Here is a 275,098-nt window from a genome sequence, read left to right as displayed (position 1 = left end):
AAGCCAACAGCACTCGTGAGAGTCTGGCAGACCTGGAGAGCCTAGCAGTCGGGGAACTGCCCACAGCCAAGTAGAGCTGCTGCCTAGGACGTGGGGGGAGTATGAAAGACTGAGATGGGAGCAGTGGGCAGCAGTCAGAGCAGGAAGGCTCAGGACTTGCCCCCAAGACATGGGGGAGGCACTGAGGGATTTTAGGCAGTGGAGTGATGTGGAAAACTGGCTCTGAAGGCTAGTTACATGCCAGCACATACCTGGGCCCCGGCGTCATCCTCTTGTCTTCGGCAGCATCTTGTGTGTCCTCTGGAGAAAAGGACTCAGCTTCATCCTGGGGCTGGGAAAGGTCTACAGGTGCCCTCTGGGTAAGAATTGCCACCTTGTACACCTGGGCTCAGAATCAGCCGCAGCTCACCCAAGTCCCTCCCGTTCTGTATCCTCAAGGTTAGTGGGATGGATGATTTGTGCAGTTGGTCAATGGGGGAAAGTGCACAAAGTCTGAGAGGGAGTGGGAGGCTGCCCAAAGCCTACAGGAGTGCAAGTTAGGATTAGGTTCTGCAGGGGGACTCCACAAGGTTGGGCTTAGGGGATGTGATGAGCCTGCAGCCATGGAGAAGGATCGGGCCCCTGGTAGAGACTCAGAGTGGGCAGACAGGTGGGAGGAAGGTTCATGGCACCACATCACGGTTAGAGACCTCGGGGGTGTGCAGAGTGTCCCGGGAATAGTACCTCTGGGGGTCTGGAGCTGATTTTTTTTTTTTCTTTTGTCTGCTCCGTTTGGCATGAGGGATCTTAGTTCCCTGACCAGGGATCGAAATCATGGCGCCTGCATTGGGAGCACGGAGTCTTAACCGCTGGACCGCCAGGGAAGTCCCTGGAGCTGGAGCTGACGTTGGGCTTTAAAGGATGATAATATTTTCTCAGGCAGGGGAGGGAGACAAGCATTACAGACTAAGGGACCAGGCTAAGTTATAGAGGCAGAACATTTATGTCAGAAGCTTCTCGTTTTCCCCAAATACCATTCTATTGCTAAGAATTAAAACTGATGGGGCTTCCCTGGTGGCACAGTGGTTGAGAGTCCATCTGCCGATGCAGGGGACACGGGTTCGTGCCCCGGTCCGGGAAGATCCCACATGCCGCGGAGCGGCTGGGCCTGTGAGCCATGGCCGCTGAGCCTGCGCGTCCGGAGCCTGTGCTCTGCAACGGGAGAGGCCACAACAGTGAGAGGCCCGCGTACGGCAAAAAAAAAAAAGAAAACTGATGACTCTTAGGCGGGCACATGGTGGGCTGGAATAAAGTGTTTCCCTGCCTCCCTTGCAGCTGACAAGATCTGGCCCATGTGATGTAAGCAGAGGTGCTAGGTGTCCATTTCTTAGGAACCTCTTTAAAATATAGTTGGCATCCATCCTGTACCATTTCCTTCCCCTTTCACCTTCCTCCTGGCTGGGATACAAACATGGAATTTGCACAGCCATCTTTGACCATGTTGAGAATGGGACAGCAACAAGATCAAAGGAGCCTGGGTCCCTGAGACCCAGAAACGGTGACTGCCCACCTGAGGACTTGAGAAATAAGCTTCTGTGTTATTTAAGCCCCTAGTGTTTGGCCTTTCTCTGAACCTAATCATAAACGATACATATTCTATGATTTAATTTATATTGAAATCCTATCAATCCATCTGAAGCTGAAAATTTCACAAAATCACAGTCTGAATTGTGGCAGTGTGTGATTCCCAGCTAAGGAATTTGGACTTCACCCTACTGGCGGTAGGGAACAAAAGATTTCTGAGCCAGAAGATCAGAACTGTGGTTCAGAAAAATCCCTCTGGCAGCAATCTGGGGGGACAATTTGGAGAAGGGAGGCGCTAAAGAAAGAGAGAACCAGAAATTCCCAGATAAGTAAAGTCTCCCTAAATTTTGAAGACCACATAGGGATTATCAACATTTAATGAGGCCAGCAGAGGAAAGGAGCCTGAGGCAAAACAATGTCAAAAGGGAATCTGACTTAAGATGGATCATCGCTTCCCTACTTAACAAGTACAGGAGATTGTTTTCAATTTTCAGGCTGAATAATCTCTCTGTGGAGTTGGGACAGCTCTTCGGGCCCACTAAGTAAACAATATACTTTTTAAGTGGCTGAAGGAGGAACCCTGGCTCCAGGAGACCAAAGGAGGACAAACAGGCATGACCTCCTAAACCAAAGCTTGGGTGTACCTGAAGCCCTGAGGCTTCATGACTGGCTCTCCCTGGTGTCTTCTGGAATCATCCACCCTTCAACTGCCTACAGCCACTGTCATAATATTGATGACTGTCTGGTGTCTTGGGACACCAATTAACCCTGCTTTCCTCAGGGAAAAAACCGATGCCCAGAAGAAAGAGGTTCTTACATTAACCTGTGTGTGCCAGGCACCTCTGCCCTGGTACCTGGAAGCTGTCAGCAGCTCCCGCCAGCCCCATGCTTATTGGCAGGTACCATGCCCTGGGTAGGACGCTGGGCCCAGCTTGGGCAGCTGGAGGAAATGGTTGAAGAAGAGAAACTCAGTCCTGGCACAGCATCTGCCTGCATCTGAAGGCAGGAAGATCCTGGGATGACAGAGGGCCCACCCGCAGGTGAGTTAGCACCCTATGAGAGGGAAGAAAGCTTGCCCTATGTCCCTGACCCTTTACAGTGTACGGGCACTTCCACACCTACCTGCATTTGATTTTTACAACTTCCCTGTGTCATTGAGGTTTTAATATCACCACTTTTCAGAAGAGGAAGATGCTGAGAGAGGAAGTGAGCTGCTCAAGGTCACATACCAGGAAGCAAGCTGGCACCAGAAGCCAGGTCCCCTGACCCTGTCTGGTCAGCATGCCAGTCAACCCCAGTTCCTCTGGCCCCACAGCTGGCCTTTGAGCTCCCTCTTTTCTCAGGACTCCTTGATTTTGTTCAGTAATAATTGACATGTCACTCAGAATTTCCCTGAGTCTGTGTCTCACAGGGAAGCATGAAAAAAAGAAGCAGGAGGCCACTGAAGTAATCCAGGTGAGAACTCATTCACTTATTAATTTGGTAAATAGTTTGAACACCCCATATGTGAAAAGCCTGTCAGAAGTGCCAGGGATACAGCAGAAGCCAAAAATCGTGGCCCATGATACCAGGAAGCTTACATTCTAGTGGAGGAGAAAGACAGTGAACAAGTGAATAAATGAAGTAATTACAGAGTGTAGCAAGTGCTGTGAAAGAAAAAATAAAGTGATATCATAGTGATGGGGGTACTTGAGAGAAGGTGGGCAAGGAAGGTCTGAGTCCTGAATAAGAAGTCAGCCATGTTCCAGGCAGGGGGAGCAGCATGTTAAAGCCCTGTTGTGTGAACAATATGACAAGGCCTGAACTGGCTTAGTTAAGTGGGAGTGAAGTGAATGGATTCGTGAATCTTTAAGAGGAAGAATCAACAAGACAGAGTGAATGAGGTGTGTGAAGGTGGAACTTTGGCACCTTCCTGGAGGGAGGTGCCACTCCCTGAGTTAGCAAGCTCCGGAAGAGGAGCAGGTTTTGGAGGAGCAGGGTATTTCGATGGGTAGGGTTCTTTCCCATCTGTACAATGGGTTGAGCAGGTTATTTAACAGCCAAGTTTAGCACTGGTTCTTCATAATACAGGGACTATGATCCTCACACTTTACAAAATACCAAATGGATCAGGACTGCAGCATAAAAATCAGTTCTTAAAGCAACAGAATAAACCATGGGAGGTTTTGTTTGTTTGGCTACGCCCGGTTTTATTTGCAGCACGAGGGATCATTTTTTAGTTGCAGCACGCGGGATCTTCCTTGCATCGTGGATTTATTTATCTATCTATCTGCACCACATCTTAGCTGCGGCATGCGGAATCTTTAGTTGTGGCATGCAAACTCTTAGTTGCGGCATGCATGTGGGATCTAGTTCCCTGACCAGGGATCGAACCTGGGCCCCCTGCATTGGGAGCGCAGAGTCTTAGCCACTGGACCACCGGGAAGTGTCCAGGGGAGGGTTTTTAAAAACAAAAAATTTTTTTAACCTCAGAGTGAGGAAGGCCTTTCAAACTACAACACATAATCCAGAATCAAAGAAAAATAAAGGATAAATTTGATCCCATAAACATACAATGTTTTTGCATGACACACTGGGAAAAAATATTTGCAACTCATTTGACAAAGAGCTAATTTTCCTAATACATAGATAGCTCCTATGAATAAGAAAAATGGGCAAAAAATATAAACAGACAAAGGAAAATATGTGTCTTAAACATACGAGGCTCACTCCACTCAACATAACTGCAAGTTAAATTATCCCAAGATACCATTTTTCAGCTATCAGATTGACAACGATCATAAAGTTTCATAACGTGTTGATGAGGAGATGGAAAAACAGGTGCTTGTGGAAAATTGAGCAATATCTATCAGAACTATGTTTGCCCACACCCTTTGACCCAGCTATTCTACTTCTAGGAATAGATCCTACATATATGTATATATACAAAGTTACTCAGTGAAGCTGTTAAAACAAAAGGTTTCAATCTATCTCAACGTCCTTTCCTAGGGCAATGATTAAAGAAATTACTGTGTATAAAATGGCATATCATGAGCCATAAAATAGTCCTGAGGAAGCTCCTTTTGTACTCTAATGGAATGATTTTCAAATTATACTTAGTGCAGAACTGTATGTATAGTACACCACCACCATTTGCTTTACATGTGTAAAACCTCTGAAAGGACATTTAAGAAACATTATATTGTGCCTCTAGGCCACCAGAGGACAGAGATGGGAAGACGTTTCACTGTATATCATTTAAACCAGTTAATAAATTATCCGTTCAACATATAATTTTCAAAGTAAAAACAGCAAAGAAACAAAACTCCTTTGTGGTTCCAGGTAAACTGGGTTAGTGAGAAGGGAACCAATATTTATTGAGCTCCTACCATGTTCCAGATACTGTTTCAAACCCTTCCACATATACTTTTAGTTACCCTGTAGTCCATTGAGATGGGATAAATTATTTTAATTTTACAAGTTAGAAAAGAGATTTAAAAGAAAATAGGTTAAGTTGGTCCAGTTAATTTAGCCAGTGCCAAGCCTATTCTAGCTCCAAAGTTCCAGCCTTCTCCACTTTCCACACCGCTTCCACTGAAGCAAGTCATCCTATTTTTAAAGTAATATTGGCGTTACTTTATTGGGCACTTAAGATGTGCTGAGGACAGTACGCCTATAATTCTCAAAACAACGCTGGAAGGCTGGAATTACTATCCCCCTTTTACAGAGAAGATAAACGAGGCTCAAAAGGGAGGCGCATAACGACACCAAGGTCAGATACTTAGACGGTTAGAAGCCAGGTTCAATTCCAAATCTACTCTAAAGCCGAAACCACTCCCGGATCAAAGGACAAAAGCAGAAATATTCGAAGAGCTATGGGAGAGCTGCGGACACTTCCGGGGGGAAGGAGGAAAGCCAACGGGCTACGGAAGGCGACGCAGGCGCTGCGCGCCAAGCTCGCGAGAGAACGTGCCCGGAGACTGAAGGCCCCCGCACCGCCCGCGCCGCCTGTCGATCACCTGGCCCCGCCCCGCGCCGGCGCGCCCCCCGGCAAGCCCCGGCCGGGCGGGAAGCGAACGCGCGCTCCCTTCCGTTACCCTCCTCTTGCGGGAAGGGCGGGGGAGGCTGGAGGCGCGTGCTCGCGAGCTGCGTGCTCGCGTACGTCGCCGGGTTCGGCTGCGTCCGTCCCGCCGCCCGCCCGTTGCCGCCGCCGCCGTCGCCGCGCTTTCGCTTCGCCGGCCGCCGCCTAGGGGGGCTGGGGCCAGGCCAAGCCGCCGCCGCCGAAGCTGTTGCCGGGATGCCACGGGTGTACATCGGCCGCCTGAGCTACCAGGCCCGGGAGCGCGATGTGGAGCGCTTCTTTAAGGGCTACGGGAAGATCCTGGAGGTGGATCTGAAGAACGGGTGAGGAGGACGGAAGAGGGGCCTGCCGGGTGGGGACGGGGCCCCGGCGGTGGCGGGGTGGCCGCGGGGACGGGAGTAGGACGCCTACCCCGCGCGGAGCTGCCGGCCTGCTCCGGCTCCGCCATAGTCGCGGCGCCTCGGGGGCGCGGGTAGGCCCCAGTTCCCACTGCGCCTGCGCGGGTGGGGGTGTTGGAGGGATAATGGGAGCGATGGTGAGGCTCTGAGTGGGACGGGAAGAAGGAAAACCTGAGTGGGATTGGGGCGCTGGGAGGGAGGGCACAGCTCCAGGGCTCCGGGGAGGCCTGGCTTTTTCCTTCCCAGGCGCTGGAGCCGGAGCCTGGTTCATCTTCAGTAGAGACCGACCTTTCCCGCTCTGAGGGCTGCTGGAAACAAACAGATTTCCTTCTCCCTTTTCACCTCTTCCCCAGTCTAATGGATCAGATGGTCACAACGCATCTCTCCCGGGGACTGGAGCTCTGAAGGGACGCCCTTTTTAGACTTGCCATGTGCTACACTTTCTTGGGCGGGAGACTCTAGTTTGAGTAGTCTAGGGACGGTTTCGAAAGTATCGGCTTGCGGTGCTGAAAGCCTTCACCGTTCCCTCTACAAGGGTAAATTAAAGTCTTAGCCTGCTATCTTCAAGACTGCGTACAGAGTTTCCATGCTGGGGTTTCCGTTCTCCAACTTGCCAAAAAATTGTTTTGTCGTTGTAGAATTTGTTAGAGAATAGTGGCCCCCGTGACTAGTCAACTAGTTGATGTAGACGGAGACCTACAGTTTAGGAAATTGCTAACTTACTACCCACCCGGGTATGGTCTGTTACTTGTATTCCTAATCTACTTTGGTAGAGTAGGGCCCGCAGGGGCTACAAGTTTCAGGGGAAGCATGAGGAGTCAGCCCTGGAGAAGATATTCTACGGGGAAAACTGTGAGAACCGGGAAATGTTAGGTAGGACTTCAAAGACATGGATATAAAAAATAAAAGGAGTGGGGGAAGCATTTTAGGGTACTAAACCTTGGCTGTTAGAAGAACTCTTGGCTTTCTTTTTTTTTTTTAAGATCTACTTTGCAACAGGTCTGATACAGCTAGAGTTTACTCCCCAATGTAATACTAGCAACTAACACTTGAGAAGTTATAAAAGATACCTAAGTTGAGCATTTGAGAAAAATTGGAAGCTACAATGTACTCAAACTCTTGGCTGAGTTTAAAATTTTAACAAGTCATTTCAAATTGATTGTTAGGAAGATCACCTTCTTACTAAGGAAAATGTCCTCCATCAAGTGTTTATTATGAATGCTGATTTCTTTTAGAGTAGAAGGTTTAGGAAGTTACTCATTTTGTTCAATAGAGCTTTCAGTTCTTAAACATACTAGATAAAGTGGGCAGGGGGTTGTTCTTGTGATACATATCATATGTCTGAACAGTCAAGTTCAAACTCCCAGTTTTCTTCAGAGCCCAATTAAGTTGACAGTAAATTTTGTGGGGAAAGCATGGGTTTTGAAAGCAAACAGGCCTGGGTCAAATCGTAGCTTCACCACTTACTACCTATGGGCAAGTTACTTCTCTGATTCTGAGTTTCCTCATCCACCAGGAAAAGGAAGATTAGAGATAATAGTTGTAAAGCATTTGGCTCATAGCTGTAAATGGTAGCTATAATCAAAGGGATTTGACCTTGATCATAAGGAGACATCTTAGCTTAAGTGTTTAGTAACACGAAGCGTATTTGGTGAGGTCTGTTCTCTAAGGTTACTCAAGTGATAGTGAGCAGAAAATGATGTTGATGTTAATAGGAAAGCTAATTAATGGAACAAATATGTTGATAACCGACAAGATGCCTCTACTGTGCTAAATGAAGGGAGGAGGCAGAAAACCAGTTCTGCCCTTGAGTGAATTAAGTGCTTGTGGTTATAACATACACTTTGAGTTAAGCAGTGCTTGCTCTCAATTTAAACTCACGAAGTGAAACTTGGAATGGTTTGTCTGAAATAGGCTTTGAAGTGTGGATTGACTGGGGCTTGAAGTGTCTGGGAATAGTGTATGTCATAACTGGTGATGGTAGAATAAGGAAGAATTTTGAGATATAATAAACAGTCTAGCTTGGATTGAGTCTCATGAATGATCTAGAAGTTTAACAACATAAATCAGAAACAACTGTAAGATTTTACACTAGACATTCAAAATCGTGGATAGTAGTTCAAATGCTCTGGAGGGAATAATTGAGCAGCCTGAGAAATGGTGATCTAAGAGGAAGAATCGATCGATCCTTCCAGGACCCTAAATACGTGGGTCTCTTGGGGAACTATTCATTTTTACAGTTGTGCTGCTAAACCATGGTATGCATGAAATCTGTGATTGAAAGTCAAGGGAATGAAGAATGGGGAGTCATTTTAGGGATTTGAAGGCAGGTGTGACAGTCACCAAACAGGTGCACCTCCTGGTAGCATTCAGGAATCATTGCAGAGGAAAATGACTTCTGAACAAAGGACCAATGGTATATAGATGTATTTCAAGCAATTGACTGGATTAGATGGCATTAGCACAGAGGAGTTTGAAAGGAGGGCATAATTTAGCAACATGTGTAAGCTTATAGTCCTGGAAACATAGGAAGGATAGTAGAGCCCCTTGAGAAGCCTTTTTAACATATCTGGATTGTGATTATTAGTAACTGAAACTCAAAAGATTTTGGATGGTTAGGGCTTTGAAGAATTGCTGAAGAGTTCAAATTTGTAGAAGTGAGATTTATCAGTAGACAGTAGCTATATTGAGCTGAAGCGTTGTAGGTAAGTTCTGAATTAATTAAGTAGGCATAAAGCAGTGGTATAATAGAAAGTTGACCAAATGAGGCAGCAGATGAGCTCTCCAAAGGAGATTTAGTATCCAGGAGAACATTTTATGGACCCTCTTGGGATTAGGAGAAGGGAGATGTATGCAGTAGTGTATTGCCTGCTTTTATTGTACCAGGTAACTCTAATCTAGATTGCTTTAGTTTTAGAGAACTGGAAGGATGGTTTAGTTTGGGACCACGAACATGACATAAATCTCCCACCACAACATAGGCCACTCCAGATCCCCTCTGGTCTCCTCCATTTGTATGTGCCACACTAACGCCAGCAAGAGCCACGGTGGGCCAGGGGTCAAGGAAGCAACGTTATTAGCAGCTGTTTACAGCCTTCCAACTCTGTGGTAACTTTTGCTGTCTTTGATTATTTGTGAATTCTGTGAGCTTTCTTTTTTATTAGTAAATCACTTTTTTCATGTAAAATGTAGATTTTTTTTTAAGTACAGTAATTTTGCCACAAAATATTGTGGTTTTGGTCTCAGATCTTTATATTTTAATTTTGCCATATTTTAGTCAATGAATGAAACATATCACATCCTAAGATTATTTTTGCCTAGTAGCTGGACAGGTAAACCCCCAAACCATTGAGGGTTTGGGGGGGTTTTGGTTTTTTGTTTTAGTTGGTTAAATGTGTGAATTAAAGCTCTCCAAGGAAACTTGGCTATAAATTTCAGAACCTTTGTTTCATATTACAGACAGTGAAATTGTGAACAGCCGGAATTTTCAGGGATGTCCTGGTCTGTGTAGTTGGATTTTCATGATATCTAAGTATTACCAAGAAGTTTTTTGTTTTCACCCTCTGTTTTAAATTCCTTCAAGTAGAAGCTACCCCTTAGTTAATATTTTAAATATGTTATGGCTTTCAGTGAGTCAAGTCGTTGTTCTTTTTGTCCCTGAGCACTGTAGGGCACTGTTAGGCCTGAGATACTGGGATGAATCTCTGCCAACCCCAGAACCTACAAAGAGATTTTCTCTTTTGACTGAATCCTTGATGAGAGCTTGTTTTTCTTGTCTTTTAAAGAGGCAATAAGGAAAATATAATTGATGTTCCAGGTTATTGGTTTCTGGTTAATTGAACTGGTAGTTTAGTATTAAAAACCCATTCTTGGGAACTCCCTGACAGTCCAGTGATTAGGACTCTGTGCTTTCACTGCTGAGGACCCGGGTTCAATCCCGGGTCAGGGAACTAAGATCCTGCAAGCTGCATGGTGTGGCCAAAAAAAAAAGGAAAAAAGCCCATACTTAATCTGTGTAACATTTCAAAATAGTATGTATTTATTTCTGATTATAAACATTTTACATATTTATTGTACATTTTTTTAAATATAGAGGACAAAAAATGAAAGATGACAGTATCGGCACTTTGAGACTTTGTCTTTTTCCGCACACAGGTGTATGCACTTCTTAAGCCTCCCCGCCTCCCTTTTTCACATTGGATTCGTACTGTACGTTCTGTTTTGTAACCAGCTTCTACCTAACAGCCTGATCCTTTTGTCGTTAAGTGTTCTCCCACAACCTAATTCTTAAGGGCTACATAGTATTCCCACATATAAATACTATTTAATGTACATAAGCAAAACCATGTTGCAAGACATTGCGGTTGTCTTTGGTTTTCCACTATTTTACACGTATATAACGCTGTGGCAAATATCCTTTATGTAAATCTTAGGGCAGATTCCCGAAAATGGACTTTGGAGTCAGAGTGTATATAGCTGTCCCTCAGTATAATCACAGGATTGGTTCCAGGACCCACTGCAGGTACCCAAGTCTACGGATGCCCAACTCCCATAGTCGTCCCTCCACACCCACGGGTTCAGCCAACCCAGGATATGGAGAGCTGAGTGTACACATTTTTAACATTTGCTACCTTTTGGTTTCCATGGTATTTGTTTATATTTTCACCTGCCGTATTTCAGAGTTCCTATTTTTCTGAATTCTCAACTACTCTTGATCATAATTTTTTAATATTATGACTTTTTAAATAGAATGTCTAAAAATATATATTAGGAAGTTGTCTTGCAGCCTTTAAGCCTTATCTGTTTAGCCTACCAAGCATAACAGGTTCAAGAACTTTTTTTAGAAAATAAGTTTTTGACTGATTAGAAAATAAATACAGGTGCATTGTAGATAATTTAGACAATACCAACAGCAGAAAGTAGAAAAGAGGTATCATTAAGAATCCTTTTAACATAGACAAGGTCTTATGTGCAATTTGATGTCCCACTTTTTCTGCTTAATTTTTCTCATATATTTTTTCTGTTACATTAAAATCTTTCTCATAAACATCATTTAGGGCTGCATAAAATCCATTGTATGGCTATATCATGATTTACCCAACCATTCCTCCTAGGCTGTCTCTCAGTTCTTGCTGTTCTGTATAACCTTGTGATGGATATCACGTGCAAAAAACTTTGCATTTTAGTCATTCCTTAGGACGGAGTCTATGAAGTAAAATTCATGTGTCACAGTAGGAGTGAACACTTTGAAAGCTCTTGATGCGTATAGCCAAATGTCCTGCCAAGCTGTGCCAGTTACACTTATACCAGCAGTGCGTGAGCACGCCCGTCATGGCAGCCTCGCCACCACTGCGCCGGCCGTACTGTTTAGAGTCTTCGCTAATTTAACAGGTGAAATGGTTTCAGGTGTTTTAACCAAGAGCTTTTTCTTAAACAAATAAGAAATCATGAGAAACAGGGCTGTGGATTAAGTAGCATTCTGTCATTGTTTTATTCATAGTATCGAATGTAACTTACAAATGTGACCAAGTTGCTTTTGTACTGAAGTCTCTTGCTGAGGTCAACATACCTCGCCCCCGAAATATATTAGGTATGTTACTTCTTTTCTTAAGCCATGGGTAATTTTTAAATTTCTGTCATTTTGAAAAGTCATTGCCAAGAAACCATACCGTGCTGCGGTTTGACCAAATGTTACCACCTTAAACTGCCCTGGCTTGAGACTTCCACTCCTTGTTCCTGGTTTCCCAGTCAGTTTGTGATAAGAATAAACATCGTCTGTAATTACTTGGCCATGTCATTTAAAATCCCTATTCCTCAGTTTAATAGCTTGCTCCTCCCTTCCTTATTGATGTATCATGAATAAAAAGGCCATGTGAAGTATTTTTCCCTTCTTAAAAGGTAGGCACAGGATGTAGACTAGATAAAATGTGGTTTGGGTTTACGGTATTTTTGGATACATCGAAGTAACCTAAACAGCAAATTGGTTTTTTGTTGTTGTTTTTTTTGTTGTTGTTTTTTTTGCGGTACACAGGCCTCTCACTGCTGTGGCCTCTCCCGTTGCGGAGCACAGGCTCCGGACGCGCAGGCTCAGCAGCCATGGCTCACGGACCCAGCCGCTCCGTGGCATGTGGGATCTTCCCGGACCGGGGCACGAACCCGTGTCCCCTGCATTGGCAGGTGGACTCTCAACCACTGCGCCACCAGAGAAGCCCGCAAATTGTATTTTGAGATCCTCGGAAGAAAGGTGCTCCAAGCATCTGAGAGAATACTATTGGGGGTGGTATTTATAAGTTTGTAAACTAACACTGAAATTTTAAAATAAGTGTTGTCTCTAGTTTGTACTGACGGGGAAACTGAGGCACGGGGGATTAAATGACAGGGCCAAGGTTACAAAATGAGTTATTGACAACTCCGGAAACTGAAGATCTTTTTTATTCACATACCAGATAGAGCATGGGTAGTGTCAGCCAAAGTTGCTGTCGTGCTGTTTCCTTCCAGACGATTCATTCCTGTCCTTTGGGGCTTGCCTCCAAGGGTGAGAAGGTAGTTCAGGTTCCACAGCCTGAAGTCCTTAGTCTCTCTGCAGAGGCTTCCAACAAGCTGCCAAGTTACTGCCAAAAGTGAGGCAGGTGCTATTTTTTTTATGACGTTGGCCCCAGACAGACTGCTACTGATTCTCCTCAGGCTACTCTTTGCAGAGCTGAAGGGTGGTATCAGCTTTGTGATAGCTGACCAGGGTAGGATCTATGCAAGTAAATGCAGTGAACAGTCTCTGCCCTGTTGTCATAGCTAGGGCTGTCTGGTCTTGGAGTGTCCTGAAGGTGAGGGGTCGATTGTGCCCTGGATTTGCACACCTGTATTTTGAGGCAATGCCCTACATGACCTTCCCTGTGTGTTGAGATGAAAGTCTAGAGGTCCTGGAACTGCACATGATGCCTGAAGAGCCACTTAAAGGGCCCTCCGCCAGGGCCCCAACCATGTCTTGTTCCTGGGTGCCAGATGGGGGCCTCCATGAACACAGACCTCCAAGGCCTAGAGAGGGGGAAACTGGAGGAGGGAGGTTTGAATTCAGCCGTCAGGAGTGAAAGAGGTGAGCAGGAGGCTTGGGTGAGGGGTCAGGAACCACAGACCAGATGAACTGACTTTGAGAAAAGTTATTTCATGTGGATGAAATGAAACTATTGATCCATTAATGTTTAAGGAATTTGAAACATCCATTAAAATATAAAGTGAATTAAATGACTGATTTTCAAGGGAAGGGCATCCCCAAGAAATAGCATGGGGAGTGGCATCTTTAACCAAAAAGAAAAAGAAACAGGGACTGTGGGGTGGTTATGAGGGACATGGAAACAGCCAAGATGGTCCCAAGAGGCATAATTTCTAAGAGGCTTTAACACCTGTTACCCTGCCTATAGTGTGGTTTTAGAGGTAAGTACAAACTGGTTTTGTTTGTAGCTTTGGTGTGGAATCAGGTAGTGTTGTCTGCTGAGTGTACACCTTTACTTCATTAACTACAAGTAACAGTGATTCTATCTTACGTTCTAGGAGTTTTATTCTAAATTAGCAATATGACTTTCATCTCTTGAGTTTTTAAATTGTTTTTAATTTGTGATTGAGTCTTCCTGAGCTTTAGTGTGTCATCAGGGAATAGTTGATCTCTTTTCTTGTGAGACCTGTTAATTTCATTTACCCTTAGTGTGGATAAGTGTCAGAAAATTGAAATGTACACGGGTATGATTATGTTTGCTCCCCTTTAAGGAAAGCAGCCCTGTTGACTTTAAAAGGTCACAGTGAAACACTTCATTATGACAGAGGGGTTATGGTTGTGATAGTTTGATCCACAAACTATTTGCAAGTATGTTGCTTCCTGCAGGTAGTCCCATTTTATAGGGTAGAAATATGGTAGCAGCCTAGTAAAAGTGAATTTGCTTAGTTCATTTTTGAAAGGCTTTTGGATAGTTGAAACAAAATGGCAAATATGCCCATAGACCAGTTACAAAGTAAGACTAGATTTGAAATTGGGTACAGATTCCTCTCTTCCTCCTGCTTTCTGAAGGAATTTTGTATTATCACTTAGTTTTTAGAATAATGATTGTTTCTGTTCTCTTTTCCTCACTCCAGTATGTGAATATTCCTTCAGAGATGGGCTGGTATTTTCTTAATGATTTGTTATCTTTCTCTATTTTCCTAGACTGGTGTTAAAATTTTGATAACTGACATACAGGTTTGGTTCCACTATTAGCTTACAGGATGTTCACAACTTATTAATTAGTACACATCAGATGCAGAAATGGTATTTCTTGCCATTTAATATTTCTCATAAGATGCTAATATTCATGTGGGCATTTGTCTTCCACAGCATATAATTTGATGTAACTGATTTTCTGTGCTAAAGCTTGTGTTTCTTAAACTGTTTGCTCTGTGGACCACTTCTTTCCACTGGTGTGGAGATAGTAGAACATGGTGATGGAGTGTTGATTTTAGGTTAGGACCGAGGGTTGAAGAATCCCAGGTGTTGGGTAGCCTTTACTTAACTGCTGTAAGCGTTCATTTCTTCATCTATGAGATTATGAGTAAATCTCAGAGTTGTGAACATTATTATAAAGGATTTTGAAAAGGGAAAGAGTCCTGGTGGGCTAGAGTAGTCATGTTAATAGTGGTTTGGAGTTAAATCAGATCATAGATGGCTGTCATCTGCAAAGTACTTTTCTGGTTGCTGCCATAATCTTTGTATAATTGGAAGTCTGTAAACTTTATAGCATTCTTTGATTTCTCATCCATTTTTTTCCCACACCATTCATGCTTATATTTTTTGGTCCCGGTCACCATTCCTTACAAAACTAATTAAATGCATTCTTAAATACATAATACTGTCAATATCCATTCACATCTACCACCTCTAGGCCAAACCTTCCATCATCTCTATGCTGGTCTAATTTTTGCTGAGCCTTAAAACCAAAGACAGATTCCAGGGGTTAATATGGGGCCTCCAGAATGGGGATTGCACAGAATAATCTTATTTTTCCTCTATTCTTCTAGTCTGTTATGTTCTGAACCCACACATGTTTTCGGAAGGACCAGATGGCTGACACTGGCTAATGGGAACCAAAAGACGAGTGAAAGTAACCTGGTTGTCACATACTCCAAGCTTAGGGGTTCTTCACCTGCCCCAAGATCAATTTCTTTTTTCCTCTGGAGAATTGACCCAGCTGTATCAAAAAACGTTAATACAGCCTGGCTTATCTAAGGTTAGATTATCAAGTCAAGCAGCAGCATTTGTTGAATTTCAAAGGATTGTGCTCAGGACTGTGGGAGAAAAGAAACAGCTGCCTTTACAAAGGCACTGTGACCTTGTGGTTAAGAGCTTGGGTTTTGGAGTCAGATGGACCTGGGTTCTAATCCAGCTATACCGCTTAGGAGCGCCTTGACTACAAGCCAGTTGCTTAGCCTCTCCCAGTCTCATTTTTCTCATTGTAAAATGGGAGTAATAGTAGTAGTAGTAGTGCATTCTTCGCATATGATATGAGGAATGAATGAAATATTATAGATGAATTATTTACTGTGTGCCAGGCACTGTTCTAAATATTAGCCTTTGTTAATATTAAAGAGCTCATAATCAAATGAGAGGATAAGCACAAACGAAAAAGAACAAGGCTTGAAAGGTCACCAAAACATTATCATGTAAAACATAAAATTGAATAGAAGTGCTAATGCTAAAGACAGTGCTAAAATGCTTAGAGTCCGGCAAGTTTCTGAGACTTCATGAAAGAGAATTCTCAAGTCTATGGAAGATGGTTGCTGTGATTCACCTTGCGTAATCAAGGCATTCCAGGTTTAGAGAATGGCATCAACAAAGATCTTTAGGAGTCAGTATAGACCTCTGAGCAAAAGAATGATAAAGCAGCTGACTTTCCCCACTACATTTAAAGAGACAAGTTGACTAAGTAAAAATAGCCATATTCTTGAACGAAGGAAGGTGATCACACAGGAAGAGACCGCCCTGGGGGCCCAGCAGAAAGAGCACACTGTAAAACTAGGCAGTGCACTAAGTGGGCAACCAGAGAAGAACAGCCAAAGGCAATGACAGTGTTTGTAGGAGTGAATCAGGTGGTCAGGGGACCGAGAAGAGAGGAATCATGAGGTAGGTTTTCTTCTTTGAAGGTGGGGAAAGATCAAGTGCAGACTGAGCTGTGGCCAACGTTTGCAGACCAGGAGTCCACACTAGCTCTAAGCAGAGAGCCCTTGGTGTGCGGGAACTGCCAGTTTGCCGACGCGAAAAGAGCCCCAGACTGGGTACTGGTGAGCCCTGAAGCCGCACCCCAGCTCTGCCACTCAGTGAGCACGGGTAAGTCATCCACCTTCCACGGGTGGCCGTGATGGCCCTCCCTCCTGAGGCTAAAGAGAGGGAGGCCGGAATGCCCAGAGCAGCCTCCTTCCTGTCTCAGGATAAAAAGGATCTCAGGAACCCACTTTGTGTGGTAGGAGCTCCTAGTGGTGGGTTATAAACAACCCTCGGTTACTGGGATAGTCAAATTGCAACCATAATCCGTGACTCAGAGCAGTGAATGTGACATTGGTTAATTCTACTTTGAGGGCCTGACCACTGCTTCCCTGGAATTTTGCAGACCTTTGGAATTGGGGGCACTTACATGGTTGTCACTCACAAGCTTTCTCTGAGTTGGCCTCACCTGAGCACTAGAGAGTTGGTTGCAGAAGTGTCTTTCTGCAGTTTACCAAGCACTTTATGCAGAGAGCGAGAACTTCCGTTTTTTATTACTATCCTGTTAGTGTGCCCTAACTTTTTTCACCTCATAACACAAGCTGGCTGAAGCCTAGGATCAACACTGAGTGCTTTGAAAGAGAGCTGTTTGATTCCTGTTCACTGAATGCCGTTTCTTTCAGGGTAGATTTAAGGGCTCTGCCCTTAAAGTACATTGCTGTTGACCCTAGTTTCAGGGTTCAAGCCACCCCATGGGTTACCTTCAACAGATGAAAATTTTTCCTTGGCTACAGCAACATCCCTAATCCTGACCAGCCATGGAGAGGTTCGGTTCTTGCAAGGAAAATGAGTGAATGTGGGAATGGCTCACCACATTGGGAAAACAAAACTCACATCCTGCTGATGGTTGGCTGAGGACTGTCATGTCCACATACAAAGAAAAGCATGTGGCACAGTTTTAGGACAAAGGTGAGCAGAGATCCACCGTGGAAAGGGGCAAATTTTTCTTATAGAGAGAACATCCAAGGCGTGCCCCGGCGGTAAGCAGTACTGGCGGGTGACAGCAGGCACACGCATGGAGGCTTGCTTTCCCTCGCTCCTCGTCCCCACGCCCCGTCAGTCAGCTGGTGGTGCGCACCCCCTTAGTCATGCCCTGTTCAGTGAAGATGTTTGGAAGACGGAGATGGCCCTAAGCCATTTCTGGAGGGGTGAGGTAGACTCCCCAGCCTCTTTAGTAGGACATACAGCGTGGTATTTGGGACCATTGATGTAGGTTATTAGATCAGGGGAAGACTGTTCAGCAACAACACAACCTCAGGTGGTAATTTTTCTTGGGTGAAAAAGTGTGATTAACATTTTGAAAATTGAAGTCTTGGAGTACTTTAGTTTTAAAAACATGTCATTCCGGTTCTAGAATTTCAGAGTTCTGACTGATAGTCTGAGCAGTAGTACATCAGCTGTTGAATGAGGAAGACCAGCACATTGGCAGTGGTTTAAGAATGGACTAAAGTTTAGAACAGCCCACGTAATTCAACGTGGCTTTTGTTTGTGGTATCCAGAATACCTATCTATAGTTGGTAAGAATCATGGTGCCCACTTTTCTTAGAAAATGGCAGTAATTCCTCGGCCATCATTTTTTGACTAAATTTTTGTTGGGATTAAATGTGGTCTAGAGGAAAAGAGTGGGAAAAGGCAATAGCAGAGAAACATTGAAGAAAGGAGTTTTTCTTTTAATTGAAAAAATTTACATTTAATAGTTAGACCATGCTTTTTGTTCTTTCACATAGGTGTAGAGAGAAAGGTCGAAAGATACAACATCTGGGAGTCAAGCCAGAGGAGGCATATTGGTGGGGTTTTGGTTTGGTTTGGTTTTTATCAGTCCCTACCTTAGAGGGATTTATTAATTTGTCGTAGATTCATTCTCCTGAATTCCTTCATCTTCTTCATTCTCATACTAGAATTACTGAAAGATGGTTGTTTTTAATAGAGAAGAGGAGGGGTGTCTGCAGCTAGAATTGAGAGATTTATCTGCTGGGTTATGTTTGTAAGGCTTATCTACAGGTCACACCAGAGATATGTCTACGTAAATACACACATGCCGACACATAGTGTGTGCACACATGAATGCGTGTATTTTATATCCCTCCTTTGACAAATGATTCAAAAGGAGAGTACTTTTTGGGAGAGGAGATTAAAGCACAAAGGGATGTTAAGATCGATTTAGAAAGATTCTCCCATGTTACCAGGAAGAGCTTTGCTTTCTTAAAGGCACTAGAATTTAATTCAGAGACAGTTAAACTATTTAAATAAAACTAAAATTTCATCCCATTGTTAAGCCAGAGGAAGACTAATTTTCATTTTAACTGTCATACTTTTGATGTTAGGAGAAACCTCAGAGATACATAGTATAGCTCCCTCATTTCACGGATAAACTAGGATCCAGAGAAATAAAATGATTTAAATGTGCTTTTCAGAGTTGGTTTATTGCAGAACCAGGACTAGAACCCAGGCCAGTTCCTGCTGCTCCAGTCTTAGGTAGAGTTCTGGAGTCATGCCACAGGCTTTGAATGTCAGCTTTGCTGTTTTATTATGCACATTGTTTAATGCGATGTGCCTCAGTTTCCTCATCTGTAAAACAGATAACAGTACCTGGCTCTTGGGTATTGTGATTATTAAATAAGATAACATTGTTTAGTACATAGAGATTACTTAATAAATATTAAGTACCATTTTATTGTTGCTATCTAGTCTTCCTGCCTTAATTGGGGAACCCATTCACTCCACTTACTTACCAATTACTCCAGTTACTTACCGAGTGAAGTGATTCTTGCAGTAAAACTGATCTAAATAAACAGTGATGTGGTAGAAACAACCACACACTGATCTGGTCTTTACTTTGCTCTCAGAACAGGAATCCTATCAGGTATGGTTTATGGTGCAGGAGTATATTTGGTTTAGTCTTCCAGGCCCACCCAGCATGTCAGTGACAGAGAGAAGTGACAGTCAGGTTCCTGATTTAATCCTTGGACTGGACTTTGACACTAAAATGTTCCAAATAGATTTTGTGGCTTTTCACAGAGTAGTAGCCAAGATTTTTCTGTGAAATAAATTTGATCTTAAGTCAGCTGTTTTAATAAGTTACTAGGATATCCCCAAAATGTGGCTAAGTAACTTGCTTGTTGAAGAAAACGGGGTGTTCTGTGACTTCTTTATTTAATCCTCGGGAGTCAGCGTTGTCCTTATGACATCACATCAGATGAGTTAGGGGCATTGAATGGTGCCAAGCCAGTGTGAACTCTTAGAGGGGCATGGAGGCCATTTTATCATGCCCGTGTTGGATGTTTTCTCTCATCCCTCTATACTTGGCATCTGGGCAGGTGGACAAAGCAGACCTGTAACCAATCTTGACAACTAAATTAAGGAAGGTACTCTTGGGGACAGGAGGTATTTTATGATCTATTTAGGAATAAACCAAAGCAGAAAGTAGTTAGATTTGATTTTTTTATTAGCTCCTTTTTATTTATTTTGTCTCTAAAAATGATAGTATAGGCTTCCTGATGACTCACTCTATTTAGGAAAGAAAAAAGTAGCTGCAATATATTTTAATCTATTGAAGATTTTTAATGATCATAAAGCACTTTTTAACATAGGAAGGTATTGATTTGGAGAGGCTTTACTTTGCCAAATATGACAATCATGGTCAGAATCATTCTTATTACGCTGCTCGGCAATTCCAGCTTATGGAAGTGTGAAACCGTGTTTTAAAGATTTCATAACCCATAAGTTGAGCCAGGTGTCTTCTGAATTGTGTTATTGCAGAACATTTCCCATTAAACACTGGGTGTTTCTGTGTTACTTTTCTTTAATGGAGTTGAGATTCAGTGCCTCTTAAAGTTTGAATGCCACTCATAGACATTTCAGCATAAAGAACCCTCCAAAGTTTTTAGCTGTACATTGTCACCTTGAGAGACTCTTGTTTGATAGAAACTCTTTAATCTTTAGTAAAGGAGGAATTCCTCAATTCTGAGTTCTCTCACTTAACATGTTGCTGAGTACAGCATTACATGCTAAAGAAACTGGAATAATTTTGGTCAGGCTGGATAAACTTCTGGCAAGTCTTGTAACCTGTTTTTAGTTCCAGTAGGTGTAAACCCGGAGGGAAATGGTAGTCAGTATCTGCCTATATACATAGCTCTGTTAGAGTTTAAAGATGTTGCTTGTAACTTGTATGATTAAGATGGTTTTAGTTTTTAGGTATAGGCAGTGCTCACAAAGCTAGACTTTTCACAGCCACATCAGAGCAAACTAAAAGTTTCTTGATAACAGTTGGTAGGGCATTTGTTTAACCTTGCTTATAAATATCTTGCAAATTTTGCCTTTTAGTTTTATAAGTTGTACTCTTCAGCAGGCATCAATAGGATTGGGGTAGGGGGTTGTTTTCTTTTGGATATATGTTAAACCACCAAACCTGTTTGCTGGGAAATTCCTAGCACTACTGTGTAAAAGAAGTTTGCACAGTTGTTTATAGATTTTAGAGAATTCCAGCCTACTTAAAACCTCATGGAAATGAATTTGGAATATCATGAGGAAAAGAATAGCTCCAGATTTTTTTCACTGGTAGTTTCTAGAATAGTTAATGCACTTGTGACTTATTTGTTTAGGTAGAGAAATGGGAACTTTAAAAAAATTTTTTTCTTTCACTGAGGAGAGTCAAGGTACTGTGATTTTTTTTTTTTTTTAAACCTGGTTTGTTATTCCAAACATGATTTAACAGTTAAGACACAGTGCCTAAATGTAGGTCTAATTGTTCTCTAAGATACCACTTTGGGGCTAAAGCTAAAAAAAAAAAAAATGAGTTTTTATGTAACTTGAAAGAGCAAATATTCAATCTTGTAGAATTATGTATTTTAATACCTTATACCAAGTATCCCTGTGGAGGTCTTTGCAGTTGCCACCAGCTACCTGGGGAACAGAAGAAGTGGTCTCTGTATATTTAGCCAGCCTCCTATTAGAAAGACAGGAGTCAGCCTTCAAAAGTCTCCCTGCCCTCTTGCAGTGCCTGTGGGCACAAAGCTGAGTGGTTTCTGCTTAAGGGAAGAGAAAGCTGGTCCGTAGTTTGCAAAACCCACCTAACCTTTGCTAAGCATGAACCTCATTGCTTTCTCTTTAATGTTAGTGAAGCTGGGTGTCAGAAGGGTGCCAACCAGGATTTTGTTTGCTTTCTTCTAGATATGGGTTTGTGGAGTTTGATGATCTGCGAGATGCAGATGATGCTGTTTATGAACTGAATGGCAAAGACCTTTGTGGTGAGCGAGTAATTGTTGAGCATGCCCGCGGCCCGCGAAGAGATGGCAGTTACGGTTCTGGACGCAGTAAGCATTTAAAGGGCATTTGTATCAGTGACATGCCTCCGTTATTAAATGTTAATTTTTAAAGTAATTAATTAATTAATGTTACATTGAAATGTATTGATATTTAAGCCATTTGTTTTATAAATTTATGTATCTTTTTAAATGTAAAATTGCAAATAAACATCTTTAATAATGTTTAATTGTAATTAAATTAATGACATAAATTTCTTGTTTTAATACTTTATAATTATGTTTAATGATGTGTGTTTGTGTTGTTGTTTTTTTTCTCTGTAATGCAATTGTTTAACATAGATTTAACAAAGACCTCAATGTTTTAATTAAAAGAATCCTTTGAGGCTAAGATGACTGCCTGTTCCATTTGCTGACCTTGGGTTACCTTTCCATGCGTGGCTCTTTGAACCATTGTGGCCCTTGGCTGACCAAAAACAGGAAGCCATGTGACGACCGCAACCTTTCCCCATTAGACCTGGGTGGTGAGGATCCCAAGGGTTAGACACAGATGAGATTAAACTGAAATAGGTGCCTGAAAATCTTTTTTTCGTATAAAATGTTCACAAAAACTTTAATCACTGTGAGTAACACCAGTAACTGATTTAGTAATTTGGTTAGTTATTTCTAAATTGTTAAATTGTTGATAGTTTTTAATTTATGCATGTTAATTTTAAATATAAATATTAATGAATATACATACTTACAACTTTGTAAATTAAATTAAATTTTCATGTTAGCTGATTGCTCCTTTTTAAATCTAGATTAGAATTAAGGGTGGGGGTAGAGTTAAAATATATACTCTTTGGGGTGGGGGTAGATGGTATATTTAAGGGGAATATGTGCTGTATCATTTTTTCTTTTTCCTCCACTGAAGTAATCTCATCTATTTGAACCTTCCAAAGGTGGATATGGTTATAGAAGAAGTGGCCGAGATAAATATGGCCCTCCTACCCGCACAGAATACAGACTTATTGTGGAGAATTTGTCAAGTCGGTGCAGCTGGCAAGACCTAAAGGTTTGGGCCCTGTTAACCTTCTGGGTTACAGTTGGGCAGGAGTTAAAGTTGAGTTAAGGAAAGAGGTTATTTTATGCAGGCCCAGGCACACAGAGAAAACTTTCCCAAAGCATTTGGAGATTTTCCAATTAAAGTTTCCATAGGAACACAAAAGACACTGGAATCTCACTGCTACTGTATGTTATGGGGCCAGCATGCTAAGGAAAACCTATGTTATGTGAAATTTTCCTCTGTAGAGAATGTTACAGAGAGGTAACAATGTAGTTTCTCCCTAATAAAAGAAAAAACTGCAGCCAGCAGTTTGCTGCAGTATTAGTGCAAGTTTGTGTCAGCTTCCATTGTAGAGCCACATTGGTGAAAATGACTATCTGACCCATGTTCTTTTCTAAGATTTGTTTTTCACTGAATATTTGTCCTGAAAGAGTTTTAATGTCAAAAAGTACAGTCCAGTGGTGTACTGGCCATGCAGTGTACTGATCACAGCTCGTTTTTTGAAAATGGTGTTGGTTTTTAATCTCAAAAGAGAAAAAACCTTATTGAGCGTGCCTTAACCTGGATGGTCTTAGGAGGGCAAATGTAAAGGTTGCTCAGAGTTTCCTATCTCACTTCTCATTTTTAGTCCATCATTAAACAAGTCATCTCTAGCAAAATGAGTGAGTATGTTTAGGTTCAGCAAAAAGTAGTAACTTATCAAAGCACTTTTACATCTTTTTTTTCTTTTTTTTTACATCTTTATTGGAGTACAGTTGCTTTACAATGGTGTGTTAGTTTCTGCTTTATAACAAAGTAAATCTTTTTTCTTTTTTTCATGTGCTGTCAACAGTCTTTAGCGAACAAAGATAAGATCCAGAAAACGTTAATTCGCACAGTTGGTCTTAGCAGAAGAGCTGAGACTAAAACATATGCTGGTATTTTTTCTAGTACACTGTGTTGGTTGTCAGTATTACAGCAGGCCCTTACTGAGTGTCTGCCAACAGGACTGTCCTCTCTGAAGGAATGACTCCAGTATTCTGAGAGTTAGGATTGAACATTATGGGTAGAAACTAGAAAGGCTTTCAAACTTGGGGTTAAAATGGAGCCCAGCCAACGCCCTCAGTTGGTTTTATACTTCTGTGTGTTTGGCAGTTTCCCTCTCAGCAAAGGAGAGGAGTCGAGCCAATTTCCCAGGAAGTCAAGGGAGCCTTCAGAGCAGGACTTTGGAGCTCACCTGCCTGGATGGAATCCCAGCTCTGTCACTTATCAGTTATTTTACTCCAGCAACTTACTTTCCTCTTGCACTTCATATTCCTCAACTATAAAATGGGAGAAATATTCATTTCTACTCAGAGTTATTGTGAGAAATGAATGCATTTTTATATAAAAAGCCTAGAATGGTTCCAGGCACAAATGCTAGCTATTAATCACGGAAATGCAAAAATAAAACTAATGTAAGGTGGTATATTGTTAGTTTTTAAAAATGTATAAATTCATAATACCCAGTGGTGGCGTTGAGTTGAAATTTATAGAGTAGTGGCATTGAGAATTGGTCGTTTTACCCATGGTGCGGGTGGTGCTAAGAATTTAGGTCCTGAAGTCTGGCTGCTTATGTTCAGACCCCAGCTCCTTCACTTACTACCTGAACGACCTTGAGCAGTTTGCTTAAATCTCTTGTATTTCACTTCCCTGTAAAATAGGGATAACGATTGTATCTACCTCATGTGGCTGTAAATAGGACTAAGTTAATTAAATCCTACCTATCATCCAGTGAACACTCAATATGTTAGCAGCTATTATTATTAATTTGGAAGTATGGCAATATCTCAACTTGCCCAGGACAGTCCCAGGTGTGGCATAACTTAATAGCATCTTCCTTTACTCTTAGATGTATCCCAGTTTGGATGATAAATTATATGGGCTCCCTGCCTTTTTCCCAGAGCGCCCATTCCTGCAAATAATTCAGCTGAAGTAAAGAAATTTTTGCATGAAGACGGTCATTGCTAGATTATGAATAATGGCCAAGGACTATATATAAAACCCAGAAGTCCCAGCAATTGGGAAACCCTCAGAAAAAGTATTGGACACACTAATTATGAAGAATGTAATGTATGTTAAGACATGTAAACATTTTATGATGCAGTGAGTAGAGGAATAGTATCAAATGGCATATAGTCAGTGTTTGTAACTTTGCAAAGAGGGAGAGGAAAGCAATAACAAAAATGAACTGCTATTGAATATTCATGTATTCATTCCACAACTGTTTATTATTGAGTATGTATTATATATAAACAACATGGGGAAATTGGCCACAAGACCCCAGATTTCATTTTCTTTTTAAACACTAATCACATCTTCTCTTATTTATATATCACTTCAGTATTTATCTGTCATGTTAGTTGTATTCTCTCATTGGGTTATATTAAGTCCTCAAAGAGAATGAGGAAAGAGGCTTACAGTAGTGAAGGGACATGGGTGGTCATTCCACTTCAAAGCCAGAGCTGGAAAATATTGTTCTGTTGTCTTTTTGTCTTTCGTAATCCATTTTTGAATTTGTTTACCTTTTACCTTAGATATTTATCCACAGCTATACATGTTTTCAATAAGGATTTATGATGAAATGCAAAAGACCAGAGTTAAATGTAGTAACTTGAGCTTCTAAAGCTCCTGTAAACAAAGAACTTGCCACTATAAAATTTGGGAAATGATAGTTAACTAAAAAATTTTATATTCAAACAAAACTATTTAAAGAAACAGTTAAATTATTTATTTATTATCTCTACTACCCACCTAATGCCTAACACTTCAGAGAACCTCAGTAAATGGTCGGTGTGTAGTTGGAAATACTTAAGAGTCAACTTCATTCTGAGGAAAGCTAGCATTTCTTCTAAAGGAAAGGGAAAACTTTCATTATGATGATGTTAGATATTTTCACAAAATGTGTCTTAACCTATTGGGGGATTTTGTTTTTCTTCAGGATTATATGCGTCAGGCGGGAGAAGTGACCTATGCAGATGCTCACAAGGGACGCAAAAATGAAGGGGTGATTGAATTTGTGTCTTACTCTGATATGAAAAGAGCTTTGGAAAAGTTAGATGGAACTGAAGTCAATGGCAGAAAAATCAGATTAGTTGAAGACAAGCCTGGTTCTAGACGACGCCGGTCCTACTCCAGGAGCCGGAGTCACTCAAGGTACTACTGATGTGTTGGCACTTGCTGTAAATTCATTAATGAGCACATAGATAATCCATTTTCATTCTTCTGTTGAAGTCTCAGTACCGTGGTTCCGTCTGGTCCAGTTACTCAGAACTTTGAACTGAACATTTATTTGTAAAACTCTTGAACTCTTTTGTCATGAGTACAAATAGAAGTAAAGTCCTTTCTCTGACGCAGGTATCAGTGACCTTCTCTCACGTTTCTTCTTGGGTCCCCTAAATCATACCATTACTGGGGGTGAACATGACAACTCACCCCTTGTTACTCTCCCAGATACTCCAGCTACTCAGGAGTGGAGACTTTGTCTTATTTGGTGGCTGTTCTGCAGATGGGCGAGGCATTTGTGAACAAGACGCACATGCTCTGTGCCCTCATGAAACTCAATCTAGTGGAGAAGATGGGCATTGAGCAAATAATTACCATTGTGATAAGTATGTCCAAGGGAAAGTACACGGCCCAACTCGTCCAGAGAGCTGGCAGAGGCTTCCCTAAGGACATGTCGTAGAAGCTGAGACCTAAAGGATGAGTTGGACATGGTGGGCAGAGAGGGGGGATAGTGCCTTTTTAGCAGAGAGAGCAGCGTATTTTGAAGGCCCTGTCGTGGGGAAGGAGGAAGCAGAGGAGCGTGGCTTGAGATGAGGCAGAGAAGAGCGAGATCCTGCTGAGCCACAGGCCAGGTTAAGGGTTTAAGAGTAGCGGGAAGTCATTAGTCTAAGCTTTTCAGGTTTTGTTGTTTAACTCTTTATTATGGAAAACAATACATAAAGCATTAGAGAAAATATGAACCTTGAGTCCCCTTACACTTATCACCCATCCAGCTTCAGTATCTTTTATTTTGCCAGTCTTATTTCATCACCCCCTCCTGCTTCATTGTTTGAAGGCAAATCTAGACATCCTGTCATTCTGCCTATAAAGTGGATATCTCTAACCTTTTATTTTATAAATTTATTTATTTATTTTATAAATTGATTGATTGATTTTTGGCTGCATTGGGTCTTCGTTGCTGTGCCTGGGCTTTCTTTAGTTGTATCATACAGGGGTTACTCTTCATTGCGGTGCACGGGCTTCTCATTTCGGTGGCTTCTCCTGTTGTGGAGCACGGGCTCTAGGCGCTTGGCCTTCAGTAGTTGAAGCACGCGGGCTCAGTAGTTGTGGCTCGTGGGCTCTAGAGCACGGGCTCAGCAGTTGTGGTACACAGGCTTAGTTGCTCCGCGGCATGTGGGATCTTCCCAGACCAGGGCTCGAACCCGTGTTCCCTGCATTGGCAGGCGGATTCTTAACCACTGCGCCACCAGGGAAGCCCTAACCTTTTAAATAAAATTATGAGGCCATACCACAGCAACACATCTGTATTCAACTTTCCCCAATTGCCTCAAATATGTATGTATTTTTGTAGTTTGTTCATATTAGAATCCCAACTAGGTGTACACATTGCAATCAGATGACATGTGTCTTAATTCTCCTTTTAATCATGGCTGCATCCTCCTTCACCCTCTTTTTATTTTCCATCCATTTAGTTGTGGAAGAAACGGTTTTCTGTTTTGCAGATCTTTGCATAGTTGAGATTTTGCAGATTGTGCTCTTCTCGTGATGTTTAACACACCCCTTTATCCTGCCCCTCGTGTTTTCCTATAAAGTCGTAGTTAGGTCTTGCGGGCATTTAGAGTAAGGCCAGTATTTTAGCAGGTGCTTTGTACCTCCTGTTGCAGCACTTGTGTGGTGTCTGGATGCCCCACTTTGAATGGTGATAACATGCATCCCTGTGAGCCGTCCATTATCCAGTTCTGCACCAGTTTCCACCTAATAGTGGAATTATTAACATCTGCTGATAATCGTTACCTCGAGCCATTCAGCTGTGGTTGTAGCATTCTGACTGTCTAGTTTTCTGTTCTTTGTGCATTTAAAGGCTGTAGTTCTATGAAGGATGATTTCCCTCTTCCACCCTTTTGCTACCACCCTAAAATAAATTTTTATAAGAAATGGAAAATAAAAATTGATACCTTTATTTACCAATTTCCAGTATATTGAATGTGCCCAGCAACACCCAAAGGTGGTGGTGAGGTTGCTTGTTTAGTATTATTTTGAATGAGTTCTTGGATCTTTGCATATTTAATGTTTGGTCCATTGCAGTCAGTTTGTTTTTGCTCAAATTGTTCTGTCTTTGGTCATTGGGAGCCCTTCAGGTTGGCTTCTCTGTCTTTTGGTTTTGTTTGATTTTTCTGTGACTGTGCTTTACTAAATATTTCCCCAAATTTTTTATTGCAGCATTTTCAAACATAAAATGTTGAAAGAATAGTTCATAAACACTCATATGCTCTCCTTATAGCTTCAACAGTTACTAAAATTCTGCCTTTCTCTCTGTATATTTATAGACACGCCCTATACATAAATAAATGTAGCATTTGAAGGGAGATTGTGGAGAGTGACACTTCACCCCCAAATACTTCAGCATGTATCTCCAAGAATGCAGATAAGCACAATTCTGTCTTCCAACCTAAGAACATTAACAGTGATCCCGTGAAGTCATCTAGCGTCCAGGCCGTATTCAGATTTCCCCAGTTGTTCATGGCTGTCCTTAGAGCTGTGTTTTCTCCTGGCCAGGATCCATCCAGTCATGTATTGCAAGGGGTTATTGGGTCTCTTCAGTCTGAAGCAGTCCCCCGCCTCATCCCCCCACCCCACCCCATGACAATTACTTTTCTTAGCTTTTTTTTTTTTTTAAATACTGTCCCACATTCTGAATTTATGTTTCCTCTTTGTATTGTTGTACTTTATCCCCTGAGCTTCTATAAACTGGAAGTTAGGTCTAGAGAGGTGTGGTTGAGACGCAGATGAAACATTCTGAGCAAGAGTTCTTTCATAGATGATAGTGCCCAGGAATCTGTGAAAGTCTCTTTCCATCATGATGAGAGGCTCCGTCTTTGCCTTTCCTGCCCTGCACCTGGAATTGGTCGTTTTCCCCAAGGGTTGCTTTTGGAAGGAAACGACAGAGTCCACAGTCTCGGCTTATTAGAGACTCTTTAATCTTGGAGGGTACAGTGGACCCTTGAACAAGCGGGGTTGGGGCGCCAGCCCTGCTCATCCGCAGTGCCCACACCTGTGGATTCAGCCAGCCACAGATCGTGAGGTACTGTAGTGCGTATCTGTCGAAAAAACCCTGTGTGTAAGTGGCCCCAGGCAGTTCAGACCCATGTTGTTCAAGAGTCAGCTGTATTTTTAAAACAGCTCTCTGGTCTCAGTTGAATAAATAAGTGAAGGGCAAAAGTGTATGCAGGAAGACTGGCTAGGGGGCTGCTGCGGAACCAGGGAGAGTGGTGGTGGCTTGCTGGGGGGCAGCCGAGGTGGATGAACTGGAGAAGGTTGAGAGGAGATTCAGTAGTGCAGAAGAGGGTGAGGCAGAGAGGGGAGTCGAGGGTGGCTGTGGCTCCTCGTGTGAGGAACTGGTGAATAACAGTGGCAGCGGTGGGAATAAGGAAGGAACCCAGCAAACAGAACAGGTCTGGGGGGCAGTGGGTTCAGGAATGGAGGCACTATGAGTTTCAGGCAGGCCATCCAGGCGGAGTGTTTGCGGGTGACTGGATCTCTGGGCCCAGAGCACAGGAGAGAGTTCTCTTTCAGCTTTGTGCCTGGACACAGCCAGGGCCATGCATATTTTTTGATAGAAAGGATGTCTGAATTGACTCTTTTCAGCCAGCGTTTTGTCAGCAGGTATTAAAAACAAAAAAAACTTTCTCCCCTAGATCTCGCTCTCGAAGCAGACATTCTCGTAAGAGCAGAAGCCGAAGCGGCAGCAGCAAAAGCAGTCATTCTAAGAGTAGATCCCGATCCAGGTAGGTCTTCCTGGTATTCACGCAGGGCCCACGTGTACCGTTTCCCACTTTGGTGTTAATGGTGTTCCCAGTCTTCCCTCACCCCAGGATGCCCAGCTCTGGACTGGAGTCTCGGGGGTTCAGAAAGCAGTCCTTGGCCAGCACAAGCCGGGCTTTGTATTGTGGGGCACAGCTCCACACATAGCTTTAGTCTGTTCTTCTCATGAGCAGCCTGAAAGTACGAAGTCACATGCGGCTTCGCCGTCCCCGTGTCTCCCCAGATCAGGCTCCCGTTCCCGGAGCAAGAGCCGCAGCCGCAGCCAGAGCCGCAGCCGCAGCAAGAAGGACAAGAGCCGGAGCCCCAGCAAGGACCAGAGCCGGAGCCGCAGCCGCAGCGCCGACAAGCGCCGCAGCAAGAGCAAGGACCAGGCCGAGGAGAAGGTCCAGAACAGCGACAGCACCGGCAAGTCCAAGAGCCGCAGCCCCAGCAGGCAGAAAAGCAAGAGCAAAAGCAGAAGCCGCAGTCAGGAGAGGGGCGCGCAGGAGAAGCGGGGCAGCGTGAGCAGGAGCCGGAGCCAGGAGAAGAGCCTGCGCAAGAGCCGCAGCCGCAGCCGCAGCAAAGGAGGCAGCCGCAGCCGCAGCCGCAGCAAAAGCAAGGACAAGAGGAAGGGGAGGAAGAGAAGCAGGGAGGAGAGCCGCAGCCGCAGCCGCAGCCACAGCCGCAGCAAGAGCGAGAGGAGCAGGAAGCGAGGCGGCAAGCGAGACAGCAAGTCGGGCAGCAGCAAGAAGAAGAAGAAGGAAGACGCCGACCGCTCCCAGTCCAGATCGCGATCCCGCTCGGGCTCGAAGGAGCGGGAACACACCAAGTCTGAGTCTGGCCAGAGGGAAGGCCGAGGGGAGAGTGAGGATGCTGGCGCCAATCAGGAGACCCGGTCCAGGTCGAGGTCCAATTCCAAATCAAAACCAAACCTCCCGTCAGAATCACGCTCCAGATCAAAGTCCGCGTCAAAAACCCGATCCCGGTCCAAGTCTAGATCCAGGTCTGCGTCCAGATCGCGCTCCCGGTCTAGATCCAGGTCGCACTCGAGGTCCTAACTGGCTGCGACCACAGCTGGAACTACCCGAGAAGTCTTTTGTACATGTTCGGTAGCCGTAGCGCAAGTGATTGAAGTAGAACATATGCCACTGCTGTACAGTTTTAACTCCCTAATGGTGTGTCTACAATTGTTAAGTCTAAGCGCTTCCTCTCCGTAAAGCCTCCTGGCGTCAGGCCTTCCTGCTTGACTGAAAGCAGTCTTCTCTTTGAAAACCCCCTTTACTCACGGCCCACAGTAGAATATCCAAAATGCCTTGGCTTTGAGGCCTGGCCTTTCCTACAGGGAGCTCAGTACCTGGATGTCTTTAAGGCTGGAATGATGACATAGGTAGGTATGGTGAGTTCAACCATTTTGCCCTTGAATTGATGCCCTTTGATGTATGCCATTTAGTGAAAGTGCTAAGTCTTAAGTTTCCTACCACTTTGGTTTCATATTTTTGGACTTAACAAAGTTGTGAATAGCACAGTCGAGGAAAATTGATACCTGCAGTAACCCATAGGAAGTGAACTGTAGAGTTCCATATTCTGGTATTGTGATTATATTGTTTTATATTAAAAAAGAAAAGAAAAGAATTTTTTTTAATTTTATTTTTCCCCGTCTTGCAAAGTATAGTGACCCCTGTTTCCATTAAATTTGAATAAAGACTATTTTTGCTTGACAAAATTTCATGGTGCTTGAATTGATGTTGCATTTCCTGATCTATCTTGCTATCTTTTTCTTAGCATAAAAAGTTCATGGTATAATGGCTGTTTTGTTCCTTGAGCTCACCCATGGGTAGGTAGCCAGCACTTTTCCTGGAGGGTTTTTCTCACCCAACAGAAAAAAGTCGAGTTTCTTAGGGGTTTATAAATCCTTCCTATCAAGACTCCTATGGCCAAGCTGATAAGTGAATCAATTTGGCAACTCAGAGCCTCACCAGATGAGCTCTTCACGAACAGAGTTCTTTCTTCTGTGCTGATTGTTGAATGTCTTGCCATGATGAATCTGAAGTGTAGGATACCTCATCGCCTTAGAATTTGGATTAATCAAAACCAGGAAGAAAAACCATTCAGGATTACCCTTGTCCCACTCACTCTCCGCGTTACTTGTCTGACCTGTCTCTATAGGAGGTTCCAGAGATAGAGTGGTTCTGATCTGGTCTCCACCGTTGAGGGACTGTAGAGAGGCATTGATCAGAGCAGGAGGGAAGCTGGAGGGCCTGTGTGGCAGGCTGTGACAAGCTTGGGAGGAGAGAGAGCCCCTTTCCAGACTGCTGCCTGTGGACGTACTGGGGGCTGTTCCTAGATTTAAAATGCTGTCCTGTTGCCTTCTATGGACCATACCCTGTACAACATGCTGGGAAGACACAGTCAGTGTTTTTTGCCCTCCTGGAGTTTGTGATCTGGTTGCAAATGATAAACACCACTGGGGTAAAGCGGGCATTCAGAGAAGGGAGTTGGAACTTCATCTGGGTTTAGAGACATCTCGGAGGAGACAACACTTAGGCTGACCCTTTGGAGATGTTGGGGTGGGAGGCCTTCCTGTTGAAAGAAACATCTGCGGAGCAAAGCCACGGAGCTGGGAAAGCACCGGGCATGGGCGCTCAAGGAACGTGGACTTTGATAATGGGGAATGAGAAGCAAGTTTGGCCAAGTGGATCACGTTAGAGAACTTTAAATACGAGGAGGAGGAATTTGGCCCTTGAGTTACGGAGAAGATACTTGAATAGAGGATCGGGTTGTAGAGCTGTGGAAGGTGGACTGACGGTAAGTGATGTGAGAGATCGGATGCAGGGAGACCAGCAGTAAGTGCAGGTGCTCTGGGGCCTGAACAGAGGCAGTAACAGGAGGGAACAAGAAAGATCAGCAGGTGACCTGGGGAAAGGAACTGTCAGAGGTGATCAAGATGGTGACACCTTTCTGAGGAATGGGGAAGATGAGGGAGAGAGGGTTCAGTTGGGGAAACTTGGCATTTAAGGAACAGACAGAAGCCAGACCAAGAAACCTCACTTCACCTCCCTGGAGCTTTCCCTGCGTTCTTGTGTCATGGTGACAAGGTGATAACTCCAACCAGTAGAATTCCCATGGCCTCAGATCTTAGGTTGGTCTCCAGTAGGTGACAAGAATTCAACGTTCCCTAATTTTATCCCTGTAAGGATGGGAACGTTTCTTGGTTTTGTTGTTTTTTCCAAGTTTAAAATTTTTTCAGCCTTTTTTTTTTAAGCCTTTTTTTTTTTTTTTAATCTTGGCTGTGCCACATGACTTGCAGGGATCTCAGTTCCCCAACCAGGGACTGAATCTGGGCCACGTCAGTGAACGTGCCGAATCCTAACCACTAGGCCACCGGGGACTCCCTTAAGCCTAGTTTTTAAAAATTCACCTTAATTTCACACTTTATTTTCCCAAATTCTCTTCCAAGCATTGTTCCTATTCATTCATATTTTAGACAATTGTGTTTACATAATTTAATAAACTTTGTCAATATCACAAGCATTGGAACGTTCTCATTAAATGTTTAAGGCACATTAATTCTAACTGATGAACTTATTATTAGCACACGTCATCCCTAAGTATAATGGTATAGAAGTTCCATGTGTACATAGAATGCATTTGCAGTCATTTTTCTCCCAGCAATTTTAAAATTCATTTATATTTACTTAAATTCTGAGTGAAAAGAGATAAAAGCAAGAGAGACGAAAACTCATCTGTTGAGTTCCAAACATGTGCCAGGGATTAGAACTTTCAGAATCATTTTGCATCTTGTTCTCAGCACCATCCTGGGATCAGTATTGTTAGGCTCAGTCACAGACGAAGAGACTCTGGCGTGATGTCCACCCACCCCCAACAGTGTTAGGTTAACATTAGTGCCTTCTGTGGGCCAAGCAATGTTCTAAGGCACTGAGAATAGAATATGAACAAGACAGGGAAGGCCCCCCTTCTCAAGAAACATACATTGCTTTTAAGACTGGGATCGTAGGGCTTGGCCCATGATGGTCTCAGTACTGAGTGTCTTCTGTGGGCCAGTGTTCACTGGCTGGCAAGTCACTGCAAACAAACAGACCCTCCTGCCACCCCTTAGGAAAAGTTTTCTAAATGCAGCATGTTCTTGACTGCATTGTTGCCCCATGACAACAAATTGAGCCGAGGGTAGCAGTAACGTTTGAGACTAAAGTTGGGTAATGCCTGTCTCTCCCCCCCACCCACCCGTGGTCCAGTGGAAGAAAGATCTTGGGAAGCTGAAAGAGGAAGACCCTAAGTTTGATTAATTCACCTACCAGCATCTATGAGCTAGGTGTTTTAAAGTGAACTATGTAATAATGCACATAAAAGCTGAAGACAAAAGTTCAGGGAGGAGAAGCGGTTCGCCCAAAGTAGCACATTAGTGCGAAAATGCATCTCTAGATTTTTCTTTCTTTTTGTAAATTTTTATCATTTGTGATACAGTTACAAGAAGACATTTGCTTGAAGTCGCAACAGCCAGGATTTGAGCTCAGGTTCAAGTCGAGCAGGGTTTCTACAAGAATCTGCTTTCCTTAAAAATTTCTAAGTTGCTGCAGGACAATGCCACGAGCCCACTGCTGTGATTACATTTTAATTGCTTTGTCATTTCATCAGTACTCAAAGGCCTGCCAGGGAGTGCCCACTTGGCCAAGCCCAGGTCATCATCCCAGATTCTAGATGCCAAAGAGCGATGAGAAGGAGGATGGCTCATTTTAGCTTCTACAGTGGGAAGCAGTGCATTAATGCCCACAAAAATGCACTCAATAAGGAATTTCCCCCAAAACAGGAAGCAGCCAAAGAAATACAAATGCCCACTATAATTCAACAGGATGCTCAAAATTCACAAGTACCCTTCTTTCCATACTTAACCTTCCTCACCTCCCTCCCAAAAAGAGTGAAAGACAAAGTAGGAACAGAGAACAACAGAAAACAGTAACAAATGTAGATAAACTACATCAGTAATCACTTCAAATGTCAATGTTCTAAATAAAAGACTGGCTGTTGGTGGATTTAAAAACAAGACCCAACTATATGTTGTCTTTATATTTAAAATGGGTTTCTTGGGAATTCCCTGGCAGTCCAGTGGTTAGGACTTGGCACTTTCACTGCAAGGGCCCGGGTTCAATCCCTGATTGGGGAACTAAGATCCCACAAGCTGCGCAGTGTGGCCAAAAAAAAAAAGGCGGTGGGGGTGGGGGGGAGGGTTCTTGCAGATATAGTAAAAGTAAAGGTATAGAGGAAGATATCATGGTAACACTAATCAAAAGAAAGCTGGAGTAGGTACATTTCAGACAAAGCAGACCTAAGAGCAAGGAAAATTATCAAGGATAAAGAAAGGCACTACATAACGATAAAGAGGTCAGTTCTCCAAGAAGATATGACTAACGTATATGCACCTAACAACAAAGTATTGAATATATGAGGCAAAAACAGAACTGTGAGGAGAAAGAGACAAATCCCCTTTACAGTTGAAGACTTCAGTATCTCTATCAGCAACCGACAGGTCCAGCAGGCAGAAAAATCAGGAAGGACATCATTGAACTGAACAGTGCCATCAAGACTGGATCTCATTGACCGTGCTAACATCATGCTAAGTATGCTCTCAGACGACAATGGAGTTAATCTAGAAAAATCAGCAGAAAGCTGGAAAATCCCAAAGTACTTGGAGATTAAACAACACACTTCTAAATGACACATGGATCAAAGAAGTCTCAAGAGAAATATTTTTGAGCTAAATGAGACTATAACTTATCAAAATTTGTGGGATGCAGCAAAAGCAGTCCTTAGAGGGAAATTTATAGCATTAAATGCATCTATTAGAACAGAAGAGCTGAAAATCAATCATCTAAACTTCTGCTTCAGGGAACTAGAAAAAGCAAAATTAAGTCTAAAGTAAGCAGAGGAAAGAAAAATTAGAGCAGAAATCAATGAAATTAAAAGCAGGAAATCAACAGGAAACAAAAAGGTAAAGCAGGAAACAAAATCAACAAAACCAGGCTTCCCTGGTGGCGCAGTGGTTGGGGGTCTGCCTGCTGATGCAGGGGACACGGGTTCATGCCCTGGTCTGGGAGGATCCCGCGTGCCGCAGAGCGGCTGGGCCCGTGAGCCATGGCCGCTGAGCCTGCGCGTCCGGAGCCTGTGCTCTGCAGTGGGAGAGGCCACAACAGTGAGAGGCCCATGTGCCGCAACAACAACAACAAAAATCAACAAAACCAAAAGCTGAGTCTTTGAGAAAGCTGATAAAACTTCTACCTAGGCTAACCAATAAAAAAAGAAGACACAATTACGAATATCAGAAACACAGATTTGATCAGCTCCAGATGGGGGACTAGGAGGACATGGAGCTCACCTCTCCCTGCGAACACATCAAATAAATATCTACATGTGGAACAATTCTCACTGAAAACTGACCAGAGAACTCCTATACAAGCGAAGTTGCAAGAAAGATTTCCACGTAACCAGGTAGGACAGACAGAAGGCATAGGTTCAGGACCTCCAGCCCTCAGAGGGATCTGAAAGGAAGAGAAGTCCACAAGGGTGGACCCTCATCCTGGGGAGAAAGCAGGCTGAGTCACAGACTGGATAGCCCAGTCTGGAGTCCTACAGGGAGGAGACAAGCCCCCTTGGCTACTGGGAGGACTGCAAGGACAGAAGGGCTAGAGAAGCCTAGACTCTACTCATGAAGAGTGCATGGGTGCTGGCTTGCCAACAGTCAGAACAGACAGACTCTGCACTGGCAGCTGCCACCTTGCCACATTCCCCAATCCAAGCAGGGCAAACACCCCAGCCCTGCTCACTCCACACCACAGTTTGGTGCACGATCTGAGCCAGCTGGACCCTGGGAAAGGATTCAGAGACAGCTTGGGGGCCTGGGGTGTGGTCTGGGTGGGGTGACATAGGCCACAGTCAGTGCTTACTCCTGTGACAGCACCACAGGAGACACTGCAACCAGCATGCCACATTCAGTCTCCCAACCTAGTGAACCCTGCTCACTCCACACCACAGCTTGGTGCTGGATCTAGGGCAGACAGGTCCTGGGAAAGGACCGCCACAGAGGCAACCGAGCTCTCTGGCAGCAGCACGAACACCTTGATTCCTACAACCACAATGCCCTGACTGCCAGCCTAGCTAACACTCCAGCCCTGCCCACTCCACGCCACAGCCTTGCACTAGATCTGGAACAACAACGACAGGGGAAGAAAAGGGCAGCAACAGCCATGGAGCAGAGAGGAAGTCCTGCCTCTCACCCTGCACAGGCTTTAGATCCTCCAACACCAAACACACCCCCTATCAGCCAGCAAACCTGAGGAAAGACGTGGCTGGCATCCATATCAAAACCAGCCCTCGGGGCTTCCCTGGTGGCGCAGTGGTTGAGAGTTCGCCTGCCAATGCAGCGGACACGGGTTTGTGCCCCGGTCTGGGAGGATCCCACATGCCGCAGAGCGGCTGGGCCCGTGAGCCATGGCTGCTGAGCCCGCGTGTCCGGAGCCTGTGCTCCGCAACGGGAGAGGCCACAACAGTGAGAGCCCCATGTACCAAAAAAAAAAAAACAAAAAACAAAAACCCAGCCCTTGCACCAAAGATATTGGACACACACTGTCCACACAGGGATATTCCCACACAAAAACACCCCTTCAAGACCACACTAGATATCTTGTTTCTCCTAAATTCACGGAGACAGAGAAAGTTAAGTAAAAGAAAAGGCAGAAGAACTATTCCCAATTAAAAGAACAAAAGAAATATCCTGAAAGAACAAACAGTGGAATAAAGCTCACCAGTCTACTAGACCCTGAGTTCAAAAAGGTGGTAATAAAAGTGTTAACTGAATGAAGAAAGATTATTGATATCAATGCAGAGCACTGTATCAAGGAACTAGAACTACAAAGATGAACCAATCAAAACATAATTCAATTTCTGAGATAAAAAGCAATCTAGAAGTAATGAATAGCCAACTAAATGACAAAGAAAAATAAATATGTGACCTGGAAGACAGAATAATAGAAATCACCCAATCAAAACAGCAGACAGAAAGAAAAATGGCAAAAACTAAATGAAAGCAACATACAAGATCTATGGAATAATAGAAAACGTGCCAACCTATGCATAATAGGGGTTCTAGAAGAAGAGAGAGAAAAGGGGGTCATAAAGGTATTTGAAGAAATTATGGCTGAAAACTTCCCAAACCCAAAGAAGGAAACAGATATCCAGGTACAGGAAGCAGGGAGGGTCCCAAACAAGATGAACCCAAACAGTCCCACACCAAGACATATAATTAAAATGGCAAAAGTTAAAGAGAGAATTCTAAAGGCAGCAAGAGAAAAAGAGTCATTTACAAAGGAACCCTCATAAGGCTATCATCTGATTTCTCTGCAGAAATTTTGAAGGCAAGAAGGGAGGGGCATGATATATTTAAGTCCTAAAAGGGAAAAACCTGCAATCTAGGATACTCAGCAAGATTATCATTTAGAATAGAAGGAGAGAAAGAATTTCTCAGACAAGCAAAATCTAAAAGAACTCAGCAATACTAAACCTACCCTAAAAGAAATATTGAAGGGTCTTCTCTAGATGGAAAAGAAGCAAGAATCTGTAGGAAAAATCCCAATAGGGAAGGAAATATATAGTAAGGATTGAAGGTCACTTAATAAGCCAGTATGTAGATTAAAAAAAAATTATAAAACTTCAATAAACAGTAAAAATATAAGCATGAAGATGTAAAAATAGGACATCAAAGATCACAAAATGTGGAGAAGGGGAATTAAAAATGTATATCTTTTAGAATATGTTTGATCTTGAATGACTATCAGTTTAAAGCAAGTAGACATAGTTATGCATCAACATACATGAACCCCATGGTAATCACAAATCAAAAACAAATAATAGATTCACAAAAACCAAAAAGAAAGGAAGTCAAGCATACTACAAAAGAAAATCATCAACCCACAAAAGGAAAAAAAAAGGAAGAAATGAACAAAGAAGAACTACAAAAACAACTGAAAAACAAGGAAATAAAATGGCAATAAGTACATACATATCAATAATACTTCAAAGGTCAATGGACTAAATGCTCCTATCAAAAGACATAGAGTGGCTGATTGGATTTAAAAGAAAGAAAAAAAAAAACAACTCAAGAACCTGCAATATGTTGCCTGTGAGACACTCACTTCAGGGCAAAAGACACACAGGACTGAAAGTGAGGAGATGGAAAAAGACATTTTATGCAAATGGAAATGACAAGAAAGTGGAGGTAGCAACACTCATATCAGACAAAATATACTTTTTTTTCGGTGGGGGAGGTACACAGGTCTTTCACTGTTATGGCCTCTCCCATTGTGGAGCACAGGCTCCAGACGCGCAGGCTCAGCGGCCATGGTTCACGGGCCCAGCCACTCTGCGGCATGTGGGATCTTCCCGGACTGGGGCATGAACCCGTGTCCCCTGCATCGGCAGGCAGACTCTCAACCACTGCACCACCAGGGAAGCCCCAAAATATACTATTTAAAAAGGCCATAATGAAAGACAAAGAAGGGCACTATATTATGATAAAGGGATCAATACAAGAAGAGTATATTACACTCATTAACATATACACTCCAGATATAGCAGCACCTAAATATATAAAGCAAATACTAAGAGACATATAGGGAGAAATTGACAATAATATAATAATAGTAGGAGATTTTAATACCCCACTGACATCAATGGACAAGTCATCCAGACAAAAAATCAATAAGGCAACAGATATCTTAAATGACACAACAGACCAGTTGGACTTAACTGACATCTACAGGACACTACATCCAAAAAAGCAGAATACACATTCTTTTCAAGCATGCATGGAACATTCTCTAGAATAGACCACATACTAGGTCAAAAAGCAATCCTCAACAAACTTAAGAAGATAGAAATTATATCAAGCATCTTTTCCAACCACAATGGTATGTAATTAGAAATCAACTACAGACAGAAAAAACTGGGAAAAGAACAATGTGCTACTTTTAAAAACCAGTGGGTCAATGATAAAATCAAAGAAGAAATCATAAAATGCCTCAAAACAAATGAAAATGAAAACACAACTTTACAAAATCTATGGGATGCAACAAAAGCAGTTCCAAGAGGGAAGCTCATACCAATACAGGCCTTCCTCAAGAAACAAGAAAAATCTCAAATAAACAACCTAACCTACCACCTAAAAGAATCAGAAAAAGAAGAACAAGCAAAGCCCAAAGTCAGCAGAAGAAAGGGAATAATAGAAATCAGAGAGAGGACTTCCCTGGTGTCACAGTGGTTAAGAATCCACCTGCCAATGCAGGGGACACAGGTTCAATCCCTGGTCCAGGAAGATCTCACATGCCATGGACCAACTAAGCCCATGCACCACAACTACTGAGCCTGCACTCTAGAGCTCACAAGCCAAACTACTGAGCTCTCATGCCACAACTACTGAAGCCTGTGCACCTAGAGCCTGTGCTCCGCAACAAGAGAAGGAGCCGCAATGAGAAGCCCGCTCACCACAACAAACACTAGCCCCCACTCGCTGCAACTAGAGAAAGCCCGCATGCAGCAATGAAGACCCAACACAGCCAAAAATAGATAAATAAATATTTTTAAAAATTAAAAATCAGAGAGAAAATAAATAAAAGAGAGATTAAAGAATAGAAAATATCAATAAAACCAAGAGCTGGTTTTTTGAAAAACTAAACAAAAAAATAAACAAATCTCTAGCCAGATTCACCAATAAGAAAAGAGAAAGGAGAAATAACAACTGATACCACAGAAGTACAAAAAAATCATAAGTGAATACTAGGAACAGTTATATGCCAACAAATTTGACAACCTAGAAGAAATGGACAAATTTCTAGAAACATACAGTCTGCCAAGACTGAGTCAAGAAGAAACAGACAATTTGAACTGACCGATCACTAGAAGTGAAATAGAATCTCAATAAAAATACTCCCTGCAAACAAAAGTCCAGGACTGGACAGCTTCACTGGGGAGTTCTACCAAACATATAATGAAGAAAGTATACCAATCCTTCTCAACTTATGACCAAAAACTGAAGAGAAAGGAACAGCCAAATTTATTCTGCAAGGCCACTATTACCCTGATACCAATACCCAGACAAAGACACTACCAAAAAGAGAAAATTATAAGCCAATATCTTTGGTGAATATAGGTACAAAAATCCTCAATAAACTATTAGCAAACCAAATCCAACATTACAGAAAATGGATCATGCACCATGATCACATTGAATTCATTCCAGGGTCACAAGGATGATTCAACATATGCAAATCAGTGTGATACACCATATTAACAAAAAGAAAGGCAAAAACCACAGGTTCATCTAAATAGACACAGAAAAAGCACTTCACAAAATTCAACATCCATTCATGATATAAAAGTCTCATCAAAGTGGGTATAGATGGAATATATCTCAACATAATAAAGGACATTTGCGACAAACCCACATTGAGCCAACATAGTACTCTACAGTGAAAAGCTGAAACCGTTCCAGCTAAATTAAGGAACAGGAAAAGGATGCCCACTCTCACCACTTCTATTTAACATAGTATTGGAAGTCTTGTCTGATAGCCATAGCAATCAGACAAGAAAAAATAAAAGTTATCCAAAATGTAAAGGAAGAGGTAAAACTGTCACTTTTTGCAGATGACATGATACTCTAGAGAACCCTAAAATCTCCACATAAAAACTATTAAAACTAATAAATGATTTCAGCAAGGTAGCAGGATACAAGATTAATATACAGAAATATGTTGCATTTCTATACAATAATAATGAAATATCAGAAAGAAAGATTAGATTAGATTTTAATTTGTTTTAATCCCATTTAAAATTGCATCAAAAAATACCTAGGAATAAATTTAACTAAGGAGGGGGAAAGCTATATACTAAAAACTGTAAAACATTGATAAAGGAAACTGAAGATGATTCAAAGAAATGGAAAGCTATCCCATGCTCTTGGATTAGAAGAAATAGTATTGTTAAAGTGGCCACCTACTACCCAAAGCAATCTACAGATTTAAGGCAATCCCTATCAAAATACCCATGACATTTTCCACAGCACTAGAAAAAATAATCCTAAAATTTAAATGGAACCATGAAAGACCCAGAATTGCCAAAGCAATCCTGAGAAAAAAGAATAAATCTGGAGATATAACCCTTCCAGACTTTAGTCTATACTACAAAACTACAATAATCAAAACAGCATGGTATTGACACAGAAACAGACATATAAATCAATGGACCAGAATAGAAAGCCCAGAAATAAACCCACCCACCTATGGGCAATTAACCTACAACAAAGGAGGCAAGAATGTACAATGGAGAAAAGACAGTCTTTTAAACAAGTGGTGCTGGGAAAGCTGGACAGCTACATTTAAAACAATGGAATTAGAACATTCCTTCACACCATATACACAAACTCAAAATGGTTTAAAGACCTAAGTGTAAGACATAATACCATAAAACTCCTAGAAGAGAACAAAGGCAAAATATTCACTGACATAAATTGTAGCAATATTTTCTTAGATCAGTCTCCCAAGGCAAAAGAAATAAAAGCAAAAATAAACAAACGGCAAATGGGACCTAATCAAACTTACGAGCATTTTCACAGCAAAGGAAACCACTGACAAAATTAAAAGACAACCTATGGACTGGGAGAAAATATTTGCAAACAATGAGACTAACAAGGGGTTAAAATCCAAAATATACAAACAGCTCATACAACTCAACATCAAAAAAAGAAAAAACACAATCGAAAAATGGACAGAAGACCTAAAAAGACATTTTTCCAAAGAAGACATACAGATGACTAACAAGCACAGGAAAAGATGCTCAATTTGCTTGGTCAATTTGAGATGCAAATCAAAACCACAGGAGGTATCACCTCACACCTGTCAGAACGGTTATCATCAAAAAATCTACAAATAATAAATGGTGGAGAGGATTCTCACTGTTGGTGGGAATGTAAATTGGTGCAGCCATTATGTAAAACATTATGAAGGTTCCTTAAAAAATAAAAATAGAACTTCCACATGATCCAGCAATTCCACTCCTGGGTACCTATCTGGAAAACTCTAATTCTAAAAGATACATGCACCCCAATGTTCATAGCAGCACTATTTACAATAGCCAAGACATTGAAGACAAGACATTGAACCCAAGTGCACATCAACAGATGATTGGCTTAAGAAGATGTGAAAAAATATATATATGTATATATAAAATGTGAAAAATATATATATGTATATATAAGATGTGAAAAAATATATATGTGTATGTATATATATATATATAATGGAATATTACTCAGCCATAAAAAAGAATGAATGAAATATTGCCATCTGCAGCAATGAGAATAGAACTAGAGAATATTATGCTTAGTGAAATAAGTCAGAGAGAGACAAATACTGTATGATATCACTTATATGTGGAATCTAAAAACTAATACAAATGAATCTACGTACAAAATAGAAACAGACTCAGAGACATAGAAAACAAACTTAATGGCTACCAAAGGGAAGAAGGAGGTAGGAGAGGGACAAATTAGCAGTATGGGATTAACTGACATAACCTACTATACATAAAATAAACAACAAAGATGTACTATATAGCACAGAAAATTATATCCAATATCTTATAATAACCTATAATGGGATATAATTTGAAAAAAAAAGAATCACTATGCTGTACATCTGAAACTAACACAGTATTGTAAATCAACTATACTTCAATTTTTTCTTAACTATACTTCAATTTAAAAAAAAAAAGAAAGAAATGAAAGGGGCCATTACTGCTGATCCCATGAGCATTAGAAGGATAATAAAGGAATATTATAAATAAATCTGTCCCCACAAATGTGATAATCTACATGAAATGGAACAATTTCTTGAAAAACACAATCTACCAAAACTAACAGAAATAGATAATCAAACAGGCCTATATCCATTAAAGAAACTGAATCTGGGAATTCCCTTGTGGTCCAGTGGTTAGGACTCGGCACTCTCACTGCTGGTGCCCGGGTTGGATCCCTGGTCGGGGAACTAAGATCCCGCAAGCCTCGTGGTGTGGCCAAAAAATAAAATAAAAATAAAACACTTGCTTAAATAAAACAAAAAATGTAGTGATAAAAAAAATTATTAAGAAATTGAATCAATAATAACTTTTCAAAAAAGGAAGCTTCAGGACCAGATGGTTCACTGGTGAATTACACCAAATATTTAAGAAGAAATTATACCACTTCTCAAAAATAGAAGCAGAGGGAATACTTCCTAACTTATTTTATGAAATCAGCACTGCCCCAATACCAAAACCAGACAAAGATATTACAAGGAAGGAAAACTACAGACCAGTATTCATGAACACGGATACAAATATCCTCAAGAAAATATTAGCAAATAGAATCCAATGATGTATTGAGTTGACCAAAAAGTCCACTCAGGTTTTTCCATAACAACTTACGAAAAACCTGAACGAACTTTTTGGCCAACCCAATATAAAAAGAATTATAGGGCTTCCCTGGTGGCGCAGCGGTTGAGAGTCCGCCTGCCGATGCGGCGGACACGGGTTCGTGCCCTGGTCTGGGAAGATCCCACATGCCACGGAGCGGCTGGGCCCGTGAGCCATGGCCACTGAGCCTGCACGTCCGGAGACTGTGCTCCACAACGGGAGAGGCCACAACAGTGAGAGGCCCGCGTACCGCAAAAAAAAAAAAAAAAAAAAAAAGAATTATACACCACGACCAGGTGGAATTTATTCCAGGTATGCAAGACTATTTCAACATTCAAAAAATCAATTAATGTAATTCATCACATGAACAGGCTAAAGAAAAAAATGACATGAACACATCAATAGATGCAGAAAAAGCATTTAACAAAATCCAATACTCAAGATAAAAAAACTCTCAGCAAACTAGGAATAGAGAGGAACTTCCTCAACTTGATAAAGAAACCTACAAAAGGCCTACAGCTAACATCATCCTTAACGGTGAGAAACCAAATGCTTTCCCCCTAAGATCAGCAACAAGGCAAGGATATCCCCCCTCAGCATTCCTATTCAACATCATACTAGAAGTCCCAGCTAATGCACTAAGAGAAGAATAAAAGGTACACAGATAGGGAAGGAAAAAAATTTTAATGGTCTTTATTTGCAAAAAACATGATCAACTTTGTAGAAAATCTCAAGAATGACAGAAAAACTCCTAAAACTAATAAGCAATTATAGCAAGTTTTCAGGATACAAGATCAATATACAAAGTCAATTGCTTTCCTGCGTACAGCAATGAAAAATTTGAATTTGAAATTAAAAACAATACCATTTACATTAGCACGCCCCCCAAAATGAAATACTTAGGTATGAAAGTAACAAAATGTGTACTTTCTCAGGTGAAAGAAATCAAAGAACAAAATAAATGGAGAGATATTCCATGCTCCTGGGTAGGAAGGCTCACTACTGTTAAAATGTCTGTTCTTTCCCACTTGAGCCATAGATTCAGCACAATCCCAGCAAGTTATTTTGTGGCTATTGTTACCAAACCAGGTTCGTTTTGCCGAGCACACAGCAAGCCAAAACGCTGACAGGCCGAGGTTTACCTGCAAGGCAGCCACGCGAGGAGATCGGAGGACAAACCTCCAATCCGCCTTCCCGAAGGTACTTATGAGATAAAGAATAGAAGCAGGGCACGGGGGGCGTGGGGAAAAGTGATTGGGAAAAGGTGCAGTAATTATCATTCTGCACAGGTGTAACTAGGCTATGGGCCTCAGCAAGTTTGGAGGGTGGAGTTTTCGGCCCTATGATGGCAAAAGGAGCCGCTCGCGCATGCCCAGTTAAAGGGTTGGGGAGTCCTATCCAGTCTTAACCAACTCAGCTGGAACTAGAAGCAGCTGACTCCAAGTTCCTAGACAATAACTCAGGCAAACATCTTACTGTGTAGGCTGTGTGCCACTTGGAGGACAGGCATGTCTTAAAACAACCTTGATTAGTGAAGGGAGGTGAAATGGATTAAACCCAGGAACGGCTTCAGTATCAACAAACTGATTTTAAAGTTTACATAGGGAAGCAGAAAACCCCGAGTAGCCAACGCAGTATTGTAGAAGAACAAAGTCAGAGGACTGATACTACCCACCTTCAAGACTTACCACATTCAAGACAGAGTTGTAGTGGCGACAGAATAGACAGAATAGATCAATGGAACATAATGGAGAGCCCAGAAATAGACCCACTGATCCTTGGCAAGGGAGCAAAGGCAATTGCACACAGAAAGGCTAGTCTGTTCAAAAGATGGTGCTGGAATACTGGACACCTACATGGAGAAAAATGAATCTAGACACAGATCTTACACTTCTCACAAAAACAATTAACTCAAAATGGATCTAGACCAAAATGTAAAACACAAAACTGCTACAAGATAACAGAGGAGAAAATCTAGGTGACTTTGGGTTTGGCATTGACTTTTTGGATAAAATGCTGATAGCACAATCCACAAAAGAAAAATTGATCAGCTGTACTTTATTAAAATTAAAAACTTCTCTGTGAAGGGCACTGTTAAAAGAGTGAAAGGCAAAGGATTCCCTGGTGGTGCAATGATTGAGAGTCCGCCTGCCGATGCAGGGGACACGGGTTCGTGCCCCGGTCCGGGAAGATCCCACATGCCGCAGAGCGGCTGGGCCCGTGAGCCATGGCCGCTGAGCCTGTGCGTCTGGAGCCTGTGCTCTGCAACGGGAGAGGCCACAACAGTGAGAGGCCCGCGTACCGCCAAAAAAAAAAAAAAAAAGATTGAAAGGCAAGTGACAGACTGAGAGAAAATATTTGCAAAACACATAGCTAATACAGGACTTAAACCCAAAATAAACAAGGAACTTAAGTCTCAATGATAAAAAAACCAGACAACCCAATTTAAAATAGGCAAAAATCTGAACAAGCACTTCAACGAAGAAGATATACAGATGGCAAATAAGCAGATGAAAAGTTGCTTAATACCATATGTCATCAGAGAATTGCAAATTAAGAAAACAATGAGATATCACTATACAGTTATTATTATAGAATGGCCAAAATCCAAAACCCTGACAGCACCAAATGCTGGCGAGAATGTGAAACCACAGGAATTCATTCATTGGTGGTGGGAATGCAAAATGGTGCAGCCTCTTTGGAAGATGGTTTGGCAGTTTCTTACAAAGCTAAACATACTTTTACCATCCAGCAATCATGCTCCTTGGCACTTATCCGAATGAGCTAAAAAATTATGTCCACACCGGGCTTCCCTGGTAGTGCAGTGGTTGAGAGTTTGCCTGCCAATGCAGGAGACATGGGTTCATGCCCGGGACTGGGAAGATCCCACATGCCGTGGAGTGGCTGGGCCCGTGAGCCATGGCCGCTGAGCCTGCGCATCTGGAGCCTGTGCTCCGCAACGGGAGAGGCCACAACAGTGAGAGGCCCACATACCGCAAAAAAAATAAAATAAAGAAAAAGATAAGGGAGGAGGAGGAGGAGGAGGAGGAGGTGGGGAGGGGGAGGGGAGGGGGAGGGGAGGGGAGGGGGAGGGGGAGAGGGGAGGGGAGGGGAGGGGAGGGGAGGGGAGGGGGAGAGGGGAGGGGGAAGAGGGGAAGGGGGAGGGGGGAGGGGGAAGAGGGGAAGGGGGAGGGGGGAGGGGGAGGGGGGAGGGGGAGGGGAGGGGGAGGGGAGGGGGAGGGGGAGGGGAGGGGAGGGGAGGGGAGGGGGGAGGGAGGAGGGGGAGGGGGGAGGGGGGAGGAGGGGTGGAGGGGGTGGAGGGGGGTGGAGGGGGTGGAGGGGGGTGGAGGGGGTGGAGGGGGGTGGAGGGGCAGGGGTGTGGAGGGGGTGTGGAGGGGGGTGTTGGGTCGGGTGGAGGGGTGTATGGGAACTCTGTAATTTCCACTCAACTTTTCTGTAAACCTATATAGTCTATTAATTTTTCTTTTAAGTAAAAGGGAGTCAACCTAATGTCTCCCGAGTATACAAAATCCCTCAGGTATTTCCCACTCTTCTAGGTCTTTTAGTAATCCCTTCTTGATATTCTGCAATCTATATTCTAAATTAGGGGTCAGCAAATACAGCCTGTGGGTCAAATCCGGCCTACCGCCTATCTATATGGCCCTTGGGCTAAGAATAATTTTTACATTTTTAAATGGCTGAAAAAAATCAAAAGATGTACTTCCTCGGCTGTCCAGTAGTTAAGACTCCATGCTTCCACTGCAGGGTGCATGGGTTCGATCCCTGGTCTGGGATCTAAGATCCCACATGCTGCGAAGCATGGCAAAAAAAGTCAAAAGAATATTTCATGAAAGTTACACAAATTCACATTTTAGGGCCCACTCTTGGCACCTAGATACGATCGCTCATTCGTTTATGAACTGTCTGTGGCAGCAGAGTTGAGTCACTGCAACAAAAATCGAGTAGTTCTCAAATCCTAAAATACTCGCTATGTGGCTCTTTTTTTGGGGGGGGGACGTTGAAGAGTTTTTATAGTTTTGTGTGGCTCTTTACAGAAAAAGTTTGCCGACTCCTGTACTAAATGACAAATTTAACCACAGCCAATATAAAATAATGAGGGGAAAGGAAAGAAAAGAAAATTATTTAAAATATAGAAATGGATGCACGACATATCCAAAAAGTAAACACAGGTACAGGCTGCGGTCCTATTTTATTATAACCAGTCAAAAGGTCTCGGTTGACTTTATTCTTCCCTCCTATGTATGGCATCTATTTTAATGCCATGCATAAGTAATACCTCAGTGAAGCTCATTTTTATTGTTGTTTTTGTTGTTTTTGTTTTTGTTTTTTGCGGTACGCAGGCCTCTTACTGTTGTGGCCTCTCCCATTGCGGAGCACAGGCTCCGGACGCGCAGGCTCAGTGGCCATGGCTCACGGGCCCAGCCGCATGTGGGATCTTCCCGGACCGGGGCACGAACCCGTGTCCCCTACATTGGCAGGCAGACTCTCAACCACTGCGCCACCAGGGAAGCCCGAAGCTGATTTTTAAAAGGAAGTTTCTGCAGGCCACCTGTTATCAAGCTACAAAACAATCATTATGTTCCTAGTGCATGAGGACGCCAGCAGGAGCTGGGGGACCTGCTTGGACGATGGGCGAGCATCCAGGCAATTCAGGACAGCCGGCAGCAGATTCCAACCTGCTGGTGGAGGGGGAATCTAGTTCCCTCAGGTTCGGTGAAAGGAGCATGGCACTGCCTCCCCAAGATGCTCTAAGATGGGGGACTCCCCCAAAGTAGAAGTGGGAGGCTGGGAGGAGGGCAGTCAAACAACCACAAATTTCTGCTACACATGTTCAAAATGCGGTGTCATGACCTGAGGAGGATTCAAAGATGAACCAGAGGTGAACCAGACACGGGACTTGTCTTCAAGAAGCTTCACAACCTAAGTGTCCATAAACAGATGAATGGATAAAGAAGATGTGGCATATATATACACACACACACACACAATATATATATATACATATATGTACAATGGAATACTACTCAGCCATAAAAAAGAACGAAATTTTGCCATTTGCAAGAACATGGGTGGACTTGGAGGGCATTATGCTAAGTGAAATAAGTCAGACAGAGAAAGACAAATACTGTATGATATCACTTATATGTGGAATCTAAAAAATACAATAAACTAGTGAATATAACAAAAAAGAAGCAGATTCACAGATAGAGAATAAACTAGTGGCTACCAGTGGGGACAGGGAAGGGGGAGGGGCAAAATGGGAGTAGAGGATTAAGAGGTACAAACTATTATGTATAAAATAAGCTACAAGAATGTATTGAAGAGCACAGAGAATATAGCCAATATTTTATAGTAACTATAAATGAAGTATAACCTTTAAAAATTGTGAATCACTATATTGTACACCTGTAACTTATACATCAACTACAGTTCAATAAAAAAAATTTTTTTTAAAAAGCTGCTTCACGAGTTACAGAAAGCCTCATTTTTAATGCTAAAATCCAAATTTAAATTAATCCAGCTTTGTTGCAGGAGTACCAGCTGTATGAGGCAAAAATCCCAGGACTTGAAATGTAGGACGTTTCATTTCACCACTAACATGCCAGGCAAATCAAAGCAAAGCGAAGCCACACAAGAAAAAAAAAGAAAAGAAAAAAGAAGCAAAGCACCTGCACCTCTTGGTGTGGACCTGCCGGGAGTGTGCATGTACAGGACTGCCCTTAGCAGCTTTTAACTGTAAGGGCCAAAAACTATAAACAGCCCAAAAGTCTTTTCAATAGGAAAATCAACAAGCCATGGCGCGTTTCTGTAACAGAGAACCGCGTGAATGAAAATGAACAAACTACAAACGCAGATGAATTTCAAAAACTAGAAAAGCCAGACACACGAGCACAACTTTAACTCCATGTATACAAACCTCTACAACAGGCCCAACTACACTGTAGCTCTTTTAAAAAAAACTAAACTATAGCATTAGGGGTCAGAAGAGTGTGTACTTTGGGGCGGAGGGAAGAGGGGGTGATTGTAAAGGGCCTTCTGGGGGCATCCCTGGTGGGGATCAGATGGGAGTTTGCTTTAGGAAAGTTTACAGAGCTGGACCTTCAGGTTTTATGCACATCCCTAGAGATGTGTTATATTCACAATGAAAGAGTTTTACCAAAAGGCAAGTGGAGACAATCGGGTCCTATGGGAATCAAAATTCCTAAGACAGAATACTGATCCTTAATTCACACTTTCCAGGAAACCAGAACCTGGGGATATTCCTAAGAAATGCAAATTAGAACAACCAGCAGGTACTGCATCCCACCTGGTATCTATTATGAAACCCAGGGCGGCTGGGCTGTGATTCTGAGTGGGCGCAGCCAGGATGTGGGGAATCACCGGGAACTGGGAGTGAACCTGGGATCCCCACTCCAGGGCATTCATCCTGAGGTGACAACTCAAAGAAAAGAGCTCCAAGTGCAAAGGTGTTTATACTGGTGTCATTTATAACAGGAAGACCGGTGGGAAGCATTCAAGCCCAACCACAGGGGACTCACCACACCCAGGGTCCTAAGTCCCCTCTGGGGCCATTCTGCAGCCCCCCAATTGATGAGCAATTCCCTCCCCCAGTCCTGAGTTTACTTCTATGAAAAATCTTACACAGGCTTGGATATCAAATATCATTCAGTGAATCACCTTTATTGGTAAGGCTCGAATTACTTGAAAAGAAATGAACAATTCATGACCACACACATCGGTGGCTGCAATGTGATGCTACCTTTGTCATTTAGCCGCCATTAAAGTTGACTGTGGGGTCTTTCAATGACCTTTTAGTCATCTTAATGTTTTTCCTCAAGCATCTCTTGGCAAGAAATCTGAAAAGTCTCTCAGAGGATCATCAGTGGTTCTTCCAAACCAGAAACTTGTGCCAGAGCCAACAATGTCACTGTCGCCTGGCGAGGGCTCCAGGCAGGGGCATCTTAGCCTGATGGCTGGAGGTGCTGGTGCCCCAGTGAAGAAACTCTGCCGGGACCTGTGACTATCTGAGGACATTTTCTTCTCCTCCTCTTCGCTATCTCTTCTTTACTAGAATATGATTTGGGACATAAGGCTCCTGGGAGATATCAGTAGGAGACCAAATGAATGATTTAATGCTGCCTCTGTGCCAGCCACAGGCCAGGCTCAGTGAAGGGGGTTACACATGTCAGGTCACCAGCCCTGTAAGGTCAGTATGTTGTCTGAATTTTACAGATAAGAACATGAGAGATTCTAGGAAGGGTGTGACTCTCACTACCTTCTTGCTGTGTGACCTTGGACAAGTGATTTAACCTCTCTGGGCCATAGTGTCCTCATCTGTAAAATGGAGGTAATAATTCATACCCCTATCTCCCAGCTCAGTGTGGAGGACTCTGAAGTCAGACAGATGTGGCCTGGCATTGTGCCATATGTTGTGACTGGGGGGCGGGGGGGGTCATTTCACCCCAGAACCTGGAAACAGGAAATAGTGCAGTACCTGCTACACCTGTAAGGGATGAGGTCAGTGGCCTCACACCGGCCTGGTTTAGTGCTCAGTGACTGAGTGGTTCCCTCCACCTCAAGTGCCTTTCCTTCCCCTTCGAAGCTCACCTTACACCAGCTCCTCCATTGGGGCTGCCTCCTCCGGTCCCCACCTCCCTGCTTGGAGCCTTGAGGCTGGGGAGGGAGGTGCGGGCACTGGGGAAGGGCACTGCAGCCAGCTACGTCCTCCTCTCCTCATCTGTAAAATGCGCGGTGAAGCTGCGCTGATGCGGATGCCCCTGGGGCGAGCTGCTCTCTGCACCCCCTGTGCAAGTGAGGTGAAGAGAGGCGGACAGGGCACTTGTAAGGGAGGGAGCGCCCTGGGCCTTCTGTCTCCTCTGCAGTGGGGAAATAGTCACCATAAACGTCAAAGGATGTGCGACCTCTCTGATGAAAAAGCCAACTTCTGCAGGCCTGGGCTGCATGCCCGAGCTAGGGACCCGGCTAGGCAAGCGAGGGGCTGGGCAGGAGCACAGCCAAGCCCCGGGCAAGTAGTCCAGGGCCAGAGTTTGGGCTGAGACCAGGCAGTCCTGGGGTCCTGCCCAGCTCTGTCGGTACCATTTCGTGTCTCCGAGCCGATTGTAGGGCGGGGACGGGCTAGTGATGCCCTCACTGGGCCGTTAGGACATCGCAGAGGCTCCCACGCCGGGTGAGTCTGACTCCACCCTCCGCCCCACGCCCTCACCCGGCTTCGTCCCCAACGGTCCAGCCACGCCCTTTCGTGTCCTCCCCCTCCCCTGACCTCCCCGGGCGGAATCCTTTATGTCGTAGGCAGCCTGCGGTTTGCAGGGAGCTCATCCGTGAGGACCGAAGCCCGGCGACCCCAGGTTCCCGATGAGGGCCCGAGGTGGACACCTGCGCGCCCAGGATCACCGCGTGGGGAGTCAGCGGAGAGGCGGGATTGGGCCCCCACTTCTCTGCTCCACGTGTGGCAGCGCCGGGACCCGCAGGGGTAGCCGGTGGCCTGGGTGCAGTGCCGGGACCTCGCCGCCAGGAGGCGCCCACACAGGCCCGCCGCATCCAGGCTTCCCGGAGCAGCCGGTCCAGCGGCTCCCCGGCTCCACTGCGGCGTCTCCTACATGTTTCTCATCTCCCCCCTGCCTGGGGCCTAGGTACCAAGCCTTCCGCACGGCTCGGAGGCAGAGGATCGCCCCCTAGAACTGGAGTCCTGCCTCACTGAGATGGTGGAGGGTGAACTGGGGTGCCTAGACTCATCATTAGGCTGTGTAACCTTGGACATGTCACTCACCCTCTCTGAGCCTGTTACTTTATTTTGACAATTTACAAAGCATTGCATTCAAGATCTCTGGATTCTGGCACTTGACCCCATGTTGCAGACAGAACTGGCACCAGTCCAGGGTTGCAGTGCAGGGGTGGGAGAAACTGGACCATATGATCTGAGAGCCTGAAGAGCCGCTGTCTGCAGGACTGGGGTGACTGATACGTAGATGGACAGAGAGTCCCCACTGGTCCCTGGCTCTTCTTGGCACAAAGGGTGGGAGGATGGCTGGCTGGGCGTGCTGCCATCCCCAAGGCTCCCCTGACCAAGGGGCCTGCCCTGCAGGAGTCTCGCCTTGAATCCCAGGCTCCAGAGGGGCCAGCCTCTGCTCCCTACCCCCACTACCGGTGGTGTGGAGCCACTGCCTCATCTGTAGTGTGATCTGTCACCAAATGGAGGTGCCACGTCCCTGCTGCTCCTGTGGCAAGAACTCCTAGCTGTCTCCCAATATCCACTTCCCAGCCTCCCTTAGAGCTGAGTGTGGCCATTTGCCCTGGGTCTGGGCTCTGCTCTAAATCACTTCCTTCTCTATCTTCCTTCACTCCTGTCTCTGAAAGAGGTGAGGAGGGCCCCAGGGGACTACGCAGGGATAAAGCAAGGGAACTGGGAGGGGTCAGGGTGGGAGGCGGCCAAAGCAGCTGGCTTCGGAGACTGAGCCATAGGACCTGGGAGGTAGGGGACTGCTGTTTAGAGATCCTTTTTCCCATGGCTGCCACGGGCCTCATCTCCCTCTGTAGGTGGTAAGTTTCCCAACCCTACTCTTGGGTCAGCCTCGAGCTCCACATCATGCCACTGCTCTTCCGTGCTCTCGGAGAAACAATTCAAGGTCCCATACTGACAGTTTGTAAAGTCCTTCCCAGGTAAATACAGGTCAAGCCACTCCTCTGCTTTAAAACCTCCCATGGCTCGCAGTGCCAGGGGCTTGAGCCCTACATCCTGAGTCTTGTGTTTGAGATGCTCTGCAGTCTGGCCCTGACCCCCTTTCATCCCATCCCCCGCTCCCCCTCTAGCGCCTGACCCCCTGTCCACTCCTCCAGGTTGGCTGCATGCTGCCTGGAATATCTTCCCGCTCTGCAGCCTGGAAAACTACCCTGACCCTGAGACCCAGCGGGAATACTCCCTTGTCCAATACTCCCTGCTGCCTGCCCCCCACCCCACATGGAATCAGCTGCTGCTTCCTCAGCTTTTGGTGGATGGTCTGTTTACCCCAACCCCTGAAGCATCTGGATGAGGCCAGGGCTGAGTCCTCTCTGGTCCCCAACAGCCAGCCCAGAGGAGGTGCTAAAGAGATACAATCGCTAGCCTCAGCTTCACATTTTATAGGTGCAAGAACCAGCTAAAGGCCAGAAAAACCCTAGCATGGGGCTCCATCCTCATTATAGCCCTTTGGAGCTGTTGCTACCATTGTCCCCATTTTGTAGAGGAGGAAACAAGAGCCATAAAGAGGTGAACTGACTTGGCTGCAGTCACAGGGCCAGTGGGAGGTTGTGTAGCATTGTGGTTAAAACCCGGTTCCATCCCCGGCTCTGCCATTGACCAGCTGTGTGACCAGTGGCAAGCCTGGACCTCACTGAACCTGTCTCTGTACGTGTGACATGGGGTGATAGTGGCGCCTCACTCTCGTGGCTGCCTTGCACACTTATGAAGGTAACGGGTATAAAGGGCCTGGTAGCCAGGGGGAGCTCGGCGTGATGGTGACATTCCTGCTGTTATCCCTCTGCCTAGGGGCTCAGGTGGGAGGCTGGCTTTGCTCTGTCCCCAGGAGGGTCTCAGCTCTCTGCCCTCCAAGTGTCACCCAGACTCTTCTCTGGGCTGCAGAGGGCAGTGGAGACGGGGAGCTCATTCTCCCTTAGTGGCCCAGAGACACACAGTGAGAAGCCCAGTTGCCCAGCTGAGAGCTTCCATGGGTTAGAGGAGATGGACTTGGGGTTTGTATCCCAGAATCCTCTGAGGGCCTGAGCCCCAGTGGGACCTGTGACTGTGGGGCTCGAAGCCCAGCTCTGCCATTTACCAGCTGGGTCACCCTGGTCGAGGTACCGCCCCTCTCGGGCCATTGGTTTCCATCCGTGTAAAATGGGGCATCAGCACCGGGCTTCTGGATTCTACCTGCCCATCGGTTCTCACTGAACTGGCACACCAACCCTTCCTGAGAAGGACATGTTACAGTGGCAGGGGCTGTGCAGGAGTGCTGTGATGTGGCCAAGGGCACCCAGCAAAGGACTGAGCAGCATAGTCAAACCTGGGGCCCAGAGCCAGGCTCTCGCCTCTGAGCCCGGGTTCTGAATTCTTACCGAGGTCCTGCTGCAGGGGAGCCACGCTGGCACAGGGCTATGATGGTTTTAGAAACCCCTGGGGCTTGGGCAGGAAATCCAGGGCAGCCCAGCCCCAGCCAGCTTGGCTGTTCCTAAAGTGAAGATGAGAGAAGACGGATTCCCAGGTCCTGCTGATCTATGGCCCCAGGGTGGGGCTGCGACATGCAGAAGGTGACAGCTGCTCCCTCCCTGTAGTGGCTTCTGGAAAGGACATGGAGCCTCAGTTAGGCAGGGACCTCAGGGACCTCACTGTGTCTGGTTCCCTGCCTTCACAGAGAAGCTTCCGGGCAGCATGCTGACCACCCTGGTCCCTAGGGGACAGCTCGTCCAGGCCCCTCCTGGTTCAGAAGTGAAGGGGTCCAGGTCACACAGAGGCCAGAGCACATTCAGGAAGGGATCAGTGTCCCAATATTGAGACACTGGCTGTCTACACACCTGCACATCCACAGGGCCAAACCACCAGAGGACGTCCCTCCGTGGAGGATCAGGGGGCACTAATCAGTCTGGCTGTGTGTCGGTGTTCAGGTCTCTTTACCTCTCTGAGCCTCATCTGTAAACTGGGCATAACATTGACCTCCCAGAGCCCTCAAGAGAATTAAAAGGGGTTATGACTAGGAAGGGGGACCCTTCTCTCCCCGATCACCCCAAATGACCAGGGAAGGTTTCTACAGCCCCCAAGCACTGCCCTGTGGGCCTGATACCCATGGTCAGAGGAGGGAGTGGCTGTTCAGTGGACATCCACTTTGTGCCGGATGCTGACCATGGGTACTCTAAGCTTGAAAACAACACTGGGAGTATCACTCCCTGCTCTTCCACAGATGGGAAAAGTCCTCTTTACCTCCTGCTGCCAGAGCCGGGGCTCCAGGGGTGGGAATTAGGAGGGGCTCCAGGGGTGGGGGAGTCGAGGGCCGGTTGTGGGCCAGTTGTGGGCAGGCACTGAGCTGGGCAAAGGGCTCCAGGGGTGAGCAAGACACGCCGAGTCCTGCCCTTCAGAGTTCATGGCCATAGGGAACACAGGCAGGAAACAGACTCAGATCCCAAACACCGAGTTCAGTTCACCTGTGCGCAGTGCTGCTGCGGGGGGGCTCATGTGCAGGAAGGCTCGTGTGTGTGTGGGGTGTGATGGAAAGCTAGAGGAGGGGCTGGTCTGGGGGCCTAGAGAAAGCCCAGGGCAGGTCTGAAGGGTGAGTAGGAGCCAAGGGGATGAGCAGGGGAGTAGGTGCTCGTTACAGGAGGCAAGGCAGGTGCCAAGGGCAGAGGCCAGAACACAGAGGGTTGGGGGATGGAAAGAAGCTCAGCTACCCAGGAGGCAGGAGTGTGAGAGGGCCAGGGCCAGGGCCAGTTAGTGGAGGTAAGAAGGGATTTAAACTCCACTTGGACAACACTGGGGAGCCACTCAGGGATTGAAGCAGGGAGTGAGTGATGGGTTCAGATTCCGTGTAGAAGGATGCTTGGTGCCTCCCTGTGGAACTGCGAGGAGGGCCTGCAGAGGGACAGGGGCCCTGGGGCGGGAGAAAGCGGCTAATGCGAGATCCCAAGAGCAGGGTCCACCGGACTCGATGGATTAGACAGAACGAGGAGAGAAAGGAGCCTAAGGTGACCCCCGGTGTAGTTGGCCTTAGGGTGGGGGTGGGGCCGTTCACAAAGTGGGGGGAACGGAAGGCGCAGCAATGGGGCTGAACACGGGGCCCAGGGATATGGCTGGCTGCTGGAAGCGCGCCGCGCCTCGTGGCCCAGGATGGAAGAAACCCCAGCACTGGGGAGGGCAGAGCGCTGAGGACGGGGAAAGCCGGGAGGGGCAGGCGGGAGCAGCAAGTGGTAAATGCCAGGGCAGGTGGAGTAGGGGGACAAGGACCGGGAGACCGTCGGGCTTTGGCCTCTAGCGTTGGTGTTTCCCAGGAAGAGCAGTGAGCGGGGAGGGGCAGCGGTGTCGGGTGGGGTGCTGGGGAAATGCTGAGAGGGCGGAGGTGGGGTCAGTGTGTGAGGAGTAGACCAAGTGCAGAGCGAGGAAGTAAGGGGTCTCCAGAAAAGGAAACAGCGGAGGCAAGAAGTGGGAGGAGGCAGAAAGGAAGCCGCTGCCTCAGTGGAGCCCAGGCAACAGCCCGGACGCGAGCTCAGGCCGCAGGAGCCCTGCGTGCCGCGCGGGCGGCAGGAAGGCGACCGCGGCCTCGCTCTCGGACCCACAGGGATGAGGCCCCGGGCGCCGAGGCTCGACCCCACCCACTGTGGCCTCCTCGGGGACCCTGGCATCCTCGCGGTCGGCCCACCGGAGGCCCCGCCCCCAGCGTTGGCCTCGGTCACTCCGGAGGATGTCCGGTCGCCGGGAGCTGGCAGAGGGGCTCCCGGGGTCGCTGATGCCACCCCTGGTCTCCTCCGCCGAGCCACAGGGCCGGAGCCTGGGTTCGAGGCCCAACTGTGCAGTGTGGCTCCGGGACCTGACTCTGCCACGCGCAGTGGGGCTGGGTGGCCCAGGCCGGCGACTTCCTCGAGTTCCCCCTCCCCGCCCCGGGCGCACAGCAGGGTCTCATTACCGCCCATCCCCCTCCGCTAGCGCCCCGCGTGCCGGGGGGTCTCCGCGGCCGGGGGGAGGGGCGGGTTATAATGAATCCCAGGCCGGAAATTCCTCCCGAGGGGCCCGGCTGGGCTGCGGGAGTGGGGGGGGGCCGGCGCTGAGGCTGGCAATCTGCCCGCACCACCCCTCCTCCTCCTCCTCCGTCCCCCGCATCATGGAAACTGGGCCGCCGGCCGACCCCCCTGGCTCCGCTCCACATTCCTGCCTCTGGGGGCGGGCGGGGCACGAAAGCTGCGCTACCCCCTTCGGGCCGGTCCGCAGGGGGAGCCGCGGACCTCCGAACCCTCCTTATGATTTGGGACGAGCACCGCCTCCCCATTCCAGCTTGGGCAGATCTTCGGGGAGGTTAGGGAGACCGGCAGGACCCGCGACACTCCATTCGATTCAATCAACTCTGAGAACCTGGTTCATCTCTAGTTACCCTCCCCCCGCACGTGATTACTCTTCATTAAGCGCTCGTGGGCTTACCCCGGGCTGCGCCCGTATTGTGCGCCCAGCCCTCAACGCCGGATTTTCACCTCTCAGCATCTGGCGAGGCAGACACCATTATGCCCATTTTACAGGTGAAGGCAGTGAGGTTCAGACAGAGGAAGGTTCAGATAGTAGGGTCGGGTGGAGCAGGAACTCCGGCCACCTCCTCCCGGAAGCTCCCCGGACGGCGCTGGGCATCTGTAGGCTCTCAGATGCCCCCAGATTCCTCTCCGGGGCGACTGGAAGGAGGGACTCTGCGAGACGGGGGAGGGCGTGCGGGCTTCGAATCCTGTCTGCTCGCTCAGGCTGTGGGGCTGGGTCTCAGTTTCCGCACGTGGGAAGAGGGCGCCCTCCCAGGCCTTCTGAACGACGTTAGCGGGGGACTCGAGCCCCCGGATCCTCCGAGTCACCGGGCGCGCACACAGCGCTTACCTGCGAGCCTCAGACTTGAGTCGCTGCCTCCTTCCAGCCGTGGGGCCTGGCCGGGCCCCGGCCAGACTGTCCCTGGGGCTCCAGGAGGGCGGGGCCAGGGCAGCGCTAGGCGGGGCCGGGCCAGGGGGCGGGGCCGGGGGCCGGGATTCCTAGGAGACCGCGGCAGTGCCGCTAGCCGCGGCGCGTGGACTCGGACCCGGACCCAGCCGGGTGCGGAGGCGGCAGGTGAGCAAAATTAGGAGCCTGGGGTTCGTCCCCCACTTTCCCCAACTTTTTGTTTAGCCTCTCCCTGCAGATGGGCGCTGAGTGGGGGGTCGGGAGCCCGGTTCCCCCTTTCCCCGGAGTGTGGACGCGCGGGGAGGCGGGACCCCGGAGTGTCCGGGATCCAGCCCCGAGCAACTTCCCGAGACATGGGACCTTCGGACTGTGTCTCCAAGTTTCTGCCTCTCAGGGGTCCCCAGCGTCGACCCACGCCCTCCAGAGTCTCAGGGTCTCTGAGCATGTCCCCATCTCTCTGCAAGCCTCCGCTTCCCTTCCCGCCAGGACCCGCGGTGGCTCAGGGGTGACCTTTCCGGAGCTGGGGCCGGAGCGCCAGCTCTGGCCTGGGGCGGGGTGGTCATATCTCCAGTTTGGGGCTGGGGAAAGGGCTCCACACTCAGAGACCGGGGTGGGGAACGGGGCTCGCCTCCTCCCAGGACGCTCCCGGGTCTGAGCAGAGAAGTGACCAGCGTTGGGTCCTAGTAGAGCCCCCGTCCTGTGTGGCCTATGACCCTGGCAGGCCCCTCCGCCTCTCCGGGCCGCAGTTTCCCTCTGTGAACACCAGGCTTTGGACGCGGAAGACGCCGGGGCTCTATGCTAGGCCCTGGGCCTTCAGCGCTCCTGTCGGAGGCAGGGATGGGGTGTCCTGCTTTGAGCTTCGGGGGTGCGAATGGGGAGTGAGTAGGGTAACAAGGCCTCCTTCCTGGGGCCTCGACTATGGGTTCCAACGTTGCAGCTGTGGAGAAACCAGACTGGGGCAGTGAGGATGCACCACTGGACAGCGAGGTGCTAACCCTCCTCTCCTAAGGCCGGAGCGCCCCGGCCGGGGCACGGTTTCCTCCCACATCCTCCCTTCCGTGGGGGCCACACCACACGCAGCCCCGCGACTCCTGCCCGGCCCGGATTCACTCCTCAGGTCGCAGGCCAGGCCGCACCAGCAGCCGGGAGGGGCTTAAGCAGGGCGGCCCAGACCCTGCGGCAGCCAGAGGTGCAAGGGCGGTGCTGCTCCGGCCGGGACGCGGGCCACTGAGGCCTCGGGCGGTGGAGGCCGGAAAGGAGGCCAGGCGGCTGGAAAGGGGGATGTTTCATCCCGAGGAGCCCGAATTGGAAACGCTGCAACCTGGGGGAACAGCGTTGCCCGGGCTGACAGGAGAGACAGGAGGGGAGCTCACTTGGCAAGGCCCGGCGCCCGGCACCCGCAGCCCCCTGCTTCCTGCCCTGGCGTTAGCCCGGCCGCTGGAGGAGGGGGCGGCCTCTTCTTCGCGGAGTTTAAAGAAATCCTGGGCCAAATCTGCCACTTGTTTTGGTCAGAGCAGTCTTCTCGGAGTCTAGCTCAAGTCTCTCTTGCTGCATGCAGCTTCAGTGCTGACTGAGGAGGTCTGGAAGGAGGAGGCGGGCAGGAAGAGGCTGGAGGCCGCGACACCCACTCCTTCCTTCCCTGCGGTACTTGAAGCGCAGCAGAGGGGAGGTGGGGCCCGCGAGCGACCCCAGCGGACCCGGGCGGCTGAGTGCCCCCTCCCTCCTTTACTACGGTGCAGCCACCTGCGGGGGTGAGCTCGAGCTCGGGCGGCACTTACCCTGGAGACTCCGCTGCCGGGGGCCCCACACCTCCCGAGGCCCGGGACCCGCAAGCTGGCCAAGAGGGCGCAGGCGGCCGGAGCCCCGCAGCCAAGGATGCGCCAAGGAGCAGCCCGCGACCCCCTCCCTGGTCTCCGCCCGCGGGCCCGGCCAACTCTGGCTTCTGCCGCGCGTCCCTGGCTCGGAGCTCCGCTGCGGAAAACCCGAGCGGGGGCGGCTCCCCGCCTCGCAGCCCGGGAAAATCCGGGGGTGGCCGCCAGGGATCTCCAAGCGTCCTGGGCCAGGCAGCCCCATCTTCCCTCCCGGATGTGGGCCCCCGACCTGGCGCTCCGACCGTAGGCCCGTCGGTTCAGTCCCTGCCTCCCACCTTCTCTCCGCAGAGCGCCAAGACGACTGAGAGATGACGGCTGGGAGCCCCGGAGACTGCGGGGAGGTGCGGAGGAGCCCCGAGGGCCGCGTCTCCCGCCTGGGCCGCCGCCTGGGCCGCCGCCGGCGCCCGCGCTCCCCGCCCGAGCCCCTGCGGGTGCGGGCGCGGCTGCGGCTGCGATCGCCGTCGGGGGCGTTCGCGGCGCTGGGGGCGCTCGTGGTCCTGGTGGGCATGGGCATCGCAGTGGCCGGCTACTGGCCGCACCGCGCCGGGGTCCCGGGACCCCGGGCTGCAAACGCCAGCGCGCCCCCGCTGAGCGAGCTGCGGCGCGAGGGTCGGGGCGCCGGCCGGGCCCACGGCCCGCACGAGCGGCTGCGACTCCTTGGGCCCGTGGTCATGGGCGTAGGCCTGTTCGTGTTCATCTGCGCCAACACGCTGCTCTACGAGAACCGAGACTTGGAGACTCGACGGCTTCGTCAGGGGGTGCTGCGGGCTCAGGCGCTCCGACCCCCGGACGGCCCGGGCTGGGACTGCACTCTCCTCCCCAGCCCCGGCCCCAGGACTCCCCGAGCCATAGGCTGCGTGGAGCCAGAAAGCTGGGACCTGTCCCCGTGTCGGGGTACCTCACCAGTCCCATCAGTGCGGAGTCTGCGTTCAGAGCCTGCTAATCCTCGCTTGGGGTTACCTGCCCTGCTCAACAGTTACCCGCTGAAGGGCCCAGGGCTGCACCCACCCTGGGGTCCACGGACCCAGACTGGCCATGTGATTATCACCGTGCAGCCCTCTGGTTCCTGCATTGAACATTCCAAGTCTCTGGATCTGGGCCTTGGGGAGCTCCTGCTTAGGGGCCCAGCAGCTCGGGACTGTGCTCACCGAAGCTGGCCACGGCTGGACCGCCTTAGTCTGGGGGGTTACGCCAAGTTGGGAGGAGGAGGGGACTTGGGGGCCCGGGTCTGAGGAGCAGGGGACAGCCTGCTATGAGGGTGCAGCATGGACCATGGTACCGGACTAGGATGGGAGTCCCAATGTCTAGTAGATGCTTCAGTCACATCCCAGACTGGGGACGGATGCTCTGGCCCCAGCAGCTGCTAAGGCATCCTGACTTGCATGTCAGCAGAGAAATGCCAACTGCACAAGGGTTCAAAAAGCCGGAGAGAATGTGTTTTAACGTGGAATCTGGAGACCAGCATGACTCAGCCTTAGGAATTCCTTCAGCCTCCAAAAGTGGCCTTAGCCCTGGACAGGTCTCAGGACCTGAGGGGGCTGGAGGTCCAGGCCAGGGTGATTGGGAGATGTATCTGGTGTCTTGGCAAACCCAAAGTGGTGGGCAAGGACCCTAAGACTTGGAAGGTAGGTTGTGATGTTACAGGCTGGGACAGGCTCCCTCCAAGGTGGCACTAGTGATAGGGTTTGCGCCTCTGGGAAGACGGGCAATGGGGTGGAGCTGAGATGTTCCACCGCCATCTGGGATGGAGACTGAGCCTTTAATTCCTACCACGTCAAGCCCTCCCCCCCTCAGCCATGCAGGGTATATCCCACGAGGGCTACACTACTGCCAATGCCTTCATACTGAGGGTCTGGCCCCTCCCTTAAAGAGGTCTGAGAAGCCCCCTTTCTCTCCTTTGTCGTGGCCTGTGCCACAAAATTTCCCTCCAGTTGGCAAAAAGCATATGCCAGTTCCCAGAAATCCTTTTATATGTTGAAACTGCATTTTGGTCAATGTGGACACCTTTAGAAAATGGCTTGGATTTGGGTCTTCCTGTCGCACGTTTAATTTTTCCCGAGTTGCCAGTAAGAGAAGAGAACTTTAAAAGTTGATCAATCTTCACAGAGTCCTTTTTTTTTTTTTTTAAGTTTATTGAAAAATGCAATACAAGAAGAAGCAAGACCAAACAGTATCTAAACACTACCACCACTTCTCTAACTACAAAAGGCCAAAACGGCAGACCTAATTATTGCCTATTTAATCTAAGGATTTTGCCAATTTGATTCGGCTGGCATAGTTCCTATTTTGTCAAGAAATGTAAACAACTACTTGATATGATTCATAATTTTTCTTTTTTAATTTACAAAGCTCCTTCATTTTTGTCACCAAAATAAAACATTTGAGAGAGATCTGTAAAACCAACCAGCCTGGGGCTAAGATCCTGGACAGGTATTTCCCACGAGCCTTCCTTGGTGTTGGTCAGGCCATAGCCCTGGCTCCATTTCCCGAGGTGGACTGTTGCTCCCTCACCCTCAGCTGCCCCGCAACACACGGTGGGGGGCTGGGGGCGGGCAGAGGCCCTGACAGGTCCCTGCAGCCAGGCTCTGTGGGCCCTCAGCGGATAAATTCAGGTCCTGCTTTGTGGGTGGGTTGGGTAGGTGGGTGGCAGAGACCTCACGTGGCTTGGAAGAAATCTTTGTTGCTGAAGTGAGATAAAAATAAAATTGCAGTGAGAGTTGTTCCTGTGCTGTGTCTGAGTCACTTTAGGAAAACTGCCAAGTTGTTGACACTGGAAATGAACTCTTCTCCCCTCTTCACCATTTCCACTTGGACAGTCTGTTTTTCTTCACACACACGCACACACACAGTGGCAGAAAGAAAAAAAAAGATCCAAACAATTGCCAAACCCCAAGTTCTGTAACCAGAGAGGGAGGAAAAGGAAAGAGGCTTGGAAGGACACCCCTCGTGTTGGCTTGTCCGAATCATGGCTTCTCAGCGCCAGAAGGGCACTGGAGATCTTCTGGTCCGACTTATAGACAAGGAAGCAGGGTGAAGTGAGTTGGTGACAGATTGAGGGGAAGTTCAGGCCCCTGATTTGTGGTCCTAGGCAGTGAAAGTGGCCACACTGACCTGGATGGCACAGAATACTCAGTGTGCCAGGTTCCTGACGTGCATGCTGTGCCCTCTTCCTTTCCCCATCTTCATTCCACAGGTTGCAGCTCTGCAAGCTCCGGCAGCTCTTCCAGCAGGACAGCTGGCCATTGGCAAGTGAGCTCACATCGCATGCCTATATGATGTGAGCTGGATTTCCAACCTCACCACCGCTCTGGGCAACAAAGCTCGGGCTTGGGCACGGCCTGGAAAAGCCCCATCGCTCCAGACCGTATGCCCCAGGCTGTCTGTCCCTGAGACAGGGCACTCTCCTTCCCCCCGAAGCCTGTCACATATCCCACCTGAGCTCTTCCTGTCCCTGCCCAGAGAGAGCTACCTGTTGGTTAGTAACAGTCTCAAGTAAGTACTAAGAGAAAAACGCACACTCGTGAAAACAGTTCAAACCAACTGAGTTTGTCTAAACAAAGGTCAGCCAGCAGAGACTCCGGAGACGTGCTGCGGGCTGGGAGCAGAGGCTGTAGACTTCTCTCCTGCTCGCCGCCCTGGAGCCCCCAGCCACTGCTGACTGGGACCCACTGTCCACCTCAGGAAGCTCACTTTCTGTCCTAGAATCAGGATTCTAAGAACTTGTAGGTAGATCTGTTTGTGGGAAGCAAGCTGGAAGATCAGAGAGGCCCTACTGAATAAAAATGTCCCCTAATCTTTACCAGGAATAGTGGGATTGGGGACATCAGTCCTCATTTTCAAAATCAAAAACAAAAAATTAAACCCAAACCCACCACAAACATCAAGCCACAAAACCTGACAGACCTCAGATGGCAAGTGGGGATGAGTGGAGCTGGTGTTTGTACCCCTTGTCAAGTGGGGTTTTGTGGGGAGCGTGGCCCCTAAAAGCCAATTCCCACGCTCCAGAAGGGTCTCTGCAGGCAGGGGCCGGTCTGGACCACGATCGCCTCCTCTCTCAGTCACATCCTCTCTCACCCCAGGATTAAAGAGAGAGGCTCAGGGATGTTCTCCTGGAAATACTTCTTAGCAGGATCCAACTGAGGTAAACTCCACCACTCCCCTGTGTGAAGTACACATTCCCAGAACTAGAAAACCTTTAAAAAAATCTCGTCAACTTTCTTTGTCCAAATCACCACTAAAAATGTGCGGTCAGTGCTTTTGGCCCAAAGTGCCTATTTTTCTGTGAGTTTTGGTCTCTCCTGAGATGGGAGGTGGGGGGAGCACTTAGCAGAGCCACTGCTTCTGATGAGGTAAAAGGGGAGGGAGAGCAGGAAGGTGAAGGCCACGGATATGTTCAAACATTCACAGTATCAGATATATCTGAAGCAACTTCTTATGTCTTTGATCTAAAGAAGCTCCAAAAAGAAAGAACAGGAGAGAGGAAGGAAAACAATACTACATTCTTCCAGAGGCCTCTGCCTCCCCACACCACCCTCAGCAAAGGGACAGGGACATCTTCCTGGGGTCTCTGGATCAGGGCAGCCGCCCTGCCTGACATTCTGATAAAGTTACATCACTGGCTCTGAGAAAGGGCTGGTTTATGAAGTTTCTGCTGCCATCTAAAGGGTATAAACTAGGGGAGGAGCAGGGAAGCCCCATTAAGCTGGCTTTGTCCCCCAGCACAGCTGACAGAGTCATTGGAGGATTTCCCGAAGAATGCTGGGGACCCTGCCCGTGTAAATGGGGAGAGGCTGGGCTGAAGGGGTTACAAACCACCCCATAAAAAAACAAAAGGCTCTTTAAAAACAGTCCAAAGAGTGAAAAGTTGAACAATTTCTGGTATCACAATATAGAAAAATGTATTCAAAAGGATCAGTGATATCTAGAAGACTTTCTTGGTATAAACTCCAAATAGAAAATGAAATTGCTTTTCTGGTGGTTTAGAATCAATCATTTTAAAAGTCTGAAGTCTGACTATTGCAGGTTAGCTTCTTTATCATTCTGCTCGTTTTCTCTGGGACGGGAGATGGGCAGGGAGTCGGGGGAGGGGGGAGGGTAGGACAGTTCCTAGAGGAAAGAAAGAAGCAAAGTTTTAAAATCCCGCAAAGGAGACTGCTACCCAGTCCCGGTGCCAAGTTCTTGTGGCCACAAGTGACAGTCAGGGCCTGAGCGGTTTTACAGGGCCCCGTCCTACCTGGTGATTGATGGCTTCTTCACGTTATTTGTAAACTACTTGTAGGCATGACTTTGTCTGGAACCCTGGCTCCCAAAAAGCAGCTATCTTGCTTCCAACTCTCTAGTCTGGCCCCAGAGCTTCAGCCCTTTCTTTCCTATCCCCCAAACCCTCATTTCCAGACAGCTAGCGCTGCTTTTCTTGGTTTTGTTCTTCTCCTCTGGCCCTCCCAGGTCTAGGCTCAGAGAGACTTGTGACAGCAGAGAGTAGAGCAGCAGGGAGAAGTGGGGGGAGGTGAGGTGGAGAAGCTGGAGGATGCGTGCAGATTCAAAAGGTGGGTGGGATTTACATCCACGCTTGGTGTATCTCTTGCACCCCGTCACTGCTGGCACTGCTGAGGGCAGGAGGAGACCTAGCTGCTTTAGTTGGAGCCAGACACTTAATGACCTCCCACATCCTCCTCCTCAGCCTTCCTCTGCCTTCGGTTTATCAAGTCCCAGCGTGGACTCCTCTGGGGGGACGGCTCCACTCCACACGCACGGCCCGTACCTGAGCTCACTCCTCAGAGATCTCGGTTTCCTGATGGACGACCACCTTGGTCACTGACATGTCTGGGTGCTGCTCCTTTGCCTCCTTGATGGCCTGTACGAGGACCTGAGAAAGACAGAAACAACGTCCATCAGGCAGAAAGCAGCCTGGCTGGTGAAAAAGGCAGGGGTCATAGGACACCATTTCTCTGGCAAGTTCAATCTTTCTGTCTACAGAACCAGAGCAGCATGTAGGCTAAGCCAAGCTGACGATGGCCGTACCCACCCTATCCTGCTTAGGGAGGCTCCTGGACTGAAAACACAGACACAGGGAGAGCTTAGAGCTGTCTCCAAGGAATCAGGGAGGGCCTTGAGGGCTGACAGCCTGGTGGCTCTGGGAAGATTCACTCAAGAAAGGGAGTCTGAAGAACAAAGTGAAATCTGTGTTCAGCGTAGGGTAACCGGGAAGCTCAGGACAGGAGAGGAAACTAGCGAAGCAGCTACAAGAAGGAAGAGATGTCTCTGGCTAAAGTAGAGACAAGAAAGGAAGAAAGAGTGGGAGGGCCATGACATGCCACATACTGGCCTAAGTACATTACTTATTATGATTTACTTGATCTTTACAACAACTCAATGAATTAAGGCAGTATCCTTAATTTCATATTTTAGACGTGGAAACCGAGGTTCAGTGGTTAAAGTGCTTACCGTTTCACAGCTAGTAAGTAACACAATGGGGATTTTCACTTGAGTCTATCAGACTTTCCTCTTTGCCACACTGTTTTTTAGTTTCAGAGGGAGGTGGAGGGGATGACGACCCTATTTTAGTATCTGGAGGAGTTTTGATCATTTTAGAAAAGCTGAAGGGAGCAGAGGGAAAGTCAAAGAAGAACAATGACACGACTACTCCCCTTGGGCTGCAAGTCGCTGAGCCTCAAGCTCAGAGCACCCCAAGGTGGAAGAGCCCAACACAGGCTTTGGGGGATGGTGGCATGGGATTCTCAGTGACAGGCCTCCATCAAAAAGGACTCTAGCTAGATTTGACCAGCTGACTGTTAACCCTGGCTGTTAAGACTACTTCTAGGAGGGATGGGAAGAAGGGAGATCCCTCTTTTGGTCTCGACTCCATGAAAGCCGTTCTTGGCACCGCTACCTCTACAGGCCCCTGCTCATCCTCTCAGCTTGTTTGCTCAACCAGTCTGCTCACGCTTCAAGGCCCAGCCCAAGCCCCCTCTCTGGTTACTCTGGCCTACACCCCTCTCTCTCTGACAGCCTGCACCTTCTTAAAGTGCCCACTCCCCATCCAGAGTGCACCACATCTTATCCCTTCCACATGTCCCTCGTGTCTCAGAGACTGAGGGACACTGGAGCACCTCTCTGAGCTATCAAGTATGCTTGTCCTTTTGTCCCAATAACCCTGAAAGAAACCTATGATAATCTTTATTTTACAGAGGGCAAAACCACAGCTCAGAGAAGTAAAATAACTTGCTCAAGGACACACAACCAGTAAGTTGCAGAGTCAGGATTCAACCCAGGTCTGTCTCACTCCAAAGCCAAAACACCTTCCTATGCCATCTAGCACAGATGAAGCACGTGGCAGGGGCTCAGATCACATCAGGCCGCGTAGGTGAGTGCAGGCTGGTAACACAGCAGCATCCCTTGCGCTGGGGCAAACAGACTGCAAGGCCTCCCACTTGGGCTTTTTGCAGCCTTGTTGCTGGGACCCTCAGCCCGGTGTTCTCAGCTGTAAGTCTCAACCCTGCTACCAAGGGAACTGTCAGCACTGCCGCTCAGTCTATTTCTTCTTTTTAAGGCACTCAGCATATCAGCATAAAGGCCACAGAACTATTGCTCCAGCACTCCTGTCAATGATTCCAGAAGCATTTACATGCAGTCTCTTCCACCCCCGCTTCTCTGTAGCTTTACTGTTCTAACCTCACCCAGCAGAGAATTGGGAACATTAATCCTGACCTTATTATTTGCTAATTGCTCGAAGCACACAATTAGCACCTAATTAACATAAAAGCATAGAATTTTAGCACTCAGAGGGCCCAGAAATTAGCTAGATCAACCTACTCTCTTTTAGGAGAGAACAAAAAAATATATATATATGGGAGGTAAAGTGATTTGCCCAGGGTCATACAACAAGTTAGTGATAGATCTAGGACAGAAATTAAGTTCCAGGTCTCCTGAGTTCCAGCCCCATGACACTGTGTCCCTTCTAGCTCGCCCCTCTGAGGGTAGAGACTACATGTTGGTTTGATATCATCTACTGTCTCCAGCACAGGTTTGGGTACATGATATCCACTGAACAGCAACAGCTCTATTTACTTGGAGCCCACCACATGCCCCACAATGTACATCTGTATCTCACTTGATTCTCACAACCTTGAAGGAAGATGCTATCTTATAGATGAGGAAACAGAGGCCTAGGGAGTTAGGGCTAGAATATGGTAAGAACTAGGATTTGAGTGTAAAGCCCATGTTCTTTGCATTACACTTCCCTGCTTCTCCAATCTATGGCCCCCATCCCACAGGCCTCAGTGATCCGACTCCCTTTGTCCTTCTTCTCGATTAAGAGCTAGCTAAGGAGCCCCCTTGGAGATAAAGCTGTTATCTTTTTTTTTTTTTTTTGGCGGTACGCAGGCCTTTCACTGTTGTGGCCTCTCCCGTTGTGGAGCACAGGCTCCGGACTCTCAGGCTCAGCGGCCATGGCTCACGGGCCCAGCCGCTCCGCGGCATGTGGGATCTTCCCGGACCGGGGCATGAACCCGTGTCCCCTGCATCGGCAGGCGGACACTCAACAACTGTGCCACCAGGGAAGCCCCGTAAGCTGTTATCTTTTGCAAGCCAGTTTCGGTGTCCATCAGTGATCCTTCCCCAGAACCTCTCCCATGCCCAGGATCTCAGCATTCCCACCTGATCATGGTCAATATCGGCATCTCCTGTGATCACAATTCGCTTTTCAATCCGGGTCTCTGAAATCCCACCTTTTACAGTCTGAAACAAAAGGGAGGTGACCATATGAGAAAGAAAGAAAGAAAAACCCAAACAGCGAAACAAAACAACAGCAAGAAATTAGTCTGAAAACTATACTCCAAATTTTAATCTGCTGCTGGGTACTGAATAGGGGAGCTTTCTCACACACTTGTTCAAAATCTTGGCTGGACCTGCTAAAATGAGCACACGCCTATTCCCTAGTATTGCTAAAACCTTTAATAAACTAAACAGAAAGTCATAATTCTCTATTATTTATTTTTACCTTTTTCTTCCTCCCAAACACCAAAGAATTTCTGTGAGTAAACAAAACAGGTGTTCCTGTTTGCTCTTTTCCTATATATTTTGATTGTTTTCAAGAGGCAAACAAATCAGAAGACTATGAACAAAAAATGTCATGAAGCTTGAAATTAGGCTCTTTATTTTAAGACATTTTCATATTACTGATGTCAAAAGGCCCTCAAATAATCCCCCCAGGGTAGGCAGGTTTCCCTACTTCACAGATGAGGAAACCATGGTCTAGACATATTAAGTAACTGGCTTCCAGCTATCTGTGTGTGGATGATGGAGCTTGGTCAGCAATCTAGATTTCTTATTTACAAGAAAATGCTTTTTCATCTAGTGCTACCGCCAACATGGATTGTCTCTGATTTTCTGGGAGTAGTCCCAATTTTAGATACTTTGTCCCTCTTGCCCCCATAAACAATATTCTAATAATTTCAATATTTTAGCATCCAAACTACAGTTCCCATGGCCTTGATCCTGGACATGACATAAAAATTCTTCGTGAGACCCTGAGTTCTGCTATTTGGCTTGGAAAATATGGTTGCTTAATAATACCAACAACACCTGCCCTTAAACGGACTTTTTTCTTAATAGATCTTTATTGGAGTATAATTGCTTCACAATACTGTGTTAGTTTCTGTTGTACAACAAAGTGAATTAGCCATATGCATACATATATGCCCATATCCCTCCCCCACTCCCTATCCCACCCCTCTAGGTCATCGCAAAGCACCGAGCTGATCTCCCTGTGCTATGCTGCTGCTTTCCACTAGCTAACTAGTTTACATTCGGTAGTGTATATACGTTGATGTTACTCTCACTTCACCCCAGCTTCCCCTCCCCCACCACATCCTCAAGTCCATTCTCTATGTCTATGTCTTTATTCCTGCCCTGCCACTAGGTTCATCAGTACCATTTTTTTTTTTTTAGATTCCATATATATGTGTTAGCATACAGTATTTGTCTTTCGCTTTCTGACTTACTTCACTCTGTATGACAGACTCTAGGTCCATCCACCTCACTACAAATAACTCAGTTTCATTTCTTTTTATGGCTAACATTCCATTGTATATATGTGCCATATCTTCTTTATCCATTCATCTGTCGACGGACATTTAGGTTGGTTCCATGCTCTGGCTATTGTAAATAGTGCTTCAGTGAACACTGTGGCACATGTCTCTTTTTGGTTTTTTTGTTTATTTATTTATTTATGGCTGCATTGGGTCTTCGTTGCTGCGCGCAGGCTTTCTCTAGTTGCAGCCAGTGGGGCTACTCTTTGTTGAGGTGCGTGGGCTTCTCATTGCGGTGGCTTCTTTTGCTGTGGAGCACGGGCTCTAGGCACATGGGCTTCAGTAGTTGTGGCACATGGGTTCAGTAATTGTGGCTCAGGGACTCTAGAGCGCAGGCTTGGGCTTAGTTGCTCCGTGACATGTGGGATCTTCCCAGACCAGGGCTCGAACCCATGTCCTCTGCATTGGCAGGCAGATTCTTAACCACTGCGCCACCAAGGAAGTCCCCGTGTCTCTTTTTGAATTATGGTTTTCTCAGGGTATATGCCCAGTAGTGGGATTGCTGGATCATAGGGTAGTTCTTTTTTTTAGTTTATTAAGGAACCTCCATACTGTTCTCCATAGTGGTTGTATCAATTTACATTCTGACCAACAGTGGAGGAGGGTTCCCTTTTCACCACACCCGTTCCAGCATTTATTGTTTCTAGATTTTTTGATAATGGCCATTCTGACCAGTGTGAGGTAATACCTCATTGTAGTTTTGATTTGCATTTCTCTAATAGTAAGTGATGTTGAGCATCTTTTCATGTGCCTCTTGGCCATCTGTATGTCTTCTCTGGTGAAATGTCTATTTAGGTCTTCCACCTATTTTTTTAATTGAATTGTTTGTTTTTTTTTGTATTGAGCTCCATGAGCTGGTTGTATATTTTGGAGATTAATCCTTTGTCCATTGTTTCATTTGCAAATATTTTCTCCTATTTTGAGGGTTGTCTTTTTGTCTTGTTTATGGTTTCCTTTGCTGTGCAAAAGCTTTTAAGTTTACTTAGGTCCCATTTGTTTATTTTTGTTTTTATTTCCATTTCTCTAGGAGGTGGGTCAAAAAAGATCTTGCTGTGGTTTATGTCAAAGAGTGTTTTTCCTGTTCTCCTCTGAGTTTTATAGTGTCTGGTCTTACATTTAGGTCTTTAATCCATTTGGAGTTTGTTTGTTTGTTGAGTTTATTTTTGTGTATTGTATTAGGGAGTGTTCTAATTTCACTCTTTTACATGTAGCTATCCAGTTTTCCCAGCACCACTTATTGAAGAGACTGTCTTTTCTCTGTTGTATGTTCTTACCTCCTTTGTCAAAGATCAGGTGACCATATGTGCGTGGGTTTATCTCTGGGCTTTCTATCCTGTACCATTGATCTATATTTCTGTTTTTGTGCCAGTACCATACTGTCTTGATTACTATAGCTTTGTAATTTAGTTTGAAGTTGGGGAGCCTGATTCCTCCAGCTCTGTTTTTCTTTCTCAAGATTGCTTTGGCTATTTGGGGTCTTTGTGTCTCCATACGAACTGTAAAGTTTTTTGTTCTAATTTTGTGAAGAATGCCATTGGTAGTTTGACGGGGATTGCATTGAATCTGTAGATTGCTTTGGGTACTACAGTCATTTTCACAATATTGATTCTTCCAATCCAAGAACATGGTGTATTTCTCCATCTGTTTATGTCATCTTTGATTTCTTTTATCAGTGTTTTATAGTTTTCTGAGTACAAGTCTTTCGCCTCCTTAGGTAGGTTTATTCCTAGGCATTTTATTCATTTTGTTGCGATGGTAAATGGGATTGTTCCTTATTTTCCCTTTCTGATTTTTCCTTGTTAGTGTATAGGAATGCCAGACATTTCTGATTTTTATTTTACATCTTTATTGGAGTATAATTGCTTTACAATGATGTGTTAGTTTCTGCTTTATAACCAAGTGAATCAGTTATACATATACATATGTTCCCATATCTCTTCCCTCTTGCGTCTCCCTCCCTCCCACCCTCCCTATCTCCTGATTTTTTTTTTTTATGTTCCTGATCTTAGTAGAAATGCTTTCAGTTTTTCACCATTGAGTATGATGTTTGCTGTGGGTTTGTCATATATGGCCTTTATTATGTTGAGGTAGTTTCCCTCTATGCCCATTTTCTGGAGAGTTTTTAATCATAAATGGATGTTGAATTTTGTCAAAAGCTTTTTCTGCATCTATTGAGATGATCATATGGTTTTTATTCCTTAATTTGCTAATATGGTGTACCACATTGATTGATTTGCGTATACTGAAGAATTCCTGCATCCCTGGGATAAATCCCACTTGATGATGGTGTCTGATCCTTTCAATATGTTGTTGGATTCTGTTTGCTAGTATTTTGTTCAGGATTTTTGCATCTATGTTCATCACTGATATTGGTCTGTAATTTTTTTTGTGATATCTTTTTCTGGTTTTGGTTTCAGGGTGGTGGTAGCCTCGTAGAATGAATTTGGGAGTGTTCCTTCCTCTGCAATATTTTTGGAGAGTTTGAGAAGGATCGGTGTTAGCTCTTCTCTAAATGTTTGATAGAATTCGGCTGTGAAGCCATCTGGTCCTGGACTTTCGTTTGTTGGAGGATTTTTAATTACAATTTCAATTTCATTACTTGTGATAGGTCTGTTTATATTTTCTAATTCTTCCTGGTTCAGTCTTGGAAAATTGTACCTTTCTAAGAATTTGTCCATTTCTTTGTGGTTGTCAATTTTATTGGCATATAGTTGTTTGTAGTAGTCTCTTATAATCCTTTGTATTTCTGTGGTGTCAGCTGTGATTTCTCCTTTTTTCATTTATTTTATTGATTTGCATCCTCTCCCTTTTTTTCTTGGTGAGTCTGGCTAAGGGTTTATCTATTTTGTTTATCTTCTCAAAGAAACAGCTTTCAGTTTTATTGATCCTTGCTACTGTTTTCTTCATTTCTATTTCATTTACTTCTGCTCTGATCTTTATGATTTCTTTCCTTCTACTGACTTTGGGTTTTCTTTGTTCTTCTTTCTCTCATTGATTTAGGTGTAGGGTTAGGTTGTTTATTTGAGATTTTTCTATTTCTTGAGGTGAGACTGAATTGCTATAAACTTCCCTCTTAGAACTGCTTTTGCTGCATCTCATAGGTTTTGGGTCACTGTGTTTTCATTGTCATTTGTTTCTATGTATTTTTTTATTTCTTCTTTGATTTCTTCAGTGATGTCTTGGTTATTTAGTGACACATTTTTTAGCCTCCAAGTATTTGTGGTTTTTACAGTTTTTTTTCCTGTAGTTTATTTCCAATTTCATAGCATTGTGGTCAGAAAAGATACTTGATATGATTTCAATTTTCTTAAATTTTCCAAGGCTTGATTTGTGACCCAATGTGATCTATCCTGGAGAATGTTCTATGTGCACTTGAGAAGAAAGTGTACTCTTCCACTTCTGGGTGGAATGTTCTATAAATATCAATTAAATCTACCTGGTCTATTTTATCATTTAAAGCTTGTGTTTCCTTAGTTATTTTCTGTTTGGATGATATGTCCATTGGTGTAAGTGGGGTGTTAAAGTCCCATACTATTATTGTGTTACTGTCTATTTCCACTTTCCTGGTTGTTAGCACTTGCCTTATGTATTGAGGTGCTCCTATGTTGGGTGCATAAACATTTATAATTGTTATATCATCTTCTTGGATTGATCCCTTGATCATTATGCAGTGTCCTTCCTTATCTCTTGCAACAGTCTTTATTTTAAAGTCTATTTTATCTGATACGAGTATTGATACTCCGGCTTTCTTTTGATTTCCATTTGCATGGAATATCTTTTTCCATCCCCTCATTTTCAGTCTGTACGTGTCCCTAGGTCTGAAGTGGGTCTCTTGTAGACAGCATATATATGGGTCTTGTTTCTGTATCTATTCAGCCAGTCTGTGTCTTTTGGATGGGGCATTTAATCCATTTACATTTAAGGTTATTATGTATGTTCCTATTACCATTTTCTCTTTTTTTAAATTTATTTATTTTATATATTTATTTTTGGCTGCGTTGGGTCTTCATTGCTGCGCACAGGCTTTCTCTAATTGTGTCAACAGGCTTCTCATTGTGGTGGCTTCTCTTGTTGCACAGCAATGGGCCCTAGGTGTGCAGCCTTCAGTAGTTGTGGTGTGTGGGCTCAGTAGCTGTGGCTCGAAGGCCCTAGAACGCAGGCTCAGTAGTTGTGGCGCACGGGCTTAGTTGCTCTGCACCATGTGGGATCTTCCCGGACCAGGGCTTGAACCCGCGTTCCCTGCATTGGCAGGTGGATTCTTAACCACTGCACCACCAGGGAAGCCCCCTATTACCATTTTCTTAATTGTTTGGGGTTTGTTTTTGTGGGTCTTTTTCTTCTCTTGTGTTTCCCACCTAGAGAAGTTTCTTTAGCATTTGTTGTAAAGCTGGTTTGGTGGTGCTGAATTCTCTTAGCTTTTGCTTGTCTGAAAAGCTTTTGATTTCTCCCTCGAATCTGAATGAGATACTTGCTGGGTAGAGTAATCTTGGTTGTAGGTTTTTCTCTTTCATCACTTTAAGTATATCCTGCCACTCCCTTCTGGCCTGCAGAGTTTCTGCTGAAAAATCAGCTGATAACCTAATGGGGATTCCTTTGTGGGTTATTTTTGGTTTTTCCCTTGCTGCTTTTAATATTTTTTCTTTGAATTTAATTTTTGTTAGTTTGATTAATGTGATTAATGTGTCTTGGTGTGTTTCTCCTAGGGTTTATCCTGTATGGGACTCTCTGTGCTTCCTGGATTTGGGTGACAATTTCCTTTCCTATGTTAGGGAAGTTTTCCACTATAATCTCTTGAAATATTTTCTCAGACCCTTTCTATTTCTCTTCTTCTTCTGGGACTCCTATAATTCGAATGTTGGTGCATTTGGTGTTATCCCAGAGGTCTCTGAGATTGTCTTCAATTCTTTTCATTCTTTTTTCTTTATTCTGCTCCTCGGCAGTTATTTCCACCATTCTGTCTTCCAGCTCACTTATTGATTCTTCTGCCTCAGTTATTCTGTTACTGATACCCTCTAGTGTATTTTTCATTGCAGTTATTGTGTTGTTCATCTCTGTTTGTTTTTTCTTTAGTTCTTCCAGATCTTTGCTTAACATTTCTTGTATTTTCTCAATCCGTGCCTCCATTCTATTTCCGACATTCTGGATCATCTTTACTATCATTACTCTGATTTCTTTTTCAGGTAGATTGCCTCTTTTCTCTTCATTTATTTGGTCTTGTAGGTTTTTACCTTGCTCCTTCATCTGTGACATATTTTTTTGCTGTCTCTTTTTTTAGTGGTGTGCGGGCCTCTCACTGTTGTGGCCTCTCCTGTTGCGGAGCACAAGCTCCAGACGCGCAGGCTCAGCAGCCACGGCCCATGGGCCCAGCCACTCCACAGCATGCGGGATCCTCCTGGACTGGGGCATGAACCCACGTTCCCTGCATTGGCAGGTGGACTCTCAACCACTGCGCCACCAGGGAAGCCCTGCTGTCTTATTTTTTATTTTCTTTTTTTTATGAGTGGGATTGTGTTCCTGTCTTACTGGTTGTTTGGACTGAGGCTTCCAACACTGGAGTTTGTAGGCTGTTGGGTAGAGCTGGGTCTTGGTGCTGAGATGAGGACCTCAGGGAGACCTCATTCTGATGAATGTTCCCTGGGGTCTGAGGCTCTCTGTTAGTCCAGTAGTTTGGACTCAGAGCTCCCACCGCAGGCACTTCAGCCCAACCCCTGGCTCATGAACCAAGATCCCACAAGCCCATGCCAGGCGGCAAAAAAAAAAAAAAAGGAGAACAATAACAAAGTAAAAAATAAAATTAGACGAGGTAACTAACAGATATGTTAGAAAAAATATAAAAATAAAAATATAGATGAAACAACAACTGGAAGGTAAAACAGAACCATAATAGTAAAAAAGAGGAGAAAAAAAGTGGAAAAAGGCCTTGGCTGTGGAGGGCGGGCCTAAGCAGGGGCGAGGTTTGGGTGGTGGGCGGGGCCTATGCTTAGGACCCACAGGGCTGGAAAAGGCCCTAGGAAGGAAGGAGGCATGGTGGGGCCTAGGCTCAACAGAACAGAAGGGGCCCAGTGCCTCCTGCCTCCTGCCTCTGGTCTCAGAGGGCAGTGAACCCCCTTGGCTTCCTGGGCTCGAGTGGGCGGGGCAAACACCCTTTGCTCCTTTCCTGATCCTCCGGTCCTGGAGGGTCCCTCCCACCTGCCTCTCCTGTTCTCTCCTGGCCTCCCTCCTACGACCCCAGGACCAACCCAGCCCAGAGGGGACCTCTGAGGGCGTAGGAGCTGCCCAAGAGCCAGGCAGACTTCCCCGGCCCATTGGGCAGGGGAAACGCTGGGCATGCTCCCCCCTGACCTGAGACCCCGAGGGTCCCTCCAGGCATCAGAACCCCTCCCCCTTCTCAGCCACCCCTCAGGGGCGCTGGTCCTGTCCAGCCTCCACTTCTCCTCCCCCCTCAGTCTCACCACATCCTACCGGTTCGCTTGGGGGTTCTTCCCATCTCCTTGGGCATCAGGGTCCCACACCAGCATTCGGCAGGCACCCTAGTTGTGGGGAGACGCGAACTCTGCGTCTGACTTTTTAAACTGAATTTTTAGGCTGACCTCCACAGCCAGACAGGGGACTCACTGACCAGGGAGACAGACGAATGTGTAAAGAGAACAACCACATGTGACTTTAATGAGACCATGAAGTAGACAGGGATGCTCAGGGTCTCCCTGGGTTTATTGCTGGGGAAAGCAACAGGGCCTTTTCACCAGGGACACTGGGAAAAATTTGGCTCAGTAGGGAAGAAGCTGAAAACCCTTGCTTATGGACCAGGGTTCTTGCAGAGAGGCAGCAAGCTTGGCATGCCACTGGATTTCAGAAGGAATTTCTAGCTGTCTGTTACCTTGGTAATTTGAGTTGTGGTGGTGCTGCTGGTGGTCTCAGATGTGATGGTCTGAGCTGTCAGCAAGACTCCTGGGTCCAAGTCCCCGTTGCTGTCGTCAGTCTGCAGAAGGAGACACAACTCGTCACCATGCCTCTTAGGAAACCTCATGGGCAAATGTTGTAGATGCAGCTTTGCTCTGCAGCTGCACGTTCTAAAGCAAAAATCCAATTCCCTTACAGTAATCTCTTAATTAATAAAATTAATCCCCTGGGAACAAAGCTCCTTCTAAAATAGTTGGACAAGTCCAGTTTCCCCAGCACTGGGTCAGTGACAGGAGTGGATGAGAAAAAGGAGGCAGGAGTGTAACCACAGGTTCAACAAGAGTGACAATAGCTATGCACATGTATACAGCATTTTATAGCTCATAAATGGCTTTCAAAACTTTCTTTTTTGATGCTTACACAAGCCCTATGAATATAAATAGAAAAGGCAGAAGCTTATTAGCACTCCCAGGTAAGACTCAGGCTCAGAGAAAGCGAGTGATTTGCCCAAGGACTCAAAACTACTGGTATTGTACACTGACTCAGAGGGGCATTTAGAGAATTGCGATTATTTTCATAAAGAATTCTGCAGCAAGCAATGTGCTAGGTTACCATCCTTCTCCACCTCTTTATATAAGTCATTTGCATTATAAGCAGAGGCCTCCAACTTTTTTATGAGCAGGGCCACATTTCATTGAGGCAAAACTTTGAGATACTGTGGGGAGGGCAGAAGGAGGAGAAGAGAATTAGAAAAGAGAAGAGTCCCTGGCTGGATTCACTTCCAGGTAGGAATATGGACAAAACAAAGAGAGGGAACATGATTGTGTCACCTAAGTCTTTCATACACGTCACCCTCATACCAGGCATATTATTGGCTAGTTTACTAACACTTTCTTCAGCCCAGACATATTTATCTACCTTAGATTCAGACTCAGCTAACATTTATTGCACTTGTACTATATGCCAAGCACATAATGCAACTATTACCTCAATCACACCTCTCAGTATCTGAAGTAGGTACTCACTGTATATTATTATACTCACTGTATAGTTCAGAAAAGTGAGGTCCAGAGAGGTTAAATAATTTTCCAAAGGGATTTCCCTGGTGGCCCAGTGGTAAAGAATCCACCTTCTAATTCAGGGGATGCGGGTTCGATCCCTGGTCAGGGAACTAAGATCCCACATGCCACAGGGCAACTAAGCCTGTGCGCCACAACTACTGAGCTCATGCACCTCAACTAGAGAGCCCACGTGCAACAAACTACAGAGCCCATGTGCCCTGGAGCCTGCACACCACAACTAGAGAGAAGCCCATGTGCTGCAACAAAAGATCCAGTGTGCCACAACTAAGACCCAATGCAGCCAAAAACATAAAAGTAAATAAATTAATTAAATAAAAAGAAACCTTAAAAAAATAATAATTTGCCAAGGTTCTATGCTAATAAGTGCTTGAACTAGGACTGAGGGCAAAGACTTCCTGTCTGAAGATTGGGGTTCAGGTCCCAGCTCAGACAGTGGCTGGCTGTGGAACCTTGGGCAAGTCATTCTGACTTTTCTGAGCTTTAGTTTTCTCATTTTTATAACAGGCTACCCTGTAAGATGTGCTCTGCCTCCACTGTAGCACTGCTGTGAAGATCAAAAGAGATTTTAGAAATAAAAGCACATTATAAGTTGTTATTAAGAATTTGTGTGCCAATATATACACAATGGACTATTACTCAACCATTAAAAAGAATGAAATAATGCCATTTGTAGCAACATGGATGGACGTAGAGATTATCAAGTGAAGCAAGTCAGACAGAGAAAGACAAATACCATATGATATCACTTATATGTGGAATCTAAAAAAATGATACAAATGAACTTATTTATAAAACAGAAATAGGCTCACAGACATAGAAAACAAACTTATGGTTACCAAAGGGGAAAGGGTTGGGGGGAGGGATAAATTAGGAGTTTGGGATTAAAATATACACACTATTATATATAAAATAACCAACAAGGACTTACTGTATAGCATAGGGAACTATACTCAATACCTTGTAATAACCTATAATGGAAAAGAATCTAAAGAACAGATATATACATGTATGTATAACTGAATCACTTTGCTGTACACCGAAACACAACATTGTAAATCAACTATATGTCAATAACAATTTTTTTAATCCAAAAAAAAAAGAATTTGCGTGCCAAGAGGGCTAAATCTTTTTGAAAAGCTCCTCCTCTACTAACCCTAAGAATCTATTTTTTTCTACCTCCCTCCCACCCCCTTCCTCCTCCTTTTCTGTCTCTGAAGAAGGTGGAAGAGGGAGGAGACATTGTTATGATTTCCAACTTAACACTCTTTCCACATGGGGTCTCTTTTCTTACCAGTGTTTTCTCAAAATGGTACTGTAGCTTTCAGTTGCTTATAAAGTTAACCATCCCTTTATCCTATGACACAGCAGTTCCACTCTTAGGTGTTTACCCAAGATAAGTGAAAACATATGTCCACAGAAAGACTCTCACATGAATGTTTAAAGCAGCTTTATCCATATTTGCCCCCAACTGGAATCAACTCAACTGTCCATCAACAAATGAAAGGATAAACAAATTGTGGTATATTCATACAATGGAATACTACTCAACAATAAAAAACAGTGAACTATGGATTCATATAACATGGATGAATCTGAAAAACATGTTCAGACACAAAAGGGTATGACTGTATACTTCCATTTATATGAAGTCCAAGAACAGGTAAAACTAAGCTATGATAACAGAAATCAGAGCAGTGGCTGCCTAGAGGGATAGGGATGGACTGGCAAAGGCTATGAAGAAAGTTTCAGGAGTGATGAAAATGTTCTGAACCCAAATGTGTCTTGGTTACACAGGTAGATACATTCGTCAAAACCAATAAAAAATTGAACTCTTGGGCTTCCCTGGTGGCGCAGTGGTTGAGAGTCCGCCTGCCGATGCAGGGGACACGGGTTCGTGCCCCGGTCCGGGAGGATCCCACATGCCGCGGAGCAGCTGGGCCTGTGAGCCATGGTCGCTGAGCCTGCGCGTCCGGAGCCTGTGCTCCACAACGGGAGAGGCCACAACAGTGAGAGGCCCGCGTACCACAAAAAAACAAACAAACAAAAAACTGAACTCTTAACGTCTGTGCATATCACTGTATGTAAATGTTACCTCAGGTACACATACATGCACATATATGCAAACAGTAAAACCCTATTCTGGCTCCCCACCTCCTCTCGCCATGTCCCAAAATGTAGGAATTATGGATGGATTAAAAAAAGGTTCTCAGTCCGCCTGCCGATGCAGGGGACACGGGTTCGTGCCCTGGTCCGGGAAGATCCCACATGCCGCGGAGTGGCTGGGCCTGTGAGCCATGGCCGCTGAGCCTGCGCGTCCGGAGCCTGTGCTCCGCTACGGGAGAGGCCACAACAGTGAGAGGCCCGCGTACCGCAAAAAAAAAAAAAAAAAAAAAAAAGGTTCTCAGGTTTACTTGTCTGGAAAGATAATAAAAACACAAGCAGAAATAATTATAGTAAATAAACAATAACAATAGCAAATAATTATCTGGTGCTTATTATGTGCCAGGCACTTTTTCTACAAATTATTTACAGCATACTGCACTGAGCTTTTTCATTTACCAGTTTATCACGTAGATATTCCCAGCAGAAGCTTTTAAAAATAACTGTAAAGCATTACCTTAATGGGATGTACTATAATTTATTTAACCTGCTCCCTATTGAAGGACATTTAGATTGTTTCCATGGTAGTGACAACTTAATTTGAAATGCACATTGTGAAACTCACATTTTATGTACATTAACTCATTTATTCCTCTCAACAACCCTATGAGGTACAACTATTATTAGCCTCATTTTACAAATGAGGAAACTGAGGCACACAGTGATTCAGTAACTTGACTGCACACTAGTAAGTGATGGAGCAGGTTCAAACCCAGAAAATCTAATTCCAAAGTCAATACTTTTCCTCACTATACTCCACTGTCTAGTCAATAAGAAGTAATTTGTATCTTGGCTGACTGTCTTAGATGTATAACAATATAATATCTACCATTTTGGAATAGCCACTATGTGCCAGGCAAATATTATCTTTATCTCAGTGACCTTAAAAAGGTATTTTTCAGAAGAGAAGGCTAAGGCTCAGAGGTTAAGTGACTTGCTGAAGGTCATGAAACTAGCAAGTGTTGGAATGAAGATCCAGGTCTCTCTAACTCCAAAGCCCACATGCTTTATCTTGTACTTCATAATGCCTCTGTATTTCTCTTACATGCTAGGATATTTTAAAATGACTGCTTCCTTTCCCTTTTTTGTAGGGGCTATACTCAAACCAAACATGGGCTTCTGTGGTCAGGATGGCCCTAACAACTTTTTTAATAATTTACTTTGAACGATTAAAAACATTTTTTTTTGATATGCACATGCTACAAAATTTTAAATCTTTAAAATGGAGATCAATGAATTGTTGGTCTCCCTCCCACTCCTAACCACAGCCTGCATCCCAGGCCTCTTCATCCCAGGCCACCACTGGTGGTTTTTTGTTTTTGTTTTTCTAAGTACCCATTCAGAGTTAGTATATTCACATATAAGCCTATTCATACATAGCTGTACATACAACCCTTTTCCCTCCCATAAACAGTAGCATATTATTTATACCATATTGCACTGCATTTTTTCATTTACCGATTTATCACGTAGATTATTCCCATCAGAAGCTTTTTTTAATGGCTGCACAGAATTGCCTTAATTGGAGGTACCATAATTTACAAACATGTTCCCTACTGATAGACAGTTAGGTTGTTTCCATGGTAGTGACAACTTAAAGGGTTCCCTCCCATCTGCAAGTACTTCTTTTCTAAACATCCTTGGCTCATTGTGTGCACAATCTTAAAGGAATGTCCCCAGACTTCCTTTGTAGTCCGCTTCACAGCCAAGTCCTGTTCATCCATCACTGTCTCTCCTGACGCAGCTCTTTCTTCTTGTTTCCTCAGGCTACACCTCAGTTCTTCACAAGTAACCCCCCAGACTTCCCGTAGCCGTATTCCTGTCTCTAGGCAGCCTCTCCTTTAATAGGTGCAGCATACAGCTTTAGGAACCATCTTCCAAAACCATTGCTTTAATTAGGCCACTTTATCACCACTGCCAGAAAACTTGAAGCAATTTCTCATTATTTACCAAACTCAAATTCTACACTCTGGACCACAAGAGAGAGACACGGGAAGTATACTAATGTTAACTGAATGTCTATGAATGCACCAAGCGCTTTACTGACATCATTTCACTCCATCCTCCCTCAAATCTTGCAGTGGTATGTCGTATTATCCCCATTTTACACACAGGAAACAGAGGCTTACAGAGATGAGCGATTTGTTTAAAGTTATCCAGCTAGTACATGGTCGAGCTAGGATACAAATTCTACTTGTCTAATTGCAAAGCAAGTGCTTTTAATTGGCAAGTTACATGGCTTCCTAAAGGTGGATATCATCATCCAGTTTATGGTGATGTGAGGATTAACTGAAAGGATTCATGTGAAAACACCCAGCCAGAGCTCCATGTAGCTGTCTCCTTCCCATTATGCAGGCTTCAGCTAAAATGTCACTTTCTCAGAGGGGATTTTCATGACTATTCTAGCCCCAAAATAGCAACTTTTCATGTTATTCCACATTGTCTAACTCTTGATCCTATTTAATTTCTTTATAGCACTTATCACTGTCTGAAATTCATACATTTATGTGTTTTATTGCCTGTCTCTCCTGACTAGAATGTCAGTTCCAGAGCATAGGGCCTGTGTCCACCCTGTACACTGCTTTGGCCTAACATATAAATGCTCAACAAATACTGGTTGCAGTAATGAATTAACAGCTCAGTTTATAGAAGGAACATTTTCTCTCAATTTTGGCATCTGTGAATAAGAAAGACAAGAAAAACAACTCAGAGGGCAGGCAGCAGAAGCAAGAAGAACAACAATCCTGCAGCCTGTGGGACAAAAGCCACATTCACAGAAAGACAGACAAGATGAAAAGGCAGAGGGCTATGTTCCAGATGAAGGAACAAGATAAAACCCCAGAAGAACAACTAAATGAAATGGAGATAGGCAATCTTGCAGAAAAAGAATTCAGAATAATGATAGTGAAGATGATCCAGGACCTTGGAAAAAGAATGGAGGCAAAGATCGAGAAGATGCAAGAAATGTTTAACAAAGATCTAGAAGAACTAACGAACAAACAAACAGAGATGAACAATACAATAATTGAAATGAACACTACACTAGAAGGAATCAATAGCAGAATAACTAAGGCAGAAGAATGGATAAGTGACCTGGAAGACAGAATGGTGGAATTCACTGCTGCGGAACAGAATAAAGAAAAAAGAATGAAAAGAAATGAAGACAGCCTAAGAGACCTCTGGGACAACATTAAATGCAACAATATTCGCATTATAGGGGTCCCAGAAGGAGAAGAGAGAGAGAAAGGACCCGAGAAAATGTTTCAAGAGATTATAGTTGAAAACTTCCCTAACATGGGAAAGGAAATAGCTACCCAAGTCCAGGAAGTGCAGAGAGTCCCACACAGGATAAACCCAAGGAGAAACACGCCGAGACACACAGTAATCAAATTGGCAAAAATTAAAGACAAAGAAAAATTATTGAAAGCAGCAAGGGAAAAACGATAAATAACATACAAGTGAACTCCCATAACGTTAACAGCTGATTTCTCAGCAGAAACTCTACAAGCCAGAAGGGAGTGGCATGATATACTTAAAGTGATGAAAGGGAAGAACCTACAACCAAGATTACTTAGCAAGGATCTCATTCAGATTCTATGGAGAAATCAAAACCTTTACACACAAGCAAAAGCTAAGAGAATTCAGCACCACCAAACCAGCTCTACAACAAATGCTAAAGGAACTTCTCTAAGTGGGAAACAAAAGAGAAGAAAAGGATCTACAGAAAAAGCCTCCAAACAATTAAGAAAATGGTAATAGTAACATACATATCGATAATTACCTTAAACATGAATGGATTAAATGCTCTAACCAAAAGACATAGGCTTGCTGAATGGATACAAAAACAAGACCCATATATATACTGTCTACAAGAGACACACTTCAGACCTAGGGACACATACAGACTGTAAGGGGATGGAAAAAGATATTCCATGCAAACGGAAATCAAAAGAAAGCTGGAGTAGCAATACTCATATCAGATAAAATAGACTTTAAAATAAAGAATGTTACAAGAGACAAGGAAGGACACTACATAATGATCAAGGGATCAATCCAAGAAGAAGATATAACAATTATAAATATATATGCACCCAACATAGGAGCACCTCAATACATAAGGCAACCACACACAGCTATAAAAGAGGAAATTGACAGTAACACAATAATACTGGGGGACTTACCTCACTTACACCAATGGACGGATCATCCAAAATGAAAATTAATAAGGAAACACAAGCTTTATATGAAACAATAGACAAGATAGATTTACTTGATATTTATAGGACATTCCATCCAAAAACAGCAGATTACACTTTCTTCTCAAGTGCACACAGAACATTCTCCAGGACAGATCATATCCTGGGTCACAAATCAAGCCTCAGTAAATTGAAGAAAACTGAAATCATATCAAGCATCTTTTCCAACCACAATGCTATGAGATTAGAAATCAATTACAGGGAAAAAAACATAAAATCACAAACACATGGAGGCTAAAAAATACGTTACTACATAACCAAAAGATCACTGAAGAAATCCAAGAGGAAATCCAAAAATATCTAGAGACAAATGACAATGAAAACACGACGATCCAAAACCTACGGCATGCAGCAAATGCAGTTCTAAGAGGGAAGTTTATAGCTATACAAGCCTACCTCAAGAAACAAGAAAAATCTCAAATAAACAATCTAATGTTACACCTAAAGGAACTAGAGAAAGAAGAACAAACAAAACCCAAAGTTAGCAGAAGGAAAGAAATCATAAAGAACAGAGCAGAAATAAATGAAATAGAAACAACAGCAAAGATCAATAAAACTAAAAGCTGCTTCTTTGAGAAGATAAACAAAATTGATAAACCATTAGCCATATTCATCAAGAAAAAGAGGGAGAAGACTCAAAACAATAAAATTAGAAATGAAAAAGGAGAAGTTACAACAGACACCGCAGAAATACAAAGCATCCTAAGAGACTACTACAAGCAACTCTATGCCAATAGAATGGACAACCTGGAAGAAATGGACAAATTCTTAGAAAGGTATAACTTTCCAAGACTGAACCAGGAAGAAACAGAAAATACGAACAGACCAATCACAAGTAATGAAATTGAAACTGTGATTAAAAATCTTCCAACAAACAAAAGTCCAGGACCAGATGGCTTCACAGGTGAATTCTATCAAACATTTAGAGAAGAGCTAACACCCATCCTTCTCAAACTCTTCCAAAACATTGCAGAGGAAGGAAAACTCACAAAAACTCATTCTATGAGGCCACCATCACCCTGATACCAAAACCAGACAAAGATACTACAAAAAAAGAAAATTACAGACCAATATCACTCATGAATATAGATGCAAAAATCCTCAACAAAATACTAGCAAACAGAATCCAACAACACATTAAAAGGATCATACACGATGATCAAGTGGGATTTATCCCAGGGATGCAAGGATTCTTCAATATACACAAATCAATCAATGTAATACACCATAGTAACAAACTGAAAAATAAAAACCATAAGATCATATCAATAGATGCAGTAAAACCTTTTGACAAAATTCAACACCCATTTAAACTCTCCAGAAAGTGGACATAGGGGGAACCTACTTCAACATAATAAAGGCCATATATGACAAACCCACAGCAAACAGCATTCTCAATGGTGAAAAACTGAAAGCATTTCCTTTAAGATCAGGAACAAGACAAGGATGTCCACTCTCACCACTATTATTCAACATAGTTTTGGAGGTCCTAGCCACGGCAATCAGAGAAGAAAAAGAAATAAAAGGAATACAAATTGGAAAAGAAGAAGTAAAACTGTCATTGTTTGCAGATAAAGAATCCTAAAGATGCCACCAGAAAACTACTAGAGCTAATCAATGAATTTGGTAACGCTGCAGGATACAAAATTAATGCACAGAAATCTAATTAATGCACAGAAATTTCTTGCACTCCTATACAGTAATGATGAAAAATCTGAAAGAGAAATTAAGGAAACACTCCCATTTACCACTGCAACAAAATGAATAAAATACCTAGGAATAAACCTACCTAGGGAGACAAAAGACCTGTATGCAGAAAACTATAAGACACTGATGAAAGAAATTAAAGATGATATCAACAGATGGAGAGATATACCATGTTCTTGGATTGGAAGAATTAATATTATAAAAATGACTATACTACCCAAAGCAACCTACAGAGTCAATGCAATCCCTATCAAATTACCAATGGCAGTTTTTACAGAACTAGAACAAAAAATCTTAAAATTTGTATGGAGACACAAAAGACCCTGAATAATAGCCCAAGCAGTCTTGAGGGAAAAAAATGGAGCTAGAGGAATCAGACTCCCTGACTTCAGACTATACTACAAAGCTACAGTAATCAAGACAGTATGGTACTGGCACAAAAACAGAAATATAGATCAATGGAACAGGATAGAAAGCCCAGAGATAAACCCACGCATCTATGGACAACTAATCTATGACAAAGGAGGCAAGGATATACAGTGGAGAAAAGACAGGCTTTTCAATAAGTGGTGCTGGGAAAACTGGACAGCTACGTGTAAAAGAATGAAATTAGAATGCTCCCTAACACCATACACAAAAGTAAACTCAAAATGGATTCGAGACCTAAATGTAAGACCGGGCACTATAAAACTCTTAGAGGAAAACATAGGAAGAACACTCTTTGACATAAATCACAGCAAGATCTTTTTTGATTCACCTCCTAAAGTAATGGAAATAAAAACAAAAATAAACAAATGGGAACTAATGAAACTTAAAAACTTTTGCACAGCAAAGGAAACCATAAACAAGATGAAAAGACAACCCTCAGAATGGGAGAAAATATTTGCAAATGAATCATTGGACAAAGGATTAATCTCCAAAATATATAAACAGCTCATACAGCTCAAAATTAAAAAAAAAAACAACCCATCCAAAAATGGGCAGAAGACCTCAACAGACATTTCTCCAAAGACATACAGATATCCAACAAGCACATGAAAAGCTGCTCAACATCACTAATTATTAGAGAAATGCAAATCAAAACTACAATGAGGTATCACCTCACACCAGTTAGAATGGGCATCATCAGAAAATCTACAAACAACAAATGCTGGAGAGGGTGTGGAGAGAAGGGAACCCTCTTGCACTGTTGGTGGGAATGTAAATTAATACAGCCACTATGGAGAACGGTATGGAGGTTCCTTAAAGAACTAAAAATAGAATTACCATATGACCCAGCAATCCCACTACTGGGCATATACCCAGAGAAGACCATAATTCAAAAAGGCACATGCACCCCAATGTTCATTGCAGCACTATTTACAATAGGCAGGTCATGGAAGCAACTTAAATGCCCACTGACAGACGAATGGATAAAGAAGATGTGGTACATATATATAATGGAATATTACTCAGCAATAAAAAGGAATGAAATTGGGTCATTTGTTGAGACGTGGATGCATCTAGAGACTGTCATACAGAGTGAAATAAGTCAGAAAGAGAAAAACAAATATCGTATATTAATGCATATATGTGGAACCTAGAAAATGGTACAGATGAACTGGTTTGCAGAGCAGAAACTGAGACACAGAAGTAGAGAAAAAAACGTATGGACACCAAGGAGGGAAAGCGGCACAGGGTGGGAGTGGTGGTGTGATGAACTGGGAGATTGGGATTGACATGTATAGACCGATGTGTATAAAATGGATGACTAACAAGAAAAAAAAAAAATATATATATATATATATTAAAAAAAAAAGAAAACTCAACACAAGCAACCCGAGCTCATTCAAATTACTAACAATGAAGGAGAAATATTACTAAAAGTAGGAAGTAAACAAAAATTTTAAGTACTAAATTCTTACATGATTTTAAATTTAATTGTAATAAATTGATTATAATTATTATAGCTGTTTCTTATTTACACTTTCAGGCGTGGTGCTCAAGTTGATTCCATACAGTACTGTATTTTATATAAGCTTTACAACAGAATCATTAAGTAGATACTAACATCATGTGGGTGGAGGTGGGGTGGGGGGGGCATCAGGGCTCACAGACATTCAACCACTTGTTTAAGTTAGCAAATGAAGAAGCTGGGACCTGGGGCTTCCCTGGTGGCACAGTGGTTAAGAATCCACCTGCCAATGCAGGGGACATGGGTTCGAGCCCTGCTCCGGGAAGATCCCACATGCCGCCCTGGTCCGGGAATATCCCACATGTCGCGGAGCAACTAAGCCTGTGCGGCCACAACTACTGAGCCTGCACTCTAGAGCCCGCGAGCCACAACTACTGAGCCCACGTGCTACAACTACTGAAGCCCACACACCTAGAGCCCGTGCTCCGCAATGAGAGAGGCCACCGCAATGAGAGGCCCGCGCACCACGGCAAGGAGGGGCCCCTGTTCACCACAACTATAGAGGGCCCGCGCACAGCAATGAAGACCCAACACAGCCAAAAATAAATTAATTAATTAAATACATTTTTAAAAAAGCTGGGACCTGAACTCAGGTTTGTTTGACCCAAAGCCCATGTTATCAACCATTACACTAGTCTGCCTTCCCTAACTGAATTGGGTGGATATAAGCAATCAGATCCAAGATAATGTTGCTTTTGAAAAAGTATTTTGGGACATCTTGAGATCAGTAATCTCTTCTGAAAAGAACTGCCCCAGAAAAGCCTAGCATTATTTGCAGGAAGTGATTAGCAACCCTGTGAAGAAAGGTTATTTATCATGTTTACTGTAGTCTTTGGTTCTGAAACATCAAAGTGTGTCCTACCTGGGCAGCCTCATAAGTGATGGTCTTGGTCTCAGTGTGGACTATAGGGACGTCTTTGGTTGGAATTTCACTTTTCACAGCATTGGCAGTGTCTGAGATGGTGACGGTCTGAGTCTTCACCAGGGGAGGCTGTGAAGCAGTAAAGAAACAGAGTTACCGGAGTCTTCCGAAGGCTGTGGAGAACTAACCTTCTGACATTGAGCTGATCAAAGTGATTGCTCTAATCAAGCAAAGGGCTAGCTCAATCTCTGCCCAAGACTTGGACACTATTCCAAAGTAGCCCTGACAAGGTGTCAAATCATGAAAGATATTAAAGAACAGCATTACGATAATCACTTTCATATGCTTAATGGAAAGCTATGATATCAGACAGTTACGGTTGGTGACACAAAACACTTCAGACTGACCTTCAGAATTTGAATATAAAGCTACTTGCCAAATAGCACTCACTTTTGTTTGTCCTTGTGACTGTACCATCAAAATTAAGAAAATCAGCCACATTTCCTCCTCTATGTACAAATGGTACAGGAAATAGCAGTGGCTCGGAACACATTACCCTGGAATTCATTAACTTCTTTCAAATCAATGTCAGACATTCAGTTTGGAGTTATTGAAAAGAAACAGTATTTGGAAAACTGGAGAGAAAATAATCAGTTCTACCACCACCTGGTGATTAATCTCAGAATTTCAGAAGAATGAACATGAGAGAAATACCAAAGGTTTCTTGTCCATCAGCTCACCTTCCCCAAGACTATAAATTACCCTAAAACTACCATTTGATTGTGGTAAAGTTAATTACGGCCATCCACCTTAGCATAGGAGATTAGTACCTACAATCATGGAAGCTCCCGTGAGCGGGGTCAGTGGGAGTGGTGGGCTGCGCTATGTGGCTGCAATATACAGAAAATTATTTGGGGCCTGACTCCTTATTTAAAAAGTCAGTTACCCCTTGTAATTAAGAGTATTTGAATTTTTTGGGCTGGGTCTCAGAACACTGAGGGCTCCTCATCACAGAAGTCTCAGAAATTCACCTCTTTACACAGCCCATACTTGAGCAAGGAAAAGAGGAACATACTTACACCAGCTTCATAAAGATAAACAGCTGGAGTTTACCCCCAAGAGTTTTGTTAAGTCAACAGGGGAGAGAGCATTTCTAGCCTTGGTGTTAGTGACTCTGAATAAATTTCTTTGTAGTAATCAAGGACTTCAATTATATTCTGTGATTTTGAAAAAAAGCCAAGAGGCTACTACCCTCACCACTGCCACCACCACCACCTCCTCCACAGAATAGATTCTGGCCCTCTCCCAAAGTGAGTCATTAGATCTGCACGACTGAATCAGTTACTACCTGGAAACTTCGAATGAGGGTGGGGAACTGGTTACCCACACGAGAGTCAAGAAATGATCCATTTTGCTCTCCAACAGGCTCTCCTGGTATAACATGTTCTTCACTACTCTCCGCTTTTTTTTCAGCAAGTTGCAGCTGAGAGGAAGCTGGTGATATTGAGGACTTTAAGGCACTGGCCTGTTCCTCCACTCCTACACATTCCCCACTTGGACCTCTCGACATTTCCTTAATATCAAGATAGCCAGTTGCCCCCTGCTCCTTCTCTTCCGTCTCCTTGCTGCTTATAGAGAGGGAGCCAAAGTCAAAGTTTTGTGGAGACTCCAACGGGGTAGTCATTTGGCTCTTACTAGGAATTATTGAATGCTTGGGGCCCTCCCATTCAGAGTCAGGGTTGGTAGATGGCCCCTTGGTCATGGCTGCCACCTCCTCTGTGCGAATGCCATTTATATTCTACAAATGAATGAACACATACAAAAGCAAGATTAGGAATTCGTGGGGAATACAGTGAACTCTGAGAATCAACAATGATTTCTAAGAGGCCTCAAAAATATTAATACTGGGCTTCCCTGGCGGTACAGTGGTTGAGAGTCCGCCTGCCGATGCAGGGGACGCGGTTTAATGCCCCGGTCCGGGAAGATCCCGCATGCCGCCGAGCGGCTGGGCCCGTGAGCCATGGCCGCTGAGCCTGCGCGTCCGGAGCCTGTGCTCTGCAACGGGAGAGGCCACAACAGTGACAGGCCCGCGTACGGCAAAAAAAAAAAAAAAAAAAAAAAAAATTAATACTAATATAAACCAAGAATCTTAACTCCTGAGGTGGTCAAAAGGAAGAATTACTGTTCACTAAACATGTCAGCAGCTTAAGTGATTCCAACCTCATTTTGGTCATATTTCTACAACATGGTTAATCTGAGAAACGATTTCGATGTGCCTCACAAGCACTTCATATTACAAGCACTTCGTATTACTATGGTGTTCTCTGTATAACACATATTCCTAAATACCTAACTCATTACTATGCACAGGACACAATGCAATTTATGAGTCAATAAAACATATTCTTGAGGAGTCTGATCAGATTGAAAAATATTCCACATATCTCCAAGCCATATGTATCATCATGCTGGTCCATAATGGAGAAGCTAAAATCTAGACTTTGGTTGGCAGAGATATGGAAATTGAGTACCTCCAGCACAGACTTAATCCAATCATCGTCAAAGAATTAACTATAATATCAAAAATAGTGAAACATTTCTTTGTAAACAGAATAAATGCAACTGAGCAGCTGAGAAGTATTTCTCCACAGATGAATGACATCTCTCCAACCCCTAAGAGAAATAAATCCTGGAAACACAGAGTTCCCTCCTGGGCTAAATGCCTCACATCACAGGGAAAATAGATCTAAAATAAGAACTTTCAAGAGAATGTGGAGAGAAGATAACATCACAGTAGACCTACTCCTAAAGTTTAAAGAAAGGTGCTGTAGGTGGAAGAAAAGTAGGAATTCACACTATTAGGAAAAGAATAGGAACCATTTGAGAAATGAACAATCTAATAGAAGCCAAATGTCAGGAAAATCTGCATGTGCTCACCAGAGGGCTGTACATAAGCCACTTAGGTCTGAAATTTTGGTAAGATCAATTTACCATATTACATGCTTGCCATAAAGGAACTTAGCAGAAAAGGACTCTTTTCAAAAGGTGTTCCTGGAGTAGATGACGTACGCTTGGAGCAGCCTACACGTTTTAGTGCTCACATCACACTACACATATTATACTTCTTAAAAAATCGCTGCTGCTCCTTAAGTTGTAAAACAGCCTACATTTTGATGAATATAAACCAGTGGCCAAGAAAGGTAAGAAAAGATGCACTGCGCTCAAGAACTCCAGGCCAGCCTTACTTCTAGAAACAGTCAACTCAAGAGCATCTCAAAGTGGTACAAGTTGAACTCACATTAGGCAGGTCTTTCACTGACTGATCATGAGTATTACTTAGCACATGAAAAGGTGGAATTGAGAGATGACAAGAGAAACTGTCTCTGTCTGCAGAGGTATCAGAGATACATAAACTACTCTTGCTAAGGGTATATGAATTTCCTCGTGTTTAAAATGAGAGTAATACTTGGTTTGGCTCACAGGGCTCTGAAGATCAGATACAATAATATATATGAAAGCATGTAAATTCTGTAATTGTCAATTACCATTAGATTCACTTAATTCAATCAACATTACCTGAGCACCTATAATAGGCTAGGGCCTGGAGGACACTAGAATGAGTTTGTTGTTATGTTATTAACACACTGTACTACTTTCTAGGGCACTTATCTCACCATTTCTTTTGAGTCAGACAAGCTGCTATGGAGCTGCCCAAAAATAGACCAGCTGGTAATAAACAAACAGGCTTTCTCAAATTGCTATATGCTAGCGCTAGCGCTGTGAATAGCATATCCCCACCCACTCACATGGAGAGGCACTTCATGGCTTCTCCAAATAATTCTGTCACAAATGAGAAGGCTGATTAATAACCAGGGGAATACCTAAGATAATCAAGTAAGAGCCAATTTTATACCAGTCTGCTCAAGTGATAAGTAGTGGTCTGTCATCAAGAAGCCATTTGTGAATTAAACGTTGCTTAGGCCAGCACCACCTGGCCCAAAGTTGCCTACTGCTGAGTAAAATTAGATAGATCAATCATGTTTTTCAAAGCAGGAACAGACGAGACCAAGGGTAAAAGCTGTAGCCACAGTAATATCAATTCAGCAAATATTTACTGATCACCTAATATGTATTCGTCACTGGAAATGAAAGGAAAACTGATAACAGTTGGGTTGGATTACCACTTAGAACACTCCCACATATGGTCAAATCAGCCGCTCCAGTTGGCTCTGTTGTCCAGATCTCTTGGACAACACAGCCAACTACTTACTGGACACTCTCCCAGGCATATGGAACACAATATGCCCCAAACTAAACTCATCTATTCCACTTTAATATCTCCCTTATCTGTCTACTCTTCTCTATTCCCACACTTACTATCTTCATTCAGGCTCTAATAGTGCCTCACCCCACTTACTACTAATGCCCTAAACAATTTTTCTTCTTTTCTTTCTTCCTTCCTTCTTTCTCACCTCAAACCTTCCCTGAACACATCCTATATTCTGTCATGAAAATATTTATTTCTAAAATGAAACATTGAAAATTCCATTTTTCAGGTTAAAATCCTTCAGTGGTTCTTCATTGCCTTCTGGATAAAGTTCAGGTCCTTTATTAAGACATAGAAAATACTTTAAAATATGACTCCTACCTCTCTCTCCAGCTTCACCTTGCTATAACTTCACATACATCCTTCTCTCCATTAATTCAAGACAATTTGCAGTTCCTAGAACAGAGCATGCTTTCTTTTGTCCCCGTGCCTTTGTCAATATCGTATTGTTCCTTCTGCCTGCAAGTCCATACTCAGCTCAGGTCAGTTCTTCTAGAAGTTTCCCCCAACTGCCTAAAGTATATTTAGATACCATGCCTCTTTTGTTCCCATTGTACCCTGTCATTATTGGTTTACTCATCTGTCTTTTCCATTAGACTGATAAGAACTTGCTATGTTCCTTAGCTCTGTTAATCTCTCTTGCACAGTTTTTGGCACGTAATAGATGTTCAGTAAAAACTTGTTGAAATTATACCAAATAAATCCAGGAACCCTAAGAACTGCTTTGACTTGTGCTATTCAAAAATTAAAAAGGCTTGGGACTTCCCTGGTGGTGCAGTGGTTAAGAATCCGCCTGCCAATATAGGGGACAGGGGGGTTTGAGCCCTGGTACGGGAAGATCCCACATGCTGCAGAGCAACTAAGCCCGTGCGCCACAACAACTGAGCCTGCGCTCTAGAGTCTGTGAGCCACAACTACTGAGCCCGTGTGCCACAACTACTGAAGCCTGCGCGCCTAGAGCCCACGCTCCGCAACAAGAGAAGACATCGCAATGAGAAGCTCACACACTGCAATGAAGAGTTAGCTCCCGCTCGCTGCAACTAGAGAAAGCCCACAGGCGTCAACGAAGACCCAAGGCAGACAAAAATAAAAAATTAATTAAGTAATTTAATTAATTTAAAAAAAACCCAGAGATGCTCTTTCAAAAAAAAAAAAAAATTGAAAAGGCTTGTTTACAAAGAACATAAGAAGTGGCCCACTTGACCAGACCAGCATTCTGGTCCATCATTCTATCTCCTACATCAGTAAAATAAGAGGAAAACTAACATTATTGCATGTTCACTGTGTGACAGTCACTCTAACATGTTTTCTCATTTAATTTTTCACAACCTCACTATGAGGTAGTCACTATCTCTATTTTATAGATGAAGAAACAGAGAGGGTAAGCAAGTCAGACCTAGGAAGTGATGGAACTAGGGTTTAAACTAAGGTCAGTGTTTGATTCAAAAGCCCATTTCTTCCCATGGCAAAAGAAAGTATCTCAAGTAGGCCCAAAGGACATGTCCTATTATGTTCAAAAGAATATACACTAAACCTGACTATTCTTTTGGGAAGCACAAAGTTGTCCAAAGTCCTTAGCAGAGTCTGGTTTTAGTGGCCGACACCATACTTTGAAATATAAGGAGAAGGCTGTAAAGCCAGAAGAAAAGATTGGGTCAAAAAGAAGATCTAAAATCCCCATGACATAAGACACCCACAATTTGGCATCTAACGTGAGTGAGGAATTTTAACTGACAGTGCTGTGTCTTTGGCTATGACCATCAGCATGGACCACTGGATTATATAAGATTCTGCACAGCTGCATATACCAAACTGGCCTGGAAAATTTAAAGGGATCTTCTCAAGGATATGAATAAATATATGACTGCGTCTGCACCACCCACAGTAACAGATAAAATTGAGATCTGATGTGTTGCTTGTCTGGCCTGATGCAGGATCTATAAGAAGGATGCTACAATACAAAGACCAGTTGCCTGTATAAAGTACCACAAGGCTGTCTAGTTGGTTTCAAGAATATGAGAAGGGGGACTTCCCTGGCGGCGTAGTGGTTAAGAATCTGCCTGCCAATTCAGCGGACACGGGTTCGATCCCTGGTCTGGGAAGATCCCACATGCCGTGGAGCAACTAAGCCCGTGCATCACAACTACCGAGCCTGTGCTCTAGAGCCCGTGAACTACAACTACTGAGCCCGTGCGCCACATTCTCATTGTAATGAGAAGCCCGTGCACCGCAACAAAAGAGTAGCCCCCGCTCGCCACAACTAGAGAAAGCCTGTGCTCAGCAACGAAGACCCAAGGCAGCCAAAGATTAATTAATTAGTTAATTATTTAATAAAAGAATATGAGAAGGAAGAATGTTAGACCAATATTTAAGTGAGCAGGAACATTATTTGATTGAAAATTCTCAATTTTACTTAAAACGTCAATGGTTCCTGCTAAGTATGATAATTCAGAAATCAAGAGATTTTTTTTTTCCCCCTAAAGGCTTTCCCTTGAAAATGACTTATTCAAATGGATTATGTCACAGGATCATCAAATCCTGAGTATGTATGTGACTTTGTGAGTTATAACTAACCTCTCCCTTGACTTAGGGATTACAGATATTAAGAGCAGGATATGGGTGTTTTATAGGTATTTTGCTGCTACTCCATTAAATGCAATCCAGAGTCTTTCGTTTTAGGTTATTTTTGAAGGAAGGGATTTATATATTTGAAGAGACTATTGAGAGAAGTACAGTTATGCTGACAAGACTCTCTTATCCTATAAGCAACACAAGGAAAATAAATCCTGAAAATCTTTCTAAAATTTTGCTACATAAGCAAGAGCCATATAAGTTTTTTTCTGGAGGGCCTATGTGGTAATTTTCCCCACACACATTTTGTCCTTGTTCCTTGCTTAATGAAGTCCAACTTTACCTTTAGATGGCAATAGGAAAACAATTCCTTTCTCTGTTAAAAAAAAAAAAGAAAAGGAACCTGCTATTGTCTCATTTTAGCTTCCTATACATTAAAATCCTGGGTAGGCAGTTAAGGACCAAATGAAGAACAGCAGCTCTTTCCCTGCCAACCTTGTCATATGATTTCAGGGTCATACTTTCATTTCAGGACCATGATTAGATTGTTGGAATAAGGGAAGAAGGCAAAAATGCTAACTTCAAAGACTAAATCCCCCTCTTAATAATATATGCTATGTTTTATTTCTTACCAATTTAAAAATTATATTTTCCAATGTGTGTAATTATATACACGAAAAAGATGTCAAGGTATACTAAAATATCAGTAGGGGTAGGACTGCAAATAATTTGATTTCTTTCTTCGTGTTTTTCTGTATTTCCCAACCTTTTTAAAAGGAATATGCATTACCTTTGTAATAAAAATGCTATTAAATAATTTTTCTTATGCAGGCTTTTACACGGGTTTCCTAATGAAGTGGTCTGTAAAACCCAGAGAGTCCGGTAAACAATTTATGAAGGAAGTGCTGATAAATCCTTAATATACTCCAAGCCTCTGAAAACAGTTAAAAATAAACCTTAATGGTTTCCTAAATGAAAAAGTAGTTAATGGAAAGAATGATAAGAAATGTCAGTAACTGGTAAGTAGTATAAAAATTCTCTTTTATATGGAGAATATAATATAAAACTGTAGTAATTTAGTGAGTGGATTTTGAAAGTCAAAGTCAAGGATGATGGACAATCTATCTGAGTGGAGAAGAAATAGCTCAAATTTAAGGTGTAGCTTCATTACATTTTGTTTAATGCTGTCTGATTTAGAAATGGCAGGGATATTCTCAGGAATATGACTAAAAATATGGTTGTATCTGTGAGTTGTCACAGAGTTTCTGTGAATTTCTTATTAGACATCTGCTTCTGAAACAGTAAAGACACTTAAGGAAAATTATCACTCTCTTGCCAAAGTCATGATAGCAACTGGGAATATAAAATATTAAAGTGTCCAAGACCTGATTTGAACATTAACTCTAGATTAGTGATATAGACTACAGATAAACACTATCATACTTCACATCAGAATGCTTTATATTCCTTGTGTGTGTGTGGTTTTTTGTTTGTTTGTTTTGGCTGAGTGCCCTACACCTCAGGCTGAGACCTTCTTTTACTGAAATTAAGTATCAGACAGCAGAATGAAATGACCAAATTCCATAAAGAGTTGTTTAATTGCCACCTCAGAAGAGAATCCTCTTTTAGGTGCTTTTGAGATAAATAAAAGAAGGCAGTGATCCATTTTCCAGGGTACTTAGATTTAGCTGAATGAAGGTATTAACAATGATATGTACAGATAGCAGTTACATATATCTGCATAATAAACAGGGCTGTGTGGTGGTTGGGCAATGGTGGAACCCTGGGGAGAAAGCAAACTTTTACAGTGTCTTGTTATTTTTTGTGCCTTCTCAGGTATTATAACTTTACACTAAACACTGGAATAAGCCAGTCAACAATGTTACTGAGTCCACCATTAGCAGAATTAGACAGCTGACAGGACAATTTTAAAAGAAGGAAGAAAATACAGTGATATCAGTTACAAAGCTAACTTCTAATGAGAGTCTTGGAATCAATATATGTTTAATATTAGGTTTTCAGGAAAACCCTTTTTCTTCATATTCTACTCAGTATTTTCAAAGATCTATTTTTAGAATATCTGTGAAAATTTTATCATCATATATATATGCATGTTTAAACAGACATTATAGACAAATTAATAAATATGGGTTTTCTTACTTGCTGAAATTATACAAGACAAATTTTAAGAGAAGGGCAATTAACATGCTAAGGTGACATTTTATTTTATCAAAATGACTAAATTGAGAAGCAGGAAACACAAATGATGACTGCAAAAGAATTTTCTTAGTTTGGCCAGACCAAAATACAAATTCTCTCACTAAATTACAGAAATATCCTGTCTTAACCCACTTTACCAGTGCCATCTTAAATAGTCTCAAACATTCCCTTCCAAAGCAGCAAGAGTTTCACTTTTACATAAATATACTTAGAGGCTCCAGCACAGAAAACCAAAAATACTTTCTTTGATGAAGAACAAATAATTATTAGAATTATAAAATGTCATTTGGTTTGATGACAAGGTGTTTTTGGTTTGTTTGCTTTTGGACACCAATCTAATTTTCCTCAGACCTGGTACTTGAGGTTTGATTTAATTAATGGGAATTTGAACTATTGATCTATTTAAATATCCCCAATAAATACATAAAGGAAACAACTATTTTCTTCTAAAAAATTCAATTCTTTTTATTGAATGATTTTTAAACCAGGAACCAGATTATCCCCAAGGCCAAACAAAAGCCCTGAGACTCTCTGTCTCAACAGTAGGAAAGATCTCATTTCTTACTCCCATCTTCTGGTTCCTACTGACTGAAAGATCCTATTTCAGGTTCTGGGACATTCTGTGAAACAACCTGAGGGATTTAAGGCAAGTTAAGGGCAGTCCAGTATTAATAAACCAACTCATTAGTGGTTTGGGGATCTTAGAGCACCATTGTTAATACCTAGTTTTATAAGTCATTCGAGCCTCACAAATTCCAACCCTCTCCTTAATTCACTTTCTGTAACTCTCATCACATTTTCACTTGGGGACTAAGCGACTTAGGATATAGCTGTGTCATAACAGAATATCACTGGACTGAAACATGAAAGACCTGGATTTAGCTCCAGTTCTCTCACTTAAAAACTGCTTGTTCTTAAGTAGGTCCCTGAGCCACTCTGAGACTCAATTTTATCACATAAAGCAAGAACACCACTACCGGGGCTTCCCTGGTGGCGCAGTGGTTGAGAGTCTGCCTGCCGATGCAGAGGACGCGGGTTCGTGCCCCGGTCTGGGAGGATCCCACATGCCGCGGAGCGGCTGGGCCCGTGGGCCATGGCCGCTGAGCCTGCGCGTCCCGAGCCTGTGCTCCGCAACGGGAGAGGCCACAGCAGGGAGAGGCCCGCGTACCGCAAAAAAGGAAGAAAAAAAAAAAAAAAAGGAACACCACTACCTACCTGATATGGTTACTGTGAGGGTTAACCGTGCAGAGTGTTCAAACTGAGGTGCTAAGCAAATACTAGATATTATTTGTCATTATACTATATTTCTTAAAATATTACTTTTTGCAAAGAAACATGAACCAGAACCAGTCCTTATGGAAGTGTTTCTTGAGTATCCAAATTAGCCAACCCTATGGATTTAACTAAGGCTGGTCTTTCAGCTAAGCACGTTCTGAGCCAGGTTCTCACTATATTTTAGAGGACATCACCAGGTAGAACTTAGAAAAAAACTGTGATAGAAGATAAGAACTAAAATTGATACACTATGAGGATATTTAATTATTTCTGAGCCAGGATTCTCATGAATAACACTGGATAGGCCATTTTTAATAGTTTTGAGAACATTTCTGATTAGTCACAAAATTTACAATCATTTTAAAGCTTAATAGATTTATTGCTGTTTCTAAGCCCAAAGCATATCTTTTTATGCTACGACCCACAGATTCTGCTTCCAGAAATTCCTAAATTTTCTGTAAAAAGAGACTCTGAGATTTAGCATACTACCTCTATAGTCACTTTACCCAATGGAACCCTAAATCCACCACATCTATTAAACTACCATTGGTTTTCACATTCTCTTCATTCTATTTTGCCATTCAATCAAGTAAACTGAGAGTTAGGACTAACCTTGGAAATACTGCTTAACGGTATGATCAACTCTGTAATGTCACCATCATCTTTGCAATGACTCTGTGGCCTATTGAAATGCAAATACTTCAGGGAAGGTTAATACATTAAACTTTTATCAGCGTTCCTGTATGTCAGGAAAAATGGGGGTTTGGGGATTCGTTAAGCTTATATAATTAAAAAAATAAGTTTTGATAAGAAAAAAGGAGTGAGCAGAAGGTGGCAGTGGGATTAAGGGGGAGGGGTGTGCACAGACACACATACACCCACAGAGCACATTACCCTTGCTTTGCAAACCCCGTAAGAAATGCTTTGTACTGCAAATGCCCACAGAACCAGCAGGAATCGAGGTTATCTTGCTAAGCACAGAAGGAAGATACCCAGCAGAAGAGTCCAGCTCCTGGTTCTTAACTAAAGTAAACGATAAATATTACAGTCACTTAAATTATCAAGATGTATTTAAATAATACCCCCAAATGGTCTGCAACATGCAAACTAAAAAATGTAGTAGACTCCAATCCTGATAAGATCAGTTAATTGCGAGTGCTTTGTTTCCACATACTTCTCTCTAACAAAACATGGCAAGTTTATGTCTCAGCAAAGAATGGCTTTAAGTGCCTTGGGGAAAAGCTCTAAAAAGCGAAACACATGTCTTTATACATTTACTATATTATCGATATTTGCAATCTTATTCCTATTTTGAAAAATTAGTAATATCGGTGTTTCCCTTGGTTATAAAATAACGCTAGCCTGGTGATTTTTTTTTTAATTTGTTAAGTTGAAACAAATGCTTTTAAAGGGGCACTTGCAATAAGAGATAAATCAGATGTGGTAATGGCTTCTTTTGTAAAAGCCATGTGTAAACAGCACATAAAGATGACAGGTCAAGCAGCAGCAGCCCATTCTTCAGCCGAAAAAGGAAACAAACGAAGAAAGGAGAACAAAAATTACCAAAAAGAAAAACATCCCCTGGCCTCTCCACCCCCAAAACCTTCATAAATAATAGTTTTGATACACTTTCGGTGGAAAACTCACGTCAACTGGCAGTTTAGAAAAGGACATTAGAATCACAAGTGCTCAAGATGGGGATAAACTAACAACAGAGTAACCACGTGGCTAGCAAAAGACGATTTTAAAATTCTATCTTTCCTCTCTAGTGTGTCATTCTTAATCATGCAATACATTTCTCTTCAGCCTAAATTTTCTCTCTTGGCTATATCTTCCCCTACATTTTTTTTTTTTTAATAAAGTTGCTAGGCTACTGGTCCCTCCCTGGCTAGAAGTACATCCTTATAGTGCTCACTAGCTTCTCCACAAAACTTGAGTCATTTTCATTGTCCATTGCTATTCTCTGGCATATAAAAATTACATCTGGATAAAGGAGCTTACTTAGGAAGACACTGGCCTTTATTAAATTACGGTTGGTAAAATTGCCTATTGTACGAAAATCAAAATCATTCTATAATGCAGCCTTTTACAAATGCCAGCAAATGGAATTTGGCAATGACAATTATCCTTCAAACATAGTTTTCATCATTTCCTAAATAGTGCTGTTATTAGATTACCCCCAGAATAGGTGAATGTAAAAGCAAACAGCTGTAAAATCGGTGCCTGATGCAAAATTTTAACTATTAAATAATAGAAAATTTTGCCTTAACACTGCACTCACCAGCAAGGACTCCACAGATCAAATGAGTGTTCTCAAACCTGAATAGAGCTATAGAAATCAAAGTGATTGAGCATATATGAAAGGTTACGCTAAACATGTCTAGGAGACCAGACGTGACCAGTCAAGTTTATTTCATTATACTAAGAAGGGTTGAGTTGAAGAGTTGAAGAGATGGAGATGGAAAGGAAGGGGCTATAACCAGCACAAAAACTCTGATCATTTAGTATGGAACACAATTTAATACACTTGGCAAGATTTCTCAGAAGTCCCAATTCCAAAAATGATTAAAGCCATAAGCACTTAAGGAAAATATTATATCCCAATTTGATATCTAGAAAATAGCACCTTGATTCCACAGAACTATATACAACAGAAAACGATGACTAGATATTAATTAGCTGTGTCTTCTCTTCCCCAAAAATCCTATAATAATGAAATGGTTTTCCATGTTAACATTTTCAATAAATTCCTAAAAGGAATGTGGCTTTGGAGAAACACTACAAAATTTTGTATTACTCAGACATGGCAACAAGGTACATACTTTGTGCTAGTAAACAGACCACTTCAAAATGTGGAGTGTTGGTTTTAAGTAATCACCTGGATGATACAACAGAATCTAGAACTGTGAGAGTAAGATAAGAGACAAGGTTCACCAAGGTGAAGTAAGAGATTAAGCAGTGGACCTTCTGTAAATTCCACATTATAGGAGCAGCTCTCCTCATGCCCACACATCCACACCCACTCCATCCTCACTCTTCAATATGATCAGAGAGGCATTAATAACTACTAATTTGTAGAGTGCTTCCTTTTAAAACAAAACAAAACAAAAAAAGACAAATTCAGCATATTAAAAATGCTTCTAACAGATGTGACAATTACATGTGTTGTAGTGACTGGTTAAATGGGTTAGAAAAAAATTATTTTTAAAACTTCGTATAAATAAGTCAAATAGTTCCAAAGCTGGTTTAAAACATTAATATTCTCAGAAGTGAACGCATGTGAATAAGTTATCTCTGTTTTAGGACTGAGCATAAGACAATTACTGGGCCACACAAAAGAGTGAAAATATGGGAAAAACAAGAGAATTTTTCTAGAAAGACTGGCTGACAATACCTCTTGCTGATCTGCTGAAGCAGAGGTTCCTTCCCCCCCTTTTTTGGTAGTGGGTCTGTCTACGTGCAGCATTACTGACTCATTTCCTTAATGATTAGTAGCAACCAGAATCAGATTTGCAATAAGATTTATTCGTAATAATTTTACATATTAACAAAGCAAATAACATGAGAAAAATATCAAAGAAAGTGTTCCAAAAAGAGAAGTTCTTAGCAGATTTCTTTAGGCTTAAATATCTTGCTCAACTGCTAATGGATAAACAACTTATTCAACCGTGAATCATAGCTAAAGGATCCTAGACCAGGGGGAAAGGAACATAGATTGAGGAATGTGTTAGAAAGCACCTCCCAAAGCTAATTACAGACCAAGGAACCCTCCAGAACACAACCAGTCAACTAGGGAGCAAAGACACCTCTGAAAGCATAGAATTTTATTTTATTCTGACTTCTTGGTAAATACTGCCCAAATCAGCCCTGAAGTAGGGAACTCCTCTCAGAGAAATCTTTATTTTGAAAGAGGAACCCTTCTAAAGTGTTTCCCTTAGATGCCCAACCTTAAATTTATACACTATGGTGTACCAAAAATTTAGAGTGAAAATCTTCTTTACCATGTTCATTAGATATCTCTAAAACCCGGCTAAAGAGAAGGTGAATTTGGGATTTGTTTCTTTATTCCTTAGGGGGAGATAGAGGCAGACCCTTAAAAACCAAAAAGAACAAAGGGGTTAGCTGGATTTGTCGCTGAACATGTTAAGAGCACAGTTAACACAGAACAATTTGGAAGCTGACAGAGGCAGGCATGTTGTGGTGGTAAAGATATTTTAGATTATTGTTCAGGTGTACCGTGGCTGCCAGATAAATAGGAATGAGTGCCTTGTCTTTTGTTTTCCATTTCTAATCATAAACAAGACCAAAACCACTTCAACACTGAATGAAGATGTTAAGATTTTGACTACAACTTTTCGAAACAGTACAAAGGCAAAAAATCTAACTGATCAGTTCTGTCTCTCTAGACCTATGTCGGGAGTCAGCAGCCTACAGCCAGCAGCCAAATCCAGCCCTTTCTTTGCTTCTGTACGGCTATGAGCTAAGAATGGTTTTACATTTTTAAATGGTTGGGAAAGAAATAGAAAAATATTTAGTGACACATACAAATTATATGAAACTCAGATTTCAGTGTCCACAAATAAAGTTTGACTGGAACATATTCATGTTTCTTTATTTATCGTCAATGCTGCTTTCACTCTACAATGGCAACGTGGAGTACTTTTGACAGAGACTATATGGACTGCAAAGCCTAAAATATTTATTATCTGGTCCTTTACAGAAAAAGTTTGTCAACCCCTGGTCTGACATACAAAACTCTTGATACCACAAGAGTTTGATGTATTTGGTGTTTTTATATCATATAAAACACAAGACAAATGTAACAAACTGCTCTCTGAAATGTATTTTAGATAAACGCAAAATGTCAAATAACAGGTTCTCTTCATGATATCACACTCCCAAGATGTATTTACACATATAAACAAGTACCCTGGTCTCGATAATACATTCTATAGTGAAAATAGTTGATTATTACTGTGGTAAATGGATAAGAGCTTTTAACTGAATCAAATTACAAGACATTAACAAGAGAGACTGACACCTATCATAGACGTATATGTAGATTCTTTGAATAAACCAAGGACCATACTACAGGATTAATAGGAGAAACAGTGGCTTCCGGGCCATATATGGGTTTTTTGGGCTACCTGCATGTACTGATTGGGCACAGGGTGATTACTTTGGCACAAACTTGTGTCCTAATACAAGAGATTCTAAGTGAAAAGTTAGACTTTATCTGTTACCATGTTACTAATTATTTAATTCAATTTAACAAATATTAATTATTCATTATATATCTGAGATACAAAGGTGTCTCTGGCAAACAAAGATAGATAAAACAAGGCTTCACACCTCAGAACCTCACAGTTTTGAGGAGACAGGCAAAACTAAAAGACATGGATTAACATTTCAAATTTTTAATATCACTTTTTCTAGTGGGGCTCTAAGTCAAAACAGAATGTTAAACAGAAAGTAAGGTTCCATCACTGTATCATATCAAAGTGGTATAAATCAAATCATGTGAGGGCTATTATAGAGGATGTAAAGGTTAGCCAGGCTGTCAGAGAAGGCAAGCAAACTTAGAATGCAGGCTCTGGTGGTATGCTGCTTCAGGATATAATGGCAATACAATCTTGTCAACAGATTCTGCGCTACAAGAAGTTTCCAAAGCTACAAAACTATCCCACCCCCTCCCCCCCAACTCCTTTATCTGAAAAACAAACCAAAAACCCCAAGTGCCTGTGTGATCTATGAAGAAGCTAGGATTTCCAGGAATTCCAAAATGTTCTTTTAGAGAGGGCAAGTCATTGGGAAGGGACATAAAACTGAATAAACCATAGGGAAGCAACCAATGGGCAACGGAGCCAGAAAGAAAAAGAGCTGATAAAACAAGAAAAGCTAGAAAAAGAAAGGAAGAAAGCAGAAGGATAACATGCTAGGAGGAAGACTGGGACAGAACTGGATATCAGATGGTAAGTTATCTGAGGGCAAGAACTGTGACTAATTGCAATGTGAGAGTTACGTTTAACTATGGTGAAGACCTTATAATGTGGAGGATAGAAAATTCTTCAGAATGCCTCCATTTAGAACCAAGAAGTGAAAGCTACAGGGAAACAGACTTTGACTTAATACATGAATGATTAATATCTAAAAATTTGGGATGTCAAAAGACATAATGTGCTATATCTTGGGAGATGTTTAATCACAGGCTGGGAGACCACTTGGTCTCTGAATCTCTAAATGATACTGTACAGAAGAATCAAGCATTGGAGGGGAGAGGAGTTGGATTGGGGGCCTATCCAATCCTAAAATTCTGATAATGCTGCCTCTTTGAAACCCATCCCTGCAATACATTGATTGCCCTAGAGGGCAATGAATAAAGAATGGATAGAGTAACCATGTTTTTCCTTTAATTCTTATTCTCTGTGTTTTGTTGAGATAGGATTCTATACATGTGGAGACTCTTCTTTAAAGAGACAGAATTAAACTCCGTCCTTTATTGATTTGGGGGACCTGAAAAGAGAGTTGGGACTCTATGCCTTCCCACCTCCTTTAATCTTTAAGATTAGATTTATTCTGTTATTTACCCCAAACAGGATTTTGACTATGATAAAGGGGAGGGCTACCCTCTAGGATATCAATCACAAAAGATTAGAAAAGCATTCCTAACATAGATGTTTCCTCAACAATCTGTCATCTGTACATTTGGTTAGGCTATTATTAAAGTTATTTAGCTTTCAGCCTTTATTTCTGATCTGTGGGAGTAATAAACTACTCTACTTTCTCTTCTCTTTATTTTTCAAGTTCTAGTATGAAAGGAATTTCGTTTACAACATGAAATACTCCATGAATTTGTAATCGCTGATCACAGCTCCCCCTCTTCCTGTTCCAGCCTAACTTTATATGGCTTTCTTACTTTAACAACAACTTCTTAACCATTTCAGGTGTCCATTCCTAAGGTCCACACCAACATGTTTCTTTTTGCATCATGTTCTGATGCAGTAAAAAGGAGATCCAAGGGCATGAGGGATAACAGCAGCAGAAGTGAGCCAAGCTTACTGATACTATTCCCAACAGTGTAGAGGAGGCAGATGGAGTTATCCCACAGATAAGAATAAGGAGTTGTCTCCATTTCTACTACCAAAATTACAAGCAACAGGGCTCATTTGAGTGCAGTGAAAAAAAGCAAAACTTCTATGTATAATAGAAACAATATAATAGTCTTCCGCAATGTGATAGAGAATGCTGTAAAAAAGTTTGGGATTTTATAATTTCTATGAAGATGAACAGAAGAGAAGGAAACTTGGTAGAAAAGTTCTATATATCTTTACTATGCTCAATACTCTTGGCAAGAAAAAAGCAACATTGAGAAAGTGTCTCATATTATCTTTGAATTTTCTGTCTTCCTTTTGTAAATACATGATCACTAGGTAAAGCCTAAATATAAATTTTGATTGGTAATGCCTTCAAAAAATAACCAAACCTCTAATGTGTAGGATGTCTTATATGCTTTTCTATAGGAAATATTACAGTAGTGACTTTGGAATGTAGGAAGAAATGAATTGGCTTATATCCACAGAAATTTCGGAGTAAAACTTACAATAATATCTAATAGAAAGAAACGTACTAGGATCTAGGATGGCAACGAAATCTAGTCCACACATAATCACTAGTCTCATGTTAGTCAACAGAGTCAATATCTTCTCCCTTCAAAACTTTTACCAAAGATATAAACAAGTAGTAGAATTGACCCATGCAAACTGAATCTCCTTCATAATCCATGCATTAGCATAAGAATATGGCTAAAAGACAGGTCCAGAATATAGAGGCTGGATTTATCTTCAAGTATGGTCCACTCTAAAATACCATATGGGTAAGATGAATTGCTTAAGAGTACAAGGAATTTTTAACTTTAGTAGTTTTAAGTGTTTGGTCAAATATCAATACAGAGTAGATGGAAATCAACACAGCTATTTAATTGCTTACTTTTATTTTTAAAGATCCAGGAAGTTAATGTGTTTGTTTTTTTAATTTCCAGTCCCCAAAAGACCAAGAATTTAATGACAACCAGAGCTTCTGGTTACTGGAACATGTTACAGATTCATTCTCATGAGGTAGGTTTGTCTCTACGTTACTAGGTGGAAATCTGGGCACCAAGTAGTTAAGTGAACTTCTCAGAGTTACCCTAGAAATGACTAATAGCAAAACCAAGGCAAAACCCCCAGACTTTTTACTGGTCTGTATTGATACCTTTAGTCCAAATTGTTTTTCACTCATCAACCTGCTGTTAAGAAGCTGAACCAGGGTAAAACCAACACACAGTTATTTGGATCTGTCTCTGGTACCAAGAATGAAATGAGATGCGAGAGGGAAACCAAGACTATTTACAGCTTTATGTTATACATATTGGCAGCAGTGAAAAATATTTTTCCTCTGATAACTGTGATGGGCATGTCTTTTGAGCCTGCATTGGCCAGCTTATTAGTCCAATACGAAGTATCAGCCCTTCCCCTCTCAACCATTCTCACCCTATTAACAGAAGAAAGGGCCTCTCCTTTGACCATCAGTAAGGACCTCTGAGGGCTCCTGCTGCACTTCAGAAAACCGAAAAGTATTCTTGGCTTACAGTAGACTTTTAATGGACGTGAAATAACTCCAATACAAAGAGAAACAAAACTCAAGGGGACGTTTACAATAATAATTAATAAAATGCTATGTACATGGATGAAAACTGGAAATATAATCTGAAACAGTTATAAAAGTATCAACAAAATCCTAAGATTATTTCCTTTTTAGTTTCTTGAAAAAAATTCAGAAGAATCTAACCAATACCATAGTTCTGTTATTTCATAAGGAAAGCTCTCATATCTCTATTTCACAGATAAAGGGGAGTACTGAGGTTGATCACTTTCTGTGTTAAAGAATGGTTCTGCAGGGCTTCCCTGGTGGCGCAGTGGTTGGGAGTCCGCCTGCCGATGCAGGGGACGTGGGTTCAGTGCCCCGGTCCGGGAAGATCCCACATGCCGCGGAGCGGCTGGGCCCGTGGGCCATGGCTGCTGAGCCTGCGCGTCCGGAGCCTGTGCTCCGCGACGGGAGAGGCCACAACAGTGAGAGGCCTGCGTACCGCAAAAAACAAAACAAAAACAAACAAACAAAAAGAATGGTTCTGCAATATTTCAGGTTAATTTGAGGTCTCTTTTTTCTTATTATGAGTGAATCAATAAATATGCTTAATTACAAAATATTTCTTATAAACAGACATAGCCTGTGACATGAAAGATATACTCATACAAGATTTTAAATTTTAACCTGCTTCTCACTTCTTTCCCATCTTTTTGGATAGCCTATAATAACAGAGTAGCAGTTTTCAGGAAATACCAGAGAATTATTTCTACATGTCTCCAGAGAAGATAGAATAATAATAGTGGGTGTTGAAGGACAAAAAATTCTTGGCTTTAGGGTTCTCTTTTTTTGCTCTAAGACAGCGTCATCTTAAAAACAAAAAGTCTTGTTTAGAAGTTACATCAGCTGGAAGTGTTGAGAAGTAAAGTGCAATAATCTCAATTTGATAACTCTATGAACTCAGCTTTCAAAACAAATATTTGAGACAACATTAACCAAATCATCCATATTGGTACATTCAAACGCCACAGAAAGCAAGCTACATGCAAGATTTCATTAATACTGAGGGGAAAAAAAGAAACAGGTTAGGTATCTGAGTTGTGTTGTGAAGAGAGAGCACACGCATATTTACTTCAGGTAAGCCTTAAAAATCAACATGCAAACAGAAGACACATACTTGTCACGACAGAACCTTAGCTCACAAGGCCATCAATGAAAAACAATTGATTTCAACACACATGTAAGAATAAACAAGTCCAAAGTCTATCAGAAAAACAAAATATATCGATATCTATTTTAAGCTTATCATAATGGCTAAATATTCCTTCTAGCAATATAATTACTTAACTCATAAAGAAGTAACACAGTATTTTAATTCAGAGAAGGGTATGTTTATGTACAGACCTTAAAGAAATTTGTTATTCCAGGACTTTTAAAGATGGGCAGAGTAGTCTGGAAAATTCAGCCCTGGCTGGAGGCTAAAGGGCACCAGCACCGTTTTCCTTAAACCATCAACATTATACTTGTGAAAAATGCATTTAACCTTTGCAGATCTCTTCTATACACCAGGCAGGATAAAGTTGTTTGTCCCTGTACGTCTCAGAAATACACATAAGAAGGCCACAGAAGTCAAAAGCCCTTTTCCACAAAAGGCCTTTGTATATATTGGTTTGATATATCAAGAAAAGGAGTGGTTATAGATTCACAGATTAAAATGTATCATTTTAAGGCTTTTGAAAGGTTAGCAACTTGAACTTTTTTCTTAAACTACAGAGCCCATGCCCCACAAATAGCTATCGAAGATTAGGAAAATATTCCATCAAATGTTTCTACAGGATATCCTGCTTTCTGTGAAACACTGGAGAGGAGTACATAGCAACAGTGAACAATAAGAACATGCTGGATAAAAGAGTTAAAGCTTTTGGGGAAAGTACCAACCTGCCATATGCTTAAATCAGATTTGCCTAAATTTGTTAAACTTTGGTGAGGAAAACTGGCTTGAGCAATGCATTGCTACTCCTTTGTACCCCATGATATATATTCTACAAAGAGTAACATTTTATTGACAGAAAAATGATCACAGGCTCTCCCCTAGGACAGTGAACTACCAAGATCAGAGGGCATCACACAGGAGATAACACAGTAGAAGCGAACAACAAAGTTCAATGGTTTTAGTCTTGACATTTCAGGTGAGCACCCTGTTTTCCGATCACAGAAAGACCAACCACCAGACAGCCAATGCAAGAACCACGAGAAAAGACATCACAAAAGGAATACGAGGAGATGAAAAAGTACTAGAGTAGAGGTGGCACTTTTTGAGAAACTTGTGATCCTCAGGGATTGGAATAGAAACCTTGGGAAGAATTTCTTCATTTTCTTGCTGGGGCAAGGCGCTTTCAGTAGATCTCTCTTGCCTCTTAATTTTCTCTTCATCCTGCACTAACAGAGCACGTTCCTGTGTCTGCTTTCACGGTAGAAGATCAAGAAAGACAGAGAAAGATGAACAAAATGACAGATGAAAAATGCTCAAAAATGATACTTGGGGATGTGCAAAGGATTTGGGAAGATCTTTTGGACACTGTATTTTACTTTACTTTGGCAATTATACTGGCAAAGTTTCTATAACACAGTAGGGTACTCAATAGGTAATTGAATGAATGAATGAAGAGTAGAAGTCCTCAAAGTTCAAGGAATCACTGGACTTCCTTAGTTATAGTATTTATTCCTCCTTTAAGGATATTCACACAAATTTTCGGTCATTTTTCATTGCTTTGGTGCTGCCAATTTTCCTTAGATCAATTGGGCAAAGCCAATAATGAAGCATTCTTCTTGCCATCAGAAAAGTTACTTTTATTACAAATAGAATGGCAGAATATAAAATGTTATCCTCATATCTCTTCATATGGACTTAGAAAACTGCAAGAGTTCATTCAGTATGGCAATTAGCTTTTGCTCAAGGGAATAAAAATCCTAATCCTATACATTTTTAAGACTGCAAAAGAAAAACGGAAGTATAAAAGTTTATATGAGCCTCCAAGGTCTATCAGAAAAAAAACCCCAAAAACCATAAACCAAACTCCCACAAATCTCAACAATTACAAACTCCCTCCCCCCTTCAGAATCATGATTTAAAATAATAATAATGACCATCATGAAGGTTTATACAACACATTAAGCAAATGGTTTTGATACTTTTAAGGAAAATTATTTTTTTCCAATTGTCCAATTGAGAAATTTTCTCCCCTGGCAATTTCTGTACTCTGCCATCCAGTCAAGACAGATGTTTTCTATGAAAGGAAAAACTTGGCTCTAAGTTCTCTTAGTTGAGCCAGCCTTCTCTGATCTGTTTGGAAGTTCAACACTGGTTCTTTGCACACCCCTAAGTGATACGTATCAGGGAGAAAGTAGCTGGGGGACTGGTCAGCAAAAAAAGGAAAAAAAGGAAAAGAAAGGATGCAAAATTATAATGATTTTTAAAAGAAAATAAGGGGGAGAAGAAAGACAACATAAAAAGAATAGGGTACAATTAAATTCGTTTTTCTCTCCGAATACATATTTATATCTTCATGCAGCTTTTCAACCAGCCATGCGCCGAAATAAGCAAATTGAAAGCTGCAAAATGCAGCAGCGAGAATGTTATGTGTTAGGTCAAAAGGCGGTGAGTGTGAATTTACCAGTATAGCCAAAAGAAAAAAAGATCACTGAGCAGCTGCTGTTCAGTTCTGGGGGAATTATCTGCTTAGTGCCATGACAAGAGCAAATTCTGATTGAGAAGCACAAGTCATAACAGCAGCATTACCTCTGGCCCACCAACCTTTCTTTCCGAGGGAAGGACAGAGGTTTTCTTCACCTGGTCATACACAAATTATATAAAATTCAGTTGCCTTGCAATGTAACAACAATGCTGTCAAAGGTGGAAGAGGTATCCCCAGAGAACAAAAATATTGTCCTAATTATTAAAGAAAAAGTAAGATATGCCAGGAAGTAGAATTATCCTATATAAAAGGTTATCACAATATAGTTCTTACTTATTGCATTATTCATTTAGAGGGGTAGTATCATAACCCTAGAGCTAAAGTACTCCCTATTGATCTAATTTAATTTATAAAAGTCATTTCTTTAAAGTCCACAGAATGAAACAGCCATTCTCAAAACTAGCCCTAAGATCGTTTCTGAAGGGTTTCTATTAAGACACAAAATATTTTCTGGAAATGGAGACTGGTTCAAATTTACCAAACCTCATCCAAGAGGGTACTAAGTTACTTCTCCAAAGCAGCTGAGTATCTTTTATTACTTGCACAGAATCAAAAAGAAAACTTCTAGAAAATATGCAGTTATGGTTTGTAGATAGGGTTAGCCAGGCGTGGCAGCAACAAGTGCTTTATCAGGGAGCCATAGACTTATAGAAAGCAGTCACTGACTCAGTTCAGGGTATATGCTCCAGATTTGGGATACAGAACTAATGTCCACTTAGACCAGAGAGTGGAGGCTGAGAGGACAGTGAATAAGAACAACTGCATCCTATCAACCCTGGTAACTCTCTCTCCCTGCCCATCATTCAGGAATTCTCCAGCCTTCTTGGTGAAGCTGGTTCAACTCTATTTGGAGAACTGTTAGCCAATTCTAATCACATTTTGAAAAATATAAAATGTATCCTTTGTGAACCAACTTTTATTATCTTCTCCAGTTCCAGAAACTAACAGTAAGTTGGATAGTTTACCATGAACTCTGAATATAAAAACAAATTTTAAAAAAATTATTAAGACATCACTTTACCTTTCTTAACTAGAATTGCTATTGTTTTGGGAGGAAACAAGCATATAATTTTAAAATCATTACACTCACTCACTGAGTCACTGTGACTAGTTATATACATACTTAACCTGTATAGGGTAAAGGTTAAGTAAAGAATTTTTGAATATGTGCTCAAGGTAACTTTTAAGATATTCTCATTACACAGATTCAGGTGTAGGATCTCTAAAATGGGTAATGACAACAATTATAGAAAACGAACAGCCTCTAAAAGGTATCACTTCCTCTAATTGTGACTATCTTATAAAACAGTGTATTAAAAGCTTGATGTTACTCATAAAGATAAAATAAATCATCAATAGTTCTTCTAAGACTGAAATACAATCATTAATACTTGGTATTCTGCATTCTCTGGCTGAGGTCTCCTTGGTTTATTATATAATTGTGGTCAACCATTCCAGACATTTCTAAGTTGTGCAAACGTTCAAAGTTTTTTAAAAATGCCTATCCCTTTCCAAATTTTGACCTTACTAAATTTAGTAAACTCTCTGGTCCCTGAAGTCACAGTTTGAACATAAAGTTCCACTGGCTTATGGTCAATTTGTAAACATACACTAGGCAGAAGCATACAGCTGCAGAGACAGTTCTCAGGGCCCAGTCATCGACTGGTAGCTCCAAATGGCCCCCATAATTGGACTGAGTAATCTACATGACTTAAAACAAGTGTTTGATGATGAATGCTTTAAAGCTGGAATGAATTGGTAAGACACCAAAGCTAAATTTCAGCTCTAAACTTTCAGATACAGATTATCAATATACAAAAGCATTTATCTCACTCATTCTCACAACTGGTCACATGGACAAAGTACTCACTCCTTCTCCTGTAGGGATCTGCCCATTGATGTTAAGTGTTCGAAAGGGAGAGTGAGTGGATAAGCGTTTATCCCATTCACTAGGCTGTGGTTCTGGTACAGATTCCATGAAGTTCTTTTTCAGCTCACTGATGCTGGCATGATGTTTTTTGATCTCTTCTTGACTTTTGTCTAAATCCTATAGTTGAAAGGACAAGATGCAAAACAATAAATATTCAGGGAAAAAAACAACACCAAGGGGAGCCCATCATAGACTATGGGCACTGGTAGAAAATACACCACATCCAGGATAGATGTTGTTAATCCATAAATTACATTCAAATTGTAAATATACAATATGGTATATTTGCTTTTTTTTTTTTTAACACAGTGCTTTTCTTGGAAGCAGTGAAGCATCGTAACCCTATAGCTCTTAGCAGTTATATAACCCATAAAGAGCTCACTCCTTCATTTTACAACTCTTCTTCCCATTACGACACAGCACTAGATCTCCAACTCCTCATCCCAAGCAGGTAATCCCACAACTCAATTAGCCTCAGCTTGATAGGAACTGATTTAGGCTCAGCTCAGGCAGGATGGAGATAGCAATAGAGAAGGAGAAACTGTTAAACGAAGGACATGGTGAAAGTTTCAACTCCCATCATGGGTTGCCTTGCCTTGGTGAGTTGCAACTGTACAGTATCCCTCTATTTCTACCTGGAGATAGTTTTGCTTTCTTACCACTAGGTGACTGTTGCTGGGTTTTGGTAAACAGGAATAGCCCTTTCTCGATACAAAAATTTATTACTGAAATTCCTGGCTCAAGCCTCCAGAGCAAGTGGTTACTATCTCTGAATAATTACTCAGGGGTATATAATATAACGGATTTTTTTTCTTTGTCAATACTATCCACACACACTAAAAGCCTTATGTTTTGCAGCTCTGACAGCTTCACTTCATCCCTCAGTACCATTCAAACTAGGGACCATCTTCCAGTAACCATCAATGGATGGGGAGTGATTTAATAAGAACTTGCCAAATACCTTATACGTCTCCCTGACAACTTAAAATAACTAAACCGTTCCAGCAGATGTGACTACTGGACAACTAGGGGGAAACTCTCACAGGCGATATTCCAGGGAGAAATGATCAAAACTAGGCTAATAAAGCTGTAAATAATATGAGAAATAACATTCAAGTTTATGTAACAGGAGGCATAAACCAACTTTCAAGAGACTTGGCCAGAAATAATCTGGGAAATACGTGAAGACAAAAACTCAAATGTTCTTGGTCCAACATATTTCTTCAAAAAAACCCTCAAAAGATCTATGCTTGAAATCAAAACATGTGGGAGCCTGTCACTTGATGACTGCTAAAAATTCTGTGTTTATTATATATCAAGGCAGCTCTGTATCCAAGAAAAGCATAATACTAAATATATCTCCTAATATGCTGTGTGAATTTGGGGATTAGACTTTTTTTTTTGGCTCCGTGAGAAACAGCCTCATTTGGTGTTGAGGGTTGGGGGGAGGAATTCATTTAAATAAAAAATTGTTTTCAAAGTTTTTCCTGGGGCAATATAGGCTGCAATTAAGTAAATTTTTTTCAAAAGCAATGTCAAAGAGAAAACAGTATAGGAAAAAGAATCAGTGAGGCATATGACACAATTTTGATTCTGGAGATATTCATTCAGAAAATTCATTTAATAGTCTATTCTTTTTATTTTTGCAAGACTGAATGATGTTTCTGTGCTTTTAGATCAGTCAAAGAGAAAACTAACCCAAAAAGGGCAATCCTGCAGCTCCCCCATAAGAGTACCTCTTGCCTGCTGGGATGGAATGTGAGTATAGCTCAAGAATATGGGCTTCACCATGGGGAAACAACATTTTGCACTTTTGTTCTAGCTGAAAGCAAGAAAAGCATGTTTACTAGCTAAAGAAAAGCAGGAACAAGGTCAGTCAAAGACTCAGTAGTAGGCTGAACAACTGAGACCCATCAGGCATGGAAGGCTCTGTGACCTAGCTCCTGACAAAATCAAATCTGCTGGGGCCAAGAACTAAACGTATTAGGGAGGGTTAAAGGTGAGAATGGAGCAAAAAAAAAAAAAAAAATGATTGGGCTTCCCTGGTGGCGCCGTGGTTGGGAGTCCGCCTGCCGATGCAGGGGACATGGGTTCGTGCCCCAGTCCGGGAAGATCCCACATGCCGCGGAGCGGCTGGGCCCGTGAGCCATGGTTGCTGAGCCTGCGCGTCCGGAGCCTGTGCTCCGCAACGGGAGAGGCCACAACAGTGAGAGGCCCGCGTACCACAAAAAAAAAAGAAAAAAAAAATGATCAAGAGAGGCTATGATAAAACCATAACTCTCTGGGTTATTAGCCTCTTACTATAAAAGAGTGGTGATTTGTTACTTGTCCTGCCTAGCTTTTGATTGGCTTGGAACCTGAGAAAATAAATGTTCCAATAAAATCAGCAGCTTCTGAGGGAGCTTTCTCCATCCTTCTTAGCTGGCTCTGTTGGAAACCTGTGGGGGCACAGAGTTAAATTAAGATCTCAAAGGGACCTGCTCCAAATAGAATTTGTCACAGAAACTTGCAACAGGTTCTCACTGGGAGATGGAGGAGGAAACAGTAGATCTAAAAATGAACTCGACCTTATTTGTGCCAGAACAAAGCATTAGTGGGGGTGGGGTAGGAGTAGGGGGAGGAGGGAATGCTTAAAAAAAAATCTGCTAGAGTGACAGATAACTTGAGAGAACTTCCCTAAGCGGGGGAAAAAAACTTTTACAATACTAGAGAATGATGGTTAGCCAAACTACTTGGGCTGTTTTCAGATTAGACACTTTCTGATGCCTATCATCCTATAATTTTAGCAGCAATCAAACCAAACATTTAATTAAGTAGAAAATATTCTCAAAAGATAGTTAGTAGTTTTAATTTTCAAACACACACTTATTTAGAAATCCCCTCTCATGGCTGTCAATGGAATACTGGGAAAAACGTATCACACACAAGGACTTTGTGAGTCTCAGAAGCCATAACACACCTCATTGAACAAAGGACAAATATATGATTGGTACTGCAGGTTCCAGTTAAGAGGCAGAATTACAGATGGACAAGTCAAGAAATAGGCATGTTTGGAATTGCGAGATGTTACATTGCTGAGTATAAGGAGATCAACTGATATCTGTTATTCTCCCTAATCTCAGAAGTGGAACCATTCAGGTCTAGTTTCAGCTATGCGCTAAAGCAAAGAGATCTAGTTACCAAGTTTGAAATATCCTAGGGTCCAGCCTAAGAAAACTTCATGTTACATGAGGTAAACATATATAAAACACTTGGTATTGTGCCTACCACACAGTACATGATTAATGAAAACTGGCCATAATTTTTATTTTTATCAAAGTATCTTATACCTAGCAGGCGCTCAAAATATATGTATTGACAAAGAATAGATGACGTTAAGTAATTACTGGATGCTATTAGAGTTCTATCTAAAAAAGTTGCTTCAAACATCCACTTTAATAATATTTACCATTACATATGTCCATCTTTCAGGTCTCAGCTTAAGTGTTACCTCTTCATAGACAACTTCCCTGTCCATCTTATTTAGAGCAGGTCCTTTTTATTAGCACAGCATACTATTTCCCCTTCATAGCTTTTTTAATAACTTGTAATCATTTTATCAGTATTTGCTTACTTATTTATTGTTTCTCTCTTCCATTTGTCCCTACATTGGATGCTTCCTGAAGGCAAGAATGATTTATCATCTTCCTATATAGTTACATTTCCTTTATACTTGAGTTAAATCTCTGATGTCAGAATTTATACCCATTTCTTTTGGTTCTGTCTTGAGTGGAGTTGTAAGATAATTAGATCATTAGCTTCCAGGTAAGAGTTTCTGAAGTGTAAACATGGCCTGTTTCTGTACAGAATAACTCCAATTTCCTTAATTTTTCCTCATAGAGTTCCTCTAATCTTCTAGTTAGTTTTTTCCTTATCCCGTGTGGAGCCTGACACTAGATAAAGTATACTAATATAGGCTTGGTGAAAATCTGACCGATATTAAATACAATGGGAAAATGACCTTACAATTCCTACTGCACATAGTATGTTGCTATTTCCGAATGGGAAAAAAAAAAGTGTAGTTTAATAGAGTTAGATGGACCCTAACACAAATCCTAGCTTTACTGATTTACCAGCTCTATAACCACAAGGAAATTACTTAATTTCTCTTAGCCTCAATTTTCTCTTTAAAATAAAAATCCCATACCCATAGGCTTGTTTTATAATTAAACTATCTAATATCATACTAACTACTCATTAAATGCTAGCCTCCCTTCTTTCCTTCCTGTATCTTACTTTTTTTTCCCCCTGATTATTCTTCTGTCATTTTTTTGGTATCCTCGAAAAGTTAAGTCCATTTTGAATTGTGATCATTTCTCCTATTTTTCTACATTCTCCTGATTCAGAAGATGAAAAAATTGTATAAATTTGATGCTTGAAACATACAGGAGTTTATACTCTTGGGCAATTCAAGGAACTTTTAAACAGTGATGTAGTTCTTTCTAAAAGTGGGTAAAACAATGGAACCATGGGATGCTGAGGTAGTCCCAATCATATATTTTTTAGATAAGTATGAGAGATGGAAACTAAAGAGTCAGAAGTAGAGATGGTTGCATATCTTCATGTTTACCAACATGCAAAAGCATTTTAAACCTAAAATTCTCTCATGCAATGGCATGCAAAACCAAACGCAGCATAGAAAGAAGAAAGGGAATCAGCAAAGAATGCAGAAGGTTACAGGCAACCAACTGAAATAAGCTTCAAGTTCATACAAACCTCCAACATTAAATTGCTATGTCTGATATAAATGTTTTCACCATCTAGTCTCTCTCTCTTTTTCTGTGAAAATGAAAGAGGGAAAAACAGAAAAGCATAAAAAATTAAAATGTTGTTCTTGCGCGAAAAAACTGCAAATTGGCAAACCAAAAAAATATTAAAAATTAAATGTCCATAGAGCAGCATATGCCAACATGAAATGGTCACAGAACCACAAGGACACACAGAGGACACGATGACCACTAGAAAATGGATGACATTGTTCATGAATGATGGAAGAATGCGACGATGTTATTTAAATAGACAGTGCTCCTGGCTTCATTGGCTTCTTACATAACAAGCTGCTTTACGTTCCTCTGTGAGCTGTCTGAGGGTTACCTTAAAATGCATGACTTTAAGAAGCCTTGACTCTCCGTGTTCCATGGAGTAGGGAAATGCTTTAAGACATTATTTAGCGTTTTGGACATTATTTCAAACTTAGTAATACTGCAGGTACGTACGGCTCTAATATCTTCCATAAGAAAGATCTAAGGGCATTTTATACATGGTCAATCAATATTCTATTCAGTAAGAATTGATTCATCCTACTCTATGGTTGGGAAGAATGAGACACAGAACAGCCAAACCCATAATTATTAGCAATACTGGGAGTTGCTGCTATGATGGTTTCCATAATAAATATGCATAAAATACTGTCAACAATTCCAAGCATATGGTACCACTGTGAAATATTTCTTATAAAGTTTAAATATAAAGGATAGATTTGGCCTTCACTAATTATTTCATTCTGTTTAAAAAGATATTTTCCTACTGGAAAGTTTATTTTAATGAAATTTTTCAATATATAGTATAGGATTATAATTTCTTTGGTATACATATGTGTGTATGTATATGCATATATATACATAACATGTGTATATGTATACCTGCTATTAGAAAGTAATTTCGGATTAAGAGAAATCAATGAAAAGAATGGATCACTGTCTTTTTAATGCACTTTGAAAGTCAGCATGGGTGATGGTAAAGTGATTTTGTGAAAGTGAAAAATGGCTAACCTTCCTCATTCTTATCAGATCTTCATTTTTTTCTGCAAGCTTCTGTTTTGCCATTATTAAAAAAAGAAAGAAAAATGATAAAATATTGGCTCATTGAAGTTTTTTTGAACCTTCAACTTATAATTTTTTTGTAAGGAGCAGGGAGTGGGAGGGAAGAAAAAATTGGGGAGGGAGGGAAAAGGAATAAGTGGCCTATTGGCACAAACCTGTATTTGGTCACCATTTGAGGTGGGTACTGTGACCTCGATGTGGGTTTTTTCCACCTACATTTAAGAAATAAAGTGGTAAAAACATTTCAGGTTAGTAGGTTTCTATGAATAGCGTCATTTCCAAATCAGCTGCATCTTTAGGCTGCTTGTGAAATAAGCTGATATGTAATCATCATGATGCAGTCTTACGGGGGTATTACAGGCAAGGACACTGCTCTCAAGAACAATCTGTTAGTTCACCATCACATTCTCAAAGCTGAAGAGGTAATATGGACAACCAAAAGATCAAAAAAGAAAATTAAGGTAATTATTCTATTCATGAAGAGAACATATTTATACTTATTGATTAAAAAGTACTTATTAAAAATAATAATTTAGACTTTAAAAAGTCATATGTTTTTGTTTTGCTTTTTAAAAATGATGTAGAAGTATCTTAAATAACATAAAAACAAATTTACAAATGAAGATACCAATGTATGACATACATGACAGAAACAAAAAGAACATCTTTACAGTTTAGAGCACACATAAAATAAACCACATATGACACCAAGCAAGTAAATACAAAAAATTTTGTTAGTTGATCAATATATTTAAGGAGGCAAGTTTAACCCTTGAGTTTATTAGACAACAACACATCAAAATAAACTCAATTCAAATTGTTACTGATGCATGCAATTACTTCCAAGGCTGATTTATAAATAAGCACACACAGGGCTCAGCTGCAACATTCAACACACTGTAATCTCCTCTCCAGGGAGTTGGAGCCCATGTGTTCGGTGGATGGAAAAGATTCATCCTTAAGAACAGGAAGAGAATAACTAAGGCCTCCTGCCTGGCTTTGAAATACCTTTAGCAGCAGTCATTTTATATACCCAAAATGGAGTAAGCATAAATTTAAAAACCAAGAGTGATCAATGCCTAAAGCACTGGATATATCAAAATGAGAAAAATGTTTTTATTAAGCGTCAAATCAATCACCCTGTATCACTACGTTCTTTACAGAACCTCATTAATCTGTGGTTTTGATGTACTCTTTCTTTCTTTTTTTCTTTTTCTGGCCGCTGTGCAGCTTGCGGGATTCTAGGTCCCCAACCAGGGATCAAACCTGGGCCCTCAGCAGTGAAAGCACATAGTCATAACCACTGGACCTCCAGGGAATTCCCTTGACACATTCTTTTTAATCACACTTGGGAGCATTACCTCAGAATATAATGTCATTGTGCTGTTTTCTCTAGGACTGAATGTAAAGAACATAAGATGATACCAACCTTTGTGACACTGTCAAATCATAAGCACATCTGGCTACAGTCCTTTTAACTACTGGGGTAATTAACAATTTGGGTTATTTCTACTCTGAATCTCAGTAGAAATAACTGGGATTATTCTGGGATTATTGCTGTGTTGCCATTAACAAGTTATTTCACCTGAGTTTTAAGTCTTTTATTGATAAAATGGAGATAATATCTTCATAGAGTTGTGAATGCTTAGCAAATGGAAGTTTTCAATTATTCCGTAAAGCTTAAATTACTTGTTTCAATGAATGATGACTTCTTGCTTTGGGTCCTTAGCAATCCAACAGCAAGAAATTGAGAGCCTCTACTTCAATCTAAGAATGGAGACCAAGTAGCAACAGTAGTTCTATTTAAGCTCCTACAGAGAATATCAATGGAGATAAAGATGTACATGAGGAAAGGTACTATCTCCACACCTGCAAAGTAGGTCTTGTCAAATGACTCAAGATGCCAAAAAGCTATCTCTATCGGGCACCAACTTAGTGTTAGGCAATGAGATTTCCACAATTACAAGGCTACTTTATATAGTAAATACAGCTTCAGGCAAATTCCTTAATTATTTTCTAACTGCTACAAATAAAATCAACTCAGAGTCACCCTTAACTCCGTCACTACTATTACAGTAACAGAAGGTTATCAGAGGTGGCTTTCAGTCTGATCTCAATACAAGTATCTCAAAATTTATTTATATAGAATTAACTGGCAAGAAGACCCCCAACTGGCACTTAAATGGTGAGCATATAACAGGAAGTGATCTCTCCACTCTGCTGAGGTCCCAAGAGCAAAGGGAACCTATTCTTGAAGATACTTATGTCTGTCACACAGGCAAAAGAACAAATAAGTTAGCAGAAAGCCAAAAGAATCTTAGCCACCAAAAAGATTCCCTTGCCAATTCCAGTAATCTAACACTTTTCAGTTAGTATCACAAATGGAAGGACAGTCAAAAGTGCCAGGTGAGCTACCCTAACATTAAAAACTGAAGTAGTCTAACATTAAAAAGGCATTGTTGATACTGAACCTGGTGGTCAATGTCATGCACATTTGGCTAGATACAAAAATGCAAACACCTACCATTCACTCTGGATTCAAGTTGGTCTCAAAGGACCATAAAAACTATATGTCATATTGAATAGTTTTTTTTTTTTTAATACAGTCAAAACAGAGCCAGATTGGCCACTGCTCCATAGGTAAACTAGATATTGAACTGGCTCCAAAAGAACAGGATTAATCCATCTGCCAAGGGGAGAGCACTTACCAAGGTCTTATATGGTTTTAAACTCCTTAACAGACATATAAAAATGTAATTTTTCTTATAAAGACTGCTTCTATTAATTCCTGTTGTCAACAGTGAGACTCGTATTTACTTCAATAAATCTGAACTGACAGCTCAACTCCATCACTGTTTAAATGTATTTTAAAAAGCTTATCAACATATAAAAGATCAGTCCAGATACTGTTACTCCTGGGAAATCTACTAATTAAATTGGTGATGTTTCAACAAAGTTCGGTGACTGTGGGTACAATCAACTCAGAACTGTAAACAACCCAGTAGCATAACCTCCCCTACATAATGGATCTTCCCCTTTTTGTAAAGTTTCTTAAGATTTGAACAACCATATAGATGTGCTTTATATAATATCTGGATATTCTTTGGGTATGTTACACATATATCCATTTTAGGAAATCAAATTATATTTTACTCATACTAGCAGAGCTTACTCTTAAAAAGGAATGTGGAAATTCCTTCTGGATGAGTAAAAATTATTTTTAAAAACAGATGATCACAGTTCTGGTGTGTTTTACAGACTCATTTTTTAAGATTTAAGTTGGGTAAAGCTGTAGGTCACCAGAAAACTGGGATAGCTTACAACTACTTCATGACATAATTCTATGAAAATATTTTACAGGTTAATGGGAGATATCTTCTTTCCGAAAGAGTGAGGAAGAAATAACTTTGTTAGGATCCGACAAAAAACAGTGCTTTGAGAATCTTCCTGGTCAAGGAGTCAACACCTCTGAACCAAAAAGTGAATTAGCTAGACATCTGGGCTTATGACATACCTTCCACACTTCTGTGAGCTCTGGCTCAGGTTGCTCAGGTGGGACTTCTTCCTTTTTCACTTCAACCTGCACTGTTTCCTTCGGTGTTTTAGAAACCACTGCTTTTTTAACAGGTGCACCTGGGACGCTGCCTTCTGCGGCCTGACTCTGAGCAATGGCCGGTGCAGAGGTGGGCCGAGGACTTCGGTCTGCTGAATCAACGGCTGCTGCTACGTGAAAAAGGCACAAGTGAAGGACAAGTGAAGGCAAGAGTCACTGTACTACTTCACAGCCACCAGGTGAAATAACTGTGACTCCAGGACACATACGAGTGGTACAGTGTCCAGTGGGCTACCATACAGAAGGTAAAAAATAAATTATTAGTGCTCTGGCAGGTAACTGATGGCAATAATGGCAATAAGAAAGCTAAAATTACCCTAACAGAAAAGCTAAAATGTCCTGACGATAATGTTCCATAAAGGGTGGGACAGGAGGCGGGAGGTGGGTGGACGTGGACACAGAAATATATGAAAAAAAAAATGGAAAACTCATTTTATTAAAAAGTTGGCAAGATTGTTTAACCTTGTAATCTATTAGTTTCAAGAACCTGCAAGGTAGTCTATGAAGGAAAAAATGGGTTAATTAAGTCTGATTTCTTCTATGAAGGCCTTTTGAAATAAAGATCCATTTATTTATAGGTGGTTTCAGGAACCTAAAAATATATTCTAGGAAAAAGGATTAAGTCTGATTTCTTCTGCTAAGCCTCCTCAGAATGATTACAAAATAGCTTGATAAAGGAATCTTCTTATAAGACATGTACATATTTTGATGCTTCTTTAAGCTTAAGGTCAAATCTTTGAATCAGACACTTTCCTTTTTAATTGTTTGATTAAAAAATAAAATTCAATCCATTCAGCCATTCTATGTCCTTTGGTTGGGGCATTTAATCCATTTGCAGAACACTCTCTGACATAAATTGCAACAAGATCTTTTTTGATCCACCTCCTAATGAAAATAAAAACAAAAATAAACAAATGGGACGTAATGAAACTTAAAAGCTTTTGCACAGCAAAGGAAACTATAAACAAAATGAAAAGACAACCCACAGAATGCGAGAAAATATTTGCAAACAAAGTGACTGACGAGGGATTAATTTCTAAAATATATAAAAGTTCATGCAGCTCAATATCAAAAAAACCCCAAACAACTCGGGCTTCCCTGGTGGCGCAGTGGTTGAGAGTCCGCCTTCCGATGCAGGGGACGCGGGTTCATGGCCCGGTCCGGGAAGATCCCACATGCCGCGGAGCGGCTGGGCCCGTGAGCCATGGCCGCTGAGCCTGCGCGTCCGGAGCCTGTGCTCCGCAACGGGAGAGGCCACAACAGTGAGAGGCCCACATACCACAAAACAAACAAACAAACAAAAAAAAACTACAATGAGGTATTACCTCACACTGGTCAGAACGGCCATCATCAAAAAAATCTACAGGGCTTTCCTGGTGGCGCAGTGGTTGAGAGTCCGCCTGCCGATGCAGGAGACGCGGGTTCGTGCCCTGGGCCGGGAAGATCCCACATACCGCGGAGCAGCTGGGCCCGTGAGCCATGGCCGCTGAGCCCGCGCATCTGGAGCCTGTGCTCCGCAAGGGGAGAAGTCACAACAGTGAGAGGCCCGCGTACCGCAAAAAAAAAAAAAAAAACACTACAAACAATAAATGTTGGAAAGGGTGTAGAGAAAAGGGAACCCTCCTACACTGTTGGTGGCAATGTAAATTGGTACAGCCACTAACATACAGAACAGTATGGAGGTTCCTTAAAAAACTAAAAATAGAGCTACCATATGATCCAACAATCCCATTCCTGGGCATATATCTGGAGAAAACCATAATTTGAAAAGACACATGCACCCCAATGTTCACTGCAGCACTATTTACAATAGCCAGGACATGGAGGCAACCTAAGTGTCCATTGACGGATGAACAGATAAAGAAGATGTGGTACATATATACAGTGGAATATTACTCGGCCATAAAAAAGAACAAAATAATGCCATTTGCAGCAACATCAATGGACCTAGTGATTGTTGTACTGAGTGAAGTCAAACAGAGAAAGACAAATATCATAGGATATAACTTATATGTGGAATCTAAAAAAATGGTACAAATGAACTTATTTACAAAACAGAAATTGAGTCACAAATGTAGAAAACAAATTTATGGTTACCAAGGAGGAAAGGGACGGGGAGGGATAAATTGGGAGATTAGGATTGGCATATACACACTACTACATATAAAACAGATAACTAATAAGAACCTACTGGATAGCACAGGGAACTTTACTCAATACTCTATAATGACCTATATGGGAAAAGAATTAAAAAAGAGTGGATATATGATTATGTATAATTGATTCACTTTGCTACACAGCAGAAACTAACACAACATTGTAATCAACTATACTCCAAAAATATTAATTAAAAAAATGAAATAAAATTCAAAACCTTTGGCCTTTAGTCCTTAAAAAAACCAAAACAACCCTTTGAGTTCTACCCTATCCTCTTCCAGAGTCTTATCAATTTGCATTATTGTTCCTATTCTCTAATATTTTAGGGCAGCAGTTCTAAACCAGGGGTGATTTTGACACCGCAGAGAACATCTGGCAATGTCTGGAGACATTTTTGGTTGTCACAACTGAGGAGTGAAGTAGGAGGGGGTACTGGCTCTAGTGTGTATAGGACAAGGTTGCTAGGTTAAGAAACCCTGATTTAGGGCAAAGACTGTATATAGACTATACAGACTGTTTTAGAGGGAATATACAATATAAGCTTATGACAAAAGCTTTATCTTTTCACAGAGTTAAGAGTTGTTTTGGTTTGGATTACTGGGCATCTAAGTTTCAGATCACTCACTTAAAAACAATCACTCATACCCTTTTTATGATTTTTATCTTCATTCTTTCAGGAACTAAAAGAAAACATCCACATACTTCGTAGTAAGACCTCACTTACCTGGCAAAGTCTAGGTATGTAGTGTGTTTCCACATGATTTAATATTTCTGATAACAGATCATTATCCTTCATGTGCTGAGACTTTTAAATTTTAATTATCTTACATGGAAATCTTTATGATTTTTATTACACACTTTCCTGCCTTTTTTTTTTAACATCTTTATTGGAGTATAATTGCTTTACAATGGTGTATTAGTTTCTGCTTTATAACAAAGTGAGTCAGTTATACATATACATATATCCCCATATCTCTTCCCTCTTGCGTCTCCCTCCCTTCCACCCTCCCTATGCCACCCCTCTAGGTGGTCACAAAGCACCGAGCTGATCTACCTGTGCTATGCGGCTGCTTCCCACCAGCTATCTATTTTACGTTTGGTAGTGTATATATGTCCATGCCACTCTCTCACTTTGTCCCAGCTTACCCTTCCTCCTCCCTCCCCGTATCCTCAAGTCCATTCTCTAGTAGGTCTGCGTCTTTATTCCTGTCTTGCCCCTAGGTTCTTCATGACCATTTTTTTTTTTTTTTAGATTCCATATATATGTGTTAGCTTACGGTATTTGTTTTTCTCTTTCTGACTGACTTCACTCTGTATGACAGACTCTAGGTCCATCCACCTCACTACAAATAACTCAACTTCATTTCTTTTTATGGCCGAGTAATATTCTATTGTATATATGTGCCACATCTTCTTTATCTATTCATCTGTTGATGGACACTTAGGTTGCTTCCATGTCTTGGCTACTGTAAATAGAGCTGCAATGAACATTGTAGTACATGACTCTTTTTGAATTATGGTTTTCTCAGGGTATATGCCCAGTAGTGGGATTGCTGGGTCGTTTGGTAGTTCTATTTTTAGTTTTTTAAGGAACCTCCATACTGTTCTCCATAGTGGCTTATCAATTTACATTCCCACCAACAGTGCAAGGGGGTTCCCTTTTCTCCACACCCTCTCCAGCATTTATTGTTTCTAGATTTTTTGATGATGCCCATTCTGACTGGTGTGAGATGATATCTCATTGTAGTTTTGATTTGCATTTCTCTAATGATTAATGATGTTGAGCATTCTTTCCTGTGTTTGTTGGCAATCTGTATATCTTCTTTGGAGAAATGTCTATTTAGGTCTTCTGCACATTTTTGGATTGGGTTGTTTGTTTTTTTGATACTGAGCTGCATGAGCTGCTTGTAAATTTTGGAGATTAATCCTTTGTCAGTTGCTTCATTTGTAAATATTTTCTCCCATTCTGAGGGTTGTCTTTTCGTCTTGTTTATGGTTTCCTTTGCTGTGCAAAAGCTTTTAAGTTTCATTATGTCCCATTTGTTTATTTTTGTTTTTATTTCCATTTCTCTAGCAGGTGGGTCAAAAAGGATCTTGCTGTGATTTATGTCATAGAGGGTTCTGCCTATGTTTTCCTCTAAGAGTTTTATAGTGTCTGCCCTTACATTTAGGTCTTTAATCCATTTTGAGTTTATTTCTGTGTATGGTGTTAGGGAGCATTCTAATTTCATTCTTTTACATGTAGCTGTCCGGTTTTTCCAGCACCACTTATTGAAGAGGCTGTCTTTTCTCCACTGTATATTCTTGCCTCCTTTATCAAAGAAAAGGTGACCATATGTGCGTGGCTTTATCTCTGGGCTTTCTATCCTGTTCCATTGATCTATATTTCTGTTTCTGTGCCAGTACCATACTGTCTTGATTACTGTAGCTTTGTACTATAGTCTGAAGTCAGGGAGCCTGATTCCTCCAGCTCCGTTTTTCTTTCTCAAGATTGCTTTGGCTATTCTGGGTCTTTTGTCTTTCCATACAAATTGTGAAATTTTTTGTTCTAGTTCTGTGAAAAATGCCAGTGGTAGTTTGATAAGGATTGCACTGAATCTGTAGATTGCTTTGGATAGTATAGTCATTTTCACAATGTTGATTCTTTTCCTGCCTTCTTAAACTGAGTATTCTGAACTTAAATTTTCCTGATAAATTTATATGTATAAGCAGTAAAAATTAGGTCATACAAAGGAATTCCATGAATCAGAACAGATTAAAAATTGAAATTCACAACTACTTCATATACACAACACCAAGAAAAAAATGCTTGACATTCTGTAATGATGTCCAATGAAAGAAATAACTCCTCAGAGGATACACAGGAAAAGCAACAGAAACACAAGGATCTACTTTATCTTTCCTTTTTTTTTCTTTTTTAAAATATTTTATTGAAGTATAGTTTATTTACAATGTTGTGTTAATTTCTGCTGTATAGCAAAGTGATTCAGCCATATATATATTCTTTTTCATATTATTTTCCATTATGGTTTATCACAGGATATTGAATATAGTTCCCTATGCTATACAGTAGGACTTTGTTGTTTATCCATCCTATATATACTAGACTGTATCTGCTAATCCCAAACTCCCAATCCTTCTGCCCCCCATCCCCCTCGAGGATCTACCTTATCTTTCAATGAACACTCTGTAGCCTCTTGCAAGTCCCTGCTACTCATGAGTGCTCTAAGCCAGTCAGCGCAAGAATGGCAGATGGCAGACCAAATCTAACAACACAGGAGAATGTGACAAAATATTTTGCTCACAGTTGTGTTAAAGTATCATTATACATGTGTATTCACACCTCCTCTCAAAGAATTAATTCGTTTCTGCCTGGCATCATAGAAACATAGCCCATGCTTTCACCATGTGTTATTTTGCCACTTGCATTTGGTTTTAATCCAGTACTAATATTGCAGAGCCAAATAATTTAAGTCTTCAGCATTTCTAGCCCTGGAAGTCTGTACTATACGTGGGAAAGTAGGTATAGGTGTAGAAACCGGCAGTTAGAAACAGAGGCAGAAAGTTGCATCATTTGTAAAATGTGGAAGATATGAACTCTACAGGATGATTGGTATACTCAGTGGATATAAAATCACTTTATAAATCCTACATATAATAACTTTTAATGTCATACCTAAGCCTTTGTATTTTTTATGGGTTAATATTATTTCAAGAGTATGTTGGGCAAAAACTAATAATGCACACATTGAAATGCAGTTCAAGTGAAACATATCACCTAGCAGCTATGCAGAGAGGCAAATTTCTTTCCTTTTCTCCATTAGAAGGCTATAAAAACTATGGATCACCCCAGAGAATCATGGTAGTTGACTGGTTCTTGTCTTTTTAAACAGCTCTATTGAGCCATAAAACACACCCATTTAGACTATATAATTCAATGCTTTTTAGTATATTCAGTGTTGGAGGTAATGGTTACTTTTTAAGATGTTTTGGTTTTTCAGTTTTATGAATTCATTTGTTAACTATTAAAAGATTTTGATACCTAGATAGAGAACACTTAACTTTAAAAATTCAATTATTTCCCATTATTGAAGGTCTAGGCAAGGAAGAATGCTGGTTGTGATCATCTTGTGGACCAATTAACTCCAGTATTATGTTGCTCTTATCTGACAACAACAGAAACTTAGTTATTTATTAGAGCAGAGAAGTGTAAAACTCAAAACCATCACATTGTGTAAAAGGAGTCTTAAATTCTAGTTCTACCTCTGTTACTTACTAGCACAATTTCTGCTAGTATGGTATAGGTACAATGGGTATGCAGTGGATCAGTGATCCCATTATCAGAGGGCCCACATGAATCATCTACGGATCTTGAAAAACAAACAAAAAACCCAGCTGATGCTCAGTTCCACCACAGACAGATGTGGTATCTAAGAGTGAGGCCTAGGTATGTGTTTTGTTTTAAAGCTCCAAAGATGATATGGATGTATTCCCCTGGCAAGAATCACTGCAACCACTACTCACTGGACGGATGAACAGCTTGGTTGTGTGATCCTAGGAAGTTATATAACTTTTCTTGTACCCCGGTTTCCTCATGAGTAAAACAAGAATTCCTAAATGTTTCTTGTCTGCTAGGTTGTTGGTACCAAAGAGGAATATATGGAAATGGTTTGAAAAGCAAAAAGTGCAACAAAAATATAAACTGAAAAATCCCTGCCGTCATTATTAGCTTATCCTTGTGACTTCCCCCTCTTGTCGTATGAACTAGGATTGGAACCAGTTTTAGTTCTTCAGCTGGTGAAGCAGATGCTTTGAGCACCAGATAGAAAAGAGAAAGGGAATGGTCATTAAAATGAGGCCCCTTATAAAGCATTTCTTATTAAAGTTTCCCTAATACACCATCTCTAGCTTAGAGGACTATATTCATTAAAAAAAAAATAAAAGAGGGAGAACTAATAGGGGAAAGTCTCTCTTTTAAGAAGAATGGAAAAGGATCTAGGAAAAGGAGGGAAAAACAGCTTCCATAGAAATGTTTCCAGTTCTTATACTGAGAAGACAGCACACAGAGAAAAAAAAAAGACACTTAAAAACAGAACTACAAAAGATTTGTCCTACTCAGTTTATATGCAACTCAGATGATTAAAAGATAATATATGTAAAATGTTTAGAACAGTGTCTGGAACATACTAAGTGCTCAATGAATACTGACTAGTGACATCTTTCATTCTCCTTCTTCTACAAAAAAAGAAGTCATCATGGTGAAGAATAAAAAAACGCAGCACTGGGAGAACAGTTCTAGATTCTACTTCTAGCTCTGTCACTGACTAACTATGTGACCTTAGGCAAATCGCTTGAATTCTAAGGTCAGGTTGTTAAGAAATAAGAAACATCAATGGGGGTCTTCCCCGGTGGTGCAGTGGTTGAGAGTCTGCCTGCCGATGTAGGCGACACGGGTTCGTGCCTCGGTCCGGGAAGATCCCACATGCCGCGGAGCGGCTGGGCCCGTGAGTCATGGCCGCTGAGCCTGCGCGTCCGGAGCCTGTGCTCCACAACGGGAGAGGCCACAACAGTGAGAGTCCCGCGTACCACAAAAAAAAAAAAAAAAAGAAAGAAACATCAATGGGTATCCTTTTAAGAAATTAGAAAAAGAACAGTTCAATAAAAGGAAAAGGAAAATAATAAAGATACTAGCTGGCATAAATTAAATTAAAAATATATAAGAAGAGGGCTTCCCTGGTGGCGCAGTGGTTGAGAGTCCGCCTGCTGATGCAGGGGACACGGGTTTGTGCCCCGGTCCGGGAGGATCCCACGTGCCGCGGAGCGGCTGGGCCCCTGAGCCATGGCCGCTGAGCCTGCGCGTCCGGAGCCTGTGCTCTGCAATGGGAGAGGCCGCGACAGTGAGAGGTCCGCGTACCGTAAAATAAAAAAAAAAAATTATATATATATATATATATATATGAAGAAAACAAAACCAAAAGTTGGTTCTTTGGAAAGAGTAATAAAATTAATAGATCTGTAGCAAGACTCTTAAAAGGGGGGGCAGTAGGTTCACAAATTACCAATATCAGGAACATAAAAGTACTAGAGATCTTATAGATATTAAAAAGATACACAATTTTATGGCAATAAATTTGAAATTTTAGATGGAATGGACATTTCCTAGAAAAACACAATTATCAAGAACTAGAACATCTTAATAGTCCTTTCTAATAAAGGCGTTGACTCTGTAAGTAAAGAACCCTCTCACAAAGGGATCTTTAGAATCAACTGGCTTTATAGGTGAATTCTTCCAAACATTAAGGAAGAAATAATACCAATCTTACATAAAACTCTTCCAGAGAACAGAAAAAGAGGGAATCCTTCTCAAATTTATTTAATGAGGCCAGCATAAACTTGATATTAAAACCTGACAACATTACAAGAAAGGAAAATTACAGGCCTTTCTCTCTCATGAAAATCATTGCAAAAAGCCTAAAATGACATAAGAAAAGTATATTATGATCAAATTGAGTCTACTTCATGAATGCCAAGAAGGCTTAACAATGGAAAGTCAATCAATGTAATCCACCACGTAACATAAGAAAGGAGAAAAATAGGACTTCCCTGGTGGCACAGTGGTTAAGAATCCGCCTGCCAATGCAGGGGCCACAGGTTCGAGCCGTGGTCCGGGAAGATCCCACATGCCACGGAGCAACTAAGCCCATGCGCCACAACTATTGAGCCTGCACTCTAGAGCCCACAAGCCACAACGTGAGCCCACGTGTCAAAACTACTGAAGCCCGCGTGCCTAGAGCCCATGCTCTGCAACAAGAGAAGCAACCACAATGAGAAGCCCATGCACCGCAACAAAGAGTAGCTCCTGCTTGCGGCAACTAGAGAAAGCCTGCGCGAAGCAACAAAGACCCAACACGGCCAAAAATAAATAGTTAAATTTTTTTTCAGAAAAGGAGAAAATCATATTATATCCACCAATGAAGTGAAAACACTTGGTAAAAGTCACCATTCATTCATGATAAAAACTCTTAGATATTTCCTTATCTGATAAGAGGTAGCTACATAAAACCCAAAGCAAACATCACATTTAATGATGAAATACTGATGCTTTCTCCCTAAGACTGGGAGTGAGACAAGAATATATAAAGAACCCCTACACATTAATAAGACAGACAACTCAATAAAAATATGAGCAAAAGATCCGAATAGGCACTTCAGAAATAATTATATGCAAATAGCCTATAAACTATGGAAAGGTACTCAGCTTCATTAGTCATCAGGATTTGAGTGAAGATTTTTTTTTTTAAGTACTTTTCTTCCGAGCAGAGAAATTAAACAGAGGGACAAGAGTTGTAACAGGAAATTCTAATGCACTTAAAATATCACATAGGAAGTGTGGAACATAAAAATTGTGCTCACATTCAACTAAATAAGAAAAATAATCATCTTATTTTCAAAATTTATTTGTTAAGCACTTACAATGCAGCAAGTACTGTGGTAATTATCAAGACCAACACCACTTAAGATCATGCATCCTTAAAAAGTTTTCAAACTGTAGAGATAGGAAGAAGGCATCATGGAATAAATCAAGGAAAAAGGGATTGATCTGGATATCAGAAAATGTGAATTCTGTCTTAAATTTGCAGTACAAAACCAGGTTAACTTTGGACAAATTACTTTTTTAAGTTTCACACTCTACTTCTATAAAATAAGATGGCTGGAATAAATTATTTCAAAATTCTTTTTCTGAGAGGGCAGACAGCAGAAGCAAGAAGAACTACAATCCTGCAGCCTGTGGAACAAAAACCACATTCACAGAAAGATAGACAAGATGAAAAGGCAGAGGGCTATGTTCCAGATGAAGGAACAAGATAAAACCCCAGAGAAACAACTAAATGAAGTGGAGATAGGCAACATTCCAGAAAAAGAATTCAGAAGAATGATAGTGAACATGATCCAGGACCTTGGAAAAAGAATGGAGGCAAAGATCGAGAAGATGCAAGAAATGTTTAACAAAGACCTAGAAGAATTAAAGAACAAACAAACAGAGATGAACAATACAATAACTGAAAAGAACACTACACTAGAAGGAATCAATAGCAGAATAACTGAGGCAGAAGAACACATAAATGACCTGGAAGAAAGAATGGTGGAATTCACTGCTGCGGAACAGAATAAAGAAAAAAGAATGAAAAGAAATGAAGACAGCCTAAGAGACCTCTGGGACAACATTAAATGCAACAATATTCACATTATAGGGGTCCCAGAAGGAGAAGAGAGAGAAAGTACCAGAAAATATTTCAAGAGATTATAGTTGAAAACGTCCCTAACTTGGGAAAGGAAATAGCCACCCAAGTCCAGGAAGTGCAGAGAGTCCCATACAGGATAAACCCAAGGAGAAACACACCGAGACACACAGTAATCAAATTGGCAAATATTAAAGACAAAGAAAAATTATTAAAAGCAGCAGGGGAAAAATGACAAATAGCATACACAGGAACTCCCATACGATTAACAGCTGATTTCTCAACAGAAACTCTACAAGCCAGAAGGGAGTGGCATGATATACTTAAAGTGATGAAAGGGAAGAACCTACAACCAAGATTACTCTACCTGGCAAGGATCTCATTCAGATTCGATGGAGAAATCAAATGCTTTACAGACAAGCAAAAGCTAAGAGAATTCAGCACCACCAAACCAGCTCTACAACAAATGCTAAAGGAACTTCTCTAAGTGGGAAACACGAGAGAAGAAAAGGACCTACAAAAACAAACCCAAAACAATTAAGAAAATGGTCATAGGAACATACATATCGATAATTACCTTAAACATGAATGGATTAAATGCTCCAACCAAAAGACACAGGCTTGCTGAATGGATACAAACACAAGACCCATATATATGCTGTCTATAAGAGACCCACTTCAGACCTAGGGACACATTCAGACTGAAAGTGAGGGGATGGATAAAGATATTCCATGCAAATGGAAATCAAAAGAAAGCTGGAGTAGCAATACTCATATCAGATAAAATAGACTTTAAAATAAAGAATGTTACAAGAGACAAGGAAGGACACTACATAATGATCAGGGGATCAATCCAAGAAGAAGATATAACAATTATAAATATATATGCACCCAACACAGGAGCACCTCAATACAAAAGGCAACTGCTAACAGCTATAAAAGAGGAAATCGACAGTAACACAATAATAGTGGGGGACTTAAACACCTCACTTACACTAATAGACAGATCATCCAAAATGAAAATCAATAGGGAAACAGAAGCTTTAAATGATACAATAGACTAGATAGATTTAATTGATATTTATAGGACATTCCATCCAAAAACAGATTACACTTTCTTCTCAGGTGTGCACGGAACATTCTCCAGAATAGACCACATCTTGGGTCACAAATCAAGCCTCAGTAAATTGAAGAAAATTGAAATCATATCAAGCATCTTTTCTGACCACAATGCTGTGAGATTAGAAATGAATTACTGGGAAAAAAACGTAAATAACACAAACACATTGAGGCTAAACAATACTTTGCTAAATAACCAAGAGATCACTGAAGAAATCAAAGAGGAAATCAAAAAATTCCTAGAGACAAATGACAATGAAAACACGACGATCCAAAACCTATGGGATGCAGCAAAAGCAGTTCTAAGAAGGAAGTTTATAGCTATACAAGCCTACCTCAAGAAACAAGAAAAATCTCAAATAAATAATCTAACCTTACACCTGAAGGAACAAATGAAATAGAAACAAAGAAAACAATAGCAAAGATCAATAAAACTAAAAGCTGCTTCTTTCAGAAGATAAACAAAATTGATAAACCATTAGCCAGACTCATCAAGAAAAAGAGGGAGAGGACTCAAATCAATAAAATCAGAAGTGAAAAAGGAGACGTTACAACAGACACCGCAGAAATACAAAGCATCCTAAGAGACTACTACAAGCAACTCTATGCCAATAAAATGGACAACCTGGAAGAAATGGACAAATTCTTAGAAAGGCATAACCTTCCCAGACTGAACCAGGAAGAAATAGAAAATATGAACAGACCAATCACAAGTAATGAAATTGAAACTGTGATTAAAAATCTTCCAACAAACAAAAGTCCAGGACCAGATGGCTTCACAGGTGAATTCTATCAAACATTTAGAGAAGAGCTAACACCCATCCTTCTCAGACTCTTCCAAAAAATTGTGGAGGAACACTCCCAAACTCATTCTATGAGGCCACCATCACCCTAATACCAAAACCAAAGATACTACAAAAAAAGAAAATTACAGACCAATATCACTGATGAATATAAATGCAAAAATCCTCAACAAAATACTAGCAAACAGAATCCAACAACACATTAAAAGGATCACACACCATGATCAAGTGGGATTTATCTCAGGGATGCAAGGATTCTATATGCAAATCAATCAATGTGATACACCATAGTAACAAATTGAAAAATAAAAACCATATGGTCATCTCAATAGATGCAGAAAAAGCTTTGGACAAAATTCCACACCCATTTACAATAAAAAACTCTCCAGAAAGTGGGCATAAAGGGAACCTACCTCAACATAAAAAAGGCCATATACAACAAACCCACAGCAAATATCATTCTCAATGGTGAAAAACTGAAAGCATTTCCTTTAAGATCAGGAACAAGACAAGGATGTCCACTCTCACCACTATTACTCAACATAGTTTTGGAGGTCCTAGCCACGGCAATCAGAGAAGAAAGAGAAATAAAAGGAATACAAATTGGAAGAGAAGAAGTAAAACTGTCACTGTTTGCAGATGATATGATACTATACATAGAGAATCCTAAAGATGCCACCAGAAAACTACTAGAGCTAATCAATGAATTTGGTAAAGTTGCAGGATACAAAATTAATGCACAGAAATCTCTTGCATTCCTATACACTAATGTTGAAAAATCTGAAAGAGAAATTAAGGAAACACTCCCATTTACCATTGCAACGAAATGAATAAAATACCTAGGAATAAACCTACCTAGGGAGACAAAAAGACCTGTATGCAGAAAACTATAAGACACTGATGAAAGAAATTAAAGATGATACCAACAGATGGAGAGATATACCACATTCTTGGATTGGAAGAATCAATATTGTGAAAATGACTATACTACCCAAAGCACCCTACAGATTCAATGCAATCCCTATCAAATTACCAATAGCATTTTTTATGGAACTAGAACAAAAAACTTAAAATTTGTATGGAGACACAAAAGACCCCAAATAGCCCAAGCAGTCTTGAGGGGAAAAAACGAAGCTGGAGGAATCAGACTCCCTCACTTCAGACTATACTATAAAGCTACAGTAATCAAGACAATACGGTACTGGCATAAAAACAGAAACACAGATCAATGGAATAGGATAGAAAGCCCAGAGATAAACCCATGCACCTATGGTCAACCAATCTATGACAAAGGAGGCAAGGCTATACAGTGGAGAAAAGACAGTCTCTTCAATAAGTGGTGCTGGGAAAACTGGACAGCTACATGTAAAAGAATGAAATTAGAACACTCCCTAACACCATACACAAAGAGAAACTCAAAATGGATTAATTAGAGACCTAAATGTAAGACCGGGCACTATAAAATTCTTAGAGGAAAACATAGGAAGAACACTCTCTGACATAAATCACAGCAAGGTCGTTTTTGATCCACCTCCTAGAGTAATGGAAATAAAAACAAAAATAAACAAATGGGACATAATGAAACTTAAAAGCTTTTGCACAGCAAAGGAAACCATAAACAAGACGAAAAGACAGCCCTCAGAACAGGAGAAAATATTTGCAAACGAATCAACGGACAAAGGATTAATCTCAAAAATATATAAACAGCTCATGCAGCTCAATATTAAAAAAACAAACAACCCAATCCAAAAATGTGCAGAAGACCTAAATAGACATTTCTCCAAAGAAGACATACAGATGGCCAAGAAGCACATGAAAAGCTGCTCAACATCTCTAATTATTAGAGAAATACAAATCAAAACTACAATGAGGTATCACCTCACACCAGTTAGAATGGGCATCATCAGAAAATCTACAAACAACAAATGCTGGAGAGAGTGTGGAGAAAAGGGAACCCTCTTGCACTGTTGGTGGGAATGTAAATTGATACAGCCACTATGGAGGTTCCTTAAAGAACTAAAAATAGAATTACCATATGATCCAGAAATCCCACTACTGGGCATATACCCAGAGAAAACCATAATTCAAAAAGACACATGCACCCCACTGTTCATTGCAGCACTATTTACAATCGCCAGGTCATGGAAGCAACCTAAATTCCCATTGACAGACGAATGGATAAAGAAGATGTGGTAGGGGCTTCCCTGGTGGCGCAGTGGTTGAGAGTCCACCTGCCGATGCAAGGGACATGGGTTTGTGCTCCAGTCTGGGAGGATCCCACATGCCACGGAGCGGCTGGGCCTGTGAGCCATGGCCGCTGGGCCTGCGCTCCACAACGGGAGAGGCCACAACAGTGAGAGGACCGCGTACCGCATAAAAAAAAAAAAAAAAAGATGTGGTGCATATATACAATGGAATATTACTCAGCCACAAAAAGGAATGAAATTGGGTCATTTGTAGAGACATGGATGGATCTAGAGACTGTCATACAGAGTGAAGTAAGTCAGAAGGAGAAAAACAAATATCGTATATTAATGCATATACGTAGAACCTAGAAAAATGGTACAGATGAACCGGTTTGCAGGGCAGAAATAGAGACACAGATGTAGAGAACAAACGTATGGACACCAAGGGGGGAAAGGTGCGGGGGGGTGGGGGTCGTGGTGGGATGAATTCAGCAATTGGGATTGACATGTGTACACCGATGTGTATAAAATTGATGACTAATAAGGACCTACTGTATAAAAAAATTAAATTAAATTAAAAAAAAAATGTGACACAGACACTAAGTAAGCAAATGCTGTTGGGAAAATGGCGCCAATAGACTAGCTCCACGAAGGGTTGCCACAAACCTTAAAAAAAGAAAAAAACAAAAACTTTTTCTAAGCTCCCAAAACTCTGTGATACTAACGGTAAAGCCACCAAAGCTCTGACTGTCTTCCTTTAGAATTGTTTTACATGCTTTAGTTTTGGAAACTCAAACATTGCTACAACATTTGAAGACAAATTTTTGGAGATTTCCCGCCAGGAACACAGTGTATAATTTAATATAACTGGCCAATATTAGTCAATTAGACAGAGACATCAAGGTTTTTTAAAATCTTGAATTGAGGGCTTCCCTGGTGGCGCAGTGGTTGAGAGTCCGCCTGCCGATGCAGGGGACACGGGTTCGTGCCCCGGTCTGGGAAGATCCCACATGCCGCGGAGCGGCTGGGCCCGTGAGCCATGGCCGCTGAGCCTGCGCGTCCGGAGCCTGTGCTCCACAGCGGGAGAGGCCACAACAGTGAGAGGCCTGCATACCGCAAAAAAAAAAAAAAAAAAAAAAAAAAAAAAATCTTGAATTGAACTGTGAGGTTTCTACAGCTAGAAAAATAGAGACAGTCAACATGTTATTTCTACAAGTAACAGAAGCATCTTTATAAGTGAAGCTTTCCTCAGCCATAAAAAGAAACGAAATTGAGTTATTTGTAGTGAGGTGGATGGACCTAGAGTCTGTCATACAGAGTGAAGTAAGTCAGAAAGAGAAAAACAAATACCGTGTGCTAACACATATATATGGAATCTAAAAAAGAAAAAACAGTTCTGAAGAACATAGGGGTAGGACAGGAATAAAGACAGAGACGTAAAGAATGGACTTGAGGACACGGGGAGGGGGAAGGGTAAGCTGGGATGAAGTGAGAGAGTAGCAGGGACACATATACACTACCAAACGTAAAATAGATAGCTAGTGGGACGCAGCCGCATAGCACAGGTAGATCAGCTCGGTGCTGTGTGACCACCTAGAGGTGTGCATTAGGGAGGGTGGGGGGGAGACGCAAGAGGGAGGAGATATGGGGATATATGTATATGTACAGCTGATTCACTTTGTTATACAGCAGAAACTAACACACCATTGTGAAGCACTTATACTCCAATAAAGATGTTAGAAAATAAATAAATAATTTCTAATTTGTTCAAAGTACCAAAGCTCACTAACCCTTGAATTGTTGGTTATTTTTGCTATTAGAAAGAAAAGCTACATCAGGCATAGTATCTATATAACAATGAAATTTCATTTAGTGGAAGAAGCCATATGGTATCAGACAGACGTGAGTTTTTGTTCAAGCTTTGGAACTTACTAGCTGTGAGATCTTGAACAGATTGCTTAAACTTTCCAGCCTTAGTTTTCTCACTGAAAAATGGGGATAAAATAATAAGAATAATAACTCCCCAAAACAAAGATAAACTGGAGGTAGGGTGATTTACCGGACAAGAAAGCGATGCCTGAGGTTGTTATATGAATATGGCAGATATGAGGATTGAGTGATCATACCTCAAACTTAACATGTCCAAAAGAGAAGTCTTGATTTCCTACATCCCCAAACTCTGCTCCTCTCTCAGACTTTCCCATTGTAGTAAATGATCAAGCCTAGGAATAAACCTTGATTTTCTTTTCCTTACCATCTCCAACACTTAATTTACCAGTAATTCTGTCAGCGCTACTTCTGTATTGTATCCCTGACCAGTTTTCACTGTCTTTAACGCCAATACTCAAGTCCAAGCTGTTGTCATCTCTCACTCAGATCCTGCAACAGACTTCACCAAGCTTCTCCTTTACTACCCCTGTAGTGGAGTAGATCTTTGTACTAGCCATGTGTGACTATTTAGGTTTAGTTAAAACTGAGTTCCTCAGTTTCACAGTCACATTTCAAGTTCATATGGCCACATATGGCTACTGGCTACCAAACTGGACATCACAAAATAGAAAATTTTCATCAGCATGGAAAGTTCTATGGGACAGCACTGATCTACACACATGCCAAACTCACATCTACCTACAGGTCTTTGTACTTGATACTCCCTTTTCAAGAATGTTTATCCCCCTAAATTCGGGGATGGCTGGCTCCTTCTCATAATTCAGGTTTCAGTTCAAATGAAGCTCCTCAGAGGAACCTTCTAAATTTAGAGTGGACCACTCAATTTGAAACAGCTCCCCAATCTCCCCATCCACAGACACTCTCCATCCCATTAGTGTTTTATTTTCTTTATAGCACTTATCACTACCTGAACTTGTTTCATTTTATTTCTGTTTCTACCCATAGAATGTAAGCCCCATGAGGGCAGAACCATGTCTGTATGTTCACAGCTGTATCCCCAATAACTAGAACAATACCTGACACACAGAAGTTTAAAATAGTTGAACAAATCAGTAAATAAGTATGGATCTGGCAGAACATGGATTTTGGAGTTAAACCAACCTATACTCCAATCCACCAGCTATCATATCTTAAGAAAAGTTATTTAATCTCTGAGCTTAATTCCTAGTGTTGTGCTGAAGAGTAAATAAACAAAGCCTACAATCTGCCTTGTAGAGAAACATCAGAAAGAAAGAAGCATGACTCGTGGTACGGAAGCACAAAAGTTCTACTGCTTAGGTGATTTCTTTTCCAAGTGTGGCTGACCCATTCCTGATCCCTTTAAAGTGAGCTAGGTATTTCTGATATATGCTCCCATAATGCAACAAACCAGAATACGGCAGCATAGTTCTGGATGATACAAAACAAAATAATAATGCTGCGGCTAGAATATTAACAATATTTTAATAACAGCTAATATTTTGGGGTCACATTAAGTGCCAGCCATTGTGCCAAGCATATCATCTCATTTATTTTCTCATGAAAATTCTTTGAGGTAATATTATATTATCATCATACCCATTTTATGAATGAGAAAACTGAGACACTGAGTAAGTAACTCACCCAAGAAGATAGATCATAAATGCAGTGGTTGAGATTGGAACCAGGTCCGACTCCAGAACCGAAGCCTGTAACTACTGTAACATGCACCTTGCTTTTACAATAGATAGTATAGAGCTGCAATCAGCAATACTCTATTTTGGTTACTGCCTTCTGAACTTTTATTTATTTGCCACCTCTTTCTAGCTGCATAAAGAACTGAATATGGCTTGGGAATCCCCTGGTGATCCGGTTAGGACTCGGTGCTTTCACTGCTGGTGCCCGGGTTCAATCCCCGGTAGGGGAACTAAGATCCTGCAAGCCGTGCGGCAGGGCCAAAAAAAAAAAGAACTGATTGTGGCTTTTTACGTCATTTCAGTAATGCTAATGCTCTCAAATCCTTGAGACTAAACTTAGAAAAACTGAAACAGATCTTCTGTCAGTATATACAATTATGAAACTTATTTATTTCCTCCCTCTTTTATTTAAACAAAATTTGGACACTCCAGTAATAGGATTGTTTTTTTGGTCTACAATTGACACATGACAAATGATCTAAACTTTTTCAGTGATTGCGCTAGTGACGCAGACCCCTTCCCTCTTTTCTACTTGAAAAATAACTATTTAAAAATGTTCAAGAGGGGTTTAGTTCAGTATACTACATTAGGTGTCACCCTGTGGTAGAGATTCTGAATTCTAATTCCAATTCTAGAGGTGTTCAATCCACCACTTCCCAGCAGTGGGACCTTGATCTAGTTACTACTCTCTCTGAACCTCTGTTCTCCTTTTCTTAAGATGATTCCACTAAATTCGACAATTAGTGAGATCCATTTCGTTTTATCACTGAGACTCTTTAATTTGATTCTCTTATAGATAACTGCACTTAGTTTGAATGTACCCGACCACATCTGATAACCATTCTTCCTTTATCTCTCTCTAAAGAGTTAGGATAACAAGAAATCATTAATATTGAATACAAACCTCCATCAAGGCTTCGGGATGCCCGTTTGCTTGCTGTACGCTCAAAGTGTGGGGCAGGCCTGTCAATCAGAGCACTAGCTTGCCTGGTCTGAGCCTGAGTTCGGCCACTGTATCGAAATTTGGATCCCAGGGCAAGAAATTTGCTTTTAGGAATGGTGTCTGTAGATGTCAGTCTGGGGGGAAAAACATGATAATCATATATTATATACATCATCTCACTCTAATGAGGTTGTGAGATTAAAGACAAAATCAAGTATTAAAAAGTTTCACAATTCTCACAGCTTCCTTATAGTTACTAAGACAAATTTCCAATCAAGCAATCATTATTTTAATTCTGTCACTTTCTCAAAACAATATGTATAATTTATTTGTGGCTTATATTAATGATATAATCTTATATCTCTATAGGTAGGGTCTTATGGTTTTCAAAATGCTTTTATAGCACTGTACTATTTTCACTATACCCCTGTAATATTTTCATCATTTTATAGATAAAAGAAACTGAACCTCAAAGAAGGTTACTTGCTTAAGGTCATAGCTGTTAAGAAGTTGGGCAGTCATAGAATTCAAGCCCAGAGCTCTTTTCCCCTCTCCTAGAATAATAATTTTGTCAAATGCACTCCAAACTCAATGCCTGGTATTCAATGCCTATTAAATCCTATTTAATAGGATATTTGGTGTATTTTCAACTCAGTTAGGAACCCCATCCTTTCTAAGCAGTACCCTGTGCTCTCTTTTGTCATGGCATTTACTACACTGAATTGAAACAATCTGTTTATGTGCTGGTCTCCACCATGAGACTGTGAGCTCTCTTTGGGTAAAGAATAAAGACTATGACTTATTCATTTTGTGTTTTCACTTCGGGCATAGTGCCTGGCATGAATCTGGCATTCAATAAATATTTGCTGAATAAATGCATAAATTGCTACATCAAATACTACCAAAAAGAGAGTATTTTTTTCTCTTTGGGGTAGTTTAATTCAGCAAATGCTTTCTTTTATGTAATGAAGAATTACATGTTAATATATCCTCTTATTTTGATGCAATGGATTTAAATATGCTATCCTACAAGTAAATGCATTGGCTGCAGCTGAAACCTATACATAGATATTAAACATTCAAAATAACTCTTTTTTTGGGGGGAGGGAAAAATTAGGAGTTTGAGATTAACATATACATACTGCTGTATATAAAACAGATAACAACAAAGACCTATTCTATAGTACAGGGAACTATACTCAATATTTTGTAATCACTTATAAGGGAAAAGAATCTGAAAATATATATATGTATAACTGAATCACTTTGGTGTACACCTGAAACAAACACAACATTGTAAATCAACTATACTTCAATTAAAAGAAAAGGGAAAAAACCCTCTTTTTACTCTTCCTCACCCTCTTTTAAAACTCTATTTTCTTGGTTTTAAAGAAGATGATGAAAACATAAAGAAATATCTTAATGCCAATAATTAAGATTCTTTAATCAAATATAAGGTGTAGCCTCATGTTTTATTTGAAATGAGAACTGAAATGTTATTTTCCCTGACTTGTCTTTCTGTCCAGTGTTCTTTAGTGCTAAGTATGATATGAAATTACAAATAGAAGAAAAAGTTATCGTGGTTCTCTCTCTTGAGAGCCATTCATAAAGAGTCAAGTTTATTTATGAACAACATGGCATGAAGTCTAGGATTTGCTTCAAAATAATCTGAGAAGTAGTAGGAAGGAGTGAGTGGGGATATAGATAAAGCAAGATTGACCTTGGGGTGATAATTGTTGAAGGTGGAGTTTGGGACCAGAGAAGTTCATTATACTATTCTCTTCATTGTGCTATACATGCAATTTTCTATAATAAAGATATTTTCTTAAAAAGGCAAACTGACAACTAGCTGGCTCTCCTTTCAACAGAAGTAATTATTTGTCTGCTAGATTTTATGTTCCATCAGGACAGGGGCTAGAACTATCTAGTGATATATTCCCAATGCCTAGTACAGTGCCTATACAAAGGGTAAGCACACAGAAAATGCTTGGTAAATGAACACAAGGGGTTAATTATATGTCCTCTTGAAAAGCAAAGGAGATGAAACTTTCTTCTGTCTTCTATCTGATACAACTGTGCTGCAAAGATAGTTCTCTGTGCTCCCTTTCTGGGGTTGATTAGAACCAAAATAACCATCAGCTTCACGTCTTTAACCTTCCAGTATAAGAGCCCCACAGAAGGTAGTTAAGCACTCCTTAGAGAAATTCCATGTGGAGCTAAGTCAGGGTACCTCTTCCCGACAGGACTGGTTTTAGCTCCAGTTAGGGCAATCACAGAGCCTCTAGTAAACACAGGTTCCTATTTCTCATTTCCCTCATCCTTCTACCATACACAGAAAGGTGCTCTGGGAATGTTAAGACAGTGTTTTTCAACCCAAAGAAGGAGAACTAGACTCATTTTATCTTGCTTAAGATGATCTCACCTGAGCTAAATAAAAGACAGCCAGCCATGCAAAGAAGGAAATTTCAATAGCAGGTTTAAAATAGAAGCATGCATAAATAATTTATCCTTGAAAAATACTTAAGTGAGGACAATACCTGAAAAACGTGTGATGCTCTACACAGACTTTCCATAATTTCTTAGCTGCTCGGTAACTGGGAAGTTTGAATCCGATGGTACTTTCATACTGTTCTTGCTATAAATACACAAGCAAACACGGAACATAAAGTATTATTCAACTACAGTGATACAGGACCAGAGAAATATGGTGCTGCAGAAGAGATCATTGTGAATAAAAAGAAAGTTACTAGTCTAAGGACATAAAATATCATTTGAAATTTTTTCCTACTTACCAAAAGAAATTTACTCACTGAGAGTGGTTTTTTCCACAGCAAGGAAGCCAGGGAATGCATCTTATATCATTTACACATGTTATTTTGTTCAGAAACACACACACACACACACACATATACACTGTATATTATTCTGAGACACAATTAAGTCACATTTTGATTGTCCAGACAATTGTCCAACAATAGTTACTGTCTGCATTTAGGATACTAGACTACTCAATAATCAGGGAATAGGATAGCAGATGATTCCTCCAATCAATGAATATTATTATGCAATCGTTTTTAGTAATAGGAACTAAAGATTGTGGCTCAAACCAGATTATTGAATTATTAAATGCCTTTTTTTTTCTTTGATTGATCATTAGTTTATCTAGATACTTCTTTGACTGAAGTAAACCACATCCTGCCAGGGCTACTGGAAACACTGTCCTGCTAGTCTCTTGCCTCTTTTTTTCTGTCTTAAGCATACTTTATAAGATGGAAAGGACACTGACATTTACTTCTAGTGCCTATTATTGCCAATAACACTATGATCAGACAGTATCATCTGTATTTTTATACATGAAGAAACTGAGGTCAGAGAAGTCACCTGCTTAGTCTCACAGCTATTAAGTGGCAGAACCAGAATTTCATGGTTGCCACTACACCACGCTACTTCTGAATCATCTGTTGTAGTCACAATACTATACTCACTTCTCAAAATCCTATATACACTTCTATACTATATACACTTCTCAAAATCCTACTGTTGTACTTTATTGCTTTCTTAAGTAAGAATTTTGCATTTTTAGTATATATTATATATAATATATATAACTATATATATTATATAGTTAACGTTTAAAGAAACCAAAGACTTCCCATTATCATATATATATATATTTTTTTTTCTTTTCTGCTTTCCCACATTAAATTGTAAGACTGTTGAGGAATGGACCTGAGGACACAGGGAAGGGGAAGGGTAAGCTGGGACGAGGTGAGAGAGTGGCATGGACTTATATATACTACCAAATGTAAAATAGCTAGTGGGAAGCAGCCGCATAGCACAGGGAGATAGGCTCGGTGCTTTGTGACCATGTAGAGGGGTGGGATAGGGAGGGTGGGAGGGAGGGAGACACAAGAGGGAGGAGATATGGGGATATATGTATATGTGTATAGCTGATTCACTTTGTTATAAAGCAGAAACTAACACACCATTGTAAAGCAATTATACTCCAATAAAGATGTTAAAAAAAAAAAAAGCTTGTTGAGGGATGGACTCTTCTATTGATATTTACTGTTCCTAGCCCCTAGAATAGTGTCTCACACAAAGAAAGCCATCAATAAATATTTATTGACTGAATGACTCTTGGATTTGAAATTCTTTGACTTTTGCTAGGCACAGGTAAATAACTATGGTATAAATAAATGCTTCAATGATAATCCTTATCCTAAATTTTAAGGCTGCACATTCAGTATTTCCATGTTCAAATAATGAGCCATTTTTCACCAGCAGATGGTGATATATACACAAAAAAGCCTCTTTACATTAGTACGATGCTTTCCTGTTCAGAGCTTTTACCTCTGTCATCTCATTTGATCTTCAAATCAACCTTGACAGAGCAGGTATTATCCCCCTTGAATGGTAAGGAACACTTTAGATTTATCCAGGGTCTTTTACTTAGTAGGTGGCAGAGTAGGCACTAGAACTTTCTTTTTAAATTTAATTCCTACTTGAACAATTTTCTGCTATACCATGATGGCTCTTTAACATAAAAGTTAAATTTGGCCAGCATTAGTATATTCTGAAAATTGATCACCAACTAGTAACTGAGTTATCTGGTACAAAGTTGAACATCCAACTCTACTAAAAATCTAGAACTTGACCCTAGGACACATTCCCAGTAACTACTAGAACCTACATATACAAATAATTATATAAGGTAAGGGACTGGTGGTATAAAACATAAGTAATTTAACCCCACAATTTAAAAGTCTCATGCTACTTAATTTAAAAATATTTTCCATCAAGCTTTTACCTGGAGTAAACAAGGAACAAGTTTATTATCCAAATTTCACTTTTGGCCATGGTACATTTACCTACATGAAGAGAACTGTCCAGAAAACAAATAGGAAGGAAGAGAAGAAGCATCACGGGACTGATTAGGAAACAAAATATCAACACCTAAATAGTTAGCTAGAGAGAGACCTCATAGACGACATAACAAGGAAAACAGGAATGAAGAGATGTTTTAGATATGGTCTGTGTTTGATTCAGGAGGAAAGGGAAACACGAATTCTGTACCTCTCCAGGGCGAATCTTAATGAAAAAGCTGCTACGTTTGTAAGAAATCTTCAGCACTTTGGGCCAAGGAAAGCGGTTAATTCTCAGCTTATCTTTGTAAACCAGAAGGCCACTAGAGCAGACACCTAGGATGATATCCACTCCCTCCAAGTCCTGAGGAAAAAAAGCGTTAGCGTTTCAGTCTTGAGCAAAGTGCTCAACATAGTCGACTATTATTAGACAATCTGAAGATATTAACAACCAAATACAGTTACAAAGAATACAATGAAAAATAAAGTTTAACCTAACAACCATAACCCATGGGACTATTTGGTCTATGTAAAAATGTTGTTACTATACTACATTTAAAAATCAATGTTATTACCTACCACAAATATCTTTAAAATGTCCAAATCAGACTCAGTAATTCTATTTCTATAATCTGTTCTAAGGAAATAATTCAAATCACAGAAAAAGCTTTACACATGATAATGTTCAGAATGTTATAAGAGTGAAAAACTGGATATAACCTGAGTATCCAAGCATTAGGGTTAAATTATTGTTCATCCATATAGTGAAATACAATGTGGCCATTAAAACAGTTAAATAGAATTTGGGAGATAAATGGGAAAATAATTATGTTGTAACATTAAGCAAAATAAAGCAGGATAAAATTACATACATAATTTGATTCCAACAATATAAAAAATATACATAGAAGAAAGATGAATACACCAAAATGTTAATAATGGCATTCTTTAGGTGGTACAATTATGAACAATTTTTCATTTCAGTTTTCTATACTTTCCAATTACAATAAACATGTATTATCTTTTAAAAAGTATCCAAATATGAAAAAACTAACACATGTATGTAAGAAATTCAAACAATACAGAAATGTGTAAAATTTTAAAAAAATCTACCCTCCTCCTCCCACACTCTTTAACAGTAACCAGTACTGATTTGATAATTTCCAGGATTATCCTATTTTCTAGGCACATACAATTATGTATGGATTATATATATATATATACACATATATTACTAATATATCACCTTTATAATGAGGAAAACAACTAGAAGAAAATTAAAATTCAGTGCTTGAGGGTGGAAACTGTATCTAAATCATTGCTATTATCACCCCAAATTCTGTTGTTGACAACATGCTCAGTAAGTGTTTACACTGAGTTTGTTACCTGCCCACATTATTAATCATAACTTATTACGGCAAATATTAGTAAATTCTTTGCTTCAGATTTATACAAATCTTGATTCATGTAGGTTGATAAATTAGGAAATTTCAAGGTATTTTAGTAACAACATACACTAAGCTTAAACCTTCAACCATTACTATCAATTATTTCGTTCATTATTAGTGACTGAGGGAACATCTGCTTTTCTTTTTTCCAAGAAACATGGACATACACACATCTTACCCACTGAAGGAATCGACTGCTATGAGGAGTAATACAGCCACCATCACCACCCCTCAAAGCCACTGTGAAATGTCACTCGGCTTGCACCTCATCTACCTTCACAACACTCCTCTCATAAAACTGAGCCTCTGCAGCCTCCAGAAAGGCTTCCCTGGGACTTCCCTGGTGGCGCAGTGGTTAAGAATCTGCCTGCCAATGCAGGGGACACGGGTTCGAGCCCTGGTCAGGGAAGATCCCACATGCCGCGGAGCAGCTAAGCCCGTGCGCCACAACTACTGAGCCTGCGCTCTAGAGCCCGCGAGCCACAACTACTGAGCCTGGGTGCCACAACTACTGAAGCCCGCATGCCTAGAGCCCGTGCTCCACAGCAAGAGAAGCCACTGCAATGAGAAGCCCGCGCACCACAACGAAGAATAGCCCCTGCTCGCCGCAACTAGAGAAAGCCTGCGTGCAGCAACGAAGACCCAACACAGGCAATAAATAAGTAAATGAATAAAAAAAATTTTTAAAAAGGCTTCCCTTAATAATTCAAAAAGAGACACTAATTTATTTTCACCATGCCTGTCTGTATATGAAAATCCTAGGGCAGGCATTTTGGTCTCCCAGTTCTGAAGTACTCAAACCTATCATTATCATAGTCAGCAAATAATTACTATGGTAGCTATGGTAGCTGCATGTCGTATACATGTATGTTTAAGTCAGCAGACCACCAGGACTTCCTGGAGGCCAGGGCATAGGGCTATGTATACTACCAAATATACATGCACAACTATAATTCTTGTTTTTCTATGATAAAGTGGTCATCCCTCCAAAAATCATGATAAGTATAGGAGTTGACTCTATTCCTTATAAGCTCAGTATGAGAGAACTCAGATTTTTATAATTACTGATGTTAAGTATAGTAAGTTTTTTTTTAAGTATAGTAAGTTATAACTATTATCCTCAGGTCAAAAAGGAACAGTAAGTTACCAATAAAGCCATATTTGCATGCCTCTTTATTAAAGAAAAAATTTTAATTAAATATATAATATTAATCATCTATGTCTGTAATTCAAGGAAAATAAATTTCACCTGAGTTAATCTCTACATATAACCATTTATTTAGATAAGTAATAAAAGACCTGAGTTCTATGCTTCTAGACTGCTCCTTTTCCCAAAATGAGTATAAAGAAACATATCAGTGCCTACGTGTGTTATGTACAAGCACAATAGAGAGAAGAAATTATATTCAGCTTCAATTCGATGACTACATAACAAAATTTCCCAGAAGATGTCCCCTTAAGTTTTTAAAGGCTGTGGATACAACTACATCTCTCTTTTAACTGTATGTTTTGGAGAAACAATTTGCTTTACAACATTTGCTGTAGAAATACGCTGCCTGACTCCTCATGTAATCCTGATAATTACTGAATTGACACCAGCCTCCAGCAGAAATTGAGAAGCAAAACCTAACAATTTCAGTTCTGGACCTGATCTGATCTTCCTACCAGCTACTTTTGAGATTCACAGAAGTTACAGTACCCAGCCCCAAACAATCCAGAGCAACATCCTAAGAAAACTCACTAACATGCAATGAAATTTTATTAGTTACTAGAATGTAAATAAGGAAGAAACCTCAGATACAGATATTCAGGTTGGGAGAAACCTGAAAGGTCATTTTAGTCCAATCACCCACCAAATGTTTGAATGTCCTTTTCTAAATTCCTACCAAGTGATTATTCTGCCTAACCTGGAATATCTCTAGTGATAGACGACTCAATTCCTTCAGGTAGCCCATCCCATCTTTGAAATAGCTCTGTGAGACAATTTGTCCAACTGGACTGAAAAGTATTTCCCTGCAGTTTTCATTTTACTGGCTCTAGTGTTATACCTTGGAGCCATAGTAAAATGTTTACTTCACAAGTTAATCCTTGAAATCCATGAAGATTGACATTATATCTTTCCTAAACTTTCCCTTCTGTGGGTTAAGTATCCCTATTCCTTTGCCTGTTTCTCACTGGACATGGTTTTGATTCCCCATCACGCATCCTAGTTAAATTTCTCTAAATGAACCTCAGGTCATCCCTTGAGCCCTTTCTTTCTCTCACAAACTCCTCAACCTCCCCAGACATTTCAGTAGCTGAAGATGAGAGAAGTCAAGCGACATCCCTTAAGTATTCATTGTGTTAGGTTGTATTAGGTAGAACTAGGATGAAAGCTCAAGTTTCCAAATCCCTAACCCAGTGGTTCTCAAATGAGCCACTGTGGTTCCTCCCCTGTGCATTAGAGTCACCTGGAGAGCTTGTTAAAACAGACTGCTGGGCTCCACCCACATAGTTTCTGATTCAGTGAGACTGGGATGGGACCTGACATGAGCATTTCTAACAAGTTCCTAGACGATGCTAAACGCTGGTTCAGAGACTTTGAGAACCACTACCTTACGCCAATGATTCTCAGATTCAAACATGAAGGAGGATCATTTGGGATATTCATTAAATCTGGAGACTTAGCCTCTCCTCCAAAGTAATTCAGTAAATCTGGGAGAAGCTCAGGAATCTGCATATTTAATAAACACCCCGGGTGATTCTGATGTAGGTGATGTTGTCTGTGAAACATGCCTCACTGTCACTCTATATTTTCAAGTGTATCTGCATTTTAGGAAATTATCATTTCTTTTGCTCTCGTTGCTATATCTTTTGATCCTTATGGTTGCTTAGGTGTGAAACTTCGCTCTGATGGTGGAATTGTAAAAGGGCAATTCAACTGATACACTTAATACACTTGACTGGTTCAACTGATAGACTTAAAATTCCAATAAGAATTACTATCTCCTCTGAACGTTTTGTAATGCCCCAGATAAAGGTTGGTAAGAAATATTATATGACACAGGTCTGATACATGCATATTAATAAAGGCCAAAGTTACCATTACCTTTGCTTTATGAAGGTCAACACCATACATAGACAACTTTTTGGCATTCTCAAGAAATTCCAGGTCAGCCTGAGCTGGAGTCATGGACCTTTGATAGAAGAAAAACAAAAAGACGTTCAGTGTCACAGTGTCAACATTTACAATAATAACATTTGTATATTACTTGTACTTTATATAAACATATACATACCAATATGTATGTAGATATATTTCATAGTCCTAAAAGTAGACTATTATGTATGGAAAAGGACTCTTATCACTCCCTGTGTCTAAATAATTGAAATATGCCTTGGAAAAAGAGACCTTGGAGAAACCAAAAGTCACCAAAAGCTATCAGAAAAAAAAAGTTAAAAAATAAAACCTTCTAAATTTCTTTAAAGCTACCTCATCCACCATCAGTTCTGCCCCTCCCTCTCCTTAGGCCTTTTCTCCAACACATGTAAACTCCTCCCACTAATTTATCTTGCCAAGGAGGTGACCAAATTAAATCCTCTGAGGGCATGGTACAACTTACAATATCCTCTTAGCTGCCTTTTTCTCTCCCTATCCCTGAATTGAGTTAATATGGAAATTAAACAGGAGGGCAGCTGAAGTTGCTTAACTGGGGATTCTTAATGGGGGCAGGCTTGATGAAAAGAAAATTTCTGGTAACAGATGGTGTCCTGCCCACTGACCTAAACAAAATAAATTGGTTAATAGAGGCATGTAGATAATGGGGCTGTTTTCTCTGTTATTAAGATGTCTTCATTACTAGGCATATAATGAATTAAATTTGTTTGAAAACAATCAGCCTCACTGTCTAAACACTCACTGTGACAGTCTTTCCTTCTCCTTTATAACTTTCTTCTCTTTTGAAAAGTGCTCATGAGTTGTTATGTTGAGCTTTGAAGAAAAAAATATTACTCCTAGTGCTGTGCAATTCAAACCAATCAAACAGAAATTCATAGTAACAATAAAGCAGCCATACCCCCAAAGAAAAACCATGTAAATGCCTATTTCCCATAAGACTGCCAGCCTCCAGCTATAAAAAGCAGCAGTGACCTATTCATTTAACAAGAGAAAGTCTCTTCCAAACCCATCTGTCTTTATCCTCATCAAAAAGAACAAAGGGTTCCCTGGAATAACACCCCCCCATAAAAAAAAAATCTCAGGAAAGAAACTGCAGATTTGTTAATGACTCAGCATCTCAGAATAAAAACTTCCTTCCACAAGCGCTAAACCATCATACCTGAATGCTCTTTATTAATGACTCTGAAATTGAACACAAAAAAGGAGAATGGGAAAATAAACACATACGCAAGTCTGTATATTCAAGTCATTAAAAACATCTCAGGAAATTTTTGTAGTTTTTTTTTCCTCATATAAATTATATACTTTTCTAGTTAAGGTTACTCCCATTTTATGGGTTTTTGGTTTTTTTGTCTTTGTTGTTGTTAGTGTTAGTATTATTGATGGCTTGAATTTTAGGATTCGAAGCTGGAATGGATCTTGAAGATTATAGAGTCCAACACTTTCACTTTGCTGACGAAGAAACAAGCATGGAGGGATTACATGGTCATAGGCAAGTTATGACTCAGTTTAAGGTAGCAGGCTTTAGCCGGGACCCAAGTCACATCACTGCAGCTGGAATCCTAGCTCCTGCACTTAAGAGTGGTGACCTCAATCTCCTAACCATAAAGTAAGAAGCATAATAATACCTACTTCTTGAGACTAGTATAGGCAATGATTTTTTTAATCTTTGATGAATGAATGAATGTGACTAGTAGGATAAAATGAGATAATGCTTGTGAAACTGCTTTGTAAAGTATAAATGTTTATTATTATTGCACCCTTAGGTTTCTGGTACAGTGGTACATCATAAGCAACTCATAAAAGAGAAATAATTTTTTTTTTTTTTTTGCAGTACGCGGGCCTCTCACTGTTATGGCCTCTCCCGTTGTGGAGCACAGGCTCCAGACACGCAGGCTCAGCGGCCATGGCTCACGGGCCTAGCCGCTCCGCGGCCTGTGGGATCTTCCCGGACTGGGGCACGAACCCGTGTCCCCTGCATCGGCAGGTGGACTACTCAACCACTGAGCCACCAGGGAAGCCCGAGAAATAATTTTAATCACTTTAATTTGAAGACAAGTTTTAAGACATTAAATGAAGCAATCATGATGAAATCTTCCCCATACTTCTCCAACTCTAAGGGACATTAACGGGGTCAATCAATTTTAATACAGATTTAAATTTCAAACTATGTAGTAAATGATTTTCTAATAAGTAAGCATGCTTTAAAATTGTATTAAGGGCAGGTGGTAAGAAGAGATCTTTAAAACTATGACTTTCCTTGTTAGTTGAAAATAATATTTACATTTGAGGTTTGGCTGATGCTTTGCATTTAACATTTTTTTATATAACTAAAAAAATTTTGAAACACGCTTAAAAGTTACCTACAATACAAACAATTTTTCCTGAACCATTTGAGAGCAAACTGTCAACCTGATGACCAATCACTCCCAAGTACTCTGGTGTGTAATTCCTACAAACAAGGATATTCTCCTACATAACCTCCACAGGGCTCTGAAAACAAGGAAATAAACAGTAATACATTACTGCCATCTAATCCTCAGACCCCATTCAAGTTTACCCAGTTATTTCCAAAATGTTCTGTATGGCAGAAGAATCCAGTTTAGCCTCATGGAGTTTCATTTAGTTCATCTCTCTTGCGTCCTCTTCAGTCTGGAAAAGTTTCTTAGTCTTTCTTTGACTTTCCTAATCTTGAACTTCTAAAGATTATAGGCCAGTTATTCTATAGAATGCCCCTCAATTTGGGCCTGTCTGATGTTTCTCCACAAATTGACCTCATAAGTTATACATCTTTCACAGGAATATCACAGAAGTGACCCTGTGTTCTCACTGCATCCTATCAGGGGGAACATGATTTCAATTTGTCTCTTCCAGATGTTCGTTTTGATCAGTGATGTCTGCCGGGCTTCTCTTCCATGAAATTCCTCTTTACCTCTTTGTAATTAATAAATATTCTGTGGGAATGTATTTGGAAATAGTCTATTCCTTGTCAAACTTTTAATCTATTCCCTCATTTATATCAGTATGGACTCAGGGATTCTCAGCTTATTCAATGTAATATAATCAATTATTTTCCTTATTTATTTTAGTGCTTAAATCGTCCCAGATTTGGTTAGTGGGAGCCTTTCTAAGCTGGATTCTGTGTCCCTCTGACCATTTCCCATCATTTTTTTTTTCTTTTTTTTTTTTTTTGCGGTATGCGGGCCTCTCACTGTTGCGGCCTCTCCCGTTGCGGAGCACAGGCTCCGGACGCGCAGGCTCAGCGGCCATGGCTCACGGGCCCAGCTGCTCCGCGGCATGTGGCATCTTCCCGGACCGGGGCACGAACCCGTGTCCCCTGCATAGGCAGGCGGACTCTCAACCATTGCGCCACCAGGGAAGCCCTTCCCATCATTTTTTGAGCACCTCCTTCTGGCACAACGTAGAGTCAGAGTATGTGAGTATGCGTGTGTGTGTGTGTGTGTATACCTATTTACATCTCTATCTATCTAACATCTATCTATCCATCCATCTATCTATTGGAAACAATGAGTTTACACTGAAACCTCCAGTTTTAATGCAACACCACAGGGTTCATTTTAATTTCTCTCTCACTCTAATTTGTATCTCCCTTTACTGACAGTCAGAAACCTGGCTCCCATTATCCTTAATACAATACATTGACTCATTTGATCAACCCCCTGTACATAACCAATCTCTCTTTGCTGCCACTGACCCCTCCTCCACGTGGGTGCCCTCTTCACTGGCTTAGACTCTGAATTCCCCATGCTAGGCTGCTCCCCGCACATGTCCTCCTTACCTCACTCAGGTTCTGACTCCTGGTGTTAGGCTACCCCTTCCATAGACATCTTCTTCACCCGGCTTGGGCTTCAACACCTGTATCAGGTACCATCCCATAGGGATGCCCTCTGCAGGCCTTCACGACTCCCTTTTCATCCTATTTGAGCTCTGACTTCTCCTGCCAGGATGGCCCCCCACAATGAACATTCTCCTCACCCTGCTTAAGCCCCAATATCCCCAGCCAGACTGCCTCTCAGCATGGATGACTATCTTGCTCTATCCCACCTAACGGCTTTAGGACACAATTGTTTCAGGAAGCTTTTTCTGATTATAAAAATCAATAATTCATTGTATAAAATTTGGAAAATATCTTTAAGAGCATAGAAAAAAAAAAGAAGAAAATCTCCCATAATCCCACCAACCACAGATACCTGTGCATAAATACAAACATATATTTTACAAATTTAAATCACAAATTCAACTTAAATTATTTTCAGCTTAACATTTTAAAGACTATGGTTTTTCCTAAATGTTTGAAAACTCTTGAAAGTACTAACAAACTATCTGGGAAGAGACTAGACAGCTCTAAACCATTAGGAGTACTGTCCTGAATTTATTCAGTACCATCTAATAATTTACTACTTGAAATTACTGCAACTTACAGAAGTACCTAACCAGGGAGCTTTGGCACTGGTTAACTTTTGCTCATTAAAAAGAGAAGTTATAACAAAATTTCCCTGTATTTATTTTGAGCAAGTGGAGTCAGGATATAGAGCCATTCAGTGAGTTCCAATGTTATGTGACAGCCTTTTTTTTTTTTTTTTTTTTAATGGGAAAAGTTGCTTTATTCATGAGGCCAGCAACCTGGGAAGATGGTGGATTAATGTCCTAAAACGAACTCCAAGTTGCTGGTTAGGAGACAAAGGTTTTAAAGGCAGTGTGAGGGAGGGGGCTACAGGGTGCATGATCAGCTCATGGACAATTCTCTGATTGGTTGGCAACAAGGTGAAGTTTCAAGCATCACCCATCTTCTGGTTTCAGCCAATTTGGGGTCTGCATGCTTGTGGTCAGCAGTTTTCATCTGGCGGGGTTGTGACAGCCTTTTAATAATGTTGTTGCATCTTCTAATTAAGGACTGTGGTTTCAAATAATTAAGTGGGGGACAACTGACAACTTCACATACCATCTTAGTCCCCATAAATGGAGAACAATTCGTTTTAAAGCTTGATTTGCTATTGTAAACTTAGTGTTAATTATAGCTTCACGGTCTCTGTCTAGGCAAAGGGCCACTACTAAGAATTCCATGTACGTAGGCTATCTTCTATTTATCTGAGGAGCAGAGTAGTATTTACTTGTATTTTCCAATGCATAGTAAATGCTTCTGCCTAAGCAGAAGTCTCTTTGGACTGGTTAAAATGTCACGTTGTTGGACATAATTAAAATTCCCATTTGCTTTCTGTTTGTGAGGATTGCCAATCTTTCCAAAAAGGAGCAAGTAAATTCCAAGATGACAGACCTCTAAATTTTCTAATCATGGAGATCGATTATTGCTCAATTTCTATCTGTATACCTCACAGAACATCAAGTGGACCATATCCACCTGTCCTCTGAGATCGTTTCACCTATTTGGGTTTAAACTCAGTTAGTTCCAAAGAGCATTTCTCTAAACCCAGACTTCCATTCATTACTTGTAAAATGGAATAAGAATCATTGTGCAAAGCACTTTACATGAATTTCTAATTTAACAATCACAAAATTCACATCATCAGCCTTATTTTTCCGATGAAAAAACTGAAACTTAGAGAGTTTAAATAACTTACTGAGTCATAAAGCTAATAAGGAATGGAGCCTGAATTCAAAGTAAGACAGGTGGACTCCACAGCCCAGGTTTTAGTCTTACTGCCTAACTCAGGGGTTCTCAAACTTTTTGACCTCAGGATCCCTTCACTCTCAATAATTACTGAGTTTTTTTAAGAGGTTTTTTTAATGTGAGTTATTTCTATCAATATTTACTATATTAGAAATTAAAACTAATAAAATTGAAAACTATTGATTAAATCTTTAAAGAACAGTAAGTCCCCTACTTATGAACCTTCAAGTTGCAAACTTTCAAAGATGTGAATGTGGCTTGCATGTCCAATCACGTAAGTTAGTTCACGTGTCTGGCATACATTGTCACGTGCTTGCATTCTCCACAAGTGGTTGTGCTTTTGTGTACTTTGTACAGGACTGTAGAGTATAGCAGTAGAGTGTCTTTATTTCAAGCCCAGGATGTCCAGAAGCAAGCGTAAAAGCAACAGTATATAGCCGATTGTGTTAGTTGGGTACCTAGGCTAACTTTGTTGGACTTAGCAACAAATCGGACTTACGAATACTCTCTCCGAACGGAACTCGTTTGTATGTAGGGGACTTAATGAATAACAATAGACGACTCATGTTTTAACATGAAAAATTTTTTGTGTGAAAAATAACACTATTTTCCCCAAATGTAGTTAAGGAGTGACACTGCTTTACATATTTACAATTTTTTTTTTTTTTTTTTTTTTTGTGGTACGCGGGCCTCTCCCTGCTGTGGCCTCTCCCGCCACGGAGCACAGGCTCCGGACGCGCAGGTTCAGCGGCCATGGCTCACGGGCCCAGCCGCTCCGTGGCATGTGGGATCTTCCCGGACCGGGGCACGAACTCGTGTCCCCTGCATCGGCAGGCGGACTCCCAACCACTGCGCCACCAAGGAAGCCCTACAAATTTTATTTAATGTGTGGCTTAGAAGACAGCTAGATTTTCCTACCTGCTTCTGTATTCAATCTGTTGCAATATTTTGTATGGTTGTAATATATGAAGAAACCTGATCTCACACAGATATGTAGTTGGAAAAGGAAGAATTGATGATTAAAAATATTCTTCTTTAATACTACACCAAAACTTAACAATGGCTGTTTCCTAAAGGTTAGTTGCAGTGTGAAATCTGAAAACATTTGGAAAAGGAAGAATTGATGATTAAAAATATTCTTCTTTAATACTACACCAAAACTTAACAATGGCTGTTTCCTAAAGGTTAGTTGCAGTGTGAAATCTGAAAACATATCAGTGAACTTTTTGTACCATATTACATTAAAATCCATTGGTCCATCTTGCATTTTGAATGGGTCTTTTATACAGATGCATGATTTTGTAACATCATGCATTTCATATCTGAAAAATACTGGTTGGCTGAGTAATGCAAGTTTTCCAAATGTGGACACATTTCATTGTATGATATTAAAAGAAAAGAATCACATTCATTAAAATAATCACCAACTTCATCAGAAAAGTCGTTTAAGTATTTGGAACCTGTCAAGATCATGATGGCAAATACAAATTTTCCAAAATTCTAATTTTCATTTGAAAGCTTGAATTTTGTCATTAGCAACAAATACTATCAGTCATTTACCAATCCTTAAAGGACTGGCTCATTTCACTTTTGAGGAAATGTATGCCAAATAACCAAGTCTGAATAATCAGTCACTTTTTCAAGTAAAAAAGGAGTTGCATTAAAAAACTGGCTAATGCAGCTGAGAACTCAAAACAATTACACACGTGCTTTTCTTCAAGACAAGTACCTCAGTATGCAGCAGAAGTGCTTTCTGTGTACTCCCCATTAAATCACACAGAATATTAAACAGGATGTATTTCAGATTTAATAAAATCAATACTCTTTACTGCTTCATCATGAAAATTTTTAAGTGAATTGGCAGGTTTAAAAATATTTTATTTTACTTTTTAATTTTTAACTGCAAGTTAAAAAGTAAAAGTGTGGGACTTCCCTGGTGGCACAGTGGTTAAGAATCTGCCTGACAATGCAGGGGACATGGGTTCGCGGCCTGGTCCGGGAAGAGCCCACATGCTGCGAAGCAACTAATCCCGTGCGCCACAACTACTGAGCCTGTGCTCTAGAGCTCGCGAGCCACAACTACTGAGCCTGTATGCTGCAACTACTGAAGCCCTCATGCCTAGAAGCCCGTGCTGTGCAACAAGAGAAGCCACCGCAATGAGAAGCCCGCACACAGTAACGAAGAGTAACCCCCACTCACCACAACTAGAGAAACCCGTGTGCAGCAATGAAGACCCAATGCAGCCAAAAATAAGAAAAATAAATAAAGCCAATTTTTAAAAAGGGCTACAATGGAAATTTTAAATAAATAAATAAATAAAAATAAAAGTGAATGTTGGTGAAGCATATAATGACTAGTAGTACAGTCTGGTGCCATTGCTTTGATTTGTGCTCCACCATTTCAACACAGTGAAATGGCCAAATAATATCTTAGTATTATTATGAAAATGATTTTGACCTCATGGACCCCTTAACAGAATCTTGGAGACTGGGCTACCCTGGTGGCGCAGTGGTTAAGAATCCACCTGTCAATTCAGGGGACACGGGTTCAAGCCCTGGTCCAGGCAGATCCCACATGCCGCAGAGCAACTAAGTCCGTGTGCCACAACTACTGAGCCTGCACTCTAGAGCCCGCGAGCCACAAATACTGAGCCCACGTGCCACAACTACTGAAGCTCGCATGCCTAGAGCCCATGCTCCACAACAAGAGAAGCCAACACAATAAAAAGCCCGCGCACGCTCCCGCTCGCCACAACTAGAGAAAGCCCATGCACAGCAACGAAGACCCCATGCAGCCAAAAATAAATAAATACACGGAAAAAAAAAAAGAATCTTGGAGACTGCCGGCAGTCTGTAAAACAACACCATATGAAAAGAGCTGGCCTGGGACTTCCCTGGTGGTACAGTGGTTAAGAATCTGCCTGCCAATGCAGGGAACACGGGTTCGAGCCCTGGTCCAAGAAGATCCCACATGCCACAGAGCAACTAAGCCCGTGCGCCACAACCAGTGAGCCTGTGCTCTAGAGCCCGGGAGCCATAACTACTGAAGCCCATGCGCCTAGAGCCCAAGCTCCGCAAAAAGAGAAGCCACTGCAATGAGAAGCCCGTGCAGCAACGAAGAGTAGCCCCCACTCGCAGCAACTAGAGAAAGCCGGCGTGCAGCATCGAAGACCCAACACAGCCAAAAATAAATAAATTTATAAAAAAAAAAAGAAAAGAGCTGGCCTAATTCAAAGGGTGATTATAAAAGTTAAATATGGTATCATACATAAAGTGCCTAGCATAGTATCTGGCACATAATAAGAGACACACAATAATTAGCTGCTTATAATGTTATGATGATTATGTAACAATGCTAAAAAGGAGAATCAAGCATTGCATGAGATTTAGACTATAAAGTCCTCCCAAACCTGAAATTCTATTATGATCAAATAACCATTAAAAGAATCATCAGATATTAAAGAATTAGTGTTAATTTTGTTAGGTGTGATAGTTGTATTGTGTTCTTAAAGTCTGTATCCTGGTAGATACTTAAGTTTTTATGGGTGAAATGATATGACTTGCTTTAAACTACTGTCGGGGAAAAATATGGAGGGGAATAAATGACTGAAGAAAGCTACAGGGGTAATAACTGTTGAAGCTGAGTGATAGATAAAACTGGGGCTCCTTAAAAAAAAAAAAAAAGGGCTTCCCTGGTGGCGCAGTGGTTGAGAGTCTGCCTGCCGATGCAGGAGACATGGGTTCGTGCCCTGGTCCGGGAAGATCCCACGTGCTGCGGAGCGGCTGGGCCCGTGAGCCATGACCGCTGAGCCTGTGCTCCGCAACAGGAGAGGCCACAATAGTGAGAGGCCCGCGTACCGCAAAAAAAAAAAAAAAGAAAAAGTCAGAGACAGAAGTTAGGTATCAATCATAATCTGATACCACTATTTTCTGCTGTTTTGCTCCACAGCAGCAGTAGAATATTTTCTTTCACCATTTTATTGATTGCTCAAAGATTACACTACCAATAAAAATTATTTTTAAATTATTAGAAAAAAAAACATTTCCCTACAATACTGACATTTTAACAAATCAGATTATTTTAATTGATTGCTTCTTTCCACTACTTGCTTTTGCATATATATGTATGTAATTATATATTTTATGTATATATATATATAAATTCCTAGAATCGTAATCAGAATATAAATAAGTATATTAAAAACATATTTAAGGACAATACAACATGCTTAAGTTACAATCATCAACTAGTTGAAAGTGATATATTAGTGGTCTTAGATATCAGAGCATTGTAATGTATACGCTCATACTTGAAAAGCAAACCTCAGCAGTTCTCTGTAGAAACAGTGTGACCTCAGGAGAGTAAGGTGATAGTTATAAGACTATTGCTATGTAGGTTGTAGACTTTAAAGTCCTCATTATGGTTCTTATGACTGTGGGACCAGAACCTACAGGCGGAATAAGGCAACCAGAATTGGGGCACCTTGAGTTCAAACTCTCTCATTTAAGGCATCTCAATCCATGCAATCCTATTGGAACCACTCTAAGGAAAATAAGATGGCTCAACGGCCAAACAGAATACTTGTTCCTACCATGAAAAGCCTACTAAGACCACTCTGGACTTCTCAGCAGTATGACCCTTTGGGGCATCCTAGCCTAACTCATGCTAACATAATTCAGGGTACCAACTCAAGGCCAGGATCAGTCTCCTTAATATGCTAAGGCAGCTTGTAAAATTTAGCTGTAACAAGTCACTCAAATAACAATGGGATGTTTGGTAGTAAGAAACACAAATTTTTCTGGGACTTTAATATTAGCTAACATTTATTGAATTTTTACTACGTAAGACATTGTATTAACTTTTTACACATATTACCTTTTTTAATCCTATGGCTCACCCTATTTCCTCTGAGGTAATGATCTCTATCAGACATATAAGGAAACTGAGGCTCAGAGAGATTAAGTGAATTACCCAAGGTCACAGGCCAGGACCAAGCAGAGCCAAGAATTCAACCCAGCTCAGTCTGAACTTGTTCCTGATCACTGTGTTATACCTCCCAACATTAACAAATTATTTCCATGAAAAAAAAAATTAGTGAATTCAATAAAGACTTTTAAAAATACCTTCAGGGGTTTCATGGGCCCTCTGAAGTCTATCCATGTACATAGACCCCAAGTTAAGAACCTCTGCTCTAAAGATCTCAAGGCACCTAATATAGCATAATACATTTAAAATCTGGAAAAAAAAAAAAAGGTAAGGCAATAATAATAATAGCTACCATTTATTGAGCACCTACTATGTGCCAGATACTGTGCTTAGTGCTTTACATATATTACCTCATGTAGTTTTCATCCAACAATGCAACACCTATTACTCTGATGAGAAAACTGAGGTTCAGAGGGTTTAAATGACTTGCCCAAAGAATTGGGAGGGAACTGAGCTCAAGCTGACTCTTTCTATGGCACCAGTTCCCACTAAGGCAAACACTGAATCAATCCCAGGTCAAGGGTTTAAACTTACTGTCAAAGTAAACACAGAACAAATCCTGGAGACATATTTACCTGTATGACTTATGCAGTTCCATGACCTTCTCTTCAAGTTCCTTGGTCTGATTTGGGGCCAGTTTAAAATCACTAACATAATCTGCACCATGGAGTTCTGGGTCATAGTCTCCCAGCTCAGACTGGATGGTATAAGAACCTAATAATGCTAAGGTTGCAAATGAACAGGGCAGTCGTCCTGCAACTATGTCCTGCCGAAGTTGAAGACATAAATAATACCTACAGCCAAAGAGAAAAGATGTTACCATGTCAGCAACAAAAACAATAACAAAATACAGAGAGAGAAAAAGGAAGAAAACGGGAGAGAGAGGTAGGGAGGGAGAAAGAAAAAGAATGATTAAGTAAATATGAGATAATATTAATAATTGTTCAGTTAGGTAGAGGGTATATGGTTGTTCATTGTACTATTTCAATGTCAGATAGTAATAAAGGCTGCTTGGTCCCCAAATTGGGTCCTTTCTTTTCTATCACGTTGCTTTGCCAAATGCATAGATACTGCCCTTCATATACAGATGACATTACTGATACATTTTCACTAGGATATGAACGTTCTTTGGTATGTTTTTCCTCCAAGATGGGCTTAAATTGCATGCAGCCTTCCACACACTATCATCTTGTAAGACCGATTCCACCTGTATGCTAAACTATAGGGAATTCAGATGAGGGTAGAAACAGTTAAGTCCAACAAACTGAGTGACCCTACATATGTCAGACACACCATATGGTATTCACACCCATGGCCATGACCTCCTTAGCCCTTGTTCTGACTGGGTTAACCAGTTCAGACTCTTTTACCAAACAGGAAAGCTGGGAGGTATGATTAAATTGAAAACTCCTATATTGATTAGAATCATATCTTTGACTTGACCATAAGTAGATGCTGAACAACATATGCACCAGCAATCATTTTTGCTATCTATGATTAGTCACTACATACATCTTTTTTAAAAAGTCAGAGCAATGCCAATCAAATCATAAGAATCTTAAACTCTTCTAAAATGTAGTAATTAGTACAGATTTTTAAGGATTTGTTTTGTTGTATATATAATAAACCTTAATGAAGAAAGATGAATAATTAGCAACTCTAAGAGACAAATATTACCTGTGAAAAAGCAATAACCAAGACAATTTTTTCAGGCAGAGATATTGCATCTCAACTTCAAGAATGTACTAAAGATAACTGGACAAAGAATAATTTTTTCAAATGGCACAGACATTTCACAGTACTTAACAAGCAGACCTTTTAATAGTCTTATGCTATTCTTATTTGAGAGAGATGAAAACTGAAGCCTAGAGAGTATATATTTGTCTGAAATCAGATAGTTGACAGCAAAATCAGAATTAGAAAGCAGTTTCTCAACAACCAACATTCAATTGAACAAACATTTGCCAAATACATACTACGTATAAGGCTCTATGCAAGATGCTATGGATATACATATGTAGAGTAGTATTCTTTACTATATACTGTTTTTCCTTTTTGCTTTTTTGCTAATATTCAGTATTTATATAGAATCCAATAAAGGCCACTTTCTTAAAAAGGAATCAGTAAGCTATTTTTAAACAGTACAAGATTTATTTCATAAATTAAGTGGGCTCAAAAATTACTGAGGGGGCTTCCCTGGTGGCGCAGTGGTTGAGAGTCCGCCTGCCAGTGCAGGGGACACGGGTTCGTGCCCCGGTCCGGGAGGATCCCGCATGCCGCGGAGCGGCTGGGCCCGTGAGCCGTGGCCGCTGAGCCTGCGCGTCTGGAGCCTGTGCTCCGCAACGGGAGAGGCCATAACAGTGAGAGGCCCGCGTACCGCAAAAAAAAAAAAAAAAAAAAAAAAATTACTGAGGAATGTTCAGTTCACGTACCTAATTATACAATTTAAAAGGGGAATAGGAAGAAAAAAATAGTAACACTGAGACTTTAGTTTTTTTGATCCCTTAAGGAACAGCATGGTGTGAGAGGAGTATTTAAAACAAACAAAAAAACGGCAGAGCTGTTTTGCCACTGTATTTGTCTCTTGTCCTTTGGAGGACAGTATGGTTTATAGGTTCCCTGTCCACAGCATGGCACAATACCCATGATAAGCAAGGTTAATTCCCTACCAATTTTCTCCAGGCGAGTCACAGATATTTGAGGCTTTTAGGATCACTTATTTGCAAGCCTGCCTTGAAGTGACCAGAAACTTTTTATCTTAGGTTTAATAGCTCATCATTTTTCTTCAATTCTGAATGGAGAAATTCCCAGAGCTTATGATAATGAGATTACTTATTACATATTTAACTATTAATAAATTATTTACCTTGTTATATCTTCTGTTAACTGTGCTGGGTCAGGTGGATAAAACTTTACATTAAATGTGAAATTCCAAGGGACACCTGTAAAAATAAACACAAAAGAATTGTATGCTTATGCCTAAGTTTCTGGTTGTTAGAAATACCTAAAAATATTCAAAAAAATCTTTTTTTTCTTGAAGTGTCCTAATACTTTCATGCTTTGTGGGTGAAATAGTATTTTTATTTAAAAAAGAAAAAGAAGAAAGTTGTCTAGACACCATCTATCTCATTTTTTTTACCCGACTTAATAGTTTTGTTTATAAAACATTATAAGCAAAATAACATAAAGGAAACCATCCTATAGGTGAACATGTTTGTAGCAATGGTTTTCAAAATGTGATCTATATACCACTCTGGGTCCTCAGAGGTCATTCAAAGTGATCCATGGATGTTTTCTTTTGGTGTTGGCATTATTTATTTGTGACATCTCTCAACATTATCTCAAATAAACAAAAGCATTCTTCCCATTAATATGGGTGAGAATATGGGTGAGATTAGGAGATTATTTTAGAAATAAGAAGGAAGAGGCAATATAGGTGGCTCTTAGAAACTATAGCTCTAATGAAAATATTTTAGGTATGAAAACTACAAGAATTTAATCCTAAGACTCATACAAGTGTTTCATATTTTTTATCTACAATGAAAGTCAGAGATTGTGAGTAAAAGTTAAGTGGAGAATGCATTTCAATTTTTCCAGCTAAGTGCTATCCCTTCAAGGTTTTTCTAACATGACTGTTAGTTTCTCAAAGAGTAGGGCCTGGTCTCAGTTATAAATAAGTTATGATTGGGCTTCCCTGGTGGCGCAGTGGTTGAGAGTCCGCCTGCTGATACAGGGGACACAGGTTCGTGCCCCGGTCCGGGAAGATCCCACATGCCGCGGAGCAGCTAGGCCCGTGAGCCGTGACCACTGAGCCTGCGCGTCCGGAGCCTGTGCTCCGCAACGGGAGAGGCCGCAACAGTGAGAGGCCCGCATACCGCAAAAAAAAAAAAAAAAAAAAAAAAGAAGTAAGTATGATTGGTTATGATGCTAAGAGATACATTTTGTTCAGTACTTATTGCATGCCAGATACTAAGCTAGCCCTCTTACATACAGGTAGGTGCTACTATTAGTTCATTTTATTTATGAAGAAACAGAGGCTTAAGAAAATACATAGCTAGTGAATCCAGGGTTCTCTTACCCCAAATCCCATGCTTTTAACCATTGGACTCTACTACCCTATAACAAACATCTGTGTTTCAAACATTGTTCTGTTTTGCATTCACAGCATTTCATCTCCAAATATCATTTTTATTGCTATTGGCTGCCAATGACCATATGCAAATTAAAATTTGAAATAGTTTAAATGTCTTAAAGAATATGCAGTTTTAAGCATGCTAAAATATTTAATACAGGAGTCCCTTGGAAATGGTTGATATTTTCCTTCAAAATTTGAACTAAAAGGCAAATTCCAGACAATAAAACAAACTTGTCTCAAATCTACTCAATCCTAATGTTTACCATTAACTCACTTCTAATGTTTCACATCCCAGAAACTTTAAATGGAACTTAGGAAACCAACCCCATAATTGTTTCTCATAAAAAAGGGTAAGGGGATGGGGAGGCAATATTTACAGTTCAAATACTGTAAAATACCATCTGTTGTTATGATTACGATATGTTAATAATCTAATCACTGTTAACTTATAATTCCCATATAGACATTAAAAAAAGATGACTTCTATGCTACCTATAAAAAATGTATTGGCTAGAGGGCTTCCCTGGTGGCACAGTGGTTAAGAATCCACCTGCCAGTGCAGGGGACACAGGTTCGAGCCCTGGTCCAGTAAGATCCCACATGCCGCGGAGCAACAAAGCCCATGTGCGCCACAACTACTGAGCCTGTGCTCTAGAGACCATGAGCCACAACTACTGAAGCCCACGCGCCTAGAGCCCATGCTCTGCAACAAGAGAAGCCACCGCAATGAGAAGCCCGCACACCACAACGAAGAGTAGCCCCTGCTCGCTGCAACTAGAGAAAGCCCACGTGCAGCATGAAGACCCAACATAGCTATAAGTAAATAAATTTATTTTTAAAAATGTACTGGCTAGAGCAAATCAATATGGGAAAAAAGACAGCTAAAAGAATGTTCAATAAATGTGAATTCAGCATTTAAGAACTTTAAACACAAATTCAGTTATTTCATAACATATATAAATGGCAATTTTTTAATAGTATAGGAAGACTAGCATTAAAGAAAGCAAATCAACAACAGTTTACAAAGTGTGATTTTTTTTTCTCTTTGAGCTAACTGATATAAAAAGCTTGATAACACCCACGATTGGTGGGGAAAATAAGCACTTTCTTCTATTGCTGATGTGAGTGTAAACTGGTACAACACTATGGAGAACAATTGAGAATATCTATCAAAACATAAAATGTATATACTCTTTCACCTAGCAATTCCACTTTCATAAATGTATCTAAACATACACTTAAACGTGGTCAAATGATACAGGTATAAGATATTGTTTGTAATAGCAAATGTCTGGAAACAACCTAAATGTATTTATTTAGCAAGAAAAGATACACTGCCACTATACACTGTTAAGTGAAAAAAAAAAATCAAGGCAAAGAACAGCGCATATAGAAAGCAACTGTGAAAGTTGGGGGTAGAAAAAAGTGGCTATTGTGAATGGCGCTGCTACGATGCAACTTACTATTAAATGGTTCAGAAAAAAGGTTTTGTGTGTGTCAGTGTGTGTGTGTGTGTGTGTGTGTGTGTATAAAGAGAAAAGATAAAATAGTAAAATATTAACATCTGAGGAATCTGGGTGAAGGGTACCCAGGAATTCTTTGTACCATTATTTCAACTTTTAAGTCTGAAATTGTGTCCAAACATTTTTAAAATTAATAATTGAAAAAAACTTCCTGCCTTCTGGGTACACAGGAAAACAGGAACTATCTCATACACTATTGGTGGGGATGTAAACTATTACAATCAATTTAAAGGAGAACAATTTGGCTATATCTGGTAAAACTAAAAATAAACATACTCTATAATCTAGCAATTCCACTTTAAGCCTAAATCAGTGGGGTGTTTTTTTTTAGTTAATTAATTTATTTTTGGCTGCATTGGGTCTTTGTTGCTGTGCGCGGGCTTTCTCTAGTTGCAGCAAGCGGGGGCTTCTCTTGTTGCAGAGCACAGGCTCTAGGCGCCCGGGCTTCGGTAGTTGTGGCACTCGGACTCAGTAGTTGTGGCTCACAGGCTGTAGAGCTGTGGCACACAGGCTTAGTTGCTCCACGGCATGTGGAATATTCCTGGATCAGGGCTCGAACCTGTGTCCCCTGCATTGGCAGGCGGATTCTTAACCACTGCACCATCAGGGAAGTCCTGGTAGGGTTTTTAAACTGTGGATCATGATCCATTGTGAAATCAGTTTAATGGGTCAAAATCAGCATTTTAAAAATGAAACAGAATACAAGAGAAAAAGGTCAGAGGAGGAATTCCCTGGCAGTCCAGTGGTTAGGACTTGGCACTTTCACTGCCAGGGCCCGGCTTCAGTCCCTGGTGGGGAAACTAGGATCCCACAAGCCGCACAGTGCAGCCAAAAAGAAAAGAAAAAGAAAAAAAGAAAAGAAAAAACTCAGAGGATATCACTGTGAAATTTTCTTTTCAACTGAGATGAATTCCAAAATCATGTTTATAAGAAAAGCTAGTCATGAATGATTAACTGTTATATAATTCAATTTATATGATGTCCAAAAAGGTAAAACAATATTTTTAGGTATACATTCATACATTAGGTAATTTTTAAAAAACATTAAAAAATACAATGGAATCATTAACACAAAATTCAGGGCAGTGGTGACTTCTGCAGGGGAAGGAGAGGAGGATACATTTAGAAGGGGCATATCCTGGGCTACAGAATTTCTTAAACACAGTTTGTGTTATTTTATGTATCAGTATTTTTCAGAAGGTATAAGGATTTCTTGCTTTTGCTCTGTACTATTCCAGAAGGAGGTGGAAGTTGCTAGCCTGACTCAGCAGGGGAGATCTCTCTTATTCAGAACCAAGGAAGTTAAACAAAGCTAAATATTAAGCTGGGAGAAGGGAGAGAGACTGATAAACCATAGAAGGTTCAAATGGATTGTTAGGTCCGAGGGAAATTTCAAAAATACAGGCGAAGCAATACTATCTATTGTATATGGGTATGGATATATGAAGGAAAAATATAAAAACATGGACTGACTCACCTCAAATTCATGAAAATAGATATCTACGGATAGGGAGAGAAGGGGATGGGACTAGGAGATAAACCTTACCTGTACTGTTCTATTTTAAATGTAAAAGTTAACACATGTTAATTCTGGGTGATGGGTACATGGGTATTTGTTATATTAGCCTCCATTCTTTTCTATATTTTTTGAAATATGGAAAAAATCTTGCTGGTGAATATCTATTACAAATTTAAACATTCATACTTTTTTATTCTACTTCTAGCAATTTACTACAGATACATCTAAGTGCACATATACATATATATTCAATACATGTTTACTGCAACCCAAAATATCCATCAGTAAGATTGGCGCGCTCTCTCTCTCTCTCTCTCGCTCTCTCTCTCTCTCTCTCTCTCTCTCTATATATATATATATATATATACAGTGCTACAACTTTATAATCATTAAAAAAAAATTTTAACACATGAAATAAATTGATATATGTTAATATAAAGAGTATACAAATTATGTTAAAGATTGCATATGTATATTAAATACATACAGAACATACATATTTATATTAAAATATATTTATAAAGTATATTATATATAAAATATAACGTATGCATTAAATACATATTTATATTAAAATGTATGTCTATATACACTCAGAACACCTCTGGACAGAACACAAGAAATTAGTTAAAGGACAGGGGAAGAAGGAAGATTGACCTTGTATTATATTCATCTGTATCTTTTAATTTTATACCTCATATTTATATCACCTATTTTAAAAATTTTAAAACTACATATGACATAATATACAGAAGATACAATATATAACAATGTATAACATAATTGTATTTTTGAAAAACAAAATTTATATATGCCTAGAAAAAATCTTACAGATCATACCAATTTAACAGTGATTATATCTGGAGGATAGGATTTACAGGCTTTTTATTTGCTTCATGATATATTTTCATAATGCTTAATTTTTCACAATGGGTATATATTACTGTATGATGAAAACTATTTCTTTTTAAACTCAAGGGCTTTTTTTAAAAATAAATTTATTTATTTTATTTATTTTTAATTTTGGCTCTGTTGGGTCTTCGTTGCTGTGCGCAGGCTTTCTCTAGTTGCGGCGCACAGGCTTCTAATTGCAGAGGCTTCTCGTTGCGGAGCATGGGCTCTAGGTGCGCGGGCTTTAGTAGTTGCGGCACATGGGCTCAGCAGTTGTGGCTCGTGGACTCTAGAGTGCAGGCTCAGTAGTTGTGGCACACGGGCTTAGTTGCTCCACAGCATGTGGGATCTTCCCGGACCAGGGCTCGAACCCGTGTCCCCTGCATTGGCAGGCAGCTTCTTAACCACTGCACCACCAGGGAAGCCCGTGAAAACTATTTTTAAAAAACCCAAAATCTTTGCAATAGATAAATGTCAACCTTCTCTTTGGCTCAATGAAATATTTACATTTTGATGTTAAAGTTTGTGTTACAGACATGGTTTTTCTTTCCCATGTTGAAGGAAGAGGTTTTATTATTTTGTAAATTTTTTTTAAACGACAAACACTTAGGTTATTTTTCTTAGCGAGAGTTTTTTTTCTCAATAGCCTGGAAGATAATCTACTAGACAGTCTTCTCCACTCATCATAAACTCTGTTTCAACTTTTCTTCCTAAAGTGTCTTCTTGTACAATCATTTATTCCTGAGTAATATTGAATATTAAAAGTATCTTCATTGAAAGGGGCTTAGAATCATGTTTTTTGTTGTCATGTCTCAAATATTCTGAATACTTTTTACTCTGATTTGCATTTTAAAACAAGATTTTATAGGCAGAGAGCAAATATGGAGAGTTGTCAGGCCAAAGTAGTATTTTGTTTCTCTATCTTAAGAAATATAAATAAATAGGGTCTAAAAGAAAACATTTCACCATAACAAAAGTGTTTTCTTTTAAGAAACAAATGAAAAACAAAACTTCTTTTCAGGTGATACAGTTAAAACTTACTAATCATGATGAATAACATCTACTGCAGTTCCTACAAGTTTCCTCAAAAATAAACTAAACTAAAAGGACATCTAGTCATAACTGGGGGGGTGGGGGTGGGGGGGGTGGGTAAAGTCTCTACCCTTTAGCCCATTGGGCCTGAGGCTACAAAATACTAATCTAGACTTTTATCAACCTAGAAAAATCTATCCCAGGACACCAGTCTGAGCAGGGTGTTCAGCAGTAATATATGCCAGAGGGCTTGGAGCTAAGAGAAAGCCACAATGACAGAAGGGTCACTGGCAAGGAATTTCTTCTATTCTTTTTTTTCCTTCCACAGTTCCTTACATACTTCAATTTGGAAGAAGACGGTTGAAAAGGGACAAAAAAGAACTATAGAGAAGAAAACATGGAGGAGGTTAGAACTCAATAGTCCAGAACAATCTAAATGGAACAGGATCAGGCAGCAAACTCCCAATCGTAAGCTACTACAGTTTCAATCACTACCATTGTGAGAACTGACTCCCATATCCTTTTCTCTTCTATTCTTTGTTTGTTTCCACCTTCTGTTTCTCTCAATCATTCCTATCTTCCCCCACTTTGCCTAGTTGTAAAAAAAAATCATCAAGATCTGACCTACATCTCAATAGTGTCTACCTCTGCTGTATCTTTCTATTATGGAATCTCTACCTTCCAAAGGAAGGCTTTATCTTAATTTCAAAGCCATCTACCATAGTCAGAATTCTAAAGTGACTCACAGCCAGAAAAAGGTTGGAAATCCTCTGACCTACTAAAAAAAAGAAAGAGCTAGAAAAAGGGCTATATTCACTTACCACGAACCTGCTTTTTTATTTCTTTGGCAGAATCCAGCCATGTCTGTAAAAAGAAGAAAAGGCATTCACACAGAGCTCCAAAATACATAAACCACAGAGTACCAGAAGCAGGATTACTGACCATCTCCAATAGTGTCTCCAGGTCAACCTACATTTCCAATATTTTTTGCATTAGTTTCACACAGCACAGTAATTTTGAACAGAGAAACAGGGAGCCAGACAGTTGGGCTTGAATCCTAGCTCTACTACTTCCTAGGTGAGTGACTTTAAGCATCTTTGTACTTCAGTTTCCTCATCTATTAGAGGAAATAAAATGAGATATTAGCAGTAGGGCCTATCTCAGGGTTACTGTGAAGATTAAAAGGTAATATATGTAAAGCTTCAGCAAACAAGAAATGCTAAATAAGCACTTGCTATTTTTATTATTCTGTAAAGACAAATAGAGATCTATAACCAGGATTATTGATCTATAACCTAGATCTTATTTTTCCCTCCAACTCTGACCTCCAGTCTCATTCAAGTTTTCTGTGTCAGCACAGCACCTGGTAGATGGTTCATGCTCAGTTAATGTTTACTGAATGAATAACTATTTTGTTTTTCCTGACTACTCTTGCCCACACTAATTTCTCCCTTCACCATTCTCCAACCCCACTTAAAATTTGCACACCACAAGGGCAAGGTTCCTCAACCCATAGCAGACCATGCAAAACTAATGGCACTTAAAAAGAGCCTCACCATTAACATCTTTCATAGGCTCCTAGAGAAATGTTTAAAGACAGAAATTTCTAAATTGAATTGTCTAAAAGATTTTTATTGACATAAGACATATACAGAAAAGTACATAAAACATACGTATAGATCAATAAATTATCAAAGTGAACATATAAGTATAACATTACCAGCACCCCAGGAGCCCCTTTCATGCCTGCTCCCAATCCCCCCACCCCATTCCCCCTTCCAAAATGTTTAAAATTGAATTTTAGTTGTATTTAGAAAAGAAGAGTAAGGGGGGATTACTCCTCACCCTGTACCAACAAGGGCAAAGTTCAAGATGACCATCCCATTTGCCCTACCCAAGGAGTGGGCCTGAACACCACAATCTTACATTTGATTATATATTACACTAACCATTATATAAAGATAGTCACCACAACAGATAATAAGCAAAGAGTGAGGACGAGTTTCCTTTTCTCTCCCCTGCCCCTGCAATTAACACAGATGATTAAGAAATGTATGTTTTTAAAAATATCACTTAATACAAAATTATTCTAAAGTAGAAAAACTAAGTACATACTTGCTTAAGTCCTGTCAGAAAGGGCAGGGGGTAACCTGGGTGTTTCTCCTTCCTCTCTCATTAAGACTAAAGAACTTTAAGTTGTTATAGGTCCAAAGGCAAAAGAGGACTTTGAAAGCGCCAACTGATAAGTTTTGTGGAACCTCTGAAACCTTGCAATCCAGAACTCTTAACAAAGACTACTTTCTATCGCTGTGGAATGAACACTTCCCCTACAGAGTGAGGCGACTCCATATTTTCCCTATTTTTAAGAGAAATCTGCCAAAGTAGCCTGAAGCTGCCAAGTTTCTTACGGGGATTGCATGAGCCATTCTATGACTCTAAGGCTAGAATTCCCACCAACCTGACATAGAGGGGGCAAATCCAGATTTGTGCCAGTCACATGGGACTCCAAGGCATAAGGTACCTTATAGAACAAAGTATTATTTCTTCAGTATCTAGACCTCCGAATCAAAGTCAAAATCAAAAAGTGTGTACAAGACAATAAAAAACCAGTGTGCATAACAATAGGTACTTTATGCTCAATTTAAATTATTCAATTCAGAGCATTTTATTTAGCCAACAAGTATTTAGGAATGCCTCCACGTGCTAGGCACCAAAGTTCCAAAAGGGATTTAAAAATAGTGCTTGTAGGGGCTTCCCTGGTGGCGCAGTGGTTGAGAGTCCGCCTGCCGATGCAGGGGACACGGGTTCGTGCCCCGGTCCGGGAGGATTCCACATGCCGCAGAGCGGCTGGGCCCGTGAGCCATGGCCGCTGAGCCTGCGCGTCCGGAGCCTGTGCTCCGCAGCGGGAGAGGCCACAACAGTGAGAGGCCCGCGTACCGCACAAAAAAAAAATAAAAATAGTGCTTGTCCTCAAGGAGCTGTCAGTCTAAAGGAAGAGCTGAGTAGTGAACAATTTGTCTTTTCTTAGAGGCAGTTAGGAAATGTTTCTCAAAAGAATGTTTTTGGGGAAAAAAAAGGTAAAAAAAAAAAAGAATGGGAGATCTAATTTAGGGTTGAAGAACAAATAAGAGTTAGCCAGGCAAAAAAAGAAGTGGAAGTAATTAGAAAGGCACAGGGTATATAAAGAGAACATGATACATCTGAGTTGCTGAATGTAGTTCAGCAAAGCTGGAGCACAGAAGTGAAGAGGAGAGATGTAAAATGAAAAAGAACAGTAAGGGCCAGATCATAGAGGCCATAGTATTCCATGCTAAGAAACTTGGACTTCATCAAGTTACAGGCAAGGGAGAATCACTGAAGGATTTAAAATAAGAGTGACACAAATTTGAGGTAGACAGGGAGACCAAATAAGAAGCTGTTGTTGAGAATGATAATAGTCAGGATTTGTGACTGAGTAAATAGGGTGGGCTGATGATGAGAGGTGGTAAAGTACAGTAGTAAACAAAAGTTCCTGAGTTGCTGGCTTGGGCAACGGGTAGATGTGGTACTATTCACTGAAACAGAAAATGTAGGAAAAGGAATAAATTTTCATGAAGAAGAAAACAATTGCAAAAAACTGAAAACAACCCAAATGTCCATCAACAATAGAATAAATAAATTATGGTATATTTATATAGATACACGTTCAAGGTGTCTTTGGAAATCCAAGTAGAATATTTCAGTAGATAGCTGGATAAGCAGGTCTGGCACTCAGAAGAGTGATTTTAACCAGAGATATAAATTTGGGCACTTTCCCCATATAGGTGGCAAATGAAGCCATGAAAGTAGATAAAAATAATCCAGGGAGCATATAATAGAGTTAAAAGAAAGACACTAAAGATAAACCTTGGGGAACATTTACAGTTAAGGGATGAAGAGAGGATAAAGAGCTGAGAAGTAAACTGAGAAGAAGTGACCAAGTGGTAGGAGGAAAACAGGAGAGACTGGTATCACAGAATCCAAAGGAATAGAACATTTCAAGGATGGATAGGCAAGCTCGTCAATGCTGCAAAATGGACAAGGGACATGAAGATGAAAAACTGTCAGATTTATCTTGGCAAGGGCAGTTCAGCAGAGTGGTAAGAGCAGAAATCAAAATGCAGTGAGTTATACCAAGTGCTGGTGAGAATGTGGCACAGCTGCAACCCTTAGTGCTGGTGGGAGTGTGAACTGGTAGCACCACTTTGGAAAACTGATAGTATCTACTAAAGCTGATCATATATGTGTCATCCACAACCCAGCAATTCCACTTCTGGGAATCCAACAGAAATGAATATGACAAGATATGCACTAAAAGACATGTATGAGAATGTTCCCAGGAGCAGCATTCATAAAAGCCACAAACTGTAAACAAGCCAAATGTCCATCAACAGTAGAATGCATAAATAAAGTGTGGTATAGTCAAACAATGAACTATTATACAGCAGCAAGAATCGATGAACTACTGCTACTCGCCACAACATGGATGATACTCAAAAACATGATATTAAACAAAACAAAAGAAGCCAGACCTAAGAGCACATACTGTATGGTTTCGCTTATGTAAAGTTTAAAAACAGGCAAAACTAATGATGTGATAGATGATGATAGACAAAACTAATGATGGTGATAGATGTTAGGAAGACATCTGTTACTTTTGACAGGGCCTGAGGTAGGAGTACTGATTGTTGGGGGCTGGCGGTAGTGACTGGAAGGGGAAACAAAGTGGGATTCTGGAATCCTCCAGAAAAAAATCCTTGATTCATTCATAAATAACTTATTCCAAGCAGGAATAAAATCTAGGAAGCAACTATTGGGTTGGCCAAAAGGTTCATTTTGTTTTTTCCGTTAAGATGGCTCTGGTAGCACTTAGTTGTCTTCAACTTCATTTGAAACAATTTTGTTAGATTATATGTGACAGCTGTCATATCAACATGCATTTAAAAAAAGACTTATCAAAATTGGTGAATTTTTGTATGACATTTTAATATTGAAAATGGAAGGAAAAAAAGCAACATTTTCGGCATATTATGCTTTATTATTTCAAGAGAGGTAAAAATGCAACTGAAACGCAAAAGAAGATTTGTGCAGTGTATGGAGAAGGTGCTGTGACTGACCGAATGTGTCAAAAGTAGTTTCATGCTAGAGATTTCTTGCTGGACAATGCTCCATGGGCTGGTAGACCAGTTGAAGTTGATAGCGATCAAATCGAGACATTAACTGAGAACAATCAACGTTATACCACGAGGGAGAGAGCTGACATACTCAAAATATTCAAATCAAGCACTGAAAATCATTTGCACCAACTTGGTTATGTTAATCACTTTGATGTTTGGGTTCCACATAAGTTAAGCAAAAAAAACCCTCTTGACCGCATTTCCACATGCAATTCTCTACTTAAATGTAATGAAAACGTTCTGTTTTTAAAACAAATTGTGATGGGCGATGAAAAGTGGACACTGTACAATAATATGGAAAGGAAGAGATCGTGGAGCAAGTGCAATGACCACCAACAACCACACCAAAGACTGGTCTTTACCCAAAGAAGGGGATGTTGTGTATATGGCGGGATTGGAAGGGAGTTCTCTATTAGGAGCTCATTCCGGAAAACCAAACAATTAATTCCAACAAGTACTGCTCCCAATTAGACCAACTGAAAGCAGCACTCGACAAAAAGCATCCAGAATTAGTCAACAGAAAATGCATAATCTTCCATCAGGATAATGCAAGACCGCATGTTTCTTTGATGACCAGGCAAAAACTGTTACAGCTTGGCTGGGAAGTTCTGATTCATCCACCATATTCATCAGACATTGCACCTTCGGATTTCCATTTATTTAGGTCTCTACAAAATTCTCTTAGTGGAAAAAATTTCAATTCCCTGGAAGACTATAAAAGGCACCTGGAACAGTTCTTTGTTCAAAAAGATAAAAAGTTTTGGGGGACTTCCCTGGGGACTTCCCTGGTGGTGCAGTGGTTGAGAATCCGCCTGCCAATACAGGGGACAGGGGTTTGAGCCCTGGTCCAGGAAGATCCCATATGCTGTGGAGCAGCTAAGCCTGTGAGCCACAACTACTGAGCCTGTGCTCTAGAGCCTGCGAGCTGCAACTACTGAGCCCACGTGCTGCAACTACTGAAGCCCGCACGCCTAGAGCCTGTGCTCTGCAACAAGAGAAGCCACCACAATGAGAGGCCTGTGCACCACAACAAAGAGTAGCCCCCGCTCTCAGCAACTAGAGAAAACCTGCGTGCAGCAGCGAAGACCCAATGCAGCCAAAAAATTAAATAAATGAATAAATAAATAATTTTTTTAAAAGATTCATCACTGTGAATCTCAGAACACTAAAGAGAGAAAAAGAAAAGGAGGGAGGGAGGGAGGGAGGGAGGAAGGGAAGGAAGGAGGGTAAAAGATTCTACTAGCCTAATTCCACACAGGGCAAGAGAGAGGGGAGATCATACAAAGCATCACAAATCAGAATGGCTTTGACCTTCTAAATAGCCAACATTAAAAGCTAGAAGACAATGGAGCAATGCCTTCAAAATTATGAAGGCAAATCATTTCAAGCCTAAAATTCTATACCCAACCAGACTAACAACCAAATACTACAGTGCAATAAACACATTTTCAGACATGCTATGTCTCAAAAAGATTACATCCCATATGTAATTTCTCAGAAGGAGTGCTCTATCAAATACCAGGAAATGCTAAGATAAAGGGGAAACAAGAGAAACATCACAGGAGAGATGTACAACAAATCCCCAGGATAATGGTGATGGGAAATACCTGGGTCAACGATATACAAGACAGAGAGAGCAACTCATCCAGACTGGAGAAGTATGACTCAAAGAGATAGCATATTGAAGAAGGACTGTCACCATCACAATGGCTTTTGCTACTGTATTGTCCCTTTAACCTGACAATCCTAAGGAAGTCTTCTCCAAACTCATTTTTGTACAGGATTTACTTGGGCCATGTGCAAATGAAGTTCCTGCTTTCCCTTCTATGTTCTACTTGTTCTACCTGAATCAGCTAAAGACCTTCATTTTAACCCAAAGGAAAACTCTGCTTTGACCTATTTCCGAGAGCTGGAAGTTAGCCATAATGAATTTAGAAGCAGAAAATATAGAACAGCCCATTACCCCAACCATATCCTGTAAGAACCTGGCCCATCAGACCTGCCAGATGCCCCAAATATGAGAAGCCCTATGTTTCCCAGGATTCACTTGTCCACTGACTTCCCCAGAAGGGGTTCTTATAAACAATCAGAGAAGTTGAAACTAGATTATGATTCAGAGACATCAACTTTTTTTCCCAGAAATATTTTATCTAAGGGGGACAATAAAGCCCTTTTTAACACAGCCAGATTTGTTGTTTGCTGTACAATCAAATTCAGCTTTTATATTGGGCACTTTTAACATCACTTTATACAGAAATATATCAATGAATATAAATAAAGCAATTTAATATTTTCTCATTAAAAAATAAATAGGATAGTGAAAACTACTATAAGGAAATAAAATTTGCTGATACGATAGAGTATGGATGACACCAACAATAGCAAAAAGTTTTCAAAGCAACTGGAAGGTTTTTACCAATGTGAGCACTGGAAGCTCAACTGCAAGATGAAATAATTTCCTCCGCTGAATGCCTTTAGATGAGCCAGCTCCCAGCAATTTAAGTATACTTGTTTCATAGAAAAATTATAACAGTTACATTAAACAAGTAGGTACTGGTACTCAGTGACTTCATTTATATGCCAAATTCAAGTATTCTCAAATATTCTAACATAAACCTGAGTGGGGTACACACACACAATATAAAAACATTCGATTTTATCTCACTGAGCTTGTATAACATAAAATACTTTTCAGAGTATTTTCCTCGATTCATGGGAGGACTTTCTAACTCACAGCTGCAGAAAGTTTTTCACTGTAGTATTAGAGGTGTTGTTTTGTTTTTTAATTACCTTCAATCTTTCCTTACTACGTACACTGTATCTCGGAGAGGCAGGAATAAATACATTCTTAACAACAGTAAAAGAATTAAAACAATTTTGGGGGGTCGGTTTCTTATATTACAAGCAGTCTTCTCACCTTAGAGGTTGCATTATCCCAAATGGCTAGACTAAAGTAGTCTTCTTCCAAAAGATTGAGGTGTTCACATACTCGTTTAAGTAAATCTTGTCCCTTAGCATGTTTCTGCAAAGATACACAGACTTTAGTTGAGGTTTCCTCTTATTCCTGCATTTATCACGAAATACCATAAAATGTCACTTTCCAATTTTCTCTTTTATCCTTGGTTACTAACACTTTCAGGTGGCTGCACAGTGCAAGTAGAACGAAGTGAGTAACAAAAATCCTGTTTCTTAATTTGTCAGTTTAAATATGCAACACATTTATAGTTGCTTGGAAATGCTGCTACAAGTCAAAGCAAAATTCCATCAAGCATCCCCCACCTCCATCCTAAACATTACATTCTTTATTTTTGGTGTATTTCCTGAAGCCTGCTATGGGTCGCTGTCAGTCAGCATGAGCACCTGACTTAACTGAATCAGCTGTCAACACTGACAATTAACAGTGGCTATGGAAATCATTAGACTCTCTATCATTCCCAGACCAAATGTCCCAAGACAATGAGCTAGGTCTCAAATCCCTGCAATCTCTTTCAGAAAAATGCATAAAGTATAAGATCTTAGATACCCTCCAGACATTACCTGTTGCAGTGGTTCTTACAGTTGTGCTACAAATCATTTCTTAATGTTTCTCTACCCAGAAAATCAAACCATTACCAATTTGGGGGACTTGTATTCCTGTTTATAGGGAGGAAATGCCATAACTTAGGGACCGAGATTTAGAGTGAAAAAGTCCCTGCTTTTTCATTTACTAGCTAAACAACCTGAGTCAATTTCTGAACATTAGCTTTCTCATCTGTAAAGTGATAAGAAAATGTATACCTGTCCTACCTAACTACTGGAATTGTTGAAAAAAATTAAACATGCTGGACTTCGCTGGTGGCACAGTGGTTAAGAATCCACCTGCCAATGCAGGGCACACGGGTTCGAGACCCAGTCCGGGAAGATCCCACATGCTGTGGAGCAACTAAGCCCGTGAGCCACAACTACTAAGCCTGCACCCCACAACTACTGAAGCCCACGCGCCTAGAGCCCGTGCTCCGCAACAAGAGAAGGTGCAGCAATGAGAAGCCTGCGCACTGCAACGAATATAGCCCCCGCTCGCTGCAGCTAGAGAAAGCCCGCACGCAGCAATGAAGACCCAATGCAGCCAAAAATAAATAAATAAATTTATTTTTTTAAAAATAATAATAAAAACTTTTTTTTTTTTAAGGAAGGTGAATTTACCTTCTTTTTTTTTTTTTTTTTGGGAAGCCCCAAAACATTTTTAAATAATAAAAAAAATTAAACTTGCTAATGTCTTCTGAGAAATACATTTTTTAAAACTTCCAAGGGCTTCCCTGGTGGCACAGTGGTTGAGAGTCAGCCTGCCGATGCATGGGACATGGGTTCGCGCCCCGGTCCGGGAAGATCCCACATGCTGCGGAGCGGCTGGGCTCGTGAGCCGTGGCCGCTGAGCCCGTGCGTCTGGAGCCTGTGCTCCGCAGCAGGAGAGGCCACAACAGTGAGAGGCCCGCGTACCGCCAAAAAAAAAAACTTCCAAAAAATTAGAAATCATTTTTTGGCACATATACATGACATGTCCTTCGAGAAACATGTCTGAGCTGAGCTATTTTTAATGACTATTAGTAATTCACATAGATGTTAACTCATTTTTAGACTTATCCCATCTACATTATATCATTTTCTTCATTTTCTCCCTTCTATGTTTTCACTCTACATGACAGAGATGATTAGGGAATTTTTCACATACAGGTCCCTACTCCCTTATTTATAATTCCAAAATTCAGAAGTTCTAAAAAGTAAAAGGTTGGGCTTGTTTATTTTGTTTTTGTTCAAAGCTCATCTGAAGGCAAATTCTGACCTGAACTGTTATGGGCTATATTTTATCTTTATTTATCCAACTTAGAGTGAATCTTCATATATTTTACCATAGAAATAATGTGTTTGATAATGTACCTACTGCTACACACTCTGCTGGGAATATTATGAAATTTGCAGAATATGTACTTGTTGCTTTTCTAAAACCCAAAATATTCTGAATTCTGAAACACATCTGCCCCCAAATGTTTCAGATATAAGGGACCCATATCTAGATTTTGGTCTGAATGGGAAGAATGAGTGTGGAATAGCTTTCCCCATCTCTAGACTAGCTAGTGGTGAGAAGCAGCAAGAGCAGACCCTAGGTCTTCTCCAGTTACCAGGTGTAGTAACTATTTTAAAAATGCAACAGTGTATTTTTCTTGATTTCTATTTCAAAACTTGGAGAGAGAATTCCTATTAATAAACACAGCATAATATTTTAGACTACTTATTTGTGTTTTGATATATTTGCATATAAATAATTCAATTTCAAAATAATTTTTTACACACCTAAGATACAAGCATATGTGAATTATATGTTTTATCAAAAGGCTATTATTAGTAATAATCACAATTGCTTTTTATCAAGCATATCGTAATTGGCAATTACTGCTCTAGTTAAAAAAATAGCTGATAGGGCTTCTCTGGTGGCGCAGCAGTTGAGAGTCCGCCTGCCGATGCAGGGGACGCAGGTTCGTGCCCCGGTCTGGGAGGATCCCACATGCCATGGAGCGGCTGGGCCCATGGGCCATGGCCACTGAGCCTGCGCGTCCGCAACGGGAGAGGCCACAGCAGTGAGAGGCCCACGTACCGCAAAAAAAAAAAAAAAAAAAAGCTGATAGATTTTTAAGGACTTTTAACTTGTCTTGAAGAAGCAAAAGAATAACTGAAACGACTCTGACATTTTTATTCAATCTTGATTCAATTATTTATTCTTTCTGGAAATAATAGAGAATTTTAATAAATGGGATTGCTTAATTTAAGTTTTTTATATACTATCTCATGGAGCTAAAGAAATACACTAAATAAAGCTCATTAAGGTTTAGATCTGGGAGAGCAGAAATGAACAGATAGTAAATTTTTTTTTTGATAAATACAATTATGGGTACTGCTAGACCTAGAAATTGAGGCTATCCTGGGAAATCTAGTCGTGGAAGATCACTCTATAAATAACAAACCAATTTTTTTCTTAAACAAAATTATTTTGGATTATAAAAGTAACACATGCTCAATTCACAAAATTTGGCAGATATAGAAAAAGCTGGAGAAGAAAATAAGACTCACTCATAATCCTTCCACACCTCCACCTCCAGAAAATCACTATTAACATTTCAGTCCATAGAAATATTCATTATACTGGGTCTTGGGCCACGGCACCACTTACCCAACCCTACATGAAACAATTTGTAAGCGTTCTAACCACTTGAGATTGAAATGCGCTCACCTCCACAACACATTCATAAACTGTGTCATCCAACAAAGAAACCTTGCAATGCATATTTCTGTGTCTTCTGATCGATTTCTGGGAAGCTTTTAATTCTCTTTCTGCTACTGACTCAGGACTTTCTTCTTTTACTTCTGTTTTAGAGCAGTCTTCAAGTCCTCCTCCTTCCTCAGTCTGAAAATCGGGATCTTCTCTGTGTTCTTCCTGAGCAGGCTACATACCCATGACATCACCAAGTCAGTAACAAAGACATTTCACAAAACATGCCGTATACACTTTTGCCTATAATATTGCTACCAATAAAAGCACTAACTGAAGAAGAAAAACTGTTAAAACAAATACAAGTGATATTAAGATTATTTTTCTGTAAAAGATATTATGATCTCCCAAAAGATCCACAGACTCTGCTATTCTCAAAACTTTATGATAGAAGGTAAAATCCCATCTTTCAAATCAATAAATGAAGGTTTCAGGTAAACCAGAGGACAGCAATCTGTTGCTCTCAGCACTATATTTTCTCCCTGACTATACCATTGCCTATTATTAAAACCTATTAAAACTTAAACATCTTTGCCCCATGCTCCTCAATTTTAGCGAGGTAGCCTTATGAATTGCAAAACGAGTTGTGATTTTTCATGCAATCTAAATTTTATGAATGGGGAATTCCCTGGTGGCCCGGTGGTTAAGACTCCACGCTCTCACTGCCAAGGGCCCAGGTTCAGTCCCTGGTCGGGGAACTAAGATCCCACAGGCCTCGAGGCGCGGCTCAAAAACAAAAAAACAAAATAAACCCATAAATTTTTTTGAATGGCTAAGAGGGGTTCTTGGGACCTTTTCAGAGCATAAGGCAACAAATGTATAGTAGGTTAACAACTGTAAATACCAATTAACTCATTTTTACCAGGTATCAACCATGATAAATGCAAAGAAGATTCAAAGAAGCAAGAGACAGATTGAAATCTGGATGTCCTAGGGCAATCATTAAGTCACCCCAAAGTAATACAGGTAAGTGAAACAACATTTTGGCATACACTTACTCACTTTCGTCACAATAAAATTGCTGAAAGGTTCTTAACTAAACCTCACTAATTCTTTTCTTTCAAAAAAATACGTAGTTGGGGCTTCCCTGGTGGCGCAGTGGTTGAGAGTCCGCCTGCCGATGCAGGGGACACGGGTTCGTGCCCCGGTCCGGGAAGATCCCACATGCCGCGGAGCGGCTGGGCCCGTGAGCCATGGCCGCTGGGCCTGCGCGTCTGGAGCCTGTGCTCCGCAACGGGAGAGGCCACAGCAGTGAGAGGCCTGCGTACCGCAAAAAAAAAAAAAAAAAAAACAGAGTAAAATAAGCCTCTGCTTTCACAGTATGAATGATAAAAGTAAACACGTAGTACAGATTTCAAAAACACTTTAGAGTTTTTTATTTTCAAAGGTTAAAGAAAAGAAAAACTTCATTATGATGCTGGTAAAAAGATAGTACTACTTTACAAGCATTGATTAAATATCAACTATTCAAAAGAAATATAGAGGGCTTCCCTGGTGGCGCAGTGGTGGAGAGTCCCCCTGCCGATGCAGGGGACACGGGTTCGTGCCCCGGTCCGGGAAGATCCCACATGCCGCGGAGCGGCTGGGCCTGTGAGCCATGGCCGCTGCGCCTGCGCATCCAGAGCCTGTGCTCCGCAACGGGACAGGCCGCGACAGTGAGAGGCCAGGCCCGTGTACCGCAAAAAAAAAAACCGTAGTTGACATTTAGGAAAAAGGATTTAATTATTTGGCTCCTGCTCCTCCTGCATTAGATATTGGAGGTGTCTACAAGTCTCCTTCCCCTCCTTCATGACCCTCTTACATGTTACCTCTTCATTAAGGCCTTCACTGGGTATCCTACCTTGCCTATCCCCACTCTACTAGTATTCTTCATGTTAGTACCCTGTTTATTGCCTTCATAACATTTATTACAATACATAATTAATTTGTATTTACAACTTTTTTTGTCTCTTCCATTAGACTATAAAGTTATCAAGAGTAGGGATGTTTGTTCAATAATAATAATATTTAATAATAATAATGAAAATAATAACAAACATTTATATAGAAATTACAATGGGTCATTTACTGTTCTAAAAGCATTACTTACATGAACTCATTTAATCCTATGGGGAGGGTACTATTATTATCCCCCCTTGACAAATAAGAAACTGAGGCCAGAGAAGTTAATTTGCCTAGGATCATACAGTCAGTAAGTCACATACCACTTTGACTCCAGAATTCATGATCTTAAACCTCTTTGCCATATTATAGGTTTTATTTACCAATGTATGTCCAGCTTAGGACCTGGCACACACAGCAGGTTTTCAGTAAATTTGTTGAGTAAATAAATATTTAAAAATGACACATGGCTTCCAAAAAATCCAAGGTACCCTAGATGAAGGTTGGTGCAGTCCTACAATGCAAACTCACTTTTAAAAAATCTGGTATAGAAAAGGACCACTCAAATGAAATTCTACTATGAAATCAATGAATGGGATTTTAGTTAAATCTAAAATTAACTTTGTCATCTGTTTCAACTTCAGTACAAATGTTATGATCTTTAGACAAAACAGACTAGCCCTGATTCAAATGCTAATTAAAACAAGATATGGATTTTTCCATACATAAAGCAAAGGAGAAAAAAAGCAATTTAGAACCTCTTGAAAGTACCAGACTTCCTGAAAGATAATGTAATTTAACTCTTTTGGTACTCCTAAAATTAAATTAAATTAATGACATTAAGATATGTAGCTTCTCTGCCTTTACTGTTCATGTTTATTGACTAAGTAATAATAACTAACATTTATTGAGTGCTTATAATATGTCAGGCAATGTCTTAAGAGCTTTACACGTTTATCTCTTTTAATCCTCATAATGGCCAAATAAGGTGAACATTATTATCCTCATTGTACAGAGGAGAAAACTGATAAAGCAAAAGTGTCACTTCTCTACACCTGAACCCTCTAGTCTGATTCCATAGCCTCCATTCTTAACTATTATACTATAAATAAAATTTTGTTTTCAACCTTGTTTCACTATAGCAAGTACACAATAACAACTTTATCCTAAACTTTACTCTTAGCACTTTTGATGTATAAGTAATCATTCTAGAAATACATATTTTTTTAAGTCTAATGAAACTGTATAGCCTAAACCTGAGACCTATAATAGAAACATATAGGACTTACATTTTTTACAATGCAGATAATGCCCACATGCTTCAGAAAAAAAAAGACTTTGAAAATAACTCTTAATTTGTAGTTCAGTAGGCCTGAAAATAAATGGGATTCCTAGAAAATAGTTTGAGTTACAGTACTAATATTTTCTCATGATTTTTGGACAGATGACCACATTCACAACTCATATTTAGTTTACACTGTGACACAATTAAGGCTCCACCCAACTACTATATATTACAAAGGTGATATAAAGAGCTAACTTTCCTCATCTATATCCTACACTCTGTGGGAATATGACCTAGTTGGAGAAAATGATAAAGATAAGGCAGACACGGTTCAAACTTATCACACACCTCTGGGTGGTCTGAATCTATCTCATGACTTTTATAAAGACTTCCATAAAAGGACCATGTTTGCTGATAAATTACCCCATTTCTAATAATTCCACCAAAATAAACTCTAAACCACTTCACTTTCTCCCCCCCCCCCGCCTCATTAAAAATCCTGGACTTTTTGCATTATAATAGCAAAATGTAAATTCGTTTGATACATTTCTTTTCTTTCATTTTCTTTTCTTTGATTTATGCCGTGTAAGTATCTTTCTAAAAATCAAGTTACCACTGACTACATGAATTTCTTTAGAGCAGAAACTCTGAAGCATCATGTTACTTATCACTAACAACTGGCTAGTAAGAAATAAAACCAAATGTTCTTAAATGAAAAGTAAAGTGTATAACCTCCCTTCACCTCCCACACATTCGCACACCCTTACCTGTGTTTCTGCACTGCTTAATGAATGAAGATCCAAGGATGGGTCTGTTTTGAGCTCAGGCTCAGGAGCTGCAATCGGGGCCTTTAAAATGATCTCTTCGTCAAGACTAGCTCCAAATTCTATCTCTTTATGACCTTCACCTTTCTCTTTCGCTGACTCTACTTCTTTGCCTTCCTCCTCAGAGACCTGAGATTTAGGCCTTTTGAGAAATGAGGAGAACAGCCGTGACAGGCCCCTGTTTTCTGATGTCCGCTCCTTGTTCTTGGTCAAATCTTCATGTGTTGGAGTGTCTCCATTGGATGTTTTCAGCTTCTGCTCACACTGATTATCTCCCTCGGCTGCTGCTTGAGGAGCCTCTTCCAGCTGAGTTTCCTGTTGACCCGAGTTTGTGGCTCCCTCACCCTCTTCCTTCTGTTGTTGCTGCTGTGGATTTTCAGCCTCAGCCACTAAACTCTTCTCTGTTGTCATGACGTTGCTATTAAAAAGAAGATGGAAAAGGGGAGCTCTTAGAAGCAAAACACATTACCGAAGGCAAAACCCTCACTTAGGTCAAGTGTGCAAGAATTAATATTTTTAGGTATTTAATCAGCAACAGACAGTACTCCAGTCCATTAAACATAAGACTTTCCATTAAAGCACAAAAATATCTTACCTATACATCCTGGATAAATTATTAATGCCTTGACTTGCTAAAGTTATGACATAGAGAAATTAGCTTAAAATAGTACCCTCTGAAGCCACCTTAGTGAAATGTATCATATTTTAAATTCAAAGCTCAGAACTGGACATAGCAAATACATTTTTATCCTTCCTAAAAAAAAAGATGTTATTTATACACTGTCCTTTGAGGGTATCAGTCTTCAGGTGCTAGATTTGCAGGAATTATATGCAAAATTCTCTACACCCCAAGAGATAATGGGATTAAAAGGTTCCCCAACTCTTTATTATTCTATTTCTTTATATTTCTCAGAATGCATAGACTTCATATTAAGAACAGAAATGTAGAATTCTGTTCGTTTGTTATCAGACTTGACAACAGCAATGAGAAGTATACAGTTAAAATAATCACAAAAGAATTCCTTAGGTTTTCGTGTTACAACAGTAAATTACAGCCTCTTGCAGAAGAATACAACTTTAAGTTCTTTAAGACCTTTCTTCCTTCTGACAAATATGATTTTGAATGCTCATCATTTTTAAGAGTAGCAGTGAACTATTACAACAGAGGAAACCAGAGAAATAATAGAGAAAAAGAAACAAAATAGAGAAGAAAAATTTAGAAAGCAAATGTTGATTCAAGTATAAGAGAGGAGAAGGCAGGCTGTAGACCTCACATATTTCAAACTTGTTGGTTTCTAGCCTCCTGATCTCAAAAATCCCAGTATTATTAGTTAAGCCACATAATAATGGCAAAGAGCAATGTCACACCTAGTTTACTAAAGGATAACCAACACACAAGGGAACTTTTGAGCAATTTGACTACTGATGGCCTTACACTTTGATTCACTGCTATACCTAAAAGTACTCCACTCAAAAAGCAGCATTTACATTGTCTCTGCTTCTGCTCCATACTATTTAGATGAAGTAATTTCATTTGGATGTTAACAATCCGAATTAATGAACCATATTTAGCTCATTCCCTCCTCAGGCCCTTTACACTTGCTGTTCTCTCAGCCTATGATGTTCTTCTCCTAGATATTTGAAAGATGGCCCTCTCCTCATTACTACTTCTGCTCAGATGTCACCTCTTTAGAAAGCCCTCCCATACACACCCTATCTAAAATAATGGCCCTTACTCCTCCAGATGGCCTCACAGCACCTACTGTACTTATTATTATTTACGAATATGTTAACTTTTTTGTTTACTGGTTTATTGTCTTCCATTCCCCCAGCTAAAATGTAAGTTCCATGAGGACAGAATGGTCCCTGGCACATTATACGTATTAATAAAAGTCTGTTGAATAAATTAATTTCAATTGAATATACCTGACAAATAAACACTGCAAAGGTGTTCTCTAAATTATTCGAGTAAATTTACTTCAAATGCATAGGTCCTATGCTAGGTGCCTGGGATACAACAGTAAACAAAACAAAACAAATAAGGTCTCTGTCATCATGGAGTTTATATTCTTGATTCAACTTTAACCAGTATAATGAAAGAAAATTTAAGAGAACTCTTATTTACAATATGAGTGAAATCTAAATAATTATGTGTAAATGGAACAAAACAGTGAAAACAACGGAAGGAAGTTAATGGTACTGAGAGCTATTTCCGTGTCAGGCCCCGGGTAAGGGATATTATCTACATTATTTAAATTAAGCCTTTCAACAACCCTGAAAGGCAAAGAGGAATTGCTTAACCTCATAGTTGAGGAAACTGAAACTCAGAAAGTAATTGGCCCAAGGTCACACTGCTAGTAGGTGACAAACCACTATAAGTGGTATTGAAATAAATAAAGGTATATTAATAAAAGGAAAAGCCTTTATGTGAGCTCTTACTGCTGATCTACTTAAATTATTTTATTTTGAGCATTAAAAATATTTTAAGCAATAAAAATATTTACAAAAGCATATTTTCTAGTCTCATCTATTAAGTCATCAAAATTATTCTGTGCTAATAAAATATACAATTCAGTCTTTATAACATCACTTAAACATTTACCAACCAATACACATTCTGAATTTGCTACCCTTGAGTGAAGTACACTTGTACTTAAAAGAAATAAGCTTGTTTTCAATTCCTCCTTATATTAGGAGTAGGCAATTGATTTTTCCAAAATTCTTTTTCTTTAATCTCTAAGTAATCAAACTTGACCCAGAAAGAAAACTTGGATATCAAACCACCAGCTATTCTAAAAGAGTAATGATTTGATTTGAGAGCACCAATTTACTTCATACTTCCTTTGCAAAAATAAACAGAGGACAGGCTGAGAACTGAGCACTATTTTCCATGGATTTCGGATATGACTTTATTATTCACCTTCCTGAAAAGACACAGAAACCATTTCTATATTAAAATTTTCCTATACAACAGACTTTACAACAAGGTCTCATAAAGATCCATTAAAAAATTACAAATCATTTGGGAACATTTTAGCAGATATGAAAATCACTCAAACCTTACTTCTAACAACCTTGTACTTGTACCTTTCAGTAAATAAAGAGTATTTTTCTTGTGTTTTCAATATTTTCTTATCATTGAAAAAAGAAAAAAGATCTTCTAAGGATATTCCTATAATTGCTTTCACATGAAAGGGTGTCATCTCTAAGAAAGTAGCTGAATGAGTACTCAGTTGTTTAAAAAATACACACACACAGATGGTAACAATCTGTATGCTTGTTAAATTTTAATGTGCATCGAATCACCCAGTAATCTTGTTAAAATATAGATTCTTATTCTGCAGGTCTGGAATGGGGCCTGAGACTCTGCATTTCTAACAAGCTCCCGGATGTTGTCACTGCTGCTGGCCCACTGACCACACTTTGAGTAGCAAGGCAGAGAAAATCATTATTTCTTTGGAAACATACTCAAAATGCCTGAGAAACAAAGATGGCAAAAAGCTACTTTCAGAAAGTGGAATATGAACAGTGAGAAATACTTGACACACAAATGCTCAACAAATGCTTGCTGAATTAATGAATGAAGCATGGGCTTCCCTGGTGGCTCAGTGGTTAAGAATCCGTCTGTCAATTCAGGGGACACGGGTTTGAGCCCTGGTCTGGGAAGATCCCACATGCTGTGGAGCAACTAAGCCCATGGGTCACAACTACTGAGCCTGCGCTCTAGAGCCCAAGAGCCACAACTACTGAGCCTGCATGCCACACCTACTGAGGCCTGTGCACCTAGATCCCATGCTCTGCAACAAGAGAAGCCACTGCAGTCAGAAGCCCACGCACTGCAACAAAGGGTAGCCCCCGCTCACCACAACTAGAGAAAGCCCGCACACAGCAACAAAGACCCAACACAGCCAAAAGTTTTAATAACAATAATAAATAAAATAAATTTTTAAAAAATGAATGAAGCAAAGAATGCAACATATTATTAAATGTGGAAGCTGACGATTAATGTTTTTTTAGAACTCGTTTGGTGCTTAATCAAAAGTTAATTGAAATTTTTAACCACAGATCTGTGGCAATTTCAAGTTGTCTATGCAGCAGTGACACTTGCCTAGAGTCAGTTTCTGTGTATCTCTATTGATATGCTCTCTTTGCCACATTTAGGAAGGAATGATCCAGTCATATGAATTAAGAATTAAAGAATAACATCTATCAGTGCAAAACCAATACATTTTGCCACATACCTGGACATATGTAAAAAACAAGCTGAATACAAGTGAAAAAGAGATGAGAACACAATATAAGGAACAAGCAGAAGGGCAAACAAGTTCTCCCAGAACATACAGAAACCAACCTCAGGTAATATAAATGCAAGAAAACAACCAGGAAATAAGACAATGCAGATTCAGCAGATATGCTACAATTCAGTCTATGCAAGGAAAAACAGATAAAAATGAATTATTAAGGGCAGTTTTCATGTATGTTCTTTCCAGCCATGTGCACACATGGGTAGCAATGCATTTAGTAAGAGTCACAAGAGCAACAGGAGGTGGGGTGGATGGGGGATATAAAAAATGAAACTGATAAATCAGGCAAGTATCCCCAGTTAACTCTGAGACTGATCAGAAATAAACAAAAAATAAATAGTAAAAAGAAAAAAATCCTATGAGCCATTTACTAAAAGCTCAAATAAACTCATCCTGACAAATCTGTTACACATGCAGCCAAGTTCTCCACCTTACAAAAGATAGGATGGGTAACCAGAAAAAAAGGCACAAAGAAGTCAAGCAGCAAAGACAGGATAAATGCTCTACAAACAGGCCCTTCCTTTGTAAATGAGACTTTTTCATTCTGGATCCAAAATCCAAAAGGAGGTATCTATTTACTTAATGGCAGAAAGAGGTCTTCTGATTTAAAAAAAAAAAAAATCAGCACAGCCATGAAGACAAAGTGATGAGTTCCCATTCCATCTCAATCCTAATCCTCCAAACCCTAGGAATTATACCCCATCTGGTATCAAAGATACACTTGTTTTAACAGTGTACATCTGTTGACTTCAGGCAAATCAGAGCTTTAAAAACCTGATACTGAGCAGATTGCAAGGGCCAGATGATATCTTTCAACTTTTTTGTATCTCTTTCTAACATTACTATGGTCAGTTATCCACTAATGTTTTGTGTTTTTTTTGTTTGTTTTGTTTTGTTTTTTTTTTTTTTTTTTTGCGTTATGTGGGCCTCTCACTGTCGTGGCCTCTCCCGTTGCGGAGCACAGGCTCCGGACATGCTGGCTCAGCAGCCATGGCCCATGGGCCCAGCCGCTCTGCGGCATGTGGGATCTTCCTGGACCAGGGCACGAACCCGTGTCCCCTGCATCGGCAGGCGGACTCTCAACCACTGTGCCACCAGGGAAGCCCTATCCACTAATGTTTAAGTGGAAAACTTGGTAAAAAAAAAAAAAACAACACTACAGGTTTCCCTGGTGGCACTGTGGATGAGAGTCCGCCTGCCGATGCAGGGGACATGGGTTCGTGCCCCGGTCCGGGAAGATCCCACATGCCGCGGAGCGGCTGGGCCCGTGAGCCATGGCCGCTGAGCCTGCGCGTCCGGAGTCTGTGCTCCGCAACGGGAGAGGCCACAACAGTGAGAGGCCCGCGTACCGCAAAAAAAAAAAAAAACAAAATAAAAAACACTACAGTTTGGCACCACTAAGAAAATTTCCCTTACAATCACCATTTAGGGATAAAATTTAATAATTTAATTTTTGGTAATACTCCTCAAATTAGCTCACTGAACATCTATCAGTGTTTACTGGGTGCTAATTATGTATAAGGTTTTGGCTCAGCTATTTGAGAGGGACCCAAAAAGGATAATATACAATTCTTAAGGAGATAAGACATATATACAAATTACTAAAACACAAGGCAGTACCTGGTGCTTAATCAGACAGGGCCTCATGAGTGGAACCAGTTAAGCACTAGAGAAGTACAAAGTAAGTACTTTCAACTAGAGCGATCACAAAAGGCCATGTGGAAAGGTCGCTTTTTAAGTTATGCTTTGAAGGATGAGTATAAGATGTCAATACAAAACAACCTAAAGTGTAAAGGACAAATGAAATTCCAGATAAGGGACTGAACTGGCATTAGTACAATACTGTAGCTATTCAAGAATTAGCAAGTAGTCCAGACTGGGTGATATAGGGCTACAAAAGGGAAGTAGAAGGAAATAAGGTTAGATTAGTTGCCATTTAAAATTAATTCTAACTGAAATAATAATAATAGTAGCTACTTTTATTAAGTACCTACTAAACACCATACATTATTCTACACACTTTACCATGTTATCTTAGAACCATTCTATAAGGCAGGTGTTTTCATTTCCCAGATAAATATCAATAAACATGTTCTGGGAGGTTAAAATTTTTGCCTCAGATCATAGAAGTAAGCCCATGTTTTAATGAAACTATTAATATACTACAAGCTGGTGATTCTATTGTAAATTCCCAGTATAGTGTCTGTCTTTCCAAATCTTCGTATTTCTACCCCACTGTTCTCTGCTAAAGAAAACCCTATCTGGAACCCTCCTACACTGTTGGTGGGAATGTAAATTGGTGCAGCCACTATGGAAAACAGTATAGATGTTCCTTAAAAAACTAAAAATAGAGCTACCATATGATCCAGCAATTCCACTCCTGGGCATCTATCCAGAAAAGACAGAAACTCTAATTTGAAAAGATACATGTACCCTAATGTTCATAGCAGCACTATTTACAATAGCCAAGACATGGAAACAACACAAGTGCCCATCGAGAGACAACTGGTTTAAGAAGATGTGGTATAAATATACAATGGACTATTACTCAGCCATTAAAAGAATGAAATATTGCAGCAACATGGATGGCCCTAGAGAATATCATACTAAGGGAAGTAAGTCAGACAGAGAAAGACAAATATTATATCACTTATATGTGGAATCTAAAAAATAATACAAATAAGCCTATATACAAAACAGAAACAGACCCACGGACAAAGAAAACAAACTTATGGTTACCAAAGGGGTAAAAGGGAAGTGAGAGAGGGATAAATTAGGAGTACTGGATTAACAGATACAAATTACTATACAAAAAAATAGATAAGCAAGAAGGATTTACTGTATAACACAGGGAACTATATTCAATATCTTTTAATAACCTATAATGGAAAATAAGCTGAAGAAAAAAATATATATATAACTGAATCACTTTGCTGTACACCTGAAACTAACACAATATTGTAAATTAACTACACTTCAAAAAGGAGGAGGGGGAGGGGGAGAGGAAACTCCTATCTGTTAAGAATTTATGGACAGGCTTTCAATCTGGCCAAGACCACCTCTATTCCCACCAATTTCAAGTCCCCAATTCATGCACATATTTCTCTTCCCATGGAGTGTATGTGAAGATGGAATGGGGAGACAGGGAAAGACAGGCAAAGAAAACAGATTATGAAAGGACTTGAATATCATGCTAAATAATCAGACTTTATCCTGAAGGCAGTGGAGAACCACTGAAGGCTTTTAAACAGGGAAGTGGGTAAACAAAGTGAAGGCAGGACAGACTAGAAGCAGAGAGAAACTCAACAAACGACTGGGTAAATTCAGGTTATCAGTGAATAAATTCACAATGGGAATCCCTAGGGAAGCTGAAACCAATACTGGGCAGAGAAACTTGAAAAGCCTTGCAACCAAGGTTTAAGAGCTACTGTTGCCCTTAGTTTCTCTAGTTTATGCTCATTAGCATGTTTCTCAATAACACAGTCAATTTCATGTCTGAGCCCAAAGGTATTTTTATAACATACTTCCTTGACCCACTCTGATAAATGGCTTAGTAAAAGAGGTCTAGCAATAGAACCAAAGTAGAAAAGAGAAGGGAAGAGAGACGGATACCTCACAGGCATCTCGATACATGTCCAAAATTAAACTCTTGCTTCTCTTTTTCCTATCCCATTAACTGGCTTAATCATACCATCTAGTAGCTCTAACCAGAAACCTGTCATCCTTGGCTCAGCCTTCTCCATTTCGCTTCCCAATCAAATCCATCTGTTAATCCTATAACCTCCAAAATAGAATTAGAATCAGTCTACTTTTCACCTTCTATACCACTACCATGTTTGTGCAAGCCTCTTTCACTTCTCCTTGTATGCTCTCAACACCCTCACCTTGTTCCACTTTCCTCCTAGCCTCTATCCTATAGTCATACTAGCCAAGTGCTCTCCTGGCTTAAGTCATTTGTGCATGCCATTTCCTGGGACTGGAATACACCACCAACCCCTGCAATAAGGCTGGTTTCTTCTTATACCTCAAGATTCAGCTTGAATAATTCCTCCTCAAAACAACCTTCCTTGACTGCCCTAATATCTACATAAGTCTCCCCATAAGTCCCTTCCCCAGTTCTCTACCCAGTACCTATTTATTTCCTTCACAGTACTTCTCTCAATGTATATGAACATACGTGTTGTTTACCTGTCAGTGTCTGTCTTCCCCAATCCACCACCTCCAACCGCACTGCAATATCCATGACAGAAGGACTGTTTTCCCTTCCATGGTATACCTAGTACTTAGAACTGAACTTGTGCTGCTACCTAGCACAGAACCTAGTATCTAGCACAGAACACTGTAGATATTCAATAAATATTTGTTCAGTAAATGGATAAATATAAGGAAAAAGAATAACTTAGGTTTAACCATATCAATTATACATACACAGGATGGATGTTATTCAATTTCACAACAGTTCATAAGAAAAGAATGTTAAGGTCTTGAGTGAACACACTCCAACAGAGATAAAATTCTAAAACAGCTAACAATCTTTAGCTGCATTTCTAGACTTATAGTGACCAAAGCACTCATTTGACTCTTCAACATGTATTTTCTGAGAATGTTACAGTGTTCTAGGCAATATGGTAAGCAGTAGGGCTACAACAGTGAGAAAGACAAACATAGTCCCTGACCTCCTGGGCTACACTCTCCATCCAGAAGATCATGGAAAGTAACAATCGCTCAGTTCTCATTAGTTATATTACATTTTAAATCTTACATTCAGCTCTGGGCAGTTTATTTTAAAGCAGCGGTCCTCAATCTTTTTGGCACCAGGGGCTGGTTTCGTGGAAGACAATTTTTCCACAGACGAGGCGGGGGTGGGGTGGTGGGGGGGGTGGAGAGCGGGAGGATATGGTTCAGGCGGTAATGTGAGTGATGGGGAGCGATGGGGAGCGGCAGATGAAGCTTCCCTCTCTTGCCCACCACTCACCTCCTGCTGTGCAGCCCGGTTCCTAACAGGACGGGGACTGCAATCGGTCCACAGCCTGGCGGTTTGGGGACCCCTGTTTTAAAGAAACCAGAATCTGTCCAAAGAAGAGATGTAACATAATGATGGAATTTGAAACCATGTCATAAGGTAAATAATTGAAAGGTATTAGGATGCTTAACCTAGAAAAAGAGAACAGAGAACAGGGAAGTGATTGTTGCCCTCACAAATTTCAAGAGCTGCCACATTCTATGTGATTCCTAAGAGCAAATCTCAGATTAGTCAGTGGAAATTACAAAGACACAGTTTTCATTTCAAAATAAAAGGAAGAAATTCCTAATAATTCGAGATATCTAATAATTTAATGATCTTCTTGGGAATGAGTTTATTATCACTGGAAATATTCAATCAGAAGCTGAATGACCATTTGTCATGGATGCCAGAGAAAGGGTTCTTCCATTAAGTGGGTCCTTGCATTAAGTGACCTCTAAGGTTCCATGCAATGCTAAGATTTTACAGATAGGAAGGAAGGTAAGGAAGAAAATAAAAGGGACATTAGAATAGTGATGCAATTGGGTTATTTTTTAAAAGGCTGTAGTATAAAGTCAGTTACCATTTGGGTTAGGAGAATAAGGGGGAAAAAAAGGATAAAAGGCCATTTTACTTCTCTAATCAGAAAACAGAATCCAGTAACATTCCTTCAGACAGAAAGAAACAAGTGTTCAAGTATTGAAGTCTCAGAAAATTAACTAGAAAATAGTTTGTTTCCCAGTAAAATCAATCTCCTCAAAATGCAGGAAAGTGTCTTTCCATCGTAACTCAATTTAAGTATGCTAATTAGCACTTCTAGAAAAACAGGATAACCATCTATGTAAAATATACAAATCGTAGTTTAAAATACACAAAAGAGCTTCTTTGTGATTCTCCCTTCATCCTCCCAAAATGTTTTGGACCTTAAACTACTCCTTATGTGGACTATTAAAGAATACTTGCCATACTGAGTGAATCAGGAATGTCACTCAGCATGAACATGCTGTTTTCAACAACTTGATTTTTAATTTAAGTCATTTCCATGGTGACTAACACGATTGAATCAACTCATTCAAAGATATTTTTAAATAAACAAACTCTTACTCATCTCCTTCTAAGAAGACCAAAATACTGTATGCTGTCTACTTCTCTACAGAATTCAAGCTTGGACTTAGACGATGTCTAGACATACCCTGAAAGTATACCACCTGGGCCCTCCCAGAAGAATGCCCTATCCCCGTGATTAATAGGCATCACTGAGGAAGATGTGAGACCAAAACATTCATTTCCCACAGAACTGAGTTTTACTCTCTTTAATTGTCAAAATGTGTTAGTTTAGCCATTCTGAATAGAAACCTTTATTAAATGGATAATGTGCTTCCTTGATTCATTTAAAAAACCTATAGAACATATTAAACCTTTATTGACTTAGTCATCATTATGAATCTCAATTACTATGCAGCGCTAATGTCCTCAAGGGCTATTTTAAAGTCTATAAGGATGGTGAGCTCTGCCACATGGATTCCTGAGTACTGCGGGGGTTGTGTGTGTGTGTGTCTGTGTGTGTGTATCTGCCTTTAATAGTTTTCCTGTTTGTTCATCTGCAGAATTAGCTTATATTTCTTGCTGATGTCAAGATGGTCTGCCAATGAGTAGCTTCCAACATCTCCTTTTCTAATCTGCTGTTTGTTAATCTACCATTGACTAGGAAGACAAATTGCCAAGTGTGTTAAAATTGTGTCTAAAATAACAGAAGTGCAAAGAAAGAGTAAGACTAATGCTTCACATTATTCACTGGAATAATTTAACACGTGGATTTTGTGAAATCTATTTTAGCCCTTCAAATATAAGCCACTTCCAGGTTCCCATTACATTGTAACTAGTTGAGACTGTTAGATAAGTGACCTTCAGATAAATCACACCAATATAATGACCATTCTCTTTCTTTACAAGTAGAGATCAAAAGCTTTAATGCTGTTATTCACATAAAGTGTTGTATTCATATAAACTCTTTTGGAAAACCAAAAACAAAGTAACAGTTTAGTCTGAATATGTAACAGAAAAGGAGGAGAACTATTTAACAGCATCAAAAATCTCAAGGTAAATACAAATAAAACCTGAAAATTTCTAGCTACCCAGGGAGTTTAGCTAAGCCTATGGAACTTTTCTTACACTCTTGTTTCTATTTTATTATCTTAGAGCCAATTTTATTTTATTATCTTAGAGTCAATTCAATCTAACAATACTTACTAATTTTAAACTCAAGAAATTCCCTAAGATTTATTATACTAGTAAATTTCACTTTAACCAGAAAACTATGGTATAATAATTAACATCCGATTAGAGTATAAATATGAATAGAAATTAACATTGGATCATGGGTTGCATTAGCAGACATTGTGAAGACTGGAAAATAGGCTGTGGTTGTCTCCCACTATTGTTAAATGTGAAAAATACACTACAGTCTACCAGAAGATAAAATGCTTTCTCACACTGTTTGCCACAGAAACAAGATTCAGTTAATGATGGACTATTTCAAATAACCTACTATTTGCTAAAAGCATTCAATAAAATTATTGACTATGCTTGATGACATTTTTGTCTCTCAAAAAGGATGTGTCCTATTATTGTGTACTTAATTCTAAGCAATAAAGAATAATTTATTGGTGACATGAATGTATCAGGAAACTTGGCAGAAAATAATAATTTCACAAAGTTGGTGGGGGTTTTTTTGTGGGTTGTTTTTTGGCCGCCCAATGCAGGCGGCTTGTGGGATCCTAGTCCCCCAACCAGGGATGGAACCTTGGCCCCTTGCAGTGAAACTGCGGAGTCCTAACCACTGGACTGCCAGGGAATTCCCCACAAAGTTTTTATACTGAGAAAAGAGGTAGGTCATAGTCAAATATGTAAGCTTATAATAAACAAATTTTTTAAACACTTAAACAAAAGTAAGGCATGATTGCACGGTCAAGGATTCTACAAGCATATAGAACTTGTAAGGATAAGGCAATTCTAGAAAGTGAAGTTCATTCGTTACATTTCACATATATATATCAAGTGCCAGATTCTTTTCTAGGCTCTGGGGATATGGCAGTGAAATTTTCTCTACACAATCAGAAATTTTTAGAAAACATGAGGAAAGTATTAAAGACACAGTCATGAACAGCAGGGAGATTATAGGAATATATGATGAAATTTTTAAAATAGCATTCCTGGGCTTCCCTGGTGGCGCAGTGGTTGAGAGTCCGCCTGCCGATGCAGGGGACACGGGTTCATGCCCCGGTCTGGGAAGATCCCACATGCCGCGGAGCGGCTGGGCCCGTGAGCCATGGCCGCTGAGCCTGCGCGTCCGGAGCCTGTGCTCCGCAACGGGAGAGGCCACAACAGTGAGAGGCCCGCATACCGCAAAAAAATAAATAAATTTAAAAATTAAATAAATAAATAAAAATAGCATTCCAAAGGACTACTTACAAAAATGATCAAAAGGCTGAAGCCTGCCAAAGGATGGAGAAAAAAAAAAAAAACCCAAAGCAAAACAAAACAAAACTTCTAAAAATGGCAAAAAAGAAAGGAGGGGGGAGGAAAGAGAGAAAAAAAAGAAGGTCAAATTCAGACTACAGCTTGAGAGAAAAACAGAATAGTGTTAAGATGTGTCAGAGACAAAATTAACTGTGCTCTCTCAAACCAAACAATATAAGGAAGGGTTTATAATCAAAGATAATTCAGGCTAGTAACCTCACATGTTAAAATGTGTTTATTTCTTCAGTCCCAGAAAAATCTTATTTCAAAGTTCAGAAGTAACTTGCCAAATTGGATCTAAGATTCACTAATAAACCATGGGTCCTTACCAAATTCACAGCTAGTATGATTGAATCAGAGTTCAAAAATATGTCAAGGTAGAAAGATGGACCAAAACCAACAAGGTGAAATTTAAAAACAAGGTAAGGTGCCCACACTGAAGCTTGAAAAATAATTACAAAGAAAAAAAGGTGGAAATGAACGGCCATAAATCAGAGAACAGATGAAGTAATTAATAATAAATTCATAGGATGGAAACTACAGCAGTGAAAATGGACTAGAACTACACGTATGAACATAGATGAATGTCATGTTTGATGAAAAAAGCATATTAAAGAATACATTTTGTGTAAAACTATTTACATAAAATTGAAAAATATACATCATATAAACTGCTTAGAAACACACAGGTAACAAAAGTATAAAGAAATGCACAATCACAAAATATAAAAGAGTGGTTACTTCCAGAGACAAGGAGAGTAATGAGATTGGAGAGAGGTACCACAGGAACTCTCAGCTGTATCAATTATGTTCTATTTTGTAAATTGGGTAATGTTTATCTACTTCTATTTCTTAAATGTTTTACAATAAATTTTAAAAGAATTACATAATTATATTATGAGAGCAACTTAACTTGGTAGCATTATTTTTTTTAATTTCTTATGAGCCAAAAATGCAATGTGGTTTCTAAAAAGGTTAACATATTTTGATAAAAGTGTGGTATCCAGATTATGGAAATAATAGAGCCACCACACTCCTTATAGTTAACCACAGAATACTGTTTCATTCTGAGCACTACAATTTAAGCAGGACATTAACCAAACCGAGTGTATCCAATGACTAGAAGGATGAGGAGTCTAGAAACCATAACATTTTTTTAACATCTTTATCGGAGTATAATTGCTTTACAATGGTGTGTTAGTTTCTGCTGTATAACAAAGTGAATCAGCTATACATATACACATACCTCCATATCTCCTCCCTATTGCGTCTCCCTCCCATCCTCCCTATCCCACCCCTCTAGGTGGTCACAAAGCACCGAGCTGATCTACCTGTGCTATGCGGCTGCTTCCCGCTAGCTATCTACTTTACGTTTGGTAGTGTATATATGTCCATGCCATTCTCTCACTTCGTCCCAGCTTACCCTTCCCCCTCCCCGTGTCCTCAAGTCCATTCTCTATGTCTGCATCTTTATTCCTGTCCTGCCCCTAGGTTCTTCAGAACCTTTTTTTTTTTTTTTAGATTCTATACGTATGTGTTAGCACACGGTATTTGTTTTTCTCTTTCTGACTTACTTTGCTCTGTATGACCGACTCTAGGTCCATCCACCTCACTACAAATAACTCAATTTCGTTTCTTTTTATGGTTGAGTAATATTTCATTGTATATGTGTGCCACATCTTCTTTATCCATTCATCTGTCGATGGACACTTAGGTTGCTTCCATGTCCTGGTTATTGTAAATAGAGCTGCAATGAACGTTGTAGTACATGACTCTTTTTTTTTTTTTTTTTTTAATTTAAAAAAAAGAGAGTATGGGCTTCCCTGGTGGTGCAGTGGTTGAGAGTCTGCCTGCCGATGCAGGGGACACGGGTTCGTGCCCTGGTCCGGGAGGATCCCACATGCCGCGGAGCGGCTGGGCCCGTGAGCCATGGCCGCTGAGCCTGCGCGTCCGGAGCCTGTGCTCCGCAACGGGAGAGGCCACAACAGTGAGAGGCCGCGTACCGCAAAAAAAAAAGAGTATATTACTAATATTAAAAAAATATATATTCTAAAGTTACAGTGTTTTCCAGAAATCTCTGGGAATATGCAAGCCACTTGGGGACAAATACCAGGAGGAATAGTAAGTACCTCTGGCTATTTGCTCTGACCCTTGGAAAGAAAGTGTAGGTGCATGACTCTTTTTGAATTATGGTTTTCTCAGGGTATATGCCCGGAGTGGGATTGCCCGGAGTCATATGGTAGTTCTATTTTTAGTTTTTTAAGGAACCTCCATACTGTTCTCCATAGTGGCTGTACCAATTTACATTCGCACCAACAGTGCAAGAGGGTTCCCTTTTCTCTACACCCTCTCCAGCATTTATTGTTTGTAGATTTTTTGATGATGGCCATTCTGTAGAAACCATAACTTTAGATAATCCACCAAAAGAAGTGAGGATTTTTTTTTTCAGGAGGATAATGAGACTGAAGGGAGAAACTATATAGTTATCTAAATATAAAGGCAAGAGTAAGATGAAGGGATAAAATGTGGTGTATATATGCAATGGAGTATTATTCAGCCTTAAAAAAGAATGAAATTCTGATATATACTAGTATGACATGGATGAACCCTGAAAACATTATTCTAAGTAAAATAAGGCAGACACAAAAGGATGACTATTATATGATTCCACTTATATTAGGTACATATAGTAGTCAAATTCATGGAGAGAACAAGTAGAATAGTGGTTACCAGGGGCTGGGGGAAGGGAGGAATAGAAAAGTTATTGTTTAATGAGTAGAGTTTCCATTTGGGATAAAGCTCAGGAAATGGACAGTGGTAATGGCTGTGCAACATCAATATACTTAATGACACTGAACTGTACACTTAAAAATGGTTAAGATGGTAAATTTTATGTTATGTATATTTTACCACAATTTTAAAAAAGGAGAAGAGTACGTTTTCTCTGACTTTTCAAGTCCTTGCTAAGTATCCCTCTTGTGTACCCTTGTGGTTTAATATTTTCATATATATTACACTGTGCTATATTATAATTGCTTGCTTAAAATGTTTTACAAAGGCAGCAACTATATCTGTCTTGCTAATCTTTACATCCTTTGCGTTTATCACGATTGATACTCAAGTAATTTTTGAATAAATAAAAGCACTTTCTAGATACTTCAGGGGATACAAAAACGAATAAGACATAGTTCATTCATGCCTTCAAGGAGTTTACGATCCAACAGAGGAATATATTTTTTGTTTTCTGACTGATAACCCAGTGTTACAATGGCTATCCCTTCATTTCAGTTAGTTTGGTATCACTATTAAAATCATGTAAATCTACAACTGAAAAATACCTTACTTATCAACTATCTTTCATTGAAATATGAGGTCACTAAGGTTCAAAAAAGATAAGCAAAGTCATTTACCTAAGGTCACTCAGCTAATAGTGACTTTAATAACAAACAACTTAATAACTATTAACTCGGCTAATAACTAAGCCTGGGAGGTAGGAACATAGGCATTAAAACCTTCAGGCCGATGTTACTTCCGTCATAAGGCCTAATCCCTATGAACTAAATCAGAGTTCCTCTGGAGCTGGGGATAACAATGCACATGATCTCAGCTACAATGACCTCAAGCTAACACCGAATATCCTGAAAGATGCTTTTAATTCAAACACCATGGTCTACCCAAATGGAATGGGAAATCCCAGCCACTGTCCCCAAAACCCTCCAGTGACATTTCATATCATTCAGTAAAAAAAGCCAGAATCTTTCCCAACACCTCCCCTGCTCCAGCCACACAGTCTTCCCACTGTTCCTTAAACATGCTGGCACACTCTGCCTGTGGCCTTTGTTTTTGCTGTTCCCTCTGCCTGGAAAGCTGCTTCCCAGGTAGCCACCAGGCTTGCTTCCTTTGGGTCTTTACTCAAATACCACTTTCTCAGTGAGGCTCTACTCGACCACCCTACCTAAAACTGGAGCCCCCACTGCACTTGGCTTTTCCTTTTTCTACTTTAGTTTTCTCTGTAGTAATTACTACTCCTTAAGGACATACTATATAGTTTTTACTAATTTGCTTTTTGGCCATCTACCCCACTACAATATAAACTCCACTGGAGCAAAGAAACTGGCCTGTTTCGTTCATTGCTGCATCCCTGGCACCTAGAATGCTGCGCCAATAAATATCAGTTGAAGAAATAAATGAGCAAATGGAAGAAACTTGATATTGACATGCTTAAAGGCCAGAAACTACTTTCCTCATGATAAAAGATGTACGCACATCATTTGGTGAAGGATAAAGAAATTAACAGACTCCAGACACACTCAAGAAGAATACAAAAGGCTTATTTACATATACTTATTTATTTTTGTCTGCACTGGGTCTTCATTGCTGCGCGCAGGCTTTCTCTAGTTGCGGCGAGCGGGGGCTACTCTTTGTTGCGGTGCGCAGGCTTCTCATTGCGGTGGCTTCTCTTGTTGCGGAGCACGGGTTCTAGGCCGTGGGCTTCAGTAGTTGCAGCACGCAGGCTCTAGAGCACAGGCTCAGCATGTGGGATCTTCCCAGACCAGGGATTGAACCCGTGTCCCCTGCATTGGCAGGCAGACTCTTTTCTTTTTTTTTAAGCTTTTTTTTTTTTTTTTTAATCTTTATTGGAGTATAATTGCTTTACAATGTTGTGTTAGTTTCTGGTGTACAACAAAGTGAATCAGCTATAAGTATACATATATCCCCATATCCCCTGCCTCTTGAGCCTCCCTCCCACCCTCCCTATCCCACCCCTCTAGGTGGTCACAAAGCACCGAGCTGATCTCCCTGTGCTATGTGGCTGCTTCCCACCAGCCATCCATTTTACATTTGGTAGTGTATATATGTCAGTGCTACTCTCTCACTTCGTCCCAGGTCCCCGCCCCGCCACGTCCTCAAGTGCGTTCTCTATGTCTGCGTCTTTGCTCCTGTGACAGGCGGATTCTTAACCACTGTGCCACCAGGGAAGGCCCTGTATTACTCTTCTAAAGTTTCTTTTACTTACAAATACTATTTTAAAGAAAAACATTTGCTCATAGGAAAATGTTTTTGTAATTTAATTACAAAACAGTCAGCCAAATTACTGTGTTGCTGGGACTTCCCTGGTGGCGCAGTGGTTAAAAATCCACCTGCCAATTCAGGGGACAGGGGTTCGAACCCTGGTCCAGGAAGATCCCACATGCTGCAGAGCAACTAAGCCCGTGCGCCACAACTACTGAGCCTGTGCTCTAGAGTCCACGAGCCACAATGACTGAAGCCCGTGCGCCTAGAGCCCGTGCTCCTCAACAAGAGAAGCCGCTGCAATGAGAAGCCCACGCACCGCAATGAAGAGCAGCCCCCGCTCGAAACTAGAGAAAGCCCCCACAGCAACGAAGACCAAATGTAGCCAATAAATAAATAAATAAATTTATTTATTTTTTAAAAAAGAATAACAACTAACTTTAAAAAAAAATTACTGTGTTGCCTAGCAGCAGAAGGAAATTAATATGCCAAAACCTTGAAAATCCTCATTTATTCCAAATATTTTCTTGTGTAGTCCAGATAGTCTCTAACAAAGGTAACACTCTAAGGACATCAGAGTGATGGGGATCAATGGTAAATGGCAATGACCTCAGATTCCCTAAGGGTATGTAGTTCTGGGTCAGCTCCCAGGAGTCTGAGTCCAGAGACAGGCAGACCTAGCCATTCCTACCTAACCTCTAGGTCATTCTTCATTCATATGTGTTCTAAAAAAACTGAGGTTGTGTGTCAGCGCTGCCAAGAGGATCATGAACCAAATTAGATATCCAGAAACACTGTTAACTCACTCTATACCTACATCTGATTCATTCATCTTCTTCCCTTTGATTCAGTCTCTGGACTAAGACCTATTCTTTTAAGTAATATTACCCTATAAAAAACCCTATCAGGAAATCACTTTCCAAAAAATTCTTTAAAAAGTAAAAGTAATTATAAAGTGCTTCTCTGTATTATTTATATGAGAAATTTTAAACAGTATTATAAAATTCTCATTGGAGGCCAATGAGATTTACAATATCGAAAACAGGGTTTTTTCCCAGAAGTAAGTAACTAATATTCTAGGAACCATGCTGAAAACCTAGATGTGCCTCCTATCCTTAAAGAGTCCACAATCTATTTTAAAAAGACAGGCAAGAATAAGCACTAATGTATTTAGTAACATATGCAGAAAGTAAGCAGAGCAGATAAAAGTCCTTTAAACCAGCTATCAGGAAAGTCCTTTTGGAGACACCCTGTGCCAAGTCTTAAAGGATGAGTAGTAGCAGGTAAAGAAAGGAGGAAAAAGCACGATCACCTGGATGAGCACCGAGAGAGCATGAACACCTGAATGGACAACGATAAGCAGTTTCCTACGAGTATAAAATATAGGATGACAGAAGATAATACAATAGTCCCCCCTTATCCTCAGGGATACATTCCAAGAGCCCAGATGGATGCCTGAAACTGTAGATAGTACCAAAACCTATATATATATATATATATATATATATATATATATATATATATATATATATACATACACATATATACACACTATGTTTTTTCCTGTACATACCTACCTATGATAAAGACTAATATATAAATTAGGCACTGTAAGAGATAAACAACAATAACTAATAATAAAATAGACAATTATAAAATAAAAGTTATGTGAGGGCTTCCCTGGTGGCACAGTGGTTGAGAGTCCGCCTGCCGATGCAGCGGACATGGGTTCGTGCCCCGGTCAGGGAAGATCCCACATGCCGTGGAGTGGCTAGGCCCGTGAGCCGTGGCCGCTGAGCCTGAACGTCTGGAGCCGGTGCTCCGCAACGGGAGAGGCCACAACAGTGAGAGGCCCGCGTGCCGCAAAAAAAGAAAAAAAAAAAAAGTTATGTGAATGTGATCTCTCTCTCTCTCAAAATATCTTATTGCAGGTATTTTCCCACTGCAGTTGACCGCAAGTAACTGAAACCGCAGAAAGCACATGGTGGATAAGGGGAGACTACCATAGAGGATGAGACAGGCTTGCAACTAGGTAGGGATAGATTAGGGAAGACCTTCCTTTACAGCTTCAAAAATTTATACCTTACTCTCCGTAACACAGAGAGCCATTAAAAAATTTTAAACATGGAAGTACCACAGTAAAAACTGCTTTAAGAGAATTTTCTTTGGTGAGTGAGTACAGAAGACAGGAGGAAACAGAAACAAAGAGACTAGTAGGAAACTCTCATAACAGCCTTGATGAAAGATCATTATAGCCTGAGACAAGATTGTTGAGACAGAAAAGGTAAATGGATTCTAAAACTACTGGGAAAGACAGTTTGACAGAGTGGGTTACAACCAGCTTAGGGTCAGAAAAACTACTCACTGGCAATATGACCTTTGGCAAATTAACTTATCTAAGCCTCAGTTTCTCCATATGTAAAATCTTCCCTACTTCGTAGTGTTTTGCAAGGATTAAATGAGAAAATGTAAATCACTTAGTACAGTAATTGCTCTTGATAAATACTAACTTTATGGTAGCAACTATTTTTCATAAAGTAATGTGACCAGGCCTTGGTGACTGAATGTAAGCCATGAGAGAAAGGAAATCAGGGTTGACGCACAGGTTTTTACCAAAGCAATAGATGGAAAAAGTACAAATTTAAAAGAAGAAATACGTTTAAAGTGAAAGATGGTTATTCTGTGTTTAGACGTGTTAAGGAGTCTACAGGACAACCAAAATAGTCTAAAGCCGCTAAAGTCATTCTGAGTTTTCAAAAACAATCTTGAGTGTAAACACAACAAATGTACGTACTTAACCTTGGATATGTAAACTGATCTAACCAGGATTATAATGAAGCATCAGAGAATGTTAAACCTCAATCAGAACTCATAAATCATCTAGTTGAGTGATTCTTAATCTTTTTGTTGTTATGAGAATCTGATGAAAGCTATAGACCTCTTCCTCAGAAATCTTCAAAAACAAAACTTCCGGGCTTCCCTGGTGGCGCAGTGGTTGAGAGTCCGCCTGCCAATGCAGGGGACACGGGTTCGTGCCCCGGTCTGAGAAGATCCCACATGCCGCGGAGCGGCTGGGCCTGTGAGCCATGGCCGCTGAGCCTGTGTGTCCGGAGCCTGTGCTCCACAATGGGAGAGGCCACAATAGTGAGAGGCCCGCGTACCACAAAAAAATATATATATATATACTGCTTCAGAATTCAGTATATTTTAATACAGTCTACATGAACAGATTAAGCAGATATCAAAATAACATAAAAACATTTAATACCGAATAAAAAGAGATAGGGTTTCAAAAGATTATCAATTCTAGTTACTGACAAACATAGCATAATATTTGTATTTGGAGTTCAACAATGACAGGCCAGTGGAACAGTATGGGCCTAACTCTCTCAAGACCAGTCAATATACTTTATTATGTATCAGTAACATGTCATTCTTTCCTGTTCATGAGAATACAAAATAGAAACATGACTTGCCTTTAGCTGATGATTTATGTCAAATAAAAACCTGGATTTTTAAATATCTTGGTATTATTAACAGAGAGAAAAGCTGAACAGAAGTTAATGGCGTGCAAAAGTAAATAGCCATTTCTCATTATACTCTGGTAGTTATACTCTGGTATACATTATACTCTGGTAGTATCTTAGAATCTTTTAAATATGTGATTCCTATATGTTTAGTGATAGAATAACTGCCCCAAGAATAATACAGGATATCCACATGCAAAAGAATGGATCTGGACCCCTATCTCACACCATACACAAAAATTAACTCAAAATGCATCAAATCCTAATATAGAAACCAAAACTATAAAACTCTTAGAAGAAAACTTGGTGTAAATATTCACGACCTTGGATTGGGCAAGGGTTTCTTAGATATGACACCTAAAGCACAAGTAACCAAGGAGAAAATAAATTAGACTTCCTCAAAAGTTTTACTTTTGTGCTTCCAAGGACAACATCAAGAAAGTGAAAAGACAACCCACACAATGGGAGAAAATATTTACAAATATATATCTAATAAGGGTCTAGTCTCCAGAATATATAAAGAACTCTTACAACTCAACAATGAAAAGAAAAATAAACCAATTTTAACATGGGCAAAGGATTTGAATGGACAAGTCTCCAAAGAAGATATACAAATGGCCAACAAGTACATGAAAAGATGCTCAACGTCACCAGTCATTAAGGAAATGCAACTCAAAACCACAATGAAATACCACTTCATACCTACTAGGATGGCTATTATAAAAATAATAAAATAAATAAGTAAACAGAAAACAACAAGTGTTGTTGAGGATGTAGAGAAACTGGTGCCCTCATACTTTGCTGGTAGGAATGTAAAATGGTGCAGCCGCTGTGGAAAACAGTGTGGAAGTTCCTCAAAAAGTTAAGCACAGTCACCATGACTCAGCACTTCTAGGTACATACCCAAGAGAACTGAAAACATGTTCACACAAAAACTTGTACATGAATGTTCACAGCAGCATTACTCATAATAGCCAAAAAGTAGAAGCAATCCAAATGTCCATCAACTGAGGAATGGATAAACAAAACGTTGTATGTATATATCTATACAGTGGAATATTATTCAACAGTACAAAGAAATGAAGTACTGATACATGCTACCACATGGGTGAACCTTGAAAACATTATGCTAAGTGAAAGAAGCCAGACACAAAGGCAACACATTATATGATTTATACAGAGGTGGAACCAGTCTGCTCTCCTCACAAAAGAAGAGCAAATTGATGAGAGTTTCCTCTAAAGATTTAAAAGCACTCTCAAGATATACTGAACTCCTGGATCTGGATCTGGATCTGGATCTGGATCTGGAAAGGGAGACTCGAACTTGAGTATTTAGTAGTTTACACTAGTATAAAGTTGAATTTTTTATTTTTCCTTCATGAAAATATGTCATGACGTAAACATTAATATACATATTCTTGAGAAGTGTATTACACATTAACACACACATGGAAGGACACAACTTCAGCAGTCAACAGTGTTACATCACTTCATCCTATGAAGCAGATAGAACACATATTATCCCCATTTTATCTAAAAAGATAATCTCAGAGGAGTAACATGACCTATTCAAGATCCTAGGATGGTAGAGCTGGGACTATAAACCAGGTGCTCTGAGTCCTAGCCTGGTTTAAATTCATTAAATCAGTGTTCTCTAGCTTTAGTGTGCTGCTATCTCCTTCATTCAACAAGTCTGTCACTCAACCAATTTAACACGTTGTTTACGGGAAAAGAAAACTAATCTCCAAATTATGGTTTTATTAATTATTTATTAAGGTATAACCTATTTATAAACCAGGATACTCTGTAAATATAGAAAATACTTCAAGCACATTTAACACCTTATTCACCTAAGGTCTTCATCTTAAAACCTCAGACACCATAGGAGTTAAAACAAATAGCACTAAACCCACACACATATGGCCACCTTATCTTCGATAAAGGAGGCAAGAGTATACAATGGAGGAAAGACTGCCTCTTCAATAAGTGGTGCTGGGAAAACTGGACAGCTACACGTAAAAGAATGAAATTAGAACACTCCCTAACACCATACACAAAAATAAATTCAAAATGGATTAAAGACCTAAATGTAAGGCCAGACACTGTAAAACTCTTAGAGGAAAACATAGACAGAACACTCTATGACATAAATCACAGCAAGAGCCTTTTTGACCCACCTCCTAGAGAAATGGAAATAAAAACAAAAATAAACAAATAGGACCTAATGAAACTTAAAAGCTTTTGCACAGCAAAGGAAACCATAAACAAGACAAAAAGACAACCCTCAGAATGGGAGAAAATATTTGCAAATGAAGCAACTGACAAAGGATTAATCTCCAAAATATACAAGCAGCTCAGGCAGCTCAGTATCAGAAAAACAAACAACCCAATCCAAAAATGGGCAGAAGACCTAAATAGACATTTCTCAAAGAAGATATACAGATTGCCAACAAACACATGAAAAGATGCTCAACGTCACTAATCATTAGAGAAATGCAAATCAAAACTACAATGAGGTATCACCTCACACCAGTCAGAACGGCCATCATCAAAACATCTACAAACAGTAAATGCTGGAGAGGGTGTGGAGAAAAGGGAACCCTCTTGCACTGTTGGTGGGAATGTAAATTGATACAGACACTACGGAGAACAATATGGAGGTTCCTTAACAAATAAAAATAGAACTACCATATGACCCAGCAATCCCACTACTGGGCATATACACTGAGAAAACCATAATTCAAAAACAGTCATGTACCACAATGTTCATTGCAGCTCTATTTACAATAGCCAGGACATGGAAGCAACATAAGTGTCCATCGACAGATGAATGGATAAAGAAGATGTGGCACATATATACCATGAAATATTACTCAACCATAAAAAGAAACGAAATTGAGTTATTTGTAGTGAGGTGGATGGACCTAGAGTCGGTCATACAGAGCAAAGTCAGTCAGAAAGAGAAAAACAAATACCGTGTGCTAACACATATATATAGAATCTAAAAAAAAAAAAAAAAAAAGGTTCTGATGAACCTAGCGGCAGGACAGGAATAAAGACACAGATGTAGAGAATGGACTTGAGGACATGAGGAGGGGGAAGGGTAGGCTGGGATGAAGTGAGAGAGTAACATTGACATATATACACTACCAAATGTAATAGCTAGCTAGTGGGAAGCAGTTGCATAGCACAGGGAGGTCAGCTTGGTGCTATTCGACCATCTAGAGGAGTGGGAGGGAGACGCAAAAGGGAGAGGACATGGGGATAGACGTACGCATATAGCTGATTCACTTTGTTATACAGCAGAAACTAACGCAACATTGTAAAGCAATTATACTCCAATAAAGATGTTAAAGGAGGGCTTCCCTAGTGGCGCAGTGGTTAAGAATCCGCCTGCCAATGCAGGAGACTCGGGTTCGAGCCCTGCTCCGGGAAGATCCCACATGCCACGGAGCAGCTACGCCCGTGGGCCACAACTACTGAGCCTGCGCTCTAGAGGCCGTGAACCACAACTACTGAACCCACGTGCCACAACTACTGAAGCCCACGCGCCTAGAGCCACCGCAGTAAGAAGCCCGTGCGCCGCAACAAAGAGTAGCCCCCACTTGCCACAACTTGAGAAATCCCGCTCACAGCAACAAAACACCCAACTCAGCCAAAAATAAATAAATAAATAGATAAATAAATAAAGTTTAAAGAAAATTTTTAAAAAGAAGTTAAAGGGGGCTTCCCTGGTGGCACAGTGGTTGAGAATCTACCTGCCAATGCAGGGGACACGGGTTCGAGCCCTGGTCTGGGAAGATCCCACATGCCGCGGAGCAACTGGACCCGTGAGCCACAACTACTGAGCCTGCGCGTCTGGAGCCTGTGCTCCGCAACGAGAGGCCGCGACAGTGAGAGGCCCGCGCACTGCTATGAAGAGTGGCCTCCGCTCGCCGCAACTAGAGAAAGCCGTCGCACAGAAACGAAGACCCAACACAGCCAGCCAGCCAGCCAGCCATCCACCCATAAATAAATAAATAAATAAATAAATAAAATAAACAAAATTAAAAAAAAAAAAAGATGTTAAAGGAAAAAAGAAAATAAATAAATAAAAAATAAATAGTACTCTATCATATAGGAAAGCCTCTCTTGGCCCTTATTCAGAGTCCATTACCTTCCTTTTCAGCCTAATTCTAATAAGCTTATTTGTCTAATTAAAGGTAGAAGTTATGATTCTACTAGATGTACATACTGAAAGTAAATAACAGTGTATAACGAGGAAGGAGACACACAGAAAATTCAAAGGTATAGCAATCCTGACCATTTGTAGGGGTAATAAATCCTACACAGCTCCAGGTCTTTATTATTGCTCATAATAATCCACAGTCACCAATAAAAGGATGACTCAGTTCCATATACAGCTGTCCCTCAGTATCTGCGGGGGATGGGTATCCCATGGATACCAAAATCCACAGGTGCTCAAGTCCCTTATATGAAAGAACAGTCAATCCTCCCTGTCTGCAGGTTCCATATTTGAGAATATGGAGGGCCATCTGTACTTTCTTCAAGAAGGCAGGGAAGAATGTAGCTCTGTTTTCTCAAACTCAAAACCTTGGATTCTTCTATTCCCCTTTTTGTTCTCAATTAGTTAAATCCAATCAGTTGACAAATCCTATTGATTCTATCTCCACAACTATTTGTTTCCATTTTTACTGTCCTGGCTCTAATTCACTCAAGAATATGACAAATAGCCCGCCACTATTTCCAGCCCCTCCTGCTACAAAAGTTCATCTTCCTAAAAGAAAGATTTAATCATGCCATTCTTTTATTCATTTATTTCATTAAGTTGAAAGATCAAACTTTTAAAGGCTCCATGGTTGCTACACTATAAAACCCAAACTCCTTTCCCACAGCACCTCAGCCTGCCTGTGATTTGCCCTCACCCTACTAGAGTGACTAGAATACTAGTCTCTTTTCCCACAGGTCCCACCTGCAACTACTTGTTATTTCCTAAAAGAACCTGCTCTTCCCTGCTTCTGTCTCTGTAATACCCTATACCTGCATCTCCACCTACTGAAATTCTAATCCTCCTTCAAGGTCCAGCCCAAATGCCATGTTTTCCATCAAAATTTCTCTAATCTGTCCAGTCATAATCAATCCCTTCACCTAAATGCCTTTATTTACTTAAGATACATTGGACATTTTTTTCATAAATATCCAGCTCATTAATTTTAATAGCTTCACAGTATTCCACTGTATACATGTCACAGGTTTTACTCAAAGGTGACATATATTTTTTTTTAAGCATTAGTTTTTTTAATATGAAGAAAATAAAAATAATCCTGTAATCCCACTGACTGGATAATACCTGTTGACTTTAAAAATAAATAAATAAAAGCAATACATGCTCATGGTTAGAAAACAGCACAGAAAGGTATTTGCTAGAATTATAATGGTAACTTCCACTATGTAAAAGGTTAAGGTAATCAAACTAGAGGAGTATGAAGAGGGTGTGAAGAATGGAAGGAACAGCACAGGTTCATTAACTGTCAGTGTTCACTGAAATTGATTCTTTTTTCCCCATAGTGAAACGGGCTATTTTTAAAGACTCATTCTTAAAACCAATAGCCTGTTATAAAAATGTTCCTGTTATGTTTCTGTCAGGCAGATTGAACATTCCTTTCTTCTTTTTCTTTTTTTAATTTTGACAGTCTCTCCATATAGGAGAGGGAAAATGGATTATCCAGAAGCAATCAGTCATTAGCAAAATCAATGTGCATACCCAGAAGATGTCTAGAAACTATTTCAAATGTTCTCTAACTTCCCCTGCATAGCATCCCTCGTGAAAAAGGCTTTTACCACATAGTGTGGTTCTATCCTGCCAAAATCTGATCTGACAGACCTAAGCTGTAACTGCAGGATACACTGCCCACACCAACTCAAGCTTTAATGCAAAAGTCTCCTAATAGGGATGACTTATTCCAGATTCAACCACACTCCTATCCACTCTTCACACTACAAACAATCTAATCTTTCTTTTTTTTTTTTTTTTTTTTTTTTGTGGTACGCGGGCCTCTCACTGCTGTAGCCCCTCCCGTTGCGGAGCACAGGCTCCGGACGTGCAGGCTCAGCGGCCATGGCCCACGGGCCCAGCCACTCCGCAACATGCGGGATCCTCCCGGACCGGGGCACGAACCCGCATCCCCTTCATCGGCAGGTGGACTCCCAACCACTGCGCCACCAGGGAAGCCCAATCTAATCTTTCTTAAGCAATGTTTTCTTCATGTCTTGCCTATAGAATTCTCACTGCTATTTCAAGGCCAAACTCAAGTTGCAGCTCTTCCAGGAAATCTTCCCTAAACTCTAGCCCTCAGTAATCTCTCTTCCTCTTTTTGGAATTTAGAGAGCTCATTTATATCACATTATCCAGCATTTCATTAAATTCTGCTTTGTCCTCTATTATTTCATGTATATAACTAGACCGCAAACTCCATGATGGCAGAGTTTATATCCTAAATGTCTGTATATCCCACAGTACCTAATCAGAGGAACTGCACAGTAGGTGCTCAATATTTTTTGATGATTCTTACTGTGAATTACCTTATAGTAATATAAATATTAAACCTTTACACATAATTCTCTAATTGTGGAATTCCTAAAGTTTATTTGTGGTTATGTGTTGTATAAAGGCAATATTAGTAATTCTGATTGCAACCCAACACAAAGATTAATCTGTCAAGCAACTTTTCAAGAGACAAATAGATCAATCTGTGACAGTTCTATAGTTTCCAGAAAAAGTCCTTGTTCTTAGATCTGCTGAATGAGCCAGCAGTTATTTACTTTCAATTCCTCAAAACTAATTTTTCCATACAGCTGTGTTTACTCACACCATGGCTCATTTATGCAAGAGGTGTAAAACAGCAAAGCCCAGATCTCTCCCTCTTTTCTCTTTATGTTTTCCCTCGCCTTTGTTATTTGCCTTTCTGCAGCTTGCTAGCCAAAGCTGTAATTAGTACCCCACAGGGATCTATATTTTTCTAATAAAGAACAGCCTACAGCACAATGACATGTATACACACACAGCCATGTGTGTTCCTAACAAATGAGAAATATTTTGCACGTGCAAGTCTTCAATAGCTAAATTGAAGCACTTTACACAGCAGCTGCAACTGACTCACAACACTTAAGGCAGATTGATTCATCCCTTTCTCTTACTCCATACACATCTAATTTCAAGGAGTGAGACAATCTATTTGAGACTAAGTAAAATTATGAATATAGGTCCTAAAGCAATCCTTAGTAAACTACATTTGTCAAGGAAATTTCTTCTCAAGTTACTACAAAAGTTGTAGTGTTTGTTACATAACAGTTTACAGTGATTTTTCTATAAAGTCATCGTTTTCAGTCAAACTGATTAACTGGTGCTTCTTAAGACAGTTAAGCAGACAACATATACATGCAGGATCTCTGGATCCTGTTCTACATTCTCATTCCCATCCAGTCTCCTCTGACTCCCACCCAGTATCACTTTTTACTCAATCTCCACAGCTTGTCACTAACCTTGTCAAGTTCCCACCCATACCCATGCAGAAAATGGAGGAGAACCAAGTACAAGAATAAATCATCAGACTGTAAAGAAAGAACAACTCACTCCTTAAACACTTAATTTACAAGTATAAGTAGGAAGAAAAGATTTGCCCCTTCTTCACTATGGCAATAGGAAGGAGAATTCCTTCATTCTTGTACAAATACCCATTGTAACTGTGCCTGCATTAGCAAGTGTTATTACTAGTAACAATAATAACCAACTTACTTCATTGAAAGTAAAGGCCCCAAGGGCCCTCGAAGGTTTTGGAGTTTATAACGAGGAGTTCAAAAAGCCATATGCACCACTATTGACTGTAGACTAAATAATGGCTCCAATATATACTGCTGTTTTTCAAATGTATATAGATACTGCTATGATTAATAAACTCAAACTATACTTAAAAGATTTACTAATTTGTAAAGTTTTGTCATGTATTTTTGTTAATCAAGAATTACTAAAATTATGGCTAGTATCACACGAAGATCCTCTAAAATGTTTCACCTAAAAAGAGTCTACATAATTAATGGTTATTAATTGAGGTTGAAAATTAAGGTTGAAAATAAGGGTTAAAAATCTTAAGATTGAAAATCATTTCATGAGGCTCTTCCCTGGTGGCACAGTGGTTAAGAATCCGCCTGCCAATGCAGGGGACAGGGATTTGAGCCCTGGCCCGGGAGGATCCCACATGCCACGAGGCAACTAAGCCCATGCACCACAACTACTGAGCCTGCACTCTAGAGCCCACGAGCCACAACTACTGAGCCCGCGTGCTGCAACTACTGAAGCCCGTGCGCCTAGAGCCCGTGCTCCACAACAAGAGAAGTCACCGCAATGAGAAGCCCATGCACCACAGGTAAGAGTAGCCCCCACTCGCCACAACTAGAGAAAGCCCGAGTGCAGCAACGAAGACCCAACACAGCCAAAAAAATAAATTAAAAAAAAGAAAAAAATCACTTCATGAGGCTGGGCTCCTTGAATTGGAGGTAATAACTCATTTTTGTTGCCGGTGACACATAGGAGTTATTTAATAAATGCGCTTTCGAACTAAATTGAACATGGCCTTAAACATGGGGACTCTGAATCACACTTCTGCATGTTTTTTCAAGTTGGTGAAAGATTTTTAAGCTCTAAAAGCAGGAGATCTGTGAAGTGTAAAATAGAAATATTAGTATATTGTATGATATTAGAGCCTTTCCTTAGAAAATGTTACTCAAGAACTAAAAATATCTTAACACACTAACCAGCATGTCTAATCTGTAAGAGTCTACTGCAAATGTGATTGAAATGACATCACTCACCACTGGCGCGCACACACACACACACACACACACACACACACACTGGTTAATGGAAAGTTCAGAATCTAATGCTTTTTAAAGTGTACTTATCTTTAAAGAAATACCAAACTATTACAGATAAAATTACATGTCTTGGATTTACTTCATAATTAACACAGGGGGAAGAACAGCAGGTGGATGATAGAGATGAAACAAAATTGGCCATGAGTTGGTAACTGTCAAAGCTGGGTGATGAGTACCTGGGGTTCATTATACTACACTGTTAATTATTCTATTATATATGTATACTGTTAACTATTCTATTATATATGTTTAAAATTACCCAAAAATTTTATAAGTTTTTAACTAAATGAAGTTAAAAGAGACTGGCAAAGCTGTGACAGTAACATTTGTTCCAAGTATTGATATTACCTGAAATACTGAAATCAGGAAAAGACTCAAAATAAGTATATTTAGGACTTTTAGAGCTTAAAAACACAAATCTAAATACTGTACTTTGCAATTTAAGGAAAGAAATGGCTAAAGTACATAGCTCAGCCTTCCTAAGTCTTTGTAATTCTCTAAGAAAACAATGATATGACCAGTATTTTCCCATGCCAGTGTCTAGGTCCATACAGATAATTATGTAGATGACCTCAGCTGCCCACAGCGTTATTAAGTGGCTATAGTGTGTATACATATGCTCCTTCTTCCCTTGAGCCACTCTAACAACTTCTTCCTAAATGGGGTGATAGAGAAACCACAGCTGAGATCCTGCATGAAATCTGTCACATTGTTTCCAGGAAAAGACAAGTTATATCTTTATCTTCATCCTAATTTATACAAGAAATATATTAAAAAGAAAAAATGGGCAAAAGAAGAAAAAAACTTCTAGAGAGCAGCCATTATCTGTAAATACTTCCTTCTGAAATGTACATAACACACATAATTGATAACCTAACACCAACATTATGGATATAGTAGGTTTAAATATACTATTGAAGAAATGGTGGTTCTCTTTCTGTGAAGGGATGTTTTCCTTTCCCCTTTCTTGTATTTTCCAGATTTATCATGATGAGCATGTATCACTTTGATAACTGGAAAAAAAAAAGTGTCCCTATAGCCAGGAACAGAAGAAAATTTCTATTACCACATTATGTAGTGGATTATAAGTCCCATTACACAATTCAATTTGGCCCAGTTTAATACAGGCTACAATTTTGTTTTTCTTCTAGTCCTACCCTTGCTCATATCCCCGATATGAACTGGACATCTTTTTCTTTGTTCTCCTCATGAGTAAGGAGACAAAGTCATCTCTGTGTCTCCATAGGTTGACTTCAAAGGGTAGGTAACATTAATCTTCCTATCACTTCCGAGTTTGAAATCTCCCGATTTCAAGAAATATTCAGAAACTAGTGTCTTTTTTTCTAGACCACTTCTGTCTGCCTGGGCCATATAGCTATCCTCTCATTTCAAGTTTTTTCTAACTGATTTGTTTCTGCTCTATTATTGTACTCCTTTCAGTCTCTTGCCTCAATTCCTCCAAATAACTCAAATCACTTCATTTTTTGGTATCTTTTTTGCTTAATACCTGCTCTACTTCTAAGCACTAATACACTGGGATAATGTAAAAATAAATTAAAATTTCTTGAGTCAACCTAATGTTCAACCTGATGTCAGGTTCAACCTGATTACTAATTAGATGTATAGAAGTAGGTTTTTATAAACATATTTTCTCAATAATTAAAAGCAACATCTATAATACCATCCTTAGTAAATGGAAGAGGGCTGTATTTCTTCACTTGGCCTTGATATACATGTGCAAAAACCGCTAGGTGCCTACCCTAGATGTCTCTCTCTTTTTCTTATTAACAAAATCCCCATATAATTAAAGGCAGAATGTGCCCAACTAAAAGGCTACATTTCCCAGCTCTCCTTACAGATAGAGGCAGCCAGTAGGATATAAATGGAAGTCATTGCCCTTTGGCCTTCTCCCCTTCTCCCCATTGCCTTCTTGCCTAGAACACAGATGGCTGGCTAGGGTATAAGTAATCATCTTATGACCTTCAGAATAGAAGCCATATGTTAAGGCTGGTAGAGCATAAATTTAGAAGACTAGGTCCCTCACTTCACAGGTCCAAGAAAGTTTTTTTTTTTTTTTTTAATATACACATAGGTTTTACTCTCAAAAATAGATCCATGACTTAAACATTCACACTAAAAAAGCATCCCGTTATACCATATCTAAAACCTGATTATGGACACTTACCATAGAAAGGCAAAACAATTTTTCATTTAAGAGTCTGGTTCTAAATCAGACAAACGTGAGTCTGAACCTGTTCAGCCAACTTGCTACCTATGTAGCTTCTTGGACACATAATATCTCTAAGCCACTGTTTCTTTATTAAACTGTTGATAGTCATGCATTATTCTATTAAATACTAGTTCTTAGTACCATACCTGGCATTATCTTGTAAGGCTGAACATGTATGCTCTATGACCCAGCAATTCTAAGCATCTACCCTAGAGAAACTTTGAGGTGCTCATACACGCTACATATCCAACACACACACGAATACAAGCGGATATGTAGAAGAATGTTCACTGCAGCATTGCAATGTCTACCATCAGGAAAATGAACACATTGATTGTGCGGTAGTTACACAATGGAATATTATACCGTGGTAAAAGTGAATCAACTACAACCACATGCAGTGACATAAGTGAATTTCTTAGAAACAATGTAGAGTGAAAAAAGCAAAGAGCAGAAGAATTCAAAATACACCATTTACAAAAAGCTCAAAACAAGCAAAACTAATGTTATATTTTTAAGGATATATATAGTAAAATTATTCTTTTTAATTAATGTAAAATACAAAATGCATAGCAGCAGTTATCTCTGAGGAGAAGGCAGGGGAATCCATGGGGAGAGAAATAGTACTGGTAATGTTCTAGCTCTTAAGTTGGATATTAGGTTCACAGGCATTCCTTTTATTATTATACTTCCTAAATTACATTTTATTTTCCATATATTCTTTTAATGTATCAAATGTCACATGATAAGCACATAAAAATAGTGTGAAAGGATACTAAGTGCTGATTTAAATCATTAAAAAAAGACATCCCATTCTTGCTCCACTCAAATAGCTGCTGTTTCAGAGTTTCAATAACTAATTTTCACCACTTAGCACAAGTAAATATAGTACTGTCCTTCCCAGCTTTCCAAGAACTGTTGATTTGCTTTGCTTTCTCTCAAAAGTACGTGTCAAATTTCTCTCGAAGAAACAAAATTTCCACATTATCTGAGACATACAAAATACAATTTCTACAGTATGAATAGTATAAAAGCTAAGATGTGACAATCTCCACAAGTATGTTTTGTAAGGAATCAGGAATGTTTAAAGAGAACATGAAAAAAACACATTTGTAATTATTAAATGACTTCAACTTGTAGCAAACCAAAATGCCTTCTAGTCAGTATACTAAAACAATTTAAACAATTTAGTTAACCAGAATAAATACGAAATATCCTAAAATTAAAAATTAAGATCTCCAATCTATTCTGTGGAATATAAAATTAACTGTATTTTTAATGGCATCTAAACACTGGAAGAGTCCCTAGTTGCATCTTACAAAAAGAAAGCCATTCATCCTCCAGGGATTAAGAGGCCTATTTAAGACTCATAATTAAGCAAAGAATTTAAAGTTACACTCATCCATTAATTTGGCCTCCCCTTTTGCACAAATCCGCAGCTGCTCTGTGCCCACTCCTGAATAATCATGCATCCTCCCTTGTCTCACTTTTTGTTGTTCCATCTCTCTCTGCATGTTCTCTCCATACCCAGGATCTTTCCTTTCAGCCATGATGTAGGCTTCTCCACCTCTCACCTTTTGTGTGGGTTTACTTTACTGCACATTAAAAACATAAAACAGGGCTTCCCTGGTGGCGCAGTGGTTAAGAATCTGCCTGCCAATGCAGGGGACACAGGTTCGAGTCCTGGTCCGGAAGATCCCACATGCCGCGGAGCAACTAAGCCCACACGCCACAACTACTGAGCCTGCGCTCTGGAGCCCGCGAGCCACAACTACTGAACCACGTGCCACAGCTGCTGAAGCCCACGCACCTGGAGCCTGTACTCCGCAACAAGAGAAGCCACCACAATGAGAAGCCTGTGCGCCACAACGAAGAGTGGCCCCACTTGCCGCAACTAGAGAAAGCCCGCATGCAGAAATGAAGACCCAACGCAGCCATAAATAAATTTATTTAAAAAAAACATAAAACATCTGAAGTATTCACTAACACTCAGTTTGCCCTTATAAATGTCTTTAATATGTCAAGAGCACAAATGAGGCCAATGAACCCTTGGAGAGCCCTTTGAGATTTGAACCAGCTAGCCATCTTCTTCATTACTTGATTTTTATTGATCAAAGTTATATGCTGGATACCGGGGAGAGGCAGGAGTACAGGCAGGAAACAAAACACAGTTGCTACCATAATGAAATGAAAAGTGGAGTCACTACTGCAAGTGGAAGTCTAATCAGGTATTATTCAAGCTGCAATTACTCATAGATTACACAAATCCCAAAATTTCAACCAGTGGAAATCAACAGACCAAAATAAAAAGTGGGTTCTAAAATATCAAATATCCAAAATTTTCACAACATGCCCAGTTACACGAAATTGCTTATTGTCCACATTTTTACAAGTTCCAATCCAACTGTCTATGGATAGGTAAGATAGAAGAGAGATTCCTATTCTGAATAAGAAGTTGAAATAGATAAACTTCAAGGTCTAAATTTCAATCATAAAAATATTATTTCTATTAGTAAAAAAGCAGCAAACATTTAGTAAAAATGTTTACTAAACATTATCAAAAACCCAAATCAGTGTCAGCATCATTTTTTTTTTTTTGCTGTGTTGGGTCTTCTTTTCTGTGCGAGGGCTTTCTCTAGTTGTGGCAAGCGGGGGCCACCCTTCATTGTGGTGCGCGGGCCTCTCACTATCGCAGCCTCTCTTGTTGCGGAGCACAGGCTCCAGACGCGCAGGCTCAGTAGTTGTGGCTCACAGGCCTAGTTGCTCTGCGGCATATGGGATCCTCCCAGACTAGGGCTCGAACCCATGTCCCCTGCATTAGCAGGCAGATTCTTAACCACTGCGCCACCAGGGAAGCCCGTTAGCACCATTTTTATTCTTACATTCATTCACAATATCTATTTGAGAAACAGAAACTCAACTTCTTTAAAGACAGATTGTCCATACATCATACCCTGTCCATTCCTCTGTCACAGTTGGGTCATTCTGACTGAGTCACAGGTATCAATATAATGGCAGCCTGAGGCTATCTTGCAAAACAAGATTATATTTATCAGCTCTACCACAACATCTCTGGCAAATCGTGACTAATTTTAGATGCCAATCTAATTCAGCCAACCCAACAAGATGTGTATCATTGAAAGCAAATTTATTTTCTAATTTTGCTACCAAATCTATTAAGGAACCCTAATAAAACAGACAATAATTAATATGGGTAACATTCAGCTGTTAACAGATAGTATTCTTTTTTTTTTTTTTTTTTTGTGCGGTACGCGGGCCTCTCACTGTTGTGGCCTCTCCCGTTGCGGAGCACAGGCTCCGGACGTGCAAGCTCAGTGGCCATGGCTCACGGGCCCAGCCGCTCTGCGGCATGTGGGATCTTTCCGGACCGGGGCACAAAACCGCGTCCCCTGCATCGGCAGGCGGACTCTAAACCACTGCGCCACCAGGGAAGCCCCAGATAGTATTCTTTTTTTAAAAAAAAAAAAAAAAAAAAGAAGGTTTTTGGGGTTTTTTTTGGCTGCACACAGGCTTTCTCTAGTTGCAGCGAGCAGGGGCTACTCTTCGTTGCGGTCTGCGTTCTTCTCATTGTGGTGGCTTCTCTTGTTGCAGAGCACAGGCTCTAGGCACTTCAGTAGTTGTGGCACACGGGCTCAGTAGTTGTGGCTCACGGGCTCTAGAGCACAGGCTTAGTAGTTGTGGTGCATGGACTTAAATGCTCCACGGCATGTGGGATCTTCCCAGACCAGGGCTCAAACCCCTGTCCCCTGCAATGTCAGGCGATTCTTAACCACTGCGCCACCAGGGAAGCCCAACAGATAGCATTCTAATGATAACCTCATAATGCACATCAATACAATAACTATAGCTTTTTTTTTTTTTTTTTTTTTTTTTGTGGTACGTGGGCCTCTCACTGTTGTGACCTCTTCTGTTGCGGAGCACAGGCTCTGGACGTGCAGGCTCAGCAGCCATGGCTCACAGGCCCAGCCACTCCGCGGCACGTGGGATCTTCCCGGATCGGGGCACGAACCCGTGTCCCCTGCATTGGCAGGCAGACTCTCAACTGCTGCACCACCAGGGAAGCCCTATAGCTCAGTTTTTAACTTAAAGAAAATAAAAGAAAAACAGAACATTAAATACCTATACCTGATACATTCTACTGGTCCACAACACCTTTCTTCCTTTAGAGTTATGAAACTCCCCTTTTTCCTTTAGAGTGCTGCTATGTTACCAATGTAAAAGATACCTTCTTCCATCTATTCTCACAATATTTTGGGTTGGAGAAATAGCTCCTTTAAAAACCATCAGTTTAAAAACTGCCTACAAGTAGTCATTATCATAAACAAACATTAACTAAACTCATATTATGTAACAGGTACACCCTTAAAGATGTATACACCATCTTTATCAATATGAAGAAAAAGAAGGAGGAGAGGGGGACGGGAAAAAGGAGGGGGAGGGAGAAGGAGAAAAAGAGAAGGAGAAGATGACTTATGTCCCAGATGCAGTTCTCCTCAGGAACACATATTATACAAAGAATTGTCTCCATGTGATTATCACCTGATAACTAACCAAGTAACAATAGGGACTGCATGGACATAAAGCCATTTACAGCATAATCAGAGACAATTTAGTCCATATCATCACTACTAAGAACTATTTTTATTGCCCCAAAATTTATAGATTTATAAATAGAATTATATTCTGGTTCTACAAATTCATTTTGAAATCTTGGTTTTCTACCTTAGAATCAAGTGAATTGTTATCTTCAAAAGCTTTTACCAAGCTAACGTCAGACTTTCTTTGTTTGTTCCATTGACCAGGGCTGAAAGCTATACTCTTAGCATGTAAGTAGGGAAGGAATTTCTCTTTTCTCTTTTCTTCCAATAAACTGAGTCTCCTATTATTATTCTTATTATAATTTAAAGAACAAAGTAAGACTTCCCAATGAAATCAGTATGAGAGGGGTTGGGGGGATGAAATCCAAAAAGCTCCATATTACCTCAACAAGTGAAAATATAAAAGGCCAGAGAGAAATACCATCAATATGTTTATAGTGTTACCAAGGTTTGATAAGATTATGGGTAGTTTTTAGTTTTGTATACTGCCCAAATTTTCTAAAACTCCACAGTTATTACTTTTAAAATTTAGAAAGATAATGCATTTTAAGTCATTTATTTCTATGGATCTTTGCAGAAAACTATCTCTGCTGATAAATTAATACCACGGCTTAAAAATAAATGAATAAGCAAGCTATTGATACTTCAGGTCCCAGAAGATAAGTAATTAGCTGAAATGTAAAGGTAATTAGATAAAATGTACGGTTATTTACCAAGGAGTGACAGTGCTGTTAACTTTATTTTTGCATAAACATATTGATTTCCCTGATACAAACTATAGTAACAATAAACAGAAGTATATAACTTTAAAAAAACATTACCATGGCTTAGGTAACTTTTGACAAGTATCTCTTATAACTCAGTACAGACTCATTAAAAAACAGGTTTTCCTCCAAAGAACACTCATCTAATAAAACCTGCCTATAACCACCTTCAACTCATTCTTCCTCATCATTTGTCTCCACAATAAAAGTTATTATAATCTGGTATTCTATCAAATACTATGAAATATTTCTAAAAGCCAAAATCACCATCTAGTGATTTTCTTATGTGCTTTTCATATCCCATACCCCTGGGTAATGGGTAATTCATTAAGACCTTCAGATATGAAAAGTCTCCAGTAAGAAAAGTAAATGTCATGCTTTCATTTTCTTATCAAGCAACACATTGAATATCCAAATACATATTTCTTGGCATATCACATGTCAGACAGTTGTAAACATTTTCTTTTAGTTACACAGCATACAACCAATCTCTGGATATTTTGGTTTCCCTACTTAGGACTAGAATAACTCATCTCATAATTAAACATAATTGGAACCAGACTAGAACAGTTTCCCCAACAAACTTGACTCCCAAAAAGAACGCTAATCTTTGAACCAACCAAACATAACGTCAAAACTGGTTATTTCAATTATTTCACAAGAAATATTTTGCTCTCTGATTTCAGGTGATATATTTTAATGTTAGTTACCTAAGTTTCATCAGGGCATTTCCAAGAATTATTCTGAAAGTAATGTCCAAAACAGGAAAGAACAGTTTAAATTCAAGATTTAAGCTCTCCACCCAATTTAACAGTTCTTTAAGAACTATGGTAGTTTGGCTACAAAGATAGCCACAAACTCTTCCTATCAAGTATTAGAGTCACAATATAAGGCCCCGTCTTCCCAGCTAGCCTCCAGATGATGAACCACCCCAGTTGAGGCATCAGACATGAACCTAAGGCCATCTTGTATCCTCTAGCTCCAGCCCAGCCACTGGTAGTTACACCACATGAAGTAGAGACAAGCTGCCCTAGCCCATAGCACATGGAACAGAAATGAACCATTTTCACAAAGCCCTGCCCAAAACCCTTGTCCAGAGAATCATGAACAATAAAAGTTATTATTTGAACTCACTAAAATTTGAGGTGATTAACATGTAGCAATAGATAACCTGATACTAGGCCTTCTGAATTAAAAATATAAGAAAAAATCAAGGTTTAAACGCACTTACAGGGCTTCCCTGGTGGTGCAGTGGTTAAGAATCCGCCTGCCAATGCAGGGGACATGGGTTCGAGCCCTGGTCCAGGAAGATCCCACATGCCGCGGAGCAACTAAGTCCGTGTGCTACGACTGCTGAGCCTGTGCTCTAGAATCCGCGAGCCACAACTACTGAGCCCGCGTGCTGCAACTACTGAAGCCTGTGCGCCTAGAGCCTGTGTTCTGCAACAAGAGAAGCCACCACAGTGAGAAGCCCACGCACCACAATGAAGAGTAGCCCCCACTCGCTGCAACTAGAGAAAGCCCACGCACAGCAACAAAGACCCAATGCAGCCAAAAAAATTTTTTTTAATTTTTTTATTTGAAAAGATAAGCAAAATTGATAAGCCTTTGGCTAGGCTGACAAAGTAAAAAAGAGAGAAAACTCAAATTACAGAAATCAGGAGTGAAAGAGGGGACATTGCCACCAACTTTACAGGGGGGGGAAGGGTTATATGGGAACACTATAAACAAGTGAACAACTCTATGCCAACAAATCAGATAATCTAGATAAAATGGAATATTCCTGAAAACAAACTACCAAGAAATAGAAAATCTGAATAGATCTATAATAAGAGATTAAGTTAATATTCAAAAACCTTCCCACCAAAGAAGTTCACATGCCTTCACTTGTGAGTTCTACCAAATGTTTAAAAAATAATTGACACCAATCCTTCACAAACTCTTCCCAAAAAAATCTAAGAGAAGGATCATTTCCTAACTTATTCTATGAGTCCAGTATTACTGATACCAAAACCAGACAGACTTCACAAGAAAAAAAAAAACTACAGGATCATATCCCTTATAAATATAGACACAAAAATCCTCAACAAAATACTAGCAAACCAAATCTGGTAACATATAAAAAGGATTATACACCATTACAAAGTGAAATTTATCCCAGGAATGTAAGGTTGGATCAGCCTTGCAAGTCAATCAATGTAATACACCATATCAATAAAATAAAAGACAAATTCTTCATGATCATCTCAATAGATGCAGAAAAAGCATCTGACAAAACCCAACACCCTTCCATGACAAGAAAAAAACAAAACAAAACACTCAACAGACAAGAAATAGATAGAAACTTCCTCAATCTGATGAAGAGTATGAAAAACCTCCAGCTAACATCAATACATCCCATACATAGGGAGAAATCTTTCTCCCTAATAGCCCTGAGGATGTCTGCTCTTACCACTTCTATTCAACACTGTACTGAAGGTTCTAGCCAGGGTAATTAAGCAAGAAAAAGAAATAAAAAACATATAAAAATAGTAAAAAAAAATCAATTATATTTCTATACATTAGCAATAAACAATCCAAAAATGAAATTAGGAAAACAATTCTATTTATAATAGCATCAAAATGAACAAAATACTTAGGAATGAATTTAACCAAAAAAAATAATAATAATAATGACTTGTACAAAAAACTACAACATATCAATGAAAAAATTAAAGACCTATTGGGTGGGCCAAAAAGTTCATTCAGGTTTTTCCATAACATCTTATGGAATAACAGAATAGCATCCCATGTTCATGGATTGGAAGAATTAATAGTGTTAAGATGGCGATATTCTCCAAATTGATCTACAAATTCAGTGCAGTCACTATCAAAATGCCAACTGCCTTTTTCTGTAGAAATGATCCTAAAGTTCATATGGAAATGCAAGGAATAACCAGAACAGCCAGAACAATCTTGAAAAATAAGACCATAGTTGGAGGACTCACACTTATTGATTTCAAAGCTTACTACAAAGCTATAGTAATCAAAACACTGTGGTACTGGCATAAGGATAGACATGTAGATCAATGGAACAGAATTGAGAGTCCAAAAACAAAACCATACATTTACGCCCAGCTGGTTTTCAACAGGGTGCCAAGACAATTCAATGCAGGCAAAAATGCATTTCTGGGACAACTGGATAGACACATGCAAAAGATGAATTTGGACCCTTGCCTCAGACCCTATAAAAAATTAACTCAAGATGGATCAAATATATGAATGTAAGAGCTAAAACTATAAAACTCTTAGAAGAAAATGTAAGCGTAAATATTTATAGTCTTGGATTAGGCAATGATTTCTTAGATAGGACATCAAAAGCATGAGCAACCAAAAAATTTTGAGAAACTGGACTTCTTCAAAACTTAAAATGTTTGTGCTGCCAAGGACATCATCAAGAAAGAGAAACGATAACCCCAGAAAGGAAGAAAATACTTGCAAATCATATATTTGATGAGAGTTTAGTCTTAAGAATATATAAAGAACTCTTACAGCTCAACAATAAAAAGACAAATAACTCAATTTAAAAATAGTCAAAGGAGGGGCTTCCCTGCTGGCGCAGTGGTTAAGAATCCACCTGCCAGTGCAGGGGACATGGGTTCGAGCCCTGGTCTGGGCAGATCCCACATGCCGTGGAGCAACTAAGCCCATGCACCACAATTACTAAGCCTGCGCTCTAGAGCCCGCGAGCCACAACTGCTGAGCCCACGTGCCACAACTACTGAAGCCCACGTACCTAGAGCCCATGCTCCACAACAAGAGAAGCCACCGCAATGAGAAGCCCGCGCACCGCAAGGAAGAGCAGCCCCCATTCACCACAACTAGAGAAAGCCCACGCACAGCAACAAAGACCCAGTGCAACCAAAAATAAATAATAAATTAATTAATTAACATTTTAAAAAAATAGTCAAAGGACTTGAGTAGACATTTCACCAGAGAGGATATGCAGATATTCAATAAGCACATAGAATATTCAACATCATTAGTCATGAGGGAACTGCAACTCAAAACCACAATAAGATACCATTTCACACTCACTAGAATAGCTTTAATGTTTTTTTTAACAAAAGGAAAAATAACAAGTGTTGGTGAAGATGCTGAGAAGTCAGTAACCTCATACAATGCTGGTAGAAATATAAAATGGTACAGCCACTATGGAAAACAGTGTGGCAATTCCTCAAAAAGTTAAACACAGAATTATCATATGACCCAGCAATTCCATTCCTAGGTATATACACAAGAGAACTGAAAACAGATAATCAAACAAAAACTTGTACATCAACGTTCATAGCAGCATTATTCATAATAGTCCAAAAGTACAAACAATACAGTATCCATCAACTAATGAATGGATAAACAAAATGTGGTACACCCATATGGTGGAATATTATTCATCAATAAAAAGAGTAAAAATAAAAAAGATGCTGACACATGCTACCACATGGGTGAACTTTGAAAACATTATGCTAAGTAAAAGAAGCCTAACACGAATGGCCACATATTATAGGATTCCATTTACATGAAATGTCCATAATATGCAAATCTACAGAAGTATAGTGGTTGCCAAAGTCCACGGGGAGGGAGAAACAGGGAGTGACTGCTAGTGCGTAAGAGGTTTCTTATTAGGGTAATGAAAATGTTCTGGAATTAAATAATAATGATGGTAAATATATGAAAACCCACTGAATTGCACATATTTAAATGGTAAATTTTATGGTATATAAATTATATCTCAAATTTTTTAAAAGGGATATTGGGGGAGTATTTGCATATGAGGAAAAGAATACTGTACAAAGTGAGATAAAGCCAAGGACCAAATTCTGTCTCTGCCATGAATTGGTCAAGTCACTCACTCCAGATTTAGGGGCCAGATCTCCTTATCTCTAAATGAGAAGATGGGCCAAATGATTTCTGGAGTCTCTTCTGTATTTGATTTCTAATTTTGACTATTAATTACCAAGTACAATAAACATGCAAGTCTAATAATTCAAAAACCCAAAACACACAAAGATAAGAATAAGGAAAGTGTGAATTACACTTGGAATGTTAGAGAAGAAAGGGCCAAGGTCAGAACAGCACAAGAAGGAAATGAGAGATAAACCCTTAAACAAATGAGAAAAGTAAATTAGGTGAGGCCAAGAAAGCTAAGCTAAAGATAGTGTTTGATCAGATCAGCAGTAGAGAGCTATAATAACTCTTAAGGAGATAAATCACCTACTCAATGGAAGTTCTATTTAAGGAAGATAAATATGGCAGGATGAACTGGAAAGGAAAAAGACCAAGTGCAAGAAGATCAACTAGGTAGTTAATGTTGGTCTTGGTTTCTAATACCATTCTCCAATAAAAGGAACAGGGTTCCCTAGAGAAATAACTGATTCCAGGACTGGGACAGTAATTATACAAAATAAGCATGGAACATCCTGTAGTGCCAGAAAGTAAGAAGGTGTTAAAACACACACACACACACACACACACACACACACACACACACGTACACTGATGAGGGTATGTCTAAGGAACCTAGAGGCCAATTAAAAGAGCTCCCAATGGCCAAAGCTGGAACAATTTGAACAACAAAATAAAGTAGCATTGAATTATAATCTAAAATATATATAAATACCCATAAATAAATGGTTGAATAAATAAATGGAGAACAGATAAATCCCTGGTGCAGAACTCCAAATAATTGAGGTAGATACTTTGCCCCCAAGGAAATGGAGCATAACGCTCCACTCCTTAAGTGAGTGCTGTGCATAGTGACTTCCTTTCAAAGAGTACAGTATGGAAAGGACGGGGGAAAAAGAGAAATTTTACGGTGGAGAAAGATGACAAAGTACCTCAAGTCAAGAGCAAGGTCAATATCAACAGTGATAAATCATATTGATAGTATGTACCCTTGTTAGGATATAATGAGAATAGCACTTTCCCTTTGTGGTTTCCTCCCAAAACCCTGTTATCCAAATCATGGGGAAAAACATCTAACAAATCCCATTTGAGGTACATTCTATAAAATAGCTGACCAGTAATCCTCAGAACAGTCAAGACCATCAAAAATAAGGAAAGTTGGAGAAACAGCCACAACCAAGAGAAGCCTAAGGAGACACTCCTCCTAAAGGTAATGTGTATCTTGGATGAGATCCTAGAACAGAAAGAAGGACATTAGAAAAAACTGAGGAAATCTGAACGTATAAAGTATGGACTTGGGAATTCCCTGGCGGTCCAGTGGTTAGGACTCTGTGTTCTCGCTGCCAAGGGCCCGGGTTCAATCCCTGTTCGGGGAACTAAGATCCCACAAGCTTCGCAGCACAGCCAAAAATAAAAAATAAATAAAAATTTGCTTTAAAAAAAAGTATGGACTTTAATAATAATGTATCAATATGGTTAAATAATTTTAACATATGTACCATACTAACATAAGATATTAATACTAGGGGAAACTGGGTGTGGGGTATACAGGAACACTCTGTACAATCTTCGCAGTAATCTTATAAATCTAAAACTGTTCCAAAATAAGAACTTCCCTGGTGGCGCAGTGGTTAAGAATCCGCCTGCCAACGCAGGGGACACAGGTTTGATCCCTGGTCCAGGAAGATCCCACATGCTTCGGAGCAACTAAGTCTGTGCACCACAACTACTGAGCCTGTGCTCTAGAGCCTGTGAGCCACAACTACTGAAGCCCACGCGCCTAGAGCCCATGGTCCGCAACAAGAGAAGCCACCACAACGAAGAGTAGCCCCCACTCGCGGCAACTAGAGAAAGCCTACGCGCCGCAACGAAGACCCAACACAGCCAAAATATAAATAAATAAAATTTAAAATAAAATAAAACTGTTCCAAGATAAAAGTTTACATATAAAAAAAAGGTTAACACAATTTAGCCTTGGTCTGAGTTAGTGCTTTGTCAGCAAGAATGCAAATGAAAGGACAAATCCAAGACATATTAAAATGAAAGACATAAGAGAACTTGATGACAAAGAGAATATGATGGGTGAAGCATATAAAGAAGGAAAATATTAAACCACGGTTTCAAGTCTGGGGAAGGGAAAATTACTGTTGCTAGTATAAAAAAACAACAACAAAAAAACAATGAAAACATCCTACATTGAACCTGTACTGGTCAATGGCAGCACCATTTACTTCCTCATTCATCCATTCACACAGTATGGCAGGCAGTAAACTGGTCACTAAGTATTTGAAAATCAGTAACACAGATATGGTTCTTGCCTTCAGAGTCTTATAGTCTAGCAGGGAAGGTAGAAATTAAACAAGAAATTACAATGGTACTGAGTATTACAGAGAAGTGCAGAACACTAAGGTTATGTAACAAGCAAACCTAATCATAAGCCCTGTCCTACAAACAAAAAACCTGAGTGTCAGCCTTGCTTCACACAGTCAATGCATCTTCAAATGAAATTTAACCTAACTCCTAAATATCTCTTAACTTATCTTATCCCTTCCACTGTCACTGTCTAGGTTCAGGCCCCAGTAATCTTTGTTCTGGTTTAACATAGCAGCCTTTTATTTCTTCTTCCTGCCTCCAGTTTCAGTCCTCTCGCATTCATCCTCCACAGAGCCACCAGAATAATCTTTCAATAATATAATCAGCTCATGGCTCACCATATGCTTCAGAACAAAGTTTAAATCCCTTAATAATGGCATCCATGATTCTTCATGATCTGATTTCTCACTACATCTCTCTCCACATGATGTACTCTAAGGCAGAAAATTACTCAAAGTTCTCCTAACTTGTTTCTCCTTTTTGTGCCTTTGCATTTACAGTCCCCTCTATCTGAAAAACTCTTCACACACACTCCTTTCCAATTGGACTGGCTAATTCTCATGTGTCCTTCAAGAATTTACTCAGAGTCACTTCTTGGAAGCCTTTTCCTCGGCTACTCCCTTGTCCCTAGTAGAATTTTCTTCTCTTCCTTGGTTTTCCTTCTCTGTAATCCCATAATATCCTGTGCATATCTCCTTACAGAGCTATTCCACTTTTACTGGTAGTTTCTTTGAGGGTAGGAATTGTGCCTTGTTCATCTCTGAAATCCTGATTTCTAGTACAGTGACTAGCAAAGAATAAAATACTGGATAGATGAATGGTGAAGAGAGGTGATGACATAAAATACCCAAAAGGAGTTATCCATAGACAGTGAAAAGACAGAAATGGAATATGGGTGTCAAGATTGGAAAATGTAGATCTTAGAGTCAACTGCTTCAGGTAGTAATAGAATTTCTAAGAATAGATAAAATCTTAGAAAAATAGAAGATGAAATACAGAGAAAAAGGCAAAGAGTTTCTCAATGTGTAAAGGGTTACTTTTCATACACCAAAGTAAAACCAGTCTATCTTGGTCACAATTTTCACATAGAAAATTGTCTCTGATGAGAATCAACGACCTACCATTTGTTATACCTGCTTTTCTAGATAATTTAAAATAAAGTAGAAGAGATATCTAAATGAGAAATCATTTAGTTATTTTAAAGTTTAGCGGGACTTCCCTGGTGGCACAGTGGTTAAGAATCCGCCTGCCAATACAGGGGACATGGGTTGGAGCCCTGGTCCGGGAAGACCCCACAAGCCGCGGAGCAACTAAGTCCGTGCACCACAACTACTAAGCCTGTGCTCTAGACCCCACGAGCCACAACTACTGAGCCCGCATGCCACAACTAACAAAGCCCTCACACCTAGAGCCCATGCTCAGCAACAAGAGAAGCCACCGCAGTGAGAAGCCCGCGCACTGCAACGAAGAGTAACCCCCACTCGCTGCAACTAGAGAAAGCCCGTGCACAACAATAAAGACCCAACGTGGCCAAAAATAAAGTAAATAAAATTTAAAGAAAAAAGATCTCCTATCACAGATCTTGTGTACTATCATAACCAGGTACAGTAAACCAAGTACGGATCAAATTTCAGTAGAATTTTATTTAGAACTTTTATTTGTAAAACTATATTCAGCCAGAGAGAAAGATAACAGGTAAAAAAAGGTGATGAAACAGAAAAGAACATTTCATGGATATGTGGTATAATCTATATAAAAACAGATTCATTTGCAATGACATTATTTAAGCAAGATGGGCTACAGCTAAACAGTAAGAACATAATCAAAAATAATTCATGGGGGCTTCCCCGGTGGCGAAGTGGTTAAGAATCCACCTGCCAATGCAGGGGACACGGGTTCAAGCCCTGGTCTGGGAAGATCCCAAATGCCGCGGAGCAACTAAGCCCGTGCGCCACAACTACTGAGTCTGTGCTCTAGAGCCCGTGAGCCAGAACTACCGAGCCCACGTGCCACAACTACTGAAGCCCGCGTGCCTAGAGCCCGTGCTCCACAACAAGAGAAGCCACCGCAATGAGAAGCCCGCGCACCGCAAGGAAGAGTAGCCCCCGCCTGCCACAACTAGAGAAAGCCCGTGCACAGCAACGAAGACCCAACACAGCCAAAAATAAATAAATAATTTTTAAAAATAATAATAATTCATGGACTTCCCTAGTGGGGCAGTGGTTAAGAATCTGCCTGCCAATGCAGGGGACATGGGTTCAAGCCCTGGTCTGGGAAGATCCCACGTGCCGCGGAGCAACTGGGCCCGTGCACAACAACTACTGAGCCTGCGCTCCGAAGCCCACGAGCCACAACTACTGAGCCTGCGTGCCGCAACTACGGAAGCCCGTGTGCCTAGAGCCAGTGCTCTGCAACAAGAGAGGCCACCGCAATGAGAAGTCCGAGCACCACACGAAGAGTAGCCCCCACTTGCCACAATTACAGAAAAGCCCACGCACAGCAACAAAGACCCAACGCAGCCAAATAAATAAATAATTCAGTAAGCTGTTGGTAACTAACAGTGAAGATGGCTGACAGAAAACAGAAGACCATGCAATCAAAGAGGAAAAACATGATTAAAACCAGCCAATGACAGTTCCTCAAAATGTTAACACAGATTTACCATATGACCTAGCAATTCCACTCCTATGTACATACTCAGGAAAAATGAAAACATATGTTCACACAAAAACTTGTGCGTGAATGTTCACAGCAGCATTATTCATAATAGTCAAAAAGTGGGCTTCCCTGGTGGCGCGGTGGTTGAGAGTCCGCCTGCCGATGCAGGGGACACGGGTTCGTGCCCCGGTCCGGGAAGATCCCACATGCCGCGGAGCGGCTAGGCCCGTGAGCCATGGCCACTGAGCCTGCGCGTCCAGAGCCTGTGCTCCGCAACGGGAGAGGCCACAACAGTGAGAGGCCCGCGTACCGCAAAAAACAAAAACAAAAACATAATAGTCAGAAAGTGAAAGCAACCCAAATGTCCATCAGCTGATGAATGGATAAATAAAATGTAGTACAGCCATATAATGGAATCTTACTCAGCAATAAAAAGGTATGAGCTATTGATACACCACCACATGGACAAACCCTGAAAATGCTAATTGAAAGATGCCAATCACAAAAGGCCACATATTGAATGATTCCATTTATATGAAATATCCAGAACAGGCAAATCTATAGAGACACGAAGTATTGATAGTTAGTGGTTGCCTAGTGCTGGGATTGCAGGGTGGGGAATGGGGATTGACTGCTAATGGGTACGGGGGTTCTTTTTGGGGGGACAAAAATATTCTAAAATTAGATTGAGATGATGCCTGCACATACTAGAAAACACTGAATTGTATACTTTAAATGAGAAAATTGTTAATTAATTATATCTCAATAAAGCTGTCAAAAAAAAAAAGCCAAGGTCAGAATATGTATAAATCAGAGAAGATGGATTTTAAAGAAATGTCATTTAAAATAATAATAATTATTATTTCCTATTCATTAATTGTCCACTGTGTGCTGGCACTACATTAAACATATTACATATTATTTCTAGTCTTTTCAGCAGTTCTAAAAGGTAGTAATGTCATGTCAAACGTTACACAAATTTAACAAAGAAACTGAGACACAAGGAGGATAAGTAACTTGCCCAAATACATACAGCTAAACAGTATCAGAGCCAGGATTCTAAACCAGGTCTGTGGCTCCAAAGGTCTTTGACTCTATTATACTTTTTCTATCTTAAAACAAGCCAGGAACCTTGTAGCAATAGCCAAGTTCTATATCCCCTTCTGGAATTAATAGTCTGTGATACAAAGGACACTTCTTTTAGCATTTAAACTTAGACTGCTCAGAGCACCAGGTGTTCCATCTTGATCACACCGAGTGATGTTTATCACCACCGTCCTCAGCCCAGCTTTGGACCTGATTAAGGACTAGGATCTCTTCAAGCAAAACTCTGAGATAAAATTCAACAAGTTTAAAGGACAGCTCCTTAGGTATCAAATGGGGTTAAGAATCAAAAAATGGGGAGGGAATATTTATTGAGAGCTATTTTGTGCCAAATTACTGAGTTATAATCAGAGATTATATAATCTGGGGTAAATGGTTAAAAGGAAGCCTCCCCCTCCCACCTTTAGCCCCAAACCCCTCTGTTTGTTTTTTTCTGTGAATGCTAATCAGATATTCTATGAGTAACGGTGGTTTCCCTTAAAGGTTGTATAGACCTGGTGTTGATCACAAGCAAGAAGTGGCTCCTCTCTCAAATATAACCAAAGGCTGGCAAAAACAGAGAACCTCTTTTTTTTCTTGGCCTTCTCCTCTGGGTTTAGGGCAATCTGTATATGCTGTAGGCACTGCCGGGTAGAAGCGTTAATGGAAATGGCTTCTGCCACTGGAAGGCAGACATGTGTGTTGCAATTAAGAGGGGAGCCATCCCAAAAGAAGACCACCAATTAAAGAGGAGTTTTATCTTGTGAGCCAGATTATATAGAAGCATCCTAGTAACTCTCAGCTTATTTCCCTTTTGTATCTCCTAGCCTTTAGTAAAGTACTAAATGTTCCAGCCTGGTCTCAGCTGTGTACTAAAGGAGTATTAAGAGAAGACTCACCTCTGGGACAGAAAATTAAAGGAAGGCAACACTCCCTGAGGTCAACAAGGGATTCCCCCAGGGAAAGGTGAATCTTTGGGAACAAAAGTCCTTGCTGGGAGTTCCAATTATCCTACTCCATGTGCAGAATCTCCTCCTAAAGCCAACTCTGGAGGATCCTGGCTTTTACTTATTAAGATAGAAAGCAGTTTCTTCCTGCCAAAAACAACCTTACTGTAAACCCAGGTCTATCTGATTCCAAAATCCATACCGTTACTCACTGCTACATCACACTGCCTCCAAATACTATTAATAGAAAACTGTTCAGCAAAAGTATGGGAGAGAATCATTTAAGATAAGGAGTAGGAAGGAAGAAAGGGAGGGAGGGACGGAAAGGGAAGGAGAAGGAGAAGGGAAAGAGGGAGGGATTTCTCCAAATCAATAAAAACAACTCATGGATTGAATGTCAAAGATGGAAATATTTAAATTTAATATATGCACTTAGTTAGCATATACGAAGAGCAGTACCTGCTATATAGTTAACATTTCATATGTGTTCATCCCTTTCCTCAGAAACAAAGACAAGAGCCAAGTAGAAAAATGCTGTCTTAAGTTTTGGCTTCTGAAGTTCAAGTGTAATGATACAGATACCCAAAAATAACAAAAAGCTCTACATTTCCTTATTGAGAAAGTATTCCCCAGGTAAAAAGAACCCAGAATGGCGGTGACTATGAAGTCACACATCAGTTCTCTGTTTCAAACAAAAAAAGGAACACACTATCTCACTTCTCTAACATGTTTCAACACAGAATTATACGCAAATTCACAAATTCATTCAACTGCAAAATCATTTGCTTTTTTACTTACTCTATGACAATAAGGTATAGTATCTTTTTGTATCTGCTAAAATGTCAGGAAGAGTCAAGGCACTTCAGATTTCAGGTGGCTTATGTACAAATTCCCCTGCAAAAATACCCTCCCAACGAACAGCAGCCAAACCCCTTCCTGTTTTTCAACCTTGTATGTTTACTTTCACATCTGCCGAAAAAGATAAAAGCAACAATTGGGACATCAACCACATGATCGTGTCCTACCAACCCGGAAATGAAGCTCTGAAGCCAGAGCTGCTGTGAAACAGGTCTTTAGAATACTGACACACAGGCTTAAAAATGTTACAGTGTAAGTCTGAATCAAATCCAAAGGCAGACAAAACCATATACATTTCTATACAGCTGTATTTATTTATACATAATAATAATATAGAAACATAGATGCCCAATTTAAGTAGAAAAAAGGTATGGGTCAAGATATAAAAATTCTTCTCCTTAACCAAAGATTATTTGTCCCCATTTTCACGAGGTCATATTTTATCATAGGTAAAAGGGAACTAACATTTGCTGATTATCTGTAGATGGTGGGCACACTGCAAGGTTTGTTTTTGCTTGTTATTACTATGTATTCTGTGTAATGTGGGTATCATCCTGATTTTATAGAAAACTGAGGCATAGAAAAGTACTTTCACAAGATCACAATCATTAAGAAATCATTATCTCTGGCAGAAGGCCTGCATCTCTCCTTCCTAACATGTTCATGGTTCTACTAAGTAAAGGTGTAGCAGTAAAGAATTCGGCTTTGAGGCCAATTTTCACTTGCTAGTTGTACAACTTTGGACAAGTTACTTAATTTTTAACCTGCTATTTAAAATGTAAAATGGGATGACTCACACCTACTTCATAGGGTTGTGGTGAGGCTTAAATGTAAAAATAATGGCTAACATTTATCTGGTGTCAGACACTGTTCTAAATACCTTGCATATATTAACTCATTTTTCATTATAGCAACCTTAAAAGCTAAGTATTTTTTATCATCCACATGTTACACAATGAGTAAATTGAGGTACAGAAGTAATTTGCCCAAGGTCACCACCAACCAAAGAGTGACATAACGAGAATTTAAAACTAGGCATTCTAGCCCTGGAGCTCACACTCTTCAACACCTATGTCATCCCTACAAAGCACACAGCCCAGACTGTGGCTCATAATAAGTCATCAATAAACAGTAGCATTACTATTTTACCAGGTATATAATACCACCCAGTAAATTGTGGCTGAAATGTGTTAAACCAAGTAGAAGAGCCAGAATTTTAACCCAGGTCATACTCTGTGCTCTTCCTATAACTATATGCCCTTCCAACACAGCGCCTCTATTCCTAAGTTTTTGGTGCATGCCCGGTGATTTCTAATACTAGATCACTAAACTTCCTTAGGACAGGGGTCATGTCTTCTACATTTTTGTGACCACATATACGCACAAGGTCCTGCTCATTGTGGATAATCAATTAGTATGTATTAATTAAATGATCATGCCATACCTCTGCTAAAATCCTCTCAAGAATTCCCATCTCAGAAAAAAAAAGCAAAGTCTGTAGCATAGCCAACAAGGCACCACGTGAACTGCTCCTCCCGCCTATAACCTCTCTGAACTCAACTCCTAACATTTCCCCGTAGATCTTCTTGACCCTGCAATGCTGGCTTACTCAATGTTTCTCAAACACACCAAACACGCTTAACCTTTGCACATGTTGTTCCGCCTGGAATGCTCTTCTCCAGATACCATTCAGGACTCTGCTCAAAAGTCACCTTACCAGAGAGATTGTTTCTGACCACCCTACAGAAAATATCCACCCCACTTCCCTCACTCTTTGTCCCCTTATCCTGCTTTCCCTGATCCTCACTAAAATCTTATATATTTTATCCCTGATTTGTATACTTTATTATTTGTCCTCTCCCACTAAAATGTAAACTCCACAAGAACAGACATTTCTAATCTACTTTTTTCACTGTTATGTCCCAAAGCACTTAGGACAGGACCTGGTGAATAGTAGATGATCAATAAATATTTATTAAATTAATAAATGGTAGGTGTATTAGTTGTCTATTGTCATACAACAAATTACCTCCAAAACTTGGTGGCTTAAAACAACAAACATTTATGATCTCAGTTTCTGTGGGTCAAGAATTCAAGCATGGCTTAGCTCGGTGCCTTAGCTCAAGGTCTCTCATGAAGTTGCAGTCAAGCTGTCAACCAAGTTTACACTCCTCTCAAAGCTCAACTCTGCCTGAAGAATCTGCTTCCAAGCTCACTTTCATAGTAGTTACTAACAGACTTGGTTTCTCACCACGTGGGCCTCTCCATAGACTGCCTGAATGTTCCTAGGTTATAGCAGCTGGTTATCCAAGTGACAGGAAGAGGGCCAGAGAGTACCCAAGATGAGAGTGCCCAAGACAGAAACCACAGCCTTTTGTAACCCAATCTTGGAAGTGACATCCCACCACTTGTGCTGTATTCTATTCATTAGAAGTTAAGTCACTGGTGGACCTCCCTGGTGGCACAGTGGTTAAGAATCCGCCTGCCAATGCAGGGGACACGGGTTCAAATCCCTGGTCCGGGAAGATCCCACATGCCGCGGAGCAACTAGGCCCATGCACCACAACTACTGAGCCTGAGCTCTAGAGCCCGCGAGCCACAACTACTGAGCCCACGTGCCACAACTACTGAAGCCCGCGAGCCTAGAGCCCGTGCTCCGCAACAAGAGAAGTCACCGCAGTGAGAAGCCTGCGCACCACAACGAAGAGTAACCCCCACTCGCCGCAACTAGAGAAAGCCTGCGCGTGGCAACGAAGACCCAAGGCAGCCAAAAATAAATAAATTTATTAAAAAAAAAAAAAGAAGTCACTGGGTCCAGGGCACACTCAAAGGGAAGGGATTACACAAAGGCATGAAAACCATGAGGCAGGAATCACTGGAGCCATCTTAAAGGCTGCCTACCACAGTACACATAATAAAAATCTAAAAACAAAACAAAAACACGATGCCCTTTGGAAACCTGATATATTCTTTAAGATATTTATTTAAATATGATGCTCTGATCATTATGCAATCATTCACCCCAATGCTAGTCTTTTCAATCTTATGAAACACCAAAGGGAGTACATTAACTATTAAACATTTCCTGCGAACCAGTGTTCACTAACAGTCATATTAGAGATAATACAACTAGCAAAGAGAAGTCAACAAAAATAGCATCTGAAGAAAAGAAATTATTGGATGCATCTTTCTGAGTAGATGACATCGATCTTTTTAAAATATAGACTGGATATTCGTTGTTATTATGTAAATATTGTTAATTTTCTTATGTATGATAATGGTATTGTGACTAACGTAGAATAATCTTTATTCTTAGGAGATACTGAAGTATTTTAGGAGTAGTTTGTCATGATATCTGCAACTTACTTTCCAAGAAAATATGATACACACACACAGAGGCAATCAGAAGCAGTCAGAATTATAACCAGGCTTTAATCTTAATTATCCTGGAATTCACATTCTCACTACAATTCTACATGTCTATGTCACATATCTAGCTACTGTACTAAGCAATATCTGTTTGGGAGGATGGGGAGGACAATGAAAGACACGATATTGACCCTCTGCCCTCCAGAAGCTGACAACCTTATTGGGAAACACCAGTGTCATGTGCAATATAAAGCAACACGTGACAAATTTGGTATGAAACAAATAAATGCTGCAAGAGTTCAGATGAGGATTCCAATAAACCTTCAGAGAATAAAATATCTCTGAAACATCTTTCTTCCAACAGTTCTCTTATTCTTGGCATCCTTTCCCTTAACTATTTCTCCTTTACTTTATCTACTTGGCAACAACTGACTGATTATTTCCTACTAACAAAATTATCTGGAAACAATCTAAACATAAAGCACATGTTTTGCCTATTTGGAACACAGGATATGATTTTTTAAATAAAATACTATTCACATTTTCACTGGAAAAAAAAACCCACTAAATATATACTATGTGGGTTTTCTTGCCTTCAAAATCAATTGTGTTATTTCAAGTGTTGAGGATGCCAGAAAGCTTGAAGATTTAAAAATAACCTCACAAAGAGCTCATTTCCAACACCAGATGGAAAGAAATTACTCTAAAGACACATGTGTGGGAGGACATATATACAACATCATATGACACCACGCAAACGGCTTATATAATTATATAATACCATCAAGATTCGCAGAACATTGCAGGTAGTAAGTTAGCAACAGTGTCGATTTTCTGAATCATTAAAAATGATAAAAGAGGAAGAAAGTGCAAGTGGGTGGCAGCAGTAAAAAAAAGAGCCTTCACTTTAAACTGTCTTCCATGTGTCCCTACTGCATGATGAAATGGCTGGCAGGTAAAATTTGAGGGCTTAAATCCTTGAAGCTCTTGACAGGTCTGCCTGTGTCCATATGGTCAAAACCAGTAGTGTAAATGAATTTCAAAAATCTGTACCAAGTGTATTATCAAGGTGAAACACTTTTCACTTGAATATATGTAGAATTTCAAACTGGTTAATTGAAATACATGCCTGGGCTTCCCTGGTGGCACAGTGGTTGGGAGTCCGCCTGCCAAGGTAGGGGACACGTGTTTGATCCCTGGTCCGGGAAGATCCCACATGCCACGGAGTAAATAAGCCCGTGTGCCACAACAGCTGAGCCTGCACTCTGGAGCCCACGAGCCACAACTGCTGAGCCCGCACGCCACAGCTGCTGGGGCCCGCGTGCCTAGAGCCTGTGGTCCGCAATAAGAGAGGCCGCGGCGGTGAGAGGTCCACGCATCGCAACAAAGAGTAGCTCCCACTCGCCACAAGTAGGGAGGGCCCGCGTGCAGCGACGAAAGCCCGGCGCAGCCAAAAATAAATAAATTAAATAAATAAATTTGAAAAAAATAAAAAAATTTTTTAAAGAAGTCTTTAAAAAAAAAAAATGCTTGACATATAAATTAAAATAGCATTTCTTTATAAGATGATGTACTCAAAGACATACTGTTAAGATCCCATTGTGTTAAAATGATTCTAATAGGGTTACTGAATTTATGCAAGCATTAACTAATAGTTAAATAGCAGTCACAACTGAACCTTGGCATACTACTACATATTCATAAATTACCAAAAGTATACATTTCTGTTACACTTGTTGTGGGTCACAGGCTGAAACTTAACCCATTCAAAATAATCCCATGCTTTAATGTTGTTAAATCACAGAGTTGCTCACTCAGTAACGTTATAATGGTTTAATGCTATCAAAATATAATATTAAAGTGTCTAAGTGAATATTAACATAGAAAGTAACTAAACCTCAGTCTATGTTGGGTCCAGTATTACAATTCAGCCATATAAAGGGCCTACCAAAAAGTTTATCTGGATTTTTACAGAGGATGGTAGACACAAGGAGCAGGCAGATCACATTTATAAATCACAATTAACTACAGGAGTATATATTATACCCTATTTTATTTTATCTTATTATTTCCACCTATTTCCAAAAAGAAACTGATGTATTCCTGTCCCTATTAATAGATAGTATTATTAGATAATACAGTTGACCCCCAAAAAATAAATAAATATTAGGAAAAAAAATAAAATCTTCATGGAGGGAAAGGATGATTAGGAGAAAATGTCTCAAAAAGTCTTCTGGGGACTTCCCTGGCAGTCCATTGGTGAGGACTCCAGGCTTCCACCGCACAGTTGACCCTTGAATAACAGGGGTTTGAACTGCGCAGGTTCACCTATACACAGATTTTTTTCAATAGTAAACACTACCGTACTACACCATCCAAGGTTGGTTGAATCCTCAGAGGCAGAACCACATACATGGAAGAACCACATATATGAAGGGCCAACTAAAAGTTACACAAGTTCAACTGCACGGAAGGTCAGCACCCCTAACCCCTGCATTAAGGGTTAACTATAATCTAGAATTAGCCCATGCACCTAGAGCCCGTGCTCTGCAATAAAAGAAGCCACCGCAATGAGAAGCCCGTGCACCACAACGAAGAGTAGCCCCCGCTTGCTGCAACTAGAGAAGGCCTGCGCGCAGCAACGAAGACCCAATGCAGCCAAAAGATAAATTACTTAAATAAATTTATTTTAAAAATAAATAAATAAATACTAATCTAAGCCAGTGTGTACACCAGAGTATTTGTTACACCACATTTTACTGAGCACACCATGAACCCACTCGTAAAAAGGACACAAAGTAAGCTACCAGTGGCATACCAACAAACTTAAATAAACAACAAAAACTGACATATATATTTGGAATCTGGCTCTTTTCTAACTAAAAGCTATTACAAATGCAATGAATCAACTACCTTCCAATAATTCTAGATACTCTGCATAAATAAGACCTGTAACTGATCAATTCAGAGGCCTCTCTTAATAGTTTTTAAAAGTTTAATCTTTGGGGCCTTTATTCACAGAAAAAAAGCAAAGTTGTTCATAAGAAAAAAGATGTTAGAATTATTGTTGTTTAGCTCACAAATAAAATAAGGTGATTCTATGCTCAAGCAGTTGGGGAAAAAATAAGTCCTTTAGAGGTAGCAATGAATCTGCATTTGAATATACATGTGACCAATCACGAATTTGATGAGACTCTTGGAAAAGTACACTGGCAGCACCTGCACTGACCTGCTTCTTAGATAACAAGGAAACAGACTGATCTAAATATACACTCCTATTGATTTCAGAACCACATTTAGCCCCTGATAGCCACTGATATTCTAAAGTTATAAAATCAGATCACCAATATTAAATTAGATTTGGACATTCAGAAAACAGTATAAGCAAGCCCTATAACTCACATCACAAATCACACACTGCACATTTTAAATCACAATCTACTGATAAGCATACCAAAGTACCTGCAGAGAATTCAAGAATCCTGTGACTTTTAGGCAACGCTTCTGACAAGCTTAACTCTGAAGCCTTCTTAGGAGCAGGAGGAAGGAAACCAAATAGCCCTGTAAGCACACTATCTCCCATGAAATGAATCTGTTTAAAATTAAGACCATAAACTAAGGCATAAAATGGAAGGCTGGCTTTGTAGTTTCCAAAAATTTTAAACTCAAGCTGCATACAAGAAAACATCACACTGGTGAATTTTAAATGTGAGGCACAAACCTGACAAAAGAGAATAACAGGGCTTCCCTGGTGGCGCAGTGGTTGAGAGTCCGCCTGCCGATGCAGGGGACACGGGTTCGTGCCCCGGTCCGGGAAGATCCCACATGCCGCGGAGCGGCTAGGCCCGTGAGCCATGGCCGCTGAGCCTGCGCGTCCGGAGCCTGTGCTCCGCAACGGGAGAGGCCGCAACAGTGAGAGGCCCGCGTACCGCAAAAAAAAAAAAGAGAGAGAGAGAATAACAGGAAAAATACATAGGTTATATCTCAACAAAATGACACACCATTTTTTTTCAGAGGAGACAGAAATACTTTAAAATCATTTGTTAATTTAGATATTAGCTTAGAAATGTTTCTTAAGAGAAAAAGAAAGGATACAAGTACTTTTAAAATGAAAAGAGAAAGATTTGTGTACTATTCTCTTACTATTACATAAAGTATCACATCACGTTATTTTATATATTATATTGAGGATGAGCCTACTTTAAAACATAGGCTTGGGGGTTCCCTGGTGGTCCAGTAGTTAAGCCACTGAGCTTCCAATGCAGGGGTCACTGGTTCAATCCCTGGTCAGGGAACTAAGATCCCACATGCCTTGAGGCGCGGCCAAAAAATAAAATTAAATAAAACATAGGCTTGTTTACCATATCTAATACTTGGATACAATAAATATGATTTGAGTGTTTAACCAACATTAAGGACACGCTGACCCTTAGACCACCAAGAAAGAGATGTAGAAAGCAAGCAGAAATCCACCTAAAATGTAAAACTTTCTTCTATTAGTTTAGTCTATTTGTTGACAGCCAGAGTTTCCAAGTGTTAAACCTGTCAACTGGTAGAGTTCTTAGCTCTGAGGAGAATGGAAGCCTAAGCGGTTTTCTTAATCTACCATCAGCCATCATCTACCACTAAGGGCTACACACATTGATGGGGCACTTAGGACCTAAATCCTTTTAACAAACACCAGTTAAAATTCAACTGGCTGGGGCTTCCCTGGTGGCGCAGTGGTTGAGAGTCCACCTGCCGATGCAGGGGACACGGGTTCGTGCCCGGGTCCGGGAAGATCCCACATGCCGCGGAGCGGCTGGGCCCGTGAGCCGTGGCCGCTGAGCCTGCGCGTCCAGAGCCTGTGCTCCGCAACGGGAGAGGCCACAACAGTGAGAGGCCCGCGTACCGCAAAATCAAAAAAATTCAACTGGCTGGCCATATTAATGAAGCTCAAAGAAAACTCAGAACAAAACAAAAAATTCCATCAAGTTCCTTTCACATAGGGAAATTTTCCCCACACTTCAAATTACTAATATGGGACATTTTTAAGAGAACTCAAAACTATCAGAAGGAATATATATGACAAGTGTAGATGGAACCTCATGGCCAAAGGTACAGAGATAGGAAAGCATGGGTTATTACTGAGCAGTTCTTTTTGGTTGGAAAATACAAGTAATAAAGAGAATAAAGGTAGAAAGGTAGATTGGGACCACATTGTGCAAGGACTTACCTAAAAGATATTTGGTTATAAAACACTGGTATAAATGTTGGAAGAATTTCAGTGAGGCCTAAAGATCAAAATCATTTATTTGTAAGCCTGAATTCAATTATACAAGGAAAAAAGTGTAGTTTTGTTACTAGAAGAAAGAGGAATCAGAAGGTTAGCATGCTGCTGCAGGTAAGTTCACTTTTAATAGTGGCAAAGATATACCGCACTTCGGTTTCCCCAGGGATACGAATAACACCTATCTTTACCTTAATTATAACCTTCCTGTAGAAGGCAGTCTGAATTAGCACCTTGATACCAAGGCGATCTGATGTTCAGGCATTATATCAACTTTTTTTAATCTGTCATTTATTGAGTGCTTACTGTGTCACATATTCTGCTATGTACTCCATATGGATTATATTAATAACACCCCAAGAAACTACTTTATAAAACCAAAATTGGTCGGCTGGCAAAGAACTTATTGTTTCCAACTTACAGAAAAGGAAAATGAAGAGTACATCAAGTTTCCACAAAAAGTAAGAGTTAATGCTACACAAAATTGAGATGATAAGAATTATATAAAGATATTTATAATATATATAGCATGTATATAAATATATTTGATTTAAACGGTAAAAAATACTGCCGAGACTGAGATATAGAAAACAATAATGAGCAACAGCACTGGGTACAGTATATATCCTCCAGAGAGTATAAATTCACTATAATAATATCCAAGACAGAGACATAACCATTTCTTGCAACCTTCCCTAAAAACAGAAAGAACAGAATAGCAGCTGTGAAATCACCCAGACTACTAAAAAAAGCTCGGCATCTCTTTAAAAAAAAAACTAACTCCTAATCAGCAATACATGCCAAAAAACGACAAGTCTCCACAGACTAGGCATTTATGGTTGGGTACAGTTTGAGAAACAACAGGATGACAGTCGCTATCATGTGGCCAGAAACCTATCCGTCAGCAATTTGTTTCACGTGAGATCACTTTCTCTCTCAAGAGAATGCCCGTTTCTGGGAAGAAAAAACCTCTTTTGGCAAACCCCCACCAGGACTAACAGCCTGGGGATGCATCTCGGAGGGCGAGTCTAGATCCAGCCTCTCCACAGGTAAAGGCAGCCCAGCAAGCAGGAGGAAATACGTCCAAGCCGACAGATGCGCGAACTGAAAAAGGAGGTCACGACGCTGAGAGAATCGATTTAACCCTTTGGTCCCTGGGACCCGGGAAGACTCAGCGGGAGAGCATAGAGCCCTCGGGTTTGGGGAATTTTTCTTAATGATGTGGGTGTCTATGGCGGGAAGGCCTTAAAGTCCTTGCAGGGCTCCCTCCACCCCTCACATTGTGCCTGACTTCTCCAGACCGCCCAGCTACCTCTTCACCGAGAAACCTCTCTGCGGCTGCACCCCACACCTTCGCCGCCCGAAACCTGCAACTCGCCCCCATCTGGTTTCCTTCCAGGGCTCCTGCCCACTGTACAATGACTGACAGACCAGACGGTACCGATTTCCCCTCGTCAAAAATGCACCCTGAGCCTAACTTTTAAACGCTCCCCCAGCGCCACCCCCGCCTCTTTCCCCTCAGGCCGGCCGCGTCCCCGGCTCCAGCCCCTCGGCCACCGGCGTGCCGAGGGCGTGCGGAGGCCGTGGAGCGCGCGCCCCCGGCCCGGGCCTGCGGGGGGCTGGAGACAAAGAGGCTTCGGCGCCGCCACGGCCTCCAGGACCGTCCCCTCGGGGACAGCTCCGAGCCCCCCACCCCAGCTCCGCTCGCGCGCCGCCGCCACCTAGCCTCACCGCTGGCTCCGGGGCCCGGGCTCCCGTGCCCGCCTCTGCAGCCGCCAGACGAACAATGGCAGAAGGAGGCGCCGGCGTCCGAGGCTCGGCCCTCTGCGGCTCGCTGGCCCGCGGGCTGCTGGCGGGCGGACTGACTGACTGACTGACTAACCCACCGGCGGAGGGAGGGAGCGAGCGAGTGAGGGAGCGAGCAGGCGGCCCCGGCGCGCGCCCTCCCGCCTTCACTCAGCAAAGCGAGGCCCGCCCGGCCCTTAGCCAGCCCGCCCCGCGCGCCCTCCCCCTCTATTCGCCACAACATTGTAGTAAATTTCTATTGGGTGGCGCCGCAGGGAAGTAGTGGGCCGGGCCCGCGGCCCGCCAGCCCATTGGCTGAGGCCAAGTTCTGGCTCCTCTCATTTCCCCCCCTCCCCTAGGCCGGTAAGTAGCAGGGAGGGGAAGGAAAAAGAGGGGAAAAGGCTAGGGGGCTGGCCGCGTGTGCGCAGGCGCAGGTCGAACCCGCTCTAGAGTCCGTGCTTTCCCGACCCCTGAGGTACCCACGTGGGGAACGTAGCCAGTGCCCTGGACGAAGGTGACGCCCTTTCCCACCCCACCCACCCCAAGGAGGGCCAGGTAAGGGTCTGAGATTTGGAAGTTGCTCCCAAGCTACCCACGCTGACTGTCCCCCAAATGGACCTAGTGACCTTGGGTAAGTCATTCAGCTTCTCTGGGCCTCAGTTTCCCCATCTACTAACTTGACGTCTCTAGGCGCCATTCCAACACTGACATTCGATGAGACTTCACCTCTCCGGGCAGCTGTGTAAGGCCTGAAATGGATGCTGAGTGTTGTGGCCACGCCAAGATTTCAGCTGTCTTCTGCATTTACGGGTCTCCTAATTCTGCCCTGGCTGCCTCAAAATCATGAAAACTTAGCTTCGGAAGTCTGGTCTCCAGCTGAACTTAGGGTTGCTCTGACAATTGCCTGATGTGCTGTTATTTCCTTTCATTAGTTTCAGAGGCCCCTTGGACCTTCACACTCCCTGCCAGGCTGGTGTCTGAACAGGCGAGCAGAAAGAAGGCTCTGTTTTAAGCATGGTCCCTATAAGGTAAGATAATTCTGGTATTCCCATTTTCCAGATGAAGAAACCCAAGCAGAGAGGCTTAGACCTGCCACGATAAGAAGCCAGGCAATCTGACATCGGAGCCTGTATATGACAGCTAGACCATCTCCTCGTATCTAATCACAGCCCCCTCACAACTCAGCTCAGCCTCTAGAAACAGACTACCTGAGTTCAATTCTGTCTCCCTAATTGTTTGCCCTACTCTGTGCTTGTTTCCGACCCATAAAAGGGGATAATAACAATTCCTACCTCATAAGAGTTATTGTAAAAATTAAATGAGTTAAAATAGGTAAAGGGCTGGGACTTCCCTGGTGGCGCAGTGGTTAAGAATCTGCCTGGGGCTTCCCTGGTGGCACAGTGGTTGAGAGTCCGCCTGCTGATGCAGGGGACACGGGTTCGTGCCCCGGTCCGGGAAGATCCCACATGCCACGGAGCGGCTGGGCCCGTGAGCCATGGCCACTGAACCTGCGCGTCCAGAGCCTGTGCTCCGCAACGGGAGAGGCCACAACAGTGAGAGGCCCGCATACCGCAAAAAAAAGAATCTGCCTGGCAATGCAGGGGACACGGGTTCGAGCCCTGGTCCAGGAAGATTCCCACATGCCGTGGAGCAACTAAGCCCGTGTGCCACAACTACTGAGCCTGCTCTCTAGAGCCCATGAGCCACAACTACTGAGCCCATGAGCCACAACTACTGAGCCCATGAGCCACAACTACTGAAGCCTGCATACCTAGAGCCCGTGCTCCGCAACAAGAGAAGCCACCGCAATGAGAAACCCGCACACCACAATGAAGAGCAGCCCCCGCGCGCCACAACTAGAGAAAAGCCCACGGCAGCAACGAAGACCCAATGCAGCCAAAAATTAATTAATTAATTAAAAATATATATATATGTAAAGGGCTTAGAACAGTGCCTAGCTCACAGTAAGATCTACCTAAGTGTTAATTACTACTGCTATCTGGAGACTAAAATATGGACTGAGAGGTGTGGGGCTCGCTGACATCATAATATATTTGGTAAGCACTCAATTGCCTGCACCGAGCTGAGCACATTACATGGTTATCTGTTTGAAACATCATAAGAGACCCTTGAGGACCGCCTGACTACCCTATCTAAGACAGCCTCCACTTACACACCCTTGCCCTGCTTTAATTTTGTTTCATGGCACTTCTACCTGACTTTCTACTACATATTTACTTATTTGTCCCTCTCAATAAATTGCTGCAGTTTAGACTCACTAGACTGCAAGCTCCAGGAGGGCAGGGACTTTGTCCTCTTGCTCATCTCCCAAAACAGTGCACACTCAATAAGTATTTGCTGAACGAGTGAATGAGTTATCCCCATGTTATATATAAGGAAGCTGAGGCTTAGTTAGGTCAGGTGACTTGGCCCAGGTCATTCTGTGTACTAGGGGTGAAGCATCTGTTCTTGAATATTCTGGTCCCCTGCCTCAGGTCCTCAGGTTCGGGAGCTCTAGCTCTACCACCTCTGTGCCTCAGAGGCTTCCTTCACCTATCAGACCTGGAAATCTGGTGCCATGAAGGATAAATCCTGAAGATCAATCACAAGACAGCTCCCCACTACCATCTCTGTGTTATCCAGCAAATACAGGTTCATGAAAACCAAGATTCTCTATGCCATGAAGTGCTAGGCAGTGACACACTGTACTTAAAGAGGCTTCATTGGAGTGTGTTGTATTTAATAATCATCACCCTGAAAAAAAAAGTGGGGATCTTAGGCTAGCAGAAAACAGCCAGACATAAGGCAGATGTAAACCACTCAAATGCAGAGTGCCGTGCAACACCGCACCAGAACTGTTGACACAGGCTTTAGAATCTTAAAGGTTTCAAATCCAGTCCTGGCTTTTCATTCTTAGCCTGGAGATGAAAGGGCTTTGTAAACTGTAAAGTACTCTCCACACATGAGGGACTTTTGTTATTAGTTAGGCACACACCATCACCTGTTAGGCTAAGTGCCAGATGCTTGAGTGTAGCAGGGCCCAACACATAGTAGGGGGTGAGAGGAAAAGTAATGCCCAACCCAAAGGCAGAGAAACTACCCTTACTCCTGTGCCCATCTGCCCTCTCAGAAGAGGCCTCTACAAACCAGACATCCGGTCCCAGCTCACCCTGCAGAGACTGCCATTGAGTACAGGGTAAAGGTCCCAAGCACCTTCTCTGAAGCTAATTTCCTAGGAAGAAACTCAGCTCCCTCCCTGCCTGCTGCTCCATGCTCACATCAGGGTGAGGGCTGTGCCATGCATGCTCCAAGCCCCAGGATGGGGTCTCTAGGGGCCATCTCTATCCCGCCTGCCAGCTGAGCCCACCTCTGCCTCCCCCACCACCCCTCCTTTTCCTTCCTAGGGAATACAGGCCCTGCAAGCTGCCTCTCAGACCCTGGAGCGGTCAAGGGCACTAAGGGAAAAAAAGAAAAAAGACAACATGAAAGGGTCCTAATCCTTCCCCATTGCAAACTGAGCTCCAGCAAAAAGCAAACACCAGCTGCACAGAAGAGGGTGAAATTAGATGGTGAAATTAGGTGGTGACCAGGGGGGAAGGCCAGGGAGAGTAGATGGGGCCTCCAATGACCTGGAAAAGATGAGATTGGAAGAAAGCGGGGGTGGGGTGGGGGAACAGTTGGAGTCTGAACCATTCCCAAATCTGGGACGTGGGCAGATTAGGGACACAGCTGGCCTGAAGCCCCAGTGGTAGGACTCATGGAAAACATTTGTCGGTTGTGGGGAGTGGCAAGAGATGAAGAGGGCTTTGAAAACCTGGGCCCAACAGCAGTGTTCTGAACAGTCACTACTGAATAAAAACCAATCCTGGTACCAAAAGTACATGAAGAGTAGAGCTTTCCAGGCTTCCCTGGTGGTGCAGTGGTTGAGAGTCCACCTGCCGATGCAGGGGACACGGGTTCATGCCCTGGTCCGGGAGGATCCCACATGCTGCAGAGCAGCTAGGTTCGTGAGCCATGGCCGCTGGGCCTGCGCGTCCAGAGCCTGTGCTCCGCAACGGGAGAGGCCACAACAGTGAGAGGCCCGCGTACGGCAAAAAAAAAGGGGTAGAGCTTTCTGTCCGGCCCATGGTAATAAAATTGCAGTCATTTTAGACCTTTTAAACACAAATGATAAATCAAACAAGCTATAACAAGGTGGAAAAATTGCTGTTATACAGTGGTATACCTTTCTAGGGGATTATTTTCAGTAGTAGTGCTTGCATTATTCACAGAAAATATAGTTAAGAAAAAAAATTTTAATCAGCATAAAGCCATCAATCAGAAATAACTACCATCAACATTTTGGTGGGAGATTTCCCTTCTAGTACCTCTCCTAACAGATATACTTTTTTTTTTCTTTTTTTTTTTTGCGGTATGCGGGCCTCTCGCTGTTGTGGCCTATCCCATTGTGGAGCACAGGCTCCAGACGCGCAGGCTCAGCGGCCATGGCTCACGGGCCCAGCCGCTCAACGGCATGTGGGATCTTCCCGGACCAGGGCACAAACCCATGTCCCCTGCATCGGCAGGCGGACTCTCAACCACTGCGCCACCAGGGAAGCCCCCAGATGTACATTTTTGTTTATATATATTAAGTCATATGAAATTGCTGATTTTATAGGTTAAAATGGTCAAGTATCAGCAATTGCATATGGTTCAGCCTAATGCTTTTTTAAATTTTAGATCATATTGTTTCAGAACCAACTTTTTTCTCCTAACAATATATTATGACACCCACAGTGCCCTCAAGTGGATGTACCATAATTTAATTAAACCTAAATGTTATTAGACATTTAGGTTATTTCCCATTTTTCTCTCTTTTTATTTCTTTTTTCTTTTTCTTTCCCTTTTTTCCCCCATTTTTCTCTCTTATATACTTGACAAATATCTTTTTATCTAAATCATACCCATGATTATTTTTTAGAACACACTGACTGCAGCATATATTTTTTAATTATAACCTACACAGCTGCCTGTGCTGGTCATTTTTTGAGATAAAAGCAAAAGAAATCAGCAAATGCAATGAAAGACAATACCATGAATGAATACTCTTTCACATTTGAAAACACAAGAGCATGTTTTGACGTCTTTGATAGAATGCACTTTGCTTACAAAAATTGCATTAAGCTCTGTTTTAAAGAGTTCCCTGTGCACAGTAAAAGCAAAAACAGCTAAGTATGATTAAAATCCATATATTGGCATTGGCAAGTTACATCCTTTCTGCTGTGAAGACACTCCAAGAAACAAGGGACAGAAGGGAAGGAAGTCAAAATTGTAAAATAGGACCCAGTGGACCGTTTAGTAAGGTATTCCTTTAGGCCTCTAGATTCACAAAATGTTAGAACTGGATAGGCCCTTAGAGATCATCAAGCCCAAGCTGATTTTAAACATATTGGGAAATGGGCCCAGAAACTGGAAGAGACTTGCCTGAGGTCACATAGCACAGGGGCGGCAGAGCCCAAACTTGAACCCAAGTTTTCTGACCCCTACTCCAGATTCTGTTCACTGCCTTCTTCTAAGTGCAGCTACATTTCTCGTCCAAAGCTGGAGGCCAAGCTAAATTGTACAGCCACATAACCTAGGACTGTCTGAGCCGGAAGGGACCTTAGAGATAATTTATTATTAAAAATAATGACCAGGCTTCCCTGGTGGCGCAGTGGTTGAGAGTCCGCCTGCCGATGCAGTGGACGCGGGTTCGTGTCCCGGTCCACGTGGATCCCGCATGCCGCGGAGCGGCTGGGCCCATGAGCCATCGCCGCTGGGCCTACGCATCCAGAGCCTGTGCTCCACAACGGGAGAGGCCACAACGGTGAGAGGCCCACGTACCACAAAAAAATTAAAAATTTAAAAAAAATAATGACCACTACATTTATTAGATATTTACTATGTGCCAGTCACGTACTTTATATGCATTAATGCACTTAGCTGCATAGCAACCCTGCAAAGTGTTATTAGCCTCAATTGCAGTTGAAGAAACTACAGTCTAGAGACATTAGGTGATTTGCCCAATGTCACACAGTTTAAACGAAGTCCATCTGCTACCACTGTCCTCTGCTCCACACTGCTTTCATATCACTCTCAGGAAAGCACTTTGGAAATGAGATGAAGGAGCAACATCAACATCTGTCCCAAGACCCCAGGGAAAGGCTGTTGTGGCTGCTTCTGATTGGAGCCCTGGGCCATTCAAGGAGGGACCCAAGAATCTGACCTCCCATGACCCTCCCCAACCCCCTTCTCTCACCCGCTGGGGTATGCCTAATGTCCCTGATCCAGCCAAGCCTCCAGCTCACTCAAGCTTAACCCACTAATTCTCTATCCCCCAGGCAGGCAACCCTCTAGGCCCAGAGGGTTTCCCAAGAAACATGGGAACAGGCTCAGTGCCACCAGCTAGCTGAGCCCCTTCTAAACCTGCTAAAGTCAGCCTGGCCCAGCCCTCCCCTGGGAGAGGGCAGAGGAGGAGCTATGGGGAAGCAGGAGGAGACTGGGCACCCAGAAATGGCCAGGTTTGACTTGCCCTAAGATCCTCCAAAGCTGCTGTGGCAGGACAGTTCCTGAGCTGTCTAGCATTTAGCTAGTCTCCATTTCTAAGCCTTCCAGTGACTGGGAGTTTTTCCACGGGGAAAAAAGAGAGAAATGACTACAAATAAGTCCAGCCTCAGCTCTGCAATAAGTTCACTGTGTGACTGTGGGCAAGTCACTTACCCTCTCTCTTAGCTCGGTCTGCCTTAACAAAATGCCATAGACTGGGTGGCTTAAGCAACAGAAACTTATATTCTCACAGTTCTGGAGGCTGGAAGTCCAAGATCAGGGTGACACCCTGGTCAGATTCTGGTAAGAGCTCTCTTCCTGGCTTGCAGACAGCCACCTCTTCTCATGTCCTCACATGGCAAAGAGAGGGGGAGCTCGCTGGTATCCCTTCTCATAAGGACATTAATCCCATCATGAGGGCCCCTCCCTCGTGACCTCATCTAATCCTGATCACCTCCCAAAGGCCCCATCTCCAAATACCATCACATTGGGATTAAGGCTTCAATGTGAATTTTGGGCAGGACGCAAATTTTCATCCATTACACCCTCTCTGGGCTCCCATTTCCACACCAATCAAATAGAGGTACCCACCCAGGATATCACCCAGGGTAGCAAGAAGGATCAATTATGTGGGAGGTGCAAAGGGTTCTTCAGATTACAAGCCCACACCTGTGCTAAGTATGATTTTTATTGTTTATTTTTATTCTGCTATCAACCAAGCAGAAAAAGATCCTCAATCCCAAGGCAAAAGACTCCCTGGAACTGAGGACATGCTGGTCCCCCCTTTCTTCATCCAGCAGACATTACTGAGCACCTCCTGTGCGTAGGCACTGGGTATCACAGGATGAAAGAGATGAGGCCAGTAGCACCAAGAACAAACACCCTCATCATCGTCCCATATTTGGGTGATGGCAAGAAGAGATAAAAGGATTGGGGGCTTTAAGGTAAGCAGACCGAGGTTCAAATCAAAGCTCCACCGCTGAGATGCTATGTGAGTTCAGGCGAGTCACTACTCCTCTCTTCCTTATCTATAAAATGGGGATGACATCTGCAAGCCATTGTACCAAGTACTCTTTATGCAACACGTCACTGAACCTTTACAACAGCCCCTTGAACACGGTATGACTCTAATTCCCATCGTACAGATGAGGAAACAGAATCTCAGAGAAGTGAAAAAGTTACCCAAGATCACCCAGCTAGTAAGAGTCAGAGTTAGGATTCAAACCCACATCTGCCTGGCTTTATTGCTAGTACCGTCTTACAGTTTACAGATGGCCTGCATTCCTGTAATGGTCATTATAATAATACCAGCGTGAAGAGCACTCTCTATGTGCCTAGATCCTTTACCTGCGTTCCCTTATTTAGTTGTCACAACAACCCTATGGAGTGGGTACTATTTTAACCTCCTTCTTTAGCTTTGGGAACTGAAGTCAGAGAGGTGAAGCAATTTGCCCAATGTCACACAGCTAAGAAGGGGTATAGTGGGGAAACCAAGTGTGTCTGACTCCAGAGCCCTATCCTTGCCCACTACACTAACCTGCCTCTCTTCCCTGGTGAAGCCAAGCAGGTGTCTATCTCTTTATCTCTGTTTGACAAATGAGAAAGCTGAGGCCCAGCAAAAGGTACTGATGTGCCTATGGGGACCCAACAACTCAGCAGCTAAGCAGGGACTTGAACCCAGGCTCCTGAGTCTTAAACATAGGGTTATTTCCTCCACCCATAATACCTGAATCCTGGGCACCAGAAAATGGCCCTGTGAGCTGGACCTTTGGGAACTATACCTCCCCCAGAGGCATGGGGACCCCCCTCTAAACCAGGCTAGGCATGGAGAGCCAAGCATGTGCAGGAGAAGAAAGTCTGCAGAATACTGCCTGGGGAAGACAGCGATTGAGCTGGCATGCAGGTGCCCCTAGCTTTGGGCACCTCTGTCTTGGTCTTCCTAAGCCATGGACCCATAGCTGGGAAGGGGGTAGTTATAGAGGAAGCCACTCCAGGCCTGGGCCCCTGCTGGCTAGCACAGCTCTTTGCTGTGATTTCTGCTGAAAAACAAAAAGCTCAATCCTCTGGGCCTAAGTGCTAATTACCAATAATGACATAATAACCATGTGGGCCCAACAGCCAAAGAGTCCCAACTAGAAATTCTGCATAGCTCAGACTCAGGAACAAAAGATTTGGGCAGTCCAGCTGAAATGATGCCCTGGCAGAAAATGTCAGAAGCTAAAGGGCTTCAGGGTTGACCCAACCAAGGTATTATCTGGCAGATGGAGATGATGACCACTCATACAATTATTTATTGAGAATCTATTGTGTGTGTGTGTGTGTGTGTGTGTGTGTGTGTGTGTGTGCTCAGAATAGTGCTACACCCAGAGAGGAGAGGCTTCATTTATTCACTAATTCACTCCACAAATATTTACTGAGCACCTACTATGAACCACACACTCTTCTAGGTACAAGGGATATAACATTGAACAAGACAGACAAATATTACCATCGTCACTGAGCTTACATTCCAGTGGGGGGAGTCAAACAATGAGCAAATATTCTATAAAATATTGTATGTCAAAAAGTGATAAGTGCTGTGGAGAAAAATAAGCCAGGAGGGAGGATAGGGAGTGTTGGTGTTGTAGTGCCACAGTTAAATAGAGTAGTCAGGAAAGGCCTTACTGAGCAGGTGACATGTAAACAAAAAAAATTAAGGAGATGAGAGAACAAGTCATGAAAGGATCTGGGGGTAGAGTGTTCCAGGTCGAAGGACCAGCAAGTGCAAAGGCCCTGGGGTGGAAGTGTGGTTGGTGGATTCAAGGACTTGCTGCCTGAGATCATACCTCTAGTCATTAACAGAGCTGGGAGAGAAAAGGCATCAGACAGACTGATCACCCACTGTGTACCTAAACTCTCTTGCATCTTAGGACAATTCTGGAGGTAAGGATTATGCTCACTTTTCTCACCACTTTACAGTTGAGGGAATGAGACCCACAGAAGAGAAGTAATGATCCCACATCACACATCTAGAATAGGCAGGTCTGCTTGCCTCCAGCTTTCTCCAGCCTCCCTGCTCCTCTTCTCTATGCCCTGTCTGTGCAAATCCTAAATACGTATGTGTTGACTGAATGAATGAACAGATGAATCCTGCACATTCTCAAGCCCTGCCTTCTCCGTGAACTGCTTCCCAACTGGCCTTGGCTGATTTCTTCTTGCCTCTGCTAATCTAAGAATAACAACAAAAATTCCAGTGTGCCAGCTACGGATGGAGTACTCTACCTGAATTATCTAAGTTAGCCCTTAAGTACCTATGAGAAGGTGCTAATATTTTTCCTGTTTTGTAACTGAGAAAACTAAAGCTCACTGAGGTAAAACAACTTGCTAGAGGTCCCACGGCTGGTCAGTGATGAAACTGCGACTCAAACTGAGCTCTGTTGGCCCTTCTTTTAATCCTGTAATGTTAGGAGAAACCTCTGACATCAATCCATCCCCTTCCTTTTAGAAAACAGAAAACAGAGGCTCAGAGAGGTCAGGAAGAGCTGGGTGAGGGCCGCAGCCCTCCAGCCCCCAGTCTGGTGGTCCTTCTACTCTTCCACATATGGGGCTGTGGACCAGGTTTGCCCTTCTAGGCCTATTTCACGGCCTCTGCAAAAGTCTTAGTGTCGTCTTAGCTGCCTGAGGGCAGTTCCAGGGAACTCAGAGTCCACCTCTGTCCCCTCAGCCCTCAACTGTCTCCACAGTAAAATCAGCTGAGGCCTGGGTAACCAAGACCCTTCTGACTCTGCTTTTCAAAGTACTGGCAGCGGCATTTGATCAGAGGAGGCTGCGGAAGGGAAACTCTGTCCTCATGTGGCTCCTGGAAGAGAGACCATGCAGGCTTGGTGCCAGGAGGGCAGAGATGGGCAAGGGGCAGAGGCCAAAATCAGGCCAAGGGTGAGGATAGAGTGTTCTAGCCAACTAGGAAGGGGGAGGTGGGGGAGAGGGGGCAAAAGATGCTGAGCCTCTGGCTTTAAAACCAGTTTATTGGGTGTCATCAGTTCAATAAGAAACTGTATCAAATACTCCAGGTTCCTAGACTGGGAAGAGGTAGGGCAGAAGAAGGTTCTCAGAGGCAGCAGTTGTAACAGCAGTCACAGTTGCTACCTACCACTGAGGCCTCAGAGTGCTGAACCCTGGCCTAAGTGCTTTATCTGCATTATGGCCAATCCTCACAGGAAAATCAGCCCCATTCTACAGCAGAGGAAACTGAGGCTCAGGGAGGTGAAATGATAGCCAGCGTCAAAACCATTCACAGGATAGTGCAAAAAGGGTCCGGAGACCTAGGTTCCTGCTGCATGACCTTCTGCCATCAGCCACCTGCTCTGATCTGAGGTTCCTGCATCTGTGCCAAAAGGGACTTGGTCACCAGCCTTTGCTATAAAATCCAAGAGGCTCAGGGATCCAGTTCTGCCCAGACTGTGGGGCCTCCCACAGATACGGGACATCACTCTGCTGCTGGCTTTGGCCTCTAGCCCAGGAGGGGCCTCTAGGGTGGGGAGCTGGGGAGAGCCCTGCCCTCAAGGCTGAGAGTCCTTGGGCCTGAGGCCAAGGGGGGGCCAGGGGTAGGAGGGAGCAAGCTCGGCAGTGGGCCAGGACCCCTCTGGAGATTGGGCTTGTTTCTTAATCCTTTCCTTCCTTTGTTGGCCAGCGCTCACTGTCAGGAGAAGCAGGGGAAGCAGTGGGTGGGACCAGAGAGACCGAGGAGTCCAAAGCATGATGATTTAGGTAGAGCTGCTTTTGATGGGTGCACGTTACATTCAGACACTGTACAAGGCCATTCATGGGGATTACCTCATTGAAGCCTCCACCCTTCCCTGTGAGGAAGGCTGCTGTCCCCATTTTACTGAGGTGGAAACTGAGGTTCAGAGAGGGCAAATGACCGAAGGCCACACAACGTATAAGTGGCAGAGCCAGCAGGGAACCCAGGTTGTTAACTCCTGAGAGAGGCAGCCACTGGGTGTGACTAGAGTGGGGGTAAGAAGGGACAAGGAGGGAAGGAGGGGGGATGGGAGAGGAGGAGGGTGGAAAGGGCCCTGGCAGTCTCTATGAGGGGATCAGGCAGTTATGAAGATGCAGGAAGGAGAGAGTAGCAAGCAATCATCTCCACAGTGACCATCTCCAAAGCCCTGCGTGATCTAGGTCTGCTTCCCTGTCCATCCTCACCTCCCATCACCACCTACCTCTCCCTTTTTGCTCCAGCCATACCAAACTATGTACTTAGGACCCAAGCACATTGTGTAGGTTCAAGCCTTCACACACGCTCTTGCCTATGCCTAGAAATCTGTTCCCTCCACTGCCCACCTAGAGAGCTGTTATCCATCCTTCAAGTCCCAGCTTAGCTATCTCTTCCCCTGAGGCCTAGAGTTAGGCACCTGCTGGGCTGGGCTCGCTCTGAAGTGCTTCATGCTTCCTGAAGGGTAAGAACCCCCTCTGAGTCATCTTTGTGCCCCCAGAACCTAGTACACAGTCCATGCTCAATAGATGTATGGTGTCTATACTTGTATTTTATCACTGAACCTTTGAGGAAGGCAAAACAGGTTTTCTTGTCCTCTCTCTCAAGGCGCGGACAACAGGGCAAGAGAGGGAGTGACGTCCAGGGGCCACACAGACATTCAGTGACACTGGCAGGGCTAGAACCCAAGGCTTGTCTGCACCTCACAGCCCCTGTCCAGCCTCCACCCCAAAGAGCTCTCTTCCCTGCTAGACCTACCAGGTTCACCACAAGGGACCCCCAAGGCAGAAGTAGGGGGCATGGGCCCTAGGGAAACTGAGGCAGAAGGTGGCAAGGAGCAGACAAGTGGCTTTTACCCCCTAACCCAGCTGTGTCCCTCAGCCAGAGACCCCAGCAGGCCCCATCACCCCCAGACCTAAGACCTCACTCTCACCCCTTCCCCCTCCTGCCTGCCCACTGCAGTTTAGCTCACCCTGCTGGCTCTGCCTCCTGGACAGAGCTCACAACCCCCCGCTGCTCCCCATTCTGCGGCTCAGTCCCAGGCCCCATGCCTCAGCATCACTCACCTGGAGGGTTGCCCCTGCCCCTTCCCTCCTGTCTGTCCTCCGCACAGGTGATCCTTCCGAAATACAAGCCTGGCCACGCCATTCCCCTGCTTCACACCCAATGGTCCCCCATGGCCTCTGGGCCAAGTCCCCTAACTCCCCTGAGCCTGTCTCTCCAGCCGCATCCCCCCAAGTGCAGGTCACGGCTCAGTACCTTGGCAAAGCAGTTTTTCCACTAGGAATGCCCTTTCTCCTGGCCTTTGCCTGAGGAGATGTTCACAGTTCACACCTTAGTGCTTCAATCAAAGGTGGAGTTGGTAGTTTCTGTGTCCTCCTCCCCAACCAGACTCTGAGCTCCCAGGCAAGGAGGCAGTTGGGGGCAGAGGTGACACAGATTCACCTCTGTGCCCCATGCCCAACACAGGGCCTGGCACAGAGTGGGTATGAATGAAAGCAGATGGCTAGGAAAGGGAGGTACATTCCTACTTCCAAGAGGCCTCCTCCCTCCCTATATGCAGGTGACTTTCAGAACCTGTTAGATTGGTTACTACCTGCCTGCCCCCAGCGGGTTCCTCCCAGGCCTGGTCTCCACTGTCTCAAGAGGGATATCTTTGTAATCCCAAAATAATACTCATAATTATAACTATAATAACAATAATTACTATCATTGAGTACTCACCATGTGCCTTATGTGCATTATCTAATCCTCATAAGAACTCTTAAGAGGTAGGTAGTTTCTTTTTCTATCCCCATTTTACAGATACGCAAACTAAGTCTCTACGAGGTTAAATGTCTTGCCCAAGGTCACACAACTAGTAAGAGATAGATGCAGGATTCAAAGCCAGGTCTGTCTGACTCTCAACAACTACACTGGCAGGCCTTCTCCTGCTTTCTGTTCTCTCCTTTCTTGAAAACTCTTGGAGCACCAGGCTGGGTGGGGGTACTGTGCATGTGTGTGTGTGTGTGTGTGCGCGCGCGCACGTGCGTGTGCGTGTGTGCGCCATGTGTGTGTGTGCGCGCACGTGCACATATGTGAGTGTGTGTGTGTGTGTGTGTGTGTGTGTGTGTGTGTGTGTGTATCTATATATTCAGCAAACAGCCCAGCAGCCCCCACCAGTACTGTGCTGGGCAATGGAGATGGACAGAGAAGACCCAGACCCAGCCTCTGCCTCCTTTGGGGAAGTAAGAGGGTTTCACACTAATAATTGCGGCCTTAGGGTGAGCAGATTTGGGTCTGAGCCCCAGCTCCACCCCTAAATAACTATGTGACTCTGGGTAACTCACTTGATTTACTCTGCACCAATTCCCTCATCCCTAAAGTTGAGGCCACAATGCCTACCTCATAGAGTCACTGGGAGGACTAGATGAGATAATGTGTCTAAAATAACGTATAACAACCAGCCCAGCATATGAAAAATATCCAATAAGTGGCAATAGTACATATGATGACTAGAGAGTCTCAGGATCCCTCGGCCAAGGTGGGATGCAATTCTCCAGGGCCCTCCCTGGAGCCTCCTCAGCCAGGGCCAAATAGTAATAGTGATGATGATTCCTACTCCACCCATTTGCTCACTGAATAATCCTTCAAGGGAAGTATGCTTTATTAACCCTATTTTACAGGTGAGGTAACTGAGGACCAGAGAAGGTGGTTTACTGAACCAAGTCACACAGCAAAAAATGGCAGAGCTGGGACCTCCACTCAGCTACTTCCACACTGGGCAGAAGCCAGCCCTTATCCCTGGGCCCTGGCCAGCCTGCTGGGGAGTCTGGGGTTCCTGACTCCTAGAGTCTAGTTCCACCCAGGTGGGAAGTTAAAAGTAGGAGAAAGGAGCCAAAAAGAGAAACACTTTACTTAGTCCTCTCCCAGAATAAGCCCAGGCCTGGGAGAAAACCAACAGCTACCAAGCAGGGCCCTGTGCCCCGCACTTCTCACTGGCTCCTTCCCACGCCCGAGTGGGGCAAGTGCTATGATATGCATGTCGCAGATGAGGTCTCCAAGACTCAGAGAGGTTAGTGACTTATCCAAGATCACACAGCTAGGAAAGTGGCAGTCCTAGGAGGCAGAGTCCCTCCCCATCCCTCCCTCCTTCAGCCCCAGACCTCCCCAGCCGACCCACCCTTCTGATGAAATCCAGAGGCTCTGCCACTCCTTCCCCAGGCCTAAGCGGAGGCCCTGAGTCTTGCTGCCTAGGCCCCTCTCTCTGCTGACTGATGCCTCCTTGGTACTTGATCCCACACTCAGTTCAGAGGACCCAGAGCTCACTTAACAGAGACCTGGCCCCCAAGGAATGCACAATCTTGGGAGCAAAGAGGGGACTCATGCTCACTGAGCCCCTATAAGGCTGGGCACTTCATATGCATTAGCCATTTAATCCAATACACAGCACAATGACGGGTGCACAGTGATGCTGAATTAATATTTTCTTTCATTCAGAAATATTCATTGCGTACCTACTATGAGCCACTCTATCCTTGGTGCTGGGATACAGCAGTGCACAGGTGAACAAACATCCCGGCCCTCGTGGGGCTTACGAGAATAAAAGAATAAACATACTTGTGTCAGGTAGGTGTTAATATTCCCACTTTACAGATGCAAAACGGAGACGCAAAGAGCCACCCATCAGTGGCTAAAACCAGATGCAAAAATCACTGCATCAGTGTGTCAGGAGTCTGGAAAGAAGTCAGCTGGTTGTGATAGGATCCTAACTTCAGAGTTAGGATCTTCCCTCAGCTCTTCCTCCCCCACCCCGGGCCTCCCTTTACACCTCCCAGTGGCCTCAGAGCCACAGGACGCGCATTAGAATAGAGCCCATGTGGCAGTTACTTAGCCAAACCAGTACTCACCCAGAAGCAGCCATGGGATCACGCAGCCATTGGGGGAGAAGCCGTGGAGTCATCGCCGCAGTGGCACATGGAAGCAAAGGACAGCAGTGAGATACAAGCACAGCCAACAAACAAGCCTTTGGGGCCCCTCTTTGGCCTGAGCCTGGGCCCGGGGGAAACCCTGCCCTTCCCTCTGCCTCCGGGGCTCTTTGGGGCAGATACTGTCTTAGTCAACAGTCTGATAATCTGATAATCTACCCTGAGCTCATCGGGTCTCCATGGGCCCAGCCCACTGGAGGTAGCAGGATCCCTGCGGACAAACATTAGCTGAGTACCTACTGTGTGCCAGGTGTTGGTCCCTGCCCTCATGGAACCTACAGTCAGTGAGGAAGCAATCTTATAAATAATAACTGAATTACAACTGTGATGAGTGCTTCAAGGAGGAGACTTGAGAACTTGGGGTCATACCCTGGCTCTACCATGTACTAGCTTGGTGACCTTGGGCCTATTTCTTGACTTCTCTGTGTCTCAGATTTTCATCTGTAAAATGCAGAAAGTATTAGTACCCACCTCCAGGGTTGTTGTGAAGATTAAGTAAGTTAATATATGTAAAACATTTTGAACAATGCTTGGCACACAGTAACACAGCAAACTTCATAAATGTTAGCTACTGTTATCACAGGGAGCTGTAAGCATGGGTTTCAGAGAGATCTGGTGTGGGTCAGGCCACCATCTACCTGAGAAGGCAGAGACTAAAGGAGACAATGAGAGGTGAAGCTCTGAGCCCAGTGCCTGGTGTATGGTAACAAATTACTCAATAAATAGTGGTGACATTCTTAGGGTTGTTCTCCAGTGCATCACCCCAGGGTGAAGCATCTCAGCAGCGTTGCTGTCAGAAATGCTCCCTCCCCACAAACACACACCCAGAAGTGCAACTTTGGACTGAAGAATAACCAGCACCCACATTCTCACCTGATTCCACAAATGCCGCATCTCCTTTGACCTTCACAATGACCCCGGAAGTGGACAAAGGCAAAATTATTACTATTCCCATTTTACAGATGAGGACAGTGAGGTGAAGGGACTCCTCTCTGTGTGTTCTTGGCTGCTCACTTCACATCTCCAAGACTAGTTAAGTGGTCAAGCCAGGATTCCAACTGGCATCTGCCTGGATGTTGTTCTCCAGGTCTTCCCATCCATTTTGCCCTTCAGTCTCTGTCATACTAGCTGTCCAGCCCCAGACAAGCCTTTGAACCTCTCCAATCTCAGTCCCTTCATCTAAAATAGTTGCTGTCAAACAGCCAGCCCAGGATCCAAGCTGTTCCTGACCCAGATTCTCCCTCCACAGGCTCAGCCACTTCTACCCAACCCCTCCTCTAACCCTTGACCCCATCACCAACCTCAGCCACTCACCCACAGGCCAAGGAATGTCTGTACTCAACTACTCTAAACCCATGCTTTACAGATGGAGAAACTGAGGTCCAAATTGGCCACATACCCAGGGTTGCCTTTCAGTGCCCAGCTCTTGCACTGAGCATAGGCAGGTGGGGCTGGCCCTCTGGAGAAACTCCCTGTGAGGCCCTGACCCCCAAGTTGCTCCTTCTGCTTCTTTCCCCCCTTACTGGAACCAGTGGGCACCCACAGAGCCTGTCCCCCACCTCCCCAGCCTGAACATCCCAGAGCTCTGAGCTCACCCAGCAGGGGTCAGGCAGGTTCTGCAGGTAAGGGCTAAGCAATGTGGGCACCTCAGTACCTATGGGTGGAGTCTCCCTCTTTTAGCCGAGTCTGGGCTTTGGAGGCAGACAGACCCGGCTTAGAATCCCAGCCCAGCCACTTCCTAGCTGTGTGACTTTGGTCAAGTCAATTCACTCCCTGAACTCCTGTGAAATAGGGATAATACCTATTCCCTCACGAGGATGTAAGAATTATGAGGAATCCGTAATGTTGCATATTAAAGGCTTGGCACAGAGCGCCATGCACTCTGTAAGTGCTCGAGCCGCTGCAGTTCCAACTGTGATTCGAGAACACAGGCCAAGAACAGGATTTAGGGGCCCATCACACTCAAACTTGCCCTTGCCCCATTCTCTCCCCCTCCCCTCACGTGGGGTGAGGGTAGTCCCAAACCAGGTCCCGGAGGCTGTAGTAACAGGCGCCGGAAGATCCTTAGAGACTCTAGGCTCATCTGGCCTTCTCATTTCCCAGAAAGAGAAACTGAGACCCAGGGAGAAAAGTGACTGCCCACAGACTATCAGGGAGTGGAATCCTGCCCCATTAATATAAATCTTAGGCCCCGGGGAAATTCTGAATGCCCCATCCCCCGGGGACTATCATAAAGGTCCACTCTGCAAATCCCCAACAAATCTCAGGCCACCATGACCTCTATGGTGAGTCTTTCATGGGTATCCTATTCAGCTCTTTGGCCAGCTGACCCATATATGTCACACAGTAGGTGCTCAGGAAAGGCTTAGGGAATAACCACATGAAATTACTCTTTGGTTCCACAGCTCTGCTCAGGCTCCCCCTCCAGAGGTCTCTTCTTGCATCTCCCTTCCTCACTTCCACCACAGCCCGCTTCTGTCTCAGGTCCTATCAGCTGTACCCAACTCCAGCCAGCAGAGCTCTGCGCCTCCAGAGGCCTGTACTGTATCAGCATCTTCCCAGCCAGGCTGGGAGGTTCCTGCCCAGCAGAGTCAGCCAGGCTCCCTGCCAGGGTCCACTCTGCAAAGGGGGTGCTGGCCTTGCCCTGCTAGGGTCCCCACCCCCACTGGCCTAGGGAGTGGGGCAGCCTGGGAGCTTCTATTGGCACCTGGGGCCTTCAGGAGGGAGGCCAGCCTGGTCTAGGCAGTTCAGGGATGGGCTGAGCAGGAAACACATGCGTGTCACCCACACACCCAGGCACTCCTCCTGCATCCCACATTGCTAGGAACTGGCAGGCTCTGCGTGTCTCTCCTATATACCCAGAGGAAACCTCAGGGCTTCCTCACTCTATTCCCTTCTTAAAACACCCCTGTTGGCCTGTTCCCAGAACAGTTACCATTCTGGTCACCGCACATGCTTTGCCTCATTTGATTCTGCTAATGCCTGTAAGATCTGGATTATTGACTAAGGAGGAACCTGGGGCTCAGAGAGGTGAAGTGATTCATGCAAGGTCACATAGCAAGGAAGTGGCAGGACCAGAATTCAAACCCAGTTCTGCTGCATGTAAAGCCTACAGGGTACCAGAAGTCCCCTCCTGTCCCTCCTCTCTGCTCCCTACAGCTTCTGGATGCCCTTCTTCCCAAAACTTCCACCCCCTCTGCAAAGTCTCTCCTCCCCCATTCCTAGTCAGAATTAACAATTACCACCTCATAGCTGCTATTAACACCTTGTTTACATGCACCCGACGACAGCAGCCAGTATGGGAGTTATTTCTGAGGTGTCTGTCTCTCTGACACTCAGGAGGGACCTGAAAGCAGGGAGTGAACCCAGTAAGTGCTCCTTAGACCTGAGAGTCTGTCACTTCTATCTCCACCCTCCCCGCCCCCCATGCAAAAGTCCTCTGGCCTCCTCCTGTTGATCGCCTGCCCACGCGAGTCCCCAGGCCTGTAACTGGGGTGAAGTTGGGAGCATGCAGTAACATCAGGGGCTCTGTGCCAGTGCTCTGGCCCCTCCCCGGCCCCACCCTCTTCCCTTCAGTAGCTGAGCAGCTAGCCTGACCTGACACCAGGCAGTTCTCACAGGGACTCCTAGCTTCCCTAAGCCCAAGCCCAGGTCAGGCTCTCCCCAAGCCTCCTCCTGGAGAAAATGACTCCAGAAGCAGAGAGGGGTCTGCCTTCAGCCCTAATCCGGGAACTTAAGGGTGTCACATTCAGCCACTCCCTCCCAGAAGAAGCTGTGGGCCTCGGAGTAACCTCCCCCAGTCCCACGGGGTAGTCCTCCCCTCCCGCCTTCTGGGGCAAGCTAGCGCTGAGGTCGATCTGGACAAGTCCCGGCCCTCAATTTGTTGGAGGGGAGAAGTCCTATCCTACCCCCAAAGAGGTGGGGTCTCTCTTTGGGGGTAGGATAGGAAAGTGTAGGCGAGGGCAGAAAACTCTCGGAGAAAGACAGAGGACAGGGACAGGGAGAGACTGGGCCACACAGAGGAGATAAGAGACACAGGGAACCGCGGGCAAGCAGGAACCAGAGCACGACAGAGAGACCCGGCCGACTGGAGACAGAGAGAAGTCTCGTAGACCAAGCCTAGAAGGGAGCGTGTGCGTCCAGGGCGGCGACCGGAGAGCCACCCTGGCGGGCAGAGCGTGCGCCCCAGCTCACGGGTCCCTCAGTTCGGAAACTCAAAGTCAGTTACGTAAGGGCCGGAGGGGCCCTGGGCCCGGGTGCCGCCTCCCGCGCTGCACGCCGCCCGCCCGCCCGCTCCGCCGGCGCTGCAGCTGGCCCGGCAGGAGCACTCGGGGCCCGACAGGGCGGGGTTGGGGGGGAGGGCTGGGCTGCAGCACTCCTTAGAGACACGCCCGCCGGCACCTAACCCGGGACCCCCGACCCAGACAAGCCCGGGACCGGCTGGGACCGCCAGCGCCAAGAGTCCATCTCCGGACGCGAGCTCTCGGACCCGCTTCCCGTCGCCCCTGCCCCTCCCCACACTCCGAACTTCGAGACGCCCAGGCCCCTCTGGACCCCCAGTTCGGAACTTGGAACCCGGGACCCCTAGAGCCCCCGATCCCGACCCCTAGCACCAGATCTCTCCCCACCCGCGGGATGGCCCGGGCCCTAGGGAGTGGGTCCATCCGTCTCTCACCCCGTCCCTCCCGGGGTCGGCCCCAGGCGGTCCGGGCTCACCTGGGCCGGATGGGGCGGAGACCTGGCTGGGCCGGGCCGGGCCGCGTTCTCGCCCTCCGCCACTCTCGCCCTTTAAGAGGTTCCTGCCACTTTGCCCCGCCGGGGGCCTCCACCTGCACTGACAGGGCAACTCCGGCTTGAGGCCCCGCCCCCGACCCGGGGCGCCTTCTGATTGGCGCAGGCAACTGCCAGTCAGCGGGGCGGCGTGGGGGAAAGAGCCAGGCACTGTGAGCGTTGCAACCGGGAAGGGGCGGGGGCTGCAGATGCGGCCTGACCGGACGCCTAGCTCTGGGCGGCAGGGTGCTGACCCTTTGGGTCTGGGGAGGATCGGGCAGAGAGCTGCTGGATTGGCTGGTGTGGTGTCTGACGTCATATGGCGAAAGTATGGTGCAATTTGCCACGTGGTGCTACCCTTAAGGCTGGAAGGGAGATAGGGAGTTGGTCCTAAGGGACCTAGGAAAGTGACCCTGGCGAGGACCCCTTGGTGGCCTGTCCCACCTGTGTGACCTCGAGCGAGTCACTTCTCTGAATCTGAATTTCCTCAACTATAAATCTTACAATGTTTTCCTGAGAATTAGCGATATATGTTAAGTGTCAAGGGCAGGTCTGTCACACAGTTGGTGGCGTTCAGTAAATGTGGGTTCTCCCTTCATCCCCATCTTGCCACTCTTCTCAGAGACTTTCCCCCTCCTGATTGTCCATCCCATCAGCGCTGGAAGGGGCTTACATAGTCACTGGTCCAAGTCCCCTCCCCTCTTTACCTCATTTCAGACCTGTTCTCACATACTTCCAATGACAGGAAGCTCACCACCTACGAGTCAGGCCGCCTTCATTTTAAAAACGTCCTGAGACTTCAAAAGCTCTGCCTAAAATTAAGGCCAGCTCTGCCCTTTAGGAGTCCTGCCCACAGAGAACAAACCTAATCCCTCTTCCCTGTTGAATCAAAGAATAATAAAATCATAGGATATTTCAGGTTGGAGAGCCATGGAGAGCTAATCACTTCTGGGGGCAAATGGAGCATACTGAAGCTCACTGAGGACTAGTGACTTCCTATGACTTCAGTGGTCTTCCTATTAGATGGACTCTGGAATCAGACTGCCTTAGTCTCAGAACCCAACACTGCTACTTACAAGCTGTGTTGTTAAATGAAATAATCCATGTAAAGTACAAAGAACAGTGCCAGTCTCAGGGTAAGCATCCAAAAAGTGTCAGCCTTTATTATGATTATTGATGTTAACGTTATATCAAAGTTATAAATTCATGGTTTGCTCCCCCAAATTCACTGAAGCCTCCTCTGAGCCAAGTCTTGTTTTAGTTTTCAGGGCCCTGGTCCCCGCCTTCAAGAGGCTCACAGTCTAGCAGAGAAGGGTCTGAGCCCCTAGATCTAGGGGATGCTTTCTGATAAAGGTGCACAGGCTCCAATGCACCACAGAATCTCTAGTTCCTTTAACCAGAAATCTGGACACTTGAGACCCTTTCAGTCCTTCGCCCAGGGGACCCCACAGGGAAAGCTGACACACACACAGGTTCCCAAGCCTACTGAGGCACCTTTCACTCGTCCACATTCTCACCTGCCCACCAGGTGATATTGCCCAGTGTTATGAGTTTGGGATTTGGAGGCAATCGAGTCTAGGCTCTTCATCTTACCAGCTTCGTACCTCTGGGCAAATCACTTTCCCTCCGGATTAATAAGAGCCCCAACTTCATATAGAACTGTTTCGAAAATTAAATGAGAGTATGTGAAAATACATAAGCAAATACCCGGTAATGGATCCAATGTTAGTTTTTAATTGCTCCCACATGTGTTCATTCACCTGGGAGAAAGCAGGCTGTGAATGCCTAGATTTAGCCTCGGCAAAAGGGGTTTCCTCCCCCTACACCCCCCTCTTCTCCGCTCCTCAATCGAAGGAGCCGGGCGAGGAGAATCCCGCAGCGGCCCGGACTAGGCTATTCTAAGTAGCTGCCGCAGGCCCCGCCCCCTCCCGGATTGGGGCTGGCACTTGGCTCCTCCTCTGCTAGGCAGGAGCTGCTTGGGGGTGACTCAGCAACGCCAGCGCCTGCCCTGGCCTGATAACTGTGTGGGCCTGGGAATGCGTGTGTGGTGGGGGAGGCCTCTGTGTTTCCGAGTTCGTGCGCGGGACGTCTACGTGGGAGTGTGCTTGTGATCTTGACCTTGTGTGTGTCTCTCATCTCTGTGTATTGGGGGCGGGGTGCATTTATGGGTGTGACAGTGTGCCCTTGTTGGTGAGTTTGCACAGAGGGTGTGACTCTGTGTTTGTCTCTCTCTGTGTCATATAAACTGGGCCCCCACCCCCACCCCGGCCCCACCTCCCACCAGGCCCTGGGGCCCTAGAGAAGTCTGCCCTGCCCAGGGCCCTCTCTGCCTAGACAGCCTGGGTTTCTTGCTGAGGTGACTTGTGCACTTGTGTGGGGGGTGGGATGGCTGGGTGCTGTCACTGCCTGGACTCCTGGCCCCCTGCCCCGCTGCCCCTGCCTGTGAAGTCTCCACCTCCCTCCCCTGACTCAGGGAGTAACTTGTTCCCTGAGATGATCCCTGTGGGGGAGGCCTCCAGAGGAGGCGATCACTATTATTTTATGTGCATTCTCTCATTTGATCCCATTGAATCCTTACAGCCAAAAGTGTTCTAAAGAGGGTCTGAGAGCAGAAGCGACAGCCAAGGTCACACAGCTCATAATAGAAGGCATGAAGGTTACAGGTGGGGGGCAGATCTCTTCCCCAGACTGAGCACCGAGTTTGCCTGGGGCCTGTGGGGGACTGATAAGCTTGGGGGAAGGAACCTGTTTGTGTCTCCCCCTCCTCCTGCGTTGCCTGGGCCTCCAGCCAACTCCCTATCCTGCCAGAGCCTGGGCTCTGCCATCAGCCCTGATTGGGTTTTGAGTTGGATGATAATGAGGCCAGGGTATGGGGCAGGGCCAGTATGGGAGCGTCTGTTCCTTCAACAAAACTTAATTGAACACATTATTCAGAACTGACCAGTACCCAGTCTAACTGGGGAAGGGTGTCACAAGACCAGGCCACAAGGAATGATGGAGACAGAGTGGAAAGCTCAGGCCTGAGGCAGGGGATGTGGCTGGAATCTGCTGCAGGTTTGAATCCTGACTCCACCATTCACAGGGTGGGTGTATGACCTGGCCAGTCATATTTCTCTCCTAGCCTGTCTCCTCAACAGTCAAATGAGGTAATGGCACTCATCCTGCCATTACCTCACTTTCCTGACTCCAGGACATCATGACTCTAGGGTATTAGACGGGATTGCCATTTGTAAACTGAAAGTTGCTCTCCATACATAATGGATGTTCCTGTTGTGATTCACGGCCTCCTGTGATGAAGTCCCTAAAGCAACTGTATACCCAGAGCCCAGAAAAGAAAAAGGATCCCATCTGAGGGATTAGGGAAGATTGCCTGGAAAAGGTGACCTTCCAGCTAGACTTTTAAGGATGAATTTTCTATATGGAAATGGAAGAGGGCATTCCAGGGGGAGGGACAGCCTGCACAAAGGCCTGGAAGTCGAATAGTGAAGGTGTACTTTGGGAACAGAAAATGGTCTGGTATATTTGGAGCACAGAGTGAATTGTGCGACCACATAGTGGAAGGCCTTGAATGCCAGGTTAAGACCAGGGCAGGTGGGACTTTCTTGGTGGTCCAGTGGCTAAGACTTTGCGCTCCCAATGCAGGGGGCCTGGGTTCGATCCCTGGTCGGTGAACTAAGATCCTGCATGCCACAACTAAGACCCGACGCAGCCAAATAAATAAATAAATATTTGTTTTAATAAAAGAGCAGGGCAGGTGGTGGGGGAGAGGGCAGATACTGACATTTGGGGATCAGCCAGGGAGGCTTTGAGGTAGAGACAGCCATGTGCTGGCTGGGGTGTGGCAGTCACTTGGGGGACATCTGAGGTGAAGAGAGAGAGAACTGGTGAGAAGTGGTTCAAGGAACCCTCCCCAGGAGGATCCATTTGAAGCCTGGGGAAGATCCCCAGGATGACATCAAGGTGGGCAAGACGCTGCAGAGCCCCCTCCAAGGGAGAGATGGGGATTGGTAGGGATGGAGAAAAAGCCGAGTCAGATGCCCCAGTCCAGGGAGGGATGCATGTGTGGGCACAGAGGGTGCCCACCAATAAACACCGAAGGTCTCTGAAGACCCTGCTGCCCAGCTTTGCTAGAGTGGGAAGGGGGCCAATCCCACCAGGAGAACCCCTTGCCAGGGAAGGTGTCATCTCCAGAAGCCCCTATGCAAACAGCAGTGGTTGCCAATGATTGGCTTTTTATATATCTGCCAGGTACTTCACTAACCTGTTCCCATGAGATCCCCCTATTTTATCTGGGTGAGGTGAAGTGACTGCTTGCGATCACACAGCCAGTGGCAAGGCCAGGACTTGAAGGCAGCACTCCCCGTTTCCTGAGAGGGCAGGAAAGAGCTGCTGGAGGTGTTTGGTGGGAAGGCTAAGATTCTGGCTGTTTGGGGCCAGGAATCTGGAAGGCGCAGGCTTCATGGAGAAGGAAAGATGGTGTCTGCCGCCACCTTGTGGTCATAGCGCCACTGGGGTGGCGTAGAGCTCAGCCGCCCAGGCTGCCGAAGGGGACCAGCGCCAGGGGCTGAACCTGTCATGGGGGGGCTGCTTTGGGCGCATGGGGGTCAGCTCTGAGGCAGGGGGTTGTGGTGTTCCTCTCAGTGCCTTTGAGAGGATTAAAAGAGATCATCTTTACTCCTGTAAAGACCCTTCACAGCCTTTACTCTATCTTTACAGTTCGGTAAACTCAGGACTCAGTGGGCAGGTCTAGGATTCTGGGGCCTAAAGATTATTTGGAGCCCTCTCTAAAAACAAATGTAAAGTTAAGAATAAAAAATGGAGAACTATATTCAATATCTTATGATAAACCAAAATAGAAAAGAATATTTTAAAAAAGAATATATTAATATATATCAAGATATGTATAACTGAATCACTTTGCTGTATAGCAGAAATTAACACAACATTGTAAATCAACTATACTTCAATTAAAAAATTGATTAGAAAAAATATATATCATGCAAAACAACACCAAAAAAAGAATAAAAAATACCTGTAGCCACTCAAGGTCAGAGGACACAAGTGGGAAGGAGGGAAAGTCAGAGTGGAAAGATGCAGTGGTCTCAACCACTTGAAGTTCATGTAATTCTTTTTTTTGAATTTTATTTTATTTATTTATTTTATAAAGCAGGTTCTTATTAGTTATCCATTTTATGCATATTAGTGTATACATGTCAATCCCAATCTCCCAATTCATCACACCACCACCACCACCACCACCTGCGGCTTTCCCCCCTTGGTGTCTATACGTTTGCTCTCCACATCTGTGTCTCAATTTCTGCCCTGCAAGCCGGTTCATCTGTACCATTTTTCTAGGTTCCACATATATGCGTTACTATACAAGATTTGTTTTTCTCTTTCTGACTTACTTCACTCTGTATGACAGTCTCTAGACTAATCCACGTCTCTACAAATAACCCAATTTCGTTCCTTTTGATGGCTGAGTAATATTCCATTGTATATATGTACCACATCTTCTTTACCCATTCGTCTGTCGATGGGCATTTAGGTTGCTTCCATGACCTGGCGATTGTAAATAGTGCTGCAATGAACAGTGGGGTGCATGTGTCTTTTTGAATTATGGTCTTCTCAGGGTATATGCCCAGTACTGGTATTGCTGGGTCATATGGTAATTCTATTTTTAGTTCTTTAAGGAACCTCCATAGTGGCTATATCAATTTACATTCCCACCAACAGTGCAAGAGGGTTCCCTTTTCTCCACACCCTCTCCAGCATTTATTGTTTGTAGATCTTCTGATGATGCCCATTCTAACTGGTGTGAGGTGATACCTCATTGTAGTTTTGATTTGCAGTTCTCTAATAATTAGTGATGTTGAGCAGCTTTTCATGTGCTTCTTGGCCATCTGTATGTCTTTGGAGAAATGTTTATTTAGGTCTTCTTCTGTTTTGGGATTGGGTTGTTTGTTTTTTTAATATTGAGCTGCA

At 41.6% G+C, this 275,098-nt stretch overlaps 3 protein-coding genes across 33 annotated transcripts; 2 read left to right on the top strand and 1 right to left on the bottom strand.

Moving 5' to 3' along the window:
* The first annotated feature begins 5,701 nt into the window (after positions 1 to 5,701).
* SRSF4 (serine and arginine rich splicing factor 4) lies at positions 5,702 to 31,376 on the top strand. The gene is made up of 6 exons (XM_067725174.1): positions 5,702 to 5,946; positions 21,470 to 21,612; positions 22,506 to 22,618; positions 25,569 to 25,783; positions 29,548 to 29,637; positions 29,898 to 31,376. The coding sequence occupies exons 1-6, from the start codon at positions 5,840 to 5,842 to the stop codon at positions 30,709 to 30,711; spliced, it is 1,482 nt and encodes a 493-aa protein (XP_067581275.1). The 5' UTR covers positions 5,702 to 5,839; the 3' UTR covers positions 30,712 to 31,376.
* A 27,500-nt stretch (positions 31,377 to 58,876) lies between these two features.
* TMEM200B (transmembrane protein 200B) lies at positions 58,877 to 63,435 on the top strand. Of its 2 annotated transcripts, none has more exons than XM_067725165.1 (2): positions 58,877 to 59,012; positions 61,004 to 63,435. In XM_067725165.1, the coding sequence occupies exon 2, from the start codon at positions 61,024 to 61,026 to the stop codon at positions 61,945 to 61,947; it is 924 nt and encodes a 307-aa protein (XP_067581266.1). In that variant the 5' UTR covers positions 58,877 to 59,012; positions 61,004 to 61,023; the 3' UTR covers positions 61,948 to 63,435. The 2 variants fall into 2 exon arrangements, with proteins under 2 accessions (XP_067581266.1, XP_067581267.1); XM_067725166.1 differs by lacking the exon at positions 58,877 to 59,012 and adding an exon at positions 59,896 to 60,595.
* Positions 63,030 to 269,229, bottom strand: EPB41 (erythrocyte membrane protein band 4.1). Of its 30 annotated transcripts, none has more exons than XM_067725137.1 (23): positions 269,060 to 269,229; positions 187,588 to 188,045; positions 183,616 to 183,828; positions 180,271 to 180,375; positions 172,980 to 173,022; positions 165,925 to 166,000; positions 163,634 to 163,852; positions 152,353 to 152,440; positions 148,028 to 148,180; positions 145,489 to 145,586; positions 142,913 to 143,085; positions 123,800 to 124,008; positions 120,441 to 120,497; positions 120,235 to 120,276; positions 119,180 to 119,242; positions 114,365 to 114,541; positions 112,539 to 112,589; positions 111,093 to 111,200; positions 89,725 to 89,853; positions 77,681 to 77,782; positions 69,371 to 69,451; positions 66,477 to 66,581; positions 63,030 to 65,821 (listed from the first exon to the last, which is right to left on the bottom strand). In XM_067725137.1, exons 3-22 carry the CDS (start codon positions 183,667 to 183,669, stop codon positions 66,483 to 66,485), a joined length of 2,127 nt encoding a protein of 708 aa, XP_067581238.1. In that variant the 5' UTR covers positions 183,670 to 183,828; positions 187,588 to 188,045; positions 269,060 to 269,229; the 3' UTR covers positions 63,030 to 65,821; positions 66,477 to 66,482. The 30 variants fall into 30 exon arrangements, with proteins under 30 accessions (XP_067581238.1, XP_067581214.1, XP_067581213.1 ...); XM_067725113.1 differs by lacking the exon at positions 269,060 to 269,229 and adding an exon at positions 265,217 to 266,844 and having other exon boundaries at positions 123,800 to 124,005; XM_067725112.1 differs by lacking the exon at positions 269,060 to 269,229 and adding an exon at positions 265,217 to 266,841.
* Between the last annotated feature and the right edge of the window lie 5,869 nt (positions 269,230 to 275,098).

The sequence above is a fragment of the Pseudorca crassidens genome, chromosome 2 (assembly GCF_039906515.1).
Source record: "Pseudorca crassidens isolate mPseCra1 chromosome 2, mPseCra1.hap1, whole genome shotgun sequence".
NCBI classification, from domain to species: Eukaryota; Metazoa; Chordata; class Mammalia; order Artiodactyla; family Delphinidae; genus Pseudorca; species Pseudorca crassidens.
The sequence above is the reverse complement of the archived record's forward strand: the minus strand, read 5'-3'. Positions and strand labels throughout refer to the sequence as shown.

What these genes read in the sequence shown, in the direction of transcription:
- EPB41 (XM_067725112.1), bottom strand. Translation starts at nt 265,298, where the DNA reads ATGGGAATAGTAATAATTTTGCCTTTGTCCACTTCCGGGGTCATTGTG. An exon ending in TAAGCAGTGCAGAAACACAG is followed by an intron (nt 183,829 to 187,587) that starts GTAAGGGTGTGC and finishes ATGGGTATGTAG; the next exon opens with CCTGCTCAGGAAGAACACAG. An exon ending in AATAAAAAAGCAGGTTCGTG is followed by an intron (nt 166,001 to 172,979) that starts GTAAGTGAATAT and finishes TTATTTTTACAG; the next exon opens with GTGTCCCTTGGAATTTCACA.
- SRSF4 (XM_067725174.1), top strand. Translation starts at nt 5,840, where the DNA reads ATGCCACGGGTGTACATCGGCCGCCTGAGCTACCAGGCCCGGGAGCGC. An exon ending in CAGTTACGGTTCTGGACGCA is followed by an intron (nt 21,613 to 22,505) that starts GTAAGCATTTAA and finishes AACCTTCCAAAG; the next exon opens with GTGGATATGGTTATAGAAGA. An exon ending in AGGAGCCGGAGTCACTCAAG is followed by an intron (nt 25,784 to 29,547) that starts GTACTACTGATG and finishes TTTCTCCCCTAG; the next exon opens with ATCTCGCTCTCGAAGCAGAC.
- TMEM200B (XM_067725165.1), top strand. Translation starts at nt 61,024, where the DNA reads ATGACGGCTGGGAGCCCCGGAGACTGCGGGGAGGTGCGGAGGAGCCCC.